This window comes from Erythrolamprus reginae, chromosome 1, assembly GCF_031021105.1.
Source record: "Erythrolamprus reginae isolate rEryReg1 chromosome 1, rEryReg1.hap1, whole genome shotgun sequence".
Classification (NCBI taxonomy): domain Eukaryota; kingdom Metazoa; phylum Chordata; class Lepidosauria; order Squamata; family Dipsadidae; genus Erythrolamprus; species Erythrolamprus reginae.
In genome coordinates this window covers 377,480,849-377,725,004 of record NC_091950.1, presented here as the reverse complement: position 1 = coordinate 377,725,004, position 244,156 = coordinate 377,480,849, and the positions used below count along the sequence as shown (strand labels likewise).

General features: G+C 40.1%; 2 protein-coding genes across 6 annotated transcripts; one reads left to right on the top strand and one right to left on the bottom strand.

Moving 5' to 3' along the window:
* Positions 1–55,830: 55,830 nt before the first annotated feature.
* Positions 55,831–152,294, top strand: FBXO11 (F-box protein 11). Of its 2 annotated transcripts, none has more exons than XM_070734708.1 (23): positions 55,831–56,516; positions 112,567–112,694; positions 112,881–112,962; positions 121,019–121,163; positions 124,221–124,350; positions 125,804–125,887; positions 125,975–126,107; positions 137,150–137,256; positions 137,349–137,460; positions 138,059–138,165; positions 138,265–138,402; positions 140,578–140,795; positions 141,446–141,531; positions 141,615–141,709; positions 143,410–143,532; positions 143,611–143,696; positions 146,803–146,879; positions 146,963–147,106; positions 147,845–147,955; positions 149,239–149,346; positions 150,626–150,734; positions 150,820–150,918; positions 151,003–152,294. In XM_070734708.1, the coding sequence occupies exons 1-23, from the start codon at positions 56,303–56,305 to the stop codon at positions 151,130–151,132; spliced, it is 2,766 nt and encodes a 921-aa protein (XP_070590809.1). In that variant the 5' UTR covers positions 55,831–56,302; the 3' UTR covers positions 151,133–152,294. The 2 variants fall into 2 exon arrangements, with proteins under 2 accessions (XP_070590809.1, XP_070590810.1); XM_070734709.1 differs by having other exon boundaries at positions 56,215–56,516; positions 121,022–121,163.
* On the bottom strand, positions 152,264–177,369 carry MSH6 (mutS homolog 6). Of its 4 annotated transcripts, none has more exons than XM_070734704.1 (10): positions 176,909–177,369; positions 170,139–170,341; positions 165,985–166,160; positions 162,928–165,478; positions 162,203–162,465; positions 159,847–159,964; positions 158,067–158,156; positions 156,079–156,233; positions 153,460–153,659; positions 152,264–152,424 (listed from the first exon to the last, which is right to left on the bottom strand). In XM_070734704.1, exons 1-10 carry the CDS (start codon positions 177,046–177,048, stop codon positions 152,349–152,351), a joined length of 3,972 nt encoding a protein of 1,323 aa, XP_070590805.1. In that variant the 5' UTR covers positions 177,049–177,369; the 3' UTR covers positions 152,264–152,348. The 4 variants fall into 4 exon arrangements, 2 of the variants coding, with proteins under 2 accessions (XP_070590805.1, XP_070590806.1); XM_070734705.1 differs by having other exon boundaries at positions 162,928–165,475; positions 176,909–177,350; XR_011557537.1 differs by lacking the exon at positions 159,847–159,964 and having other exon boundaries at positions 176,909–177,350.
* Positions 177,370–244,156: the final 66,787 nt, after the last annotated feature.

Genomic DNA, 244,156 nt, shown 5'->3' with positions numbered 1-244,156 from the left:
CATATATCCATCCTTAGATAAAATACAGGAAATAGTATAAGGGCAGACTAGATAAAAAAGACATGAGGTCTTTTTCTGCTGTCAATCTTTGTTTCTATGGCCAAAGACTGACTGGAACAGATCACAAATTGCTGACATTGCAAGTTCCAAGACGGACCACTAATTTCCATGGCATGATCTTCACTTATATATTTATCATTTGCAAGGAGAACATCAGGAAGTCCTGAACCTCATTGATCATCGAGAAGCAGAGCAACTATAAATAAGCTTAAAGAAGATGTTAAGGATAAATATGAAAAAGAAACCATGAAAAATGAAGAAACAGAAGAAAGCAAACTAGATGGCAGAACAAATACATTTTGAATAAAAGATAAGGTAGATAATTTACTTAATACCTGATTTTTCAACAACCATTTAAAGTTACAACAGACACCCCACCAAGCTATTTACGAATTCCAGAGAATTCCTGTGGTCATATGACCACAAATCAGGTGCATGGCAACTAGCTCACCTTTACTACCAGTTGCATCTTTCCATGATCAAGTAATTGTGATTTACAAAGGTTTTCTGCCTATTTCCAGCAAAAAACACCTATAGGAATACATGGATTTTTCTTAATGACTACTGCATTCATTAATGTCTGGTGGATTCACTGAATGACTGTCATATTTGCTTAACAGTTGTTGCAAAACAAATTTTAAATCACATCTGGTCACATGGGTGCCTTGAGTGAAGATTTACAGCCTTTATTATTTATTCCAGGTTCCATTTCAGTCTTAAGTTGAGAACTATCTATAGAAACTGGTTCAAGGAAGATCAAACAAGGACTAAAGGACTATAGTGAAATTGTGTATACTAGAGATGTTAACCTCCAAGATATCCTAGAACAGTGAGGGCAAAACCTTTTTTGGTTCACGTGCCAAATAGGGGAGGCGTGGGGGGATCGCATGCAGGCGTGCCCACATCCATAATTCCATGCGTACCTCCCCATGAATGCGTCATGACAGGTACACCCCACTCCCAGTATGCGATGGCACGGCCGTTTTTTGCTCTCCCCAGACTTCAGAGCTTTTCTACCCTATTTCCCTGAAAATAAGACAGCTTCTTATATTAATTTTTGCTCCCAAAGATGTGCTACGTCTTATTTTCAGGGGATTTTTTTTTTTCAATGAAGAAGAATTCACATTTATTACTGAACCAAAAAAAAAGAACATTTATTATATAGTATACAGTAGTTGTCATCACAAACCAGCATAACCAGACAAATTGAATCCTATCAAGAATTTCTTACTACCATGTACCATTATTTCCATGTACAACAATTATACTTTCTTCAAATATATGATCTGTTCAGGAATGCTGCGAAACGAAACAAAACGTCTCCTTACTTTCTACAAAACCTCTCCTCTGTCTTACTTGTGGGGGTGACTTATTTTCGGGGAAACGGGGTAGGAGCCTGGGGAGGGCAAAAACAGCCTCTTCCCCCTTGGAGGCCCTCCAAGGCCAGAAATGGCCCGTTTGACAAGTTTCGATTGAATGGAAGTGCCATCACCCCCCAGCTTTATACCCTTTCTAGAGGCCAGGGGAGGGAAAAAATGGCCTTCCCCGCCCACCGACTCCCAGAGGCTCTCTGGAGGCCAGAAATGGCCCATTTGCCAATTTCTTCACATTGGTAGATGGGCCGTTTCTGGTCTCTGGGGGGGAGGCCATTATTGCCCTCCCTAGTCTCCTAGAAAGACTCTGAAGCCTGGGGGAGTAAAAAAAAAGGAACTTCCGTTTCAACCGGAAGTTGGCAAATGGAACATTTTCAGCCTCCAGAGGACCTTGGGGAAGATGGGGAAGGCCGTTTTCAGCCTCCCCAGGCTCCTAAAAAGGCTCTGGTGCTTGGGGAGAGCAAAAAGGGGCCTCCCCCACCCCCTCCAGAGGTTGAAAACAGGCTGTTCCTTAACTCCTAGTGGACCCAGAAGGCCTGAAAATCAGTTGGTTTTGCGCATGCACGCCAGACCTGAGCTCATGTAACCACTGATATGGCTCCGTGTATCACAGCCTACTTCATCATATGCAGCTTTTTGCTCTATGTTATCCGGTACTTTCAGCTTTCCAAGAGCATTGTATTTGTTCAGGTCAATGTATAGTACTGTTTATTTACATCCTCAGGTTCCATGCGTGATAAAAATTTATACATGAGGGCAATAAAATAAAATGACAACAAATAAGTGATACAATCAGTATATTTGAGAGTACTATTCTATTATATACAGAAGATAAGGTATAGTATTTGATTAGTTATCCAGTCAGATAATGCTTGAACTTCACTTTAGTCTTTACGAGTATGGGAACCTATCATTGTTTTAGATGGGGGGAAAATTGATATGAACTATGTGATTAGAATTGGTTGCCTGGTTTTAAAACGTAGGTAATGCTATGGAATGCTTGCACCTTATGTTTCTGTTGACATGGCTGCTTCCAAGATACCAAGGATATGATTTTACTAATAATGTTCCAAAAACGTACTTATGTAAAAATTAGATACATTTGTGTAAACTGAATAAATAGTGTTCCCTCTACTTATGTTTTTACAACCTTGAGGACAAATAATGCTAAAAGAATGAGGTTCATATAAAAGGAATAAGTCCTTTAGCTCTGTGACCCCTGGTTTCTTTAGGGGACTGTACCCTGAATGTCCCTTACCTAGGATGTGCAAGTTTTACCTGGAGTGAACAGCCCCTCAATTATCCTGGAATGGAGCCATAAAGTGCTTTGAATGGAACTCTAAAATGGATACAGAAAAATAGAAGCCATGTTGCAATAGTGATTCTTATCCTGGCCACTGTTTATACCAACTGAAATTTCTGGACAGCTTTCAAAGACAGTTATTTATATTGTATTTGACATTACAGCTTGTTTAGCAAGTTCCGTGTAGAGCAAGGGTGTCAAACTTGATTTCATTGAGGACAGCATCAGGGTAGTGTTTGGCCTCAGGTTGCTGGGGTGGGCATGGCCAGGATGGGCATGGTCAGCTTGACGACACTCCTGTCGGGGGCGCCTGTTGTGGCCCGAATGCTCTGCCAGTGAAAACAGTCTCCCAAGCTCTGTTTTCAGCCGCTGCAGGCTCCAGCGACCCTCTGCCAGTGAAAATGGAGCTTGGGAGGGCTGCATCTGACTCTTCGGAGCTCCGTTTTCATTGGCAGAGGGTCATAGGAGGCTGCGACAGGCAAAAACAGAGCTCTGGAGCTCATTTTGGCTGGCAGAAGCACCATGGGTCAGTCCTTTCCTGTTTCCAAGGTGGCCCCACGGGCCAGATCTAAGTACCCCGTGGGCCGGATCTGGGCCCCGGACCTTGAGTTTGACACCCCTGTTGTAGAGCAACTGTTTACAGTTACAATGGTATAATTACAAAATAACTTTGAAATAGTTCTCACATTTACAATCTTTGCAGGACCATAAAGCAAAGAAATCTTGAAGAACAATAAGATCATAAACACAGTCACTAAAAGTTGAGTTGCCAATCCAGTTGGGGTTGATAAATGAAAAATTTCCTCTAATCGGGGCACATGCTGATGAAGTAGGAGTTACTGTTACCAGGGTTTCATGGTCCAAGTAGCATTATAAACTGGCAAATCTCTCTCAGCTGAACAAAGCCCATGGCTTTTATGTGATATTTCAGAGAATGCCTGAGGTCTAAAGAAGACTCCAAGTTGCAGTCTTGCTTCTTCACGTGGAAGGTGACTCTATCTATAACTAACCTTGGAACTGCCTCTGAGTTAATTTCTAGATAGGCCTCAACTCAACCTTTCTAAGAGTTAAGTTTGAGCTGGTTTGTACCACTCCAGACCCTCAAAGCCTCTGGATAATGAATCAAAACTTCCAAAATCTATCTACCTCAGCTTAGGACAGTGATGGCAAACCTATGGCACGGGTGCCACAGGTGGCACGTGGAGCCATATCTACTGGCACACGAGCTATTGTCCTAGCTCAGCTCCAATGTGCATGTGTGTGCTGGCCAACTGATTTTTAGCTTACACAGAGCCTCGGGGGGGGGGGATTGTTGTAATCATAGGTTTTTAAGCACTGAAATTTGGGAATAAAATATTGCTGGAGAGTGATGTTTTAAGCCTAAATTATGTGCTGAATAAAATCTTTATTCTTCCTCTATGGAAAGGCAGGAAGCAAAGTCCAGGCTGAGCAAGCATCCTGCAGAATCATGATAGAGAAATATATGCCTTACACATTCCTTTGTTAATCACCAGTAAACACACATTCCAGGAAAGGGGCAAAGAATGTAGCTTCCGTTAATTATCTATAGGGAAGCCACAAGAGAAGTTTGCTTTATATGGTGCTGGCTTAATGTATGTGGCGTTCGAGAATTGGTTATTCTGTACCACATGTCAGAACTGTGAAAACACAATAAATAGGAGAGATCTTTATTCATTTGAGGTCGTCTCTTCGAGAAAACTTTCTCTGTCATTTCATTCTGATGTGGCAATCACGGCACTCTGTGCCTTCCCCGAGGTCGACCCACTGAAGGAGGGCTGCATGCTTTCAGGGGATGGGGGAGGGCGTTTTTACTCTCCCCCGTCTCCAGGGAAGCCTTTGTAACCTGGGGAGAGTGAAACACGAGCCTACTGGACCCACCAGAAGTTGGGAAACAGGGGGTGGGGGAAGCTGTTTTCGCCCTCCCAAGGCATTGAATTATGTGTGCAGGCACTCGCGCATGTGTGATAGCACACGCCCATGCTCTTTTGGCACCCGAGGAAAAAAAGGTTCGCCATCACTGACCTAGGAAGTTATACATCAACCGATAGCTTCAGGACTCCCTACTCTCAGTGATTGTTGCCTGTCCACTAACATCAGAAAGAAAAGATTTTCTCCAGGCTCCTTCACATAGGGAATGTCATCAATAAGGTTCATGTTGTAAGGCTTTCTCAGTTGCTGTCCCTCTCTCCGGAACAGCATTCTGCCAGAAATTAGATTGACCTCCATATTCTTTAGTTTTCAAAAGAAAATATAGACCTGATTTTTTTTTTCCAACATAACTTTGGGACTTGATAACATTATCTTGTTCTTCCCTTCAGGGAATGTCTAGATGTGCATTGTATTATCGGTGCCTGGGGTATTTGGGATTGCATATTTTTATACAAATTAGAAATGGAAATCTATTGAAAAATAATCCACACTAATTAAGGGCTCCATTACCAAAGTAACAACCCAAATTCCCACAAGAGAAGCTGTTTAAGAACAAGCTGTGTAAGATGAGCACTAAGGCACTGCAGCAACCTGGAACACCAGATTCCACAGAAAAAGGGAACAGGCCGCCTACTGTATACATCTTCCAACAAAATGGGCACCCGTGCAACTTTAACAAAAAGTCCTGATCATTCAATTCACTACAATACAATGAACAATTGATGAAAAGAATAATACTGCCATACATCAAAAAATCTCAGAAACAACTAACAGATTACAGTGTTCCCTCGATTTTCGCGGGTTCGAACTTCGCGAAAAGTCTATACCACGGTTTTTCAAAAATATTAATTAAAAAATACTTCACGGCTTTTTTCCATATACCACGGTTTTTCCTGCCTTATGACATCATATGTCATCGCCAAACTTTATTCTGCCTTTAATAAATATTTTTTTAATAAACTTTAATAAATAAACATGGTGAGTAATAATCTAAATGGTTGCTAAGGGAATGGAAAATTGCAATTTAGGGGTTTAAAGTGCTAAGGGAAGGCTTGTGATACTGTTCATAGCCATAAATAGTGTATTTACTTCCGCATCTCTACTTCGCGGAAATTCGACTTTCACGGGCGGTCTCGGAACGCATCCCCCGCGAAAATCGAGGGAACACTGTATTACAACCACATGGCATCACATACCATACAAACCAACTAACATCTTCCAAAACATGTTAACTAATCAAAAACCTCAATAGCCTAAGACCAGGGGTAGGGACAGGAATAATCTATAGTGTAAGGATTTATAACAGCCACTATGTAGGACTGGCATGCAGACAGAACATATCCTGAACACCAGCTAGAAAACAGGACACAATGAAACTTCCTTAACCTTAAAAAGCATTGTATCCTGAGGCCTGCGGGATTGAGCGGCATAGAAGTCAAATAAACCAAACAAACAAACAAACAAACAAACCTCACAATACATGGACAGACTCAACTGGGAAACTACTGTATATAAATGCAGCAAACTCCACACTCACTATGATTGATTATTTTACCAATTGCTTAATGAAATGTCTTCAAGCAAGCAACCAAGCTCAGAGAGCGCTGAGGATTCCATAGTTTTAAGAATTTATTTTATACAATTGTTGAAAACCGTTCAGAGTCTATAATTACTGCAGTGGCCTATCAATCCACTAAAATATCAGCATACTCTTTCTTCACTGCATACTAACAAATGGACTTTCCAGTAACTTAATTAAGATATTAAAAAGCACCCATGGGTTTGACTTCTCCTTCCTTACAACTATAGACAGGAAATGTCACTATGGTGGGAAAGAAAGATCTGCAAAGGACGTCTTTCCTTTTCCCAACTTATTTATTTGTTTATTTTGTCAAGTATATATTGGAGATATGTAAAGATATAATAATATTCATATACAGTACATGGTACTAGTAACAAGAAAAAAAACAAGAAGAAACATTAGATATAATAATATTCATATGCATGGTACTAGTAAAAAATAAAAGAAACATTAGGACAGGGGATGGAAGGCACGCTAGTGCACTTATGCACGCCCCTTACTGCCCTCTTAGGAATTGGGAGATGTCAATAGTGGATAGTCTAAGGGTAAAGTTTTGGGGGTTAGGAGATGATACTACAGAGTCAGGTAGTGAGTTCTATGCATCAACTAAAATCGTATTTCCTGCAGTCAAGTTTGGAGCGGTTTGCATTAAATTTGTATCTGTTATGTGCTCGTGTGTTGTTGTGGTTGAAGCTGAAGTAGTCGTTGACAGGAAGGACACTGTAGCAGATCATTTTATGGGCTATGCTTAGGTCGTGTTTAAGGTGACATAGTTCTAAGCTTTCTAAACCTAGGATTGTAAGTCTAGTTTCGTAGGGTATTCTGTTGTAAGTGGAGGAGTGAAGGGCTCTTCACTGGACATTTTCTAGGGTATTTATGTCCGAAATGTGGTGTGGGTTCCAGACTGATGAGCTGTCTGGCACTTGCAAGACAGCAAGCAAGAAAATATGATTGATGTTATCAAACACTACAGATACATGATTCACTAGGTCTTTTACCAGAGCAATCAATATTGTTTGCATCTGTGACATTCTATGTTGCATTTTAAACTACAATCCAGATTGAAAGTTGGCTTATGATGCCAGCCTTTCTTTAGCTATTATCCTTGGGAGAGGTATAACGAGGATAGGGATTCTTTATGTGAGTGGTGGAAAAAAGGGCTACTTGTATTTTACATATTTTTTTTTTTAGTTAAGCATGATTTTTATGTTATTGTTTCACTATTTTAAATATATTTTAGGACATACATTATTGATCTCATTCCATATGCTTCTATTTCAGAGAGATGGGAAATTGCATTAAAGTTAAATATAGCAATGGTACTGCTGCATTTCAGAGAGATCCATGGCATAACTTATATCACACACAGTTTTTAAAAAGCTGATAGCACATTCAGATTACCTCTCTTACTTTCTTAAATTAACAATAAAGGTTTTTTGTCCCTGTCAAATTAATTACCTTTGGATTGGGACAGTAGATTGTTAAATTTGAAGAAACTGTTGAGAATAGAGGAATAGGCAGGAAGAATAAATGCCTGCACATATAGCTGCTGGAACACTATTGGTTTCTGATTTACTTTAAGTTTTCCTTAACATTACTGTATTGTATGTGGGGGGAATAAATGGTCACATACTTTTAGCAAGTATGCATATGGCCGAAGCCTGTACTACTTTGGGATGGATTTTCAAAGGGCATCATCTTGCTGGTGATTAACTGCAACATGGACCTAGTTCTAATAAGGAAAACTATGGTAATTTCTCTGAAATAAACCTTGCCCAATAAGCACAAGCAGAAAAACAAGGAAGGTGTTATGGAATATGGGAAATATTAAACTCTGGATTTTTAATTTGCTTAAAGTCCCAGGTCTTTTAACCAGTGTTCCCTCTAATTTTTTGGGGGGGATGGGCGGAAAAGTATAGTGTCTGAGCGGCAGTCCCTTCGGGACTGGGCGGCACAGAAATAATAAATAAATAAATAAATAAATAAATAAACAAACAAACAAACAAATCACCCTGTTTTGCCTCAGAGAATTTCAAAATAAAATACTGTACTGTGTGTCTATAACAGTGAGCTCATAATAGGGCAACTCTATCAATATCAAAATGCCACTTAAATAGTTGAGCTAGTTTCAAACTAGATTTTGATTTTCTTTCTCTCTTCCTTACTCCCATTCTTTTTCTTTCTCTTTTCCTTCCTCTCTTTTTTCTATCTGTTTCTCTCTCTTTCTCTCTTCTTCTCTCTCTCCTTCCCTCTCACTCTTTCCCTCTCGGCTTCTGGGCAGGTTTGGAAAACTTTGAGTTGATGATGATTTTTAAGTGAGCGATTGCTCACTGCTCAGCTTAGAGGGAACTATGCTTTTAACTAGGCGTCAGAATTACTTGATGAATAAAATGTGGCACTGGTAATCCTAAAATGTAAGCAAAGTTTACCTATCTTTACACTGCTCTTGCAATCAACACTAGTAAATATTTTCAGTACACTTGTCTCATGCCTCAGGACAGTTCTGCTTCAAGTAAGATATTAAATCTTACTAATAAATATCTAATAAATCTAATAAATAATTAAAGAATACAACCATCCTTATAGTTTCTGACAAGGGTGAAATGCCCCCGGATCGGGCATGGCTGCCGGTGGTCGGGGAGCTGGTAGCGACGGCAGCGCGAGACTTCACCCACCTGAATGCCACAATTTAGATTCTTTTACCCCCTGCACATACGTAGAATGCTTTGCATATGTGCATAGGGTGAAATAACCCAAATAGCAGCATCTGGATGGGTGGGCAAAGACTCTCGCTACCAGTGCTCCAACCACTGGCAGCCGCCCCCGAGCCGGGAGCAATTCACCCCTGGTTTCTGAAATAGTAAACAGGCATTGGAATTCCTTTAGAAAAAAGGAGATGATGTACTTTGATTATTCAAAATCATAGTACTGCAGTATAGTATTGAATTTCTAAGTACTGTATTCTCATCATATTCATGCAAATTTATATTTCTCGTTAATTTATTTGTACTAGATTTTAAGACATGAACCAGATTGTATTTCAGCAAAAATATTTGTTAATAAACCCCTCAGGGGTGAATATATTCAGCAATGTCCTTCCTCATTTTGAAAGCCACTTTGATAAAATTGACAACTGAAATGCCTTGTGTTCTAGCTTGAGTAGAATGACAGGGTCAGGAACTGAGGCAAGATTGTGATTAGAACGGAACCCCTTTATTAGAACAGTTGTCAACAGGACAAAGCAGTAACCGGCACAGGCAAACCTCTGTCAGTCTGCTATTTATATGGTGGCTGTCAAAACTGGTAGCCAATACTGCTGGTTGAGTTGTCAATAAACAGCCAATAGGAAAATAGTTTTAAGCTGCTAGGTAAATTTCAAGTGTAGATATGCAGCATCCCTCCACTCCTGGATGGCGCATGTGTAGTCCTGGAGATACGCCGGGTGCCTGCACTGTCTCATTGAACACCGAAGCTCTATAGGATGGTCAGGTCAGCAGCCTCTGGATCTGCAACAGGTGAAGGGAGTGCTTTGTCAGTAATCCTAGACTCTGGAGGAAGATTTACAGAGCCAGATGAGTCGGGCATCACGATTGTATAGTCTGTGGGGACATCAGGGGGATCGTAAGCAGGAGCTGTCGTAGGTGGTCTGCAGTCCCTACATTTGGCCTGATAGCAGTGGGGACTGGTGTTGAAGCAAAGGGTCATCTTCTAAGCTGGTCAACCTGACACCGCCATAGCTTTCTGCCCTCCAGGCCTACTCTGCATAAATGCCTGTTGTTGCCAATGGGGCTTGCCACCATAATTTCTGGCATAGATTGAATCCCACACAGAAAAGATACTGATCTTGCTGGTCGAGTCTATTGGGGTGTCAGGCAAATTGTTAGGGTGCAGGCTGTCCAATGTGTTTCTGAGGTGGCAGCCCATGAGTAATTCTGGGCTGCATTTGAAGACAAAGTTTGAAATAGTGTGCTGGGCCATAAGATATTTATTTATGTTCTCTTGCCAGTTCCCTGGCCCTAATCTGGACAAGGCTGCCTTCGCTGACCTCACAGCTCTTTCAATGAAACCATTGCTAGAAGGGTGAAAAGGAGCAATCTGTGCATGGCTGATGCCTAAGTCAGCCAAAAATACCTGGAACGAGGCAGGGGTAAAATGAGGGATAAAACTGAGGCCCATTGTCTGAGACAATTGTTTCATTGTCTACATCATCAGGGAGCCCGTGGGTAGTAAATAACTTGCATAAGATCCTGCTGATAGCCTCTGAGGTAGTGGATGGCATGAGGGCTTACTCCACCCATTTGGAAAAAGCATCCACTACCACCAAAAATGTCTGCTCTTGTATTGAGCCTGTCAGGTCAATGTGGATTCTGGACCATCAGCCTCTGGGAAGTTCCCTTTCCCTGGAAGATGCTTCGGGGAGGACTGGCCTGGACTGTTGGCACCTCTGGTAAGACCCAACTCATTCAGCAATGGCAGTGTCCAGCTTAGGCCACCAGATATAACTGCAGTCTAATGCCTTCATCCTGGCCAACCCCCATGTGGTCCCTTGAATAGGCTGTGCACGGGGATGTGCTATACACCAGAAGGCGGAAACGCTGTTTTGGTGGTGGCAATGGAGTGTGTAGGTTTACTCCACTGGCGCCAGGCGTGCACATGCTGTGCATGCCCAACCAGCGCAATTCTGGTAAAAATAAAAGAAAACAGCAATTTTTGCTGCTGGAAAGATGTCCACATGCACATGCAGACAAGCAGCGGTGGCGAGCAGCAGGGGTAGTGGAGCGAGTGGCAGTGGTCACCTACCTTATTTTGGCCTATTTTGGGGCCTTTTTGCTTCTGCGCATGAGCAGAAGCTAAAAAACCTAGAAATCCTGCACCAGACACGAGTCTGCGGAGAGGGGCGGCATACAAATCTAAATAATAAATAAATGCTCCCAGCCCATTCCGGTAGCACCAGGAATGGTGGCCCGCCCCTGGCTGTGCAGCACTGCAGTCCATAAGGCTGGTGGGACCATTACCAAGCTACCCCACAACTAACACCCCCTCAATACAGACAGCTCATCTTGCCCCAGTTTGAGCGACCCAAAGGCATCTGAGAGCTATTCCCTTGGCCACCCTCTGCCTATCCAGTCAAGGACTTGAGAAATATTCCGATCTTTGGAGGAGTGGAAAGCTATATCAGCTGCAGTCAAGGGCATGTTGGTCTCTTCAATTAGCAAAACTGAGGAGGCAGAGGCTGGGTCTTGGACTGATTGAGTAAATGGGCACCTGCTGAGGCCATCCACATTAGGTATCTCACTCCCAGGGCAATAAACCAACTGATAATTATAAATTGACAGAAAAACTGACCAGCGGGACATACGAGGGAACATAATTTGGGTGTTTGTCACCAGCCAAGATACAGGTATTCGTCCCAGGTTTCGGATGCCATTTGGAAAAGGGTGAATGATGTCAGAGAAGACATCCTTAAAAGGATGGATAGCTAAGGAATATTTAGCATAACTGTTGCGGAAATGTTCACATCGAAGAAAGCAGGAAATGTCAGCTCTCTTTGAGTGACCAGCTCAAACCCCCTCCTCAGTATCCCACCTTTCGTCGCCAGTGTTCTAGCTTGGGTAGAATGAGACAAGACAGTGATTAGAATGGAACCCCTTTATTAGAACAGCTGTCAACAGGACAAAGCAGTAATTGGCACAGGCAAGCCTCTGTCAGGCTTCTATTTATATGGTGGCTATCAAAACTGGTAGCCATTAGCGGGGCTATAATTTTCCCACCGGCTGAGCTGCCAGTGGACAGCCAATAAGAAAATAGTTCTTGGCTGCTAGGTAGATTTCGAGCATGGATACACAGCAGAGCTGCTCTTCCGGTATAAAGTTAGAGATAAAGTTGACAGCTGAAATGCCTTGTCAGAAAGATCTATCTAAAAAAACATCTGAATGCTCAGAAGCTTACATATTCTTATCCTTCTCCAGCAACATTCGGAAGAAAACACTTCCAAAGGCTGTATGTATTCACAGGCATGGCAGTTGAGAGCCATGCAGGATATTTTAATTTACTGGATTGGTCAGTGGTCATTATGAATTTTACATAATTGTTATTGTTATTGTTATTCCAAGATGTTACCAGTTGCCCAGAAATGCTGTAGTGAGAGGGGTTGTGAAAACTTTAAGAAACTAGAAAACAGAGTTGGCCAGAAGTCTGCACCAACTAAATGTACCTCCATAGATTTCCCAGAATGCAACAGGAAGAATTCTTCATGAAATCTGCAGGGGCTCCTCTTATAACTGGAAAAGATTCCCATGAAACTGGTTTCTATAGCAACTGCTGATGGGACTGGAACAGGCCAGGAACCTCTTTCCAAACAGGCCGAGGGAGTTGGATTTTGTTGAACCTAAAAATGACAGCTGACACAACTTGCTGTACACTCTCTCTTTGGCAGAATTATTCAGATGGGATTTTTTTTTAGAAGGTTTAGAGATTCTTCAGGTTTAATTGTCAATAAATCAGCATGACACCCATGCCTTTAAAAACAATGATGTTTTCAATCAGAGAATAGAGAGCAATTCTTAGTGTACGCAACCTGCCTATGGTAAGATAACAGCTATGGCACATGTTGTTTGCTCCACCAAAGGTTTTGCTAGATAATGAAGGACTTCATTAAAAGCATGTCCTCTTTTGTTTTCTGGCTTATGTGCATTTTATATTGTGATGGTGTCACATGTAGGTGCATCTATGTGCAATCATAAAAGCATCTCTTTTTAAACAATCATCTTTTAACTTAATAATATTTCTCAGTCCTTGAAAAATCATTTTGACTGCCTTTTCAAAATATGTTTTAGAAAAAAGTATACCATTTCAAAGTTTACAGTAAATACTGTAATTTTCTGCCAGGATAAAAATGCATACTGTTAATGTTTTACAATAGAAATAGTAGAACTTTATTTCTACAAAACAGAAATGTGGTGTGGTGAAATTACATTAAAAAGTTCTAGGATAATTGAATATCAATAAACATCTCTGGTCCCCTTCATGATTGGATAACTGCGTTCTTGTCAAACAGACAACAAATGGTTAAAATAAGGAGTGCCCTATCAAATCCTGCACCTTTCAACAGTTGTGTGCCTCAAGGCAGCATTCTAGGATCAACATTATTCATTCTTTACATTAAACGACTTAGTAATCATATTATAAGAAACTGCGTTCTCTTTGCTGACAATGTTAAACTATTCAGCACCACCAACAATACTTCGACCCTTCAAAAAGACCTAGATCATGTATCGCAATGATCTGACAACTGGCAACTTCAAATCTCAACCAATAAATGATCTGTCTTAAAAACTGGCAAAAAAAAAAAATCAGAAAAAAAATACAAACTTGGAGAACACAACCTTGTAGACACCCCTTACACTGTGAAAGACCTTGGAGGACCTATATCTAATGATCTAAGTGCCAAAGCCCATTATAACAACATTGCCAAAAAGGCAATGGGTTGGTAACCTAATCTTGCACAGCTTCTTCTCTGGCAATATTAAACTGCTAACCAGAGCATACAAAACATTTGGCAGACTAATTCTCGAATACAGCTCACCCATCTGGAACTCGCACTGCATATCAGACATTAATACAATTGAGATAGTCCAGAAATATTTCACAGGAAATATTCCACTCCTCTGCTGGCAACAAGATACCTTATTCCACCAGACTTGGAATGTTGGACTTAGAAAACCTAGATGGCGAACCTTTTTTTCCTCAGGTGCCAAGTGTGTGTATGTGTGCTATTGTGCATGCGCAAGTGCCCACACCCATAATTCAGTGCCTGGTGATGGCGAAAATGGCCTCCCCCGCCGCACCCAGAGACCCTCTGGAGGCCTGAAACAGCTCACTTCCCAACCTCAGGTAGGCCCAGTAGGCCTGTTTTTCGTCCTCCCCCATCCCCCGGAGACTCTCCGGAAACTGAAAATGCCCTCCCAGAGCCTCCAGGTGAGCCGAAAACCAACTAGCTGGCACGCACATGCACCTGGGAGCTGAGCTAGGGTAACAGCTTGTGTGCCAGCAGATATGGGTCCACGTTCCCCTTGTGGCATCCATGCCATAAGTTCACCATCACTGACCTAGGGCTACGTCGCTTCCGATCTGATCTAAATGTAGTTCATAAAATCATCTACCACAATGTCTTACCAGTCAATGAATACTTCAGCTTCAACTACAACATAGATTCAAACATAGAAACATAGAAACATAGAAGTCTGACGGCAGAAAAAGACCTCATGGCCCATCGAGTCTGCCCTTATACTATTTTCTGTGTTTTATCTTAGGATGGATATATGTTTATCCCAGGCATGTTTAAATTCAGTTACTGTGGATTTATCTACCACGTCTGCTGGAAGTTTGTTCCAAGGATCTACTACTCTTTCAGTAAAATAATATTTTCTCATGTTGCTCTTGATCTTTCCCCCAACTAACTTCAGATTGTGTCCCCTTGTTCTTGTGTATACTTTCCTATTAAAAACACTTTCCTCCTGGACCTTATTTAACCCTTTAATATATTTAAATGTTTCGATCATGTCCCCCCTTTTCCTTCTGTCCTCCAGACTATACAGATTGAGTTCATTAAGTCTTTCCTGATACGTTTTATGCCTAAGGCCTTCCACCATTCTTGTAGCCCGTCTTTGGACCCGTTCAATTTTGTCAATATCTTTTTGTAGGTGAGGTCTCCAAAACTGAACACAGTATTCCAAATGTGGTCTCACCAGCATTCTATATAGCGGGATCATAATCTCCCTCTTCCTGCTTGTTATACCTCTAGCTATGCAGCCAAGCATCCTACTTGCTTTCCCTACCGCCTGACTGCACTGTTCACCCATTTTGAGACTGTCAAACTCAATGTAAACCGCTCAAAACTTGACTGCAGAAAATAAGACTTCAGCAACAGAGCGATCAATGCATGGAATGCACTACCTGATTCTGTGGTTTCTTCCCCAAGCCCCAAAAACTTTAACCTTACACTGTCTACAGTCGACCTCACCCCATTCTTATGTGGTCTGTAAAGGGCTTACATAAGTGCCTATTGTTAAATATTCATGAAGAAGGTTCCCGAGTTCAAAATCTGCATGGAGCCTCCTGAGCCTCCTGATTGGTTGCTTTGTTTGGCGGGAGACTTGTTACCATGTCAGATAGAGTTTGTTACATTGCGAACCCTATAAATACAAAAGCCTCGGCACTTTCTTTAGAGCGATTTTGATTGTAACACGTTTGCGTTAACCCTGTCAGTTCTAGCCAAATAAACAACTGCTAATTTCACCAGTTAACTGTCTGAGTGTTTTTCACCTATCATCTCTGTCCTACTGTCCTATTGTCCAAATTTACCTATAAATGCTTTTATTTATTTTCTACCATATCTATTATCTTGTACACGATTTGACAAACCAACCAACCAACCAACCAACCAACCAACCAACCAACCAACCAATAAACAAACAAACAAACAAACCAAAAATGAGAGCTTTCTATTGTTTTTCACCTATTTTCTATTCTTCCTGTGTTTGAAAATAGATATATAATGAAGAATAAGTGCCACTTTTTGGAACTCAAATCATAGAGTTTTGCATTGATTTATTCAAATTATTAATTGTACAACAAGGATGGGGAAAAATTCAAAGAGCAAGAATATACTTACTGCTTTGGTTACATCACATAGATCATATATCATACAATGTTATACCTGGGAGTTTTCACTCTGGTCCGTCTTCTACAGGGAGTTCTATAATGTCTCCTGATTGGCTACCTGTTTTCCAGCTCCATATATAAGGAGCTGCCAAACAATACCTTAGCTGCTTCTGTCAGCTGAGAGCACATGTGTGTTAGGTACCACGTTTGGCAACCTGTTAGCTATTATTACAAATAAAGAATTGTTAACTCTGAAACCTGCTTCGCCTTATTCATGATCCACCAATCCAGGAACAGAACAGGCAGAACAGGGAACAGAAGCTTGATGGGAATATTGAAGGAACTTGTTTAATATTTTTTTTGTGTTTGTGTGTATACATACTCACACACAAACACACACACATACACACACACACATATATATACATATATACATACATGCAATGGAAAATTACTTTCTTACTTTCTTGTAGGTACTAACAATGTCAACTCAATAATGCCCTCCAAAACCTAATACATATGAAAGTGAAAAGATTTAGAGAGATAAAACACAAAAATTTCAAATACTGTGCACTTGCAAACTCCACCTTCAATTATAACATGCTTCCTTCCTGTGCAAGATAGGTCTTGATAATTTTCCTAAAACCCAAGAAGAAGCTGATGAAATCTCTGCCAAGAGGCAGTCCCAAAGTGTGGAGGCAGGTACTGAGGGCATCTGTTTTAGAAACCTGTCAGGTGACAGTGTTATAAGGACAGGACCTGGAGAGAGCTGACCCTTTTGATCTGGTTCAGAGGAAGCCCTAAAGTTCACAAAAAAGGGTTTGAACCTTGCAAGGTTTTCTGAATTTGCAGGTTGGCAACTCCTGTTATATCATTGATCAAAGTATGCATTGATCCTTGGATATTTCATACTCCACTTTAGATCTCAAAGGACTTCCGTGATGACTTGCAAAAATATTCCAAGATCAACATAGATTGGTTTAAAATTATTGTAAAAATATGCAAAACAAAATGACAGCTTAAAAAAGCATTTACAAAGGAAAAATACAAGTGCAAAATGCTTCTATATCTAGCAACTTGAATCAAGCTAAAGCTATTCTGTATTTCTTAATAATAGAATTCAAAATCCACATGAATTATTCAGAGAAGATTCAATTGTCATTTCTTTTTGAAAAAAGATATGGCATCATCTCAATAAATAAAATATATCAATTTCAATTTGATAAATTCTCTCTAAGGCTAATTAAAACAAAGACAGTGTATCATTCATGAATATTGGTTTCTTATTACAATTAGTTTTCCAATAATTAGTAACAGACTGTGCTGTTAGACTCACACTATTACAAAAACTCAAAAGTAAATTGATTTTCTGTAAATCAGACCCAGTAGGGAATCACTGAGTACCTAAGAGCCTTCTGTAACTGGTTTCCTTCCACATGTGTTGCGATTACACTTCCTAAACTCTGAACCAGGCTAGGTGGAAACTCTTGAAATTATTAAACCAATACACTGGATGATCACTAATATGGGGAAAATGATATAAAAATTACAGTAACCAGTTTTGGGACAAAGATCATATATGTTTTCTCCCTCTCTCTTCTGACTAAAATTTCTCTAATCCTAACCCAATTCTTGGAGGAACAGCAGGTCTTACGTTGTAAAATCAGAATAATGGGAGCAATATTAATAATTGATCTAACCTTCACATAGCCATATAGTCAACTGACTATAACTCTATATTTTCACCTTCCTCAAGAAATAATATGCATCTATAATAATATACAATTACAGTGGTACCTCTACCTACAAACACCTCTACTTACGGACTCTTCTATATAAGAAGATTTTTTTGCCTCTTCTCAAGAATCATTTTCTACTTATAAACCCGAGCCTCCAAAACTGTAACTAGAAAAGGCAGGGAGAAGCCTCCATGGGGCCTGTCTAGGAATCTCCTGGGAGGAAACAGGGAGGAAAAGACAGGGAGAAGCCTCTGTGGGGCCTCTCTTAGGAATCTCCTGGGAGGAAACAGGGCCTCCACCTTCCCTGTGGTTTCCCCAATCGCACGCATTATTTGCTTTTACATTGATTACAATGGGAAAAAATTACTTCGTCTTACAAAGGTTTCTACTTAAGAACTTGGTCACAGAATGAATTAAATTCATAATTAGAGGTACCACTGTATATACTTTGTAGAAAAGTTCTTTAGGTGAACTTCCAGTTCTGTATTTAATGTGCTAATATTGCTGGGCTGTTAACTCCCTGGACAGTTTTCTGCTAGGTTGCTAGCTTTCTGTAGATGTTCCTCATTTGGCTGAAATGCTCTCCTGAAACAGAAGCAGAATAGTTGTCAGAAGTATTGGTAGGAAACCAACATTAGGCATGGTTGTGGAATTTGCATTGATTGAGTTCAATTAAGGGTGGTGGTGGTGGTGAAACTCAGACTCTTCTAGTTGTGAGATTTTAGGCTGCTCTTCCAGTACCAATATGTCCTGCATTCTTTTAGTTCTTGATTGACAATAGGCAAAAAAGACATGTACTGTATTCCTGACAAATCTATTTTCTAATGTAAGGGCTAGCAAAATGTAAGCATAGCTCATCTTTATATAATCTCCCTTTATCTCTGTTGTATAAACACATACTATTCAGTGTTCACAGCTGTTCTCTGCAACATAGTAATTGGTGTGAATAGAATTAATACACTCTTTCTTCATTGAACATGTCTGTGCTAATCCGTGCTGGTCTAATTCCCTGCATTTTGCTTAGCAAATGAATTGAGATGAAGCATTTAGGGAACAAGTATAAGAAGTAACAACAGCACCAATTTATTTAGGTTTTCTCCTCTATTGCAGTCATAGCAGGTTCTTTGTTCACATCAAAAAAGATGAAAATGTATATCTGAGTAAATCAAACATTGGATTATAAATATGTTTTGCTCTTCTAAATTATCAGTGAGATTTTAAGAAGATTGTGTATTCAGTAAGGAAGGGTATTCATCCAGAGAGGTGTAGAATATGTGATATGTACTAACCATTAAGCTTTTATATGAGCAATGCATTCAAATCAGTTTATATTGGAAACTTTTGTCAACCCTAGGACTGGAAAAATTCTACAGCTAGAAAAGGATTTAAACAGTTTTTAGCACTATTAAATGAATTATTACAGTTGGGTGTTAGTCTGTAGCCAATGTTAGCTGAACATGAACATTAAGCAGATCAATCCTGTTCTGGTTTCTGGTAGAAGTTTAGTAATTACAAATAACTCTCATTAAATGCATCATTTCATGAATAAAGCAATTCCGTTTTTTTCCTCTGCTCTCTTGTACTTCAACATATTCCAGACATCAATCGGTCCGTTATCTCTCTCCTAGCCGCATTCCTCACATTCCTTTTACTGCTTCACTTGGACAAGATTTATTTCCTAACTACATATCTATAAAAAAACAGCAACACTGACTAAATACAATATAAAATACTTTGGCTTACTTTAGCGTGGCGGAAAACCCCCTCCATATTTCTTTTCAGCAACGTTGAAACTCCTTCCTCTCCACTAGCCCCCTGATGTGCCAAATACCTCACTACAACATTTAACCCATTCCTCTCCTTAATATCTTCTTCCAGACCTTTGCTCTCTACGTTTCTGAATCCTTCTGAATTTAGGGTTAACCCAGCGCGTGTCTGATTCTCCCTCGCTAGATCCTGAACTCATAGCCCCATCCTGTGGCTGGCCTCCCACCTGTTCTACTACCTGTAACCCCGGGCCCCCCACTACTTCATAAACGCTATCTGAATCTGAGTCCTCAATATCTTCATCATCCTCCAACTGATCAAGAGTATGTACAACAAATCCTAGTTAATATTTGGATGGGAGACCCACTGAGTAAATACTAGGGTTGAAGGCTAGACTGGAAAATAAAGCAATATCCCCAAAAGAAGGCAATATCAAACTGCTTTCACCCCCATGCTAGGACAACTGTATAGATGTCTCCATGAAACCAGTTTAGTTCAATTTGAAATAAATTTTATTTGTAATATATCTTCATCCAAAACAAATTCCAACTGACCATGAAAATTGTTGCAAATCAGATTATGGAAATGAGGATATAACTCAGAGTAAATTCAGAGATGTGTAAATATACCAGCTGTAGCCCTGATATCAGAGTAACATGGTCTTGATGTATCTGACGTACACAAACATGCAAATTTGTATGTATTTCTGTGCCATTAGGCAAAATAAATGAATAAATAGGCATATAAATTTTAAGTTACTCTAAAGGTATGTTCATGCAAGCATTGTTTGATTGGCAGTGGGGAACATCTAGTCATTTCAAGTAATTAAGGTAGCCTGTAACAATCTATTAGAAGATCAGACCATTTGCAGACAGTAAAAACAAAACACTGGGGGGGGGGGATTACTGCAGGTGCTGTGAGTCACGAAGCAAAGATCTCTAATAACTCATCATTGTTTCTGGAGAATAGAGTTATGTAATTCCCAGGAGTTCTAAGTTTAAAATCTTAGCTTTATTATGCTTTAACCTATCCATTAATTTCTTGCATTGTGTGTAACTGAATTCAAGTAAAGAACTGGCATATTCCATAGATCCTTTCTAGTGAAGTACTACTAAATTTTTTACTACCACACTGTGGGTGTGGATTATGTATTTTCTTTCAACATCTTTCAGTGCAAATTGGATGCTCTGGGGTGGAGCTCAATTTTCGCTACCTCACTGTGTTCCCCCCTGTCCGGGCAGTAGCCCACCCCTGATCCTTTCCCTCTTTCATGAAGAATTTAACGAGAAATCACACTGTTAATGTAAAATAGAAATTTCTTGTTCATTCCTCAAGATTTCCTTAGAACAGTGTTTCCCAACCTTGGCAACTTGAAGATATCTGGACTTCAAATCCCAGAATTCCCCAGCCAGCGAATGTTGGCTGGGGAATTCTGGGAGTTGAAGTCCAAATATCTTCAAGTTGCCAAGGTTGAGAAACACTGCCTTAGAAGAAATGGGGTGACAGCTAATGAGAAAAAGAACTTTCACAACTGCTCTGGGTCAGATCAGATGGATAATAATGGTCTAGATAAAAATTAAGAACTGATATAAGACAGTTTTTGAGATTTAAAGCAGCATATAGATTTAAACCAGAAATATTTTTGTTGGGCATCCTACCAGAAAAGTATGACACAAGGAATATATATTTGATTTTACATGTACCAACTGCAGTTTGAATTGTATTTGCCCAACAGTGGAAAACAGAAGAGATCCCGGCAGATGAGAGTGTAATTAAAAAAATATTAGAATGTACAGAAATGGACAAATTAATACTTTTAACTAAGGAAAGAGCAGGAATTGAATATTTCTTGACATGGGACTTATTTTATCAATGGTTACAGTTGAATAAAAACAGAAATTAGAAATATGGGAATACAAAAAGGACTGATGTTATAAAGGAGGCTTGTTAAAATAGACAAGTAAATATTATTATTATAGAATTAATATCATTGTAATTAATACTATTGTAAACATTTTGATTATGATTTCCTAAAAATAATTGTAGCCAAACAACACAGTTTGATTAAAATTTAATTTTTTCATATTATATAAATAAAACAAATTTAAAAATAGATTTTTTTAAAAAAAAAATGGTAATTTTAACACTACGGTCTTAATAGGAAGCTCTTTTGTATACTGTATTCATGTTACTCTTTGCCTCCCCAGGACTTGAAGGATCTTTTATATAAACAGCTTGTTGAAGGTCCAGGACAGCCATTTGAATTCATTTTTGTCATTGTTTTAGAAATATAGTAAAATTTGAGATGGTAAATGGTTTTTATTCATATTACAAAATTGACCAGCAATTGTTTGTAATCAGGTAGAATATATATCTTCCCAGTCATTGTATTCTATTGTTGATTTGTTGTGTCTCACTTTAGTCTCTAATCACAAAGGAATAGCAAATATTCAACACAAAATTTTGTGGTTTGATGCAGCTACATATGGATGATCATTCTTGGGGTCAATTACTTTTAAGGAAAATAAATCAACTGCTAATTCTATAAAATGAATGACTGCAATGGTGCAGATAATATTTTTTCTTTCTATTTTAACAAATAAAATTTGAAAGAAATAAAATTTTAATCAATTTTATCTTCTATTGCTTTCAGAATATTACAGTAGATGTACTTCATTCCTGAGATGGTTTCAACCTCAAGTTTCAACATCTATATAGCAGAGAAAAGAAATGTATGGCTGGCTGGCTGGCTGGCTGGCTGGCTGGCTGGCTGGCTGGCTGGCTGGCTGGCTGTCTTGCTTGCTTGCTTATTTATTTATTTATTTATTAGATTTGTATGCCGCCCCTCTCCGCCCCTCTAAATGTAGACAACTTTCTTGCAAATTGTCTACATTTAGTCACTAAGGCCCCTTCTTTAGACTTTCCATCCTATATAAAAGTATTTAATAGGAAGGTAGTGTTATATGGCTTCAACAATAAGTCCCAGGGTTAACTGTTCAAAATTAAGTATAACTCCTAGTATTGACCACACTAGCACTTCTGATCCATTGCCATTATAAATATCCAAAACTGAAAATTCAATAAAACTAGCACCCTGCTTCAATTTGTTAGCCACAGCTGCCAACTACTTGGTTATGCCTGGCTGTGCACACCCATCAACAACACCAAGAGCAACACTGACAGTAGCCCATTTATGGTAATTAGCCATCTGGCAGACTGGCAAGGTCTATAGAGAATAGTGGCAAATATAGTAAGCACAAAACTAAGGATTGGCAAATTTATTTATTATTATTTAGATTTGTATGCCGCCCCTCTCCGCAGACTCCATTTATAAGTATAAACCTAAGCAGAATGGTTCTACACTTGGAAGCTACTGACGGCTATAAATATATATTTATGTAAGGCAGCTGTCCTGGATGTGGTTGTTTAAATTCACCAAATTTCTCAAAGAATTGCTCAAAGAATTATTGTAATAGATATTTTAAAGAAAAGATTTGAAAACTAATAAAATTTAATAACAAATAAACAAATTCACCAAAATTCTTCCTAACTAAAACAGGCTTAGGAGAATTTGTATCCAAACAGATGAATACTAGTATCTTGGTATTCTGCAAATTATCCTGGAAAATTACAAATTTTGTTTGTAAAAAACTCAAGATTCTCTCTCTCTCTCTCTCTCAATAGATACTTTATATAGTGATCTCTCGATTATCGCGGGGGTTACGTTCCAAGACCTCCCGCAATAATCGATTTTCCGCAGTATAGTGGTGCGGAAGTAAAAACACCATCTGCGCATGCGTGCCCTTTTTCCATGGCCGCGCATGTGCAGATGGTGGAGCCGGGGAGCGATGAAAGTGCGGAAGCCGACAAAGATTGCTTTGAATGTCGGCTGCCCCCACCCCCCGATTTTCGGCTCCTCGCTGCTGCCGCGCTGCCGAGCAGATCAGCTGCTGGGCGGCCAAAGAAACCTTCCCTGGGTCTTCCCCGCCGCCCACGCAAAGGGGAAACCCCGATCTTCGGCTCCTCGCTGCTGCCCGCCCACCGCTCGCCCGCCCGCCGCCTGCCGCTCGAGAGCAAGAGGGGGAGAGATAGAGAAAGAGAGAGAAGGAAAGAAAGAGATGAGAGAGGGAGGAAGAGAGTGTGAGAGAGGAAGAAGCAAGATAGAGAAAGAGAGAGAGAAAGAAAGATGAGAAAGGAAGGAAGAGAGTGACGTCATCGGGTGGGAAAAACCGCGGTATAGCAAAAAAAAATGTGGAGTATTTTTTAATTAATATTTTTTGAAAAACTGTGGTATAGCGTTTCGCGATAATCGAGACCGCGAAAATCGAGGGATCGCTGTATAGCCGGAATTGACCAAAACGTCCTAAACAAAAAAGCCAGAAGAAGTTCAAAATCAATAATCTGTGATAAAATAATCTGATTCCCTCCAAATGATTAAGAAAATAAATCCCATAATCCCAGTCTATTCTGATCAGCTGCTGGGAGCCTTTACTTCAAACATCTGGGATGATATTCAGTTGCCTCCCATCAGCAGTAAGGCTACAAAAAAAATCAATTCCATTAGTGAACGAAAGCAACCAGCCTTCCCTGAAGTCTACTAAATGGTGTGTAGTGATTTAACTCAAGAGAGGATCTAGATATAGTTCTTCCAGGGTTGATTTCCTAAATGCCAATGTATAAGAATGAAAAATATTGGATGGCTAGCAATGCAAAGCAACAATTCAGTATGGCATTACCAAAATAATACAAAACTAGAGTAATTCAATATTCTTGCAATTGGAGTCAAGAACTTCAAAATGCTTTCCATAAAATAAGCTTTTACTGGCAAGTCTGAAATCATTGAGTTAAGTGCCATTCAGCTGAGTGCATTGATTTTCCTCCCTTGTCCCCCTCCCCTCCTCTTGCCTTGCTTTTAATGGCTTCCATTTACTATTTATTGAAAGAAGCAGAGAGTACAGTAAAGACATTATCTGGCAGATGAAAAACTAAAGCAAGGGTCTCTATGGGTTCAGAGAGGAAAACTGTATCTACTTCCGGGAAATACTCAGCAACAAAATATATCTTGTCAAAAAGCTGTAGATACTGAACACCTGACCAAGCGCATTTGTCTCTTGCCTTCATAATATCTTCATTTTGAAAGGCGGAGCAAGAAAAAGTCATTTTAAAAGGTGCAGCATTTATGCAAACAGTTGCCCTTATTGGGACAGCAATTGTTTACAGTGTTGTTGTATTAGTGTATGGTAATAATTGGTATAGGCAAACTAGAACAATTGGATGTGGGCTGCAAAATCTCCAGAGGATTGCAATAGGGCAACAAAGAGATACAAAATTAATTCTTTATTGAGATCTAGTGGCTGTCCACATTTGTAGAACCCAGATCTGATAGCCCTAGAGCAAACTTTCCTCAAGTTCCAGGAGGACTGGCAAATTATGCTATGTTCCTGCAGATCAAAATATCTCTCCCCAAAGGCTCCCAAAATAGTTCTGATAACCACATCTTTTTGCATCCCCATTAGAACAATGAAAAAAAAATTCCTGCCTGACATCCGTATTGGAAATCCTGGGCAACTATATTTTCCAGAACTTTTGGTGCCTCAAATGTTTGTTTGTTTGTTTATTTATTTATTTGTATATTTGTTTGTTTGTTTGATTTTTATGCCGCCCTTCTCCTTAGCTTCAGGGCGGCTTATAACATGTTAGCAATAGCACTTTTTAACAGAGCCAGCCTATTGCCCCCACAATCCGGGTCCTCATTTTACCCACCTTGGAAGGATGGAAGGCTGAGTCAACCTTGAGCCGGTGATGAGATTTGAACCGCTGACCTTCAGATCTACAAGTCAGCTTCAGTGGCCTGCAGTACAGCACTCTACAAGCTGCGGCACCCCGGCTCAAATGTTGCTATGGCAGCACTCACAATGCAGGAATAGGAGACTAGATTATTTATTATTATTTATTATTATTTATTAGATTTGTATGCTGCCTCTCTCCGTAGACTCGGGGCGGCTCACAGCAATAGTAAAAACAATATACAATAGCAAATCTAATAATTAAAATATCTAAAAAGCCCCTTATTTAAAAACAAGACATACACACAAACATACCATGCATAAAATATATCAGGACTTGTTGAATCACAAATTAGCCAATCACAAATTAGTTTAACAATAGCAACAGCACTTAGACTTATATACCACTTCATGGTGCTTTACAGCCCTCTCTAAGTACACTGCTCAAAAAAATAAAGGGAACACTTAAACAACACAATATAACTCCAAGTAAAACCAAACTTTTGTGAAATCAAACTGTCCACTTGGGAAGCAACACTGATTGACAAACAATTTCACATGCCATTGTGCACATTCAACTTTGTACAGGACAAAGTATTCAATGAGAATATTTCATTCATTCAGATCTAGGATGTGTTAGCTAAGTGTTCCCTTTATTTTTTGAGCAGTATACTATAGTCAGGACATTGCCCTCAACAATGTGTGTCCTCATTTTGGAAGAATGGAAGGCTGAGTCAACCTTGAGCAAGTCAGGATCAAACTGCTGGCAGTTGGCAGAATTAGCCTGCAATGCTGCATTCTAATCATTGGGCCACCACAACATTAGCTTAGTATATTATATTTATTTATTTATTTGATTTTTATGCCGCCCTTCTCCTTAGACTCAGGGCGGTTTACAACATGTTAGCAATAGCACTTTTTAACAGAGCCAGCATATTGCCCCCACAATCCGGGTCTTCATTTTACCCACCTCGGAAGGATGGAAGACTGAGTCAACCTTGAGCCGGTGATGAGATTTGAACCACTGACTTACAGATCTACTGTCAGCTTCAGTGGCCTGCAGTACAGCACTCTACCTGCTGCGCCACCCCGGCTCAATATGTATGTAATCCATGTGATTAGTTTATAGTTTTTGTGTATTCAGAAGATGGGATTAATATAGGGCTGAAGAATATCTGGAAGCCTTACTTAGTATTGAATGCAGTAACATAGGAGTTATGTGTCCTTCTAGAGTACTGTAGAACATTAGAATAGAATAGAATAGAATAGAATAGAATAGAATAGAATAGAACAGAATAGAATTTTATTGGCCAAGTGTGATTGGACACACAAGGAATTTGTCTTGGTGCATATGCTCTCAGTGTACATAAAAGAAAAGGATACATTTGTCAAGAATCATGTGGTACAACACTTAATGATTGTCATAGGAGTCAAATAAGCAATGAAGACATAATATTAATAAAAATCTTAGGATACAAGCAACAAGTTACAGTCATACAGTCCTAAGTGGAAGGAAAAGGATGATAGGAATGATGAGAAAAAAACTAGTAGAAATAGAAGTGCAGATTTAGTATAAGTTTTTACACCTATGTTCCACAGGTTGTATCAGTTGCCAGTTTCCTTCTGGGTCCAATTCAAGGTGATGGTTTTAACTTTTAAACCCCTTTTAGGTAACCTAGGTTATCTGATGGATTACCTCTCCCCAAGTACATCAGTCCAGGCCATTAAATCTGGCAGATAGGCATATTGCAGGTAGCATCAGCCAGGGACCATCATTTGATGGTTCCCAGGAGATGTGTCTTCTCTGCTGAGACAGTCACTTTATGGAACATGCTTTGCCCTGAAATTAGAGTAGCTCCATTCCTTTTTGTATTCCAAACAGCCCTGAAATCTTGGCTAAGGTGTCAGAGATCCCAGATGCCTGTGGAAACCTGCTCAAATGGCTGCATTTAATATTCCCTCTCCTTGCTTTATATTTTTATGGTATTTATTAAAAAGGTGAAAAGTTTTGTTTTAAATGTATTGTTCTTGTTCATCTTTGGAGAGATGCACAATAATAAAAATGCAATTAATGAATAAAATAATAAGATTAAATTAAAACACATGTAAACATATAGTGTGAACCCAACTGTTTTGAGTATTCCAGTAGAAAATTCTTTCTTATCCAACCTGGACAAGAAAATTTGGGAACAGCAGAACTTGCTCTGTAGTACAAATAAGATTTGTTGGCTAAATCTATATTTCACTTCAAGTAAGGATTAATAATAAGTTAACATTCCACACAAATTATTTTTCCTTAACTCTGATGATTTTGCCCCTCTCTAAGATCTAGTTTACACTTCATAGGAAAGCAAAGTTTGTTGAAGCAACTATAAATGGATGGATTTACAAGTCATTCAATATAATAAATTCTGATTTACATAACCTGCTAATGTAAAACCAATTATGCTGTCAAGCCTTAGGGACTGAGTAAGAGGACTGTATTGAATCTCCAAAATAAAGATTTTTCTACCTAAAGAGGAAGAAGTACCAAGGGGACTGAAGCAGCTTTCTGTCAGCAGGATATGTTTCAGAAGAAGTGTGCTGCTTGTTTGGGGCACACATCTGGGAAGACTCTTTAAGGCTGATGACAAATATCCTTTCTTTTTATCATGTAGGAACAAATCACACAGCCAGATATAACCTTGAAGACATTGCAAGGGGCAATAAAGTACTAGGCAAGAGACAGAGAGAGTTGGGAACATAGGAGTATTTTCTTTTGTCAAAGGCCAGGCACAGGAAGAGAAATAATGCTTGGAAATAAACATATAGCTATAAGGAAAGAGCCTAAGGGACAGGTTGCAATTCTTTATTCATTGGATGTTTCTGAGATTAGAGACTTAGGTAAGAGATGGATGTTGCTTATGATATCTGAGAAGAACAGGTCTGAAAGTCACATTGCCAATTTGAGCTAGTCTTTAAAATGAATTGTGTAGGAAGAAAAAAGAGAGGTGAGAAATTAATTTGATGCTTAGTACTGGGATACTCTACAGATATACAGAATATGAAGGAATCCAATATGGAGCATGGGAAAAGGAGTCCAGCATGTTAGGTTACATGACTTGAAGATTCCATTTTCTATATGATAAACTCTTAATGCAGGAAAGAAAATACTATGCAATTTAGCAAATATTGCTGCAATTTAGAAACATAGAAGACTGACGGCAGAAAAAGACCTCATGGTCCATCTAGTCTGCCCTTATACCTAACAGCCTCAGCTAGTTGCATGCCTCCCCCATTCCGATTCCACCTTATATTAAGGAGCAAGGTCGAGGATACAGGATACATGATGCCATTGTATCTTACTGTTCTATCACTAGGCTTTTAAAGTAACCAGCATATCACTAAGCTATACTGTTATATTTTCTACACGGGGGAATCTTTTACCAGCAAGGATTGGAGCAAATTAATTTGCTGGTTGTTTTCTCCAAGACTCTTTTTGCTTTCATTTACATCAGCAACTATAATTTATGAACAGGGTGGTGGTAAAAAAAAACCTGAATCAGCTTAATGTGCTATAAGTAGGACATTGTCATGGCAACAAGATGCTGAAGGTTTGCTACTATTTATGTACAGTTGGGGTTATTTCCCCCCCCTGCTGAACCTTGACATAAATAGATTTCAAAGTATCTTCTTAGAAACATGATTCCCCTCATCCTAACTCTCAATACATTTTTAGATATATGTGTGTGTGCACATGTACAAGTGCTTAAATAAGCTTGACAGTTTGCAAACATTGCCGCAAAAATAGCTAACTAGTTGCTATTTAAACCAACTGCACAGAAATCAAAGGTTTTGATTCAGATTTCTATCTATCTATCTATCTATCTATCTATCTATCTATCTATCTATCTATCTATCTATCTATCGGCATGAATCCTATTTTATGGAAAGGAACACAAAGCAGGAAAATCAACAATGCTTACAATAACCCTTAAAACATCAATACACATTGATTAGTGTGTTTTAAAATGCAGTTAACTATAAAAGATACCTACTCAAGATCTATTCATTTTGAATCCATAGTAGACTACTCAAATCTAGAAATCTCTGTTTTAAAGACCTCAAGACCCTTCCTCAAGATCAGGCTGCTGAAATTTAGCAACATGGTACCAATTTTCAGTGAAAAGTGTTTGGGGGTAGATGTTTGGGAGGAGGGAATATTGCATTCTTTCCAGTGAAAATAATAATAGAAAAAGTGTTTCATTAGTTTTCTGATAAGCTTGTTTAAAATACTGTTTTGTTTTGTTTTGTTTTTTATCAATACCCTACAAATTTATTTATTTATTTATTAGATTTGTATGCCGCCCCTCGCTGAGGACTCGGAGCGGCTCACAACAAGAACAATACAAATCCAACATTTAAAACAATTTAAAACCCTTAATATAAAAACAATCATATATCTCATACAGACCATACATAAAGCGGAAGCGGCCCAGGGGAATCAATTTATTATTATCAATCAATAATAATAATACCTTTGGGACCGCCTTCTGCCGCACAAATCCCAGCGACCGATTAGGTCCTACAGAGTTGGCCTTCTCCGGGTCCCATCGATCAAACAATGTCGTTTGGCGGGTCCCAGGGGAAGAGCCTTCTCTGTGGCGGCCCCGACCCTCTGGAACCAGCTCCCTACATGGGGCTACCTTTGAAAAGTGTTCAGAAACTTCAGATTGTGCAGAATGCGGCTGCGAGAGCAATCATGGGCTTTCCTAAGTATGCCCATGTCTCATCAACACTCCGCAGCTGCCGATCAGCTGCACTGGCTGCCGATCAGTTTCCGGTCACAATTCAAAGTGTTGGTTATGACCTATAAAGTCCTACATGGCATCGGACCGGAATACCGCTCCGAGTCTCCGGAGAGGGGCGGCATACAAATCTAATAAATAATAATAATAATAATACCTTCGGGACCACCTTCTACTGCACGAATCTCAGCGACTGATTAGGTCCCATAGAGTTGGCCTTCTCCGGGTTCCGTCGACAAAACAATGTCATCTGGTGGGATCCTGATTCAAAACTTTGGGTGGCCGAAAGTCACCTGAGATTTTCTAGTTTTGCCTGTTTGTTCCTGCATGTAGTCTGTTATGAAAAGCTGACCATGGTTCAGCCCCATAAAATCCTTTATTACAACTGAAGTTAAGACTGGGCACCTTTATTATTGTTAGTGTTGGACATGTACTCTGAGTGTTCTTGCCTTACAGGGACACAATACAAATAACTGAAACAGAACCAGGCGGTAGGGAAAGCAGTGCAGTCAGGCAGTAGGGAAAGCAAGTAGGATGCTTGGCTGCATAGCTAGAGGTATAACAAGCAGGAAGAGGGAGATTGTGATCCTCTTATATAGAGCACTGGTGAGACCACATTTGGAATACTGTGTTCAGTTCTGGAGACCTCACCTACAAAAAGATATTGACAAAATTGAATGGGTCCAAAGACGGGCTACAAGAATGGTGGAAGGTCTTAAGCATAAAACGTATCAGGAAAGGCTTAATGAACTCAATCTGTATAGTCTGGAGGACAGAAGGAAAAGGGGGGACATGATCGAAACATTTAAATATGTTAAAGGGTTAAATAAGGTCCAGGAGGGAAGTGTTTTTAATAGGAAAGTGAACACAAGAACAAGGGGACACAATCTGAAGTTAGTTGGGGGAAAGATCAAAAGCAACATGAGAAAATATTATTTTACTGAAAGAGTATGGATCCTTGGAACAAACTTCCAGCAGACGTGGTAGATAAATCCACAGTAACTGAATTTAAACATGCCTGGGATAAACATATATCCATCCTAAGATAAAATACAAAAAAATAGTATAAGGGCAGACTAGATGGACTAAGAGGTCTTTTTCTGCCGTCAGATTTCTATGTTTCTAACCATCAACCTCTCAACTAAATTCACATATATTGAAGAAGAATATAAGAAAACTTCCTTCCACCTTAACCAGACTGCATAAAACACCTTCAGCTTTCTAGAATATAGTCTGATTTCTGGGTTCTGAATTCTCAATTGTTTCATAGCCTGTCTCCTAGTTTGTCCTAGGATAAGCACTTGTTCTGAAATCCTGATTACTGACATATTACACAAACTCTGACTGCTGATTAACTGTAGGTGACTGGCTTGGCCAGGGTCCGGGAAGACTGTTGATTTGTGCTTCAACACCAGCACTAAAAGGTGGCTGAAAAGTGGCATTGCTGCTGTTCTACTAATATGAAGTAGTCTCAAGGGGACAATCTGCTTCTGTGAATCTTCTAATCTAAGAAATAAAAACAGATTCTAAATCTGTAAGTTAAGAACATACTCCAAAATGTCTGAATTGGCTATCCACTCAGTGGCTTAACCACCAGAATGATTAATCAGTAGCAGCTAATCTGAAACGATCTATATCTGTTTGATCTGATCATATTATCATTTACACAATAGTCTTTGCTTCTTAAAGCAGCCTGGAGTCAAAATAGAATCGTTTTAAAATAGAGGGTTGCCATCTACTGGCTGTATAGACAAAATACATGGCAAAAAGAAACTAAGCACTGTGTTAGATAATGGAGTCAATTTTCCAATTTAAACAATTGTAATGATGACATTCATTCACTTGTGCCCGAATTGGGAATTCTATGGGCCAGATCTCTCAACATCTTCCAATCTTGTACTTCTTGAATTTTTCTATGCTCTGGCTGGTGTCATTTTTGATGATGTCCAGCCACTGTGTTTTTTGATGCCCTAGTTTCCTTTTGCTACTAACTGCAATCTAACATTTTATTTTAATGCAGTCACATTTAAAAGAATAGGCAATAACTTTTCAGCCAATGCTGACAAAGAACCTTGAAAAATCCTTGAGTTACAGTTTATTGCATTAATATTTGCTCCATATTTTTAATTACAATAAATGTATTTATTTATTTATTTATTTATAAATAAATTTATTTATAGGTTGCCCAACTCCTTGCGGACTCTGGGCGGCAAATAACAATATGAAACAAAGTAAAAATAATTCTAAAACCCGTAGTATTAAAACATTCATATCCATTCAGCTGGGACAAGATGGGATCGTTCACCATCTCCAGGCCTGCTGGCAAAGGCATGTTTTCATGGCCTTTTAGAAGGCCAGGAGCGTGGGGATTGTGCAGATTTTGGGGGGAGTCGATTCCAGAGCCGGAGCCACCACAGAGAAGGCCTTCCCATGCAGTCCTGCCAGCTGACATTGTCTGGCTAAAGGCACCTTGAGAAGACCAACTCTGTGGGCCCTGACCGACCACTATGTGGCAGAATGCAGTCCCGTAATACCTAATATATTTCAATCTACGCAAATATATTTTGGGAAGAAATATTAAATATGGATATTCAAAATCCATATTTTGTTTTTCTGGTTAAGATAATATAGTTTTATATATGACCTAATTTAGCATTTTTTTAAAAAAAAGTTTTTATTTGATTTAGTGTTGTTGTTGTTCTTTTATTATTTTCTAAATTTATATCCCACTTCTCCTCCAAAACCTTAAGATGATATACGTATATAACACTCCCATTTTCACCCTCTGGCCTTCATTCCAACAGCCTTCCAGGAGTCAAATTAAAACCTGGCTTTTTTTAGAAGGGTTCTGGAGCCTGCACCTGTGGGTAAATATCTATAATAAGAAATATTTTATTTTTTTATGTTACCTATTTTTTCTTACTGAAATGTTTTAAATGTAATTGTTATTATTGCTATTTTAATCTCTGTAAATCACTTTGAATCCATAAGGATTGAGCTAGTAGCTGGTGGAAGGCCTTAAGCATAAAACGTATCAGGAAAGACTTAATGAACTCAATCTGTATAGTCTGGAGGACAGAAGGAAAAGGGGGGACATGATCGAAACATTTAAATATATTAAAGGGTTAAATAAGGTCCAGGAGGGAAGTGTTTTTAATAGGAAAGTATACACAAGAACAAGGGGACACAATCTGAAGTTAGTTGGGGGAAAGATCAAGAGCAACATGAGAAAATATTATTTTACTGAAAGAGTAGTAGATCCTTGGAACAAACTTCCAGCAGACGTGGTAGATAAATCCACAGTAACTGAATTTAAACATGCCTGGGATAAACATATATCCATCCTAAGATAAAATACAGAAAATAGTATAAGGGCAGACTCGATGGGCCATGAGGTCTTTTTCTGCCGTCAGACTTCTATGTTTCTATGTTTCTATGTTTCTAGTAGATAAACTGCATAAAAACCAAACCAGCCTCTGGATTTTCAATCCTGAGGTAAGATGTGCAGAGAGAGAACAGCTGGTACCAAAATCACACAGTAACCTTGTAATGGCTGAGAGTGGAGTACCATAGATTTTTAAAACAAATGCCTCAATCTGTCAGGAATTCATCATCTTGCACATAAATGCCAGGGTCACAATTGTGGTCTTAGTAATGAGCTGGTTGAGAATGATAGGCACTGCAGTTAAAGTCATCTGAAGAAACACAAGAAGTCATATTCCCAACCAGGGATTTTTTATTTAACCAAAGTGGGAAGGTTTGCTGGCTGTAGTAGCTGACAGTATGATCTTGTTCTCCTTTCACCGTCACAGGAAAAGTGAATTTCTCAAAGTAAATAACAAAGCAGGAAGATTCCTGCAGGTAGAGAAGCTCTGCCCTCAAATTATAAATTTATAACAGTAATAATGCAGTAAACACCGTAATAAAGCATATAAATTCAGACTGCAGCTCAAAAATGACTAAGCTATTTGGGGGGGAAATTATACTGTATGAGGTTAATAAGAAAACAAACAAGCACCTTCCATTTTCTACAGCACCTTGAAGGTTACGAAAGATAGAGCAGTTTAATTCTCTGTGCAATGTTATGTTCTCTCCAATAGATGGCAGTAGTGACTTCTGGTTTTACTTTCTTAGTGCTAAAAAAACAACCATCCATTGCCCCTGCTCACTTGATAGTTTCGATTTCAATTTTAGAATTATAGTTTTAGAAGGTACCTCAAAAAACGTCCTGTCAACACATGAAATACTCTGCTAGGTAAGAGTTATGCCTTGATGTAAAGTTGTATTTTAAACTTTCTTACAGTTTGTTGGGTACAGTGTAAGACAGTGATGGTGAACCTATTCTCCCTCGGGTGCCAAAAGCGTGTGCGCACACACTATCATGCCTGTGCGAGTGCCCACACCCATAATGCCTGGGGACGATAAAAATTGCCTCCCCTGCCCCCTGGAGGCCAGTCTGTTTCCCAACTTCTGGTGGGCCTGGTAGTCCCATTTTTCACTCTCTCCAGGCTCCAAAGGTTTCCCTGCAGCCTGGGGAGGGCAAAAATGCCCTCTCCATCCTCCCGGAGCCCTCCAGAAGCCAAAAATGTATTCATCCCCTTTTGGATTTTCTGAATTTTTGCATATCTTTGTCACTGGTTGTTATCAAAGCTTAGTGTGGGTCTTACTTGATACACTCCGCAGTCTGCATTGGTTGCCGATCAGTTTCCGGTCACAATTCAAAGTGTTGGTTATGACCTATAAAGCCCTTCATGGCACCGGACCAGATTATCTCAGGGACCGCCTTCTGCTGCACGAATCCTAGCGACTGGTTAGGTCCCACAGAGTGGGTCTTCTCTGGGTCCCGTCAACTAAACAATGCCGGTTGGCGGGACCCAGGGGAAGAGCCTTCTCTGTGGCGGCCCTGGCTCTCTGGAACCAACTCCCCCCAGAGATTAGAATTGCCCCCACTCTCCTTGCCTTTCGTAAGCTCCTTAAAACCCACCTCTGCCGCCAGGCATGGGGGAATTGAGATGCTCTTTCCCCCTGGGCCTTTACAATTTCATGTGTGGTATGTCTATATGTATGTTTGGTTTTTTATATTAATGGGTTTTTTAATCATTTTTAGTATTTATTGGATTATTATTGTACATTGTTTTATTACTGCTGTTAGCCGCCCCGAGTCTCCGGAGAAGGGCGGCATACAAATCCAATAAATAAAATAAGTAAGTAAGTAAGTAAGTAAATAAATGGAAGTGTGAAAAAACAAATACCAAAGTTTGATGTTTGTTTATTTCATAATCAATGTATCGTATTTTTCAGAGTATAAGATGTACTGTTTTCCTCCTAAAAGAGGCTTCAGCCTGAGGTTGGGTGCGTCTTATACTCTAAATGTAGCTTCTTCTTTTTTCAAAGCTTTTTTTTCAGCCATAACTAGGTGCTAATTATGTTCCCAGCTCTTAGTGGCTTGCAAGCTCTTTCACTGTTACTCTCTCCGAATACGGTTTGTTTGTTTAGATTTCTAGGCCGCCCTTCTCCAGTGAAGCCTTAACCAAGGGATAAAATAATATGCTGAAGCTGACAGACTAAGGACGGTAGCCAGATTAATATCTGGTAGGCAGATTTCCCCCCCTATTTTGCTCCCCCAAAACTAAGGTGGGTCTTATACTCCAAAAATATGGTAACCTAAAATTCAGTATGCTACTTTGGAAAAACCATTATACACATGCAGGCACATAGTTCAATCAAGTCAATTAAAATGTTAATAAACAAATTGTGTAAATACTTTATTCAGTACAAAAAGGACTGATCCTGGTCAGCAAAACCCACTATATTCTAGAGTAATGATGGTGAACTCTGTGGCACACAGAACCATATCTGAGGTCACACAAGGCATTGCCCTATGTCAGCTCCAGTGTGCATTCACACCCATGCCAGGTAATTTTTGCCCTTCTTTTTGGCCGTTACATATAATATACAATATACATATACATAGATACACATACATACATACATACATACATACATACATACATACATACATACATATATATACAGTGGAACCTCTCGTCTTACGAACAACCCGAGACACGAACCTGGGGTTCAGAAATTTTTTGCCTCTTCTTACGAACTTTTTTCTTCTTACGAACCCGAACTTTTGCCGAACTTCCGGGTTCGCGGTTCGGGAGGCCGGTGGGAAGCCCCACCGCCCGGCTGTCATCTTTTAAAACAGCCGGGGGGCTTCTCGGCAGCCTCCCAAATGCCGAACCCAGAAGTTCGGGTTTGGCGTTCGGGTTCAGGAGGACGCTGGGAAGCCCCCCGGCTGTTTCAAAAGGTGACAGCCGGGCGGCGGCGTTTTTTTGCGGGTTTTTTTTCCCATTGCACGGATTAATTGATTTTACATTGTTTCCTATAGGAAATAATGTTTTGTCTTACGAACTTTTCGTCTTACGAACCTCCCCCTGGAACCAATTAGGTTCGTAAGACGAGGTATTACTGTACTGGAAAAAATTACGTTTACTATTTTTAAAGTTCTGAGTTTTCATTGATCTATTTCGAAGATATACTCTTGAAATACAGAAAATCTGGGACTGTAATAAATCTTCCAACTAATTACAGTATTCTCTTTTGGAAACCGCTTCAATAGAAGAATAATATTGAAGGAATGGCAGATCTCCCTTGCCTTTGCCAAAGTCAATGTTCATGAGTCTATTTTTTTAAAAATTATATAAATGGAAATTATGGGACAGTAGAAAAGTGGCTCACTAAGGCTAACAATGATGATCACCTTTTGAAAATGAACATCCATAATGACTTTCCATAAGTCTAGGGTAAGACGTGGTCTGTGGTCCTTTTTTCTTTTTTTTTGGTACATGGTGTTGTTATGCCTGTTGGAAACCAAACACTGCATTTCACAGTAAGAATTTCATATTGACTATCAAGGATGGCGGTAATACAGTAGTCCCTCACCTATCGCTGGTGTTACGTTCCAGACCTGGCTGCGATAGGTGAAATCCGCAATGGGTAATTTATGGACTGATAGTACTTATTTAAGTATTTATATTTATTTATTTATTATTTATTATTTAGATTTGTATGCCGCCCCTCTCCGCGGACTTATTGTAATTGTTTGGTAAGTTTTCATTGTTTTAAGTGTTTATAAACCCTTCCCACACAGTATTTATTTTAGATCCAGCATTTAAATACAGTATTTACAATTTTAGATATTTTTTTTTTGAAAAACCTGCCGATCGAGTTTGGCGGGCTGTTTAAATCTGCTGATCGACTTCCTCAGAAACCCGCGAACCAGCGAAGATCGACGAATGATTTTTCTCATTAATATTTCTTGAAAACCCGCGATGAAGTGAAGCCGCAGTAGGTGAAGCGCGGTATAGCGAGGGACTACTGTATTACCATGGGTTGGCAGGGGCTTTGCTGCTTCAATGCCTTGTTTACTTGCCTTCATTGAAGGAAATATGAATTCTATTTCAGGAATGCTATAGGACAGTGATGGCGAACCTATGACACGGTTGCCACAGGTGGCACACAGAGCCAAATCTGTTGGCACGCAAGCCGTTGCCCTAGCTCAGCTCCACTGTGCATGTTTGTGCCAGCCAGCTGATGTTTGGCTCACACAGAGGCTCTGGGAGGGCATTTTTGGCTTCCAGAGAGCCTCCGGGAGGATGGCAGAGGGTATTTTTACCCTTTTCCGGCTCCAGGGAAATCTTTGGAGCCTGGGGAAGCGAAACATGAGCCTACTGCACCCACAACAGAAATTGGGAAACAAGCCATTTCCGGCCTCCAAAGGGCCTCCGGGGCATGGGGAAAACTGTTTTCACCCTCCCCAGGCATTGAATTGTGGGTATGGGCACTCATGCATGTACGATAGTGCACACCCATGCTCTTTCGGCAACTGAGGAAAAAAAGGTTCGTCATCACTGCTATAGGAAAACATTAGGCCATAAACTGAAGTGCAAGACGACAACAATATCAAACATGAAAGTAGTTATGTAAAGGAAGAACAAATTTGATATTTTGGGATAACGGAGAGGGGCGGCATACAAATCTAATAAATAATAATAATAATAATAATAATAATAATAACAACAACAACAACAACAACAACAACAATGGGATCATAAGCCCGAAAAAGTGGTCGAAAATGAGCAAGCAAAACTACTGTGGGACTTCCGACTTCAGACTGACCGAATTCTGAAGCATAACACACCAGACATTGTGATCGTGGAGAAAAAGAAAGTATGGATCATCGACATTGCAATCCCAGGAGACAGCAGAATTGAGGAGAAGCAGCTAGAGAAATTACTGAAATATGAAGATCTAAAAATCGAGCTGCAACGACTCTGGCATAAGGCAGTGAAAGTGGTCCCAGTGGTACTTGGCACGCTGGGCGCAGTACCAAAGGATCTCAGCGGACATTTGAAAACCATTGGAATTGACAAAATCTCCATCTGTCAATTGCAAAAGGCCGCTTTGCTGGGATCGGCAAACATAATTCGCCGCTACATCACACAGTCCTAGGTGCTTGGGAAGCGCCCGACTGGTGATGAAATACGAAATCCAGCATAGTGATCTCGTTTGCTGAGTTGTACTGACATAATAATAATAATAATAATAATAATAATAATAATAATAATAATAATAAGTCAAAGTCCAGACCTAAATCTCACAGAAATATTACGGTAGGATCCAAAATGTGCTTTTTATGCTGGAAAACTCTTAAATATTGCTGAGTGAAACTGTTTGCCTTGGAAGAGTGTGCCACAATTCCTACACAGTGATATGAGACTGATCAAGAATTAGCGAAAATGTTTCATTACAGTTACTGTAACTAAAGGTAGAGGAACCAGTTTTTGAATCCACTATTACTTTTTCACACTGGCAAACTGCCCATTGGTTACTATTTGTTTTCTTTTGCTTTCTTTTCCCTCTCATGTTTTTGTATATTAAATAAATAAAAAGAACACTAAGGTATGATGTTATCTATTCACTTAAACACCCTTTATATATCTATAGAACACCCCATGAAGCTCTGATAACGTTTGATATTAAAGCTTGTTTTGTCGGGCTCTCTGGTAGAATCCTCCCAAAAATTCACAGGTACAAATTTCAGACACACACACGTTTGAAAATTCAAAACAATGTTCTTTATAATGAAAATTCACTTAAACTGAGCCCTCTTTTGGTATAGCAAAGAGCACTCATCTCTAAACAAACTGGTAATTTGTACAAGTCCCTTATCAGTTCTGTGATACTTAGCTTGCAGCTGTGAGGCAATTCACAGTCCTTCTTCTTTCACAAAGTGAAACACACTTTGCTCTGGTTTAGTTTCAAAGCGGGGAAAAATCAGCACACAAAAGGTCAAAGTCAGTAAAGCAGTCACGAAACACAAGGATCAGATAATCCTCCACAATGGCCAAACCCACAGGCTGCTATTTATAGCAGCCTCACTAATTACCACAGCCCCACCCAACCACAGGTAGCCTCATTTTCTTTGATAATAATCTCTCAGTTGTTGTTGCCTATGCATCGCTCTCTGCATGCGTGGCTGTGTCATTAACTCTTGTTCTGAATCCAAGGAGGAGCTAGATAATTGATCTCCTTCTGAGCTGTCTGCCACACTCTCCTCCTCCCTGTCACTCATGTCTTCTTGGTCAGAGGAGCCTTCATCAGCAGATTCCACCGGGGGGGGGGGCAAAACAGGCCTGCAGCATGTGGATGTCTCCCTCAGATCCACAGTCCTTGGGGCAGGAGCAGGGCCAGAGCTAACCACAACAATGCTGTATAAAAATCTAAGAAGGAATGAACACTTTTCATTTCACTAAACTCAACTATTTTGAGGTGTCTATAAAGATAAATGTGAACAGTTCCAGAATAGAAATGAACTTCATAGCAACTTGGGTGTATGGTTCCTATTCATAAACTGTAAACCCAGGATAATGGGTGTCCCAGGATAATGTTTCAGGATCTAATCTACGTCAGTCACCTCTGGTCCTGGATTGGATCCTGCAGCAATCAGAGCCTTTGAATTAAACTCTGGAATCTAATTGAGGACAAGAAATTTCCAGATATACAAACGCTTCTCCTTGTAGTCCTCTTATATATACACTACGTAGAAAAAGTTATGGACATGCAAATGGACATACACTGTTTCACACACATACACCCACATCAGCTATCCTGCTTTTCAACAAATGTTGCTTCATCTTGTCTGCCACGTCTTCAGAGGGTTGTGTTACACGTAGACGAGTGATGGTGAACCCTTTTACCCATGGATGCTGAAAGTGTGCGTGTGTGCAATGTCACACAATGTCCCTCTCCCTGCACATGTGTGCATGACCCACCATGCATGCATTTGCGATCAGTGATGGCCTGCTACTGGAATGGTAAGGTGCTACGTTCCGGGAGCGATTTTCAGGATGTGTGCGCAGCTGCGTGCAGATGAGCGCACGTGTGCCCCTGCGTGAGATTTGGCTCCTGCACATGCGCAGCAAGCAAAATCTCATGGGAAGATGCTTGTGCAAGTGAGCCTTTGGTGATTTTACTTCTGTGCATGTGTGGAAGCAAAAATATTGGCGAAAATTGCCAAAATCTTGCCTTCCCACAAGATTTCACTTGCTTCACATGCGCCCGTGTGCACCCGCCAAACACACCCATGCCCACAGCGGCCTCGGAGGATGCACCGATAGCGTTGTAGATGGCAGGCCTTCACTGTGTGTGCCCCCTCCCTCTGTTTTGGCCTCACATCCCAAAACTGCAGAAGGAGAGGGGAAAAGCCTCCCACACCAAACAGACCTAGGAGAGGGGAAAAGCCTCTTCTCCAAACAGAGCTAGAAGGGAAAAAGCCTCTTCTCTGTTCTGCCGGCGTGTTTCAACCGCACGTAATTACAGGGTAATTAGTCCAGGAAGACAGACACCACACTATAAAAGGAAAACCCAAAAGTTTTTATAAACAGAAAAACAGAAACAGCTCCCTTTTTAAAATGTCAAAGGGAGTTTCTGGTACACACAAGGCACAGGTTAAATGCAATCCAATTGCTCACCCAATAACTGGGAAATTGTGTCCAATTCTAAAGTCCAGAGAGTCCACACACAATCTTGAACAGCACAAAACCCACAATCTTGATGAAACAATGAATCAGATAAACTGCCATGAGGCTAAAACACCAGGTTGCACTTTTATCTGTAGCACTAATTACAGCAGCCCCACCCAACCACAGGTGGCCTCATTTTCTCTTGTAATAATCCTTCAGTTGTTGTCTCCTATGCATCACTCTACGCATGCATGGATGTGTCATTAATTCTTGTTCAGAATCCAGCGATGATACAGATGATTGATCTCCTGGGCTGTCTGCCAAACTCCCCTCTTCCCTGTCACTCACGCTTCCTTGGTCAGAGGAGGCTTCGTCGGCAGATTCCATCAGGAGCAAAACATGCCTGCGTCATGTGGATGTTTCCCCCACATCCACCTGCACATTTCTTGGGGCAGGAGCTGGGCCAGAGCTAACCACAACATTCTCCAAACAGAGCTGGGAGGGGGAAAAAACCTCTTTCCCCAAATGAAGCTGAGAGGGTAGGAAAGACTTGTGTGCCCAAACAGAGCTAGAGTGGAATCTCCAGAGATCTGATAAGGCACAGGCTGCAGAAAGTGAGGAGAAAGCATGAGCTTATCTGACCCCCAAATCGGCTGGTGGGAGGCATTTGCACATGAGCAGTGGAGCTAAGCTGGCTAATGACTGGCATGCCTGCAGAGGGTTCCGTGTACGACTTGTGGCACACATGCCATAGGTTCATCATCCCGAATGTAGACTCCATCCCGGAGAAGGCTAATATTCATGTTTTGAAATTGGTGTAGGGGAAAGGATGTAGGGACCAAATCACACAATTTGGGCAAGTAGACTGTTTACATGAATTCTTCCTATCTATGTATTTATGAAAACAATGTGAGAAAAAATGCAGATTGGTTATACCCAGCACCATTCTTGAAGGAAATGCCATTCATCTCCATTCTTAAGACTTCTTCAAATGCAGGCATACCCTGATGGAAGCAAGTCAGCAGTCCAAATAACATCTGAGAAATAAATCAAAGTCCAAACCTTGGCCTTCTTTCAAGTTCCAATTTATTAACAGTGCCATGTTGGTTATGAACTGTAATCATCCAGATACTAACTTGTCCTATAATTCTCCACCCAGGTCCACATTCCTCCCATGTAATTCCAGCTGGTGCTGAACCAAGGATGACCTTGAATCTTCTGGAAACAATTGGTCATGGCTAGTATTTTTCCCTCTCATGCAACCACACCTCGCCAACTCCCATAGTACTGTGGCAGCCAACGTCTCTAACTCAAAATGATGGCTTGGGCCTGACACTCAGTATTGTATAGGGAAGCTCTATTATGTACATGCATCAGGAAGGGTTTACAGTCAGTAATGTGACAAAATTATTAACTAAGGGGAAACTAATCACATTAATAGAATTCATTTTAATTAATTTTTGCTCTTGCACCCAAGCAATACATTTATAAAGCAATGTAATTTGTAATGGTAGCCACTTTGATCTAGGCAGCAGGCTAGAAAGCAGGAGATTGTCAGTTGAAGCCCCAATTTTAGCTATTAAAGCCAGGTGACTTTCAACCAGTTGCTCGCTCTCTCAGCCCAGTTCACCTCATAGTACTGTTGCTGTGCAGAAAATAGGAGGAAGGTGTGGTAGATATGTTTGCAGCCTTGAGTTATTTGTAAAAAATAATAAAGGTGGGATACAAATAGTGGTACCTCTACTTGCGAACTTAATTTGTTCCGTGACCAGGTTCTGAAGTAGAAAAGTTTGTAAGAAGAAGCAATTTTTCCCATAGGAATCAATGTAAAAGCAAATAATGTGTGCGATTGGGGAAACCACAGGGAGGGTGGAAGTTGTTTCCTCCCAGGAGATTCTTAGAAAGGCCTCACAGAGGCTTCTCCCTGCCTTTTCTGGCCCTGTTTCCTCCCAGGAAATTCCTAGAGAGGCCCCATGGAGGCTTCTCCCTGCTTTTTCCGGTTATAGTTTCGGAGGATCGGGTTTGTAAGTGGAAAATGGTTCTTGAGAAGAGGCAAAAAAATCTTGAACACCCGGTTCTTATCTAGAAAAGTTTGTAAGTAGAGGCATTCTTAGGTAGAGGTACCATGGTAAATAAAAAAAATAACAACCCTCTCTTCATAGCTTCACAATATTAAGAGTACAGTGATCCCTCGATTATCGCGAGGGTTCCGTTCCAAGACCCCTCGCGATAATCGATTTTTCGTGATGTAGGGTTGCGGAAGTAAAAACACCATCTGCGCATGCACGCCCTTTTTCCATGGCCGCGCATGCTCAGATGGTGGAGTTTGCTTGGGCGGCGGGGAAACCCGGATCTTCGTCTGCTCGCTGCTGCTGCGGCCGCCCAGCAGCTGATCTGCTCGGCAGCAGCAGCGAGCAGACGAAGATCAGGGTTTCCCCGCCGCCCACGCAAAGGGGAAAGCCCGATTCGGCTCCTCGCTGCTGCCGCCGAGCAGATCAGCTGCTGGGTGGCCGCAGCAGCAGCGAGCAGATGAAGATCCGGGTTTCCCCGCCGCCCATGCAAAGGGGAAACCCCGGCTCCTCGCTGATGCCCCCGCTTGCCCGCCCGCCCGCCCGCCCGCCGCCCACCAGCAAGAGGGGGAGAGATAGAGAAAGAGAGAGAAGGAAAGAAAGAGATGAGAGAGGGAGGAAGAGAGTGTGAGAGAGGAAGAAGCAAGATAATGAAAGAGAGAGAGAAAGAAAGATGAGAAAGGAAGGAAGAGAGTGACGTCATCGGGTGGAAAAATCGCGATATAGCGTTTCGCGAAGAACGAGATCGCGAAAATCGAGGGATCACTGTATGAGGGTGACCCTCTGACCAAAACTATTGGAATGCAATGAAATATCTGAACTACAGGTAGTCCTTAAACTAAAGACCAGAATTTCTGTTGCTAAGCAAGGTTGTTACGCAAGTGTGTCATGCCCAATTTCACATTTGTCACAGTTATTAAGCTTGGAAAGTCACAAATGGAAATTACATAACCCAATGCTGCTGTCATCACTAAAAATATATGCTGGTTGCCATCTGAATTCTGACCATGGGGAATCCTGCATTTGTCATAAGTGTGAGGACCTGCTGTAAATCACATTTTTCAGTGTTGTTGTAACTTTGAATATTCACAACCACCGAGCGAGCTTAGTCTGTCATTTCATATGTCACTGCCAGGATGTAGAGGAATATTTTTTAGAGATGACAGAATAACGCCACCTATCCGGTTAAAAAAAGAAAAGAAACTTTTGAGTGCTAGCTCCATTGCCATGGGTCCCACATCTTCTTTCATACCCCTCATCGCAGCCTCGTCCACTTAAAAAGATTTCTTGAAAAGAAATCACTCCGCCACATAACCTTCTTACACGTGGCACCATGCCAGAAGCGGGAAAGTAACATAGGCCTCTGTACTATATAAAGAAGGCAAGGAATAGATTGGGTCCAAATGCAATCATCCAGGGCTATACCGCCTTACTTGCCCAGGTCACACCTGGCACTTTGCTTAATGACTATTATGACTTGCAGCCATAATGGACAAACTCCATTACAGTTGTAAGTCAAAGATTATCTGTATAGAAAAATCCGGTGTGTTGAAAGTTTATAGCATGCTGGCATGCTGATTTATGCAGCTAGAATTCCAGTTGTCACTTTAAACAGGGGATGCAGCAACAAAGTTCACTGACCAGAATAATTTCCCCTTTCAAACATACCAAAGGACAAGTGACATTTAAAATGTTTAAGCCATACTACTTCCTAAAAAGAAAAAGCAACTTACGGACAAATTAAAAAGCAAAGTTCCAATACTGATCTCAGGAGGAAATCCCAATTTATGTTATTCAGTTATGAAAAATGGCCATACACTCCTTTTTTCTGTTCTTTTGGTTATTGGTTCACTCCCTAAATGCCAGATTTAATGAGTCTTTTAAAGAAACTTGTCTACAGTCCTTAAAAATCCAAATAATAGGGCTGTCTAGTATCTTTTAAATAGGTGCTGCTGAACAGCCTTCATGAGCAGGGATGGCGCAGCAGGTAGAGTACTGTACTGCATGCCACTGAAGCTGACTACAGATCTGAAGGTCAGCGGTTCAAATCTCATCACCGGCTCAAGGTTGACTCAGCCTTCCACCCTTCCGAGGTGGGTAAAATGAGGACTCGGATTGTGAGGGCAATAGGCTGGCTCTGTTAAAAAGGGTCTTGCTAATATGTTGTAAGCCGCCCTGAGTCTAAGGAGAAGGGTGGCATAAAAATCGAATAAAATAAATAAATAACTAAATAAATATGGAAGACAGCTTGGGAGGACTTATTTTGCAATATCTTTTGATGACAACACTGCCATCCAATGGTCCAAATGTCTTTGTAGCCACTTTAATTGTGATGTTCATTGATTTTATATTATAAGCAGTGAAGGCCTACCAAAAGTTTTACTATCACACAGTGGGTGTGGCTTATGCAAGATGCCCTGCATTTTCTTTCAACATCTTTCAGTGCAAATTGGGTGCTTTGGGCAGAGCTCCATTTTCGCTACCCCACTACATCCCCCACCCCAATCCGGGCAGTAGCAACATGCAGGAATGCAACATCTTGCTTATTCTTTATATTTCCTAACACACACAGCTTGATGTAGAAAAGAAAAAGATTTCATTATTGTTAGTGAGACCACATTTGGAGTACTGTGTTCAGTTCTGGAGACCTCACCTACAAAAAGATATTGACAAAATTGAACGGGTCCAAAGACGGGCTACAAGAATGGTGGAAGGTCTGAAGTATAAAACGTATCAGGAAAGACTTAATGAACTCAATCTGTATAGTCTGGAGGACAGAAGGAAAAGGGGGGACATGATCGAAACATTTAAATATGTTAAAGGGTTAAATAGGGTTCAGGAGGGAAGTGTTTTTAACAGGAAAGTGAACACAAGAACAAGGGGACACAATCTGAAGTTAGTTGGGGGAAAGATCAAAGGCAACATGAGAAAGTATTATTTTACTGAAAGAGTAGTAGATCCTTGGAACAAACTTCCAGCAGACGTGGTTGGTAAATCCACAGTAACCGAATTTAAACATGCCTGGGATAAACATATATCCATTGTAAGATAAAATACAGGAAATAGTAAAAGGGCAGACTAGATGGACCATGGGGTCTTTTTCTGCCGTCAGTCTTCTATGTTTCTATGTTTCTATGTTAGCTAATAAGTTTGGTATTGAAATTGCTGCAAAACCAAACAGCATCACTATATTTTAATTATGGTTATATCATCCTTCCAGCAAGAAATGAATTGTATAAAAGACTCTTGAATGCACAATTGATGTATTTTGCTGTGTAAATGTTTTCATGAGCCAAAGAGAAAAAAAGAAATAGAGATCCATATAAATGATTATTCTCAGAATCATTTTATATTGTGTCAGTATAATTAAATTGAGACTGTCAAGGTGATGCAAAGTGCAATCTAGCTTTTGATTCCCAATGAATATAAGATCTTTAATGGAAAGTTATTTGCTTTACAAACTTGCTTTCCAACTGATATGATAGGAAACAGAAGAGCTCTAGCGGTGGTTTTTAAAATCTTAGCAATGGATCATATAGAATTATTTACAGAAACTAACTTGAACAGCTGCTTTACCCACACTCTAATGGGACTCATTAAAATCCTGTTTGACACTCCAGTAACTCTGTGTGTTTGGTGGTGAGAAAGAGAAAAGTATGTATACTTTAAAGAAATTACAGGATCTGGAAATTAAGATCAAAGGTACTGAATGATCTTGAGGTTGCTCATGCTCCCCATGCTTTCCTGACAGATTAAAGAATGATGAGGATAAGAGAAGAACATTTTTCCCCTGCATATCCAAAAATGGCGCACAGAAGCTGCAGACTTTCTGCAATCTGATTCTAAAAGGGAAGTATGGAATAAATAAGATTCAGACTTAGAAAGGTACTTATGAGGTACTTCTGGGATTTTGGACAGCACAGAATTAGTAGCCCTCACATATCATGCTAAAGGAAAATATGAATCTGACTTCCCATATTTTATGAACTCAACTATTAACTGAAAAAGATATTTACAGACCCCTCACATCCTGGACATAAACTATTTCATCTCCTTCCCTCAGGACGGCACCATGGGGAATTATATGGCAAAACAACTAGACAGAGTGAGTTTTTTCCCTCATGGAATCAATTTGCCAAGCACCTAATTCTCACAGTGCTGTCTGATGTTTGTATTTTTCCTCATGTAGTATGACCGTAATATTATTTATCCTTATTTTTATTCCCTCCTTATTGGTGTTATTCTTCTTCTTCTGTACATTGAGAACTAGTGCACCAGAGACAAATTCCTTCTTTGTCGTATCATACACAGTATTCTATTCTATTCTCATTTCTAATTCCATTCCAAAAACAATCTTATATCTTAGCATGTTGTGCAAACCGTATTGCTTTATTAAACCAGTTAAATTGTGGTTAAAATTAGGTTTAAGATAGTGTGAAAGCCCAACCAGTACAAGGCTGTAGAGAGTATAAGAACAGTTTTATGTATAGCTGCATGTGAACAAAACCTTCATATCACCCTTGGTTCCCAAAATAGTTCTAATATTTAACCATGATTTCACTCCAAAATTGAAGAAAACATGACTCAAAAAAGTAGGACGCAAAAGGGAATCAGAATTTCAGGACAGGAATGTTGCTTTTGCTCTTGTATCAACTTGACAAATGAGAAGCCTGAGCATATACATTAGTTGAGGCACTATATTGTGCTATTTTAATTACAATTAAATAAAGACAGAATTAGCAATTATTTATAAAACAATATATTTAATTTCATTTTGGATATCTCTTAATTGTTCTGGAAGCAAGCATACAATTTCCTTGGAGAGATTATTTTCTTTAAACATTATAGCTCAGGATTTAACTGTGGAGTTCTGAGCTTGTTTTCTTTGGTTATTTCATTTCCAAATGATAATCAGTGTTAGAAGTAGGATTTTACTCTTATAACATTGACTTGTCCTGGTGGGAGTAGTCTCTGTGATTCCTTGTTTACTAGTAGCTTGCTGGTCTAAGTTGATAATTCCTTGATTAGGGCATTGTTTATTTCTTGACGTTGGTCTAATGTTAATTTTAGGTATCAAACTCTGTTCATCTGAAAGTTGATTGCTGGTGAGATGTTTTGGAGTTTTTTTGGTCCCTTTTGAGTTTTTTAATGAATGTGTAGATCAGGGGTCTCTAACATTGGTAACTTTAAGACTTGGGGACTTCAACTCTCAGAATTCTGTGAAGTCCCCAAGACTTAAAGTCACCAAGGTTGGAGACCCCTGGTGTAGATGTTATTCATATCTATGTGTTTGTTGATGGCCAATCTGTCTGAGTGCTGGGCTTCCAGAAATTCTTTTGAGTTTTTGCACCTGAAGGTGTAGAAAATTTGCTCACAATTTCCCAGTTGAAACCTGGTTAAATCTGTCCACATGTTGTGAAATTAAAGAATTTTCATGTCCTCTCACTTCTAGTTAGTGTCCATGGATGTGCTCAATTAATTTTCTGCCTGTTTGTTTTACATAGTGGCTATTGCAATCTGTATACTATATGTGGTAGGTGACTCCTATTTTTTCTGTTGGGTGTTTGTTTTACTTAGGTAGTTTTGGAGGGTTTTAGTTGGTTTGTGTACTTCAGGAATGCCACATACAGGGGGTGGACAAAAAATGAAACACTTGACCTTTTGGCATCATAATGTTTGAACATGTTCAAATCAATCAAAATTTGACATATTTTAAAGTTTTTTAAAAAAAATTCTGTTATTTGATTGAATAACAGAACTACCTTTCTCCCCCAGAAATTTAAGGAAATTGGTTATAACCTTCTAGAAATGGCAGACCTCTCAGACTTTCAAAGAGGCCAAATTATTGGTGCTCGAATAGCAGACACTAGTGTAACAGAAAGTGCCTGAATGTTTGGTGTTTCAAGAGGTAATGTCTCAAAAGTAATGACTGCTTTTGAAAGAGAAGGGAAAATGTCCTCAGCCAAGCACAGGTCTAGTCGAAAGTCGAAGTTGTCTGAGAGAGACCGTCGGACTCTAAAGCGAATTGTTAGAGCGGATCACAAGGCCACAGCTCCTAAAATCACTGCAGAGCTCAATAGATACGTACAGAACCCAATTTCCACAAAAACTGTTTGAAGGGAGCTTCACAAATCTGGATTTCACGGAAGAGCTGCCACTAGAAAACCTCTGCTCTCAAAGACAAATGTTTCAAAGCGTTTATAGTGGTGTAGAAACCACCAGAAATGGTCCCTTGAGCAGTGGCAAGATGTGATTTTCTCTGCCGAATCCTTGTTTACCCTTTTTCTGGTCTCCAGCCGAGTTTACGTTTGGAGACAGCCAAAAGAATCATTTCATCCAGACTGCCTTCTCCCAACCGGCAAACATGGCAGGGGTTCAGTGATGATTTCCCTTCATGGAAGAATTAACAGCCATCACTATTTAGGAATTTTGGCCTACCATATTCATCCTATGGTTCAAGAACTGTTTCCAGAGGGGGATACCATCTTTCAAGATGATAATGCACCAATCCATAGAGCAAGAATTGTTAAAGAATGGCACGAGGAACATTCTAATGAAGTTCAGCATCTCATCTGGCCACCACAATCACCAGACCTCAACATTATTGAGTATTTATGGTCGATTTTAGAGATTCAAGTAAGAAGTCAATTTCCACCACCATCATCTCTAAAAGAACTGGAGGTTGTTTTAACTGAAGAATGGGCTAAAGTTCCTTTGGAAATAATTCACAATTTGTATGAATCAATACCTTGGAGAATTGAGGCTGTATTTGCCGCAAAAGGTGGACCAACACCATATTAAAAGGTATTTGGATGATTTTTCAAGGTGTTTCCATTTTTTTGTCCATTTAATTTTTTTTTTATTGTGCTGAATTTTAAAAATGTTCTATGATTGTAAACCACAAGGAATTAGTGGATTTCAGCAGAAATATAAATAACACAGATGGTTTATAAATTCATGGATATTAAATGTTTACATTGAAATAAATAAAAATAAATAAAAATAAATGTAATTTTATAATTAATTTCATTATTTTATAATTTAAGGAAAAATTATCTTAGTATTTATTCTCACTGGGATATATTTTCATATATGAAAACTTTGTGTTATTGACTTCAGGAACAAAATGTAAGTCTAGGGAATTTTTGGAAGCATTTTCTTTATAATAGTTTTCATAGTTTTCATTTTTTCAGCAGCTGTTGGTCTAAACTGGATTACTGAATTTGTTAGACATTGGGAAAACTATCAAGTTATATACTACTAAAAATCTTGTTCCCTTATCCTTTAACTGGATGAAATGGTATATCATGGGCAATAAGTTTTGAATCAAGATTCTTCAAGTGGGTTAACTTATAGAATGCATCCAAAACCTGAGACCTTATGACTTCCATGGAACTGAAATTTGGCAACTTTTATAAAACAGTTTAGGATATAAAATATTATCATAAAACAGTTTATGACCTAATGCCAAATGTCATAAAACATTTCTTGTACTGATGTTTGACTATGCTTTACAGTTCAACATGGGTTATTTTCAAGGTAGATACAGTGAAGGCAATACATTAGAAGCTCTTTCACTGTTGAATGCTTTGGGGAATCTGGTAAGGAAATATATCTGAAAGTATGAGTCAATGGCTCCCGGGCTATCTAGTTATTTGTGATTAGTTACAAATATTGAACAACTTTGATATTTCTTTTAAAGGTTCAGAATAACAGTAAGTATGCATTATTTTCATTAGTTTTTTAATGTGAACATAATAAAATTCATTCCAGCATTTTTGAATATTACAATTCAAAATTGCCATTTTTTTATTCAGCAGAGGTTACTGACAAACAACCTCTACCCTATACTCCATTTCTGTTTGGAATTCTTGTATACTTCAATGACTAGCACATATTGTTTGGAAAAAAAAATTCCCACTTACAAGGCAACTGACCCACAAACTTCCTGCTCATTTTTTGAAATTATTACTATAAGTAGTAATAAAGAACTCCATGCTAAATACAGTACTGTAAGCAGTAATAACGTTTTATAATCTGTTTTGATCAGATTGGAAAGGAAATCTGCAAAATTCTGTTACTGTAGCTTTGGAATAGTGTAGAATTCGCTCCTCTAATTATGTTTCTTGCTTGGTTTATCTGGGAGGGCTAACAAAGCAGGATAGACAAACAGCTAGATAGACTGATACTAATGGAGGATCCCCAAACTAGCATTCAACAGGCATACTGAATGGTAAACATCATGCCCAATCAACAGGACCATTTTCTATTGTTATTGCTTTAATGACATATAGTTTCTCAAGTTATTTAATACAATTTTTTCCTTAAGTATATACATTTGATCTCTAAATTAGTTTTTTAATGAAGCTTTGCTCAGTCCTAAATTTCTTTGATTTTACTCATGGGAACTGCATTGTACTTGTGCTTTAATAATAATTTATTTATTTATTTATTTGACTTCTATGCCACCCAATCCTGAAGGACTCAGGGTGGCTTACAACAGTATTTAGTTCAGATTAGTCATTATTATAGCTTAGATTTACACATGCTTTTACATTTTACTTTATCAAATAACTACTTATTACACATTTTCTTATTATTTCTATGTATTACATAATAGAGTATTTCTTTCCTGTAGTTTAATATTATAGGATTACTTTTTTTTAAATGTATCACTTGGTTCAATGTACTTGTCAATTATTATCTATTCTCATAATCAACCAGGTTATGGGAAAACTTTATTATTCCTAAACAGGAACAGGACAGGAACTAAAATCATCTCCTTAGCCCAACATTCCATCTCCAGCAGTTGCCAACCAACTATTGCCAGAGAGGGATGTGGTTCTTGTTTGTACACAGTAGTTGGTTGGAGAGTTGCTTCTTGGCTTCCTTAACATAATCAATTGTACTCATGACAACTGCCCTCCACTGTCAGATGTTGTTCTTGGGATCTTAAGTGGCTTTCTGCTCTATTAATATTGTTGTATCAGGAGAATACATAATCGTGGCTTGGGCTTATTAGAGATAGCTTTCAATGTAGAAATCTAACAGTCTAATATCCATCTGGGAATATCTGTGCAGTATTTTTAAAAACACAGTTGGGTTTGGTATGAACTATAGTTATTGTCCCAGGATATGATTTGTTAGAAACAGTATGTCTGTTCTAGATAGTATCTTGAAAGTATAGGAAGTCCTTGGATTATGATTCTAATTGGGATCAGGATGTTAATCAAGTGAAGAGGTCATGCAAAGCCACATGACTGCACTGCTTAGGAAAGCAGTTTCAGCAGTCCCAGTTGTATTCATGTGATGCTGTACCTGGTCATAAATGTGGGTTGTCACCAAGCACCTAAATTTTGATCACATTACCAAGGGAATGTTGAAATGGCCATAATTTCAAGGACTGATTGTAACTATCATTTATTTGGCAACGTCATAACTTTGAAAGATCACTAAATGCATGGATGTAGTTTGAAGACTAATAGTATTCTTCCAATGAAAAAAAGTGTTTCATCTAAGTTATGTGTGGATTTAGTGGGTCAAAGGATACACCTCATGAAAGGATGGACAAGTTTCCTTGGTTGAATGGCTGCATAGGTTCACAATATTTTGGAGAATCTGTGAGCCCTTCACAGTGTGGCAAATGGATAGGTGCAGCAACCTAGATAGTAAAACATGAAGCACAGTAAGTTGGTGAATATAAACCATATATCTGTTTTATATAATCACTGCCAAGGCTAACTACCGTGTTTCCCCGAAAGTAAGACAGTGTCTTACTTTCTTTTTACCCCCAAAAGCCCCACTACGTTTTACTTTCGGGGTATGTCTTACATTGGAAAAAAATTGAAAGGGTCGCGTTCCCGAAGGCATCTCCCCAGAGTCCAGAAGGGCAGCCGCGGGACAGGAGCCTCGTGAGCCCTTTTCCAAGTTCAACCTCAGGGCTCCAAGCGGCGTGCACGCGTGGAGCCACAGACGCGTGTCGGGGAAGCGTGTGTCTGGAGGGGAGGAGCCGCTCTGCGCAATTGGGCAGCCCCACCTGCCTGCCGGAAAGGAGGCGGGCGAAGGAGGGCGCAGCTCCGGCCGCTCGCCTCGGAGCTGGTCGGCCTCGCTGGCCGCTTGCAGCCGAGCCTCGGCAGGACTCGGTTGCTGGGACGAGCGCCTTCGCTGCAAGCCGCCGCCCGCTCGGCTCGCTTCGGACCAGCGCTGTCCTTCGCTTTGCCAAGCCGGGGAAGAGGCGGTGGCGCCGTAGCGAGGCGAAGGGCGCGCGGGGAGCTTGGAAGCGACGTCATCGGGCCCCTCCCCGGACATATGTCTTACTTTCGGGGTACGGCTTATATTAGCCGACCCCCCTGAAACCCCCGATACGTCTTACAATCGGGGGTGTCTTACTATCGGGGAAACAGGGTATTACTGTCAGACCTCCATGCATGATGGCACATCCAAGTCTTTAGGCTCCACCAGAAGGGTAGTTTTCAATTTAAATTCTGGAGAAATGAGGGCAGAAAATACTCTCTTCCTAGATCTTATCAGATTACATTTCTTAATAGATAGGACCTGTAACATGCCTCTCTGGTTGGATCTGATAGAATGGGTAGATATAACTGGGAAGAGGAGGTCCCTCAACAAATATGCTGACAATAGAGGATTCTTCACCTTTTAAGAATGGTGTCATGTTGTCTGCTTTTTTAGGTTAGGAAGATAGTGTCGGATTGTACTTATGCCAGTTTCTTGGTAGGTTTTACGGATTTTTATATATATAAAAAATCAAAATGGAAGAGGAAGAGAACTTTTAACATAACAGAATTTGGTGGCGCTAAGAGAAAGTTTACCTCCCATAGACATACTATTGGAAGGATATAGTTAAAATTATTAGGGTTAACAGCATTGAATAGGTTGTGCAAAACCAAAATAATTTAGTAATGTCATATATAAAATCAAGATGCAGAAGATGATTTTGAGATGGGGAATAAACTTAAATAGCTATCTAAAGGAAGACCTACTATAGTAATTTGTGACATTAAGTTGTTCTAGTTGTAACATAAATATAAATGTTGCAATTTTAATAGAGATTGGATTTTTACAAATTCTAAATTGTCTTAAGGCTAATAGGTCATACATAGAAAAGAATCTGTGGGATAACTTTTGATATAAATCTATTGGTACACCCGTGTAGTTTCTGTAGTCATACAACACTTATTGCAAATATGTTAGCCTTTATAATAATCTTTGTGGTTTTTCATGCAATGGAGTAACATGGTTAACCTTGCAGAGGTGGTGGGGGGGATAAGTTATAATTAAATGCATTAAAGCAAATACATCATGAAAATAGATATAAAGGCAGTGAGACTTAAAACCAAATGCTGTAGTTACACAAGCAATTTGGAAAGGTTAAAAAGGATAAGGAAGATAAAAAAGGGCATTTGCCAAAGACATTAATATAAGCAGCAAACAAATTTTTAATCCAAGATCACAAAAACTGAGTAGGGTCTCTCGGAACAGCAGATGAAGGAGGATCTAACAGACATGTTAACAACATCAATGCTAGGTATGAGCTTTAAAATAGAGGACATTTTAAAATTGTCTAGGCATACTCAACTGACTGATGCGCCCCACAATATATTTCCAATGCTGTTATTTTAAAATGGAAGAAATAGCTTTAAGAAAAGGGACTACTGAACCCACAAAATATGTCACATTGGCCCTTCACCTGAGAAAGGCTATGCTCACCTACTCCACAATGTTTTGTTTATTTGTTTATTACATTTGTATCCTGCCCCTCTCCGCAGACTCCGGGCGGCTCACAACAATAATAAAACAGTGTACAATGACAAATCTAATATTTTAAAATACTGTATACTGTACTACAATACTGTAGTACCCAAACAGAAGGGAAGAAAACCACCCAGCAAGAAACATCAAGAATCTCTCCTCAGATGGGACACCATTTTCCAAAAAAGCATTTCATACCTACCCTTTTATTCTACATGCCTTGATTTATTTTCCGCCTCCCTGACAAACCGAAGGGTCCCAGATGAACCACGCAGTCAAACCAAAAAACCCGTTTCAGAACTTAAACCACCCTTTATTTTCTGCTCCACCAGATTCCCCAACTCAGGAACTGATTAATCATTTCCTTGGATAATCATTTATAATAACCGCGTTACTCTATCATCCCATGCTCCTTCGCTTGTTCTTTCTCGAAAAGACGAAACGCTTCTGTTCCTCTGGCAGGAAGACCAATTTTTTTTGGAACTCTTTGTACCTCTGACCCAGATCTAAGACGGGGACCCCCATTTGCTCCCTCCCTTTCCTTGAACGCAGCTCTGGACAAATTAAGGAACATTTCCCACCCACCCCCTGCCCTGAGCCGCCCTCCCGAGCCTTCCCCGCACTTCGTTGGCCTCCCGCTCCTCGGCTTTTTATACAGTCCCCCTTTCTCCGCGGCCTCCTCCCGCCACCCCACCCCGCAGTCTCTCCTCCCACTAGTTTCCTCAGCTTCCTCCCTCCCTTCCTCTCCGCTCCTTTTTTTCCTCTTCTTTTTCTCTCTCCACCTCCTCAATACCTTTACCAGCCACCCCTCGGCCTGAATATACAAGCCTCGCCACCATTGGCCGAGCGGCCTCATCCTTTCCATGCGGGATGCGCGGATTGGGCGAGCCAAAGGCTTGTCGCCTTGCCCGTTGTGAGAGTGTAGTGAGGGGACGGGGAGAGGGAGGGCCTCTTTTTTACCCCTCCTCCTCCTCCTCCTCCCCCTCTCGCTCTGTCTCTCTCTCTCTCTCCCTGGCAGTGTCCATGGCTCCTCCTGCCACGGAGAGGCGACGGGCTTAAGCCGAAGCCGGGCCGGCTGTGGGTGACTCCCTTGAGAGAGACCTTCTTGGGGGGGGGCTGGGGAGGGGTGGGAGGGAGAAGCGCGAGCTCCGGAGCAGGGGGAAGGGGGTCACCGGCGGCACGAGCATCCCCCTCGTTAACCGCCGCCGGCGGAGGAGGAGGAGAGACCCGGGCGGCAACGGGAGGCAGAGAAGGAGGAGGAGGAGGCGCCTGCCTTTTCTCTGAGCGAGCTCTTTCCTCTGGGCCGGTCTCCTCAGCCAGGAAACCTTCCTCCCCCCTCTCCTCCTCCTCCTCCCCCACCTCCCCTCCCCGAGTCTCGTTGCCGGAGGAGCGACCCCCTCTCCTCCCCCCGCCCGAACCGGCAAATGAACTCGGTCCGAGCCGCCAACAGGAGACCCAGGCGAGTGTCCAGGCCGCGCCCGGTGCAGCCGCCGCCGCCGCCACCGCCTCCTCCTGCTCAGCCGCAGCAGCAGCAGCCACTGCAACTGCCGCCGCCGCCTCCACCGCCGCCGCCGCCGGAGAGGAACAACAACAACGCCGTAGCTGCCGCCGCAGCCGCTATCGCCGCTGGGGAACGGGGTAAGAGACGGAGGGAGAGGGAGGGAGGGGCGGCAAGGACAAGGGCGGTAAAGGGGCGCGGGCAGAGGAGAGACGGCCAAGCGGGTGGGGTTCCTTTCTCTTCCCCCCTCTTCCTCACCCGCTCTGCCAGCCCTTAGATACGCTCTCCCCCTCCCGAGGACCTGTTAGGGACACATAGGCCGCGCTTTGTTTGGCTCGGGCCCTGCTCGAGCGTTGGGTTGCCAATAAACTATGGGTTCCTCTCAGGTACTTTTGGGTGGCGGTGGGGGTTGAATAGAGAGAGCAGAGAGCCTCCTCTCGGTTCCCCCCAAGGAGAGAGAAAGGGAGAGTAATAGGAAGAAGAGGCCCGGGTCTTTTTCCCACCTTCTCCCCGGAGGTTTATTTTAGCCGAGGGAGGGGGAAAAAAAAGCTCTCCCCCCGCCGTGTCCGGGACACGGTGTGTATCCCGGTAACTTGTGTTGACATATTTCCTTTTATTCTCTTTAATCATCTCCTCCTCCTCCTCGGCGGCGGCTTTCCCCTCCCTCTTTCTCTCCCCCCCCCCGGTTTTTCTCTCTTTTTGTAATGGTGTCTCATGGAGACAAGAACTGCTCTCTCACCCCCCTCCCTTTCCCCTTCCTCTCTCTCTCTCCCTCGCCCTGCCCCAGTGTTTTTGCTGCGCAGTTTGCATGGCTTTGGTTACCCGGACCCCGAGGAGGGGCGAAAACCCCCCCACGATCCGAGATAGGGAGGGATTCGGAGGGGTGGCGTGAAAGAAAGGAATTGCAGACCCCTCGTCCCTACATAGGCGGCGTTTTTTGTTGGGGTAGATCATCGGCCATTTATTTATCCGCTTCCTTCTTCTTTTCCCCCCTTCTCGCCCCCTTCAGTCTGTCGCACCGCTCTCTCACACTGGCCTAAATAAAAGCCCACAAATATTTGTTCCTGGTGTCTGGCTGCTGCGGGTGGCGGTAGAGAAACCTTCGTTTTTCCGCGTGTGTGAAGGAGGTTTCAGTTCCCTGCTCGTCTGTCGGTCCGGGGCCTAGCATAAAAAAAATATTAAGATTGAGACCCAATTAGACAAGCACCATTGTTTGGGAGAATTGGAAATGTAATCGTGAAAGGGATTCCTGTTTTTCCTTCGTTCTCCTAATAGAAAAGATTTACACGATCCCCGGAAAAAAATGAAATAAACCCCAGATCTGGGTGTCTGGGGGCGGGGGAAAGTGTTGGAAAAGGAGGAGGAGGGCGATCATTTTCTCACTAGGCTGCGTAACTGTTGCCATATTAATTGGCTAGGTTTCTCTCCCAGTGTTGGTGTGCTGTCGTCGCAGGGTTATTTTCTAAAGGAGAAGAACGGGTGGGATCGTAGGAGACATTTTGCATGTATTATCCATTGGCTTGGATTTTTAATTTTTATGCACTGGGTGTCGCACCTTTCTCAGGATAAAAGGAAAATGACCTATGAATTTGGTCGATTAAGAAAACACCTTTAGTTACTGTTGTTAAAGGAATGTCTTTTGTTTGAGTATGTAAGAATAATTTACTAGTGATAAAATGCTAAATTTCAGATGTATGTGGTGATAGAGTATTTTTTCCTCCAAAAAGATGTGAGGGATTGTTAACTCTGAACTTGCTCATAAAGAATCCCAGAATGCTTTTAATTCAGCTCTGCCTGTTCTTCACATTCATCCAATCAAACAACAATGTTGCAGGAACCAGATTATTTTTAGAAGATGTGGGGGGTTTTGTCTAGAGTTTGTATAAAATTTAAAAATAATCTTAATATTAATTACATAATTATTAATATTATAATGTATCATTTGAAACAAAATCACTTCCTTCTTTTGACTGTTATATAGACCTTTTGCTTTTGGATTTATGTAATAATAGTTTCCAAACAGTTTAGCAAATTTTGTGAATAGTAAAAAATACAACTAAAGTAACATTGCATTTCATTTCATTTACTTACTGCTTGACTGAGAATTATAACATAAGTGAAGTAGATGCTAGATTTCAGAAGTAGTATTAAAGCAGTACCTTCTGGAAATTATTTTTCTGTAACACATTAAAATTGGATAATATCATTGTGTTTATGTCAAACATAAATATTCATGCTACAACTAAGACAAAAAGGAGTACATCTAGTTAATCATAGCAGGTCAGATTAAGGAGATTTTATGAAGCTAGATCAATGATCACATAGAAGTGCTATACATTAAGACATTTAATTCATTAATTGAAAAGGTGTTAGAATATCAAATTTATAAAAATATAACTTTAAAGTGCTTCTTCAATAAGATTTTAACCTATCATAATTAAAAGTCTAGCTAATAGCATACTTTTTACAAGTTTTGATTTTCTGATATTTTAAATTCCTACTTAAAATCTTTAAAGCTTTTGGTGTATGTATGTATGTATGTATGTATGTATGTATGTATGTATGTATGTATGTTGGTTGGTTGGTTGGTTGGTTGGTTGGTTGGTTGGTTGGTTGGTTGGTTGTCCATCCAGGCATGAATAAGATTCTTAATGAATGAGACTTAAGTTGTAAAAATGTTACGAATTCAATTTGTAACCTAATAACAGAAAACCTGCCAAGGGAATGGTTGACAGGAATTTTAAGAGAAACCAATCAAATGAAAGAGTAAATGTAAGATACACTTACTAGCATAAATATAATGAGATAAAAAGGAAAATTGCACCCCATGTAAGAAATTAACAAATTTTAAATCTATATCATATCTCATAGTAATGTATTCATGAAAGTTTAAAAAACATGAATTTGGCCTAGAATTTGAGTCTAAAATTTAGATGTTTTTTTGTTTGTTTGGACTGTTGTATTAAACTTGGTTTGAATATTCAAATGACAATTATAATTTCATCATGTAAATGATTTAGTTGACAGGATTGGAATGAAGTACAGTGGTACCTTACCTCTACTTACGAACTTAATTTGTTCCGTGGCCAGGTTCTTGAGTAGAAAGGTTTGTAAGAAGAAGCAATTTTCCCCATAGGAATCAATGTAAAAGCAAATAATGCATGCAAACCCATTAGGAAAGAAATAAAAGCTCGGAATTCGGGTGGGAGGAGGAGGAAGAAGAGGAGGAGGACAGTTGCTGCCGAAGGAAGAAGGTAAGGAGAGGGGAATCAAAAAAATCCAAAACTTTAAGGCTTTAAAAAAAAGGGAATCTGAGGCAGCAAGGAGGAGCACATGCCTCCAATACACTGTGAGGCGTGAGGCTGCCTCCCATTCACTACCTCCCATACACTGGGTGGTGCTGCTGCTACCTGCTGCCTCTTCCTTCCCATGCTGAAGGGCTCCCCTCTCCTCTCGCTCGCTCGCTTTATAGCTGGCGCCTTTCCTTCGCTGTGATGACTCCTTGGCTGCCCAGAGTGAAGGGAGCGTTTCTTTTCTCTGGGCACTGGCAGAGGTTTATTCCTTCTTCTAGCGCCCAGAGAAAGGAAAATGCTTTGTTCGCTCTGGACTGCCCAAGCCTCTTTAAGCGCCACCGAAAGGCTCCTCTGGCAGCCCAAATGGCCGGGATTAAAGGGGGAATGGCAGGAAACTGGCCGGGCATTTGTGCTGCTCTCAAATTTTCTTGGAAAATTTTCCGGTCTCGCGTTCTTAAATAGAAAATGGTTCTTTAGTAGGGGCAAAAAAATCTTGAACACCCGGTTCTTATCTAGAAAAGTTCTTTAGTAGAGGCGTTCTTAAGCAGAGGTACCACTCTATTCCTTCTCAAAAGCATTGAAAAAATAGTGACAATTTAGATTTGGGATGAACATATTCTATCTTGGTAACTTGCATGCACGTATGTATGTATGTATGTATGTATGATGTACGTATGATGTATGTATATGTATATACATAAATGAAGCTATGTGTAAATCTTGAGCATTGTCCAAAGCATAGGTACTTAATTGATAGCATATAGTACTTAATTGATGGTTCTGACTTTTGCTTATTTATTCCAAATTAATTGCTATCTTTCAAATATCCTGAATCACATATTTTGAAATAAGAAAGAATAATAATAGAGGAGGTTTTTTTAAATCCAGATAAATGTAAAAAAAGTTGCTTTGATGGTATTTTGAAGAGTTTTATTTTAGAGATTTAGAGTGCTAAATAAACAACAGTTGTTCAATTTCGCAAAATAATGTCCAAACAACCTAATTTCTCTAAAACTATTAAAAAGTAATAGTTACTTTTGTTAGCTTTTGGATAATATTTTTATTGATTTATATTTTAATATAAATTATAATGTAAAAGATGTTGCCAATAAAAAACAGTAATGCTACAGAAGTGTTGGTTTATGACCTCCATGTTTCAATGCATGTTCTGGCATGCATTTTGATACTCATATAAATAGTTTTTATTTTAGTAAATAATATACATGCTGACACCTGTATCTGCACATGGAGCTGTTCTCAGTTGTGGTAATAGTGAGAATAAAATCTGGATTGGATTTTAATCAGCCATGAATATAGATTTCTTAAAATGTAGTTAGCTCTTCATAAATTAATAGTAAGTAAAGATAATATGTGTGAATCATATGGCTCAATATAGTCTTTGTATTAGTATTGAAAAAATTTAGCCCAGTGCATTTTGTTAATTTTATTGTATGATACAGTATGGTTCATGTGAGTTAATTAATCTGTAAGTGACTATAGAACAATATGATAGAATTTGCAACAGATAAATTAGCATTTCATACATACCTGATAAATCAAAAACGAATCCAGATTTAATTTATGCAAAAAGTTTCGTATTCAATATGTGATGTATTTTCAGTATTAAAAATAATTGTGCAGATACTTACATAAGAATATATGCTGACAGGAGGGTGGAGCTCCAACACCTCTGATGGTGACAGATGTAGTCTTTGACTTTATATTAAGAAATATTAGCAGTGGTACATAAGAGGAAATTCTTCTTCACAGTGTACCAGATATGATATTCATTTCACAATGCTAAAATAAAAGTGAAATAATTAGAAGACAGCACCATGAAGCCAGATATGTACTGATTGAAAAGTATCTACACTAAATAAAGTTTTAATATTATTAATTCATATAAAATGCTTGTGTTTTTTATATTCTCTAATAGCTACAATCACCTATTTGAGGGAGAGGAAACTGCATATATGAATTCAATACAGTGACAATGTATTTTCATAAGGCTTGATGTTATTTGTATATATTTGTCAGAATCTGCACTTTAAAATAAATTTCTGTTTGTGTCATCTATCCTTTCATGAAAAACAGATTTCCTGAATTTATATTTTATTTAAAAAATTAGAATTAAGCAGTATTTTTAACAAGGCTGTATCTGTCTGTCTCTCTCTCTCTCTCTCTTTCTCTCTCTCTCTCACACACACACATACAGACACACACAAACAGAAATAAAATATGTGAAATAAAGCTTTGGTTGTATATATTTTGTTGTACTGTACATGAATCTAGAAAAATAGGGTGTTTTAACAAAGTAATTTGTGAAACTCAGGCAAATTTCTGTTTTTAGATGCTTTGTGAAACTAGCTGGCAAAAAGGTTAGTAACGTCTGTTATATTTTTAGCTTTATGCCAGTCTAGTAGATGCTGCATTTCAATTCCTTGTTCTCATTAAAAAAGTCAACATTCAAATATCTCAAATACTTTTGAGATTGGTGAATGTTTTATTAATTGTTTCAGAATAATTGTTGCTGAATTGTTTTACTATTTATTCCTTGAGTTACTTTACATTATTTTAATATAGACATAAATTGAATTATATGGAAGGGAAACTGAAATTGATAAAATGCTCTGTTTTCATTCACTCAGGGGCCTATTTACCTGTTTCTACCACTAGCTCTAAATCCTATATTCTGATAATGTTAAGTACCTGTACTAGATTTGGAATGAGTCTATTCCCTGTGCCTACATGGACTATGTAGTGCACTACTTTTCAATGGCTTATAAGTGTCATGATTTTATGAATGTAATAGATGAATATTAATGTGTCTTATAACATTGAGGCATCTCTTAAGCCTTATAGGCTATATAAACTGACCATAGACATATAAACAAACAATATATGTAGTTGGCTTCAGATAATGAAATTTTCCATCCCTGTATTCCACAATGATATATTTTCAGTTGCTTTCGTACTTCAAGGATGGATAATACATAGCCTGATTGTAATGATCGTTTTTACATTTTTTTTAAAAAAAAGTTGCTTAGATAGGAACAATCTGTTTTGATTTATTAAAAAAATTCACACCTATTTAATTTAAACCAGAGGTCCCCAACCTTTTTTGCACCAGGGACCGGCTTTAAGCTAGACCAGTTTTCCATGGCCCGGTGGGGGGGGGGGGAGCTAGCTGTCAGCGGCGCCGTAAAAGGGGCGATCAAGAGAGGAATGGGTGAATGAATGGACGGAGGGTGGGAAGGAAGGAAGGAAAGAGGGAAGGGACAGGAACAAAAGAAGGGTGCAAAGGAAGCAAGGAAAGGTGTGAAAGGGGAGAGTAAGAGAGGAAGGAGTGAAAGAAGGGAATGAGGGAGGAAAGAAGGGAGGAAGGAAAAGGAAAGCAAGAAATGGAGGGAGGAAAGGAAGGAAAGAAAGAAAGAAAGAAAGAAAGGGGGAAGGGACAGGAACAGAGGAAGGAAGCAAGGAAACTTATGAAAGGGGAGAGTAAGGGAAGAAGGTAGGAAGGAGAAAGAAAAGAAGAAATAGAGGAAGGGAAGGTAAAAGAGAGAAAGAAAAAGAGCAAGAAAGAAAGCAAGAAAGAGAAAGAAAGAAAGGCAACTTCAAAGAAAGGCTCACTGAGCATCTCTCACTCTCTTTCTATCCCTCTTTCTTTCTTTCTCTTCCTTTCTCTCTCTCCTCTTCCTTTATCTCCCCTCTCTCTCCCTCTCTCTTTCTCTCCCCCCTCTCTCCCCCTTTCCCTCTCTCCCTCTCTTGCTATCTCTCCCCCCTCTCCCTCTCTCTTTCTCCCTCTCCCTCTCTTTCTCTCTCTCCCCCCTCTCTCTTTCTCTCTCTCTCCCCCTCTTTCTCTCTCTTCTTCTCACTTTCTCTCTCTTGTTTTCTTTCTGTCTCTTTTGCTTTCTCTCTCTCTCACTCTTTCTTGTTTTCTTTCTCACGCTCTTTCTCTCTCTTGTTCTCTCTCTTGCTATCTCTTTCTCTCCCCCCCTTTCTCACTCTCTCTTTCTCACTTTCTCTCTATCTTGCTGTCTGTTGCTCTCACTCACTCTCGTTCTCTCTCCGTTCTTCTCAGCGATGACGCGCGCACGCCCTGCCCGCCTCACCTTTGCGAGAGCACTTTCGCCCCGGGCTCTCAGCAAGGGGGTTTGCAGGAGAGGCGGGGCCGGCGAAGGTGATATTGAATGTCGGGGGAGAACGGGCGGTTGCGCGCGCTCCCTATCCCCCTGCTAGCCCACTCGGAATATTCAAAATAAGAAAAGCCTTCGCCGGCAAAGGTTTTTCTTATTTTGAATATTCCGAGTGGGCTAGCAGGGAGATAGGGAGCGCGCGCAACCGCCCGTTCTCCCCCGACATTCAATATCACCTCCGCCGGCCTCCGCTGAGGAAAGCCTTTGCCGGCATTTCCTCTCGGCGTCAAGGAGGCGCAGCGGCGGGCGGAGAGAGGGAAGGGGGGGCAGCGGCGTCCCTCCTGGCCTTGGCGGGCCGCCCAACCCTCCCCACCTCCTGCAAACGCGGCGGGCGGCGGGGGGAGAGCGAGGAGCCGGTTCCGGCGGGCGCGGGGCTTGGCTGGCTGGCGGGGGGAGCGCCGCTGGTGGTGCGGAAAGGCCGAGGGGGCCCTGGCGCCGCGGACCGGCTGAAAAGCCCCAACGGCCCGGTCCCGGTCCGCGGACCGGCGGTTGGGGACCTCTGATTTAAACAATCATTTCTTGTAAATATAAATATCACCCAGCATACAGTTAGCACAATGAATAAATACAGGAATAAAAAAATAAAATGCAATGCAAACTAGGCTTACACTTCATATTGAGACAATGCAGTTTTTAGGTTTAGCTTAGTATAGTATACAATATGTCACATGTGCTAGAATGATCTGTAAATATGTGACTTTGTATGTTGTACAACTTAGCCAATCATGTTTTATTCAATAAACCATACTCAAATAACTTACTGATTAATGTAATTGTATGCCTTCTACTACCAACAGATGGGGATAATTTTCTCTAATATAAAGATTGAAGAGAAGTTACTGTTTCTGCTGAAATGTTGCCACTTTATTAAGTGTATATGTTGTTTGATGTGGAGTGCCCATTATACCTGGTATGTTAGAAAATAGATGTTTAAAATGCAAGGTAAAGGTTTCCTCTATCTAGTTGTAATGGCAGTGCTCATCTCTGTTATTTAGCTGAAAAGCCAATGTTGTCTGAAGCCTTTTACATGGTCCTGTGGCCAGCATAACTATTCAACAAGGGGCACAGAATGCTATTAGCTTCCCACCACAATGGTACTTACTTATCTACTCACATTTTTGTATGCTTTCAAACCTTTAGATGGGCAGGAGCTGAGACAAGCAAAAGGAGTTCATCCTGTCACACGTGCTTGGGTCTCAAACCTGGGCTTTCAGCATTCCAGCTGACCAGCTCAGCATCTTTAATCGTTGAGCAATCTGTAGATGATAACTCATGTTCATACAAAATTTGAAACAACAAAGTAATTGTTAAAGTTATTATAGAGCCAATTTTCAGTATTTTGGTGTGGCAGATCATTTTTCCCAGTTTCTGTGGTTTGGGGTACCAAGAATAATAGAAGGTTTTTATCTATTTCATTTATATAAACATCTAGTTTATGAGCCATAATCTCATGCACCTTAACTATAGCAATAAAGACAATAAAACAACTGCAATAAAAACTATCACGGGGGGAAAAACACACTCCCAAATATCAACCAACAGCTTTAGTGGGCTCCAACCTCAGTCAATTCTACTCCAACATTGGGCTGGGCATTTTAGAAAGCAAAGCGGGTAGGTACCCGCCAGACCACAGTGGGAAGGATGTACCAAAGAACAGGAGCAATTGTCAAGAAAACACATTGTGTAGATACCATTAGATGGCAACATTTAATGAAAGGGACCTGGAGTATGCCTATTGAATCTGACCTGGCAGGGCAAATACCTTGAGGGAAGGGAGTCAAGAAAAACCTGCATTGTTCACTGAAGATCTTTCATTTTTGCTTTCAACAAATTCCAGAATATATGTACATTTGGCTCACCTGAAACTGAGTGCCCAACAGTTATAGTTCTCCAGGGAAATTTTATCCCATTAGTGATGTTACTATGGAACCTAAACTTTCCAAATAATTTCTTTCCCAGAAATTTGAAATTCACTTACCTTGCCCAATTTGTAATATGTAAAGGTTCTGTATTATCTATTTAAATTAATTGATCATAAAGTTTTAGTAAAATATACCCTGAATTAGAAAATGAATATTTGATTTAAGAAAACTAATTTTAAAGATTATACGAATGCATATGTTTTATCTGGTTTTATTGCTTTTCTTTAGAGAGTAAAAGATCCAACTTTTACTGAAAAACATTTAGTATTTGAATTTGTGGTTTTTAAAAATGAACTCTTAAGCAATTGTTTTGACGTCATTACTTAAGGAGTCAAAGAAATATGTACTGTATTTCTATTCCAGATGCTGTGAGAATACAACAGTATATAAAACCAACTAGGTCTGATGAACACAATGCAAAGGCTTTATAGTATATGAAAAGAAAATATGTTGTAGTCATAAAGTTTATTAACACCTTTTGATAATTATAGTATAATATAGTATCTTAAATTCCAGTTGCAACTTAGATTGTGTTGAATACACTGAAATTTACTTCAGTTAATGTGTATGATTGCATATGGTGCTCCCTCACTATAATTGCCTTTTTTAGAAACATTTGGGTACTTGTTTGAAATATTCTCTAACTTTTGGTTAGTCTTTCTTCCAATTATGCGTAGCTTGCACTGATTGTAGGAAAGTTGAAAGAGTGTATGGAATGGAAGATATGTGATAGAAGCATAAATTATGCCCGATTTGGAAGACACATACAACTCTCTTCAAAATATTTCAGAATGTAAAAGATACATAGATAAGTAATAAGTATTTATTAGCAAATAAATAAACACCTGCACAAGACATCTGTTTGATAAGCTTCTGGATATGATACTGTTGTACCCTTGGGCCTTTGGGCCTCTATAAATGTAACTCCCATGAAACAAAAAGGTTTTACTAAAGTAGCATTAAGAATATATGTGAAAAATACACAATATTATCTGGCAACAGTGCAAAAGTACTGTGCTTAGGAGATGGTGGCAGGTAATATAGGCTTTATTAATTGAAATTTGGATTTTATATCCTATATGATTAAGAAAAAAATATAGCTTATTTTTCCGGCACCAATATGTTACTCAGGGTGCCTAATAAAAATTTGAGCTACCTGTATTTATGCTTTTTTAATATATTTGGTAAATAGAATGCTGATTCCCAGCAACTAATACATAAGAGGCCATTAGAATCCAAGATTTAGAGTTGTGTCAAAATAATGAAAGCAGTGTAAGCCCCCATGCCTTTTTTGTGTGCTTTTTGTTGTAGACACACCCCAAAGGGTGGAACTGCTTTCATTGTTTTGACAAAAGTAGCAGAAGATTGCAGATGCCACTATTGAATGCTTTGATTTTCAATAATCACATAATATTATTTGATTTGATTATTTGAGTAATATTTAGAACAAGACTGCATAAAGGAAATTCATGTTTTTCTTTATGAAACTTATCAAATTTTCCCCAATCTGGTAACTTTCTAAAATGTTGAGTTTAATGAAGTTAGCTAAGGATAAAGTTTAATGTATCTACCATAGTTCCCTCTAAGCTGAGCAGTGAGCAATCGCTCACTTAAAAATCATCATCAACTCAGAGTTTTTCAAACCTGCCCAGAAGCCGAGAGGGAAAGAGTGAGAGGGAAGGAGAGAGAGAGGAAGAGAGGAAGAGAGAGAAACAGATAGAAAAAAGAGAGGAAGGAAAAGAGAAAGAAAAAGAATGGGAGTAAGGAAGAGAGAAAGAAAATCAAAATCTAGTTTGAAACTAGCTCAACTATTTAAGTGGCATTTTGATATTGATAGAGTTGCCCTATTATGAGCTCACTGTTATAGACACACAGTACAGTATTTTATTTTGAAATTCTCTGAGGCAAAACAGGGTGGGTTTTTTGTTTGTTTGTTTGTTTATTTATTTAATATTTCTGTGTCGCCCAGTCCCGAAGGGACTGCCGCGCAGACACTATACTTTTCCACCCACCCCCCCAAAAAAATTAGAGGGAACACTGGTATCTACTGGATTTTTAAAATTTGCATCTACTACCCTGTCAGGGCTTTTGTATCTAGTTGACAAAATACTGATTTAAAGCTCTGACAAATCAGGATGTTTGACTTTTTGATCTCCCTCAGTAAATATAAAAACTTAACAGTGAAGTGGAAATTGCCTTCATAAATATGTCTGGAGATTTTCAACCATCCAGTTCATGGTTGTCACAAACGTTTTTCAAGAGGCAATTGTACTTCCTTTGTTTTCCCTTTTTTTCTCCCCCTCCCCAATACATTTTATTTGTTTTTGCCTTTCAATGTCTTTTTTGTCGTTTCATGTTATGAGCATTTGCTTTCTGAATTTCATACGTCCATGCAATATTCTTAACAATATTTCTTGTTTTTTAACAAAATTACAATACAGTGATCCCCCGGGTATTGCGCTCCCGATGATTGCGAAACGGCTATATGGCGATTTTTGAACCCGGAAGTAAAAACACCATCTGCGCATGCGCACCCTTTTTTTCTATGGGCACGCATGCGTAGATGGCGCCGGGCAGATCAGCTGCTGGGCGGCTTCCCTGGGTCTTCCCCCGTTCGCCGCTCGCCCGCCTGCCCTTCGCCCGGCCACCCGCCGTTCGCCCGGCTCGCCCGCGGTTCGCCCGGCCACCCGCCGTTCGCTCGCTGCTCGCCCGGCCACCCGGGTTCGTTTGGCTTCGGGACATGCCGGTGGCGACGTTTTAAAACAGCCGCGCGGTTTACCAACTGAGTCCCGAAGTCAAAGGCGAACGTGGGCGTGGGCGGCGGGGAAACCCCAATCTTCGGCTCCTCGCTGCTGGGAAGTAAAAACACCATCTGCGCATGCGCAGATGGTGTTTTTACTTCCGCAGCGCTACTTCGCGAAAACCCGCTCGTTGCGGGGGGTCCTGGAACGGAACCCTCGCAATGATCGGGGGATCACTGTATTATCATTTCATTTTCAATACCTCTCACATTTCTCTCACTACTAATTTATACATTTTTCTTTTCCTTTATCACTGTACTGTACTGAAGAAGGTTTTTTTTAATAGCTCTAACCAGGGGATAAAATAAAGCTGACCAAACTAAGCATGCTATCTAGATGAATATCTGATAAGCAGTTTCTTTTCTCTATTTTCCTCCCTGAAAACTAAGGTGCATTTTATACTCCGGTGCGTCTTATGCTCTGAAAAATATTGGTAGTATTTAAGTATTTAATTTCCCACTCTACTGACTAGTATAAATGGGATGACAATTTTGTTGGTCAAAATTGTACCAACAATTTTACATTAAGGTGATATGCCAAGAGGCTCAGCAGAAACTATATAATTTGAGATTTCAGTGCTATTACTCCTTTCCTCATTGCCTCTTATTACCTGTAAGCAGCTTCAAAAACTTTCTCCTTCCCTGTGGCTGCAACAGCGGCGGCTTCCCTTCGAGTAGCAACAGCGCCGGGAACGTCACATGATGAAGGGAAGCCGCCGGAGCCATCTCAGCAGTTGCTGCCGCTCCAGCAGCTTCCCTTCATTACGTGACGTCCCGGCGCTGTTGCTACTGGAAGGGAAGCCGCTGCTGTTGCAGCCACAGGGAAGGAGAAAGTTTTTGAAGCTGCTTACAGGTAATAAAAAGAAGCAATGAGGAAAAGAGCCCCCCAAAGCTGCCGGGATTGCAGCAGCCCCCACCTTTCCTGCAGCTTGGAGTACCGAATTTATTTCTCCCATTGGAAATAAAGAAAATAGATTTAATTGGTTCCCAGCGAGTTAACAGGGGCTGGGAACCAATTAAATCCATTTCCATTATTTCCTATGGGATAAATAAATTCGGTACTCGACCAAATCGGTTCTCGACCACACTTCTGGAACGAATTGTGGTCGAGTACCGAGGTACCATGTATATAAAGGACACACCTAGATTTTAGAGGTGGAAAACAAGGAAAAAAGTATTCTGAACCAAATGGTGTAGTGATATATTATTTAATAAAATAAAATATTTTTAATAAAATAGAATATTTTTTACAAACATGTATACTTTTTACAACCATGTACACTTTTTACAAACTTAAAGCTTGACAGCCCTCAGAACTTTAGCCAGGTCCCAAATGGAAAATGTACAGCAAAGGAACGAGGAAGGGAAGAGAGGAGTAAAAAGAAAGAAGAAAGAAAGAGGAGGAGGAAAAAAGAAAAAAGGGGAGAAGAAAATTAGGAGAGGGGGGCAGGAGAGGTTAGTAGGAAAGAGGAGAAGGAGAGAGAGCGGTAGGTTTAAAATGAGAAAGAAGAAGGTAGGAAGAGAGAAAGAAGGCTGTAGTAAATAGGAAGGGAGGATGGTTAAAAAAAGGCAAACTTGAACTAACAAAGCAATAAGATAAATATAGAATATATATGTAAATATTTTGTAAAAGAATAAAATGAAATGATAAATATGTGAAAATGGGAATAAAAATATTCCCATATGGGAATAAAAATAAAAACCTTTTTCTTAAAAAAATACAGAGCCCTACTATTTGGACTATCCTCAGCGCCCAGGACTTTCACCAAAGTACTGGGGGCAATAGCAGCACATCTCAGAACAATCCCAACGTGCCTCCGATGTTACCTGGACAAAGTATTGCTATAGTTCACTTTACCTCCCAGGGCAATGACGGATTTACAATCTGGACCTTACAGGATCGCGGGTTTTCTGTAAACTTTGATAAGAGTCATCTGACTCCTACCAATTGACTGCTGCACCCGGGAGCAGTCATAGATACCAGGGCATGCAAGGTCTACCTGTCACAAGAGGTACCAGGGCATGCAAGGTCTACCTGTCACAGGTCAGCATAAAAGAGTTGGTGGGGCACATTCTGACAACCTGAACAGTAACGCTGGATCTTTTCTCGCAGCTCCTGGGCAAAATGGTGTTCTGTATATCAATTGTGCCATGGGCACACCTTCATGCAAGGACCTCGCAGTTGTTCCTCCTGCCCTACCAAAGATCAGACAGAAACAATACGAAGATCAAGGTTCAGGTCCCACCAAGGGTACTGCAATCCCTTCAATGGTGGAGGTTGCAGGCCACAACCAGGGGATGTTCCTTTAAGGAGCCCAACTGCCTGACCATTTAATTTAATTTAATAATTTATTAGATTTGCATGCCACCCCTCTCCGAGGACTCGGAGCAGCTCACAACATTACCTCAGGTGCCAGCCTATTTGGTTGAAGGGCCTACTGCCAGTCCCAGATAGCACAAGGACAGTGTACCAGGCGGATCTCAGGAACAACATCATCAACTGGCTGGAACTAAGGGAAGCTCATCTAGCCCTCAGAAGGTTCCTGGAGATTATAATGCGACATCATATACTCATTCTGATGGACAATGTAGCCATCAAAGTCCATATAAACAGTCAAGGGGGGACCCACTCCAGAGTACTCATGTAGGAGGCAAGACTATTAGTGATCTCGGCAGGGAGACACCACCTCTCTGTCAGAGTGGAACACATCTCAGGGACAGCAAATGTGCAGGTGTATTGGCTCAGCAGTACCATGGTTGACCACTCAGAGTGGTCTACAACCAGACCTGTTCAGGAAATTGTCAAGAAGATTTGGAAACCCAATTCTGGATCTCTTTGCTTCCCAAGCAAACACTCAGTTGCCAATGTTCTACTCCAGTTCCCAACGCCGGGACAGAAAGAGCCAATGCTATCTGCAACTCGTGGCCCTGGGGACTGTTATATGCCTTTCCTCCACTTCCACTAATTCCAAGAGTAATCAAGAAAGTGATCTAGGAGAAGGCAGAGATACTACTCATAGCCTCCCACTGGCCCAGACTTTTGTGGTATGCACACTTGGTCAGTCTGTCAATATCTAGGCCATGGAGAATCCCTCAAGACAGAATATCCCTCAATCAGGAAGCCCTACTTCACCCAGAACCACAATGGCTATAGCTGACCATTTGGCATTTGAGCAGAAGTTGTGAGTCAACTCAATTCTTCCAGCAAAGTCATACAGACAATCCAGGCTTGCAGGAGGCCCTCAACCAACAGAATTTATGACGCCATGTGGAGAACCACCTGCGGTTGGTGCTCCAAAGGCCATATTGTACCTATCAAGGTATTGGTGACACAAATCCTGAAAACAGGCCTTTACCCAGAAGGACTGGATAAAGGCCTGTCCCCCCGATACTATTCATAGGCGAGTAGCAGCTCTAGCCTCAGTATTGGGCTGTGGGAATTTGGAGTTTCTCTCACTACATTGTTTGGTGCGTAGCTTTATTAGAGGCGCAACCAATCAAAGCCTTCAGTGATACACAAGTATCCCATCTAGGACCTGCCTAAAGTTCTAAGGGCAGTCATGTCAGAGCTGTTTGAGCCATTATGATCTACCAGCCTATGTTTCCTCACACTCAAGGTGTCCTTCCTTGTAGCTATCACTTCAGCCAGATGGATATCTGAGCTGGTAGCCCTCTCTATAAGAGAGGACTTTTGCATATTTCATCAAAATAGGGTGGTTCTGCGATTAGAGCCCACTTTCTTCTCCAAGTGAACTTTTCGCTACACAGGTAAAGGAAATAATCTTACCAGGTTTCTGTCAAAAACCAAACCATAACCTGGAGAAAAAAGTGGCACTCCTTGGACATTAGGAGGGCTATACATATCTATCTAAAGAGAACAGCCTCTATTGGAAAGACAGAATCACTATTTGTATCAATCCGACCAGCACATGGGGCAGCAAAGTCACATCATCAATCATAGGCTGAGGGATACGGGCATGTATCACTAACACCTGGAAAGATTCAGGTGCTCCTGTTCTCCAGGTGAGTGACAACTCATTTGACTAGAAGTGCGGCCATGAATACACAGAATACACAGGCCTCTATCAAGGTCTCTATCAAGGACATCTGTATGACAGTGACGTGGTCTTCTCCAAACCCGTTCATAAACACTACAAGTTGGATGTATTTGCCTCAGCGGAAGCTGTTTTTAGCAGATTAGTACTTCAAAAAGTATATACAGAATTGGGTACGCAGAACCAGACTGCTACCCACCTTTAGGACAGCCGGCTTTGGTATGTCCCTTTCCTTGGATTCTTGATTCAACACACTGGGGAACAGGCATTGGTTCTGACACATTCCTTGATGTGCTGAGAGAGAATCCAATCCCACCCTGGCAACCCATTTGGTCCAGGAGTGATCAGAATCAGCACCGAGAAAAAAGTCACTCACTATACCTTCATCAAAACCTGGGATGCTCTAGCAGAGAAGTGGGACCAAAGATCTGATTGATTCAAGGCTATAAGCAGAGGAAGCAGCGTTAACCCTTTCCTTGGATTTTCTATCATCACACCAGGAAGGGTTGCGTAAGATGAGACCAATGCCCTTTTTCAAGCCTTTTCCTAGTTTTTGAAAATTACACCATTTGAAATTTATAGTTTGGATAGTGTTAGGTTAGACAATGATACAGAAAAAGCTAGGGCAGTTTCTTCGGTAAACCTAAGATGCTAATCTTATATGATCAATCAGTCTATTTATATAATGCAGGTAGTCATTATTAACCACTTGTTCAGTGTCTAAAGTTGCAGTGGTGCTGAACAGGGGATACTCGTGACCAGCTGTTGCAGCAATCCCCACGGACCCTTCATTGTAATTTTGGCACTTACAATGGTTGCAGCATCCCACAATCATGTGATCACCATTTGCCACATTCCCTGCCAGCTTCTCAGAAGCAAAGTCAATTGCCATCGTAACCCAAGGACCGACTTCTCTATGCTCCATTGTGTGTTTAACATTCGTGTATTCTGTTTGACAGTACCAAGTTTAAATCTATGTGATTTGCAGGAAGTATCTTATCTGTCTTTTTCTACAGTTAATAAAAAAATTGTATCCAGTAATTGCCAATGACTGAATTTCATTATTGTCAGAATGGATCCATTTAAGGACTTCTTTATTTTAACTGTAATTTTATTTTAACTTCAATAAACTAGTGGTAGGCTGATATTATCCCTTTCCTTAAGAGAGAAATCTAAAATCTTTGGAGCTTGCTGTTAAATGCAGCACATGCTCAGTAGAGCATACATGGAAAATAACTCTTCAGTTATTTAATAGGTTTTAAGTTTTCATAAATTATAGAAGTGTGATTAAAAAAATTAATATTTTTCTTGAAGTCTTCAAAGGAGCAGCGTGGTGGCCTCGTGATGGAGATGCTTAACTCAGAAAGTTGAGAGTTCAATGCTAGGTAGCAGCAAATGCTTCTCTCCTAAGGTGCAATGAAAAAAATACACTGTGAACTCCACATGGCATCAGGAAGGGCTACCAACCAGTAAATGCTCAGCTCCAACCAGTCACCCTGATACTACCCTGAATTAAAGGATTACAGGATTGTAAAAATGAAGACTTGAAAAGAATTATTATTAGCACCAAACTCAGTCCTGACAAGACAGAGTGGCTGTGGGTTCTGCCTCCCAAGAACACCTCCATCCATTTGTCCATTACACCGGGGGGGGGGGGGGGGGATTTTGACACACACACCCCAGAGAGGGTCCACAACTTGGGTGTCTTCGATCTACAGCTGACATTGGACCATCATCTTTCCTGTGACGAGGGGGGCGTTTGCCCAGGTTTGCCAGTTGCGGCCCTATCTGGACAGGGAGTCTCTACTGACAGTCACTCATGCCCTTATCACCTCGAGGTTCGACTATTGCAATGCTTTCTACGTGGGGCTACCTCTGAAGAGCGTTCAGAAACTGCAAATTGTGCAGAATGAAGTCGCGCGAGCAGTCGTGGGCTTGCCCAGACATGCACACATCTCTCCAAAACTCTGCAGACTGCATTGGCTGCCAGTTGGTTTCCAGACACAATTCAAAGTGTTGGTTATGACCTATAAAGCCCTACATGGCATCGGACCAGAATATTTACGGGACCGCCTTCTGTTGCATGAGCCCCAGCGACCAGTCAGGTCTCACAGAGTCAGCCTTCTCCAGGTCCTGTCAATTAGACAATGTCCAAAATATATCTCCTTCTCCCTCTCTCTCTTTCAGCGAGGGGGCTGCGAGAGCACTTTCTCCGAGTTCTTCGGAAACACCTGCCCTGCCTCTACTGCAGCCCCCTTGCTGAAAGCTCGGGAGGAAAGCGCTCCCAGCGAAGGGGCTGCGAGAGGGGTGGGGCGGGCATTCCCGAAGCGCAGGGAGAAAACTCGCAGCCCCCTGGCTGGGAGCGCAGGAGGCAGAGGAGGAGGAGAGGGGGCGGATTGGGTGGGCGGGGGGTGGGGAGGCAGGGGCGGCTGCGGCTCCCTTTCCTTTTACTGCTGGTGCCTCCCCGCCCCCCCCCCGCGAGCTGGCAGGGGGATGGGGAGCGCGCACCCGTGGAAAAGGGCACTCTCGGAGGTATTTGGGGGTGCGCGCCTGCTCACAGGCGCAGCTTACGGGGAACGGTGCTTCAGAGTAAAGATTTAACTATTGATTCTTCCACAATGCTTCCATCTAATACTTCTTGGCAGTTTTATATTGCGTCCCTCCACAGCTGCCACTTGATTCTGAGAAGAGACATACAGTTGGTTTAAGGATTTGGAAGTATGTGCTAAATGTGCACCCATGTGCATTCCAAAGCACGTTTTCCTCCTTTGAATCCAAAGTCCAATCCAGTCCTAGTATTGTGAGTAATTAGAGCGATGCAACACTTTGCTTCTTTAAAAAACAGTGTTAGTTTAAAAAAGTAACCCCAGCATTGGGTATATATAGAATGTACAAAACTCTCTTGAGTAAAGCCCTTTCTGATGTTCCCTACTCATTGAGAATTCAGTGTTCTTCTTGAGTTTTGTACCAAATTTGAGACAAAATTAAATTTCATTTTATATTGTTTCAAAGATTTCACTATTCAGATATTGATGTTGTTTTCCTTCAAGCCACAGTAATTTAAAGCCAATAAAGCTGCAGGAATGAGCTCTTTTTTTGTTGAAAAAAACATGGAGTTTACTGAAGGGAGAAAAGAGGAGTAAGAATTGGGAATAATTCTTACTAGTAGGTAGGGCTGCATTGCTGCCAACTAGTAGGTAGGGCTAACTGCTGTTTTTTAATTCTGAGAAAGAGTTCATGCTTTCCTTTTCAAAGAGGTTGCCAAAAGCAAAAGTTGGTATAGGCATTACTAAAAACCCAGCCAAAGCCACAGAAATGTATTTTACTGAGGTGGTGCTGGTTAATTGTAGATATTAAGACTGTTAAATTGAAAAAAAAGGTTGCTATTTCTTTGCTGAAATCTTAATTATGCAAACAAGCTGAAAAAATCCTATTTAGCTGTTGCTTTCATTGTTTATTATACAAAATTACTAAAATAGTAATATTGAACATTTAACTACTAAGCTGCTTACTGTTAGGTTGTTGTCTGACGTAATTATTTAATATGTTGGTGTACTTGTCACTGGCTTGAAAAAAATTAAAAGTGAAAGGATGAAATACAAATATTATTTTTCAGTCAAAGTTGGAGTTTAACAACTATATTGAATTATAATTGAATAATGTGATCATTCTGTATTTATATATTTAACAAGCTGCTGCTTTACTTTTTAATGTATAATTTAATTTACACATTGATATTATGGAATCGTGTTAGAAATAATTTATACATGACATAGGCATTGGATATTTCCTGCTGTGATGAATTGCTAGCATATATAATATACTAGCATTTGTCTAGTATTTTAAATCTACATTATTGGTATTATGTGTATTATTAATTTCTCTCTGCCATTATGGAATCAGATATTGGGTGACATGTTCATCATCAGTCCTTGTCCTATAAAACGTTTAGCTATATGTAAAAAGTCAGTATCATGAGTAGCTCAAACTGTATAGCATATTGGCTAGATTGTTCTCCTTTTCTGTTAGTATTTTCTTAGAGAAAGATACAGAAATCCCAACCCTTAATAAGGATTGGAATTTTCATTGTTTATGATGTGGTCGCTAGGTGAAACAGCACATGATCAAATGGCATAACTGTGGCAACTTGGTAGGTCATTAGACTAGGACTATGCTATTGTTAGATTAGGGTCTCATGCTTTTCTAACCTGTTGTACTTGCCTCCCACTATAACTCTCCCCACACTCACCTATCTCCACCAATCTCTGCTCTTTTACAGCAGCTGCCTGGCAAGGGCAAGACTGCACATGCTTTATCAATTGTAAATGCAGATAGGCTGCTAAGTGCCTGAATTTTGATTATACATTTACTGGGGCACTGGATTGGCTGCAGCTTGGAGGACCAGTTGTAATTTTGAACCATCACTGAAGGAATAGTTGTTAAGTGAACTCTGTATATACTGAAAATTCAGATGAGTGGTTATTTATATTTCCATCATTTCTGAAGTAATGTGGATTCTTTTAAAGAATGTATATCTTGCTTACTTTAGCTTTTTGAAGTTTCTGTAGTATCACATAGTAGTAAAAAGACCAAACAGTGAACATGGGAATTTGAAACATTGCAACTAACTGAACATATCAGCTTGAGAATTATTGTTATAAATGTATAGAAAAAGCAAATAGATACTTTATTATTTCAGTTTCCCTAACTAAAGTTTTGGATTTGTTAGGTTATATAAATTAAGTAAGTCATTTAATGTTTGATATTTTAAAGGAAAAAGTGGTTATTTAAAACACTATAAATACAACTTTGGTATTGTTGATTCACAATAATAAGTCATGTCTGACTCTTTGCAACCCCAGGGACAAATTAGGCCTGTGATGGCAAACCTACGGCATTCGTGCCACAGGTGGCACGCAGAGCCATATCTGAGGGCCCTTGAGGTGTTGCCCAATGTTGGCTCCAGCACGCATATGCACTGATTCTCAGCCTTCCGGAGGGCGGGGGAACCGTTTTTGCCCTCCCCAGGCTTAAGGAAAGCTTCCTGAAACCTGGGGAATGTGAATAGCAGCCCAACAGGCCTACCGAAACTTCAGAAACAAACCTCTGGTAGGCCCATTGGGCTCATTCTTCGCCATCCACAGGCTCCAGAGACTTCAATGAGGTCTGTGTGCATGCGCAGAGAGAATCAGAGGGGATTTGTGCATGCATATGTGTGGAGAGGACATTGCATTATGGATGTGGGCATGCGCGTACACACTATCAAGGACACACGCACCCTTTTGGCACCCAAGGAAAAAAAGGTTCACCATCACTGCACTAGGCCCCCCTGAGCTTCACTGACTCCTACAGTTTGCCCAAATTCATGTTCACTGCATTGATAACACTATCCGATCACCTCATCTTTTGTTATATTCTTATCCTTCTGCCTTCAATCTTTCCCAACGAATAACTTTGATGGATGTAAATGTTGGAATGTTATGATTTTCATTTTCTTAAAGATTAGATTTATCAAACATTGCCTCCGGTTTATCTGTTTTATAGTTCTCATTCACAGTTTACAAAGGAATAGACAAAACCCTAGCTTATTTAAGCAATTTCATATATGTTATATACATAAAAGTTGCTAGAATTATGTTTTTTTGCTTTGATACTATTTCTAAGAGTGCTGATGTTCATTTCAGTAATATTTAGTTACTGTGGTAATATACTTCTTTTATATTGCAAATTAGGTGAACGGAAGGTTAATAAATAATTACTAACATTCTAATTACCAAGAATTTAGTAAAATTGTGAAATCCTCTAGAGGGTAAAAAAATGGGGGTGGCCAAAATGTTCATGCAGTAACTGTAGCAAATTTCATTTTAAGCTTCAGTGAAAAATTTCTACAAATGGATTTTGGGTCAGATACATAATTATACTCTCGATTTTTCAAAAGATTTCTGAAATAAATAACCCCTGTTTTTTTGTCCAAAATATGGTAATTGGAGCTATCTTTCTATTGGTCAATGTCTTTTTCTGTTTTCTTCCACTTTCCCAGCATTAAAGCCTTCTCCATAGAGCTAGATCTTCACATAAAGTGTCTGAAGATTGATCATTTGAGCCTGGTCATTTGTGCTTTGAGTGAGAATTCTAAGTTGATTTATTTAAATTTTCATTTGTTTTCTTGGCTACGTAAAATCAAAAGCCTTTTCATAATCAATTAAGTATTGACTTTTATTTTTCATATTTCTTTTACTATGTTATTTAGCAAGCCTTGTTAATAATGTCTCTTGTTCCTTAGCCTTTTCTAAAATTAATCTGAACAGTTAGTATCTCCCTCTGCCTGTAGAAATGTAATCTATTTTGGATGACTAAATATTTTTTTGTTTGTGTGTGAAATTAAGTATACTGTACTATTTGCATATTCTATTAGATTTCATTTTTAAAATAATTATTCACAAATTGATCTCTTCTAATCTGTTGGCTGCTGGCTCAGTCTCCAGATTTGTTGGCATAGTTTAGCTACAATTTCTATTGATTCTTTTTCCATTGTTTGTCATGGTGTTGTAAATATTCCGAAAAAATCCTATAGTCATCAGCCATCCCAGGCAGAGCAGGCTAGGAATCCAAGGTCATGTAGGTCAGTACTATTTTTATTGAAAAGCTATACCAATAACATCTGTATGTTATCTTGCTAGCAGCTCTTCCTCTTGCCCTTCAAAGCCATTCCCTCTTCCTTCTACAAAAGCTTTTGGTCTTTGTAAAAAACAGACTGCTGATCCAATTTTATCTTATAAGAATTAGAGGTTTTTGCAAATAGAAAGTATCTTCTATTACAGAGGTCTTCAAACTTGGTGATTTTAGGACTTGTGGCCTTTAACTCCCAGAATTCTCCAGCCTGCTTGGCTGGAGAATTCTGGGAGTTGAAGTCCACAAGTCTTAAAGTCACCAAGTTTGAGGACCCCTGTTCTATTATATGTGGGATGGGGATATGTTTACTGTGAAGAATTTCAATACACTCCTTCCTTATGTGTTTCATCTTTTATGAATCAGCTATTATTTCTTATTAATAATTATACAGTACCTGGATATTTTTTTACATTTAGTTTGAGATTGGAACTTTCTTCTGAGGTTCTTTTTATCTTCATTTGTAGATGTGATTGTAATACAGCCTTGTCTTGTTCCTTTGAAAACTTGAGCTAGTTTCATTGTCTCTTCTAAATCTCTGACATTTTTCGCTAAGGTCTTTCTTGAGATATTTGTTTTTTGTAACATAATTTCTCTTGGCAATTTCAACAGTTTGCTTTGTTATATTTCTTGGCCTTTAGTAGTCCCTTTTTGTGTTCAGTGTTAACAATTTTCATTTCATTCCATACTTCCTTTGGTTTCCTATGAATATTAGGACTTGAGAGTAATTCCTGTTATTTTTCTTGGAAGACCAAGGTATATGTTTAAGATTATATTGGGGAAACTGGTTAGCTTTGTTCTGCTTTAGCTTGATTTGGAATTTGTACGTGAGGTGTTGTTTTGTTTGTTTTGAACATTGTGTTGGCAGTGAAAAACAACAGATTGGCAGAAACAGATAAGTTATTCTGCTTTATTTCTGTTTCCTAGGCCATATAGTTCAACTGTTTTCTTCCTTACAGTTTCCAACTTTGACATTTCTGTCTTTAGCCATAAGCAGCATGTTAATCCTCCTCTTTTTCTGCCTCAGTGGTTGAAGCATGAACTTGGATAAAGGTAAAGGTTTCCTCTGTCCAGTTTAGTCCAACTCTAGGGAAATCTTCCTGTCCCAAGAGCGACAACTCAATTTGACCCACTTGGTAGAATGCATTCGGAGAGAACGTGTAGTACCCCTGATGCACTTATCCCAACTTCTGGGAAAGATGGTCTCCACTTTCTCCAGGGAGCTGCAGTGGTTTCTCCTACCACATCAAAAGGCCAGCACCAACACTTTGGCAACAAAGATATATACTTCTGCCTGTTGTGACCCAGTCACTGTACTGGTGGCTGTCTCTGGCTATCACTCGAGGCTTCCTCTTCAGGGAACTCCACAGACTAACCTTTACTACCGAAGCCAGCCATTTCACAGGGGGAGTGGACGCAACAAAATTTGAACCACAACGTAAATTGGCTTGTGTTTGGAGCAATCCATCTAGCTCTGCTGAACTTCAAGAGGGCTGTGCTCAACAAACATGTTCTTATTCTCATAGATAATGGGGTTGCCAGAGCCCACATAAATCGGCAGGGTGGTACCCAATCCCATTTCCTGGTGGAGGAGGCAGCATAACTAGGGCTTTGGGCAGAGTGTCACTTGTTGTCCATTCAAGCTGAAGACATTTCTAGGGTGCCAAATGTTTGGGCGGCCCACCTGAGTCGAACTGCATCCCTCCCTCTTTTGGGAGATAACAGAATGCTTTGGATGCCCAACAGTTGATCTATTTGCCACCCCATACAATACTCACCTTCCTCAATATTTTACCAGGTTCGCGACTCCAGAGGCAGAGGTGTTGATGCCCTCTGCAGCCCATGGCCAGTGGGATTGTTGTACGCCTTCCCTCATCTCGATACTGAGAGTCATCCAGAAGATGCGGGAGGAGAAGGCCAAGAACCTACTTCTGGCTCCATTTTGGCCCAGGAGGCCTTGGTTTGCAGACCTGACGAGCCTTTCATCTCTCAACTTTGGATTGGTTCGTAGGATAGGATCTCCCTCTCCCAGGGAGCACAGGACCACCTGGACCCCAGTGGTTCCAGCCGACCACCTGGAGATTGAGTGGAGGGTCCTGAGTGGGGACAAATTCTCCTCCAGGTTCATCCAGACCATCCAGACTTCAAAGCAGGTCTCCAGTACCATATATATGACTCCACTTGGAGATCCTTTTACTCTTCAATAAACAGTTTTCTCCTACAGCTGTCTTCCTACCACAGATGTTAGACTTTCGCTGGTTAGACATGGTTTGGCCCTAACACCATCAAGAGACAGGTGACGGGCTCTCTCTTCGTTGCTGACCATTGGGCCCTTTGATGCCCTAGCCCAGCTTCCAGTGGTCATACAGTTCATTCCAGGGGTGGGGACAATTAACATCAAACCTCCAGTAGTCCACAAATATCTGACCTGAGACCTGTCTAAGGTACTAAACCACCTTACTGGATCCCCCTTTGAACCTTTGCAGTTAACCTGCCTCAGGTACCTTTCCTTTAAGGTAGCCTTTCTAGTAGCAGTCACATCGGCCAGGAGGATATCAGAACTGGTGGCCTTGTCTTTCATCAAGACCTCTGCGTATTCCACTGAGACAGGATTAGATCCTGAGGTTAGATCCTTCCTTTGTTGCAAAAATCAATACCTAGTTCTACAGGGCCCAGAAATTAGAGCTACCAAATTTCTGTCCATATCCTGTTCATTGTCTGGAACAAAAATGGCACACACTAGATGTTAGATAGATGTTAGAGCCCTTCGTATATATACTGCTCAAAAAAATAAAAGGAACACTCAACATATCCTAGATCTGAATGAATGAAATATTCTCATTGAATACTTTTGTTCTGTACAAAATTGAATGTGCACAACAGCATGTGAAATTGATTGTCAACCACTGTTGCTTCCTAAGTGGACTGTTTGATTTCACAGAAGTTTGATTTACTTGGAGTTATATTGTGTTGTTTTAAGTGTTCCCTTTATTTTTTGAGCAGTGTATAAAGAAAGGACCTCCCAATTTCAACAAACTGAATCCCTGTTTGTGTCATTTCTACCGGACACATTGGGCCACAGGATAATGCCCCTATCATAGGCAGATGGGTCAAGGCATGTTTTGCCAAAGCATATGAGGTGCAGTCTTTGCCTGCTCCTGCATGCATTACAGCTCACTCCACCAGGAGTGCAGCTACATCAGCGGCATGGGCAACCGAGGCCTCAGTTGAGGAGGTCTGTAGAACCGCTACCTGGTTTTCCTTGAATCATTCATCCATCATTACAAACTGGACACCTTCACCTCTGCTGAGGCAGCCTTTGGTCGATGTGTCTTGCAGAGGGTGCGACGACTGTCCATCTGTCAGGCTTGCTGAACTTTGCTATGTCCTATTCCTGCATGCTGTCTCCACTCACCAAGGAGAAAGGGCATTGGTCTTACCTGAAACTTACCTGGAACTGCCAACATCTAGATGTTTGGAAGTTATAATCTACTGTATTATAAGCAGGATCAGTAGTGTATTCTGAAATATCGTCAATTGTTCCTTATAGCATTTTGAGTTCTATCCAACCTGAAGGTCTCATCATGTGACACTGTATCGTTAATCACTTTATCCTACCTATGTATACTTTGTGAACTAAACAAGTAATTTACTATTTCCTCCTTCTGTGTAGTATGAAATGATGCCTTTGTTGTTGCCCCTAAAACAGGGATGAAATTCAGCAGGTTCCGTCAGGTTCTGGAGAACTGATAGTGGAAATTTTGAATAGTTTTGAGAACCAGCAAATATAACTTCTGGCTGGCCCCAGAGTGGGATGGGAATGGGGATTTTGTAGTATCTTTCCTCTGCCATGCCCACCAAGCCACATCTACAGAACCAGTATGGAAAAGTTTTGAATTTCATCCCTGCCCTAAAATGATCATTTATCTCTAGCATCACTCCAGCCTGATACAGTATAGATACTTGTTTGTTTAACTGTGCAGCCAGGACAACCTAATGTCTTGGTTACAGTGTGCCAAGTAGCATTCTTGCTTCATCCTCTCCGGGAATCATCCCCCTATCATAAGGAAGTAGTATAGCAGAACCTGAAGAGGAAATAAAAAATTGAAGATGACTCCATATAATTATTAATCAAAGAATGCTAATAGAGCAAGATCCTGCATATAACCACCACTGGGAATAGCTAACACTTAAAAAATATTCAAAATTCAAAAGGATTGTGAACAGTGGGCCATATATAACAATGTTAAATTCAATGGTGAGAAAGGTAAGATCCTACAGGAAAGCTATTTACACTGGTATTAAAATAGATAGCATCTGGTTTAACAGCAACTGCAAGAGGGCTCTAAGTGGTCTAATAGATCACAATTTAAAGATAGGTCATCTGCCCCAAAAGTTAATGCATCCTAGGTTGCATCAACATTTTAGTTTCAAGATCACGTGAAGTGATAGTAAAGATTTATAATGCACTGGTGAGATCACACTTGGAATATTGAGTCCAATTCTAGTCACCATGATACAAAAAAGATGTTGAGCCCCTAGGAAGAGTGCAGAGAAGAAGAACAAAGATGTTAAACCTAAACCATACAATGAATGATTAAGGAAACTAGGTAACTAATGAAGAAAAGGGCTGGTACAACAGCAGTCTTTCAGTACTTGAGAGGCTGTCACAAAGAAGGGGATTCTCCAAAGTACTTGAGGTAAGGACAAGAATTAATGGATAGAAGATTATTAAAGAATGTTCCAATTTAGAATTAAGGAGAAATTTCCTTGACTGTGAATAATTAATCTGTGGAAATTATCTTACCTCTGGAAGTTGTGGGTATTCCACCACTGGAGATTTTCAAGAAGAAACTGGACAGCCATTTGTCCAAAATATAGTGTAGGGCTGTGATGGCAAACCTATGGCATGTGTGCCAGAAATTGCACACAGAGCCTTCTCTGTGGACACCCAGGCTGTCGTAAGCTGGTTTTCACTGTAATGGAAAACAGCCTGAAAATGACCAAAACGCAGGCTGTTTTCTGGTCTTTTGAGCCATTTTAGGGTCTTTTTCAGGGTGTTTTGAGGCCATTCTCAAGCTATTTTTCAGCTGTTTTAGGCCATTTTCAGGCCAAAAACAGCCTAAACATGGCCCTAAAAATAGCCCCCAAATGGGCTATTTTCTGGGCCATTTTCCAGTCATTTGGGGGCCATTCCTGGAGCCCCAAATGGCCTGGAAATGACCCAAATATGGGCTAAAAACTGCCCAAAAATGCCATGGAAACAGCCCAAAAAAGCCCCCAAATCAGGCATGCATGCACCAGACAGCTGGTCTTTGAATTTCTGGCACTCTGGCAAGCACACCTGCATGCACATTCTGGTTTGGGCACTTGATGCCGAAAAGATCACTGGTATACGGTCTCCTGCTTGAGCAGGACGTTGGACTGGAAGATCTCTAAAGTTGCTTCCAAATCTATTATTCTATGTGCTTGATAATAATTCTGTAATAAATATACTTTCTAAAGAATTTTCTTCTTTCTGCCCCTGAATTTCTTGCAAGTCAGCATCATTGTATGAAACAATATTCTAGTATTATGAGAGATTATATAAATTTTTTAAATTCATACCCCATTCAGGAGCAAAAGTTGCATACAAAGCACTTTTATGCTATTTTTCCCCACAGAAACAGCCTGCAAGGAATGTTGCCTTGAGGGAGAGTAGTTGGCTCAACAACTAGGGAGTTTACATGGCTGAAGTAGAATAGAACTGGATCTCACAATTCCTAGTTCTGTACTTTAATAACTGTACAAACTGACTGTAGAAGAAGAAAACCCTCTGCCTACCTTCTGCCTCTACATCTTTGAATATTACCTCCTGTCTTATATTAGTCAATTCTATATCTTCTTTATATTGTGAAAATTAGCAGAAGGAATACATGAAACCAATTTGGTATAGTGGTTAAAGTTCTAGTCTAGAAGTCAGGAGATTTAAATTGTATGCCTTCCTTAAGCATGAAACATGGTTGAGTGACTTTGAACTGCTCTCTCAGTCCAATCCACCACACAGACCTATTGTGAAGAAAACAGGAGTGTAGGTAGATACCACTCAGCAACCACTTATTCAGCGACTATTCAAAATTACAGTGTGCTGAATGAGAAGACTAAAAACCAGTCTTTGAAGTTGTGGCCATTGCATTTAGTCACACAATTCTGATTTAGGCATTTGGCAATTGGCATGCAATTATGATGGCCATAGCATTCTGTGCTCATGTGTTCACTATTTATGACCTTCACCTCCAGATTCTGACTAGCAAAGCCAATGGGGAAAGCTGATAGGAAACTGATATTATGGTGAATAGCTAATGAATGTCCAAATTTTGATGACATGATCATGGGGATGCTGCTATGGTTGTGAATATGGTTGTAATTTTTTTAGTGCTGTTGTAACTTCGAACATTCACTCAGTGGTTGTAAGTCAAGGACTACATTTGTGGGTGTGTATGTACATGCAAACAAAAATGTCTGCTTATGTTTTTTAATAAGTAATAAATTTGTTATGATGGTTCCAGTGATTGAATGCATACTGGGTGTTATTCAAAAAAAGAAAGAATCTGGGATGGCACTTAAGAAAATCTGCATATTCACAAATTTTCCATCTATCAATTGCAAAAGGTACCTTGCTTGGATTAACATATATACTATGCCAAAATATTGCGATATTTTGGTCAGTGTTGGTGAACCTTTTCGGCATTGACTACCGAAATTAGGGTTGCATGTGCACATGTGCGCATGCCAAAAACCGCAAGAGCAGCTACCCACTGTGCATGCACATTCCGGGAAGATGGTCTTCTGGGTTTTGCCACATGCATGCACACTAGCCACCTGGTCTTCCAGTTTCTGACATGCATTTGTGTACGAAGACCAGCTGGCCAGTGCTGGAAACTGGAAGATCATCTTCCCGATGGATGCGTGCGCTCTAAGTGGCAGCTTTTCTGGTTTCGGGCACTCCCACATGCGTGCGCCAGAACCCAGAAGAGCTGTGGGCGACAGCTTGCATGGCTGGAGAGATAGCTTTGTGTGCCACTTCCGGCATGTGTGTCATAGGTTCACCATCACAGTCATAGATTTTTAGGAAGAATTTCTATGAAGGCCAAAATCAACTATAGAACTGGCAGTTGTAACTTAAGGTTGTGAAGAGAGAATAATAATCAAAATGTAGTTCTAGGTTTGTTCAAATATTTCCTAAACTAAAATTATTTAGAAAAAGAGTCAAAAACAACTCAATTGAATGACAGCATCTGTATTTTGTAATTTGGGTTTGGATTGGTTTTAGCACATATTTGTAATTGAATTCCATGAGATCTCATCTGGACATTGCTTCTGTTTGGCATATCATTTCTGGACAATTTGCTGGTTCAAATGTTTAGAATTAGGCTCTGATGTTTCATAAATCATTAGCATGCATTTTAATAAACAGACTACAGTATTTGGAAAATTGATAGAAAGTTTTAGTGGTGATACTGATTCCTGGTTAATGATGTTTTGATCTTTTCAAGCTATTTATTTTCAAAGATACAAATATTTCTTTTATTAGGATTTTTTAGCAGCATCATTACTTCAAATGTCACTAAACAGAATAGTCATTAAGCAAGGTCTATGTGCAGTTAATAAATTTTCTCTGGTCAGGAGATGATTTTAAGAATCTTGACATGCTAGTGTGAAATTAGCAGACAACAATTTTATGGCAGTACTTTTCCTGTTACAATATAGTAGGCCAGCCTTTACTGTATTGGCAGAATAATAGATTTGGAAGGGACTTGGAGGTCTTCTAATCCAACTCCCTGCTCAAGAGACCTTATACCCATGATGAGGAAGCTATAGCATGTGTGCCACAGGTGACATGTGGAGCCACATCTGTGGGCACACCAGCCGTTGCCCTAATTCATCTTCAGCATGCATATGTGTGCTGACCAGATGATTTTTGGCTGGCTCTGCCCCTCCCCTCCCAGGAGTTTCCCTGTTGTCCATTTTGGATGCCAGGTAAGTACAGGGCTCACTTGGAGGCTCTGGGAGGGCAGTTTTGGTCAGAGGCCCTCCAGGAAAGCCTCTGGAACCTGGGGAGGGAAAAAACAGGCCTACTAGAAGTCAGGAAAAGGGCCATTTCCGGCCTCCGAAGGCTTCAGGAAGGCGCCTGCTAGACCCCAAACAGGGTATGTATGGAGTCTTATGCATCTGTGTGTAAAGTTATGTTGCATGGAGGGGGACAACATGGGGGATTGCATGTGTAGAGGGCATGAGGCTGTTATTGAGGCAAAGCAGAGTGGTTGGAGGAGCTTTCATGCTCCATCTTACACATTGGGAAACAGAAACATAGATAACTGATGGCAGAACATATATCTTAGGATGGATATATGTTTATCCTAGGCATGTTTAAATTCAGTTTCTGTGGATTTATCGACCACGCCTGCTGGAAGTTTGTTCCAAGCATCTACTACTCTTTCTGTAAAATAATATTTTCTCACGTTACTTCTAATCTTTCCCCCAACTAACCTCAGATTGTGCCCTCAATGTATAAGCAGCTTTTTCATTGGTGGCTGGGGTAGGAGAGAGAATGTGTCCAGCCAGCCAAGCTGTGGTCATTAGAGACCTATCTAATCAGCCACCAGAGCTTTGTGCTTCTCCTTTCTCATGACTAAAGAGGAGGCAATCTGATTTTAACCTAAGGAGCATCGGATAGCTCTCTGCCTGGCTTGGAAGATGCCGGGATGCCATTTTGACTGCTGCGTGTTCTATCTTTCGTGATGTGACTTACTGACCTTTCTGACCACCGTCCTGCGACAGCAGTCGCCAATCCCTCTGGGAGTCATGCCACAGTTTTGCCCTGTCATTGCAGTGCCAGCTATAAAGCCTGTGCCTAGCTTTGCTGATTTAAAAAACCTTGTGAGGAGAGCAGGTTTCTGCCACCTGGCTTCAGGTCGTGGGGAAACGGTATCAGGAGCTGATTTGGCTATTTAGTCTCATTTACTGGGCAACATCTTGGCAAACCTCATGGCCTGAAGAGCCTTGTTGCCTCATAGTCCTTAGTTTCTGAAAGACTACTTGCTGAGGCTTTTCAGCTCATCTAGCCAAGGAGTAAAGGTAGCAAAAGTAATCCACAAAAGTGCTCCAAAATCTCCTGGTGGACGGCTACGTTGACCCTGGACTTAATGAAGCACAGTAGACCAACACCAGCAGATGACATGGCTCCCCAAATCAACACAGCTTCTGGAAACCTTTGCATCTCATTTGGAAGCGAATGACCCAGAGTATGGATGAAGATACTTGAAGTCCAGTGTGAAGTTTCCACATTGATGATTGATGTAACATTTATGCAATGGCCAATATTTATTTATTTATTCATCCATCCATCCATCCATCCATCCATCCATCCATTCAGTCATTCATTCATTTATTAGATTTGTATGCCGCCCCTCTCCGCAGACACGGGGCTCACAACAACAATAAAACAATGTACAACAAATCTAATAATCTAAAAATCACTAAAAAACCCTTATTAAAAGCAAACATACACACAAACATACCATGCATAAACTGTATAGGCCCGGGGGAGATGTCTCAATTCCCCCATGCCTGAGGGCAGAGGTGGGTTTTAAGGAGTTTACGATAGGCAAAATTAAACAACATATAACAAATCTAATATTTAAAATAATTAAAAGACCCTTATTTAAAAAACCGAACATACACACAAACATACCATGCATAAATTGTATAGGCCTAGGGGGAAGGGAATATCTTAATTCCCCCATGCCTGATGACAGAGGTGGGTTTTAAGAAGCTTACGAAAGGCGAGGGTGGGGGCAATTCTGATCTGTGGGGGGAGTTGGTTCCAGAGGGTCGGGGCCACCACAGAGAAGGCTCTTCCCCTGGGTCCCACCAAATGACATTGTTTAGTCGACGGGACCCAGAGAAGGCCAACTCTATGGGACCTAACTGGTCGCTGGGATTCGTGCAGCAGAAGGCGGTCCCGGAGATATTCTGGTCCGATGCCATGAAGGGCTTTATAGGTCATTACCAACACTTTGAATTATGACCGGAAACTGATCGGCAACCAATGCAGACTGCAGAGTGTTGGTGTAACATGGCCATACTTAGGGAAGCCCATGATTGCTCTCGCAGCTGCATTCTGTACGATCTGGAGTTTCCAAACACTTTTCAGAGGTAGCCCCTTGTAGAGAGTGTTACAGTAGTCGAGCCTCGAAGTGATGAGGGCATATATATATATATATATATATATATATATATATATATATATATATATATATATATGTATATATATATATATATGTATATATATATATATATATATATATATATATATATATGTTTTCGTAGATTTTCACGGGTATATGTATGTAGATTGTTCTGAGTTCCTGGTTTTGCCCTGTGTAATATTTTGCATGTCTATGCGATGTTTCGGTGAAATCACATTCACCATCATCAGGCTGAAGTTGTAAGCTTCGTGCTATCCATACTATATCTACAGCAGCACGAAGCTTACAACTTCAGCCTCATGATGGTGAACGTGATTTCACCGAAATGTCACATAGACATGCAAAATATTACACGGGGCAAAACCCGAACTCAGAACAATCTACATACATATATATATGTAGAAAAGACCTCCTCCCTTGTCCAGCACATTAAAAAAACAGGGCACGAAATTGACTTTGAAAAAACTAAATTACTCCACAAAACAGAGAATTTATATAGAAGAATTTCTCTAGAAGCTATAGAAATTGAGAGGAGACCCCTTTGTATAAATAAAAGAGATGATACCTCCCGCCTGCCAGAGATTTGGAAACCAGCCTTAAACAAAATAAACACTTCATAATAATCAGCATGTCAATCCTTCTAATAATTATGATTTTAGAATTTTATATTTGGAAATCAGCCTTAAACAAAACACTTCATAAAAATCTCCATGTCATTCCTTCTAATAACTATGATTACACCAACCAATCAGATCACTGAAACATAATCACCCAATCTATTTGCTACATTCAAAACAAATCTCCACCCCCACACTATATACTAGGAAGAAATGACAGTTGCTAACATTCCATTTACAACAACACAAAGATTGGAACTTCAGCCTGATGATGGTGAATGTGAATTCGCCGAAACGTCGCATAGACATGCAAAACATTACACAGGGCAAAACCCGAACTCAGAACAATCTACATATATATATACATACATACATACATACATACATACATACATAAAGGTGAAATAAGATACTAATTTTAATATATAAATAATACAAGAAAAGGGGCATTGGTCTTACCTGATATGCCTCTTCTCATAAGGTGGAGATATCCTCATCCATTCAGAATGAGGACCAAGTCTGTCTTTATTTCCCAGGATCCACCCTGCTAAGGGCCAGCTTTGAGGAATCTGAAGACTAGACTCGACGTGGCAAAACACAGGAAATGTCCAATAACTGTAAGCTCCCATCTGCACCACAAGGTCTGAGTAACCAGGTTAAGATCTGAGATGAAGTCCACGTTAGAATATATTCAATGTAGACTGTTCAAGGGTAGGATTGAATGCTGGCTCCACCTTATGAGAAAAGGTGTATCAGGTAAGAGCAACGCTCCTTCTCCATCATGGGTGGAGCCAGCATTAAGGATGCCCTAGGTCCCCTCTGGTGGGAAAGGTCTAACGCCGATTAGGAGACATCCTGTACCACCCTCTGTAGCATACTCTGGCCAAATGCCGTGTCCACCAACTCATGTATCAATCTTGTAATGACATATGAATTGAGAGGGAGAGGCGCAGATGGTTGAGACACTTCCTCCAAAGATGCCTGAGTGGCCCAGGCTTCAAAGGTGGCTGCGCTCCATGTCCAGTGTGCTGTGATGCCTGCAGTCGAGGCAGGGAAGACAGCTCATGCACATTGACGATAGTGCCGCGAATCCAGTGGCCATTGAAGACATGTGGAGGCCCAAGGATTGAGAGTGAAAGACTACGAAAAGAGCCTCAGTATTACGGAAAGAACAAATCTGATCAATGTATATCCGGAGGGCTCTCTTTACCTCCAGTGGGTGCCAGAGTCTTTCCAACAGATGTATTAGGTACGAACAGAAGGAAGGCAGAATGAGCTGTGCATGATGAAAGGAAGAATTTACCTTCAGGGCCTGGATGGGTGTCAACAGACTCAAACTCAACCCTGATAAGACGGAGTGGCTGTGGGTTTTGCCTCCCAAGGACAATTACATCTGTCCGTCCATCACCCTGGGGGGGAATTAATGACCCCCTCGGAGAGGGTCCGCAACTTGGGCATCCTCCTCGATCCACAGCTCACATTAGAGAAACATCTTTCAGCTGTGGCGAGGGGGGTGTTTGCCCAGGTTCGCCTGGTGCACCAGTTGCGGCCCTATTTGGACCGGGAGTCACTGCTCACAGTCACTCATGTTCTCATCACCTCGAGGCTCGACTACTATAATGCTCTCTACATGGGGCTACCTTTGAAAAGTGTTCGGAAACTTCAAATCGTGCAGAATGCAGCTGCAAGAGCAATCATGGGCTTTCCCAAAAATGCCCATGTAACACCAACACTCCGCAGTCTGCATTGGTTGCTGATCAGTTTCCGGTCACAATTCAAAGTGTTGGTCATCACCTATAAAGCCCTTCATGGCACCGGACCAGGGTATCTACGAGACTGCCTTCTGCTGCACGAATCCCAGCGACCGATTAGGTCCCACAGAGTGGACCTCCTCCGGGTCCTGTCAACAAAACAATGTCGTTTGGCGGGGCCCAGGGGAAAAACCTTCTCTGTGGCGGCCCCGGCCCTCTGGAACCAACTCCCCCCGGAGATTAGAATTGCCTCCACCCTCCTTGCCTTTCGTAAGCTCCTTAAAACCCACCTCTGCCGTCAGGCATGGGGGAATTGAGATGCTCTTTCCCCCTAGGCCTTTACAATTTATGCATGGTATGTTTGTATGTATGTATGTTTGGTTTTACAATAAGGGTTTTTTAGTTGTTTTAGTATTGATTTACATGCTGGTTTTTTTTTTACTGTTGTTAGCAGCCCCGAGTCTACGGAGAGGGGCGGCATACAAATCCAATAAATAAATAAATAAAATAAATAAATAAGGGGTCTAATCGGAGAACCACCTGGTCCAGGTGAAGCACACAGAGGTCCTTCCAAACACAGAGTGTGGCTAGGTTGGAAATCCTGCGCGCACACGTGATGGCGACTAGGAAGGAAACTTTGTAAGACTGATGTCAGAGCGATGCTTCCCTCAGCAGTTCATAGGGAAGATCAGTGAGGACTTATAGGATCCTTGGAAGGTCCCAGGTCGGATAAGGGTGAATTACCAAAGGGCATAGGTTGGACGCCCGCCGTAGAAAATGATGAACTGTAGGGAACTGCGAGGGAGTCAACCTGGTTGCAAGACAGAACAGAGGAGAAGGCCTTTCGATACACACCAGGAACAAAAAGCCTTCCACATTGCGGAGTAGATTCTCTTAGTAGACAGTCAGCAGGATGACTGAATAGTAAAGTTCACATCAGGGTCATAATCTTGTCTCCTTTGAGCATTCGACTCAATCACCAGGCAATTAGTTGGTACCACCGGGGAATCCAGATGTAGCAATGACCCCTGGCTGAGCATCATCTTGGAGGGGGGCAGTTTCTATGGAGGGGCAACTGACAGTGCCCTGAGGTCCACAAATCAGGCCTGTCTTGGCCAAAAGGGAGCCAACGAGATAATCTCCACCCCCTTCTCCAACACTTTCTGAACTACCTGCAGCAGAATAGGTTCGGGGGAGGCGGCATAAAGGAGGCCTGTTAGAACACCGCTCAGAGTTCCAGCCAGTCGATCAAACTCTTGGCCTCCATCTCTGATCACTGACCCGCACAATCAGACCAGGGAATGGGCCCTTCAACCGTAGAGACTGGAGTCTTCGGAGAGGGGCGGCATACAAATCTAATAAATTATTATTATTATTATTATCCGTGGTGATGACTGTCATATGAGGAATCCTGAAGAGGTAGCCCTAGGAGAGCGATGAACTGCCCAGGGGAACCAGGACCTTGTGTAGCGAGGTGTTCCGGGCCCGCCTTCTGGAATGGTAAAAGGAACCATTGATGTTCCCTAGAGTGAAGTCGTGTTAAAAAATAAAAATAAATTAACATTCGTAAGAAAAAAAATCAATCAGTAATAAATAAATAAAATGATGATGATGATGATGATGATGATGATGATGATGATGATGATAATAATAATACAGCAGGTATAGAAGACTGAAGAAACCACATATAGTTGCTGACTAGAGAAATGTAATTATTATTATTCAGATTCAAAGAACATTTGGGAAAGCTCAGGGAAGCTGGGGGGCAATTGAGACCCCTGCTCTAGGGAATTAATAATGGTTTACAAATGGAGAAAAGAAATGGAAATGGAGAGGTGACTCTTGTCCAGATTAATGGCAAATCCATGCTGTCTCAGCATTATAATGGTTACCTGGAGATTGTGCAGTGTAAGGTCTTTAGAAAGCGCACACGCCAAGTTATTGTCCAGGTAACATTGGACATCCACGGGCAGGGACAGAAGGTGAGCTGCTAAGGCCATTGAAAGTTTGGTGAATCAGGTGGAATATAAGAAGTCCTGACTCATGGAAATGACGTCTGCATGCTTGCAATTGGGAAATTCAGCATTCAGGATGGGAGCAGAGTTTTGCCATCTCTGTCCTGCTGAAGGACTGAGTCGCAGCTGGGTCTTAGCAGGGCGGATCCTGACAAATAAAGACAGACTCGGTCCTCATTCTAAGAGGACGAGGGCAACCCATTCTGAATGTTGGTTTCATCCATGATGAAGAATTGCTGTTTTCTTAAATATGTATCAATGAATGTGGATGTAAATCACAGAGTGCATTTTCTTAAAATTATAGAAATATTGTGCAGGTGGAACTAGCTGTAAAAAAAATAATCTTATAATTGTTGCCAGAATAGCAAAGTAGTAGCAAATACAGTGGTACCTCAGTTCTTGACCACAATTCGTTCCAGAAGTGTGGTCAAGAATCGATTTGGTCGAGTACCGAATTAATTTATCCCATAGGAAATAATGGAAATAGATTTAATTGGTTCCCAGCCCCTGTTGACTCACTGGGAACCATTTAAATCTATTTTCTTTATTTCCTATGGGATAAAAATCTGAGGAGCTCTATAGTCTAACCTCTTCAAGCTGCAGGAAGGGTGGGGGCGGCTGCAATACCGGCAGCTTCGGGGGGGCTCCTTTCCTCAGTGTTTTGTCTTGTGCACCAACTTTCTCCTTCCCGGCGGCAGCGGTGGTGACGGCAGCTGATTCCCTTCGAGGAGTAGCAGCACCGGGAATGTCACATAATGAAGGGAAGCCGGTGGAGCGGCGGCAACTGCTGAGATGGCTCCGGCGGCTTCCCTTCATCACGTGACGTTCCCGGCGCTGCTGCTCCTCAAAGGGAAGCCGATGCCGTCGCCACCACTGCCGCCGGGAAGGAGAAAGTTGGTGCACAAGACGAAGCACTAAGGAAAGGAGCCCCCCGAAGCTGCCAGTATTGCAGCTGCCCCCACCCTTCCTGCAGCTTGGAGAGGTTAGACTATAGGGACTGGGAGGCTGTTAAGCGGGCGGTAACATTTCGGATAACAAACAAAATTTTCTGTGGCTGTTTGGTATCCGAATTTTTGTTCAGATACCGAAGCAAATTTTTGCTGAAAATTTTGTTCGGTATCCAAAATGTACGAAAACCAAGGCGTTCGAGAACCGAGGTACCACTGTATAAAGTGAAGGTTTTAACATTTCCTAGCTGATGTTTGTCTGCATATTTATAACAATCTTTATACACTGTGTCAGTTGGACAAATTTAGCTCTAAAATCTTTATTCCCCAGTCCAATTATGATACAGGATCTACTTAACTCAGTTAGTAGCAAATTTTCATTCTACTTGCACTGGTTTATCAAATCTAAACAAATTAAATATTGCTAATTATACTTTTCCATTGAGGTCACTTAACTACTACAAACTAGTCTACAAAAGTGTATTTTGGCTTTATACTGGAAATATTCTAAATGTAAAGAGAGTTTATTAAAACATGATGTAAAAGCCCAGTTTTTCCCATAGGCTGCCTTATAGGAGGGTGGTTTTTGCTTTTTTGTTTTGTCAGAGATCCTTAGTGGAAAAATGATATACCGTATTTCTTGGAGTATAAGATGTACCGGAATATAAGATGCACCTTAGTTTTTGGGGAGAAAAATAGGGAAAAGAATCTGTTACCAGGTATTAATCTGTCTAGTGTCCTTAGTCTAGTTAGCTTCAGCACATTATTTTATCTCTGGTTACAGGCTTACATTTTTTTTTATTCTGAGAGAGTAACAATGAAGGAGCTTGTAAGCCAGTAAGAGTTGGGAACATCATTAGCACCTGAAAAGAAACAGTCTGAGCAAGTAGAGCAATGGAAAAAATCCTGCAAAGACTTAGGGCTTGGAAAACATTCTTCTTTGTAGAGAGTAACAATGAAAGAGCTTGCAAGTCGGTAAGAGCTGGGAACATCATTAGCACATAGAAATAAACATTTGGAGCAAGTTAGTAAAAACCCTGCAAAGACTCAGGGCATGGAAAACATGCTTCACAGAGACTAACAATGAAAGAGCTTGGGAACATTCATAGCACCTGGTTAGGGGTGGAAAACCATATCTGGAGCAAGTAAAACAATGAAAAAACTCCTGTATAAAGACAGGGTTTGGAATATATTCTTGGCAAAGAATAACAATGAAAGAGCTTGCAAGCCAGTCAACTGGGAACATTGTTAGCACCTGGTTAGGGCTGGAAAGAAACTTACTCAGAGCAAGTTTAGAGTAATGAAAAAAGCCTTGCAAAGACCTAGGGCTTGGAAAACATTCTTCACAGAGAGAAACAATGAAAGAGCCTCCAAGGTAAGAGCTGAGAAGATCGTTAGCAACTAGTTAGTGCTAAAAAAACCCCTACATCCAGAGTATAAGACGCATCCAAATTATCAGCCTCTTTTAGGGAGGAAAAAGGTGCGTCTTATACACCAAAAATATGGAAAATTATTGAAGAAAAGAGGAAGGAGTTTCTTCCGGGTTATAATTAGATATTTCACAGCAGTGATTTATAGTAGCATTGTTATTGTCAGTTTGTTTGTGTGTGTGTGTGTATGTATGTATGTGTGTGTATATATATATATATATATATATATATATATATATATATATATATATATATATATATATATATATGACGGACTTGGTATATTCGGGTTTCTTCCCGTGTAGGATTTGGAAATTTCTGGCGACGTTTCGACGAGGTCTCACTCGTCATCTTCAGGCTGTTGTTTCTGTCCTTGTTCTCAGGCGAACACTGCGAGACCTGAGCTGCCTTCCTTCTATAAATACTGGTGGCTGGGTGTGGTTTGATGGCTCAGCAATTGCCTGCTGTGTAGAAACTTCCTGGTGAGTCAGTGGGGTAACAATTGGGGTCGTTGATGTAGCTGAGGTATGCTGATTAGTTAATGGTTGTAGATTAGGTGTGATATCCTGAGTAGTTGGAACTGCATTTACTCTCCGCACGTGTTGTAGAACATAAGAATGCATTAAAGAAAAAAGAAAAAACCTCCTCCCTTTTCCAACACTTCAAAACTACAGGACATGAAATTGATTTTGACAGTACCAAATTAATTTCCAAAACAGAACACTACAGCAAAAGAATAATCATGGAAGCCATCGAGATAGAAAAACATCCCCAAAATATGAACAAGCGTGATGATACCTCCCGCTTACCAGACATCTGGAAACCAGCCCTCAAACGTATCCCAGCCATAGAAACTAGACTCAGAACACACATTGTAAAACAACCAAGCAGCCTGCAAGTTCCAACTACTCAGGATATCACACCTAATCTACAACCATTAACTAATCAGCATACCTCAGCTACATCAACGACCCCAATTGTTACCCCACTGACTCACCAGGAAGTTTCTACACAGCAGGCAATTGCTGAGCCATCAAACCACACCCAGCCACCAGTATTTATAGAAGGAAGGCAGCTCAGGTCTCGCAGTGTTCGCCTGAGAACAAGGACAGAAACACCAGCCTGAAGATGACGAGTGAGACCTTGTCGAAACGTCGCCAGAAATTTCCAAATCCTACACGGTAAGAAACCCGAATATACCAAGACCGTCATACCTGTACCCGTGAAAATCTACGAAAACATATACTGTATATATATATGAATTTAAGGTGGCCTCAAAAAAAAAATAGGGTAGTCATAATGGGGGACTTCAACTATCCCCGAATATATTGGGTAAATTATTGTTCTACACATGAAAGAGAGACAAGGTTCCTCGACATGTTAGCTGATTATTCCCTTGAGCAGATGGTCATGGAACCAACCAGGGGAAAGGGGATCCTGGACTTGGTTCTAACTAACGCACAGGATTTGGTTCATGATATCTTTGTAACCGAGCCCATAGGAACCAGCGATCACAACACAATAACCTTCAACTTAACCATGGATAGCAAATTGTCAATGAAAACTAACACAGAGACCTTAAACTTTCACAGAGGGAATTTTGCCAAAATGAGGAAAATAGTAAAGAAGAAACTAAAAGGGACAGTAAAAAAAGTCAAATCCCTCCAAAATGCTTGGAAACTGTTTAAAAATAGGTTACAACAGGCTCAAATAAAATGTATTCCTAAAAGAAGAAAGAGGACTGGAAAGTCCAAGAGGATACCAGTATGGCTTACAAATGAGGTAAAGAAGGTTATTGGAAAGAAGAAAAATTCATTTAAGAAATGGAAGGCTCTTCCTACCGAGTAGAACAGGACGGATCACAAACTCTGGCAGACCAAATGCAAGGCAATAGTCAGGAAAGCCAAGAGAGATTTTGAGGAGCATATAGCAAAGAATATTAAAAATAATAACAAAACCTTTTTTAAGTACATCAGAAGCAGGAACCCAACCAGAAAAACAGTTGGGCCACTCGATGACAATGATCAGAAGGGGATAATCAGAGAAGACAAGGAGATTGCTGAGAGACTAAATGACTTCTTTGCCTCCGTTTTCACTGAGGAGGATAGAGAGCATTTGCCTGCCACTGAATTAGTTTTCCCAGGGAGGGAATTAGAAGAATTAAACCAGATAGAGATAAACAAGGAAGATGTTCTTGCATGCCTCTCTAAACTAAATGTCAACAAATCGTTGGGTCCAGATGACATGCACCCTAGAGTTCTCAAGGAACTCAAGTGTGAAATTGCTGAACTTCTAGCTAAAATATACAATCTTTCTCTAAGATCAGGCACTGTACCTGAGGATTGGAGGGAGGCAAATGTAACCCCAATCTTCAAGAAAGGATCCAGAGGTGATCCAGAAAACTATAGACCAGTCAGTTTAACCTCAGTTCCAGGTAAAGTGATGGAAACCATTATTAAAGATAAAATTACTGGGCACATAGAAAAACAGGCATTGCTGAAAGAAAATCAATATGGTTTCTGCAAAGGCAAATCATGTCTTACTAAATTGCTAGAATTCTTTGAGGGTGTAAATAAACACACAGATAAAGGGGACCCAGTTGATATTGTATATCTTGACTTTCAAAAGGCTTTTGACAAAGTCCCTCACCAAAGACTCCTAAAAAAGCTCTTCAGCCATGGAATTAGAGGACAGGTCTTATCCTGGATTGGTAACTGTCTAAATTGTAGGAAGCAAAGGGTGGCAATAAATGGACAATTCTCTGGATGGAAAGAAGTAAGAAGTGGTGTACCCCAAGGTTCAGTTTTGGGACCTTTACTTTTTAATTTATTCATTAATGATTTGGATGTAGAAGTAAATAGTGAGGTAGCAAAGTTTGCTGATGACACTAAATTGTTCCGGGTCGTGAAAAGTGAAACTGATTGTCGGGAACTCCAGAAGGATCTCTCAAAATTGAGTGAGTGGGCAACAAAGTGGCAAATGCATTTTAACCTAAACAAGTGCAAAGTTATGCACACCGGGGCAAAGAACCCCAATTATACCTACCAACTGATGGGGACAAAACTTTCCGAGACAACCCAAGAAAGGAATCTTGGGGTTTTGGTGGACAGCTCAATGAAGATGTCAACCCAGTGCGCAGCAGCAGTAAAAAAAGCAAATTCCATGCTTGACATGATTAGGAAGGGAATCGAAAATAGGTCAGCAAGCATTGTATTGCTTCTGTACAAATCGATGGTGAGACATCGCACCTCAAGAAGGATATAATGGAACTGGAAAAGGTGCAAAAAAGGGCAACAAGAATGATAAAGGAAATGGAGCACCTCCCTTATGATACCAGGTTACAACGCCTTGGTCTCTTCAGCCTTGAAAGACGGTGTTTAAGGGGTGACATGATCAAAGTGTATAAAATCATGCATGGGCTAGAAAAGGCGGATAGAGAAAAATTATTTTCTCTATCACACAATACTAGGACAAGGAGGCACTCCTTAAAGCTCATAGGTAAGAAAGTGAGGACAAATCAAGGGAAATATTTCTTCACCCAGAGGGTTGTTGGTTTATGGAATTCACTTCCAGAAGAGGTCATGACAGCTGTCAGCTTTGATAGCTTCAAGGCAGGATTAGACAGATTCATGGATGCCAAGCATATAGATGGTTATTGAAACGGATGTCCAAGTGCTGCCTCTATGTTGGTTGAGACAGGCCGGATTCCCTTGAGTACCACTTGTTGGGGGTTAAGGGAAAGGGAAGGTCTTGCCTTCTCTTTCTGCTCAAGATCCCCATGGACAATTGGTAGGCCACTGTGTGACACAGAATGCTGGACTCGATGGGCTTTGGTCTGATTCAGCAAGGCTCTTCTTATGTTCTTACTTATCAATGGCAATCTTCGTCATTTCCATTTCTTTAGTTAACCAAAGACCAAGAGGTTATTAAATAAGGAAGAAATGCTGAAACCATATCCCAGAGTAAATAGGCCAGTGGGTGATTGCTGTGGGTAGGTGTTAGGAAGTATAGCTGAGCAGGGAGATATCATGGATGCTATGGAGTATGTGGATAAGTGGCTGTCATGGGTGGGCAAAGGCTGTGGGGGGTATTGAAGTGCAGGCTGAAGTGTGATTTCCATGCTGTCTTGCAGCTCCTCAGGAAAAAAAAAGATTTCAGGAGTGGCTTGTGATTTCCTGCCAGCTTCCCAATTGACTTTGCTTCCCCCTGCCAGTAGGGAAGGATGTAAATAGTGATCACATAACTGTGGGATGCTGCAGTAGTTGTGAGGTCCAGTTGCCAAGCACCTGAATCACAATCATGTCACCATAGGAATGCTGACATGGCTACAACTTCTGAGGATGGGTCATGTGTCCCCTTTGTTCATTGTCATTATAGTTTTGAACAGTTACTGGGCAAGTGGTTGAAACCTAAGAACTATCTGTAATCATATTTATTCCCCATTTTTCCTGAATTCCTTTTGTATGAAGTGAACAGTGAATATATTTTTTCAATTCATGTAAACATTCTATTTTTCAGAATCTAAGGAGTGTAAAGTGAGATTTGAGTATAAATTTCAGTCCACCAAATAGTACTTTTTTGTTTTTGATAAAATTTATTCCACTGGTATTTATTTCCATTGAAACATAGAGATAAATATGGGATTAGAAAGTGAAATTCATTAATTTGTTTATTTGTTTATTACATTTGTATCCCGCCCCTCTCCGCAGACTCCGGGCGGCTCACAACGTAATAAACAGTTCAATTTATCAGTTAGCATTTATTTATTTATTTATTTGTTTGTTTATTTATTTGTTTATTTATTTGTTTATTTATTTGACCTCTATGCTGCCCAATCCCTTAGGATTCAGGGTAGCTTACAACAATATATTTATTACATTTTGTTGGAAGAAGGTAGATGTAATCTATTCAAATTTAGTTCTGCAATTCAATTTGGACTATGTTCTATAAGATGTTCTGTGTCCTAATTATAGAGAAGTATTTTTCTCATGTTTTTGAAAAAGCCTTTCTTCAATGTTGATAACATTTTCTCTTAACCAGTTGGTACACCTGATCTGTGAAGCAGCCTTCATCCAAAGATCAGACATGCCCCGATGTTGTTGTCTTTCTACAAGTTAATGAAAACTGAGGATTCTCCGTACTGAAGGAGCGGGTCCAGCAGTCACATGGGTTGCTCATGTCCAATCCGGTGGAACTGAGCCTAGTATTAAAAAAGCTTGCCGGATCCGCCCCTTCCCCAGAATTCGCTCAGTTCGCATATCCTGCGGTTGTATTGTGATAGCTCGTTCAACATTCTAACACCTTCCCTTCGATCTTTCCTTCAAAAAAGTAGTAAGATTTATTGTCTTTATTTAATTACTTGCACTAATTGCGCCAGCCGTTTAAAAGAAAAAAAGAAAAAAAGCGGCTCGGCTTTTTTCCTTGGGAGAAGTTGCGGTTTCGTTTTCCCCCGGCGGTTTTGCCGGTTACGATTCCTGCGGCCGCTTGTGGATTCTTCTAATCCCTTGGCCTGGAGGTCCTGGTGCAAGTATTTATTATTGAAAAATATTGTCTATTTATTGTATACAAATATTTAAGGGCTTATAAAATACCTCCTGCGGAGTGAGACGCCTTCTAGTCTCCTGGACTTAGTCGATCGCTTTTCCCTTAAGAAATTCTACGGAGCGATTTTTTTCGGCGCGAAGGCCTTCGCGCCCTTTTTAAAAAAATCTAGGCCTCTCGTGTTGGCCTTCTGCCAGCCGCGTAGGCCTCAGTCCACCGCGTGGATCCGGGAGCGGGCCTTGGGGGTCCCAGGCTAAATTCTCCACCGGCTAAGCCTCCAACCAGAGTGCCTTGGTTTACTTAATTGCAAAGTTTAGGGAGGCTGGCCCCGCTGGATTTGGGGGCACGAACTCTGGGTTTGCCCAGATTGTCCTCACGTTTCAGCAGCTTCGAGGCCTCGAAGCAGGATCCATTCCTCTTGGGAAGTCCTTGAAATCTTCTCCTTATAATTTAGTTATTGGCTCAGCCTTGTCTTCTGTTAATTGTCAGACTATGGCTACCTTTCCCAAGAGAGGCACAACTAAAGGTCCCAGAGAGGCCAGGCCTACAGGCGATGAGATTACTAGTATCCCCCAGGCCTCTTCCTCCTCTTCTCCAGGGGCCCGCCCCTCGACCAAGGTCACCAGGGCCGAGAAGAGAAGGGACCTAGCCCTACAAAAAATTCATGACAAATCAGCAAAACGTTTGAAAGTGCAGGCCCAAGTAATCAGTAGTCAAGACCCACCAGAGGCCTCTAGTCTGCCTCCTTCTGGGGTCCCTGTGTTATCTCTGGATGAGCCAAACCTAGACAGACCTCAACCTAACCTATGGGGCATAGGTCCAGAGGAACCAGATATTATTGAAGATTCCCCCCAGCCAGGATCCTCCCAGGCCTTTAGGGATTCTTCTGCCATTTCTGCTGATATTTCCAGTTTACCTCCTGAGTTCCAATCTATTTTTGCTGTGCTGTCCAAAGCCATTGATGCCAAACTCTCCTCCATCAATGAGCTTCCTTTACCTCTTCCTCCTTCTCGCTCCTCCCGCCCCTTGGGTTCTTCCCCAGCGGTCAGAGCTCCTATTCAGGATGATTCAGAATCCTCCCAGGATGAATATGAGGATGTAGAGGAGGATGAAGACCCTTTTCAGGGTTTATCAGAGGATGAGGAATCCCAAATAAAGGTCCCTCCTCCAATTACTATATTTCCTTCTCAACTATTCAAATCTCTCCTCCTCAAAGCTAGAATTTCTACGGGATTAGCGGCCCAGGAGAAACAAGCCTCCACTTCCACTGATCCCCCGGAGGAGAATTTACCTTACTTCACAGAGGAACAGGAGGATAACGAGGTAATTCCTATGCCTAAATTGTTTAAAGATGCCTTACTCAAACAGTGGGATTTTCCAGCCTCTGGCCTTAATCCTTCCACCAAGGACAGAAAGTTGTATAAACTCTCCTCTTCCTATGAAGAGCTTCTATCTTTTCCCAAACCAGATGAACCTGTCAAGATTCTTCACTCGGCAGCGGCTGTGCCAGGCGAGGCGGAGGAAGTCCTCCGTCCAGAGGACAAGCGCATCGAGCAAATGCTCAAAAGAGGATTCTCCGCTGATTCCTGGGCCATTAAAAGTTCTGCAGCGGCCTCCTTCTTCTCCAGAGCCATGCTGCTGTGGCTTCGCCAACTTCAACAGCACATTCCTCCCGATGACTTGAGAGGTCAGCAAGACTTCAACAAGGTCTTTGCAGCTGCCCAGTACGTGGCTGATGCCACCTTGCAATCTACTAGATTTTCTGCTAAGTCTATTGCAGCTTCTACAACGGCAAGAAGACTCCTATGGATTCGCCCTTGGCAAGCGGGAGTTCGCCAAAAGTGGCAGTTATCCCAGGGCCCCTTAAAACGCGACCTTCTTTTCGGTGATCTTCTGGATCCACTCCTCACGGAGACCACGGACAAGAAGAAGGTTTTGGGTCCAACCACGAAAAAGGTTACCAAAACGCAGTCCTTTCGTCGCCCAGGGCGCCAGCAAGATCAAGCGGCTTCCTATCAGAGATCTCCAGGTCAGTATTCCCCCCGCTTTCGTTCCCAAGGTAGGAACTCCAGGGGCAGAGGTTTTCGCTTCCAAAGGGGAGCTTCCTCTAACAGGGCTTCAAAAAAACCTAGGTGGTAATCTTTCCTCCATTCCCATAGGGGGTCGCCTAGCTCATTTCGCTTCTAATTGGCGTCTCACCTCCAAGGACCCTTGGGTCATTGACACTGTTCAAGCAGGTCTTCTTTTAGAATTTATTTCTCCTCCCCCTAAACGTTTTATTTCCTGCCCTTCTCCCAGGTCATCCTCTGATTGTAACCGTATGGAGGAGGCCATTTCTCATCTATTGTCCATTAGAGCCATTCAACCGGTCCCTTCCAGTCAGAAGGGCCTAGGGTTTTACTCCATCCTATTTATGGTTCCAAAGTCTTCCGGAGGTTGGAGAGCCATTTTGGATTTAAAGAAACTAAACCTATTCATCAAATATAGGAAGTTTAAGATGCACTCCTTGTCTTCTATTTTGGCCGCCATTCACTCGGGAGATTTCATGGTCTCCTTAGACCTCACTGAGGCCTACCTTCACATTCCTATAGCCAAATGCCACAGAAAATTTTTACGTTTTTCCTTTCAAGGCAGGCATTTCCAGTATAGGGCGATGCCATTTGGCCTTTCCTCGGCCCCTCGGGTCTTTACAAAGCTCTTGGGGTCCCTGGCGGCCTATATCCGGGCGTCTCCCATCCACATTTTATGTTATCTTGATGATATTTTAATTCATGGGAACTCCCTAGAGAGAGTGAAATCAGACCTTTCTGTCACCATGTCAGTCCTTCAGGACCATGGGTTTTCCATCAACTTTGAAAAAAGTCACCTCCAACCTTCCACTTCCATTCCGCACCTGGGATCCATTATTGATTCAAAATCTTCCCAGGTTTTTCTCTCTCCCGAGAGAAAACTCAGTATAGTGGAGTTAATTTCTAACATTTTATCTAATCCTTCAGTATCCATAGTTACTCTATCTTCCCTTTTGGGGAAGATGGTGTCATGCATAGGCATCATTCCCTGGGCTCGCCTTCATGCTAGGGAACTCCAGTGGCTTCTGTTGCCTTTTCAGAGATCGGGGCACAGCAACTCAAATCGACGCATTGTCATCCCACTGAGTGTTCGCAGATCCTTCAAGTGGTGGAAGTCTCCGGCCATGGACAGAGGATCCCCGTTCAGGTGCCCGGATCAATTTGTCATCACCACAGATGCCAGTCTATCGGGATGGGGCGCCCACGCCCAGGGGATGATAGCCCAGGGCACGTGGTCCCCGGAGGAAGCTTCCAGGCCAATCAATTGGCTAGAGTTAAGAGCCGTTTCCCTGGCTCTGAAGCATTTCTCTCCTCGCATTCCCAACCGGCACGTTCTCATTCTCACCGACAACATTGCCACAAAAAGCCATATCTGCAGACAGGGGGGCACGAGATCCAAGGCTCTCATGAGGGAGGCCCTCAAGTTGGGCCTTTGGGCGGAAAAACATCTCCAGTCGCTCCTAGCCGATCACATCTCGGGGACTCTCAACGTCCAGGCGGATTGGCTATCCCGAGCAACGATAGACCCAGGAGAGTGGAACCTCCATCAAGACCTGTTCCATCAGATCACCCTCAGATTCGGCCTACCAGTTCTGGATCTCTTCGCGACCAATGCGAACGCCCAACTCCCTCGCTTCTATTCCAGATTTCCATCCCCGGGAGCGGAAGCAATCAATGCCCTCCGGAGTCCATGGCCTCCAGGCCTACTCTACGCATTTCCTCCAATCCCAATCCTCCCGGACGTGATTCACAAGGTCCTCACCGAGAGGGCCCGAGTAATCTTAATCGCCCCTCATTGGCCCCGCCGGCCCTGGTTCGCGGATCTCCAACAGCTGTCCGTCCAGGACCCTTGGCGACTCCCCGTTTCGGGGGATATGCTGCGGCAGGGGGCCTCTTTCCATCCAGACCCGGAGTGGTTCCACCTCACCGCTTGGCTGTTATCAGGAGAGATTTAGAACTGCGTGGGCATGACCCCGATTCAGTGGAGGTCATTTTAAAGGCCAGAAGGGGCTCGACCAATCGAATCTACGACCACACGTGGTCCAAGTTTCACCAGTGGTGTCTACAGGAAGGTCTCTCCCCTCTGTGCATCCCCATACACAGAATTATTTCCTTCCTGATGCAAGGCTTCCATAAAGGACTTTCCACCAGCACCCTCCGGCGTCATCTGGCAGCCATTTCATCTGTCCTAGGGGGTCCCCGCAGACAGCCTCTCCGATCCCTCCCTGAAGTTCAGGAATTCCTCAAGGGCATAGCCAACCTCAGACCTTCCAAGGTCCACAGGTATCCATCCTGGGATTTGCCACGGGTTCTCCATTCCCTCACGCAGGCACCATACGAACCCCTAAAATCGGCGTCCCTCAGGTACCTATCCTTTAAGGTAGCTTTCCTGGTGGCTATTACCTCTGCCCGACGCATTTCGGAGCTGGCTGCCCTCTCAATCAGGCAGGACCTTTGTCAATTCCATCAGGACAAGGTAGTCTTGCGACTGGACCCCACCTTCTTACCCAAGGTCAGTTCCATGTTCCACAGATCTCAGGATATTGTCCTACCTTCTTTCTGCCTCCAACGAGACCATCCCTTGGCAATTAGATGGCACACCCTGGATCTCACCAGAGCGCTGAGAATATATATCCAACGCACAGGACCCTTCGGAGGTCAGAAGCACTTTTTGTAGCCTATCATCCCAGAGTCATGGGGGCCAAAGTGTCTTCAACAGTAATAGGCCGTTGGATCAGAGGGACTATATCTAAGGCCTATGAGTCGGCCTCCCTCTCAGTTCCAAGGAACATCACTGCGCATTCCACCAGGAGCGCAGCCACCTCGGCCGCTTGGGCGACTCAAGCCCCGTTGGAGGAGGTCTGCAAAGCAGCCACTTGGGCCTCGCCAAATTCCTTCATCAGGCACTACAAAATTGATTCTTATGCTTCAGCGGACGCTGCCTTCGGCAGAAGGGTACTCCAATCCGTTATCTCTCACGATAGCAAGCTAATCCCACCCTAGGGACCATCTATTGGGTATGTCCCATGTGACTGCTGGACCCGCTCCTTCAGTACGGAGAATAGGCGTTGATTGCTTACCTGAACGCCTCTTCTCGTACGGTGAGCGGGTACAGCAGTCACTTCCCACCCTTGTATGTGTCTTCTTTACCTTTCTATACCTTTCTTCCTCTAACAATGAGAGTTGAACACTACAGAGCTTCACAACTGAGCCTAGTCTATGGATTCGCGAATTCTGGGGAAGGGGCGGATCCGGCAAGCTTTTTTAATACTAGGCTCAGTTCCACCGGATTGGACATGAGCAACCCATGTGACTGCTGTACCCGCTCACCGTACGAGAAGAGGCGTTCAGGTAAGCAATCAACGCCTATTTTCAGAGAGAGTACGGAGGTGGAGATGCTACTTCTGTTGCTGTTGATTACAGATACCTAATATATATTGTCCTGATATAATTTGCTCATTTATACGTTATTTATTTATGTTATTTTAGTTTGAATTTAATAATTTTTATTGTAGACATTTTGTTTATATTACAGACAGTCTTTGACTTACTGCAGGTCACTTAGTGGCATTTGAAAGTTAGGACTGATCTACCTGGGGCTACTTACAACCTGGCTCCAGTGTTACACCGGCATCCCCCAATCCCGCATCGCATGATTGCATGCTGGGCACTCAGCAATCAGTCTTCATTTATATTTCCAACCTTTTTGCTTAATGACTGCGGTGTTTGCTTAATTACTGTGACGAACACTGTATAACCATGTCAGTCACTTAATGACCACCAGGAAAAAAATGATATAATCGGGTCAGTCATGTTGATAATCCATTTTACCACCAGTGGGTTTTATGACAGTCATAGGACAACCACTACCCGCACTGTGGATTTTATTTTTCAGATACAGTAGTTCTCAATTTACATTCATTTGAAATTGCAATGACACTGAAAAAGGTGATTTACGACTGGTTTTCATACATACAGACATTGCAGCATTCCCATGGTCACATGATCAAAATGTGGGCACTTGCCATCTGGCATGAACTTATGGGATCACTGTTTGTAATCTTCCCAGCTGGCTTCTAACAAGCAAAGTCAATGGAAACAAGATGAACTTAAAGACCACATGATTCACTTAACAATTGCAACGATTATTTAACAACTGTGGCAGAAAATGTAAAATGGGGCAAAACTCGCTTAACAACTGCCTTTCTTTACAACAAAAAATTTGGACTCAATTGTGATTGTAGATCAAGGACTATCTGTATTTTTACCAGGCCATTTTATGCCTCACTGTAACATTAATGCTCAGTAACGTTTAGCTCACTTTCTAGCTGTAACATTATGAAAATTACCTTTAGGAAAATAGATGCGATGACTTCTATTAGCAAGACAGAAATTTTGCATTCCTTTTTTTATTCTGTATATCAGACAAATCATAAATTATAAATTCCTCTTTTTGTATAGTCCATCAGTAACAAGTCCTGGACTTCAACATTTTGCATTAGCATTATTGTAGTAGCTAATAACAGAAAAGAATAACAGAGTTGGAAGAGACCTTGAAGTTCTTCTGGCCAGCACCCCCTGCCCCTTAGGCAGGAAACCCTATATCATTTCAGACAAAAGGTTATCCAATCTCTTCTTTAAAAACTTACAGTGTTGGAGCATTTACAATTTCGAGAGGCAAGTAGTTCCACTGATCAATTAATAATAATAATAATTAATAATTTATTAGACTTGTATGCCGCCCCCCTCCAAAGACTCGGAGCGGCTCATAACAAAATACAAAGCACAAATCTAATATTAAAAACAATTATAAAAACCCATTATAAAACAATCATACCATCCAATTAAACCATACATAAAATGAAACAGCTAAGGGTCAGTTATGTCCCCCAAGCCTGGTGGCATAGCTAGGTTTTCTGTAGTTTGCGAAAGGCAAGGAGAGTGGGGGCAGTCCTAATCTCCGGGGGTAGTTGATTCCAGAGGGCTGGGGCTGCCACAGAGAAGGCTCTTCTTTTGGGGCCCGCAAGACGACATTGTTTTGTCGACGGGACCCAGAGAAGGCCAACTCTGTGGGACCTAATTGGTCGCTGGGATTCGTGCAGCAGAAAGCGGTCCCGAAGGTATTCTGGTCCGATGCCATGTAGGGCTTTATAGGTCATAACCAACAACAATTGTTCTAACTGAGGAAATTTCTCTTTAATTCTAGTTTGCTTCTCTCCTTGATTAGTTTCCATCCACTGCTTCTTGTCCTGCCTCCAGTTGCTTTGGAGAGTAGCTTGACTCCCTCTTCTTTGTGACAACCCTTGACATATTGCAACACTGCTGTCATGTCACCCCTAGTCCTTATTTTCATTGAACTAGACATACCCAGTTCCAACAACCATTCTTTAGATGTTTTAGTCTCCAGTCCCCTAATCATAGTTTGTTGCTCTTCTTCACAATCTTTCTAGCAGCATGTCAACATCTTTTTACATTGTGGCGACCAAAACTGGATGTAGTATTCCAAGCAGTGTTCCCTCTAATTTTTTTGGGGGGGTGGGCGGAAAAGTATAGTGTCTGAGCGGCAGTCCCTTCAGGACTGGGCGGCACAGAAATAATAAATAAATAAATAAATAAACAAACAAACAAACAAACAAATAAATAAAAAAACCCACCCTGTTTTGCCTCAGAGAATTTCAAAATAAAATACTGTACTGTGTGTCTATAACAGTGAGCTCATAATAGGGCAACTCTATCAATATCAAAATGCCACTTAAATAGTTGAGCTAGTTTCAAACTAGATTTTGATTTTCTTTCTCTCTTCCTTCTTCTCTTTTTTCTATCTGTTTCTCTCTCTTCCTCTCTTCCTCTCTCTCTCCTTCCCTCTCACTCTTTCTCTCTCGGCTTCTGGGCAGGTTTGGAAAACTCTGAGTTGATGATGATTTTTAAGTGAGCGATTGCTCACTACTCAGCTTAGAGGGAACTATGATTCCAAGTACATTATAAAATATTATTAACACTTCGTATGATCTTGATTCTGTCCCTCTGTTAATGCAACATAGAACTTGTTGGCTTTTTTGGCATCTGCTGCACATTGCTGGCTCATATTTAAATAGTTGTCCACTAGGGCTTCAAGATCCCTCTCACAGTTTCTACTGTTAAGCCAGGTACCATCTATACTGTGCATTTGGTTTATCTTGTCTAAATGTAGAACCTTACTTTTTTCATCTTGAATTTCATTTTGTTTAATAGCTCTCAATGTTCAAGTCTGTCAAGAACCTTCTATATCTTAAGCCTATCTTCTGGAGCTTTGGCTATTCCTGCCAGTTTGGTCTCATCTGCAAACTTGATAAGTCCCCCATCTATTTTCTCATCCAAAATCATTGAAAAAGATGTTGAAGAGTACTGGGCCTCAAGCAGGGCCTTGGGATATGCCATTGCATACTTCCCTCCACCTAGACACAATTCCATTGAGGACTACATATTGACTGTGGTGGATCAGCCAGTTATGAATCCATCTGGTGATGATTCTGTACTAACCCACATTTTTCTATCTTATCAAGTAGTTGGTTGTGGTCTACTTTATCAAATGCCTTACTGAAGTCCAAGTAAATTATATCCACAACATTTTTCTAGTGCACTAATTTTGTCAAAGAATGCAGTAATATTTGTCTGGCATGATCTGTTTTTGCCAAACTGATGTTGGTATTTGGCTTTGACTTTGTTTGCCTTTAGGTCAGTGGTTCTCAACCTTTCTAATGCCGCAACCCCTTAATACAGTTCTTCATGTTGTGGTGACCCCCAACCATATCTCTAGTGCCAATTCTTCCAACAGAGCTTTAAGCTGATTGGCAGGAAGGTCAGAGGGACACCCCCACTGTGGCCTGATTGGTCAGATTGTAAAAATATGTTCCAAGGCACCGGAACAGAAGCATTAGTTCCTATCACCATGGGAAATTTGTCTTTTCCCATGGCATTAGGTGACCCATGTAAAATGGTCGTTCAATCCCCAAAGGGTCCCGACTCCCAATCCCAGGTTGAGAACCACTGCTCTAGGTGTTTGTGATTCGTTGTTTATCTTTTCCAGAATCTTCTCTGGTATTGAGGTCAGGCTGATAGGTCTTGAGTTTCCTGGCTGCCCTCCCCCCTTTTTGAAGATGGGAACTACATTAGTTCTTTTCCTGTCCTCTGCTAGTTTCGTGATGCTCCAGGAGATCATGTCTAGTAGTTCCCTGGTTCTAAAATCATGTCTGCTAGTTCCTTCAGAACCTAATCTAGCTGTTTCTGGTGATTTGAACTCATCTAGGGTGCTCACTTTTCTTGCCTATCACCAATTAATAATGTTGCATTTTAAATCAACACACAGAATTGCAAATGGAAAGCAATCAGCTTCTTTGAAACCTTAAGTGTACAATATACCTATTTGAATTAAAATTAATGTTTAAAATAATTGCAAAATTGAGAGTCATAAACCAAGACAAATGTATGTGTTCCAGGATAATGTCACAAAATCCAATCTGGGTTGGTCACCAGACATTTAGTCTTCCGAGCCTTCATACTTGGGTTGGTGCACATCCTCAGGGAATTTCTCTCTCACTAAACCACTGGTCCCAGTGACCAATCCAGATTGGATTCTACAAATTTGAGACTGCCATCTGTTTGACTGAAGACTGCATAAAAGACTAAAAGACTACGGTGTTCTGGAGAAAATTTAGTTTTGATACATATTTGTGAATTAAGAACAGGAAAATCTTGTGTTCCCAACTTTTGTGTTGCCTTTGTGGGTGCTCAATAGATCAGTAAATCTGAGGTATATCACTGTGTACATTATATGGTAAACTGCTGCAAGGCAATACTAACCTTGAAATGTTAGTTCAATGATTTAACAACTCAAAGACATTTCCTTGTATCAGAATTATTCATTTTTTTCAGAATTTCTGGCTTTTCAAGAAAAATTCAAGGCTAGCAGAGTAGCATTTACTTACCTATTTTGGGGTTTAGCTAATCTAAAGAAAGAATTAGGGGTGACATGATATAGCAATTTTCCAGTATTTGAGGGTCTGCCACAAAGAAAAGGAGGGGAAATTATTGTACAAAGCATCAATATAGGATAAGAAACAATGGTTGAAAACTAACCAAAGAGAGAAGCAACTTTGAACTAAGGAGAAACTTCCTAACAGTGTTAACAGCTTGATTTCAGAAATTGTAGGCGCTCCATCACTGGAGGTTTTTAAGAAGAGACTAGAGAACCACTGAAATAATATAGTTCTCCTGCTTGAGCAGGAGCTAGACTAGAAAACCTCCAAGGTCCCTTCTATTCAACTACTGCAGCAAAACCGTTTTTGTGATATCTGAAGGGCTCTAAAGAACTAAGCAATCTTTCATCTAGTTTATTTGTAAAGTGTATTTCTATGTTAACATAAATTTTAAAAGTTTCATATATTTGAATACATTGCAGTTATGTTTACTAATATTAAATATAAATATGCAGCATGATATTTAACCGACATGTTAAAGATGTGACTGATAACTGCATTAATACATCAGCTTTGACTTCCTATAATTTAATTGCAGACAGAACTTTTTCCTATTGTGATAATATAATATAAGTTATTTTTGAGTGACAATCTATTATGTGTGCTTTGTTTCTTGGTAGATGATGATGTACCTGCAGATATGGTTGCAGAAGAATCGGGTCCTGGTGCACAAAATAGTCCATACCAACTTCGCAGAAAAACTCTTTTACCTAAAAGAACAGCTTGTCCTGCAAAGAGCAATATGGAGGTATTTTAAAAAACTTTTTAGAGTAGATAAATAACAACTGTGGGCATAATCTAGTCCAGAGAGTTTTGTGAAAGGAGCATATGTAAGAATACCAATACCAATAAAAAATTGAAGGAGATTGGTTGGGATGCTTGACTGAATCTAGTAGCTAAAATGTTTAAAATGCTTTTCCTTTTTTCTTGTCAGGGTGCTTCTACTTCAGCTACAGAAAACTTCGGCCATCGAGCGAAACGTGCTAGAGTATCTGGAAAATTACAGGATTTATCAGGTAATTCCTGTTGAATGGGATGGAGTGCTGTGTAAAAAAAATTAGTCTTCCATGTTTTGTTTGAATTTTTAAAATGGAAAGCAATTAGGATGTTGACTTTAGACCTCTTTGTTTGAAATAATCTGATTTTAATATCAAACAAGATAGTAAGGTCTGTGTAGCAAGTAGTTCTGTTTGCCATGTAGATGAGAAATAATTTTAATTGATAGATGCAATTAATAGCACTTCTGAACAATGCCATTCTATGAGTCATTTTAGAAGGAAGTAGAAAAATCTCAGCCTCTTATAGGACTGTGATCTTGAAATATTCCAACCTCAGAACACCTGTCTTTGAGTGTTCTAGCATGAATTGTGTTTTCTAAAGTTATGTTCCAAGCATGAGACAACTTAGTTGTTTTAAGAGGTGTCATTTTGAGGCTTTTGCAAAAACTCCAGTTGAGCTGATATTCTTTGGCTTGTGATTGGCCTTGCGTGTTTCCTCAAATTTATTGTAGCTTAGCCAGATTGCAACAAAAACCAGCAGCATGTTCTTGCTATTATTGGCTGAGACCGGATGACATTATATGGGGAAAGGAAACAGTTAAACATAGTGGACAGAAGACTTTAACAGTTGCATGTTGCTAGCCTAGTTTGTATGTTAAGGGCTGTGGTTCTTCTGAGGAAGTTAAACTTCGTGTATATTGCTATTTTATGGTGCTTTATTTTGCAGGTTGAAAATGAAAAGATAAAGGTGTACACTAATTTATTTTGAACAGAAGTATTTCCAGTGCTGTTGATTAAATGTCTAGCACAATGTTAGTTCGGTTGATGTGTATTTACACCTTGTCTTGGTAGTAATGTTAATGTTTATGCAGTTTATTTTATTCATTAAATTGGTATGCTGTTCACTTCACTGTCAAAGTGCCTCTTTGCAGCTTAAGTAGCAGCAAGAATCCCACTTGTCATCCCCCCTTGTCAGTCAGTTGCCAGCTATACGAAGCCCGCAAAAGTTTCTTCCCCTTCCTGCTTCTCTTGAGAGCCAGAGGTAGGGGAGGTTCAGTGGACACAACAATGAGGAACAGGTGGCTGTTCCTGCATACTGCCCTCGCCTGCATCCCCTGTCTGAAGGATGCAGGGAGGGCAGGTGGAGGATGAGCGGCCCGAGCCAGCGGGTGAGGGATGCATGGGCAGGAGGCAGAGCTGAAGGGGTGGTGAGGCTGACCCGTGGCCCAGTAATCTCTAACTGTCTGCAGGGCTCCGCAACCTCAGTATAGCTGCAAAGCACAAACAGAGAATGGAGAACTTTTTATCTCCTTCTCTTCCTATATTTTCCTATCATCCAGACAGCTGAACTCACACCAGCCTGAGTGCTATGTCTTTACAAGCTCTCATTTTATACCCTTAATGACGAACCTATGACATGCCTGCCTTGTTCACTGTTTCCAATCTCAGTCTTTGTCCTTGCCAAAGTAACAAAATGCGTTCTGGAACCAACCATTGAAAATTAACTCCTCTTTCAATGAACTTCCTGGTTAGGAATTGATATTCTTTTCTTAAGTCTCTTACTCTTCCTGTGAATGGTGAAAAATGGATCCAACAGGCCCACCAGAAGTTTGGAATGGGCCTACCGGAAGTTCAGAAAGCCCCTTGAAGCCTGGGGAGGGCGAAAAACAGCCCAACGGGCCTCCTGAAACTTTATTTCTGAATTTCTGGTAGGCCCATTGGGCCTGGTTTTTGTCATCCTTTTGGCACCCAAGCAAAAAAAGATTAGCCATTACTGTCTTATACAATACTATGCTGCAAGCAAAGCTGTTTTGTGTATTCCTTTGTTCTTCATCAGCAAAGGTGGCTATCTACACTGTTTTGTAGACCCGTGAAAAACGAATTTCCGTGAAGTATAGGAAATACCGTATTTTTCGCTCTATAAGACGCACCTGCTGATAAGACGCACCTAGATTTTAGAGGAGGAAAATAGAAAAAAAATATTTTGAGCCAAAAAGGGGAGAGGAAGAGAGGAAGGAGTGAAAGAAGGGAGGGAGGGAGGAAAGAAGGGAGGAAGGAAAAGGAAAGCAAGAAATGGAGGGAGGAAAGGAAGGAAGGAAAGAAAGAAAGAAAGAGGGAAGGAACAGGAACAGAGGAAGGAAGCAAGGAAACTTATGAAAGGGGAGAGTAAGAGAGAAAGGACTGAAGGGAGGGAGGGAGGGAAGAAGGTAGGAAGGAGAAAGAAAAGAAGAAATAGAGGAAGGGAAGGGAAAAGAGAGAAAGAAAAAGAGCAAGAAAGAAAGCAAGAAAGAGAGAAAGAAAGAAAATGAAAGAGAAATAAAAATAGAGAGGGGGAATGAAAGAAATGGAAGGAGGGAAGGAAGGAGAGAAAGCAAGAGAAAGAAAGAAAGCAAGAGAAAGAAAAAAGAATGAAAGAGCAAGAGAGCAAGAGAGAAAAAGAAAGAAAGAAAGAAAGAAAGAAAGAAAGGCAACTTCAAAGAAAGGCTCACTGAGCATCTCTCACTCTCTCTCTTTCTATCCCTCTTTCTTTCTTTCTCTTCCTTTCTCTCTCTCCTCTTCCTTTATCTCCTCTCTCTCCCTCCCTCTCTCTTTCTCTCCCCCCTCTCCCCCTTTCCCTCTCTCTTTCTCTCTCTCCCTCTCTTGCTATCTCTCCCCCCTCTCCCACTCTCTTTCTCCCTCTCCCTCTCTTTCTCTCTCTCCCCCTCTCTCTTTCTCTCTCTCCCCCCCTTTTCTCTCACTCTCTTTCTCACTATCTTGCTGTCTGTTGCTCTCACTCTCGTTCTCTCTCCGTTCTTCTCAGCGGTGAGGCACGCCCGCCCTGCCCGCCTCACCTTTGCCGAGAGCTCTCAGCAAGGGGGTTGTAGGAGAGGCGGGGCCGGCGGCAAAGGCGATATTCAATGTCGGGGGCGCACGGGCGGTTGCACGCGCTCCCTATCTCCCTGCTAGCCCACTCGGAATATTCAAAATAAGAAAAACCTTCACCGGCAAAGGATTTTCTTATTTTGAATATTCCGAGTGGGCTAGCAGGGAGATAGGGAGCGCGTGCAACCGCCCGTGCGCCCCCGACATTGAATATCGCCTTCGCCGGCCTCCGCTGAGAAAAGCCTTTGCTGGCATTTCCTCTCGGTGTCAAGGAGCGGCGGGCGGAGAGAGGGAAGGGGGGGGCAGCGGCGTCCCTCCTGGCCTTGGCGGGCCGCCCGACTCTCCCCACCTCCTGCAAACGCGGCGGGCGGCGAGGGGAGAGCGAGGAGCCGGTTCCGGCGGGCGCGGGGCTTGGCTGGCTGGCTGGCAGGGGGAGCGCCGCTGGTGGTGCGGAGGGAGACCCTCCTCCGGGAGGGAGGGGGCCAGGCAGCAGCTAGCCAGCCGGCGGGATGGCGCTTCCAAGTTCGCAGCCTCCCCCCCCTCCCTGCCTGCATCTTCGCTCCATAAGACGGGGCTGATTTTTCTTCCCAGTTTGGGAGGAAAAAAACTGCGTCTTATGGAGCGAAAAATACGGTATATATTTTTTATGTATTTAATAATAATAATAATAATAATAATAATAATAATAATAATAATAATAATTTATTAGATTTGTATGCCACCCCTCTCCGAAGACTCGGGGCGGCTCACAACAAGCGATAAAACAATATTGTACAGGCACAAATCTAATATTAAGAAAAAAACTAAAAACCCTATCAATTTAAAAAACCAAACAGCACATACATACCAAACATAAATTATAATAAGCCTGGGGGAAAGGTGTCTCAAATCCCCCATGCCTGGCGGTATAGATGGGTCTTAAGTAGTTTACGGAAGACAAGGAGGGTGGGAGCAGTTCTAATCTCCGGGGGGAGTTGATTCCAGAGGGCCGGGGCCGCCACAGAGAAGGCTCTTCCCCTGGGGCCCGCCAGACAACATTGTTTAGTCGACGGGACCCGGAGAAGGCCAACTCTGTGGGACCTTATCGGCCGCTGGGATTCGTGCGGTAGTAGGCGGTTCCAGAGGTATTCTGGTCCAATGCCATGTAGGGCTTTAAAGGTCATGACCAACACTTTGAATTGTGACCGGAAACTGATCAGCAGCCAATGCAGGCCACGGAGTGTTGTAGAAACGTGGGCGAATCTGGGAAGCCCCACGATGGCTCTCGCGGCTGCGTTCTGCACGATCTGAAGTTTCCGAACACTTTTCAGAGGTAGCCCCATGTAGAGAGCGTTGCAGTAATCGAACCTCGAGGTGATAAGGGCATGAGTGACTGTGAGCAATGACTCCCTGTCCAAATAGGGCCGCAACTGGTGCACCAGGCGAACCTGGGCAAACGCCCTCCTCGCCACAGCCGAAAGATGATGTTCCAATGTCAGCTGTGGGTCGAGGAGGACGCCCAAGTTGCGCACCCTCTCTGAGGGGGTCAGTAGTTCCCCCCCCAGGGTAATGGACGGACAGATGGAATTGTCCTTGGGAGGCAACACCCACAGCCACTCCATCTTGTCTGGATTGAGTTTGAGTTTGTTGACACCCATTCAGTCCCCAACAGCCTCCAGGCACCGGCACATCACTTCCACTGTTTCGCTGACTGTCATGGGGTGGAGATGTACAACTGGGTATCATCCGCACATTGATGATACCTCACCCCATGCCCTTGGATGATCTCACCCAGCGGTTTCATGTAGATATTAAATAGCAGGGGGGAGAGGACCGACCCCTGAGGTACCCCACAAGGGAGAAACCTAGAGGTCGACCTCTGAACCCCCACTAACACCGACTGCGACCAACCGGAGAGGTAGGAGGAGAACCACTGGAGAACAGTGCCTCCCACTCCCAACCCCTCCAGTCGGCGCAGAAGGATACCATGGTCGATGGTATCGAAAGCCGCTGAGAGGTCAAGAAGCACCAGGACAGAGGACAAGCCCCTGTCCCGGGCCCGCCAGAGATCATCCATCAACGCGACCAAAGCAGTTTCCGTGCTGTAACCGGGCCTGAAACCCGACTGTTGAGGCCCTAGATAATCGGCTTCTTCCAAGGACCGCTGGAGTTGGAGCGCCACCACCTTCTCAACAACCTTCCCCATAAAGGGAAGGTTGGAGACTGGACGGTAGTTATTAAGCACGGCTGGGTCCAGGGAAGGCTTCTTGAGGAGGGGGCGCACAAGTGCCTCCTTATAAGGAGCCGGGAAGGACCCCCTCCCCAAGGAGGCGGTGACAATCTCCTGGACCCAGCTCCGTGTCACCTCTCTACTGGCCGAAACCAACCAAGAGGGACACGGATCCAGTAAGCAGGTGGCAGAACTCACAGCTCCAATGGCCTTGTCCACTTCATCAGGTGTCACCAAGTCAAACTCCTCCCAGACAGATGGACAAAGACGTTTAGCCCCAGTCACCTCGACTGACTCATTGTCAGCCAATATTGCTATGCAATTGGAGTCAAGTTCCGCTCGGATCCGAGCGACTTTATCAGCGAAAAACGAGTTAAATTCCTCAGCACTGCCCTGCAAGGGTTCCCCAACTCCCCCCTGATTTAGAAGGGAATGGGAGGGATTCCGCTGATGCAATCAAGGCGGCATGGTACGTGCATCTTGCCGCCTTGAGCGCCACTTTGTAAGTCTTAATAAAAGCTCTTACCAGTGTTCGATCGGATTCGGACTTACTCTTCCTCCATCGCTTCTCTAGACGTCTCTTCTGGCATTTCAACTCCCGGAGCTCCTCGTTGAACCATGGAGCTCTACGGGGTTTAGTGCCACAGAGAGGTCGCAGTGGCGCAATTCGGTCAAGAGCCTCCGCTGCAGCCTTGTTCCAGGCCTCAGCAAGAGACTCTGCCGAGCTGTGGACGAGCGAATCTGGTAAAACCCCAAGCGCCTTCTGAAAGCCCTCAGGGTCCATCAGGCGTCTGGGGCAGAACCTCCTAATCGGTTCCGCCTCCCTGCGGGGGAGGATTGGAGCCAGGAAGTTGAGCCGTAGTAGAAAATGGTCTGACCATGACAAAGGCAATGCTTCTAAGTCCCTTAGTCTCAAACCACTATTCAATTGCTCCGAGAGGAATACCATGTCGGGTGTGTGTCCACCCTCGTGAGTCGGACCCTGAACTACTTGAGTCAGGTCCATGGCTGTCATGGTGGCCATGAACTCCTGTGCTAATCCTGAGGAACCGCCGAGCGACGGCAGATTGAAGTCCCCCAGGACAATGAGTCCGGGGAACTCCACCGCCAGCCCGGCCACCCCTTCGAGCAGCACAGGCAGGGCTGTTGACACGCAGCTGGGAGGCAGGTACGTGAGTAGCAAGCCCACCTGAACCCCTAAGTCCAACTTCACAAGGAGTGACTCACAACCCGCGATCTCAGGAGCAACGAGTCTACGCAGATGGAGGCTCTCCCTGGCTACAATAGCCATTCCTCCCCCCCTTCCCTGGGGTCGAGGCTGGTGCCATATCTGAAACCCGGCTGGACATATTTCCGAGAGAGGCACCCCTCCCTCTGGGCCCAGCCAGGTTTCAGTAACACATGCCAGATCGGCCTCCTCATCCAGGATCAGATCCCGAATGAGGAGAGCTTTATTCACGACCGATCTGGCATTGAGTAGCAGCAGCTTGAGCCCAGGGCCCAGATTACACTCGTCACCAGGGCTCCGGTTTGAGCTCACGGGACCGGAACAAGGGATCGCTATTAAGCAGCGATCTCTTTTTCCTCCAGAACGGCTAGCCCTGTGACTCCCGCCATATCTACCTCTCCCCAGCAGGACCGGGATATTCTGGCCCTCTGTCACCCCAGAGAAAGATACCCCCATCTCTCCTGTCTCTCTACCGCCAGGTAGGCTAAATTCTACATTCATACTGACCCTATTGCTCCCATACATACCGTCCCACTCACCCCACCCGTTCATGTTATAAAAATTGCAATTACCATTTACCTCATCCATACCCCACCCATCCTGCAAGTTAGTCCCACCATTCATTCGATTCATTTCATATATACCTTCCATCTGATCCCAAATATCCATCACTAAAATTACCCCCCAATAAATTAGTTAAAAAATGTATAAAAATTAAAAATAGTTAATTAATTAAAAAGGTTAACCAGTGAGTTATAAAATTAATCTGAGACAATTATATAAATAGAATCAATTAATATAAAACCAGTTCTTGAATAAATAGGTAAATTAAAATTCATCAGTCAATCAGCCAATCCAGAACAGGATGATAATAATGTCTTTAGTAAAATCCTTCATTAAGTCTGTTGTAGTTATAGAGCCATCCACCAGGGGCGCAGTTCTTCAATGTAATGCAATAGGGAATACAGGAAATGAGAATGAGAAATGGGAGCAGGGGGAGGAAGAGGGGGAGGAGACGGCAAAGCGACGATACCAACACCCTCAAAGTTCGACAATTCAGTTTCCACTGTTCACTCTCCCCCAGCTATATCCACTCTGTTCTTTTAATTAGTATTTGGACTTTTAAAACCCACCTTTTGCATTAAACAGTCATTCTATAATGTTTCTCAGCTGGAACTACATGTGATATTCTACCAGTTTCTTTAATAGAGTACAGTAGTACTGTAGAAGAATATTATGAATTTTAATGGATTTAAAGTTTTTAATGGATTTAATGGATTTAAGCCCCCTTTGAAAACCCGTGAAATAGCGAATCCGCAAAAGATGAACTGTGAAGTAGGGAGGGATTACTGTACACAGGAATGTGGAGATTGGATTTTGGAATATGAGCGTGCCTTCCTGGATGGCTCCTTAAAATTATGAGATATCCAAATCTTTTGATTTCTGTCTACTATGTACAAGTATCAGGAAGATGTTAAAAAAAGAAAAGAAAAGAAAGAAAGTTAGTGTTGTTTACTACCTCTCCAAATTGATTGCTAAGCATGGTTGTTTACTGTAATTTACTCAATGTTTTTATCATCATTTTTATAGTGTGTAAAGGTGGAGGCACATACCTATGTTTTATGCTTTGATAAATAACCTACAGGTTGCTGCTTCTTATAACATAATTTCAGTCAAATCATGAGTATAAGAAAGATACAAGATGTCCACGATCTTTCTTGATGAAAATAATCCAGACAATTCAATCTTGTTATTCACATTTTATATTTTAATAGCAGCACCTGCAGAACAGTATCTTCAAGAAAAATTACCTGATGAAGTGGTTCTGAAAATCTTTTCATACTTGCTGGAGCAAGATCTTTGTAGAGCAGCGTGTGTATGTAAACGCTTCAGTGAGCTAGCTAATGATCCAATTTTGTGGTAAGTGAACAGATAATTCTTAATTATTCTGAAATATGCTACATATTTTCAACCAGCAAAAGAAAAATGAATTCCTAGTTTGTTGTTCTTATTACCTTGAATTAAAATAGGTATTGAATGGGTATGATTGATTTTTAATATAACCAGGGATTTTAGTTTAAATTAATTGGATTTATCTTATTGTATCCTACTGTTTCTTTTATATGTTGTAAGTTGCCCCGAAGGTGGGAGGGGTGGCATATAAATCCAATAAATAAATAAATAAATAAATAAAATTAGAATTGCAAGAAATTTTATTTGGCACATACAGTGATCCCCCGATCATTGCGAGGGTTCCGTTCCAGGACCCCCCGCAACGAGCGGGTTTTCGCGAAGTAGCGCTGCGGAAGTAAAAACACCATCTGCGCATGCGCAGATGGTGTTTTTACTTACCAGCAGCGAGGAGCCGAAGATTGGGGTTTCCCCGCCGCCCACACAAACTCCTCGCTGCTGCCGCGCCCGCCGCTCGCCCGCCCTGAAAGGGAAAGCCCCCCCAGGCCGGCTCCGATCCCCCCAGGCCGGCTCCGATCCCCCAGGCCGGCTCCGATCGTTTTAAAACAGGCGCGCCGTTCTCCGCTGACTCCTGGCGAACTTCCCCGCTTTAGGAGTCAGCGGAGAACGGCGCGCCTGTTTTAAAACGATCGGAGCCGGCCGTTTTAAAACAGGCACGCCGTTCTCCGCTGACTCCTGGCGAACTTCCCCGCTTTAGGAGTCAGCGGAGAACGGCGCGCCTGTTTTAAAACGATCGGAGCCAGCCGGCTCCGATCGTTTTAAAACAGGCGCGCCGTTCTCCGCTGACTCCTGGCGAACTTCCCGGGCGAAGGGCGAAGGGCGGGCGAGCGGGTGCTGGGGGGGGCTTCGCCCTCCTGCCAGCAAGAGGGGGAAGACCCAGGGAAGCCGCCCAGCAGCTGATCTGCCCGGCGCCATCTACGCATGCGTGCCCATAGAAAAAAGGGCACGCATGCGCAGATGGTGTTTTGACTTCCGGGTTCAAAAATCGCAAATTACCCTGTTCGCAATGGTCGGGGACGCAATAACCGGGGGATCACTGTACTTCAAACTATATGGATGATTTTGCTATTTTTTAAAAATAGAAATCTATTTCTACAGTCAGAATTGTGGAAGTACTGTTTAATTCCAGGTAAAAAATTCTGAAATCCCCATAGTCAATAGGATTTTTGCTTTTACTAATTTTGTCTTCACCATTGTAAAATTATGTTAATAATGTTTTGATTATCTCCATATCAATATATATTGAATACTGACTGTTAAGTAAACTCCTTAAGTCAAATTTTACTACTAATGACTTTGGGGACACATCTGTGTGGCTTTACAGTCCTACTTAGTTTCTAATTTTAAATAAGATTGGCCAGATGCTGCCACCTGCTGAGATGTAAAGAGTGTAGCTTTTTGAATGACATTTTTAAACAAATACAAAGATTTATAAAATAGAAAAAAAATCAGCAACAGGGAAAACATAAAACAAGAAGCCATTAGAATAAAATTATAATAAAAATATTTAGCGGACTCTAAATATTTAAAAGGGCAGTTCATTTGTCATTAAAAACTTGATATTAGCTAGCACCTAAAAAGATAAATAAAAGCTTTAGCTCTAAACGTTAATGAATTTGAACACAGAGTAAATCATGAATCAATGCTAAAATGTGTTAGTTCTTTCACTTCTTCAGACATTGATTTAAGAAAAGACTGTTTTGTAACAGGTAATATATATCTTTATTTGCAGAATGCATTCTTTCATATAGTTTTATCATGTAGTTCTATGAATGCTGCTCAGAATATGATTGATCAGTTGCTTCGTTTAATTTTTGATTTAGAATTCCAGGAAAAACCAACACATTTTGTTTTTATATAAGAATCTCTAGTAGAAAGAGATGATTAATTTGTGAAGAAAAAAAAGAAAAAAAGAGTTGATAAATGTTCTATTCTGGGTCTATGCAGCTTGAAAACAGAGGAATCCATACATTGATATTTCAAATCAGTCTTTATATATATATAATTTCCTTTTTACAAGCCAAAGTTATGCATGTGAGATAATCTTGGCAAGTTTCTCAGTGAAGGTAATTAAAATATAACAGTTCCGTGGCTAGGCTGCTGCCAAAGATCAAAACTACTCACATCCCTTCATGAGATAAGGAGTCTTCACAGACTTATTTATACAGCTTCCCAGCATCTCGGCAGACAGGGCACTTTTTCTCCAATGATTTTAGCAGGAAAATAAGAGTTATCTAGTGTAATTTGGCTGCGGCTAACAAACATCATCTAATTCCATTGCAAAATGTTGGCACTCCACCCCTAATTCCCCATACACCACCCATAAATACCTATAGGAAGTGGTCAACAATTCCCTAGAGTTACAAACTACTTCCTTTTTCCATAGAAGAATTCTTGTCTTTTTCTTAATCTTCTAAAGCGGGCATCTAGCAAAGGTCCCTGATCTTCCTCCTCCTCTAAGTCAGACTATACTGTCATTGGTATGTCTGACACCTGTGGTGGTCCTTCAATTTCATCTAGGTCTATTTCTTCCTCATTCTTACTTTCTGCATCAGGTGGCAACTGGCCCAGAGTACCAATATGGGCCTGGCTCATCTTCCTCAGAATCTTATCATTACCAGAGTTTGTTTGTTTGTTTGTTTATTTATTAATGAGATTTGTATGCCGCCCCTCTCCGTAGACTCGGGGCGAGGAGTTGGACAAAGAGCACTCACAGCAATAAACAATTATGTCTTTTCAATCAGATGTTTCTATAGACCCATAACCTTAATCCCTTGTTCATGTTTGTCCTGGTAGTCAAAGAAATTCATATAAAAAACTACTGTTAATGACTATGGTTTCAGCTGCTCCAAGTCTTCGGAGAGGAGCGGCATAAAAATCTAAAAAATGATAATAAATAATAATAATAATAATAATAATAATAATAATAATAATTTTATCTGTATAGATGATTTCTGTTCTCTTAAAATTTATGCACAATTTTCTATTCATAATTTCATTATTCAGGAAGCGATTATACATGGAAGTATTTGAATATACACGTCCAATGATGCATCCTGAACCTGGTAAATTTTATCAAATAAATCCAGAAGAATATGAACATCCAAATCCATGGAAAGAGAGCTTTCAGCAACTGGTATATATATATTTTTAAAACCTTGTTATTTATGTTGCATTTTTTACAATGGTTGAAATGCTGAAGAACAGTCAAGGATAGCATTACTTAACATTTATTCATCTGCTTTCTTTCCCACTTCAATCAATTTATAGTTTTGAGATCTTGATTCACTTACAACCTTTGCAAGATAGCTTTATTTCTTAAGTTCCTGGTTCAGTTAATTACATTACAATAAAATTACATTAAAATTCCTCATCTCTACACAGATGAAATATAATTCTTAAGAAGTTATTTGGTGCATTCAATATATAGTTCATAGGGGTAAACTGCAATGAAAAAAGTACCTTTTATTTTGAGAAGAATGTTCTATTAGGAACATATTAATAGAAAAACTTAAACTGTAGAAGGAGCTGATCAAAGTGTATGGGAAAATAAGGAGAGTTTAGTTTTTTAAAAAGAAAATAAATGTATGTCTACATTGTAGTATACAGGTAGTCTTCATTTAGCAACCATATTTGGTTACAATTGTTCAGCAAAGTGATAACTAAGTAAATCCATGATTTAGGACCTTATTGCAGCTTTCCTTTGCTTTACAGACCTGCAAAGGTTGTAAATGCAAGGATTGGGCGTAAAATTATTTTTTCATCACCATTCATTAATTATGAAGGTCGCTAAATGAGGGAGTCTATAAAGAAAGACTACTTGTAATATTAATGAAATATATATTACATTGAGTGAGAACTCAAGAATTTAAGTAAAAAATGATTGCAAAAACGGGAAGTTTTGGTACTCAATATGCATACTTTCTGTTCTCGCATAATTTGTGAAATCCAAAAAATTGATACAGGTAAAGCAAATGAATAGTAAATATGACTGATTCAACAGGTTGAGAATTCTTAGAAAATCATTTATTCATTATCTATTTTATTCATAGTCTTCCTCATTTTTGCTGTCTTATGGAAGAGAGAGTGTGTGTGTGTGTGTTTGTGTGTGTAAAGCAATGTGTGTAATGTGTAAAGCAATGGGTAATTGTGTGTGTGTGTGTGTAAAGCAAGCAGTAACACAGCTTAGGCAATGTACAGCAACAAAATGCATAATATTTTTTTTTGCGTTCTTACAATATTAAGCAGTTTTATGGCAAATTCCAGTAAGTTCACTGTTTTTTAAGAACGAAGTTCATGTATTTCAGACAAGAGCACATGCCTAGTGTTGCTTGATAAATTTGGAAGTACCTTAATAAGATTCTAATTAGGTCTATTTTCAACTCCCACCAACCAAATTCTTTTCATATGTGTTCTTGAACTAAACAAGTCTAAAATTTAGAACTATCTACTGAGCACAATTAATGATGTATTGAAATGATGTGAATTATTTCCAGGAGTTTTGCAATGTAGTATATGTTATTAACTCTCTCTGGCGTAGCTCAAAAAGTACAGTTTACCATAACTTAACATTTTTCTTCAAATTTTAGTATAAAGGAGCCCATGTAAAGCAAGGATTTGCTGAACATTTCTATGGCAACCCAGCAAGATACAAAGGAAGAGAAAACATGCTGGTACATTTTAAAATCATCCTAATTGATTGCTAGTATACCTTTTTCAATAGCTATTTATCTCTAAACAGTTCCTTTGTCTTCCTTTAGTATTATGACACCATTGAAGATGCATTAGGCGGTGTACAAGAAGCTCACTTTGATGGACTTATCTTTGTTCACTCGGGCACATACCCAGATGAATGGATATACATTGAATCACCTATAACGATGATTGGTGCAGGTACTTATTTTGAAAACCATCTTAATATCACTTGATTTAATTGGCTATTGTATTTAACCTTCATAAATAGAGCCCTTGTTTTATGGTTATATGAAATATACCAAGGCAATAAACTACAAAAGTAATGTTATTTTTACTACGCCAAGTTTTGACAGCACTCTTTATTTCATTTCATATTGGGGTTTTTTTCTGAGAAAACATTAAAAACTTGAATAAGTTCATCCATTCTTCTCTTTCCCAATAGAAAAAAGTCCAGCCTCATCAGGTTTTTTTCTTAGAAAGAGACCAGCATTTAAATTTATCTATTTTATTTTATTTATTGTATTTATATGCCGCTCATTCCAAATGGACTCTGAGTGGCTAAATTGTTTACCTCCTTTCTTTTAATCTAGTATTTCAAATAAACCAACTTATTTTGCAATAGATAATTTTTCTTTTTGTTGATTATTTTATTGTTCTTCCACTTTACTCCTAGCTAAAGTAGAAATGATTATATATTTTCCACTTTTGATAAAACTAATTCACTTTATTTTTTGGCTCCTATATACAGTGATACCTTGTCTTACAAACTTAATTTGTTCCAGGACGAGGTTCGTAAGGTGATAAGTTTGTAAGACGAAACAATGTTTCCCATAGGAATCAATGGAAAAGTGATTAATACGTGCAAGCCCAAAATTCACCCCCTTTGCCAGCCGTTTTCGTGCTGGTGAGATTCCCCTGAGGCTTCCCTCCATGGGAAACCCCACCTCCGAACTTCCGCGTTTTTGCGATGCTGCGGGGGAATCCCAGCAGGAGAATCTCAGCATCGCAAAAACGGGCGCTTCAGAAGTCCGGAGGTGGGGTTTCCCAGCGAGGGAAGCCTCAGCGAAATCGCAGCATTGCAAATGGTGGGTTCGTAAGGTGAAAATAGTTCGGAAGAAGAGGCAAAAAAATCTTAAACCCCGGGTTCGTATCTTGAAAAGTTCGTATGACAAGGGGTTCGTAAGACGAGGTATCACTGTACTCGATACTGCATTTTTTGTTGCTAAAGCATTTCTACCAACCCTTTATTAAGGACCAGCTTAATAAACACGTTTCCTTAATAGTGATGTTATTATAAATTTCTTAATTATGTTGGAGTTTTTTACTTTTGTATTCTGCAATGGAAAGTCTCTATACCAGTGATTTCCAACCTTTTTTGAGCCGCGGCACATTTTTTACATTTACAAAATCCTGGGGCACACTACCAACCAAAATTACACAAAATAACAATCTAAGACACTCTCCTCTCTTTTCCCATCCCTGTCTCCTCCCCTCCTTGTGTGTGTGTGTGTGTTTGTATACTCTTGAACCATTTCTCTTCCTCTCTTTCTTTCTTTCTCTCTCTCTTTCTAGTACACCACGCAGCAGCAGCAGCATTGGGCAGTAGCCGTGGTGGGGTGGCAGGGTGGTCAGCTGTGAGGCGGAGCTCTGGAAAGGAGATACCGATGGCGGCGGCTGGACGTGTTGATAGACGCCATACATGCTGTGGCTGGGCATGGGCGTGGGGTTGGAGCCTCCATCCCGGCCCAGCCAGCGGGCCAGTGCCAGCCCCGCAGTGCCAGCATGTACGGTGTCTAGCAACACATCCAGCCGCCGCCATCAGTGCCTCCGTTTGGGAGCTCCACCTCACAGCTGACCACCCTGCCGCTGCCCCATGGCTACTGCCCAATGCTGCTGCTGCGGCGTGGTGTACACTGTTGCCTGCTGCTGCTAGCGCCCTCCCGCCAGGCCCCAAAGCTCACCTGCTACCGCCGCCAGGGAAGCTCCAGCCGGGCGGGGCGCTGCAGCTGCCAGAAAACTTGGAAGGCGCGAAGAAGGAAGCTCAGCTTCCGGTCTCACAACTTTTTGCTCTTCGCATCCTCAGCAAAAAGTTGCGAGACCAGAAGCTGAGCTTCCTTCTTTGCGGCACACCTGACCATGTCTTGTGGCACACTAGTGTGCCGCGGCACACCGGTTGGGAAACACTGCTCTATACTATAATTCTGCCGCACGAATCCCAGCGACCGGTTAGGTCCCACAGAGTTGGCCTTCTCCGGGTCCCGTCGACTAAACAATGCGGGTTGGCAGGACCCAGGGGAAGAGCCTTCTCTGTGGCGGCTCCGACCCTCTGGAACCAGCTCCCCCCGGAGATTAGGATTGCCCCCACCCTTCTTGCCTTTTGTAAACTCCTTAAAACCCACCTCTGCCGTCAGGCATGGGGGAACTGAGACATCTCCTCTTGCTCTATGTAGTTTTATGTATGGTATATTTGTGTGTATGCTTTTTAAATAATGGGTTTTTAGATTTTTAATATTCGATTTGTTATTGTATATTGTTTTATTGCTGCTGTGAGCTGCCCCGAGTCTGTGGAGAGGGGCGGCAAACAAATCTAATAAATAATAATAATAATAATAAATAAAATAATAATGGATAATAATAATAATAATAATAATAATAATAATAATAATAATAATAATAATAATAATAATAATAATAATAATTCCATGCAATGGTTTGCTTCATTGTTTTTCTCCATTGGATACAATTTTATTGTCAATAAATTTCCCTTTTGTCCTAAATGTTAGTTTAGTTTAAAGATGCTAGTTTGGCACCTCACATTAGCACATAATGTCTTTCAATAAATCATGAATAGGTTTTGGCCACTTCTTATGTTATGTCTTGATTTTTTTAATATATACTGTATATATATATATGGTTTCCTTTTGGGACATATATATAAAGCAATGGTTTTCTTTTGGGACATGTTACCATTATTCTAAACAGAAAACAAATCGCATTATGATGTAGTATTAAATGCCAAAAATAAAGGAGTCTAGTGGCTGACATGGTTAGGATGCTGGGTTGACTAATAGCAATGGTGGGATGAGCTCCCATCATTCACTCCAGGTCCTACCAACCTCACAGTTTGAAAACAAGTTATCACAAGTAGATAAGTACCACTTCAGTGGGTGCGGTAATGGGGATATGAAAAACGTTCCTAGTCCAGTGTCCCCTAGCCTAGGCAACAGTGATGACAGTGACTAATTATTTCAAACCAGAAGTGCTTGAGAACGCTTCTGACACAAAAATGACATGCCAAAAGGAAAAAGACAACCTGCCAACATTGAGACATTGGAGACTAAGGTATCATGGTTGGTTGCGCAGTCAGCCAGATGTTTAGACTGGATTTAGAATTTGTCAAGTCCTTCCCAAAGACCTGGATAGACAGATGTTACTTAATAATATTAAAGCTGCCTTTTGCAATTGACTGATATAACTACCGTATTTTCCCCAAAATAAGACAGGGCCTTATATTTTTTTGAACCCCAAAATATGACCTGGGCCTTATTATCCAGGATAGGTGTTTATTATTTTGGAGGTGTGATAGGCAGCAAGCATGAGACTGGATGTCCCATCGCCACTGCCTCCCCTCCCTGTTCTTGGAATCAGTCAAGCTGGCCTGCCATCACAACCTTGCAGAGCAGAACTCTGCAAGTTTTGTTGTGCCATTGCATGCACGAACTGCAGGACTGCCGCAAGCTTCATCACACAGCACAGCTGGGGTCCTGCTGCTGTTCGTGCATGCAATCACACAAGCCTTGCAGAGTCTTGCTGCACAAGGCAGCAGTGGTAGCGAGGCGAGTCTCACAGACTCATTTCTGGCAGGTGGGATGCTTTGGGCCATGAGATGCGTATCCTACCTGAAACTTTAGAAGACAGGAAGATTTCTTGCATGCAGCCAAAAGGTTCCTGCCAGGAGAGAGTGTGGGGGGAAAGAAGTAGGAAAGTCAGGTGCTTTGCTTCAGGGAGCCCGCAAGAGTTTCTCCCTCCATCATGTCCCCATGAGGGACATGATGGGAGAAAGAATAAAAATTTTCAAGTGCTGTTTTCATAATCTAATACAATGCAATGTAATGATTAAGGAGCAGGAAAATTAGGGTTCTAAACTCTCAGCCACAGAAACTCAGGTGTGACTTTGGGCCAGTCACTGACCCTCAGTCCAAATGTGTGATGGGATTAAAACCAGGGGAAGAAGTACAATATAAGCTACCTTGAACTTCTGTTTCAAACAAACAAATAAATATAAACCTAATGAATAAGTGAACATGTATGTATATGCATATGCATATTCCAGTCTTGTAATCAAAGACATTAGGAGCCAGCAAAAATATTTAATCACCTGCTTGGCTGCCTCCAAATCAAAATCTTCTAGTACATTCCTGAATTGATTTAACTTCCATGGACATTAATGGATCTTCTTGATTGTATTCCATGTTCCATTGATCATTGCACACAGAAGAAAATAATATTTGCAGCAAAAGAAAGAATACCGGGATTTGATCGGAAGCATCATAGTGAGACAATCTGGAAACAGTGGGCTCTAAAGAGCTCCACAAAATTTCAGGCTGACAAACCTTTGTCAGGGGGTCTTTGGACCAGATCCGTCCTGTAGGGACTGAGAAAAATTGAGAGGCACCCTGGAAGACCAAGTGGGACAGGCAAGTTCCTTGGAGGCTCTTTGATTCGACAGTGGTGGTGTTGGTAATGGTGGCCATCATAAAGCTGGGACAACTGGAATAAGCATTGTGCAGCTAATGGCAACTAATTGGTATGGGAGAAACAATGGATGTAGACACACAAAGCGGAAGTTTAAACACCAGCCCAGAATAGAGAGTGAGATAATTAAAGTACTATAAGAAGAAACCCGAAATAAAACAACTGTGTAAGAAGATTGGAATTAAATTTAAATTTCGAATCTTAAAGGAAGAACAAAGGAATGTGTAAATAACAAGCAAACAAACTAGCAAGCAAGCAAGCCTTGTGAAGGAAATTTTATAATTGGACTTGGAATTGGATTTTAATTTTGAATTTGGGAAATATAATATTAAGACGAAAATTAGGGAATATTTAAACGTGAATTTAATACCGAAAGTGATTATATTGTTATTTTGTTGATTGGAATTGTGGAGTGGAGAGAGAGACATCTAGTGGCTGGAAAAAAGAATTGCAACAAATAATTTGTAAGCTGAAAAACTGCTTTTGTTTTTTACAAAGTGTCCTTAATTTACAAGCCATGATAAGTTTTAAGGAGAGATTGTTTCCTTTCAAGCTGTTTGATCTCGACAACAGAAGGTGGATTAATAGAACTCTAAACTGAAGTTAAAACAGCATGGAAACAACAAAATGTCCCAGGAATTAATTGAAATGATTAATGAACTGAAAGAATTGATTAAAACGACGCTTGGACTATTCAAATTTGATGAACCACAAAACATGCTAGAACATACCCAAGTGGATAAAGAAATAATGAAAGAGAAGCAAGAACTTAGCTTTGAAGAAAAAAAATGATTATAACATTGGGAATAATAATGTAAGAAAGAGAAGGTTTAGGGGAAAAGTAACAAAAAAAGGAAGCGAAGGGAAGAAAAGGGAAAGTTAATAATTACATGGGTTAACAGTGGTGAAAATGGAGAGAATGGAAAGAAACAATGGAGAAAAGGAAAGGAGAAGAGACTAGGTTCAAAAGAAACAAATGAATACACTGGGATTAACAGTGAGAAGAAGAGGAAAAGGGGGGGAAATGGAGTAGATGGGATCTTAAGGCAAACTAAGCAAGTAAGGCTTAAATGTTAGAGAAAAGAAACAGAAGAAGGAAGGACGGGGTCAATGGCCGCGGTGCCACGGGGCTCCCTCGTTTCCAAGAGGGTAGCCCCAAATCCCCACCGTTTGGGGGGTCTCGGTTTCAACGAACCAGACCTGATCCTCCCTGCAGGGGAGGTGACGTCTGGGACCGCTGCTGGAGGCCTGGTTGGGGGTTGGCAAACCCCTGTCGGGCGAACCAGCTTGGTCTCGCACCGGCGGTGGAGTGAGAGTTGGCCAGGCAACAATGCCTGTGTCGGCATTAGCCACGGACAACAACGCGTTGCAGGAGATTGATAAAGACTGGAACCATCATTATTACTTTAAATTTTTACCTTTCCCTTTTCCCCCCTTCTCTTTTCTTTGTTAACCCTTTTATATATTTTCTATTCTATACATTTAATTTTCTTTCTTTTTTCCTATAATTCTATATTTTTAATTTTTATAATTGTAGTTTATTTATTTTATAACTGTTACTTTCATTTATTTTTAACGTTTATATAATAGGAATTCTTTTTAATTAGGTTTGTAATTTGACTAATTTGACAATATTTGGGAATACCAATGGGTTTATTTCTTCCCCTTTGACTATGCCATTAAAAAGGTTCTATTTTTTAATATAAATTTTTTAGGGACTTTTTATTAACAGGCATCAAATATTTATAAATGGTTTTTGATTATACATGAAAATTGATATGGAAAAGATATGGAAATTTTTAAAAATATATTAGCTAAATTTTTATGAGGTATTAAAAATTATGAACAGCTTAAAAGTTGTAACATGGACTATATTTTGCTTATTTGTATAATTGGTGAAAAATGAGCAGCTATTGTTATCCAGATGTTAAAAGTAAAGGAGGCAGTATTGAACTTGTAGTATACAACCTTTTGAAATTGACATATTCTAAACAAATTGTTGTCATTGGTATGTTTTTATTGTATTGTGATTGGAGAGAAAAAAATAAAAATTCTTTGCAAAAAAAAAAGAAACAAGATACAATAATTATAAAAATAAAAATAAAGATAAGAGAATGTGAGGATGAGAGAATTTTTTTAAAGAGGTGGCGTGCATGGTGGGAGGCCAAAGGAAAATGGTTTAAGGAATAATTAAAGGAAAAGATGGGAAATATAATATTTATAACCGAATTGTATTATGACTAATACGTGTAATTATAATATTTGAATAAGGTGATATGGTAAATGAAATGGAAAGAAAGGAAGGAAGTGTGTTATAAAGTATATTTAAAACTTTGAATATCAATATTTATGATTGTAATAAATGAAATTAGCGAAAGTAATACCTGTAGGCATAAGTGATTCATATTTAGATTAACATTTGTAAGTGTAAAATGTAGATGATTGTTTATAAGTTGATGTTGATAAGAGTCAGGTTACAAGCGGTGTGCCACAAGGGTCTGTTCTGGGTCCTATTCTTTTTAATATGTTTGTGAGTGACATAGGGGAAGGTTTGGTAGGGAAGGTTTGCCTATTTGCCAATGACTCTAAAGTGTGCAATAGGGTTGATATTCCTGGAGGCGTCTGTAATATGGTAAATGATTTAGCTTTACTAGATAAATGGTCAAAGCAATGGAAACTGCAGTTTAATGTTTCCAAATGTAAAATAATGCACTTGGGGAAAAGGAATCCTCAATCTGAGTATTGTATTGGCAGTTCTGTGTTAGCAAATACAGTGGTCCCCCAATTATCGCGAGGGTTCCGTTCCAGGACCCCTCGCAATGATCGGTTTTTCGCGAAGTAGCGGTGCGGAAGTAAAAACACCATCTGCGCATGCGCAGATGGTGTTTTTACTTCCGCCGCAGCAGCGAGGAGCCGAAGATTGGGGTTTCCCCGCCGCCCACGCAAACTCCTCGCTGCTGCCGCGCCCGCCGCTTGTCTTGTCCGCCCGCCACTTGTCCGCCGCCTGCCTGCCCGTGCGCCCGCCACGCGCCCGCCCTTCGCCCGCCCACGCCATTCGCTCGCGCCGCTTCCCAGCTGAGTCCTGAAGCCAGAAGGCAAAGGCGAACTTCCGCGTTTGGCTTCGGGACTCAGCTGGGAAGCGGCGCTGGGGTTTCCCCACCGCCCACGCAAACTCCTCGCTGCCGCTCGCCCGCCCACGCCATTCGCTCGCGCCGCTTCCCAGCTGAGTCCTGAAGCCAAACGCGGAAGTTCGCTTCAGGACTCAGCTGGGAAGCGGCGCGAGCGAACGGCGTGGGCGGGCGAAGGGCGGGCGAGCGGCAGCGAGGAGTTTGCGTGGGCGGTGGGGAAACCCCAGCGCCGCTTCCCAGCTGAGTCCCGAAGCCAAACGCGGAAGTTCGCCTTTGCCTTCTGGCTTCAGGACTCAGCTGGGAAGCGGCGCGAGTGAACGGCGTGGGCGGGCGGGCGGCGGGCGAGCGGCGGGCGCGCGGGCAGGCAGGCGGCGGACAAGCGGCGGGCGCGAGGAGTTTGCGTGGGCGGTGGGGAAACTCCTCGCTGATGCCCGCCGCTCGCCCTCCCGCCAGCAAGAGGGGGAAGACCCAGGGAAGCCGCCCAGCAGCTGATCTGCCCGGCGCCATCTACGCATGCGTGGCCATAGAAAAAAGGGCACACATGCGCAGATGGTGTTTTGACTTCCGGGTTGAAAAATCGCGATTTAGCCTTTCGCAATGATCGGGATCGCGAAACGCGGGGGATCACTGTACTTCAGAAGAAAAGGATTTAGGGGTAGTGATTTCTGACAGTCTCAAAATGGGTGAACAGTGCAGTCAGGCGGTAGGGAAAGCAAGTAGGATGCTTGGCTGCATAGCTAGAGGTATAACAAGCAGGAAGAGGGAGATTGTGATCCCGCTGTATAGAGCGCTGGTGAGACCCCATTTGGAATACTGTGTTCAGTTCTGGAGACCTCACCTACAAAAAGATATTGACAAAATTGAACGGGTCCAAAGACGGGCTACAAGAATGGTGGAAGGTCTTAAGCATAAAACGTATCAGGAAAGACTTAATGAACTCAATCTGTATAGTCTGGAGGACAGAAGGAAAAGGGGGGACATGATCGAAACATTTAAATATATTAAAGGGTTAAATAAGGTCCAGGAGGGAAGTGTTTTTAATAGGAAAGTGAACACAAGAACAAGGGGACACAATCTGAAGTTAGTTGGGGGAAAGATCAAAAGCAACATGAGAAAATATTATTTTACTGAAAGAGTAGTAGATCCTTGGAACAAACTTCCAGCAGACGTGGTAGATAAATCCATAGTAACTGAATTTAAACATGCCTGGGATAAACATATATCCATCCTAAGATAAAATACAGAAAATAGTATAAGGGCAGACTAGATGGACCAGGAGGTCTTTTTCTGCCGTCAGACTTCTATGTTTCTATGTTTGATAGTTGAAAAAGGAGATGTGAAAAATAAGCTTAACGAACTTTATTGTTTACGAAGTTAAATGGAAAGGGTACCAAAGAAAAAATGGAATAATATTATATTATTATAACTGATATTGATTCTTAAATAAAATATTTTTTGTGATAAAATGGTAAATAAATGATGTTGGTCCAGCTGATAAAATAAGATATAATGAGAAATTAGAAATTAAGGGTGGAAAGGACTGTTCTTAAAGGGTTTCAACTTGAAAAGGGATTAAGAAAGGTTTGGGGTAAGGGCAAATGGTGATATTGTTTAAATGTCAAAAAAGAAATAGGAGGATTTTTTAAAAAAAAATGGAGAGAAATAATAATATGGCAGAAATGGAAATATATAAATTGTGTTTGGGGATGTTATAAGCTTTCCTTTTTTTAACCCAGTCAATATACTGTTCAGAGAAAACACATTGTTTGTTTGTATGTCTGTAAAAAAGTAAAAAAGAGTCCTATTTGATTAAAGATACTGTTTACATGACACTCTTCTGTTTGTTACATGTTCATATGAGCTTGCTTACAATTACTTCTCTACTGCCTACTGTGAAAGTAGCAGTAGGAGGATGAACATTGGTCACATCTCTGTAGCAGAGCAAAGGAAAAGGAATGGAGCCACTTGCCGTCAATAGGCAAGTGAAAGGCCAGCCAAACTCAATGTGTGGTCCTCAATGGAACTATATTTACATGGAGGGAAGTATGCAGTGGGGCACTGTATCTTAAGTCTCTGGTTGTTCCTGCCAGCTTGGTGTTGTCTGCAAATTTGGTGATTTTCCCATCTATCCCCTTATCCAAATAATTGACAATGATGTTGAAGAGTACTGAGCCTAAAACAGAGCTTTAGAATATCCCATTACATACTTCCCTCCATGTAGACGCAGTTCCATTGTTACAAGTGCAATTAGTCAACCAGTTACAAATCCATCTGATAGTGATGCTGCCTAACACACATCTTATAAAGTAGTAGATTGGATCTACTTTATCAAATGCCTTACTGAAGTTCAAATAAAATATATCCACAGCATTCCTCCATGATCTGTTTTTTAACAAAATTAGCACTGCTGAGATTAAAATTAAAATGATTGTAACTTTATGCTCCTTCTGGTGGTTTTTCAAATAGATATTCATTTGATTAAACATAGTGCAGATGCAAGTACCATTATAACTTATTTTGGTTTTAATAACTATAATAATATATAACAATCTGAGCTGTTCAATACTTTATAATCGGCTCTGTGTTCTGTTTCTCTGCCCTGAATGAGATTATGTTGTGAAGTCAATATTGGCTCATGGCAACACTATGAATAGTTGTTCTCAACTGTGAGTTCTCTCTACAGTTAGGTGACTAATCGTTATTAGAATAGCAACCACCACTGTTATCATATGAATCCATTGCATTGCTGGTTTTCTTTTGTTTGTATATTTTCTTAAATCTTGCCAACCACAAAGATTTTCTCTTTACTTGTCATGTCCACAGTATGAAAATCATTTGTCATTTGAGGTTTGATTAATGTTGTAGTTCCTTCAATTAAAACTGAAATAAATGTCTGACTTAATCTGAGAAAAGGGACATTTTTAAAATTTTTGTAAAATAAAGTTACTAGGCTGAATGCAGACTTAAAATAATTTAAACTTTCATCTGAACTGTTTAATAAACTTTGGTTTTGGGAAAAAAACATGATGGCAGGTCTTACTACTTTTAGCCCTGCTGTTGTGTTCGCATTTACTATACACTTGTACTGTTTTGGGTGTAATGAAATGTAACAATCAGCTTGTAGCAAAAAGTAAAGAACCCCCCCCCCCCCACACACACACATTCATAATAAGAACCCCTCAAATGAGGAAAAGTATTTAATCACAAGTTTCAGATCTGCATGACAATCTAGAGGCCCTAAAATTTCATTTTGGGTCATATAGACCAGAGCAAAGGAAGAGGGTTAAAAGGAACTAGAAACTCTGGTTTATAATTTTCATCTAGTAATTTATTTAAAAATTTTATATTTTTGTAAAGCTCCTGGGAAAGTAGCAGATAAAGTCATTATTGAAAACACAAGAGATTCAACCTTTGTCTTCATGGAGGGATCAGAGGATGCTTATGTTGGTTACATGACAATCAGGGTAAGAAGAAACATGGGAAAATACTTGCCTTGAACCTATTCCACTGAAAGAAATGAATAGCTAATAAAGGGATTTATTGTATGTTATTTCAGTTTAACCCTGATGACAAATCTGCACAACATCACAATGCTCACCATTGCTTAGAGATTACAGTCAACTGCAGTCCAATAATAGATCATTGTATTATTCGAAGTACTTGTACAGGTAGGTAATTTTTTTGTAAAATAAAAAGTAGAAAACATTTGTAGATAACTTAAACTCTGCTTATGTGTGTAATGGAAACTTGCTTTCCTAGGTGATTTCATGTGTTAATATGACTTTTCCACCTATGACAGTCTTTGGGTTCTTGGATCTTTACATTTTAAAATGTGTGTTCACTTGTTCCCAGGTATCCCTAACTGATAATTTATGGTTGGGGTGTGCAAAAGTTCCATTCTGGGGAATACTTGAAAATGTTATGCTTCTTACAGCTCATCCCAATCCAGCTCTTCTAGGAGTGGTCTGGCAGACTTCCAGAACAGGAGGGGGTTTGTTGCATTCCTACTCCACAGAGCTCAAAGCAGAGTATTTTATATATCCCTAATTATTATGTAAATTGCTATATTGCTATTTGTCTTCTACAAGATGCAATTTATTTGGCTTAGTATTATATTTTGAAAGGCGAAGATTGCATAATTGGCAAAAATAATCCAATTGCAAAAATGTAATGTGGTATTTGTCTCACATATATAAAAACAATATGAAAACAATATGAAAAACAAACACATATCTCATTTTTTATATGTACAAACTTCATTTTCAGTTGGTTCTGCAGTTTGTGTTAGTGGCCAAGGGGCATGTCCCACTATCAAGCATTGTAACATAAGTGATTGTGAAAATGTTGGACTCTACATCACAGATCATGCACAGGTGATACTTCTTCCATGTTTCTTTTTTGCTATCTCTTTTATTGTTTTCTTTCTTAACTATTATAACTCATCCTAAAGCCATTATTTTCTTACCTTTTAGGGGATATATGAGGATAATGAGATTTCTAATAATGCATTAGCTGGGATTTGGGTTAAAAACCACGGAAACCCTATTATAAGACGAAATCACATTCACCACGGGCGAGATGTTGGCGTTTTTACATTTGATCATGGCATGGTAATGTATATTTCTCTATGTTCATAAATACACAAGCAAATATTGATAGGTGTATTTTGCGGACAGATTTTTATGTGTATGTATGTCTCTTGGGAAATGAAGCTTTTGTGAACATTCAGGGTATTTTTGTTAGTTCATTAGTCACAATTACCACAGTAATGAAATCTCTTGAACCTATAGAGCAAGTTTATAGTACGATTAGCAAGGAAAATTGAAGTCAAGTATCTTAGACTTAGAAGAAAATTACCTTTGTGATGTCCTTACATTCCATAACACTTACTCTCTGTGTACGTAAGAGACATAATCAATTACCACTTAAAAACATTCACTCTTCTAAAGCTATTTTCAATCCTTCAACTATTGCTCAGAATTGTTTCTGTGCTGGTACTTATATAGTAGTGTGGCAGCTTTTTTAATTGTATCAACTTAAAATATAACTGCAAATTCTCTTTCCTCCCCACCCCCCAAAGCATTGTTACAAAGGAATTGTTTTATATTGTTGCAGTTGGGACGATATTTGCATAAATCCCTTATCACAATATCTTAATTTTGCTATTTTTACAATTACACCTTGACCTAACTCAGAAACTATCATATTTTACTTATGTACTGAATTGGAATTGTCCACAGTTCCAATTCAGAAATATTTAGTATATTGATGGGCATGGTATTGTTTGAATTTCTGCTTCTTGGTGTTGCAACAACACAAGACTTTGTGTTACAAGTTGCTATTTATACAATATTCCTGTTAGTTTAGCACTAGTTAGAACCATTTCTTGGTTGCCAGAATAAGTAGTTACTTTTAAATGAGCTTCCATGTTGATTGTTGCATTTCAGACATTGGACATTATTGCCAAGAACCTGACTTGAGACCCCATATTTCTGATATAAATTATATTTATTATATTCCCTGAGTGCCAGAAACAATATTTGTTTACTAACCTTATATCACTGCAAAGCTTTGATGCTGCTTCTTGCAAAATATTACTGCTAGACAGAATGTTTGACTTCAGAAAAAGAGCAACAGACATGTGATTTTACCTAATTTTAATTCAAAATTAATGTAAAATCCATTTGTTCCAAATTTAATCAAGGGGCTATATTGATACTTTCCTCTAAAATAAAATCTGATAAAAGTCAGATTTATTAAAGTCACATTTCATTACAGATAAAGAGGAATTTTGAATGTTATGATTTAAGATTTAAAATTTTGTTTCAAAATACACATTGTTCTCTATTTGAATGGATTTCTTGCATTTAAAAATTTTCATGTTCAAAAGTACTAGCATCCCCTAAATATCTTTTGAAATAAGCTCAGGTATACATGGGCTAAGGATAGAAATATATATTCAAACATTTTTGTGTGCACTATTGAGTTTTTCTTATCCTTTAGAGATCACATATTTGGTGATAACATAGGGACTTCTCTGGAAGAGTCAGACAATGTTGGTCTTTTGTTTCAGATGTTAAATTTAATGCATCTATGTTAACTTTAATATTTAAAATTTTTAAATCTGCAGTGTATTGTGGAGTTCAATCCACAGAATTGGAGGAGAAGTTCAAAGTGTTGCAAAAACACTTGTAGTTTATATAGCCCTGCTACAATATATAATTTTTGCTATATATTCAACCTTTCTTGAGAAAATAATTCAGGGTTGGTTATGTTAATTAAATGTAATAGCTGTAAAGAAGACTTTTTTTTTCAACTGAAAAAGGGCTTCATATATTCTATTGTTGTTAAGGGTCCAACAGATGGTGTGAAAGAATATGATAACATTTTTCTTAAAAAAAAAAATTCATGCCACACAAATAAATAATAACCAGATTAGCATAGTTTGTTAAAGTGTCAGGCTGAATTCTAGGCTTGCCTTCAGCACAAAGCCGGCTGGGCCAATCCCTCTCTCTGGGACCTAGAAAGAAGACAAAAGCCTTCAAGGACTCTAAGGCACCATAAATGAATGAATGAATGAATGAATGAATGAATGAATGAATGAATGAATGAATGAAACAAACAAACAAACAAACAAACAAACAAACAATTGCAATAGTATTACATATTCTTGTGTGCAGACATGTTTCATTACAGCCATTAAGATAATTTCTTCCTATTGTTTTTCCTTGCCTCCCAACATTCTCTCTTCCCTTCCTCTTCTTCTCCCCCTGTCTTATGTTTAGGGTTATTTTGAAAGTTGCAACATACATAGAAATAGAATAGCTGGTTTTGAAGTGAAAGCATATGCAAATCCTACTGTAGTTCGTTGTGAAATCCACCATGGGCAAACTGGAGGAATCTATGTTCATGAAAAAGGAAGAGGACAATTTATAGAAAATAAAATCTATGCAAACAATTTTGCTGGTGTATGGATTACTTCAAATAGCGATCCAACCATAAGGTACTGTCTTTATTTTAACTTACAGAGATTTACCCTAGGAAGTAATTGCAAAATATTTTCTGTATATTATTTTAATTACTTGGGAATCATCTATTCTTTAAATTAGCATTTGAAACAGAACCCAGAAATTATCTGGATGTGAAAATTTGTATAAACTATTCTAAACTCTCCAGATTAAGAGAACATTATACCTGCAATTATAACATTTGAAAAGTAAGTTTAGATAAGCGATGGGTAATCTTTTACTGTATAAAAGACTATATTGTATTATGTAATTTATTGAGGAATGTGTGATATACAGAATTAAAGCAAACTATTGGTGGGTCCAGGGCTAAAAATGTTTATTTATTTATTTTATTTATTTATTGGATTTGTATGCCGCCCCTCTCCGTAGACTCGGGGTGGCTAAATTTAATTTTTTTTCTTCAATGATATCCTGTTCTCTTGCTTTCTCTGACCCTTCCCTGTCCCTCTTTCCCTAAGCAGCAGACTGCAAAAAGCAGAAAGATGATTTGAACTAGAAATTTGGAGATATATTGGGGAGAGGCAGAGGAGGGAGAGATCAGGTTGAAGCATTTGGAATTAATTTGATGACCCAATTAAAAAAAGATGATACTTAACAATGTTATTTTCTGGTTTTAAACCTTTAGGGGCAATGCAATTTTTAATGGAAATCAAGGTGGAGTCTATATATTTGGTGATGGAAGAGGTCTTATTGAAGGAAATGACATTTATGGTAAACAAACATTTCCTCACTTGCATTTAATGTTCTTTGTGACTTATATGCCATATTCTCTTATACTTTTCTTATTCCAACAGGGAATGCATTAGCAGGAATACAAATTCGGACGAACAGCTGTCCTATTGTTCGGCACAATAAGATTCACGATGGCCAACATGGTGGTATATATGTGGTAAGGATAGTTTTTGAGTAAACATGGGAAGATCCATTATTTAGCTTTATTTTTAATATTAGTTATGTAGACAATTGAGAAAATCATAGCATGAACATGAAGTCCTGGAATTATGGTTCTAAAATGCATGAAATTGAGTGATGAGTTTGCTGTCAACATGGGCTCCTCCTTTTCTCCTATCACTATACACATCTTGAATTGCTGAGAAAATTTCATTCATTCATTCATTCCATTTCATTCCATTCCATTCCTTTATTTATTTATTTATTTATTTATTTATTTATTTATTTATTTATTTATTTATTTATTTATTTATTTATTTATTTATTTATTTATTTATTTATTTATTTCTATGCCGCCCTCCTTGAGGTGACTCAGGGTGCTGTACAACATTATAAATGTAACAATATGTAAAAAATCTAAATTAACAATAAAAAGATTATACAAATTACAAAAATATATTTTAAAAAACCCATACAATCATACACATTCAACCAATTCAATCATACAAAGTATCAGCCAGAGACAGTCTCACCACTCACAGCCCCATGCCCGCTGGCCGAGGTAGGTCTTTAGAGCTTTACGAAAGACAAGGAGGGAGGGAGCGATATGTATCTCCGGAGGGAGTTCATTCCAGAGGGCCGGGGCTGCTGCAGAGAAGGCTCTTCCCCTAGGCCCTACCAGCCGACATTGTCTGGCCGACGGGACCTGGAGTAACTGGCTGCTGGGATACATGAGGCAGAAGACAGTCCCGAAGATAATCTGGTCCTAAGCCACGTAGGACTTTATAGGTCATAACCAACACTTTGAATTGCGCCTGGAGACAAATTGGCAACCAATGCAGCTCACGGAGTGATATAGAAATGTGGGCAGATCAAATGAAGTGTGGTTTGATTTAACAGTGGAACAGTAGATGGAAAATGCATATTTGGGAAGCAGTAATGCAAAACAGTGTTTATTCCCCCCTCCCCCAAGTCTATCCATCTATCTCAGGGGTGTTAAACCTGCGTCGTCATGGCAGCGTCATGTGATGTATCAGGACTTTCCCCCCTTCACTAAGTTAGGCGTGGGTGTGGCCAGCAGTTGACACATCCAGCCCATGGGTCAGGAGTTTGACACCCTGATCGACCTGGTTTTTATGTACTCGACTTTCAGTGACTCTGGGCAATTGAGACAGTGGAATAGCAGAATGCTATTTTCAGAAAGTTGGTTGGTTGGGGGAATGGACAAAATATTTCACATATGAGAGCATGTAGTTCTAGCTGATTGTGACCACAAGATCAAAATATGTGTTTAATTTAAGCAGGGTGGTTTAGTGTGTGGAAAATAAGTGAGGAAGCAGCACTAAGGTGACATGAAAGAGAGGAAGGCTCTGACAAACTTTGGAGAGATGGGTCAGTGTGGCATCTGAGAAAAAAGTTAAGGAAAAAGAGGGCTATAATACCTGAGAGATGACGTGCCCCAGTCTCAAACCTTCCTTATATTTTTGCTTCAGCCAAATGTTTGATTTTGATTTGATTAGACCATGGCCTATCTTGCTCCCCAAATGTTTGCTTCAACTTTGAACAAAACACATTTTTCACTTTGTAGATCCCCCCCCCCCAATTTGCTTGTACCCCAGAACAGAAAAAACCCTTAGAAGGAATTGACTAAATTGATTGCAGGTTGCACTTAATTTGCATACTTTTGTTTTGTTTCAGCATGAAAAAGGCCAAGGTGTGATTGAAGAAAATGAAGTTTACAGTAATACCTTGGCTGGAGTCTGGGTTACAACAGGAAGCACTCCAGTTTTAAGAAGAAATAGAATACATAGTGGCAAACAGGTATGGTTGCTTACTATTGTGTAAGTTATAGCAGCACTAATTTCAAATTTATTTACTATTTTTATGTTTATGCTTTAGGTTGGTGTCTATTTCTATGACAATGGGCATGGAGTATTAGAAGACAATGATATCTATAACCATATGTACTCAGGGGTTCAAATCAGGTAAAATATATTTTTTATTTACTTCCTTAAAAGAGGCTTAGTATATATTGTTTTTATTCAGTGACTTCTCTTCTTTCTCCTTCAAAATGATCCACACACGGAATTGTGTCTATCTGTATTTGTATGTCTTATTGCTTTCTTCTTCTGTTTAATGAGAGTGATTTTTCAAATGATAATTCAAGTGCAGATAGGGAAGGACAGTTGTCATTCATTAAGCATAATTGGGACTTAGGACCTAAGTGGTTGTCTTCGAATGATTAACTTGTAGCTATATGAATAGTCTATCATGGGTGCCACAGGTGGCACACGGAGTCATATCAGCTGGCACACGAGCCGTTGCCCTAGCTCAGCTCCAATGTGCATGTGTGTGCTAGCCAGCTGATTTTTGGCTTGCACAGAGGCTCTGGGAGGGTGTCCTTGGAGAGGGGCGGCATACAAATCTAATAAATAATAATAATAATAATAATAATAATAATAATAATAGTTATTGTTATTGTTATTGTTATTGTTATTGTTAATGTTATTGTTAATGTTATTGTTTTGTTGTTGTTTTGTTGTTGTTGTTGTTATTATTATTATTATCATCATCATCATTATCATCATCATCATTATTATGGCTTCCAGAGAGCCTCCCGGGGAATAGGAGAGGGCGTTCTACCTTCCCCGTAGCTCCAGTTCAAGGAAGCCTTTGGATCCTGCGGAAGGCAAAAAACAAGCCTACTGGGCCCACCAGAAGTTGGGAAACGCCATTTCCAGCCTGCAGAGGGCCTCCAGGGGAAAGCTGTTTTTGCCCTACCCAGACATTGAATTATGGGTGTGGGCACTCGTGCATGTGTGTTTTTATTCATTCATTCATTCATTCATTCATTCATTCATTCATTCATTCATTCATTTATTTATTTATTTATATTTATTTATATATATTCATTCTATTCATTCATTCATTCATTTATTTATTGGATTTGTATGCTGCCCCTCTCCGCAGACTCGGGGAGGCTAACAACAACAATAAAACAGTACATAACAAAGAAAGAGCCCATGCTCTTTCAGCACCCCAGGGAAAAAAGGTTCACCATCACTGGTCTATTATGAAACATGCTTACTTTGTCAGCGCCCTGTGGCTTTCTTGAGATTTTTTTCTTTCTTCAAGTTAGCACGTTGGGGATATGTCAGAGATACAGTACTTTGAGGAATTTCACTGAAAATGACAAATCCTTAAATGGTGGAATGCTATAGTTATAAGATTTTATTACCACTGGGAAAAACTATAATTTTGGAAGCAAAAATGAAACGACACGGGAGGCTCAGATAAAACAAATTCAATCTAGTCGTATTTTAGTCCTATTAAATAGTGAAATTTATCTCACTGTTTAGGAATTCTGCTTGTAGTCAGATGATAGGTATTTAAAGCTGAGCCAGAGAGGATGTGGTTATATTCTTTAATGTTTTCATTTTCTTGTCAGTCTTTACTTCAAAATAAGATTGTTTTATCTGGAAGCATCCCCTTTGCTTACTTTACTAAATGGATTAGCTTGACCAGTAATATTTGCATGAGAAGGAATTGATTTACTGTGCGGTGTCGTGATATCTACTACCAACCACACAGAAGATAAACCTGCTGCCAGCCAATTACATAGCTTCAACCTAGCTCATTGCCTGTGCTTGTCCTAATGTCTTGCCCAAACGAGTCAGTTTGTTCAATGGCTGTTTGATAACATGCAGTTAAAAAGAGCAGCAGCTAATTGGCATGGCCAACTTGCTGCAGCCAACTCACCATGGGACAATCCGCCATGGCCAATTCGCTGCGGGACGACTCATTGTAGGACACTTTAGCAATTACAGTGGTACCTCTACTTAAGAACTTAATTCTTTCTGTGACCAGGTTCTTAGGTAGAAATGTTTGTAAGTACAGTATAAGCAATTTTTCCCATAGGAATCAATGTAAAATCAAATAATGCGTGCAAACCCATTAGGAATGAAATAAAAGCTTGGAATTTGGGTGGGAGGAGGAGGAGGACAGTCACTGCTGAAGGAAAAGGGTGAGGTGAGGGGAATCAAAAAAATCCAAAACTTTAACTTATAGCTTTAAAAAATAAAGAGAGACTCTGAGGCGGCGAGGAGGAGCACGCACCTCCCATACACCTGACACGAGGCTGCCTCTCATACACTGCACCAGAAAGAGAAATCCAGGGGAAATGGCAGGAAACTGGCCGGGCCATCGTGCCGCTCTCAAATTTCCTGAGAAATTTTTCTGGGCTCAGGTTCTTAAGTAGAAAATGGTTCTTAAGAAGAGGCAAATAAAATCTAGATAAGTTCTTAAGTAGAGATACCACTGTATTTAAAATAATTTAAAAAATATTTTATTTTTTGTCTTTCACATTCCATTTTGTCCCTCCTTTTGCATCCTTTCTTTAATATTTCTATTCCATCATTTATTCAATATGAGTTTAACTCTTGTCCCACAGCGAGTTTTCTTGTGGAAAATTGGCCACAGCAAGTTGACCATGATGTGTTGTCTGGTGAATTGTCATAGATCCTATTGAAAGGGGAATTTTTGTTCCCCTCTCTGCAACAATCATTCTCCAAGTAGCTACTTCCCCACAACTCTTGGCAGTGATTTGGAATGGGATCATTGGAGAAAAGGGAATGAAGCAACTCATGGGCTGAAAAGAGTGCGCTTCCCTGTTCTTTGTGACATAAAATCATTTAAAGATAAAATGGGGGGAAAAGTCCTACATAGAGAAAATGCAAAAAAAAAAAGAAGCAAAAAAAAGTAATATGAACTAATCAAGTTTAAATATGCTAAATAATTCTATGAAGTGAGTAGTATGCATGCATATGCTGTCTAGCTGAATACATTTCCTTCAAAGGCAAATCTCAGAGTATGCAAGATTTGGCATTGAGATAAATGCAAATAAATTATTTTTACATGTGCCAGGATGATGTGAGAAGAGAGATTAACGTTCCAGTTCTGGTTTGAACTCATCAAACATACGTAACTAAAATGTTTACATTGCTAGCAGTGCCCTTCCTCTTACAAGTGAATTTTATTTTATTAGTAATAAATTATAAGTACATTTTGAGTAACATGCTTGTTTATGCGCAGAACTGGAAGTAACCCCAAAATTAGACGCAACAAGATTTGGGGAGGCCAGAATGGTGGAATTCTTGTTTATAATTCGGGTAAGTTCAACTTTATTTTGCTTAATTTTTAAAAAATGTTTCCACATTGCCGAGATCTTAAATTTCTCTTTTATCTTATAAAGGGCTTGGTTTTATAGAAGACAATGAAATTTTTGACAATGCAATGGCTGGTGTATGGATTAAGACAGATAGTAATCCTACATTAAGAAGAAACAAAATCCATGATGGCAGAGACGGTGGAATCTGCATATTTAATGGAGGCAGAGGTTAGTGTCTTATCATTTTTGCTATATTTATATTTTAATTATATTTTCTAATAATCTGATGCTGATAAAAATTGAATTCCAGATCTAGAATGTGATCAGAATCTTGACTTGCTTGGAACTGAAAATGCCAGTCCCAAATTGCCTGATTACTGCTTTCATAGCATGTCCAGACAATTGGATTGATGTTAATTTATCATTCGCCTTTAAACTATTCTTTGTAACAGATGGATGATATGTGTCTTTTCTATCCTTGAATGACAATACATTATTTCTTACACCAGAGAAATAAGTTCAAATATTTGTGGTTCTACTGGTTTGGCCAAGCAACCATCTTAAGGACAATTCCAAATTTAATTGTTTTAATTGACTAAGAAACTGTTTCCACTTACTGCGAAAATGGAACTGTAGCTCTCTTGAGCCACCAAAATAGTTTTATGTGCAATACTGTATTCAAAAATATTCCATTGGTGTAATAGTAGCCCCTTTTTTGCATAATGATGAAATTGATTGAAGAAAACAGTATGCAACATTAGCTCATATAGGTCTGATTTGAGGATCCTCCCTCCATTAAATGGTCATAGGAATTCAGCTATGTTTTCAACATAAAATGCTTATTAGTATTAATATTATTGTACTATTATTGTAATGTTGTGCTAATTATAGGAGATATGTGTGCCCTTTAATTTTTTTTTAAAAAAGGATTTCAGACCGAAATTAATGTTTTTGTTTTGGTGATAGGCCTTCTTGAAGAAAATGATATCTTCAGGAATGCACAAGCTGGAGTTCTTATCAGCACAAATAGTCATCCGGTGTTACGGAAAAATAGAATATTTGATGGATTTGCAGCAGGTTTGTGTTTGATTTGTATTGATTTTAGCTCAGAAGAGTGGCAAATTTAAGCAGCTTAGTAATGGTGTTAGGACCTTGCCAATATTAAAGATACACCCTGAGGGACACATGCTGGCATATTAATACATTTAAAAAACAACAGTTTTGCTATTATATCAAAGTTGTGGTTCTCATCCCTTTTTTAGAAGATATAGCCAGAGCACCATGTTTCAAACAGCTTAGCATTCTTCATAACATTTGCAATTATTTCCCCCCAATGTTAGTGGTAGCTATGTTAATTTCTTTAGAGAAAAAAAGTAGTTTCTTATGGCACCATCCCAAGCCAACATAGAAATATAGAAGACTGACGGCAGAAAAAGACCTCATGGTCCATCTAGTCTGCCCTTATACTATTTCCTGTATTTTATCTTACAATGGATATATGTTTATCCCAGGCATGTTTAAATTCAGTTACTGTGGATTTACCAACCACATCTGCTGGAAGTTTGTTCCAAGGATCTACTACTCTTTCAGTAAAATAATATTTTCTCACGTTGCTTTTGATCTTTCCCCCAACTAACTTCAGATTGTGTCCCCTTGTTCTTGTGTTCACTTAAATGAATAGCAGCTGAATTGCTTTATATTGAAATTAAAAAATCTGTAATTTTTTATGAAATGTAATTATCTGCCCAGTCCTCAGTTATATTAACTACGCTGTATAAATATGATCTTTGGGAAATGTTCAAAGAACAGCCATCATTACTAAGATTTAAAACAAGTTAAAACAGCACTTTGCTTTTGTTGACTATACCAGGCTATAATACTAGAGCATCTGAAAGAGTATGGCAGGCTGCATAATAAACATGTAGAATTTCCAAGTAAAAACTGCAATGCTACCCACAGAGTTAACTTTTAAAAAGTATATTTTGTGTACAGTGCTATAGGTTGTACAAAAAGAATTAATGCACAGTAACTCATGAATTGCTATTTTAAGGAAAAAATTCATTTGAAAATACATCAAATGAAGCCCATTATATAATCCCAAAGCTCAGTTCTTGCCCTGCTCGTTTCCTTTGTATTTATAGGATTGAACCTAAACATGTTTCCTAAAGCAATTCTCCAATGTTTAATAAATATTACAAAATGTTGATATTTGAATTCTGAAAATTGTAATCAGCTTCAGCATGAATGCCTCTAATGAGTGCTTTTTCCTAGTTGGCATTTTTTAAGCCATGTGGAGATTACATAAGTAGTAAAATGCAAGTTTTGTGTTTATTAAAATATTTTTTTCTTTTTAATCTAAGGTATTGAAATAACAAATCATGCAACTGCAACTTTAGAAGGCAATCAGATTTTCAATAATCGGTTTGGAGGTTTATTTCTAGCCTCTGGGGTTAATGTGACAATGAAAGGTATGTAAATTATGCTTATTTGTAGCATACCAAAACTGTTAAAGAATATTTTATTTTTGCACAGTAAACAATTATCTGTTTTTATACACATGGTTGTTTAAAAATAAGAAAATACCTTAACATTTAGAGCATGTATCAGCTTCATTTGCCATCAACCATCCACTGAAGGAAAAATATCTCACAATAGAAGTTTTTCCAGTAAACTCTTAAATCTACTTCGGAGGGTTGGGTTAAAAGATTTCAAAAGCACAGAATGGAAAAATTTCTTCATGCTTCAAGGAATAGTTTGTTAAATGAGCAGAAATATACTGGTGTAAGAGAGATATAACCCTAAGCTTTTATAATGAGTACTGTGGTAATTTGATGTAAAGAAAAATCTTCCATTCAGAGCTAGTTTATGACCTGACTACAGATTGTGAACATAAAGTAATTTCTCTCTCTAGATATGTCTAGATACTTTGCCAATACAATTTTCACATAATATCAGTTCTAGGAATATTCTTCTATAGTTCTGTATATTTGCATGAACTTTTCTCTGAAGTGGGCTTTTTCCTTCCTTGCATAAAAAGTTCTCTTGATTTCTTACATTTGTAACCTCTTTGTTATTTTTTTGATCTATGTTTGGTTACATTGCTGTTTTAGGCATAATATCTATCTCCTTGCTCTTGCTTCCCTGGCACATGTCAAGCTTCCTGGCCTCTTTTTCACTTAAAAAAAGGTTGGCAGTAGTTCTGCTCAAAAGCTTTTAGTATTATGTTGAAGAATGTGTTTGGCCTCCCTAAGCTTTCTTGCAAAATAAACAGGATAAGCAGCTTCAGCTCTGATTTGTAGTCATGCCTCAAAAAAAGAAGAAGAGGTAGATGGATGGATGCAAGAGTCGGTTGCATTCTGATCATTCAGAACTTTATAACATCTCTGAAGGCAGTCATGTTGTGAAGGATCTAGGCTTCAGACAGCTTTTGAACGTTGACCATTCACATACATTGGGGACAAAATATTCAGTATTTAATATTATCTCAGGACCTCTGAAAAATAAATATATTATACAAATCAAAGACAGATGGACAACTGTTAACACGGAATGAGGTGCTCCTGGACAGCTTTGCTGCATTTAAGAAATTAGGCATGCATTAAGACTACTAAATTCCTTTGAAACTATAATTAAAATCTGAAGGAATATTTTAAGTAGAATACTTGAAGGTTTCCAATTCAAACTATTTTAGTGTTATCAAACATCAATATGGTAAACTAATACTGTGAAATCTGCCATTTAATATAGATAATAAAATAATGAACAATCAAGACGCCATTGAAAAAGCTGTTAGTAGAGGCCAGTGTCTATATAAAATATCAAGTTACACCAGCTATCCAATGCATGATTTTTACAGGTAAGCAACCAAATATGATACATCCTTCTGTCCTGTAGATTTGGATTTTGCATGAAAAGCCTAATTATTTTATTTTTTGTTGTAGATGTCATACATGTAATACCACAGACCGTAATGCTATATGTGTAAATTGTATTAAGAAGTGCCATCAAGGACATGATGTCGAATTTATTAGACACGATAGGTATGTTGTGTAACCTTTGACTGAAAAACTGTTAGGATAAATTGAACTTTTTCAATAAATATTTAAAAGATTTCTCTCTTTCAGGTTTTTTTGCGACTGTGGTGCTGGAACCCTGTCCAATCCCTGTACGCTAGCTGGAGAACCGACACATGATACAGATACACTATATGACTCTGCTCCTCCTATAGAATCTAATACACTGCAGCACAACTGAGTTACTTTTGAGGAAAAAAAAGTCCTGCCATTCTATTGTAACTGTTATTTTGGTTTTTTTGGTTTCTTTTTTGAGGAAGTTATACTTGCCCATTTCTGCAGAGACTTTAAAATGGAAAATAAATGGTGACACTATGGAGCTCAACCTACCAAAAAGAAAGTGGCAATATGTTGACTCAGGATAACAGAACTGGGCGTTTCAGCATTACTGTGTAAAGACTAAGGGACAGGTGTGAAGAAAGCGAGCCGCGTATTTGTACAGATGGCAACTTCCAAAAGACTGGTGTTTCTACAAGTAGCATTGAAACGCAGTCCCATTTGCAGTAGTCCTATTCTATAGACGAGCAGCAGTCTTTGTTGCTGCCTTTATGGACATGGGTACCAATTGCTTTTTGTAATATGGTAAAAATGTGAGCTAGCACTTCCGCATTTATTTTGGTTTTTTAACATTTATTCAGATTGAGATGATTTTAATGCTTTAATCTCATGTAGTTTTTAATTTCAAGCAAATCTTTATTGTACTTGAATGTGTCCTGTTTTGTTAGCACACCTAGACTTGCTGTAACTGTACTCATGTCCCAGTATGTATGTTCTTTCTATGAAAGAGAACACTAATCTTAAATTATATCCAGCAATTTTTCTGGTATCCTTTACAGTTAGAATCTCCCCTTCCCTTTTTTCCAATCCTCATGATTTACATCACCTCACAAAACAATATTTTAATGAGACTTTTTGGGAGATAATGCACTATAAAACAAAATACACAGGTGACAGTTTGCAAGAGGAGGTTTTACTGTGTTTTAAAGTACACTGTAAGAATCTCCCTAAAAACAATCCTGTAATTTACTCTGTTCACAGTTTTATTGAACAGTCTAGACATTACTCTTATGAACTGCTGACAATTGTAATTTCCTGCTCCAATGAAGATGAGAAAAAGTATATAGACGCCCTATACAGTTTCATAGCTTTTTTCCATTTATGTGTATTGGTGACAGTGGGTAATCAACAGCCTGAAAGTGTATGCATGTACCATAACATCTAGACTTAATATATTGTGGAGTATTCAATAATCATTATGTAGAGGGTAGCTAAGAAAAGGGTTTAATTTCCTAGGAAAGACAATGGAAAATGGTCATTTTTAAAAAATAAAGTTTATTAGATCATTGTGTTGTTTACATAATGCCTTTGAAAACAACTGGAAAAAACTATACAGGGTCTCAAACGTGAAGCAAAGTTAGTTTGTCAAGATAGTCTCTGGCTGCTAGTGCTCCTTCAGCTATCCAACAAAGTTTCCTGCAAAAGCAAACATGGAATTATTCCAGCACTACTCAATCCTCAATCCATTTTAATATAACGTATAGCTTTGGATTTACTGATCCAGGTGGTGCATATGTTTTTTCCATTGATCCCATTGAAGTCTTAACACAAATCTGACATTGTACTTCAGGTCCAAAGCACTATTTTTAAAATTAGTTGAGAAATAGGTATCCTGTCATCATTGGCATCCTTCAGTCTCGAAAGACTATATCATACTCTGGAAAGTGTTCCTAAAATGCCATTTGCAAAGCTGGAGTAACCATCTACAGAGCACGAGACCTGGGTAGGTTATTATGGAAGATAGACTGTTATCCAAGCAGCAGATCCCCCTTCTCTACGTCTCTGAAATAATCCAATGGAATGGCAAAACCAATATGACTGGTTCCAGCTACGCTGCAGGATTATCAGAACGTGGCTATACACAGTCACGCACTGCTTCGGATTTTGCCTGGGAAATTTTTCCGGGCTCAGGTTCTTAAGTAGAAAATGTTTAAGAAGAGGCAAAGAAAAACACCCGGTTCTTATCTAGAAAAGTTCTTAAGTAAAGGCGTTCTTAAGTAGAGGCACCACTGTATTCAAAATAATTTAAAAAATATTTTAATTTTTGTCTTTCACATTCCATTTTGTCCCTCCTTTTGCATCCTTTAATATTTCTATTCATTCATTTTGCCGGATTTTGCCTCAAGCTTTACTCCTGAAGCCTTTCCAATTATGGATATAGACACAAGGCAGTGGAGATTTGCAGTCAGAAGATGGCTTAAGTATAGGTTTCTAATTAGTTATGAATTACAACTCTAATTCTAGCCAGTGATTAAAGAGCGTGCAAAAGTTCAGCAAAAGTTGAAAACTAGGGTTACTTCTCTCTACATTCACTGTCAACATATTTCCCTCCCTCTCCCATTTGTTTTAAGCCTTCCCTTGGATTGCAGAGGTACTTTAAGGAATATTTGTGACCACTTTTCTATGTAAAAAAAAAAGTATAGTCGAATAATTGAAAAATGATGAACTTACCTAAATACTTTCATTGAAAGAACAGATTTTTCAAACTCTTTTGCCTTTTTGTGGCCTTTCTGAATCACTTCTTCTGGAATGTCAGCAAGCCTTGCAGCATTAAATCCATAACTTTTAGGGCAAGCCCCCTTAACAAATTTATAAAGGAATGTGATTGTTTCTTGACTAGGGTCTTCACACTCATTTTCTACCATACAAGCCTGAAAAGAACAAGACATTATTGATATATATATATATAAAACCTCCACTACTGTAGCAATGTAGTTTAAGATATGCCACTCAATTTAAAAAATAAAATTCCAAACATGCATAATTTCAGCAATCAAAACTGGAAGACATGTCTGACAAATAATGGCTGGGGAGTTCTAGGAACTGAAATCCACACATCCAGCAATTGCAAAGGTTAAAAAAACTATCCTACATAGAAATATTTAATTCTCAAATGACTCTAACATAGAGTTTCATTTCTCATTATAAATATAAATTAGTACAGCCCATAATAACAAACCAGATGTATTTCAAGAACGAAGAGAAACAAATCACCTTGAAAAGTCACTTTGTCCTTAGAAATGTTTCAAGCTTGATATGGGATCATTTCAACTTTGGAATAAATCATGTTACTGAATAGTGAATGTATTTTGCACCCTACATTTCACTGTGGTGTTAAGTTTATGAATATTTTTGAATTTTCAATATTTCTGCATAAATATGTCTAAAACATGATATGTTCTGTACACAAGCCCTAAAACTAGATTAGATCTTGTTTAATTAAACAAATGTCAAAAACATCGTTCATTTATTTATTGAGGAAAATTATCCCAAACTACATATTTGTGTCTGAAAGGTACTTGTTCAAAAGGCAACTGGTCTTTGTTTTTCCTTGAAGATGTTTTATTGCTCATCCAAGAAATTTCTTCAGAACTAAAGAAACAAAGTCCAGTTACCTTTTGAAAAAGCACCTTTGGGACAACTATGACTGGGATGACTGAGAATCTCCATAGATATTTACATATCTGTGTGCACAAAAATATGTGAATTTTCGCTTTCCGTAAACTGATGTTCCTGTTATGGCAGCAATAACTATAATGAAACAATTCTGATCAGTCTTGCACATCAGCTTGAAGGAACTTGAGCCCTATCCTCCTTACAGAACAGCTTTAATTCAGGGAGATTAGTGGTGTGTCTTTGGTTTCAGATCATTCCACAGTGTTTCTATAGAATTAATTTCAGGATTCTAACTTGGCCATTCCAAAATGTATTCTGCTTTAACCATTCTTTGTACAACTTATGGCTTAGTCCACTGTCGTATTGAATGTCACACATTCTCTTGAGTTCAATTCATGACAGGAACCTGGATATTTTCCTTTCAGAATTTGCTGGTACAATTCAAAAATTACAATTAAATCAATAATGGTTGTTGTGGAACAGTGGTTACTGCAGGCTACTTCTGCTGACTACTAGCTGCTAGCACTTCGATTCCCACAGGTTCAAGGTTGACTCAGCCTTCTATCCTTCTGAGGTTGGTCAAAGGAGGATCCAGATTGTTGGGGGCAATATGCTGAGACTAAAACCGCTTAGACAGTGTTGTAAAGCATTGAAATAATATATATGTCAGTGCTATTTCTATTTTGGTTTCATTGATGGACCATTTTTCCAATAGTGCTTTATTCATCGAATTTTTCACAAACAGTAAATGGGCAACAATGGAGCATTGTTGCCATGCACAGCATTGTTTGGTGTTCTTGTGATCATAATTTCATGAATATTGACATTTGTTGAAGTAAGAGAAGCTTTTAGTTCCGTAGATGTTACCTGGGCTTCTTTGAGGAGTCCTGGAATGATACATACCTTGCTCTTTGTGTGATCTTGGTTGGTTGACCTCTCTTGGGTGGATAACAGTGATGTTGAACTGCCTTTATTTGGACTGTAGAGTCCAAACTCTTCAGAAATAGTTTTGTAACCTTTTCCAGTCTGGTGAGCATCAACAGCTGATGTTTTTTCTTTTTGGAGGCACTCAGGAATGTCCTTTCTTTGAACCATGACACACTTTCACCTACTTGTGTTGTGTAGATCTGACTCTGATTTACAGAATTCTGTTCTTTAAATAATACAACACTTCCCATACTCACAACAAACTGATCAAAACACCTGACTCTTAATTCCTCCTTCAAATGAATTGATATTCCTACAGGTTTTACATACTTTTGTCATACAGAAACTTGTTGCTCTGGATCATTTCCCTCAATAAATAACCAATGTTTTTAACTCATTTGTTTAAACGAGTTCTCTATGTTTAGCTTTATATGGAGAAGAGTTCATATTTTAAGTCCTAGTTCTGCACAAATATTGAAAATTCAAAAAGATTCACAAATGTGATCTTCAAATCTTTTTGAAACCGTATGTGATGCAAATTATGCATAAAGATCAGAAATTTGCTACCATTTAGGAAATGAAGTGAAAACAATTTTACATATTTTCTTGATAATTTCAGTTCTTGTTAATCTCTTCTTGAAAAAAGGGTGGTTTTCATTTAGCAGAAATCTTTTAACAAAAACCATTTTTAAACTTTTCATATGTCTAATAAAATTGCTGAAGCTACAAGCATAGAATATTACATACCATGTGTCCCAATTGTATAGAGAGACTCTGAGAATAATCTTCTACTAAAGAATGGTAATGTGTTGAAAACATTGTGCGGCATTTAATATTCTCTGAAAGTTCTTTGACAACCGCACTAGCAATAGCAGTTCCATCAAAAGTCGCTGTTCCTCTCCCTGGAAAATTGAGAGACAAAACTGTAGCAAACCAATTCAAACAGATAACTACATGTCTTTAACAACCACAATTGAGCCTAGAATTTTGGTCATAAGTCATTGCATAAGTCATGACATAACTTTTTAATAATTGATGGTCATTAAGTAAGTCACTACGATAATTAAGCGAATCATGGTGGTTACATTTGAATCCATCTTATCCAATGGGTGGGGCTTTTGGGGCAGAAATTGGCAAATAATAATATAATGATGATGATGAAGATGCAGCAATTGTAACTTTGAGATCATCAAGTAGCTATTTTTGTGTCTCATAACTTCAACTGGTCCTTAAGCGTAAGTCAAGGTCTCCCTGTATCACAATTTGGATTTAATAACCCTCAGTTGTTAATTTCCAGGAAGCCAGCCCATACACCTACTGCATGTATGAAGCCTGTAAGAATCTGGCCATTTTAAAGAATGGGAGAGGGAGTTTTTACCCTCCAAGGAAGCCTTTGAGCCTGGGGAGGGCGAAACACGAGCCTACTGGAACCACCAGAAGTTGGGAAACAGGCCGTTTCCTGCCTCCAGAGGGTCCAGCCATTGAATTATGGGTGTGGGCACTGAGGCATGTGTGATAGCGTGCGCCCACGCTCCTTTGGCACCCGAGGAAAAATAGGTTCGCCATGATTGGTCTAAGTTCTTTACGAAGAACCTGATGCTTATGAAGCCAAAACTGGCACAACATTGTTGGGAACAAATAATTTTACATTTTAATTCTAGTTTTATTCAAGTATTTGCTAAATTAAATTATTTAGAAAATCTTATTCTAAAATAACTACAATAAAAGCCATGAAAAACCAAGATACAAACCAAAGGTTGTATATAGGAAAAGGTTTGTTTCTACATATGGAACCAAGAATGGGCCCAAACTACTTTTTACTTTGAAGTTTTAAAAATCATTTTGCCCTACTTTCAAGTCCACCCTTGTAAACAGAAGTTGGAAGTTTATAAATTGGAGGTTTAGGATAAGAAAATATATTGCTTTTCTGGATATCTGGCCCAAATATTTTTGAACTATTAATCATTGATTGGGGTGGTGGTGGTGTTCTACTTGCCAATTAAAGCTTTGACTGTCAGTATTAAGATCAGATAATTTCAGAAGCATTAACTGCTTTTTTAGTTTGCATGGAACTTACTTCTAGCCTGCTAATCACCCAGTTATCTTAAATAAAAATGAGATATATGGTCTTCCAAAATGTTTGGGTTTCTCCAAGGAAAAGGCAGAATAAGTAGGCAAGGCCTTCATTAAAATGTTTAAGCACGAACTGGGCAGTCACATCATTCTAATAATCTTGTTTTGGCTTTATATGCTTGACCTTACATGCATGTGAAGATGTTTATAATTTAGCAACTCTGTATATGGTTTTAATTCTTAATTTTCTCATTCAATGTCACTGCAAATCATCTCAATTTTGATGATTTAATTTATAGTATTAATAACGTTTTATTTATCCACAGTTACATATATTTGGAGAAATGGATATGACTTTTAGATATGGCTGGGCAAGAAAACCCCACCAATAAATGCAAGCATTTATTGTTTAATTTAAACTGGACCCTGAGTCTTTGGTATATCCTGCAAGCATTAATAGATGTTTGCATTAATATTGCCCAGGTAATAGCAAAGAGAATTTCATTTAAAAGAAAATGCACATCGTATTACACATTACCTTTGCATTTACAAGTCACATTGAAGTCAGCAAACATGGGCAACACAAATCTGATTTTGAAGTAGATGATTTCAGGAAGCATTAAAACCCAATTTTGACACTTTTAACCAATCAACATACATACCTAGCTCATCCATAAGAACAAGGGAATGTTCTGTTGCATGTTGCAGTATACTTGAAGTCTCACTAAGCTCAACAAAGAACGTACTCTCTCCTAATGGAAAACATATTAAGATATTAACAAGATGTAGTCAGAGGCAGGAATAGCACATGCAGCAAATCTAAAAATTCTCCAATTATTGGTTGCACATACTCTGTAATGCACAATTACATTTTCTGTTTATTGCAGTACCAGCAAGTCACAAAGTATTATTTCAGCTTGATTTATTTCCGTGGTTGACTAGACCAGTCCTGTAGGGAAAGATCTACCAACTGCACAAGATGAGAAGAGTTACACATATGGAGAATGTCATACAGGTAATCGAGGTATGACAGTTCACTTAATGACCATTTGAAGTTATGACATCACTCCAAGTATTATAACACAGTCCTGAGATTACAAATGTTGCAGCATCACAGCAGCCATTTATCCTTACGAACAAAAGCAGAGACCCTGCAACATTCACCCTGCCTATCTCACCCACACCTCCACGGGATCTCCACAAGCACTGGGCCTGTGGAGACTCTCCTTGCAAAGATCTAGTGAGCTGTCTCCTCTCCAGCCTCTCTGCCACCTTTTCTTTGCCTGCTTTTGTGCTTCAGGCCTTTTGTGCATTCACAGAGAATTTGCTACTGATCTCACACAATCTTGAAATGCTTCAGATCTCCATACTCTGGAAATGGAGGCCTGAACGAGATCCGTGCCAAAAGGCTTGGCAAACAAGAGGTTTCGGTGCTTGAGGCCTTCCGTCCGTTTGTCATTTGTTTGCTGAAGCCTGCAGGGGCAAAAGGCTTGTCCAAACCCAAACCTGTAGGGGCGAGAGAATGCATCTCTGCAGCCTCCAGTTGTCTTTGCAAAAAGCTCTTGCTACCAAGAACAGAGGCCAGGAGTGGCATGCATGTCCCTCCTGGCCTCCGCTTTTTGCACCAAAAGCTTTTTCCAGGGCCTATAGAGACTCATTTTGCAAAGGCAGAGGCTGGAGAGGACATAGCTCGTTTGATATCTTCAAAAGGTGAGTGAATCTCCACAGGAGTCCCAGTACCTGGAGACCCAGTGGGGCACTAGTGCCCCATGGTCTTCCCAATGCTGAGATACCTTATGCGCACTTAATGACCTGAGCATTTCATTAGTGAATGCGTTGGTTAAATCATTCACTAATCATTAAGTAAACCATTAAAGAATCTTCAGGTTACGCATGGCAGGCATTCTATTACATTTGTAAGTCGAGGACTACCTGTAAGAGTCTCTAGATTTATTTAATTCAAGACTTGGTTTAAGGCAAAATTCAACTTTGCAGGTTTTTCATGCTTCTCTTCACTATAATGCTGATATTTTATCAATCTACTCCCGTGTTTCCCTAAAAATAAGAACCTGCCTTATATATTTTTTTAATCCTGAAATAAGTGCTTGGCCTTATTTGCCATGCACATAAAAGCTTGACTGGGCTTATTATGAGGGGATATTTTGGAGGAAACGATAGGAATGCTCTAAATGTTCGGTCAGAAAATAATGGTATCTTAAAACAATATACTTTCACCTACTAAACAGTTGAAAATGTGCATTTAAACCCTGTTGTTTTCTAATCATTAATAGAGGAATTGAAATTGATTGTACTTTTTAGGTTTGGCATGAGAATGTTTAGCTCACACTGAACTTGGATTTAGTTTAGAAAGAAATCCTTCAATTTGATCATTACATAGTGTGTTGAGAAGGCAATTAATTTACAAAAACATGTGGAACCCACCTGACATAATTCTATCTGAAGCTCCTAGTCTAGTGAACACTCTATCAACAGGAGTAAGCCTGCAAGATTCAGCAGGTACAAAGCATCCCAACTGAGCCATTATTGCCAAGAGACCAGCCTGTAAAGCAACAAAGGCAAAAGCAAATAACGCTTCTTATTAACTTGTTCTGCAACCAGATAAATTTCTCTTCATCTGCTCTTCCATCTAGATTGCCACTAAAGTTCAAGTTATTCCACTGAGATCAGATAGCCAATGTGGTGTAGTGATAGGAGAAAGCGGGAAACCATGAATTGTAGTCCTGCTTTAGGCCCAAAGCCAGCTGAGTGACCATAGGCCAATCACATCTATGGAGATTCCTCAGTCATCCAAGACATGGTAATCTCAAAGATGCTCTTTTTTTTCCTCAAGGGAAAGTCGACTTTCTGGGGTTTTTTTAAAGACATTTCGCTTCTCATCCAAGAAACTTCTTGATGAAGCTGAAGAAGCTTCTTGGATGAGAAGCGAAATGTTTTCAAAGAAAAACCAGAAAGTCCAGTTGTCCTTGGGGGGGGGGGGGAAATAAAGCACTATTGGGATATTGGCCAATCACTCTTTTTCGGCCTTATGAAGGGGCAATGGCAAACTGCTCCTTAAAAACTGCAGGAATTTGCTGAGGCAGTTGCCAAGACATTTAAATTGTACAGAAGAGAACCATCCTTTGTTGCATATAGTCCTGACTTAAAGACCAATCATTTAGCAACCATCTGAAATTGCAATGGGCCTTCCAGAATGTTTAACATGATTTGTATGCTGCCCATCCTCTCCTCCTACCAACTTACTCCTTCACTCCTCCTCTCCCTCTCTTTATTTATCTTCCATCTATTTATGAGCCAGTTCCAATGGCTGCATACACATCCCCAGTTACACGACTGCATTTCAGTTAATTGGCAACCGGCTCACCTATATGATTAGCTGCAGTATTCTATGACTATGATTTACAACTTTTCTACTGACTTCCAGCAAAACTTGCCCATAGAAATATAATTTGTTTAATGATCACTGCATTCAGTTAAATGACTGCATTGTTCTCTTAGTGACCACTGCAAAAAACAGTAAAATCAGATCACACCGTAAGCCCTGACTTATGACCATCATAACCTATGATGCCAGGCTCCATTAGTCGTAAATTGAGGACAAACTACACTAAAGGCCCTAACTATATCAGTCCTAAGAACTGATGGCAATGGGGCATTCTTTCCCAATGTTCAAATTTAATACTAAATTTTTCTATTTATATTAGTCACTCCATGAAGTTAAGTTCTAAATTCTAACAGGCAAGTAAGATTTAAAAATAAAATGTCTTTTGAAAAACTTCAGTAGATAGCTTTAAAAGGGGCATGTGAAACTTAAAGCAGTCCTCATTTTATGACCACCTCTTCAGCGACCACTTGCAGTTACAAAAGTGCTGAACAAGGGGTACTTACATCCTTGTACCTGTATCTGTTGCTTGGCAACTGGCTTAAAATTACAACAGTCACAGCATCCCGTGATCACAATTGCCATGCAATCTTTTTTATTGGCTTCTCACAAACCAACTCAATGAAATAGCTGACGAGGGGGGGGGGGGGGGTTTGCCAATGGCAATATGACCTCAGGACACTGCAACTGCATGGAATTTGCCTAAGGACTGCAACCAGGACAGTCAGAAGTGCCATTTTTAAGTTGGCATGGTTACGTGTTGTCATGCTTTATGAGGATGTTGCTTAGCAATGGAGTTCTCAGTCACAAGGATCTTATCAAGATTTGGATATAGCCATTTAACACAGAACTAACATGTATATAGCATATTTGGGGTCTCACAAGGCTATTTATAATTTATCCCACATGTTCCAAAAGGAAATATTATCAACATTCTAGCAAACAATTCCATTTTATTGTTTACGCATCTTTTAAAAAGAAAATGGCACAGTATCATCTGGACAATAGGGAAACAGTTTATATAAATTCAGGAATTTCTATGAAAAGTTAAGCAAATAACTCCAGTAACAGAGACTAGACCAGTAAAAAAAAAATGTCACTGAGTCAAGTTTTCTTTTGAAAAGTGTCCTGTTTTGGAGTAGTTTTCATCTGAAATATCCTTGCATGATATATGTAAGTATGTAACTAATACTTACATAAAAAGATTGGCACGGAGAGGGGGTAGACTATCTGGTTCCAACTCATCTTCAACACAATTTTGTTTGCACAAATTATATTAGCGGCTGAGCAAACTAATATTGGAAATACCACAAAGAACTATAAATTATTGCAAATACATATAAGATTAAAAAATGAAGGGTATTAAAGCCAGACTATAATGTATCTGTCGCTAATCACCTGTCTCATTAGTGTAGATTTTCCTCCCATGTTTGGACCAGTCACAAGGAGACAAGTAGCTCTGCTATTCGTTTTTTTATCCTCTAAGCCTATTACAATATCATTAGGGATGAAGTCATCTCCAAAGAATGTTTTTGTAATGCACGGATGACGTGAACTTTTGAGCTCCAGAAAAGGTGAGGTGTTCTCTGGCAATAAGATTTCTGGGCGGCACAATGGTCCATCACATCCCTGACTATAGCGTGCAAGGCATAACAAAACATCTAAAAAATAAAGCAAAAGTAAGAGTTAACTTCCCTCCTTCAAGTATTTCTTGCAAGAATTTCCTATTTAGCTATACGTTTGGAATTATTTTGGAATCATTCAATTGCAGTACAGATCTCTCAAATGACAAGGCACAGTGCCAATCTATGCTCAGTCAGGGAAGCTCTCCTTTCTGTACCGAGTATACAAATTCTTTCCTGTAAGCATAGGTCTTTGATGAAAAATTCTGTCATATAGTTTAAAAGTTTGTATCTGAGATTCTACAGCTGAAGTACAGTCAAAGCTATGCGGAACATATACCGATAACTTTGAGGGCTGAGATATTACAATAAAAAACTCATTGTAATTATAAAACATATTTTTTTCTTAATAAATAATCCTGTGAGCACTTTTAGATAATCCCAATCAAAGTTACATAGATCTGCCAATGAGATTCTACTTCTATTCAGAAGACAACATACCTAGAACAGCAATGCATTCCACCGCAGTTTGCCAATCTTTTCTGTTTCTATCGAAGTCATAGAATAATCTTTTCATACAATCTTTTTGTGCTGCATCTCTTCGTTCTTCAGCACTGATAATTTCATTTAGCATCTTCTCTATGTCTTTTGTCCAATAACGTTTATAGCCCTTTCTACTGGACTTCATGATATATTCATCAGGCAAATCCCGAGGCACAGCAGTTTCTGCAATCTCCATTTGGTAACGGTTCCTGCCTGCTCCCCAATACATCACGGCTCTGACACCAAGTATTTTGCGTTGTTTTTCCAAATACTGACGAAGACTTTCCTCAATTTCACTGATATCTGCTAAAGCTTTATCATAATCGGAATCAAAACCAGTTCTTGGATTAACTACACCTGTTCTCCGTGCTACATTATGATCAAAGGCAGAGTCCCATCTTTCAAGTTCTGCTTTCAAGTCTGGGAAACAGCCTGCCGGATTTTTTGATTTCACTGTTAATATTTGTTTTAGTATTTTAGATTTAAAGCCATCGACAGCATCTTCTGAAATTGCGAGAATGTCAATTATTATGTTAAATCCTTCCAGTGTAGACAAGAAATCTATAATCTTTTTCTTGCTGTACCTAGCCTCCTCATATAAAATAGCCTTATTGTCTGGATGGTTTTGGTTCTTAAGGGAAGATCCAATACTGTGAATTTTACTCAAAAGCCTTTCAAGATCTGGGAGCTTTTTGAGACGATCATAGATATCAGACATTTTTGCAGCCTCAGCTAGGAGATCTTCAACTGCATCCAGGCGATCGTTAATGGCACAAGGATTACATAATGGTGCACAGAGCCATTGCTTCAGGAGTCTTCTTCCAAAAGGTGTACAACAAGTGTCAATTTTTTCCAATAATGTGCCCTCTATTGAACTCTTGGTTGCATTCTGCAGTATTTCCAGGTTTGCCAATGTTACTCCATCTAGTACCATTCGCTGGTTTGTTTTCTCAGACACACTATTTGATCTGGTTCTGTTTACTATATCAACATCTACAGGAATGTATTCTTCAAAATTTGCCATTGATAGAAGTTCCTTGTCAATAATACATTTTTTAAGGTAGAATACACAACTCCCTAGAGCAGAGAGAGCAAGTTCACTGTTTTCTGCAGGAGTAAGTCCCAGTGAGTCATTTTCTGCAGTCATGGATCTAATTGCTGGTGGCAGAGTGTTTCCACTATTTGTATTCTCCTTGTTCTGAAAATAACCTTCTTCAATGAGTGTTTTTAAAGTTTTAGATGCATTCCAGAACTGAGAACCGGGAGCCAAGCTTTCTTGAATAGTAAAAGAAGTTAGGCCTTTAAGTATCTTTTGTGTTTCTGCAGAGGGATTTCCTCTCTCAAAAAGTATTTGTACAGGAATATAATGAGCCAGAAGTGTTCTAAACCTAGAACAATGACGGTCATCCGGAAACTGGCCAATATAAAACTTTCCAACTGTTGTATCAACAAAGCAAACTCCGTAAGTACGATGCACGCCAGCAGAATCATCTGTTTTTTCTTTTACGCAAAGAAGGTATTTGTTGTGGGTCTCCGAATAGTCACCATCAAGAATATTGTAGGTCTCTGTACCTTTGGAAATTATTCTGCATATTTCCCGACGAACAACTCTGTCAAATCTCGTTGGGTGAGCCAAAGATTTACACCGTGATTCCATCTGCTCGGGAGTCTCCATCTGCTCGACTCGTACAACTTTATCACCTTTTTGGACTAGAACATTGGCAAATCTATCAAATGCCATTTCTGGAAAACCTGAGTGAGCCCAGGTGCCTTTCATGAATACCAGTCCAAGCTTATTTACACCAACAACAGCATCCATATGATATAATTCATAAAATTTTCCAACTTTATAAAAAATCACAGCATCAAAATTTTGACTCTTCAACTCCCACCATTTCCGCATTCCTGGAGTGCAGTTTTTAAGATAATCCTCTGGCACAAATAAAGTACTTGGGTCATAATCTGGGTCATTTTGTCTTCTTCTATGACCATCCTTCCTTTTACCATCCTGAAGCCAATCTATTTTTTCATGCTCCCATACGACTGGATTTCCATCTCCCCCTCCCCCTCCAGTTGGTCCTCCATTAATGCTGGATCGAAAATCAAAACTTTCAGGAGCTGCATAAGATGCTAATTTATTCAAGAAATCAGAATAGATTTCCCTACTGGGGGTTTCAGAGAGGTTGTTTTTAAGATTAACCTCTTGGGTGGATGCCTTTCCCTGCATTTGTTTAGGAGATTGTTTAGTGAGTACTTTAACGGAACGCTTCTTTTCAGGGACAATTTCAGATTCAGAAGTTTCATTGTCACACATTTCAATACTATTTTCATCACTACTAACTTCATCCGGCTGAAATTCCATATCAGAACCCTCGTTATCTGTGTCTGAATCCATGAAAATCTTTCTCTTTTTGGCTTTTCCATCAGACTGCTTTCCTCTAGCGGTCCTTTTATTTCTACTTTTTGCTTCCTTTAATGAGTCAAAATCATCGCCTTCATCACTCACCTGCTTAAGGGGAAAAAAACCAAGAAACATAAAAAATTGATATTTTAAAGACAAACTGATAATTAGCAGTACTTGCTAAGAGAAATATATAACCAATAAAGGAAAACCATACAGCTTTATCTAAGATTACAGCCCACATTTTTCTGCAATCAATCATATCCAACCTCAACTTAAATAATAAGAGTAAATATGAAGCTCAAAAGATAAAATAATTTATCTACCTGGCTTTCTTTAAGAAGTATGTTTTCAAACAAATGGCTAATTGGAGCCCAAACAAGTGTATGGGATGTATTGATGTTTTCACAGGGAATTTAATTTGGTTCTTTTAATTGATTTGATTAGATGTTACGTTTTATTTTTGTTTGGAAAGGAATGCAGAGTTCCATTAATAGATGACTTTGTGAAACTTTTTTTAAAAAGATGAAGATGCATTCACATAAAAACGTATTCTGAGAAATAAAAACATTTCTCCTAATATTTCTGAAAGGAATAATTTAAATAAAAATTACCTCAATTTCTTCTTCCTCCTCTTCTTCACTTTCTGAAGGTTTGTCACACACAGCTAGACCTAGTCGTTCATTTTTATCCTTTCTCATAGCAGCATCTGCCAGTTCCATTGCTCTTTTAATTTCAGGCCTTGAACTGTAAAACATACCTCCCCTCTGGGTGTCTCTGCCTGAAGAACCTTTAAAATAAAGGAAATATAGTTGTTATTCAGAGCTCTTTTTTTCTAAGTCCATCTTATGTTTTAACTTTCAATTTCTTCATTTAATATCACTGAATACAAGCTATTTTCAATTTATTTTTGAAATTATTGAGACACCATAACCAGAAGAAACACTGGTTTCAATCCCTAATTCAATCATTTATCTTCCCGGCAAAGCTCCTGCTTGCTATATAACACACATTAAAACTATTGCAGAAGACAAGTGTAGCTTTAAAAATTCAGAGGGTTTTATCAAGTTTATATGGTAACTGAACTTTGGAAACACAGTGTTCTTTATGCACCAGAAGATACAAACATAAAGCAAACAGAATCTACAAACTGAAAGGGAAGAGTAGGTAACAGCAGTAAAAGAAAAATGGCTCTGAATCAATCATGTTCTCTTCTACCAGCTCATCCTGAAGACACACGTTGTTTAAAGAGTATGAGACATTTTGAGAAGATTTTAAGATATACCATCATTATTTCTGCTTGAAGATGAGAGTAGGAGAAAGCAAAACAAAGCAAGCCTAATTTGTCTGGATTGCATTTTGCTAGTCTACTTCAGTCTGGACAAGTCTTCTCTTTTGAAGGCTAATCTAACATGTTTCCCTGAAAATAAGACATGGTCATATACTTTTTTGCCTCCAAAAGAGGCAACAAGTCTTATTTTGAGGGGATGTCTTACCTGCTTAAATTAGGACCACTGCAGTCAGACCTCCCATGCTCCAACATCTGTTGTGCCGCTACCTAACCTGTAGCCGGACCGCATGTGACGCATCACACTGCTGCCGCTGCTCGTGGCTGGATGCCATGTGATGCATCACACTGATGCCACTGCTTGCAGGGCGTGTGGTGTATCACACCATTGCGTGTGCTCGCTGTGGTACCAGCATGATGAATCATGCACTTTCTGCTGTGCAACGCACAAGGCAGCTTACCATAAGGGGTGGCACCAGTGTGATGCATCACATGGCATCCACCCACGAGCAGCAGCAACAGCGTAATGTGCTGTCTGGTTGCAGGCCAGGCAGTGGCACAACAGATGTTGGAGCATGGGAGATCTGACTACAGCAGTCCTGAGGCAAGCAGGTGAAGGGTACGTGGAGCAGCTCCAACCCTCCAACTCCTACTTCCTTTTTCCACGTGCACCTCATCCCATCTCATACAATCAGACAACCTTAATGGGCGGGGTCTTAACTTAGGCTTATTTTTGGGATAGGGCTTATATTATTAGGCGCACATAGGAAAATCAAGGTAGCTTATTTTCAGGAAGGTGGGACTGTTACTGCCTGACATTTCATCTAAATCTCAAGTTCTGTAATAAGAGTAGTAACACTCTCTCTTTTTCCTTGTTTTTTCAGAGGGGACAAATGGTTATGGTCATATTTTTCTCATTTTATTCCTAGAAATGGCTTGAAATAATTCTGGAAGACCCCTTCTTTCATGCCTAACTATAAAATCCATTCAAATTAGGTATTTCTTTACCTCCATAAAAAGAATGTTCTCTGCATGTTCCTACACAAGCCAGCATTTTGTTTCAATCACATGGGAATTAGTTTGTGCAATTTAGACCCTTTCTTCTGACCATATTAGAATGCTTCCAAACCAGTCTTCCACCAGATGGCCATAAAAGAAAAGAATCCCTGGAGTCAATCATGACAACATGGTTATTAGATAACATGGTACCTCCATCCCACTGCCTAGTCCCCATTCTTGCTCATCTATTACTTTTATTATTTTGATGAAAATGTCATCCAACCCTAAGTGCCTCCAGATACAGACCAGCTTAGATTTTTTGAATGCTAAGCACATTGGGCTACAAGGATACTCCATAGTTCTCAATCAGCAGTTACAGTCTCTGCATCCTTTCATTTAAGATTGATATTTTACAGGTCTTCCCAAAATATTTGCCACCAGGTTTTTTTTGGTCTTATCCCTTTTCTCCCACCATCTGGCAGTTATCTAACTGATTGAGGTCTTTGGTAGACATGACTCACTCACGTGGAACATGTGTCCAGCAAAGCCTATTCTTCGTTGTGTCACTATCTCAGTCAGACTTCAGGAATTGCTTCTTTTTAGAATTTCCTCATTTGCTCCCAAATGAGATACGAAGAAATCTTCTGAGGCAATGTTTTTAGAAGACATTGAACTTATTAATAATTCTTGTTGTAGATTTCCAGGTCTCACTGATATATAGGGCAATCTGTTTAACAATGGCATGAAATACTCTGATCTTGGTTGCTATGTTTATGGTAGACAGGGTCCATACTGGTGCATTGGTTGGAAGACAGCAGTTGCTTTGCCTATTCAGCATTTCACATCTGCTTCTGTTCCCCCATCTGTATCCAAGATGCTACCAAACTAACTGAACTGTACCACAAATTTTAAGCCCTGTCCTCCTAATGTTATTGGGGGTTTGGCTTGAACACTGCCAACTTGCATAAGCTTGGTCTTGTCTTCACCAATTTTTAAGCCCCCTTTACTTCAAGTGCCATGCTATACATACATTTAGGAAAATTGTTTTAAACCAGGCTATTTTTCTGTACCAGCTGCAAACAAATGTGCAGAAATCTATGTAGGAAAGCCAGATGGAAGTTGAATGAAATCTTTTTCAAATAACAGTTGTTTTTCTACTTTAATGGAAAAGCAAAATCAGTTTATTATTTTCTGTCATACCTTTTTCGTCTAAAACAATAATTTTTATTTAAGTTTAAAAATACAAGTATAAAACTAACACGAACTAATAAAAAGGTAAAAAAAAGTGCAAAGAGACAGAATTGTTTTTTAAAAAGGAAATATATATACAGTGTTCCCTCGATTTTCGCGGGGAATGCGTTCCGAGACCGCCCGCGAAAGTCGAATTTCCGCGAAGTAGAGATGCGGAAGTAAATACATTATTTTTGGCTATAAACAGTGTCACAAGCCTTCCCTTAACACTTTAAACCCCTAAATTACAATTTCCCATTCCCTTAGCAACCATTTAGATTATTACTCACCATGTTTATTTATTAAAGATTATTTTTTAAAAAAATTATTAAAGGTGGACGAAAGTTTGGCGATGACGTATGACGTCATCGGGCAGGAAAAACCGTGGTATGGGGGGGGGGAAACCGCAAAGCATTTTTTAATTAATATTTTTGAAAAACCGTGGTATAGGCTTTTCGCGAAGTTTGAACCCGCGAAAATCGAGGGAACACTGTATACCTCTTCCTTCACCAAGACAAGTACAATTTCAATAACTTCAAGGTCTCCTCCTTTATTTTGCTCTAAGCCACATTCTCCCAGATAAAACATTTTCATACATTAATTCAAAGACTTCATATATTTTAATAGGATTTTAAACAAGCCAAAAACAAGAAGTGCTCTTATAATTATTTCAAAATCTTATTTCTAGTCAATTTGACCCCATAATTCATTTAAAAACTTTCTAAAATAGATATTCTAATAACCCAAATTTAAAACAAAATTCTTAAAATTACATTTCCCTGAGGATTGAAGAAAATAAATGAATGTGATAAAACTTGTCTTCTGAAGGTTCTTAATATTGAAAAAGCATTGTACAATCTATTTCTAGAGAAAGTAATTAAGAAACTCAAGTGTCCCTTTGGAAGGCTCCTTATGCAGCTTGGGCAAAGCTGATTCTACCAGTTTCCAAAGCTCTAAATGGCTGCTTGCTCATTTATAGTGTGTCCCTGGAAACATCTATATGAAACACTATGTGTGATCCCAGGTCTTCTTTAATCCAGTTTTCAGGCAGCCAACTCATTCAGTGGGCCCCCTTTTCACGATTGTTGGCTCTACTCCATAGCTATCTTCAGTTTGCTATACTTTCTATCATACTTTTTTCCCAATTAAAGAAGAAAGGGGTTGTCTGCTAGCTGTCAAGATGAAGCAATAACAGCACTAAATGTAAAGATATCTAATTCAGCTGTAATGTTCTGTTATTGCACTTCTTACCTTTATATGGTCTTATGTATCGAATGCTAACCCAGCCCCTTGAAGGGTCATCCTCAAAAAACTGCACATGGATACGTGATGCTCTTCCTCTCCCCCTTAAAAGGGATCCTTCTGTTGGGTGTTCATACACAAGGCATGGCCACCATGGGTAGCCTTCAAGTTTGGCCCAAACTAAATCACCAGGTGAATAGTCAGTGAAGTCACTGCAAAAAAGGAGAAAAATAAGTATAATTTTAATACTAGCTTGCAATTCTTTGAAGCATTTGAATATTCCTTTCTAGGATCCCCCAACTGATTTCTGTCAATGCTATATGATTCTGAGAAATTACATGGCTCCTTTAAAGATTTGCAGGGAAAGTCTTTGCACATTTCATCTTTCAAAATTATATTTATATGGTAACTATAAATCAAAACATTAAATGTTTATTTTTGTGAAGGTTTAGGTATTGGAATTCATAGGTGCTATTTTTGATAAAAGTTTTCTTAAAATCATTAGACTAGAAAGTGATGGCGAACCTTTTTCGGTTCATGTGCCAAAAGTGTGTGTGTGTGTGCGTGCACTAGTGCGCACATGTGCCCAAACCTATTGCCTCCCCCTATGCATGTGCACCCCTCATGCTGTCCCGTGTATGCACACAACCCACCCAACTCCATGTGCACAGGCCTCACTAAAGCCTAAGGCAGCAAAAAAAAAGAGGGCAAACTGGACGTTTGGAAAAACGGATTTTTGGTTTGCCCATTGTGCTGTTTTTGACACTCCAGAGGCTTTAGGGAAGCTTCCTGAAAACTTCCAGTTTTCCCTGAAGCCGGGGGGGGGGGGGGGGGAAGGAAGAGAAACAGCCTTCCCCAAAGCCAAAAATCAACTGACATAGGACAACGCCTTGCATGCCCTCCGATGTCTCTGTATGCCACCTGTGGCATGTGTGCCATACATTTGCCATCATTGGACTAGAACTATAGTTTCTAGTTTAGAAACTAAAATGTAATAATCTTCCTTATAGCCTGAAATTGTCCAAGACTATGACCCCCAAATGAAACAATTGTTAGGTCCTCAGCATTCATAGCCTAGGACCGTGATGGTGAACCTATGACAGGCATGCCAAGCTGGCACACAGCGTCCTCTCTGTGAGCATTCGAGCCGTCACCCCAGACCAGCCTTCCGCTAGCCAGCTGCTCTTCGGCTCTCTGCTGGGCATTCACTGGGGGGAAGTGCGTGTGCAGGGGTTCCACGCACATTGCATTTGGTCATTCAGGCATGCACACGTGGGCTCTGGGCACTCAGTCCAGAAAGAGTTAGCCATCCTTGACCTAGGAGTAAAGATCCCTTTTAGTTATTTTTCAGACCTGGTTTGTGCTTCACCTAGAGTGGGTTTTTGCATTTAGTGTAAGGTCATGCTAATATATCCCAAAACAAAATTCACCTTTTTAGGAGCTGCATTATGTTGCTGGCACATGTTCAACTGATCTAGTAGAACACCCAGCTCCTGCAAAGCTAAGCCTCTCTATTTTATATTTGTTTCCTAGCCAAATGTCAAACACTAGATTGTTCCATTTAAATTTTATTAAGGTTAGCCATTCAAGTCTATCTAGATCTTTCTGAATTCTCTTTCTCTTCTAAAGTGTTTGCCATTTCTCCTAGTTTGTACTGTATTATATGTAAGTTTGGTAATTATTCCCTCAGACTCATTATCCACTTCATTAATAAAAATGTTGAATAGCACAGAAGCCAGTATATTGCTGTGGTACTCCACAGTAAAGGGACTATGAATTTTCCCATTTAAGCAATTTTGGATCAGTCTAATAGTTTTATTGTACAGAGCATACTTTATCAAGAGATCAGAATAAAGATTTATCAAGCCTTCCTGAAATATAATGAAGGCCTTGTACTTTAATTTCAGCTTATAAAGAGCTCCAGTCAGAGCTATGCCACAAGTAACTCCACAATTAGTACCAGATAAAATGAAGCTTGCCAACAGAAGCTGATATAATGTAACCATACAAAAGCTATGGGCAAAGGGTACAAAGTTAAACAAAGTTTATTATTAGCATACTAAAAACACTGCTCCTAAATAATTAGACAATATAGAGATCATGCTAAAATTATGGGATGCAGATTGCTACAGACAATTGTACATGCAGTAAGTAAACCCAGGAAGTGGCAAATGACCAATGAATGAAAGTGTAACTTTGTGCTTCCTTGTGAAAAACAGTATAAAAGTCTAATGTATGTTCAATTCAGGGCCCTCTTTTTTTTCTTCTGAAATGTCAGCAGAGGTGCCCCTTTGCTGCTGAACAGAAAAAAAGTGTTTGATTTTCTTTTTCCTCAACTTTGTAAAAATTGGCTCACTGTGCCAGGTAAATGAATTCAGGGTTGGCACTAGGCCATCAATAGCAATCTCATTCAATGGTTATTCGCCACATCCTGGGTTTACTTACTGCAGGGATATCTGTATGTCAAAAGTGGATTTTTTATATTTAAATAAAAGTATTTTTATTATACTAACATATTTCACTTTGCTTTTTTGGGAAGCAGATAGAAACTCTGGCTGGGACTTTGTACAGATTGAAAAGGGTGTTGGAAAAATATAAGGAGCTATCATTGTTCCTCGATATACCAATACAACACCAACACTCCACGCATTGCACTGATTTCCAATTAGTCTCCAGTCACAATTCAAGATATTGGTTATTACCTATAAAGCCCTACATGGCTTAGGACCACTTTATTTACGAAACTGTCTCCTGCCATATACCTCCCAGAGACCAACCATATCACAAGGAGTTGGCATCCTCCTGTTGACTAGACAATGCAAGTTGACGGGCCCATGGGGAAGAGCCTTCTCTGTGGCTGTCCCGATGTTATGAAACCAACTCCCCCCCCCCCCCGGATGTCTGTACTGCTCCCACCCTGCTATCCTTCCTAAAGACCTGGCTTTGCTGACAGGCCTGGGGGCCGTAAATGTAACACCATGTCCGATTTGCAACTGTTTCTGTATACAGTGGTACCTCTACCTAGGAACACCTCTACTTAAGAACTTTTTTAGATAAGAACCAGGTGTTCAAGATTTTTTTTGCCTCTTCTTAAGAACCATTTTCTACTTAAGAACCCAAGCCCGGAAAAATTTTCCAGGAAATTTGAGAGCAGCACAAAGAGGGGCTTTTCTGGGCTGCCATAGGAGCCTTTCGGTGGCACTTAGGAGGCTTTGGTAGTCCAGAGCGAACGGAGCATTTTCCTTTCTCTGGGCACTTGGAGAGGGAATTAAATCACTTCGCTTTGGTGACTCCCTCGCACGGCGGAAGGTTGCCTCCTGGAGCCTCTGGGTGCACCAAGGCAAAAGGAGGTGCTTCGCCCCAGCCAGATCAACTCACTTTCAGCCAAACCAAGGAGTCACCATAGTGAAGGAAAGGCGCCGGCCACAAAGTGAGCGAAGAGAAGAGGGGAATCCTTCAGCATGGGAAGAAAGAGGAAGCAGGTAGCAGCTGCCGCCGCCGCCTCCTTTTGGTCAAAGGTGTGGGAGGTTGCCCCCTCTCGCCTACCTGGGTTTCTTTCTGGCCCAGTGTATGGGAGGCAGCCTCGCGCAGGGTGTATGGGAGGTGCATGATCCTCCTTGACACCCGAGTCCCTCTTATTTTTTAAAGCCTTAAAGTTTTAGATTTTTTGATTCCCCTCACCTTACCTTCTTCCTTTGGCAGAGACTGTCCTCCTCCTCCTCCTGTTACCCAAATTCCGAGCTTTTGTTTCTTTCGTAATGGGTTTGCACACATTATTTGCTTTTACATTGATTCCTATGGGAAAAATTGCTTCTACTTACAAACTTTTCTGCTTAAGAACCTGGTCACGGAACAAATTGAGTTCTTAAGTAGAGGTACCACTGTATATGTAAGTTTAGAGTTTATTATGGGTTTTTCTGTTCTAAATTAATTCTTTGACTTGTTTATTGTATGTACTATTGATTGTTGTAAGCCGCTCTGAGTCCCTTTGGGATTGGCGGCATAGAAGTCAAAGAAATTAAATTAAATTAGATCTGAAGGACAGTGAAAATGATAAGCATGCATATAAGGCAAGAATTGACAGTAAGGCTTTACTTGGAACAGTTTACATACGGCAATGATATCTTTAACACCATCAAAAAACAATATCTCCCATGTTCGCTGGATAGGTGGATGAAAATGTCAAATCCAGTCTAAATATCTGGCTGCCTGTGCAACCAACATAAAAATGCCCAATTTCAACATCTGCTGAATGTACAATGAACCGTGGTAGTAGTAGTAGTAAGTAAATGCAGGAAACAAAGGTATGGCCTTAAAGAGTCAAAAAACTTTTTATTAATTGGATTTCTATGCCGCCTCTCTCCGAGGACTCGGGGCGGCTTTTATTAACTTGTATAAAGTTCATTTTCTAAATTATATCCTACAAAAGAAAAAATAAATACATAAATTTAGAAAATACAAAGTACTTTTTCTCAAAAAACATATAACTGATGTCAACATAATATACCTTTCATGGGGCTTTTTAATATCTAAATATTCATACAAGCCATTAATTCTACAATTAATGAAGACATTATAAAAATTCAGAATTCATTGTTTGCTATTTTCCTTTTTTCTAGCTTTCTCAGATGGCAACCTTGTTAAAAGTAAAAACATTCAGTTATCTAATAATTTCAATAGTTGTTTCCTCTCAGGCTGATAACCATGCAAAACAATGAAAATGCTAAGAAGGAAAAAAATATCAGAATATAAACCCAGATGAGCAGGGATTGATGCAAAAACAAATCCCCAATACTGGCAAAGCACGCTACTATATATAAACAGGGAGTAAACCTCATACTCACTCTCCAACTACCTAGTCATGTAATGAAATATCTGCAGACACACAACCAAGTTGAGAGCCACCAAGGATTCCACAGCTTTATATTAATTGTGTGAGATATTTGTGTACATTTTTATTTTCAATGATTATTATTAATAATCAACAGACCAAAACTAGCTAAACTTTCAGAAATGCTTTTTTAAACAAAAAAACATGTCTAGGCCGGCATAGTATCACATTTTATTTCATTGTCCATTCTTTATTCATTTATGTGGCAGAAATAAATCAAAAATTTGTGCCCCACTTAATATAGTAGAAAATGCTTCAAATCACACTTGCAGAGGATGCTTGCACTTCAAAATCAATGAATATCCATATCACATTCCTTACACATGGTCTACAGAGTGGATGACGAGACTTGAAGCAATTATTATGTTCTAGAATTCTAGATAATTTCAAATGGAAAAAATATTCATTAAAATTCCACTTCAAGTACAAAAGTTCAAAAAAAATGTTCCTACCTTGGCTCTCCCTCCCCAACCTATCATGACACACTGGGGGACTTGGCTGGATGCAACCATGTATTAGACTTACAAAGTGGCGCTCAAGGCGGCAAGATGCACGTATCATGCCGCCTTGATTGCATCAGCGGAATCTCACCCGGCCGCTCTGTTTAGGGTGACCTGCTCCCTCCTTAATCAGGGGGGAGTTGGGGAGCCCTTGCAGAGCAGTGCCGAGGTCGAGGTCTTTAACACATTTTTCGCTGATAAAATCACTCAGATCTTGGCAGACCTTGACTCCGATTGGATAACAGAGTCGATTGACGAGTCAGTCGAGGTGACTGGGGCTCGTCCTTGTCCACCTCTCTGGGAGGAGTTTCACATGCTGATGAAGTGGATAAGGCCATTGGAGCTGTGAGTTCCACCACCTGTGCTGGCTCCGTGTCCCTCTTGGCTGGTTTCGGCCAGCAGAGAGGTGACACAGAGCTGGGTCCAGGAGATTGTCAACGCTTCTTTGGGGAGGGGGTCCTTCCCGGCTCCCTACAAGGAGGCACTTGTGCACCCCCTCCTCAAGAAGCCTTCCCTGGACCCAGCCGTACTTAATAACTATAGTCCACTCTCCAACCTTCCATTTACGGGGAAGGTTGTCAAGAAGCTGATGTCACTCCAGCGGTCCTTGGAAGAAGCCGATTATCTACACCCTCAACAGTGGGCTACAACACGTAAACTGCTTTGATCATGCTGATGGATGATCTCTGGCAGGCCTGGGACAGGGGCTTGTCCTCTGTCCTGGTGCTTCTTGACCTCTCAGCGGTTTTCGATACCATTGACCAACCCAAATAAATAAATAAATATTTTTAAAATAGTGAAACTCTAAAATACCATTCGTCTCAAAAACTACACTAGCACTCGTTTCATTACCACGATCTGCCTTCCATTCCCATGAAATGCACTCAAGCGGTGGTGCACCACAAATAACAGTCAGGTCAACGGCGAATTGCAAGTTTGTCCCCTGTGTAAGTAGGTGTGATCTGAAGCATTTTCTACCCTGTTCAACGAGGTAGAGCGAGAATTCCTTTTCCTTGATTTCTGCCACGGGAAAAAAACAACAAACCAGAACGAAAATAAAATGCGACTCTGGCTGGGCGGCGTAGACATAAATCTTACCGACTGAGATAAAAGCAGCGCACTGCATACAGAGGGCCAAGCGACTGCCGCCATGCCCTCAGGCGCCGAAGAAACGGCTCCGAAGAGTTGCAACTGACAACTTATTAATTAAAGGCCTAGCGAGATCTGCTGTGGGTCAGAGGCCCCTCCCCTCGCCCCCCAACTCCATTGTGCGCTCCCTCGAGGACGAAGCTGCGCGAGGCCTTATAACGTGGGAAAGCCCGGGAAACGAAACCGCCTCCCGGAGGGCATCGGCTGCCTCCCCCCCGCCCGCCAGGACCACGGCTCACCAATCCACCGGCAGCGTTGGCGTCCTGCCCTGGCTGCTACTAGGGGCACTGGCCGAAACCTGGGGGCTGCTGCTGCCGACGTCTTGACTCTTCTCCGCGGGCTTCGAAAAAAACGTGAGGAGGCTGCTCTGGCGGGACATGGCGGCGGCTGAGGGGGGGAAAAACGGAAGGAAAAAACCAGCAGCCGCGGCCAAGCCACAACCAAGAAAAGCAGGCCAACAATTCCGCGCCGCCTCCGCCCCCTCCTCCTCCTCTGTCACGCCGGCCGAGCAACGCGCGAAATCTGCCACCCCGCCCCGTCAGCTCTGAGGGGACCCTCCCTCCAGCGCAGTTCCGGCCTCAGGAAAAGAAAAGCCCGCCTTTTGCCCTACTTAAGTAGGTGCAGCGCCACGGCTGGAGGCCGAGCGAGCGGGAAGCGCTCCCATTGGGGGGCTTCTCGCCCAAAGAGCCTTCTCTAAGCTGTGCTGCAATCAAAGGACTTTCTTGGTAACGGAGAGCCGGGAGCAAGGAGTCCTTCCGGGTTGGGAGTAATTTAGCTTCGTCGGGAGTAGAGTATCCTTCTCTTAATATGTCTTCCCGTTGGATTGGTCTACGCGGCTCTCATAATCAAAAACGTCATCCAAAAAGCATAACAAAGAATGTTCTTTCTGCACCAACTCAGGAAGCTTAAAACTGCCCAAAGAGCTGCAGATACAGTTCTACAAAGGAATTACTGAGTCTGTAATCTGTACCTCTATAACTGTCTAGTAATTAGGGGTAGGCAAAGTTGGCTCTTGTATGACTTGTGGACTTCAACTCCCAGAATTCCTGATCCAATCATGCTAGTTCAGGAATTCAGGGAGTTGAAGTCCACATGTCATAGAAGAGCCAACTTTGTCTACCCCTGGTCTAAGTTTGATTCTGCAACCCAAGAAGGCAGATACAGACTTCAGGGGATAATTAGAACTGCAGAAAAAACATTTGCTACCAACCTGCCTTCCATTGAGGACCTGTATACTGCACGAGTCAAAAAGAGGGCTGTGAAAATATTTACTGACCCTTCACATCTTGGACACAAGCTGTTTCAACTCCTACCCTCAAAACAAAACACTGTGCACCAGAATAACTAGGCACAAGAACACTCCTCCGCCCCCAAACACCATCACTCTGCTAAACAAATAATTCCCTCAACTCTGTCAAACTATTTACTAAGTCTCTACTACTATTAATCTTCTAATTGTTCCCATCAGGAGCAGATTGCTATTACACCGCTACTGATATGCTGTGCACATGCGTGCTATGTGTGGGTGTCCTCAGCGGGGGTCTTTTGCTTTGCTTTGCGCAGGAAACAAAGAGGCACTGAAATCTTGGGAGGGGATGCGTGTGTGTGTAATTTCAGCGTTTTGAAGCAAAACATGGTTGAAATCTCACACGCACATGTCCCCTAACAAGATTTTGCTTCTGTGCATGCACAAGAAGTAAAAAAAATGCAAAAAAAAGATGGCGCCCATAGGACTGCCATCTGAGGGGTCGCACACAAATTGTGCAATCTGGCAGCCACTACTGATGCGCAGTCCGCTACCGCATCAGTTGCAACTTACTACTAGTTCCCATCATCCATCTCCTCCCACAAATGATTGTATGACTAACTTTGTTGCTTATATCCTTATAATTTATATTGACTGGTTCCTAATATGATTTGATTGCTTATTTGTACCTGGACTATCGTTAAGTGTTGTACCTTATGATTCTTGATGAACTTTTCTTTTATGAATGATGAGAGCATATGCACCAAGACATTCCTTGTGTGTCCAATCACACTTGGCCAATAAAATTCTATTCTATCTGCCTTTCCGCCCACATGGGCCATAATAGTAAGCGTTGTAGGCAGTGTTCCCTCTAATTTTTTTTGGGGGGGGGCGGAAAAGTATAGTGTCTGAGCGGCAGTCCCTTTGGGACTGGGCGGCACAGAAATAATAAATAAATAAATAAATAAACAAACAAACAAATAAAAAACCCACCCTGTTTTGCCTCAGATAATTTCAAAATTAAATACTGTACTGTGTGTCTATAACAGTGAGCTCATAATAGGGCAACTCTATCAATATCAAAATGCCACTTAAATAATTGAGCTAGTTTCAAACTAGATTTTGATTTTCTTTCTCTCTTCCTTACTCCCATTCTTTTTCTTTCTCTTTTCCTTCTTCTCTTTTTTCTATCTGTTTCTCTCTCTTCCTCTCTTCCTCTCTCTCTCTCCTTCCCTCTCACTCTTTCCCTCTCGGCTTCTGGGCAGGTTTGGAAAACTCTGAGTTGATGATGATTTTTAAGTGAGCGATTGCTCACTGCTCAGCTTAGAGGGAACTATGGTTGTAGGACATTTTGCCCAATTGGAAGAAAACAGCACAGAAGCAAAATGCATTCTGGGCCCCAAATTTTTTGTAGGAATGAAACAGAATAGGGGTTCTGTTCTCAAGCAGCAAGGTAGGAAAGGACCTCTTTTGGTGTTAGTCGTTGGTCTATATTTATTTTGAAGACAGTTTGTTGCCTCCACACAAAAAGGCTTCCATCAACAGAAATAGAATAGAATAGAATTCTTTATTTGTCAAGTGTGATTGGACGTGTGGTCTGCTCTCAGTGTACATGAAAAAATATTCATAAAACATTCATAATCATGAGGTACAACACTTAATGATTGCTTAATACAAATAAGCAATCAGGAAACAATATGAATTGTAAGGATATAAGCGACAAGTTACAGTCATTCAGTCATAAGTGGGAGGAGATGGATGATAGGAAGGAGGAGATTAATAGTAATAGTAATGCAGACTTAGTGAATAGTTTGTCAGTGTTGATGGAATTATTTGTTTAGCAGAGTGATGGCATTCGCCGGACAAACTGTTCTTATGTCTACTTCTATTTTGCAGTGCTCTATAGCGTCCTTTTGAGGGTAGGAGTTGAAACAATTTATGTCCAGGATGTGAGGGGTCTATAAATATTTTCACAGCCTTCTTTTTAGCTCGAGCAGTATACAGGTTCTCAATGGAAGGCAAGTTGGTAGTAATTGTTTTTTCTGAAGTTCTGATATCCTCTGAAGTCTGATTATCCTCTGCTACTGATTCATATAGAGGAGATAGACCTTGCCTAATGCATATATCACGTGAACAAGAATATTTCCTATTTCCCTCACTGGAAAGAAGGGAAATAGAAAACAAGAAGGGGTGTCTTGGATAGGAAATCATTGGAAATATATACAGGTAATGTGCATTTAACAACCATAAATGGGACCAATGACTTAATTGCTAAGACACCTGGCCATTAAGTGAAATATCATTTGACTACACCTGATTTATGTTGTCAATATCAGCCTCTGCATTTCTTCTTCTTGTCCTGCTTACATCGGCTTCCATTTGAAAGGGTGGGAAGGGGGAGGATGTTGGGAAAATTTGGGAGGGGAAGTTTACTGGAGCAGCTTGTTTGAAAGTAAAGGGGAGAGGGAATTAGCATCGCTGCCTGGTACAGCTATGCAGAGCAGACCTGCTTATCACCAACTCAAGGTCAACAGTGCATTCCAGATGTGTGACACCAAATGGACCGAGCACCCACCTGCCACCTATGAACACAGCTGATTGGGTGGATGCCCAAGGGGGAAATTGGGAGGGTTTGGGTTTTGGTTTTTTTTGTAATTTGTAACTTTGCAATTGCTGCCTGCATGCAGGCAGCATTCCTCAGATTTTGCTTTGATTTTGCTGCATTCATTCCTTGTCTAGTAAAAGGGCTCTTTGAAGTTCCAATGGACTCTGAGTTTTACTTTCTTAGATCCTGAGAGAAAGCAGACCCTGACAGTCAACTTCACTGCAGTTGTTAAGGGAATCATTATTTCTCCATTATTTTTGCTGGTTAGACCATTTATGAAGCACACACTGGGTGGTTGTGTAAGTGCAGGGCTCTGCAACTTTCATAAATGCATGCTGGTTAAAAAGAGCCTAAATCATTATCATATGACTGAGGGGATACTGCAACAGTTGTGAATTTGATGACCAGTCGTAACTGTATTTTTTTCAGCACTATCACAAATTTGAATTGTCACGTAGCAGGGCAGTTATTAAGCGAGGACTATTGTTTTTAACTCTGAACACAACTTAATCTGTATCTCGTGTAGATGTATGCAACCCAAAAGAGAACTATTTTCTAATCACACAAAGGTGTTTGTAAGGAAAATGCCAGCCAGCCATGCTATGTGGTTCTGTACTGTTGGTGCTGAAATATGCTGAAATGGCTTAAGTGACTAGATCTCCTCAGGTAGTCTTCCCAAGACTTTGCACTTGATAAAGATATGAAAGAGACTCTAGGTAAAGTCACCTTTCCTCCGGCTTTATGTGGCCTGATTGTGGCTCTGTTGTAAAAATTATTCTGCAAAGCTGACCAGCACCAGAATTTCTTTTTGTGGCATTTTTCCTTGACAATCAAATTTCTGTAACTTTTTAAACCAAAAGATCAAAGGTTTTCTTTGGTGTGCGTAGCTTTATCAAACAGACAAAAATTTATGATTATAAACCATCCAGAATTACTCTGTAATAAATTGAGAAAACAATAAATGCAATCAATAAATAAATGCAATCAATGGCTGAAGTGTATATACTTTTATTATTTATTATTATTTGTTAGATTTGTATGCCACCTCTCTCCAAAGACTCAGAGTTGAAGTTTACTTGCTGAAATTATATCTTTTCGCAACAATTCTGGGGTGCAATGTAGACTACCCTCATGGTGTACCCCAGGCAATATGACTTTGTCTACATATTCTGGCTACTGGGCTTCATAAGGATCTCCCAGCAAGCCGCTCCGAGTCTCCAGAGAGGGGTAGCATACAAATCTAATTAATAATAATTATAACAACAACAACAACAATAATAATAAGCAGCAGCTTGAACACTGAAAATAAAAACAACAGTTAATGTACATTTTGTTATACCATATAAAATAAATAACAATTCTGTGTGACTGTATGACACCTTTTCCCATGATAATGTTTTTTAAAATACTTTTAACACAATACTTATTTCAATGGCCATGCTTAATATTCTGGGAGGTTTAACTAACTGTCCATGTATTTGATGTAACTGGGCAGAATGATTTCTTCCGTCCAATCAACTGTTGTTTTGTCCTTCTTTTTTTTTTTGCTGTATTGTCCTGGGTTCCCTCTTTTCATGGAGACAAATCTTTTTGCTAGAGTATTCTAATAAATCATATAAATGATCTTCCAACTTGGTTACTAATTGGAGAGAGTATGCTAAGGTAGCATCTAAGGCCAATTTAGCCATTAGCCATTAGCCCTTCAGTTCCTGATCAAGCTTATCCGTGCCATCAATAGATTTATTGCCTATAGCTTGGGATGCAGGAAGCACCCTTCTTTCTACCCAGATGCTTGTACTTATATGAAGGCAGAAATGTCAGTGTCATGATCAATCATCCTGGCACCGTTTCCTGGTAAAGGTAAGTGGGGGGGGGGGAGGCCAAGCTTATAAACCACTTAATGCATAATTTTAAATCCTGTGGACCACTAATATGAATCCAGGTACACTAGTTTTATCCTATGTGCTCTACATGTTCTCTAGACTTTGTTTCAAACAAGGCCAAACAACTGGACTGTCCCAGCTTTGATTCAACTGGGCAAAGATAAACCTTCTTCTGATGTTTCTACTCTATTTTCTGCCTACCTCTTTAAATAGGGATAGATTGGAAATAAACTTTTTTTTAAAAAAATAGTCTTCGTTAAACCATATGCCTTACAATAGGTATATTTAATTTCATATCTCTTTATTCCCTGAAAATAAAACAAGTCAAGTTCTGTTTACATTTATATAGTATCAAACATTTTTCCAGGTAATAAGAAAGTAAGTAGAATCTGATCTATCGGTTACATTTTTGCTGTTATTTTAGTACATGGACAAAGATGGAACAAAAATAAAATAAATCAAACTATTGCCATTTGGAATTATGCATTGAATTACGGTATGCTTTTTATTTATCCCTTTTCAATTAAAATCAGTACTTTATACAAAGAATTATACAGGTAGTCCTCAAGTTACAACCATAATGGAGCCTGCCCATTGGGGCAGGTTCCTCCTACCTTTTCCTATTGGTGCACATTGTGACATTTCAGACATTTCACCTGCGCATGTGTCCCCTTCCACAAATTGACTTCCACACATGCTCAGAGGGACAATGTTAGTTCCACGCATCCTCAGAGAGCCAAAAAATCAGCAAGAAATTACAAAATTGATGACAAAGACAGCACTGGAGACTGAAGGATGCCAATACAAATCTTCAGCAATATTGCACTTGCATTTTGGGGGACCCTGGCAACAATACAATTGGATGAAGAGGTATGCTGAGCGTCTCTATTTCGGGGTTCCGTAAATAGGCCCACTGCTTTTCATCTGCCACTGTTCTTTTTTTGGATTTGATCTTTCTTGGTTAGATTGTTGATAATTCTCTTGATTAGATTGTCCAGTTTTAGATTGGGTTGGTATTTACTGGGATGTAGGTGGGTTTTTTTTGGCTTTTTGTATATATCATATTCTGTCTATGATAACCATAGTTTGGCCTTTGTCTTTTGGGAGAATGGTGGGGGTTTGGTACATTTTTTAAAGATTGTTCTGTCCTCTGTTTTGAGTTAATTCTCTTTCTCTGTTCTTTTGATTTATGTGTGATTATTTATTTATTTATTTTTTTTATTTATTTATTTATTTTGTCCAATATACAATGAGGGGTTTAGTGGGTGTGTATATATATATATATATATATATATATATATATATATATATATATATATATATATACATATACACACACACACACACACACACACACACACACACACCGTAGTAAAATACATGATGAAGGTTATAGAGGAGATACTCATAGTAAAATATATCTAAGAAAGAATAGAAAAGAAGATATAGTAATAGAACATATCAATGAAAGAATAGAAAAAGAGATATAGGAATAGAAGAAAGGTATAGGAGATATAGGAGAGCAATAGGACAGGGGACGGAAGGCACTCTAGTGCACTTGTACTCGCCCCTTACTGACCGCTTAGGAATCTGGATAAGTCATAAGACATAATTCTTGTCTTATGTTTTCTTGTGTCTCTATGGCAAGTCCATTGGTTTTAAATACTACTTCTAACACTACAAATAATTCTTACTGATTCTATGTTTGTATATACGTGTATAAATCTTACAGTCGCTTATAACTGCAACCTTTCTGTCATATTTTGGAGATTGTAACTAGAACAAAATGCCAGGTGGAAATAATTTTGTTATAATCCAGCAGAGGGAGATAGAAGACTGAGTTGAAGCCTTAAGTCATTTGATATTTAAAAATGAAAGCAAACCTTTATTCTTTCCAAGATACTTCATTTAAAGATCTGTAATTATAATATTTCTCCATTCAGAAGAAAAAGCCTAATGACTAGATCTTATTTGGAAACAATCATTTCATTGTCTGGATTTTTTTTGTACACTTGGTTTTGTAATTTGCATGTGCATTCTCTCTGGTTTATCCTAAAATTTGATAATTTTTGGGGGAATATTTTTTTTCAGATAAATTTTTTGGAGATTTTTTAACGCCATAACTGTGACTACTTTTACACTTAATCAGCTGCCTGCCCCTGGGCAATGAAATGATATTGGTTGCTCTTGTCAATGACCTTTGTCAGAATCTGGATGGAAGCAGAGCATCTTTTTTGTCAATCCCAAATTGATGTCTTTCAATACCAAGAACATTATTTGATAATCATTGACGAGTTAGGGAGAGGAACATCAACGTATGATGGATTTGGATTGGCCTGGGCAATTTCCGAATATATTTCCAGCAAAATGAAAGTTTTTGCTATGTTATTCTGGAAAAATTAAGAATTGGAAGGATTGTTCTACCATAATACCTCTCCTTCCTTAGTGGACCCTTCCAGTTAGGAGGTTGTTTGGGTAGAAAGAAACCAAGTAGTCACTCTCAACCAGAGTGCTCCTTCTCCTGCTTTTTACTATGTACATAAACCTCTGAGAGAGGCCATCTATAAATTTAGGATGCTGAAGCCATGTAAGATACAGTTGCTGTTTGTTCATCATGGTATTCTGATGACTGTGGCATTGCCTTGTAAGAGGGTGCCCTTCAGGAGTGGGACCCTGCTGGTTCTAACCAGATTAGTGACCCGCTGGTGACGTGACAATGGCATTACGGATCCAGTTTGATTGGTGCCAGTCTGTGGGCGCTGCCATCTTTTTTGGGGAATTTTTGGTGAATGTTTCCATGGATGGCTTCTCCTCTTCTGCTGCATGAAAAAGGGCCTCTTACTTGTCCCTGGGTTAATATTGACCTTTATTTCTTCACCCGAAGCACAGCTGATCAGCTCCTCAGTTGTGTTTTGGTCTGAATCCTGCTACTGAGCATGAGCGGAAGTGAAATCGCACAAGGGGATGCGCATGCATGCACGAGTGGAGTGAGTGCGCTCATGCAAAATGTCATGATGTGAACCAGTGGCAAAAGTAAGTGGAAGTCACCTTGCTGTGCTAGCCTTGAAAGAATCATTTGCAGACATTACTACTGCTTCAGGACTCATATTTCCACTCTACTTTGGAGAAGAAGACCTTGCAACTATAACTCATATCTTCATTGCAATCTGGGTGAATAAGGGCAATGCTGCCCCTTCAGAGAGGGGCGGCATACAAATCTAATAAATAATAATAATAATAATAATAATAATAATAATAATAATAAATGCATCCTGTGTGGGATTCATTTAGTAGCTGGCATTAGCTATTGTGAACTCCCTTGCTCTGAGTAACACACTGGCTTTTGACATGTTTCTGAATGCATTTCTGATGACCTGGTACTAAAGTATCTTCAGAACTGCTTTTGTCAACTAGAATTCATTCATCCTACTTGTTTGTCCCAGGAAAAAATATACTTTCCCTCCATTTCTGCAAAATATATACTATGGAGGCATGAAGGCACTGCTTCATTGTGCCTGTATTTTGGAATAGTCCGCAATTGAGTATTGAAATCTTTGCCCACAGTCTGTACTTCAATCCTGAAGAGGCTGAAGGTTGACTCAGCCTTCCATCTTTTCAAGGTTGGTAAAATGAGGACAGATTATTGGGGGCAATAAGCTGATACTTTAAATCACCCAGAGAGTGCTGCAAAGCACTATGGAGTGATATGGGGTCTATTGCTACTGAAAATGAAGTTACTCTGATGGATGATTATACTTTATGTTTTTTATAACTGCATAATGTTTTATTTTTCACTACTAAAACCAGCAAGAGTCTTGAGACTGCAACAAGTAACCTAATATACAAAGAAATAAAATACTATTAGTCATGTCTGAAATGCTATGTGCTCTCTTACAATCAGTATGTTATCATTTAATTTTTTCCAGCCACTAGACTACTACAAATTGTATGCAGTAATGAGACTGCTGTGAGTGGATATGCCTAATATTAAAATTCCTGAATTCCTCAATTTAGTTCTTCTAGATAAGTGGTTCTCAAACCTGTAGGTCATGACCCCTTTAGGGGCCAAACAACCTTTTCACAGAGGTCACCTAAGACCATTGGAAAACACATATTTCCTATGGTTTTAGGAACTGAGACACTGCTCCTCTATCCGTCTCCAGGCGGGTCACTGGGGAAAAAAAATCTGTACCATGGGAATTTCTGAGCATGTGCAGAAGGCAAATTTCTGGCACTGTGCGTGCATCGCCATTTTGTTTTCAGACTTTTTTTGCATTTTTTTAAAAAAAATGTTGGCACTGTGCATGCGTGCGAGTGTGAAGCGCATGTGGAAGTGAACCGGCAGCGAGGTAAGTTAGAACCCACCCCTGAGTTTCTTAATAATTTTATTATTTTATGGTTGGGGGTCACCAGAATATAAGGAACTGTATTAAATAAAGAGTTGCGGAAGGTTGAGAACTACTGCCCTAGATGATCTGAACTGTAATTCTTCCTATCCTGCAAAAGCCATGCTTTCTCTAACCATAGGAATTGTGGAAGTTAAAAATACCCATCAAAACTTGTTAATCTTAAGGCAGTGATTTTCAACCTTTTTTGAGCCGCGGCACATTTTTTACATTTACGAAACCCTGGGGCACATTGAGCAGGGAGGGGGCGGCGGCTAAAAAAAGTTTGGACAAAAAAATCCTCTCTCTCTCTCTCTTCCTCCCCTTCACTCTATTTCTTTCTCCCTCCCTCTTTCTCTCCCTTCCTTCCTCTTTCTTTCTCTCTTTCTCCATCCCTCTTTCTTTCTCTTCCTTCCTTCCTCTCTTTTTTGCTCTCTTTCTCCCTCCCTCCCTCTCTCCCTCTATGTTTTTCTCTCTCTCTCCTTCCCTCCCTCTCTTTCTCTCTCTCTCTCTTTCTTTCTTTCTCTTGTTTTCTCTCTCTCTCTTGTTCTCTTTCTCGCTCTCTCGCGCTCTTTCTCTCTTGCTTTCTTTCTCTCTCTCTCTTGCTTTCTTTCTCTCTTGCTTTCTCTCTCTCTTGCTTTCTTTCTCTCTTTTTTTCTCTCTCTTGCTTTTTTTCTCTCTGAGCTTCGCGGCACACCTGACCATGTCTCGCGGCACACTAGTGTGCCCCGGCACACTGGTTGAAAAACACTGTCTTAAGGGACAAAAAGTGTGTGGTCAAGTTCCCTTTTCATCCTTTGATCAGAGACATATTCTGTACATATGGAGCTCTTATTCTCAGACTCTCCTCTTAGAAATACATAGCTACTAGATGTTTTGTCATTTCCAATCATGTATTTCCCTTCTGTTCGAGTTATAAAACCTGCTTGACTATGGTCATGTGAGATTCTCACTCTCAAGAACATTAATTCACATGCACAGACACTTTCTTTCCCACAGGAATCAGAGTTGCCCAGAGAATATTAATTACCTTTACTTTAGTAACTTTATTATTATTGTCATTGGGTTCCTACCGGTACGGGCCAAACTGTAGCTCCGGTAGCAGAAATGGAGCTGCATGTGCAGCTCTGCGCCCCCGGCACACATGTGTCCAAGCATGATTTTGCTTCTGCGCATGCACCGGACCAAAGAAACCACCAAAATCTCATACTTGTGCTCATCCCATCACATAATTTTGCTTCCTGCACATGTGCAGAAGCAAAATCTTCCTCAAATGCACGCGTGCGCCCGCCAGTGTCACAGAGCTCCATAGAAAGTGCACCGGCATCTTGGTAAGTGGAATGCACACAGCATACCCATACAATGAAATTCACATAACGCTGAAAGATCAGGACCAATACACATAACAATTGCAAAACCACGTCCTCACCTGCCACAAATTCCCCACCTTAAACCACCCAAACATCCACACAAGAGACCAAGTAATAGTGCCCAACGGTTCACTGATGGTGACCCTTGAGTTCAGTGATGGCGAACCTTTTTTTCCTCAGGTGCCGAAAAAGCGTGCATGCATTATCTCGTGCATATGTGAGTGCCCACACCCATAATTCAATACTTGAGGAGGGTGAAAACAGCTTCCCCTGCCCCCTGGAAGCCCTCTGGAGGCTGGTAATGGCCTGTTTCCAAGTTCTGGTGGGCCCAGTAGGCTTATGTTTTGCCCTCTCCAGGCTCCAAAAGCTTCCCTGGAGCTGGTGGAGGGTAAAAACACTCTCCCCATCCCACAAGAGGCTCTCCGGAAGCCAAAAATGCCCTCCTAGAGCCTCTGTACAAGCCAAAATTCAGCTGGCTGGCACACACATGCACATTGGATCTGAGCTAGGGCAACGGCTCACGTGCCAGCAGTTATGGCCCAGTGTGCCACCTGTGGAACCCGTGCTATAGGTTCGCCACCACTGTTTTAGTTTATCATTAAGTGCAATTATAGCTCTGGGTAAAAAACTATTCAGAAAACATGTGGTCCAAGTTTTAATTGTTCTGTATCTTCTGCCAGAAGGCAACAGTCCAAAAAGATTGTAAGCAGGATGAGAAGAGTCTCTGAAAATGTTTTGCAACTTCCTAAAACAATGAGATGCAAAGATATCCTCCAGAGCTGGTAGCTGGAGCCCAATAATATTCTGGGTAATTAAGGATTCTCTGTAGAGGTTTTTTTTTAAAAAAATAAAATTTTATTTACATATACAGTATATATACATAATCAAACAGTACAAAACATAATCATTTAAAAATAAATAAATAATAATTTTTTAAAAAGAGTAGAGTTTTTTTGTCTGCTGCAGGGCTGCTCCCATGCCATGCTAGAATGCCATATCAGGACACTCTCAATGGTGCTGTGATAGTAGGACAGCTATATATATTACAAATACGTACTTGACAAATAAATAAATAAAAATAAATGAATACTGGTTTTACATGACTTGTGCTGCCCTTTGAACTAATGACAAATTTGATGTTCAATTCTAAGAAAACCTTTTATTTGCTCCATGGATGAACAACTTATAAAGTTTTTAATATGTCAATATTTCTCTTCCCTAGAGACATGCCATAGATGCTAAGCTTCAACGTTTTAGGTGTTCACAATGACACAGTCAGGAAAATAACTGTTCTCCATCTCAAATAATTATATTTGAAGTGGGAGGTCATTTTACAGTTGCAGGATAGACGAGAGAGCAAAGGTAAGGTAAAGGAATCCCAGTGGATTTTATTCACTAGTCATTGCTAACTCTAATAGGTGATGCTTATCTCCATTTCAAAGGTCGTTGAGCCAATACTGTCCAAAGATGTTTCCGCAGTCATGTCACGGAGCACTGTTACTGTCCTACTGAAGTGGTATCTAGTTATCTAGTTGCATTTGCATGTTTTTGAACTGCTAGGTTGGCAGGAGCTAGGCTTACGGTGTGGACTGGAATTTACCCTGTTGCGCAACCCTTGGGTCTTGAACCTTGGCTGTTGGCTATAGTGAATGGGAAAAGCCACAGTCCCTGGGTGGACTCTATATGTGTGAGAGAATGGGCTCTGTGCATACAGCCAGTGGGGGACCTGTTAATTTTGCAAATAGGGTACCTTATTATATAAACCAGTAATGTCAAACTCTCATTATCACATTGTCGTCACACGATGTATCGCAATTTCCCCCCTTTCACTAAAATGGGGGTGGTGTGGCCAATGCATAACACATCTGGCCCGTAGGCTGTAAGTTTGACACTCCTGGCTGTAAGTTTGACACACATTTCAGAAAAGCTATTAATTTAATTAATATACACAATAAAATATATATATTCTTCCTCTGACTTTTTGTTTACACTGTGATTTTTGATCAATGTACATATTCACACACACACTTATATACATAGGTGGAACTGGCAAATTTTTGTTGGCACAATAGCAAAGCCAAACATTATGGACTATTTGGGGGAGATATTTCTAATTTTCCCTTCTTTGAGGTCATCTTAAACTCTGTCATACTCTTTTCAGCTGAATACTCTGAATGTGTAGGAAACTTTTCTCACTCATCACTTTTCTGTGGGCATTTTTTTTCCAGTCATCACTTTTATAATTGAATAATCTTAAAGATTAGCATCTGGAGAACCATATATCACTCACTCTTACTGTACCACTTTCATTTAATAACCACGAAGCGTATCAACTAACCATGAGTCAGCAATTGAAATGGTAAGTGTTCTGTCTGGGTCACTTCGGAAGCTATGACCAACCCAAAAAGATAAGCCAGACACACCGGTAGAATCCAAACACAGTTTTATAATGGTAAAGAGAAAAGAAGCCAACAGAAAATGTCCTTACAAAGCAGGAAAACACTGGAACTCCAAATGGATACATGAAGGCAATTGTTCATACAGAAACACAGGATCCTTGATGCCAAGACAAGGCTGTAGATAACAGACATACACCTCCCACGGGTCTCCAAGACTGTTGGGCCACGAGCCAGGAACAGAAACACTGAGAGACAATGCAGATTACAGCAACTCCACTCTGATAACACTCCACACTGCCGAAAGAGTTTGCCTGTCTTATAAACCCTTCCCTGCTAATGAGGACCACACCCAACCCCCTGGTGTTCCTCATTCAATGCTGATAATATTTCTTCAATTGATTCCTCCTTTGATCTATGCGTCTCTGTTGCATACTAATGATAGCTTGTGCTTCGTCATCCAATGACTCCAGAGACTCCAAGCTACTGGCTTGAGAGAGCCCCTCCCCAGGGCTCCCAGGCCGTTCTTCCTCGTCACGTTCCTGACTGTAATCTCCCCTGTCTGACTGCCCAGAACTCTCCTCTTCGCTCTCATCCTCCCCCGGGCATGGAGCCAGCAGAGATGCAGCTGGTCTTTCATCTGACTCAGGCTGAACCACAACAGTAAGAAACCAGTGGTGGGTTGCTATTGGTTCACCCCAGATCAGGTGAACTGGTAGCGGTGGAGGCTCTGCCCACCCACCTGGACATCATCAAAAATGCTCTGTGAATATGCAGAAGGTTCTGTACATGCGCAAAAGCATTGCACACATACAAAGCATGTGTGCATGCCCGCGTGCTCTCGTTCTCAAATTGGTAACAAGGGTAAGTGAAACCCACTACTGGAAGAAATGATATAATAAGGCACCCTTCCAACCCAGATGTGATGATACAGTAACACAATATCAGTTCAGACCCTAAGTCTTAACTGGCGGCCCAAGGGGCAAATGCATCATGTACTGGAAAGTCACAATATGTCACGTGACAAGATAACATGAGTTTGACACCCCTGCCTTAATTTATTTTTCTGCACTTGCATTAACACCTGTCTCAATACCTAGCAATTAAAAACAAAAAAAAATTGAACATAAAATTAGGATGTTACCTGGAGAAAATGAGTTGAGAAATATTACATAACATCACGGCATCATTACATTGCATAAAAGAAGGGTCCAATTAAAATCAGTCAGCTGTAATATATTTAGTTGATAAACAGTTTTATGATAAATTGAGCTCTACTATCGAATGTTTAAATATGCTAGCGTTATCATCCTGCTTGGACTTTATTCGTTTTTTTAATTGCATGGGGCAGAATTTCATTTGTGTGTTTACCTTTGTACATTTTGTAAATGTCACCCTGTACGTTTTATAAAGAATATTTCTTGTAAATGTATGTTTACAAGATAGCTTATCAATGAAGACTGGAATTCAGTCATGTTCATTTTGTGATATTTTAAGAAGTCATTCTGGAAACAATATGCTCGTCTGTTTCATTGGACCAGCATGTACCAGGATTGCTAAATGTGTTCTCTCAAAAAAGCATGGATTTTCTGGAATCATAGAGAAAAAAAAAGGCTGAGATAGCATATTTTTTGGACAGGCAACTGATCAATGAACAGGCTCTGAACGTAAGAACTTGAAAGTTCAAAGCTGAATGAATCACTGCCTAATAAACTGACCGCCTCTTTCAATGTTTCACAGTGACCCTACATTCTGCTTTTTCAACCCTTCCCCAACTTCCTGGAAGCTTTAATTATTTAATCATCAAAAATTTGGTAGAACTTCTTTGCAAAAAACCCCTCCAATGCATTCTATAGAATTTTATTGGCCAAGTATGATTGGACACACAAGGAATTTGTCTTGGTGCATATGCTCTCAGCGTCCATAAAATAAGATATACATTTGTCAAGAATCATGTGGTACAACACATAATGATTGTCAAATAAGCAATGAAGAAGCAATATTAATAAAAATCTTAGGATATAAGCAACAAGTTACAGTCATACAGTCAACATGGGAGGAAGTGGGTGATAGGAATGATGAGAAAAACTAGTAGAATAGAAGTGCAGATTTAGTAGAAAGTCTGACAGTGTTGAGGGAAGTATTTGTTTAGTAGAGTGATGGCGTTCGGAAAAAAACTGTTCTTGTGTCTAGTTGTCTTGGTGTGCAGTGCTCTGTAGTGACATTTTGAGGGTAGGAGTTGAAACAATTTGTGTCCAGGATGTGAGGGGTCAGTAAATATTTTCCCCGCCCTCTTTTTGACTCATGCAGTATAGAGGTCCTCAATGGAAGGCAGATTGGCAGCAATTGTTTTTTCTGCAGTTCTGATTATCGTCTGAAGTCTGTGTCGGTCCTGTTGGGTTGCAGCACCAAACCAGACAGTTATAGAGGTGCAGATGACAGACTCAATGATTCCTCTGTAGAACTGTATCAGCAGCTCCTTGGGCAGTTAGAGCTTCCTGAGCTGACGCAGAAAAAACATTCTTTGTCGTGCTTTTTTGATGATGTTTTTGATGTTAGGTGACCATTTTAGGTCTTGAGATATGATAGAACCTAGAAATTTGAAGGTCTCTACTGTTAAGAACCCACTTAGAACCTTCTGTATTAGAGTTTTCCACTAGAGACTTCTGATGTTTTTTAACCAATCACCATAACAGCAATGAGGATAGGGGTTTTCTCATCTCAGTTATGACTAAGCTATGATAAACTACGTATGTTTTGAGTCACTGGTTGTAAAAGCCCTTTGGATGACATGCTAATTGAAAAATATATTCTTACAGCTAACATTTGAGTCTTATGTGTTAAGTAAATTGCTGATCTATAACCCAAAATGATTGATTTGCAATTTCTCAGTAGAAGCCACTTGGCAGATAGTTGTCCATCACACTTTGTGGGAGGAGGGAAAAAAGAAAAGCTAGCCAGCTGGCATTGTTTAAAAAAGATTGAGATGAGGCTAAATATATTACCTTACTGTTTAAATGGTATCTATCTACCCTTCAGTCATAACACATGCATAAATGATCTCAGCGGACATTTGAAAACCATCGGAATTGACAAAATCTCAATCTGTCAATTGCAAAAGGCCGCTTTACTGGGATTGGCAAACATAATTCGCCGCTATATCACACAGTCCTAGGTGCTTGAGAAGCGCCCGACTGGTGATGAAATATGAAATCCAGCATAGTGATCTTGTTTGCTGTGTTGCATTGACATAATAATAATAATAATAATAATAATAATAATAATAATAATAATAATAATAATAATAATAATAATAATACTCCCTTTACAAGTCTCTCCTATCCTTTGTTTGCCTCTTTTCTAAGTCCTTACTAAATTATGTTCTCCTGGTTGGTGAGAATGCCATTTTTGTAGGAAAGATCATTGACTTCCTTTTCTGGTTTGTTCGATTCCCTCTCCTTTCAGCTTGCCATCAGCAAGTGGGAAAAGTATCTAGCAATCAAGGCATTGCAGCAGGAAGGAACTTTGTCTGACTTGTTAGGTTGGTTTGTCTTCCTGCCCTCCACCATGCTATTTAGCTATCTCCCAAATTAAAATAATAGGAAATAAAGAAAGCATAGAAAACTTGAGGGCAAAAATAGTCCAGAGAAGAAGCAACTTAGAACATCATAGCTAGTTAGGTCCCTTTACAACAACTGTTTTGTTACTTTAAGGGGAAGAGAGGAGGTGTTTGAAACTGACAAATACCAAAGTAAACAAAAAAGGAAACAAAACCCCATTATTCTCTGGATATAGCAGTGAAAAAGGTGAAATAGTAGTATCTTAAAGATATATAAAAACAAATGGAGAAAAACATAGATATCCGATTCTCCAAAGTACCTGAGGGTAGAACAAGAAGCAATGAGTGGAAACTAAATAAGGAGAGAAGTAACTTAGAACTAAGGAAAACTTTCCTGACAGTTAGAATAATTAACCAGTGGAACAACTTGCCTCCAGAAGTTGTGAATACTCCAACACTGGAAGTTTTTAAGAAGATATTGGATAACCATTTGTCTGAAGTAGTGTAGGGTTTCCTGCCTAAGCAGAGGGTTGGACTAGAAGACCTCCAAAGTCCCTTATAACTCTGTTATTGTTATTATCCCTTTCCCAGATAAAACAAAGGAACTCCACTCTGCTTTACTGATGGCCTGGAGGAAAAGTAGATGAACTACAGGGGGAAACATAGATAGTGGATATGAGTTCAGAAAACCAAACCACTACACTAAGCTAAGCTTTGCTATCTGGGGAATTCTGGAAGTTGAAGTCAATAGAGCAGTGATGGCGAACCTATGGCATGGGTGCTACAGGTGGCACGCAGAGCCATATCTGCTGGCACATGAGCTATTGCCCTAGCTCAGTTCCAACATGAATGTATGTGCACCGGCCAGCTGATTTTTGGTTCACCCAGAGGCTCTGGGAGGTGTTTTGGCTTCTAGAGAGCCTCCGGGGGAATGGAGGAGGGCGTTTGTACCCTTCCCCGGCTCCAGGGAAGCCTTTGGAGCCTGGGGAGGGCAAAACACGAGTCACTGGGCTCCGGGGTGGGGAAAACTATTTTTGCCCTCCTCAGGCATTGAATTATGGGTATGGGCACTTGTGCATGCGTGATAGTGCACACCCATGCTCTTTCGGCACCTAAGGGAAAAAAAGGTTTGCCAGTGTGCAGGGAATGTTCTGTTTTTAAAGTACACATCACAATTCTGCTTCTGCTAGTGCTATGGCAGTTACTTTTTCAAAGAAAAAATCTTATTTTTAATGGTTTTTAAAATAGTTTATTCAGGTAGTAACATTTCAGCAACCTGAAGACTTTTCTGCTGGTCTATTCCCCATTTCCTATCATGCCCGAGATAAAAAAGATAAGAGTGCTTTAGCCAGGGAAAAGATAATGATTTGTAAGTCAGTTTCTGCAAGTGGCAACAATCCTTGCTCTAAGGCATTCGCAAGGCAGGGCTGGACAGAGAGAAGCAAGAGTTTTCCAGCAGGCAGGACAAAACATGGCAAATCAACTGCATGGCAATACTATAATTGTATTTTAAAAGTATGATAGCAATTCTGTAAAGGTTTGCTTTCCTGTCTATAGATTTGACAAATGGGGGGAATATGTAGCAATAGCACTTTGATTTACATGCCATTTCACAATGCTGTACAGCCCTCTCTAAATGTTTACAGAGTCAACATATTGCCCCCAACAATAAAGGGTTAAATAAGGTCCAGGAGGGAAGTGTTTTTAATAGGAAAGTGAACACAAGAACAAGGGGGCACACTCTGAAGTTAGTTGGGGGAAAGATCAAAAGCAACGTGAGAAAATATTATTTTACTGAAAGAGTAGTAGATCCTTGGAACAAACTTCCAGCAGATGTGGTAGATAAATCCACCGTAACTGAATTTAAACATGCCTGGGATAAACATATATCCATCCTAAGATAAAATACAGAAAATAGTATAAGGGCAGACTAGATGGACCATGAGGTCTTTTTCTGCAGTCAGACTTCTATGTTTCTATGTTTCTCTCTCTGTGTGTGTGTCTGTGTGTGTAGATAGATAGATAGATAGATAGATAGATAGATAGATAGATAGATAGATAGATAGATAGATAGATAGATAGATAGATAGATAGTGTTTCAATAAGAACTAAGATCTGCCTGGAATAGATTGATTTAATTGTGTAATATTTTGTTTCTTATAAATGCACATTTGTAGCTTCCTTCAAAAATCCCTTGTATGTTCTTTATTCATTATTATACAAGTTTCTGTTTCACATTCAAGACAGACAAAAGGATGTCTTTCTTCACATTGTTCATAGTTAAAGTGAAAAATTCAATATCACAGACTTGCTGGTGGCCACTAATTTATGTGACTTTCAGAAATGATTAGATAAATTCATAGAAGATAAAACTCTTGCTGGATACTAGAGTTGACATCCACAATGTGCCTCTTAATGCTGGTTACTAGGTAACAATGGTGAGATGGCTCTTGTGTTGTTTTGTAGATCTCCTATTAGAAAGCCAAAGTACTGTGTAGTTTACTGCAGACATTAAAAAAAAAAAGCCTCCCCCACTTTCAATTCTCCTCCTGAGCCAATGCAGTTTCTACTAAAGCCTATGCTCAGGAGAATAGTACTCACTGCATTGTCTAGGAAAAAAGGAATACATATAGTTAGTGCTCGGTTTACAACCTTTCATTTATTGACTATTCAAAACTACAACTACCCTGACAAATGATTTACAACCAGTCCTTGCACTTATCATTGCAGCATCCCTGTGATTCAGACTCTTGGCAACTTTCTTGTATTTACAATGATTGCAGCATCCTGCAGTCATGATATCATCATTTGTGGGTAGAGTGCAGTACTGCAGGCCACTAAAGCTGACTGCCAGATCTGCAGGTCAGCGGTTCAAATCTCATCACCAGCTCAAGGTTGACTTAGCCTTCCATCCTTCCAATTGGATTGGACCCGGATTGTGGGGGCCAATATGATGGCTCTGTTAAAAAAAGTGCTATTGCTAACATGTTGTAAGCCATCCTGAGTTTAAGGAGAAGAGCAGCATAAAAATTGAACAATCAATCAATCAATCAATCAATCAATCAATCAATCAATCAATCAATTGGTGACCTTCTTAGCCATCTTCTAATTAGCAAGTCTACATGGGAAACTGAATTCATTTCCATGACCACATAATTTGCTGAATGAGCATAATGTTTCACTTAACAACCACACCAAAAAAGGTCATAAAATTGGGCACAGTCACATAATGACTACATCATTTAGCAATGGAAGGTTTGATCCCAATTGGAGTCTTAAATCGAGGACCGCTGTAGTACTGTAATTAAACCTTATCCTTTTGAGTTAACCTTTCTGCACCCTATTAGTCTAATAACTTTTTGAGCTATTGAAATTACTATAGGCATTTCTTTTCTCTTTTGGCTAGGAAATAAGAAATTTAAGAAGATGCTCCATTAGCGGCATGGCTTCCAAGCTGGGAACGACAGCCAACTGTAGCATAATGTTGGATAGTGCTCAGAAATACAGTGACAGCTCAGAAAACATTGACTTCTTTAAACAAAGCTCTCAAAAGTAGAATTATTTATAGACCTTTGGCAGCAAGAGTAGAAAAAAAGGTATTTTCCAAGGTCAACCGCACAACTGTATGGAGAAAACCATTATTTCTTGGGTTCAAAAGATCTCACAAGATACAATGAATGAAATCAACAATATGGGTGGTAAGAGGAATAGAAGTATTTTAGCTGCAAACTTTTGCAGGTCATTCATAGAAGAACATAAAAATATGACTGCTCATGCAGGCTCATTCAGACCAAATTTCTGTTCCAATTGTTGCAATTAGGAACTATTTAATATTTTACATATTTACTATTTATTTCTTATATTTATATGCCACCTCTCTCACCTATAAGGAATTCTGAACTTTTTGCTTTTTAAAGGCAATCCTAATTGCTTTTACATTGTAAATTGTATTTACCGTGTATTTTAGATTTAAGAAAAATACCATGCATAGTATAAAATAAATTATTGGTCAAAAACTGCCTGGACTGATGAAAAATTCTCAGCTTGGTTTCAAGTAACCCAGGTATATTCCAATAATGATGTTGTGGCCTAACAAAGATTTACATAATCCATAGCGTTATTGCATGCTTGATATTGGATAAGCAATTAGGTTGCCAAGCATGGTACCAATGTATGGCTCTTTAGGGAAAGTACTGAATATAAAAAGTGATACAATTCACAACAATATTTCTTTATTTCTGTGATGCTGTTTCCCTTCCATAGGTTATTAATAAAAGGCTGCAGGACAGCTTACCAATATGAATGTTGAAATGGTCCATATCCCAGCCTAACACTCTAAAAAAATGACCCATACAAATAAAAGGGGGAAGTTTCAAAAATTAACTCATAACTATCCGGTGCCTCACAACTATTAGGTTTTAGAGGAAAAACAAAAACCATTAATATTAAAGAGAAAAAATATTTTAGTCCAGGACCTGAAGATCAACAGAGAAATTTTGGATCCCTGAAACAAAGGGGATTCTTGCCTAGATGATTTCTCATTAAATTACTTATTAATGTAAACTCTAATTTTATCAGCCAAATTTGTAATTAAGGCAAAGGCTTAGTTACTTAGTTACTTTAGTTACTTTCTGACTGGCAAATATTGGGGTTACATCTTTGAAAGCTGGTTCATACAGTATGTCATGCAGTAGTCAACCCTGCAAACCATGAAATAATTACTTGGATTTATTGTTTTTCTGTTTATTATTTTCAGTTTGAAAAATGCCCACCATTGCAGTTAAAAACCACCAACACCAAATATAATTACTGTTGAGAATGTGACTGTTAGTAGGTTGCACTGATTCTTCTAGTCTACTAATTAGAAAGTATTGTCAGAGGCAGATAGTATTTATTTATTTGTTTGTTTATATTTGTCAAGCATATATGAGATTACAATAAAAATATAAACATGAGACAATTTTGAGTACATGGGAACATTAGGTCAGGGATGGTAGGCACATTGGTGCGAGCTTAGGAGAGCCTCAATAGTGCAGTGGTTAGTGGCGAAGAGAGCCTCGGTGGTGCAGTGGTTAGAGTGCAGTACTGCAAGCTACTTCTGCTGATCACCGGCTGCCAGAAATTTGGCAGATCGAATCTCAGTAGGCTCAAGGTCCACTTGGCCTTCCATCCTTCCAAGGTTGGTAAAATGAGGACCCAGATTGTTGGGGGCAATATGCTGACTCTCTGTAAACTGCTTAGAAAAAGGCTGTAAAACATTGTGAAGCAGTATATAAGTCTAAACGCTGATGCGTATTACTATTATGCATGCCCCTTTTTAGGAGAGAAGTAATTCTAAAACTCAAAGAACTCTCTTACCAATTGGCATGTATACACACTTGCTTAGTTATCTCTTTGAAAAAATATAGGTAGCCAGAGTTAGGCTTGGGTCTATCCTTCATGTACTGCCTGCAATAACTCTTGTTTCTGTTAACATTATAAAACTGTTTCAAAGGTTTTGCTGAGAATAGATCACTGCTCTCAGGAATACAAATTCCATCCTCCAATAATTTTAAATTATGACATGTTGCATCAATTGATAATAATTTTCATTATCTTATCTAGTAAAGATATTGCCTTTATGGATTTTTTTTGTATTTTTCACCTTCACAAATAGCCCAGAATAGAGAAATGATAGAGATGCTGATAATTTGGAATAGCAAAAAGAGTTATGCATCTTAAAAGTATAATTTGAGGCCAATAAGTATAGAAAATGAAAAAGTGCTGATAAAAATACTGCATAGTGTCTCAAAGGTTCATACAGCATTTTATAGCCTCCTTCTGCTTTAACAGGCACCAATAAATAAGATTCCCCTTGAAAAAGGTATACTTGTGACGATATTCTAGCACATCATCAAAGAAAATGGAACTGTGGCTAATGAGGCTTTCAGTCTATGGGAATGAGGCTATGGGAATTGATTTTTGGAGAATGGCCAAGAAGCAGACAAAAACAAACCACAGATAATCACCAATAGAATAATAATAAAAAAAGAAAAGGCAATAATATAATTCCCTGTCCACCTCTGTTTTGCCATTCTATTTTACCCAAAAGGAGAAAAAAAAGCAGCTTTGAATATTTTAATTAAAATCAAATAATCCGTAACGTAGCATAAATAAGCAGCTCCTTTACTTCATTGCTGGTGCTAGCTGCATCTCATTATCTGACCTTCTCTGTCCTACACAGCAAAAATCAAAATAAGAAAGTAGAGGACCACTGTTCTTTTCCCCTAAGCCCAGAAAGTATCAGTATTATTTTCTGATGACTTTAGAGAAAAAGTGGATATACTGTGTTTGCATAATGTTTGATGATAGTGCTTTCCCTTGTTTTGCTGTTTAAATGTCCACCGAAGAGTAATGCTATACCCCATCAGAAGTCAGTTCAAACACTTTGTTTGCAAAAGTGCTCTCAAGCTGAGGGGAGATCCCTGGGGTGATGAAGGATTCAGGGGGTGTCTCTTCTTCTCTCTGGACTTTCCTGAATGAAAAGTCAAAATTTGCATGTGGCTCACTGTCTTCCAGATCTTCGTCAATATAACATTAGAAGATCCCTACCTCCTGGCCAACATTTGAAAAAAGCAGTAAAAATGGTGCTTTTCTAGATAGTCTTTCAAAAGGAAGATAATAGAACTGGCCGTGACAATGTATATACTTTACAAAGACTAAGTAGTTCTCCCCCTGTCCTAATGCAATTGTCTTTTATTAGTGCTTTTATTGTATTGTTTTTATTTATGACCCCAGTAAATCACCCAGACTTAATGGGATTGGTGAATTAGATGATTCCAGAAATATAAATTATAAAGAAATAAGTAGTAATTGGAGAATTTGGGTTGAAAAAAAATAAAAGAAATTAGATATCAATTTGTCCTGATGTACTATGAATTTATGTCTCTGTTTTTATGTTGCATACTCATTTTGTTGTAAACTATCTTGAGTCTTTAGCATAACAGCATAAAATCAGGTAAATCAAATAAATAATGAAGGTGAAACTTTGTGTAAACATTTGCCACTTTTCTCAGCAAAGCAACACTATCCTTGCTTATTTTTTTACTATGAAGGAAGTAGCATGCAGGTAGATGAATGCCACACAAAGTGAGAAGGCTGGAGATGGCTGGTTTTGCTTGGAAAATGTGGGAAAGGCCAAAAACAAACTTCTGTGTATGTGCAAAATGGTAGATGGATTAGAACTACAGTATATGATAAAATCATGCCACAAGCCTGGATATGTGGATTTATTTATCATGGGTAATGGGTTTTAAATTTATTTTTATTTATTTATTTATTTTATTTATTGGATTTGTATGCCGCCCCTCTCCGTAGACTCGATCCAATACTAAAGCAGCTAAAAACCCTTATTTTAAAACCAATCATACATACAAACATACCATACATAAATTGTAGAAGCCTAGGGGGAAAGAATATCTCAGTTCCCCCATGCCTGACGACAGAGGTGGGTTTTAAGAAGCTTACGAAAGGCAAGAAGGGTGGGGGTCATTCTAATCTCTGGGGGGAGTTGGTTCCAGAGGGCTGGGGCCACCACAGAGAAGGCTCTTCCCCTGGGTCCCGCCAAACGACATTGCTTAGTTGATGGGACCCGGAGAAGGCCCACTCTGTGGGACCTAATTGGTCGCTGGGATTCGTGCGGCAGAAGGCGGTCCCGGAGATAACCTGGCCCGGTGCCATGAAGGGCTTTATAGGTCACAACCAACTTTATAGGTCATAACCCGGTGCCATGAAGGGCTTTATAGGTCATAACCGAATTGTGACCGGATACTGATCGGCAATCAATGCAGACTGCGGAGTGTTGGTGTGACATGGGCATATTTAGGGAAGCCTATGATTGCTCTCGCAGCTGCATTCTGCACGATCTGAAGTTTCCGAACATTTTTCAAAGGTAGCCCCATGTTTATTCATCAGCCACGTATACCCAGAATTGCAGATAACAAGTTTATAGATAATGAGGTCCACCTCTATTGTTAATTAGCAAAAAAGTCTAAAATATGATATCAAAAGCTCCATTTCCCAATTTAAGAAGGCAGAGAAGAAAGATAATCATTTCTGTCTCACTGTTCATCGAATCAGGTCACACAACATTTTAGATTTCAGAAAGTCGCCCAGGGAATCAATTTAATTCTATTACAAGATATTGTTACTATATTCAGGAGAGAGACTGGATTTTACATTTTTAAAAGACTGCATTATCAAACTAGCAGAATACTGATGCTATCAAGTGCTCTGAAGTCAGGCATTATTTGTTTATTTGTTTAATGCAGTGAAGAATTTTTAGTTGATGGCAAAAATTCTGCCAACATTTGAAGTGCAACAGAATGCCATCACAGTTCTTTTAATAGAAGCCATACATGCATTGCCAAAATGATAATTAAAATGGTTTAAGAAAAGAGAAAGATTTTTAAAAGGCAAGTTATATACTTAGACTAATTTAAATAGCATTACAAAGCACCTCACAATAACAAGGAAGGTTATGAGTCAATGACCTAGGAATTTGTTTTTGCACAGTTCATTGTCCAGATACTGACACGGGAAGAAGAATTACAGGGGCCTGTTCTGCCTTCAGAAAAGACTTCAATAGAGAAATATAGACCACCCAGAGACTTGAGAATTGGGTGGTACATAAATTTAATAAATTATAATTTTAAACAGGAAACTATGAAATCACAGCTGCCACTTATGTAGCTGTTGGTTTTCATACCAACACTATGAACACGGCAAGATGGCTGCCTAGAAACTACAGTGTATCACAAGGCTACCAACACTCCACACATTCTGAGAGGTTGCTATAGGTAGGGTAGAATTGGGGATAGGGCTATCAATAGAAGAAGTGTGAATGAATAGATCTAAAAACAGAGGTGAGCTGCTGGATGTTCCGGGGGTTTAGGAAGGCCAGAAACTAGCCCATTTCCAGCCTCCAAAGGACCTATGGAGCCTGGGGAGACCGTTTTCACCCTCCCAGAGGCTCGAGGAAAGCCTCTGGACACTGGGGAGGGCAAACTAGGCCACGTCGAGTGATGGGCTCCTACGGGTACGGTCAGGTACGCAGTACCGGTAGCAAAATTTGGAGCTCCACCCCAGAGCACTCAATTTGCACTGAAAGATGTTGAAACAAAATGCATAAGCCACGCCCACAGTGTGGTAGTAAAATTTTTGGTAGCCCATCACTGGCCACGCCCATCATGGCCAATGCTCACTCGGCAACCAGGCAGAGAACCCTTCTCTAAAATTTTTGAAGCCCATACATCCAATAGTCATGTTTTTAATGCCTCAATGAAATGTTACTGAATTTGAAAATCTTATAATGTTTAATGCTAAACAGATGTTAGGCATAATTTATAAATTACGAATGAAATATGACTCACAATCTGAACAAGTCAAAAGAGGTGATTAAACAGATGCAGAATATGGCCATAGAGATGCAATAGTGGGAATTTGTAGTTGGAAATAAATTTGACACTAGTTCAGACACTATAACTACAGGGAATTAGTATAAAATGTTTTATTAATATATCATTTGAGTTTACACTACTAAAACAAGTACAGTAATTATTTATTATTATTATTATTATTATTATTATTATTATTATTGTTGTTGTTTTTGTTATTGTTATTATTTATTAGATTTGCATGCTGCCCTTCTCCGAAAACTCGGGGTGGCTCACATATCCAAAATGTTGGAAATGTAGTAAACAGGTTAGATTTTTAAAAAATATGTCATGGCAGTGTGGTTAAAAAACCCTAACAATACTATAAAATGATTCATTGTGAGCTAGAAGATGTTCTAAAAGTTGTAATCCTAACTTGATATAGTCTCCCTTAGAAATACACTGAGTTGGCACTCTATATGTCAATGGCTGCAAGGATTCTATTTGCCTTTTATTGGGAAAAGAATATTGATTCCTTCTTCAAAAGAAATGGAGATGAGCACCACCCCCTAAAATTGACTATGACTAGTGAAGTAAAATCAGCAGGGACTCCTTTACATTTCAAAAGAATAGCTAATTAAATTGTGGTAGTATGTCTTGATGTAGAATTTCATTCGATTTGGAAACCATTTTTGGACTAGAGTGGTACACATGGAATGATATAGAGTTCAAATCTTAATATAATGCATGTTTTACCACATTAGTCTTTTTTAATGACTTGAGCTGTGTTAACTAAATATTTTAGGGACATGTGAGTTTTAATTAGAAACTCTAGGCTTCCAGCTCTGAGAAAGAGAGACTCTGCTGACTCTATCTTTTAGCTAATTCCTTTAACCATACATTGTTGGCTTAAGGTATATATTGTAAAACCCAACTATTTATACACACAGTACTAACAGGGTGATCTTACTAGGAACTTTTACTCTTTTTGTATGCTTCTGGCATTCTTTGTACAATACTCTCAGGAGCATTTTGTGCTGCAGTGAGACAACATTCAGTAGGGGTGGAGGGTTAAAAAAATAGCTCTTCAGGGTCCACTTATTCTTTGACTCTGCTATCTCCTTGGTGTTTTGTTTTGTTTTTAATTCATTGAACTCTAGAGAAAATTCTCATTTTGTACTAGGAAACATAGCACCCTTCTGCAAGATTTATTGGTCTGATTTTTGCAGTACAGAATAACATAACACATTCCAGAGTTGAGTCAGTTTGTAGGGCAATTTTAGAGAACAATTCCTATAGATTGCACATCTACTGATGGATTGGAGGAAATGCACTATCTGGATCCATTTCAATCATAGCTCAGGTCAGGGTATGGTATGGTGACACCATTGATTGAGGAATTCTTGGTATTCTTTGAGCTTGGTTGTTTTCTTACAGACGTTTCATTACCCAAGAGAGCACCAAGGACTCTTCAATTCAGCCCCGAGCTGCAAATACTCCTTTATGGGCACCATTGATTGTTGATTATCTTGAGCCACAGTGGTGGAGTGTTTAGAGTGTAGTACTGCAGGCTACTTCTGCTGCCTGCCGGCTGCCTGCAATTTGGGCAGTTCAAATCTCTCTAGGCTCAAAGTTGACTCAGCCTCCCATCCAAGGTGGGTAAAATGAGGACCCAAATTGTTGGGGAAAATATGCTGACTCTGTAAATCATTTAGGGAGGACTATAAAGCACTGTTTTTATTGTAATGGATATGGTTCATTTTTAGTCTGGGCTGTCTGTTTTGTTTTATGTTTTTAACTGTAAGTCCTTATTTAGATTTTGTAAGTCACCTAGGGTCAGCATGAGAGGTTGGTCATAACTCTTTTAGGCCAACAAATTCCCTGTGTGCAGGCGACTAAAAACATCCACTTCTTTGCTCACGGTAGCATGTTCGCTTATGCTAGTGATTTTTTGTACATGATGACGTCAAAAAATGGAAAACATGGGGGTGGAGTGGGGAAGGAAGATTGAAATTGATCTCCTAACAAGCTGAATGTTGAAACAAAAATCAATTTATCATAAAAAATTGCTGAAGGGTTAAGAAACTAACATTTTTTGAAAAGAAAAGAAAAGAGAATCATAATGCTGTCTGATTCAAGAGGGATTTCATATTTCCACAAGAAAACCTGGTTATTTCTAATAAAAAAATAAAATTGTCTGCACACCAAATTTATGGTCGGTAACTACAGACTCTAAATGTATTTATTTATTTATCTATCTATCTATCTATTATCTATCTATCTATCTATCATCTATCTATCTATCTATCTATCTATCTATCTATCTATCCATCTATTTATGATTACAGAAAAAATATAAACATGATTGTCAATCCATAAAATGTATAAACATGGTTGTGAATACATGAGATGGTTACAAATACATGAGGACATTGGGACAGGGATGTTAGGCACTTTGGTGCACTTATGTACGCTTCTTTCAGATCTTCTTAGGAATGGTGTGAGAGCAATGGTAGACAGTCTAAGGTGTGGGGGTTTGGGGAGGAAACCACAGAGTTAGGTAGTGCATTCCGGGCATTGATCACTGTTGCTGAAGTCGTATTTTCTGCGATTGAGTTTGAAGTGGAGTTTAGGTTTCCATCTATTGTGTACTCATGTATTATATAGTCAGAGGTAGGCTACAAAGCAGAACAGCGGGAACACCATTCCGTTGATGGAAATGGAGCATGTAGGCTTGCTCCATTGCCGTCTGGCATGCATGCGCCGTGCACATGCAACCGGCGTGATTCCGGTAAAAATTACCGGGTTTTTGCTTTCACGCATGTGTGGAAGCCAAGAAACCGGCAATTTTTGCTGCCGGAAAGAGATTGCAGCCAAATCTCGCTGCTGCACCTAGAACAGCAGCTGGGGCCAACAACAAAAGCGGCCTGCCCCAGCTCCAGCCGCGTGGCCTGCTCTTTGATCTCCCGGGCCGCAGGAGAGATTCCTGCAGCGTGGGAGAGCACAGGACAGGCTGCACAGCCAGAACTATTCATTCATTTTCAAACTTTAAGTGTCAATTTATCAAGCCCCCATTACATAGTTTTGTAGCAAATCACAGGTATCAGCTAGTAGAATAATAGATTTCATTTACACTTAGATTATTTATTCATTAGAAACTTTTAGTATTGCTGAGAAATGGCTGTTCCACAATCAATTGGAAACAAAAATTATAATAATGATTATAATAGAACACTATCTTGGATTTGGTCTGGCACAAAATACTTCTGTACATATTTAATGGGATGTTTTCCTCTAATTTATTATTATAAAATGAATATATCTCACAGCAAAATTTCTTTGGATAATAGATAAGACTTTAACATGCAATATGAAAAAATAATATTAAAACTAAAAATACAGTTAAAATCACCAAGGATTTCCTTGCCAGAAACGATTCTCCTCCTTCTCTACATCCCATCTGTAGCTTAATGATTGATGTGTTTTGGGACTCTCAGTTGATACAATAGTCATCTCAGATTCTTCTGCCGTAATTTCTGTCTCTTTGCTGAAGCAGTTCAACATGTGTCTCCTTTCAAGCAAAGCTTGTTCAAAGGATGGATGACTTCTCTTCCCATTTATTTTCTTTGTGGTAGTGTGTACATTCATCTTGTCATTTGTGAATTCTAGGCAATTTAATGAAGTGCTCTGTAAAGTGGCCCAGGGACTGCTTATAATATTCAGAACCCTTCCATTTTAAGGCAAGGTCATTTGATATTTAGTAAAACATACAGTATCTCATTAAGAGATAGCTGAAGAATCCACTCATTGGCACTCATTGGCAATTAATCAAGGTCTCCAGTTAAAATAGTCTCTCTTATACTGAAATGTAATAATTGGAAAGCCTCAATGGATGGAATATGTCAATACCTTGGTGCTAAGTTTAAAACTCACTACATTTTGGTTGGTGGCAATAGAATTTGTTAATGTAATTGTTTTATTGTATAAAACAATGCTAATTGTCCACTATGCTTGACTAGAGGAAAATATTCCAATATTCTTTTAATCAGATTATGTTTTCTTCTCTAATCTGAATTCCCAGCCACCATTTTCCTCCACTTTCTGCTGTTGCCCTCTTGATTTTTTTCCCTGTTTAATCAATCAATAGTTCCAGATACTAAGATTTTTTCCCCCTTGTAACAAATCCAATTATAATGACCATGGGTTGGGGCTATTATGTTAGTATTTGGATATAAGTGTTAGATTCGCATGGGAATGAAGAATCGAGACATAGGAACAGTTCAGCATCTTTATTGTCTATCAGTTAGAACTAATATGGACTGCCGGCATGCTGCAGGGAAGCTACTTTTAAAAGCTTCTCTGAAGCCTGCTAGTCATTGTTTCTGCTACTGCTAGATTAGCCAATCAGCAGCTGCTATGCAAGTTTATACTCCATACATTAGTATGTTACACCCCTCGCCTCTTAGTTTCTGTAATGTCCAGTCAGGAACTTACATAAATCTCATAGTCCTGTAAGTAAACAGGATGTCTGATAGTCCTAGTGGGTCTGCAGGCTTCAGTTTCTTTGGAGTCTTCGACTAGAGCAGACATGCCTGTTGCTGCTCTTTTCCACTTTGTGGTAAGATCTGGAACTGGCCTCCAGGCATGACGGCTGAAGTCTATGCATTGTTCTTCTCAGGTCCCAATTGACTTCGCTGGACTCCGATGACAGAAGGTAGGTGTTTGTGATCCCTCTCTGGGCTTGAATTCAGGTTCCATTAATGTCTTGTAGCTAGGGTATGGTTCTTGCCGTGGTCTTCTGGGTGACTTGTACTGGATGAGATTTGCGTTGTTCCTGGCTTTTTGCTGAGGCTTCAGTTTTTGTTGTAGTCTCTGGTTGATAAAGCCAGGAATCTCCTAACCTGCTTCTGAGTTAGTTGAAATGCCTTCACCACTCTTGACCATCCTCCAACTTGATTCTATAGGATTTGGACCCGTGATTTCAATTACTGAAGCACTCACTTATTTGGAGTCCCCTGTAAAGTTTGGTGCAAAAACTAAATCACCCACTGTCAGTGTCCTTGTTAGTTTATGGGACTCCAGAGGTTTCTCCATATTATAAGTGGGGTTAAGTCTGTCCAGTTGGGACTTCAGTTTCTGTCCCATCAACATTTCTGCAGGGCTCCAATGAATGGCTGCCCATGGGTTGATATGCTGTGCCAACAAGAACAGGTTGATCTGTTCCTACCAGTTCCCCAGGCCCATTCTTGTCAAGCTTTCTTTGGTCATTCACATCATTCTTTCTACTTGGCTATTGCTAGCTGGACTGAATGGGAAGATGAGCACATGTCTTATGCCGAGGTCAGTGAGGAAGGATTCCATGTTCTGGGCTGTCAGTTGTGGGCTGTTGTCTGATATGAGGATGTTCATCAAGCCGTGGGTCTCAAACACCTTCCTTAAGGCTCTTATAATGGTTTCTGTCATCAATGAAGTCATTTTGATCACCTCCAGCACCTACCATGATGAGGAATGTTTGCCCTGCCATAGGCCCTGTGAAGTCTATGCGGACTCAGGATCATAGCCCTTTGGGGTCTCCCATTCAAATGGAGTGGTCTGTGGTGGAGTGGGTCTGGTTTCCTGGCATGGTAGACAAATCACCACCCATTCTGTAATGTCTTGGTCTAATTTTGGCTACCACAGGTAACTCCTTGCTAATGCCTTCATGCATGCTATTCCAGGGAGACCTATATGGAGTGTTCTTATTACTCTTTTTTTGCAGACTTTGTGGAATAACAGCTCGCTCCCTCCATAACAAACAGCCTTTAAGTACAGATAGTTTAGTCTGTTTGGTTTTAAACATTTTAAATTCTTCCCCTTCTTCTTCCTGTGGCCATCCCCTCAACACCCAGTTCAAAACTTTAGACAGCACCTTGTCTTTCGCCGTCTGCTCCATGATTTCTCTAGATGTGATGGGGCTGGTTCTATGCTGATGAGCAAAATTTCAGCCACAGATGCGAGGTCTTCCACGAAGTTGGGGGCTGGGCAATGGCTGAGTGCATCTGCGTGTCCAATGCTGTTTCCTGGTCTGTGGGTGAGCTTGTACCTGGAGAGGAAAATGGACCAACAGGTAAGACGTTGTGATATATGTTGAGGCATTTGTTGATTGTGTGCAAGTAGACGCAATAAGGGCTTGTGGTTCTACATGTGGCAGGATTTCCATTCAGTCCCAGCCACTGTATCAAGGTTTTCTATATCACCACCTCTGTGGACGTTCCTGAACATGAACACTGAATAAAACCTATATAGTGTGTGAGGTTTGTATAGAAAAATGAAAACAATGGTTACTTTTTAACAGGAAGCCTTTTGTGGTTCAAGAAGACAGTTGCGCTGAGTAGGTAGAAAGCTGTTTATTAGCTTAAAATGCAAATCTCATCAGAGCAGCCACAGGAAAAAGCTTGACCAGCTGCCACAAAATTACTTTTCATCTGAAAGCACAAAGTGCTTCTCCTATGTTCTGTGTTTAGAAACCAGGTTTATTAATATTAAAGCCACTTTTTACTGGAACTGAAGCCTTGCTAAATATAGCTTCCCTCTCCCTCAATATTGAGTTTGCAAAAGGTGATAAGAGGTAAAACGGAAACATGAGATTACTACAAATAGGGGACATATTTAAAGCAGTTTGTTCTTCTAGTGACCTTTAAGCAAACTTCTTAGATAACTTTTTTCTCTCTGCAGAAATCCCCAAATGAAGCTGAATAATGTTCTTGGAGAAAACAGTTTGTTGCAAGTAAAAAATATTTCTGCATGAAGACCACTGAGGAGCTGCCCGCCACCATATATAAAAATAATGTTTATATTTCCAAATTGAAATACTCTACCTCCTTTGGCTTAAGAGAGTGAATTAGAGGCTTGGTTCTCATTCTAGCAACAACTTTTTAATATAATTAAAAGAAGATCTTTTTCTTAACTTCAATTATTTCTTCTAAGTTATTATTTCTTAATTGGTAATCTGCGCAGGTAATATAATGGACCATCAGCACTGCATTTTTCTTCTCTTTTCTTCTTCACAGTTGGAACTAATTGTTCTCTTTCTATTTTCTACCCTATTTCTTGGATAAGCTGTAATAACTTTTGACTTTCACAATCAAACTGGCCTATTATGAATAGTACACCCTTAATACTGCAAAAGCAGAGTCTGCTGGTCCTATTTTTGTCTGTCAACGTTTCAGTGAATAGATCACATGCGGTTTCAATATCTTACTAACTTTTTTCTACTCTGGGTGAGGACACTAACAAAAGAAATGGTCTGGCTCATCTTTTGTTGCTTTTTCTGTTCTGTGACAACCAAGTCTTGAAAAAAACAGAATAAGACACTTCGTTCTTGGCTGGCCAATGAACCTGATCAGCTGATAATTCTGTATTAAATAACTACCCGGAAGGCATAAGTGATTGATAATTCTCTGTGGATTCCATAGACTTTCAAATATATAAAATGTGCATGTTTAGTTTTTTGATTTCTAAATAAACATGACTCTCTTTTTATTTATTTATTTATTTTTATTTATTTATTAATAGAGTTGAAAGGGACCGTTAGGTCATCGAGTCCAGCCCCCTGCCTGAGCAGGAAACCCTGCAGCACCCCAGCCAAATGGAAGTCCAATCTCCTCTTGAAGGTGTCCAGAGTTGGGGAGTTCACCACCTCCCCTGGCAGGCAGTTCCATTGGTTGATCGCTCTGACCGTCAGGAAGTTCTTCCTTATTTCCAGGTTGAATCTCTCCTTGGTCAGCTTCCAACCATTGTTCCTCGTCCGGCCCTCTGATGCCCTGGGGAATAAAGATACCCCCTCCTCACCGTGGCAACCCCTCAAGTATCTGTAAACTGCTATCATGTCCCCTCTAGACCTTCTTTTTTCTAGGCTGTCCATGCCCAGTTCGCTCAATCTCTCTTCGTAAGTCTTGGTTTCGAGTCCCCTAATCATTTTGGTTGCTCTTTTTTGCACCTTCTCCAGAGTTTGATGTACTCTGATGTATCTATAACTGGATTGAGAAGGATTAGTGAGGGAAAGACAGATGATTCTGCTAATGTGTTGTATGTCAACTGTTTCATTCTTAGAACCCATACCGTATGTTCCAGCTTGTTCTTCTGATGTATCGGACAGGAACAAAAAGAAACAAACCCTGGCTCTGTTAAGAAGTGCTATTGCTAACATGTTGTAAGCCGCCCTGAGTCTAAGAAGAAGGGTGGCATAAAAATCGAATAAGTAAGTAAGTAAGTAAGTAAGTAAGTAAGTAAGTAAGTAAATAAATAAATAAATAAATAAATAAATATAGCTCAAAAGGGGGCTTCAGTCGTTCTCAACAAAGCCTGGGTAAAGATAGCAGCAAGTTAATTCAAATTGCTGAAGAAGCCTCAAGCAAAATTGTCATGACTTATCTGACTCCCCCCATCATTTTAGGAAATATAGATGTTATTTGGGTATTGTGATACTGACTTTACTGGTAGAAAACAGTTGTGTTGATATCTGGGTCTTAAGACATTTAGGCTTTTATTCTAGAACTCAGCCCAGAAGAGAAACCAATTAAGAAAACGTAACATTAAAAGCAAACAATCCTGACTTTTGGCTCTGTTCAAAACCTTTCAAGCTTCATTCTGCAACAAAAGGTTTGAATCATTTTCAAAGTTACCACCATGTACTGGTTGTTCTGTCGGGCTCTGTGGTAGACTTCTCCCAAAAATTCACGGGTACAAATTTCAGACACACACACATTTGAAAATTCAAAACAATGTTCTTTATAATGAAAAGTCACTTAAACTAACCCCTCTTTTGGTATAGCAAAGAGCACTTGTCTCCAAACAAACTGGTAATTTGTACAAGTCCCTTATCAGTTCTGTGATACTTAGCTTGCAGCTGTGAGGCAATTCACAGTCCTTCTTCTTTCACAAAGGGAAACACACTTTGCTCTGGTTTAGTTTCAAAGCTGGGAAAAATCAGCACACAAAAGGTCAAAGTCAGTAAAGCAGTCACGAAACACAAGGATCAGATAATCCTCCACAATGGCCAAACCCACAGGCTGCTATTTATAGCAGCCTCACTAATTACCACAGCCCCACCCAACCACAGGTGGCCTCATTTTCTTTGATAATAATCTCTCAGTTGTTGTTGCCTATGCATCGCTCTCTGCATGCGTGGCTGTATCATTAACTCTTGTTCTGAATCCAAGGAGGAGCTAGATAATTGATCTCCTTCTGAGCTGTCTGCCACACTCTCCTCCTCCTTGTCCCTCATGTCTTCTTGGTCAGAGGAGCCTTCATCATCAGATTCCACCGGGGGCAAAACAGGCCTGCAGCATATGGATGTCTCCCCCACATCCACAGTCCTTGGGGCAGGAGCTGGGTCAGAGCTAATCACAACAACTGGTATTTTATAATTTTATTTTTTATCAATAAAAGACACATTAATGTTTTTTTCCCCTAGGCAAAATAAAAGCTGGCTGAGGAACTCTGGGAATTGAAGTCCAGAAATCTTAATGTTGCCAAGGTTGGAGACCCCTGACTTAGATTATTAAGATGTATTGATTCCTATCTGGTGCCCAGAAGAAAGGTTTGAAGGGCACTCAGTGGACTTCTCTCATGTCATAAAAGTGGGATTGTCATTTGGTAAAACAAGATATAGATGACTATAAGCTTCCAATCAGTCAAACAACCTATTGGCTCCCTTATTAGCAAATCTGTGATTAATGCTTTCAGTCGCACAAAATGGGGGAGGGGACAATATGTAGCCTATTCCCCAAGAATTATCTACTGGGTCATAAGAATGCTGTGGTCAAAACACTAGCAGGAGCAACTTGTGATTTTTGCTATTGCACCACTGAAACTCTTGTGTTTTCTTGCTTTTTCTTAGCTTTTAAAAATGTTTTGCCTATTCTTAAGAATTAAAGAAAAGTTTTATGTTTTCTGGACAAGCAGCACATTAATCAGCTTCTAATAATTTAACTACAAGTGAAAAAGTGTGAATGCAGAAGCCTTTCTGCCCCTGGAAAGAAAACTTAGACTTTTTCAATCTTCTCTTTATTATTTTTTCATCCTTCATGTAATGTAACATTCACATTACTTTTTGCAAAAATGTCAGTGCCCTCGCTCCTTGCTTCTTTTCTTTTCTTAACAAGCAAAGTTCAAATATTCAATTCAGGATTTGAGAAATATCACCACTTTAAAGAAGAGACAAACCTAAATATTATTCAATAAGAGAACAAGTGACAATAATTCTGCCTATTGTTTAAACAATCTAAACATTACAAAACATGAAGGGTTTTCAGAAAGCATCTGAGTGAATATCAGTACATTACATATACTTTGTACCTAGTACAGTGGGTCTTAATCTGTGGTTCGTGACCCCTTTTGGGCTCGAACGACCCTTTCACAGGGGTCGCCTAAGACCATCGGAAAAAACATATTTCCAATGGCCTTAGGAACTGAGACACCACTCCTCTATCCGTCGCTAGGTGGGTCCACCTAATGCAAATAGACCACTGCAAAAACAAAAAAATCTGTACCATGGGAACTTCTGAGCATGCACAGAAGCAAATTTCTGGCACTGTGCATGCATCACCACCCTTGCTTTTGGCTTTATTTGCAATTATTTTTAAAAATCCAGCAATCCAGAAACACAAAGCACAAATGCGCCCATGAGGCATGGCCATACAGTTCGGGAGGAAGTGAACTGGCAGCAAGATAAGTTAGAACCCACCCCTAAGCTTCAATAATTGTATTATTTTTATGGTTGGGGGGTCACAACATTTGGAAAGTTAAGAACCACTGGCCTAGTAGGATGCATCCATATTATGTCAGTGTGTAGGCCAGTCCGTATACTAAAACCCTAGTTCTCATAAAATAGCATGGACATGGTTTGAGTAAAACAAAGTTTTGTGGCATATTAGTCAAAATGTGCTAGAACAGCCTGATATCATCTTTACTGTTATGCTGCATATAGCTAAGGCTAATAATCTAATCTGCATTTTATCATAGAAACATAGAAGACTAACGGCAGAAAAAGACCACATGGTCCATCTAGTCTGCCCTTATACTATTTCCTGTATTTTATCTTACAATGGATATATGTTTATCCCAGGCATGTTTATCTTATTTAAAAACATCATGTAAAAAACTCAGTGGATCTAAATTATCTATTTTTAAATTAATATCCCACCTTTACTATTTTTATAAATAACTCAGGACAGCAAACATACCTAACATTCCTTCTTCTTATTTTTCCCATAAGAAGAACCTTGAGAGGTGAGTTAGGCTAAGAGAGAGGGAGAGAGGGAGGGAGGGAGGGAGAGAGAGAGAGAGAGAGAGAGAGAGAGAGAGAGACTGGCCCCAAATCTCCCAGTTGGGAGACGTAGGATTAGAACTCATGATTTTGTGGTTTCTAGCCTGATGCTTTAAGCATTAGACTAAACTGGTGTAGTTCAGTAGTGGCTTCTAAAACCCATTGCTACTGGTTCATGTGCTTGTGTGCTTGCACGATGCTTCTGTGCATGTGCAGAAGCATCCTGGGCAGCTGGGCGCAGGCTGGGCGCAGGCTGTCACCACTACTGGTTCACAGAATCGGGTCGAACCGGGAACCACCCACTGCTGGTGTAGTTCCATCTGATGCTTCCATCTGATGATGACCATGCCTACAAAAGATTGGAATGTGAGAAAAGGCACCTGGATCTCTTCAGGATTGCTTTCTCCACCCACCTGCAACCTAATGGATTAGATGTAGAAACATAGAAACATAGAAGACTGACGGCAGAAAAAGACCTCATGGTCCATCTAGTCTGCCCTTATTCTATTTCCTGTATTTTATCTTACAATGGATATACATATGTTTATCCCAGGCATGTTTAAATTCGGTTACTGTGGATTTACCAACCACGTCTGCTGGAAGTTTGTTCCAAGGATCTACTACTCTTTCAGTAAAATAATATTTTCTCATGTTGCCTTTGATCTTTCCCCCAACTAACTTCAGATTGTGCCCCCTTGTTCTTGTGTTCACTTTCCTATTAAAAACACTTCCCTCCTGAACCCTATTTAACCCTTTAACATATTTAAATGTTTCAATCATGTCCCCCCTTTTCCTTTATGTAAATAAAAATATTAAACAGTTTAATGCATAAATAGTAAAATACATGAATTAAAACATGAAATTAAAAATATTAAATTCACAAAGAGTTAGATATGAATTAGTCTGATTTTATGAAGTTGAATAAATGAATGGATTAATGAATGAATGAGTGAGTGAGTGAATGAGTAAATGAATGAATGAATGCAGAAAATGAATGTAGAGGTTTAATTATAATGGAACTATGAATTGGTATCTTTTAGAGTGTGATGCTTATAAAAGACTGGATATAGTTGCATATTAGGCTCTAATTTATTACAATGGAGTAATCTGAGATGAATTTGTGGGAAAACTGTACAGCATTCTGAAAAATAATATTCTGCCAGATGGTATGAATAGGTGCGTAGGAAGAAGATAAGAATATAGAAAAAGTGACTGAGCTGTTCAGAAACCCTAGAATGAATATTTTTTAAAAATATTGCTTTGGAAAAGGTCTGTCAAATGCAATTTGGAAAGAAATGGGCATGGAAGCAAAAATATAAATGGAAAGAACAGAAAGTGAATGTGGAAATGCTAGAAGAGAAAATATAACCCTATATGAAAACATATATATTAATCTTTCAACAGAATGAGAGGGAGGTAGACATAAGGAAAGAGAATATGAAGCTGATCCCAACAAAGCATTCCTATCATATATGAATATGCTCTCCTCCTTTCCTTGAGTTGGAAAGATGTTATATTGACACAAATCTCTTTCCGCTAGTCTATCTTTATCATGTCTCAGAAATGAGACAAGGTAGGGTTGTTGTCTTCACACAACTTAACATGAGCAGCTGCACTTTATAATGTTATATTTGTTATATGTTGTGTATATTCCTTTATGTGCTTTCCTTTATGATGTCATATTTGCACTATAGTAATAAACATACTTGACCAAAAGATTTAACAAAATGACTCATATTATTAGTCTGTCAAACAAGTGTACCTTGTTGTAGTGGCAGGGTTTAATTTTTTTTTGGTGAAAGGTAAATTTAATACATAATTGGTATGTTGCAAAATAAAGTAGTTTTAAAATGGAGGGGGGGGGCAGACACTTAGGCTGTATGGGGCCACAAAATTCCTGATGGCGGCCCTGCATGAGGCAGTTTCAGAACAACAACTGGTGGATTCTCTACTTCTTCTGATAGGACAATTGATAGTCCTATGAAATGATTTCCTAGATGCTGCCATACAGGGGTTGTTTTGGGTACTATAAAATGGAAGCAGCAAAGAACTCTCAGTGTTATTGTGTCTCTAAATCAGTGTTTCCCAACCTTGGCAACTTGAAGATATTTGGATTTCAACTTCCAGAATTCCCCAGCCAGCGAATTCTGGGAGTTGAAGTCCAGATATCTTTAAATTGCCAAGGTTGGGAAACACTGCTCTAAATCTTTCTTCACTTTCTCTCTCCTGAAGCCAATTTCCATCCTCCCAAACTATGTGTGATTAGACAAAGAGCCTATCCAATCTCTCATCCTTCCATTCTACATTTTTTGTGTACATGTGTCTCACTTTTCCTTTTCTTTCTGACATATATTATTCTATGCCTGCATGTATGTATGCATATACGTATGTCTGTAACATATTTTTGCTGATAATGAAAAGGAAGTATTGTGTGTATTCATCGCATTGAGCTATATAAATACCTCAATGTGATGAATACACACAATACTTCTTCCTCTTTCTTTTCCCCCACAACAACCATTCTGAGTTGAGCTGAGACACACTGACTGGTCCAAAGTAACCCAACTGGCTTTCATAGCTTCGAAATAATATTGTATTTCTATTTAAATAATATTTTATTTTATTTATCTATTCATTTGTCCAATACACAATACATATGGAAGAGAATAGACATGGAGTAATATATATAAAGATAATATATAAAAATAGAGGAGAAGATATATGAAAGGAAGAAAATACAGTGAACCCTCGATCATCGCGAGGGTTCCGTTCCAGGACCCCAAGCGATGATCGATTTTTCGCGAAGTAGCGGTGCGGAAGTAAAAACACCATCTGCGCGTGCGCAGATGGTGTTTTTACTTCCACTGCCGCCCGCCCTTCGCCCGCCCACCCCGTTGCTCGCGCCTGGGGTGCGCGCGCGCTTGGGGACACCCTAGCTCCGCTTCCCAGCTGGGAAGCGGAGTTGGGGTGTCCCCAAGCTCGCGCGCGCCGCCCGCCCGCCCACGCTGTTGCCGGCTCCGCTTCCCAGCTGGGAAGCGGAGTTGGGGTGTCCCCAAGCTCGCGCGCGCCGCCCGCCCGCCCACGCTGTTGCCGGCTCCGCTTCCCAGCTGGGAAGCGGAGTTGGGGTGTCCCCAAGCTCGCGCGCGCCGCCCGCCCGCCCACGCTGTTGCCGGCTCCGCTTCCCAGCTGGGAAGCGGAGGTAGGGTGTCCCCAAGCTCGCGCGCGCCGCCCGCCCGCCCACGCTGTTGCCGGCTCCGCTTCCCAGCTGGGAAGCGGAGCTGGGGTTTCCGCGCGTGTGCCGCCCGCCAGCCCACGCCGTTGCTCGCGCCGCCGCTGGGGTCTTACCGGGGCAAGAGGGGGAAGACCCAGGGAAGCCTCTGCCCGGCGGGGAAACTCCACTATCTACGCATGCGTGGAAGGGCACGCATGCGCAGATGGTGGAGTTTACTTCCGGGTTGAAAACTAGCGATATAGCCCTTTCGCGATGCTCGAGGACGCGAAACTCGAGGGTTCACTGTATATATGATATATGAGATAAAGGAAAAACAATTGGATAGGGGACGAAAGGCACACTAGTGCACTTATGTACACCCCTTATGAAAAATAAATACATAAATAATAAAGGGAATCCTTTGAAACAGTCTTGGGAAATGAAGGAGCAAATATGTCTGCACAGCCACTCTTTCTAATGAAAGAGAACAACCTTTCATGCGCCTCATTCTTTGTCTTGCATCACAATAGTCTACCTGTTGTTTACTGTAAAAAAATAATCAATGGCAACCTTTTGTTATGCAATCTGGGTAGGTGAGAGGGGAAAAATGAGTGTATAGAACATGGCTCAGAGTTTTATAGCTGATGTTTGAAAGGGCAAGGGAGGCAAGGAGAGAACAAAAATAGAAGAATACTTTCCTGCCATAGTAGGGTGGTAGAAGGCAGGAATGAAAGTGAGAAATTGCAAGGCTCTTTTTGGAACCTTTAAAAATGAACTATGAAATGAAATTACATGCCAAGGAAGCTGAAGTAGAATGATGGAAGTGTGCATGGTGAGTGAGTGCCAAGGAAGGAAATATGGCATGAGAAAAACACTTCAGATTAGTGTTCTGAGAACTAATCAAGATGAGTCCAGGAGTGCGATATAAGATGCACGAAGACATTACCCCATGGGAATATATCAGGATTTTTTTTAAACAACCCTAACTTTTTCAGGATCAGATAAAAACCATGCCCCAGAAGTTTCTGTCACAGTTTATGAACTCCTTGGCGACTATATCATGTGGGTTCCTTTCCAAACAAGACCAATAACACACTACGGTTACTGTAAACCTTTTGTGGGGAAATGGCTTCAACTCAATGGCTAGACAATCACCCACATTTCAAAAATTTATTATCTGCCTGATCAAGAATTGTACTGAAATATTTCTATCTTTGCTTTCAGAACAATTAAGCAACAGCCTTTAAAATAAACACATAAAAGCCCTGATTTTTTTTAACCCCCCCTAAAATGTACTAGGATGAATTCAGCATGATCCAAACATTTGTGTAGACTTGCCCATTGTTCATTCTTATTCTGTTAATATTTATTTATTTATTTATATTTATTTATTTATTGTTAGAGTTGAAAGGGACCATGCAGATCATCAAATCCAACCCCCTACCTGAGCAGGAAATCCTATAGCACCCCAGCCAAATGGCAGTCCAATCTCCTCTTGAAAGTGTCCAGAGTTGGAGAGTTCACAACCTCAGCAGGCAGGTTGTTCCACTGGTTGATCGCTCTGACCATCAGGAAGTTCTTCTTGCCCTGGAGAATAGAGTGACCCCCTCCTCTCTGTGGCAACCCCTCATATACCTGTAGACTGCTATCATGTCCCCTCTGGCCCTCCTTTTCTCAAGGCTATCCATGCCCAGTTCCCACAATCTCTCTTCGTTAGTCTTGGTTTCAAGTCCCCTAATCATTTTGGTTGCTCTTTTATATACTTTTTCCAGAGTTTCAAGGTCTCTATTGAAGTGTGGTGACCAGAACTGGATGCAGTACTCCAGATGTGGTCTGATCAGGGCGTAGTAGAGTGGTATTCCCCTGTTGATGCAGCTTAGGATTGTGTTGGCTTTTTTGGCCACTGCTGCACATTGCATATGATGAAGTTAATATCATTACTACCAACAGAAGCTCAAGGAGGACAGTATGTCATCACACAGACACTGTAGACAAAAAAGTGCTATTAAAGATTCTGCAAGATTCCCAATTCAGACATTAAGGAGCCCTTATGAGCTTCTTTTACAATTAGTGCAATATGTGTTTCTCCACATATTCCAAAGTACTATCTAGCAGACTGCAGCTAACCTCAAAAAAGGCTAAATAGAATTAAACTTGGTTATTATGAAAATGGGAGATTACTCAGAATTCCCAAACTGTAAATTAGACTGGCAGTTGAAAACATCCCACAAGAAGGCAGTGGCATACCATTGCCATATGGCTGCTAACATGGCATCATCAAAACTGAGAAATGTGCAGAGCTGGGCTCCTCCTGGTTCAGATCGGTTCACCCAAACTGGTAGTGATCCACTGATAACATCATGATGGTTCATTCAATTTTTTTTCTTTTGAGCATGTGCAGAAGCCGAGTGTTCAGCACTGTGCACGTGGTCACGATCTTGTTTTCAGCTTTCTTTTTTCTTTTCTTTTTTTTTGAATTTTTAAAAATTGAAATTCAATTAAATTTTATTTATTTATCTATTTTCTGAGCAACCGTTCACTCACAGAAAATAGCTGAAAATGGTCTTTTTCCTGTTTTGCAGCCAGGCACCATTTTCTGAAATCTCATGTGTGTGCGCGTCCCCTTATGAGACTTTGCTTCCTGCACATGTGCAGTAAAAAAAACATGATGGGATGCACATACACGCAGGCTAACCAAAGCTGGGCAAACAACACACTGGTAATGGCGGTAATAGGAATTTACCCCTGGTTCTTTTAGCAGTTCCAAGAAGGCTCCACAACTATTTGCACTACTAGGTGACCCTGAGGACACAAATAGATCTCCAGTTGACCTCAATGATTCTCTAAAATAATGCAAAGGACCAGCTGTCTGCAAAGAATATAATCAGTGATGGACTCCTACAGGTACGGTCGGGTATGCAGTACCGCTAGCAAAATTTGGAGCTCCACCCCAGAGCACCCAATTTGCACTGAAAGATGTTGAAACAAAATGCATAAGCTATGCCCACAGTGTGGTAGTAAAATTTTTGGTAGCCTATCACTGAATATAATCCTTCCATTTCCCATCATCCAGTCAGAACTGAAGGAGCTTCTTGTATGAGAAGCAAAATGTCTTCAGCGAAAATCAAGAAAGTCCAATTGCCACTTGAAAAAAGCAAGTGGCCTGAATGACCGAGACTCTCCATAGACAATCTATTGCACGTTTACTGGCCAATAGATTGGACTGCCTGGGGAATTTTAGGAATTGAATGCCATGTATCTTAAAGTTGCCAAGTTTGAAAAACACCTGTTTTTGAGTCTCAGCTACAATTTATAGTCTATGTACTTGCTCAGCTTTATCCATTGGAATTACAAACACAGATTTATATTACTTCATGGACATTGTTACTGAAACAATCGACAATTTATTTACTTATTGGATTTGTATGCCACCCCTCTCCGCAGACTCGGGGCGGCTAACAACAGTAATAAAACAGCATATGATAATAATCCAATACTAAAAACAGTTAAAAACCCATTATTATAAAAACCAAACATACATACAGATATACCCTGCATAAAATTGTAAAGGCCTAGAAGGAAAGAGTACAATACTCTTCAAGAGTGTGAGTAACCTGAAGACAGCCGCTATGTATTACAATTCTTCTTGTTTTTAAAAGCACATCATGGCACTCCCATTTCACCATTGGCTCTTTGCAGAGCAAAGACAATTTATTCATGTGGCAATATCCATCTGTGAAGTTGGCAGGACGATGACACAGCCGTTCGCTTTTTCTCCCCATCTTGAGGTCCTTTCCAGTTTTTTTTTCTCCTTGTGCATTTCAGTTGGTATTATTATCCATATGCCCTGTGTTTGAAAATACCTCTTTGGATCTCAGCATAAGAAGCATTTTATAGAACAGAAACAGCAGGCAATGAAAAATGGTTAATGTATCAGAATTATTGGGAAATCACCAAGGGAAAAATAAAAGAACAACTAATTGCAGGAGGATATAATTGTCAACAGCTTTCTTACTTAATAATTATCCGAAGGATTTAAAACGGTTTTAAAAAGTTATGACATGGAACAAAATACACTGCTCAAAATAAATAAATAAAGGGAACACTTAAACAACACAATATAACTCCGAGTAAATCAAACCTTTGTGAAATAAAACTGTCCACTTAGGAAGCAACACTGATTGACAATCAATTTCACATGCTGTTGTGCACATTCAACTTTGTACAGAACAAAGTATTCAATGAGAATATTTCATTCATTCAGATCTAGGTGTGTTATTTGAGTGTTCCTTTTATTTTTTTGAGCAGCATATAATCAAATTTCAACTGCAACTGTGTACCAGTGATAAACATGCAATTGCTAAATATATCACCTTTTCCTGAAACTTGAAACAGGGAAAGAACAGGTTACCGAGTGTATTATAAAATGGGCTAATAATTTTGATTATAATATGCAGCTGATCAATGGAAAATATGGTTTTAAAAGTTTGAAATTTACCTTATCTTATAACCTTAAATATGTATGAAACGATGTATTGTTGGTGTATGGCACCAGAAAAAGTATTTAGAATTTAAAAAGCATTTCAAATATATATTGGAAACATAAACAACATGAAGTTTTAAATTCAAATACATACACCAATACAGAGTATTTAAAATATTAATATTCAATTGAAGCCAAACCTTTTTTCTTTTATGATTGGAGAATAAACAGAAAGTAGCCATGTAAAATTATTTCAATATATGAATACTGTGGTAAGATTACAATATACACAAAGGTGGAAAAATTCAGCAATACTCACAATGCTTGGTGAAACTGACAGATCTTCCTGAGCTAGCTGACTTCTTTTATTAGAAAAATATTATTATTGACATTATCATGTGTTTGATGATTAGAAATAATAGATTATAAAAAGAAGAGAGTTACAATGCAATCTTAGAGAGAAAAAGATGTATAAAACAGAATGGCATAACAGAATACAGCACTAATGTGTAAATATTATCTTGGATTATAGAATCTCATTTTCAACTAATACTGAGAGGCAAGTTATCCTCTATGAAAATGGCTAATGGGAAAGAGATACAAGGAATATTAAGAAGATTGGGTGGGTCTAATAATTCATGAGAAATGCAGATGTAATCAGCTTTTTCTCAGGAATTCCTCTGTATAAAAATACTGAACTCATTAAATCTCATGGTTCCTATATACTGTTGAGCTTCTAAGAAGATTCCAGAGGTTCAGTAAAGTAGAAAGAGGGCAAAGGAATAATAATTGTAACAAAACTTTCAACCATTCCAATTTTAAAAATGAACTAAATTGAATATTATCTCATTTCTATGGAGAAAAAACAGTCCTATGAAACATCTGTTGATGCTAGGGTTTGGGTACTGATTTAATATAGATTCTCAAGGCTAACTTGCTAGAGTAGAACTAAAACAAATCTAGAAAGGCTGTAGACTCAGTGGCCCTCTAATTTCTGTTGAAGGCTTCCCAATATGTCACTATTTACATAGGCTGGGTTAATGAGAAAGGTAGTCTAGCAATATCTAGATGATCACAGGTTTCACAACTTGATCATTCAGAGTTATTCCTTCTTGAGGATTTGACCCATAAACTCCATATTATTTGTAGGATAGCAGCTCATCCTGGAATTTAACTCTACATTTAACAGTGCCCTGGTGTCCTTTGGTCAGCAGGGTCTGGTGATTAATAAATTACTGTAAATTAAAAGCATTCAATTCTTCTTCTCACTGGTGGCCTATCTGCTTAAGCGTGGGCTCAATATTTTGACACTGATCCCTTGGTCAAGTGCCTCATCTCTTGTGCTCAAGAACTGAATTCTCTTGGAAGCTTGCCTTGCTGTTATATTTTTGGCCATGTTCCCACATCTTTTGTTTAAATGCTTTGTCATCTGAGATTGCCTTCAGTATGCTTCTCAAGATTTCTTGATCGACGTGATGAGCCTATTCTGAGAATGCTACTACTGGTGTTGGTTTCTGTTCAGCTTGCCACTTTCTCCTCCCTCCGTCCCTCAGTCCCTCCGTCCCTCCGTCCCTCCGTCCCTCCGTCCCTCCGTCCCTCCGTCCCTCCGTCCCTCCGTCCCTCCGTCCCTCCGTCCCTCCGTCCCTCTGTCCCTCCGTCCCTCCGTCCCTCCGTCCCTCCGTCCCTCCGTCCCTCCGTCCCTCCCTCCCTCCTTTCCTTCCTTCCTTCCTTCCTTCCTTCCTTCCTTCCTTCCTTCCTTCCTTCCTTCCTTCTAGCTGAAAAAGCCCAAGAAATTCTCTTTTGAGGTCTTTTGAGTGCCTTCTGTCCCCTGTCCAATAGTCTCTCCTATATCTATATCTCATATTTCTTCTCTACTATATCCTCTATAACCTTCATTGTGTATTATTGTGTATTGGACAAAATAAACAAACAAACAAATAAATAAATTTAATTGAAGCACAAGAAACTAGGCATCATTAAGAGCACTCAGAGGATGACTGTAAATAAAAGGGTATCCCCTGGCAACTTCTCATTAAATAAGTGCGAGAAAGGTATCCTCCCTCTGTAAACATTTCACCAACATTCTTTTTGGTCACATGAGAACTGGTAAGAAAAGCAAAGGAACAAACCACCAGACAATTTATTTCTGTAACTCTAATGTAAGCAGAGAATCCATAGCAGTGGGCCAAGAGATCAGAAAGCTATTAGGCAAGAAGCGTATGCCTGGCAGTTTAAGAATCTTCTGCATGAAACTAAATCTTCTGCTTCACACTAATACAACCTACTTTCCCTTTTCTCTTCTGAGCAGACTCAAAAGTCTTAGAGGTTAGCAGTGCAAACTGAAAGAAGAATTAGTTAAGGAAGAGAAGACTCTCCAAAGCACCTGAAGGCAGGAAAAGAAGTAATGGATGGAAAACAATCAAGGAAATGACGAATCTAGACCTAAGGAGAAATTTGCTGACAGTAAGAACAATTCATCAGTGGAACTGCTTGCCTCTAGAAGTTGTGGGTGCTCCATTATTGATATTTTTGAAGAAGAGATTGGACAGCCATTTGTCCAGACTAGTGCCTGAGCAAGAAGATCTCCATCGTCCCTTCCAACTCTGTTACTCTGTTATTTGCCTGATAACAGAGATCTACAACCTGGGGAAAAAATAGGAGATATGCTCTAGAACAGGAGTGTCAAATTCGCAATGATACATTGTTGTCATGTGACAACTTTTCACAACTTTTCCCTCCTTCGCTAAAATGGGGGTTGGTGTGGCCAACACATGGCGCATCTGCCTACAGACCACGAGTTTGACGGCCCTGAACTTTAATATTTTAAATTGTACCTTCAAATGTCTTCAATTCATGCTTTCCTTTGGGGTGGTACTAGAACGTGGTCTTAAATAAAGAAGCCAAGTAAATGGGCAACGATGCTAGTTATAAGGAGTAGACAGATGGCCACTGTCATTATTATTAGCAATAGCACTTAGACTTATATACTTCACAGTACTTTACAGCCCCCTCTAAGATGTTTACAGAGTCAGCATATTGCCCCCAACAATCTGGGTCCTCATTTTATTGACCTCTGAAGGATGGAAAGCTGAGTCAAAATTGAGCCATTCAGAATTGAACTCTTGGCAGTGAGCAATGAATTAGCCTGCAATACTGCATTCTAACCACTGCACCATCTTGGCTCTAATATATAATTTAATACAACTATATAAAACTTTAAATAAATATGTTGAATATTTAAGATGACAGAAATTGACATTATTAAATAGTGGGAAGAAAATGTGTATGAATTATATATTATTCTATAATAGCATTATACAATTTCAGAAGAGGTTTAGAAAGGCAGTACAAATGATTAAAGGGATGGTACAATTCCCTATGAAACTTAAATGCAGTAGATTATTTCAGCTTGGAATAAGTAGAGATATTATGGAGATATTGTTTAGAACAGAGAAATTGTCTAAGAAAATATCTCTGTTGTTCAAAGTCCTTTCTTATTCTGACACTGTCTGGGGAATTCTGTGAGTTGCAAGTTCAGGTTGAGAATAGCTGTACTAAAATCTTAGATTATCCTAGGAAACTAGTTGTTATGAGATTCGGGACAGAGAAAAGATAACCATCAATCTGCCCAGGTTTAAAGGTAGAACAAAGGTTATAACTCATGAGAACTGAACTATATTTGCAGAAGGAGCAAACCTACTGTAGGAAGAAATAATCTTCTGGGTTCAATTCCAAGTGGGGAAAAAGACACTGGAAACATGAAGGTTGTTTGGAAAGATGATTTAATGGTGGACAGCAGGACACATGGCTAGCAGATGACTTGAACATAATCTACTGCAGGTTTGAAAGGAAACTACAGCCACCTATCTCCACAACCTTCATCCCAGACACACCAACAACAGCCAAACCTCCTACAACTGACCCCATCCCATTGGGTTCACAACCCCTGGTGATCACAGAAAAGGAAGTGTAAGATCTATTCCACAGAGGGAAGCCAGGAAAAGCAACAGGCCCAGACAAGATAACTTCTTCTTGCTTTAAAGTTTGTTCTGACCAATTGGCTCCCATCTTCACTCAAATCTTCAATAAGTCACTAGAGATATGCCATGTTCCTTCTTGCTTCAAACATTCCACTATCACCCAATGCCAAAGCAGCCCTCCATCAAGGAACTGAATGACTACAGACCAGTTGCTCTAACATCTGTAGTTATGAAAATCTTTGAAAGGTTAGTGATGCCCCACTTGAAAACTATCATGGAGCCATTGTTAGACCCCTTGCAATTTGCATACCGTTCAAATAGAGCAACAGACGATGCTGTTAATATGGCTCTGCACTACATCCTACAACATCTTGAATCTCCAAAGACCTATGCTATGGTCCTCTTTGTAGACATGTTTACAGGGGCTACTGCCTGGAAGGGGGGGGGGAACGCAGTGGGGTAGGGAAAATGGAGCTCCACCCCAGAGAACCCAATTTGCACTGAACAAAAATTCAGGGCAGCGCCCACAGTGTGGTAGTAAAAATTTTGGTAGCCCTTCACTGCATGTTTAATAGTGGACAGCAGGACCATACAGTTTGAGGTCCTGGGGAAAAGGTGGATCAAATGCTTCCAGATGTTGGGTGAAGAAAAAGAAGGGCCTTGCTGAGAGTCCCTGATATTTTTATACCCTCTGTTGGGCCCCACCTCTTAGTTTCCTGCTCCTGTCTAAAAATGTATCCTGGTTGGTTGTCATACTCCCTGGTGGCCATGCAGTGGCAACTCTGTAGGCTGCGTTTTGAGTTGAAGTTTGGCTAGGCTTTACTGGGGGATGCAATGAAAAGACTAAGTCCTATCTTTGTTGATTCTTGGGTGAGGGCATTTCTCTATGAATAGACCTAGCTATCTCTTTATTTCTTAAGGACATCTGAGGGAAGTGGAGGCTATTAAGAGTGAGTCTGCGTCCTGTCTAAAAACACGTTTCTCCATTTCTCATCCAGGGAAAGATAATATTCCGCCTTTTTAAAAATAGTTCCTAAAATATTTCATTCCTCTAGGAGCTGGCTGGGTGCTAACTTTCTTCACTACTATTGCAGAAGAACACAAGCAGAGACCTACTCCTCCATTTTCCATTGGATTGGCAAGCGTTTTCAAGCCATTGCCAAGAGAAATGTTAATATAGTCCTTGTGGATCTCAAAAGCAGAAAGTTGTGTTCCGCATTGCACTTTCCAGATAGGCAAGGCATATGGCAGGGAGTCAGTTTCTCAATCTAGAGACAAAGAACTGGAGGCAGCAAAGAAAAACATTTTCCTCCCAGCGCAGAGGGAAGTGAGAAGAAACTAATTGCATTTCCAACTTGTAAGCAGCCAAAACTGCTAGCAGAATACACATAAAAACAATGAGATGCCTTCTGGAGAACACTGTTTTTCTTGTTTATGATTAGAGCTATTATTGTGTTCATGCTTTGCTTATGGTCTTCTGCAATTATGCTTGGTCTTTATTCTGACCCAGCAGGGCTTTCTTCTATTTTTGCAAGTTCAGGAATGAGAGGTGTGTGGAGGGGAGAGAACATGCAAACAAGAAGGGTTTGTTTCAATGGAAAAAATCAGGAACTTTGGAAAGGTCAGAATTTCAAAGAGCTAATAGCTATAAGTGCTACATTGTCTTAAGGATCTATCGTGTTTATATCTGCCACAATCAACTAGATATTTTTTTGATAGTTTACAATAATTAAGAGCAAACAAAGACCACACACTCAACACTAAAACATTCATGCTAGGACTAAAATAAAGGCTAGAAAACATGCCATAAAATACATTGAATTATCTTGGGCAATCTATCATTCCATATAAAATTGTCAAAATAAGTATGCTGTTACAAGTTCTCAGAAGGCTAAAATATAAGAGGATACTTTTTTTTTTCATTTACCTCTCCTCTCTAGCAATTTTGATCATTGAACTAAACTTGATTAGAAGTCCAGAGGAGATATTAGGTTAAAAATGGCCACTCAATGGAACTTCTTACTACTTAGAATGCACCTTAATCTTTCCTTATTACCATAATTAGATTGCTGGTTACAGTAATTGACTACATTTAAGCAATGAAAAGCAGGACAATTTATTCTTTTCAAATACATATGCCAGGTAGATTGGGAAGACAAATGCAAGTGTTAAGCAGAATGCCAGGTAGCTATTTTCCCTGTGATATATAGTACAGTACTGCTATGTTTTTCTTAATCTCTATGCACGTTCTTGTCAATAAAAACTAATCACTGCAAAAATATACATATGTAAATGTGACTTAATTTTGATTTGTTGATGTAATATGACAAAATCACTTCATCAAGGAATAAAACAGGTGATATAAAATCACTCCTAATGTCTATTTGATCTAGTATCTTTAATATGTTTTTTTAAAACCTCATTAAATATACTAGTCACCAAAACTCATATGTGGATTCAAATCTGAGTGCTGGGGTGAAGCAGCTTCCTTGGTAAGTAAACCATGTTACCTTTGATGATTGAAGTGTAATAAAATCATGTTTTTTTTCTTTTTTAAATGTATTCTTTGCCACTTCTGAATTAGATAAGAATTTCTTTGCAGCACAACACATTCTTAACTCTTCGTTAAGTATGCAATAAAATATGACAGTCATTTATAGTCATTCAATTAACAACTCTTGCCACTGAACTCTACTTGAATTGAAGAGTTACTTTCCTCCAACTACAATAAGATTCTGCTGTTTTGTTTTGTTTTTACAGAGTTCAGGGCATATTAAGGACAGGAGATGATGAACCTCCTGGCTTCCCTCTCACTAAACATTCCCAGCAAATTAATATTCACCAATCATTCTTCTTAATGTGGGTGGGATTGGGGCTGGGAGAGAAGGTAAGTAAAAATCGAATAATAAATAAACAAACAAACAAACAAAGTTGCTCAACAGTGAGTTCCCATGAGATGAAGACAAAATCATGAGGTCATGAGGTGGTAACCCGCATCTTCATGCTTTTGGTAGATGTAGGTGGGGTAGGACAGGCCTACAAAGGGAATCTTTTACTATTTCAGCTTGTGATGAATATGATCAAAGATGCAAAGAGCTGGTGATTCTGGAGTTGCATTTTCATCAGAAGCTTTGAGAGTTAACAGCAGATGATTATAGGTGATATATGCATCAACAGAAGGAGGCACATCATAACTTTCCAAGGGTTAGGATCTGCTGGAGCAAAGGTCCCTCTGTTCTTTGATAAAACTGGCACAGGATTACTAACTAATATAACAGCCTAGTGCGGTGATTTTCCTTCCGTTGATTTAATGATGAAACAAGAAAGAAACAACAATAAACAGTGGGAGAGAATCTTGAATCTCTTGCCCTAATAGCAAGGAAATGTAAGGGCTTCAAAGGGATGAATTGTCTGAAATTTCACTTTCCTTTCAGTTAGGATCACATTTAAGATCACCTTGTGTGAAGAAATATCATTTTCAACCAGGGTAGCCAAATATAATTCTTTGTTGCCCTCTAGAATTTTGCACCCCAGTTCCGGTAATTTTTTGTTTGTCTATGAGACAGTGCGGGCAATGGTGGCAGATAATAAGAACATAAGAAGAGCCATGCTGAATTGGGCCAAAGCCCATCGAGTCCAGCATTGGTCCACCAATTGGTCCACCAATTATACATGGGGATCTTGAGCAGAAAGAGAAAGCAAAAACCTCCCTTTCCCTTGACCCCCAACAAATAGTACCCAAGGGAATCCTGCCTGCCTCAACCAACAACTTTCAAAACAACTTTCTTGATAATGCAGAGTTGTCTTTCATTTATCAATTTGGAGGAGCCTCTTACTGGAATGGGAGATGGAAATAGAGGAGAAATTATTTTTCTTGTCCATTTTCCAACTGATAAGTAAATGTATCTACCTATCAGTTAGTTATCCTTTAACTTAATTTGACGTGAAAATATTCTACGCATAATGTAAGAACACAACCAAAAATGTTTAGAATTACTGAAAATTGCTTCATTACAAAAGAGCCATAATAAACATTAATTCCCACTGCCTATCTGTGTTTCTTCCATTCTATAATTTTTGTCCAGCACCATTGAGAAATAATATCTCAATTTATTCAAATTAATATATCCCATATTTCCTCCTAGAAATTTGTCTACCTTACAGAAACTACAAATGGAACCTTTGTGATCCCAAATAATTTAAGGCTCTATATATTAAAATCAAAAGCTGGAGCTTGGTTTAGTAGCTAAATAGGAATCAATGTAATTACCCCAGCAATTTGCACACACAAAGGTGTTCCATTCACAGAACCATGGCCATCACTTTCTGTACCAGCTAAAGCTTCACAGCTAAGGACGTGGGCAGTTCTACATAAAGCATATTTCAATAATCCATACAAGAGGCTGCTTGTTGTGTGTGAGAGCTAGGCTCTGCTTAGCTCTTACACACAAAAACCCCATTTACATACCTCTTAGGAAAGGCTCCATTTACATACCAATAAGACTTGGTAAGATTAGTCAGACAACACATATTCTTTCACCAATGCAGTACAGTACCCATGAGGCTTTTTCTGAGGATGTGCAATCCGGGGTGGGTTCTGTTGTGGTTGGCTCACAGTTAGCTCCTCTGGTCACTGATTTTGACTCAGAGGAACTGGGTCTGTCAGATCAAAGAAGACCTGTCTGGCTTACTGAAGAGTCAGACTGTGAAGGGGATGGAGAGATTGATGTGGAAGGTGAGGCAGAGAGACTTGCAGAGCCTGTAGGATCTCCAGTCAGAGCCTCCTCTGAGTCAGACAAGGAAGGGGTGATGGATGATCTCATCCTAAATGTCAGGGTGCATAAAATGTTGGGACGCCAGGAGCAGCTGCACAGACACAGAGGGAGATTCTAAGTCACAGCTGTCAGTAATCAAAAGAAGCAGCAGCAGGGTTAAAAAGGGAAGGGCTGCGAAAGGCAGTGTGGGAATTTATCATTCAGATTTGAGAGAAAGAGGGGGACATTGACGCTTCGTGATTTAGTTTTGCCTTTGGACATCTTTGGAATTCTGACACTCAATCCAAGTGAGTAATTGGCTGAAATAAGCCAGAGAGATTTTTGTTGTTGCAGGCTTGAGCCATTAATCCTGACCCTTGGACTCATAAACCAGCATTCCTTTTGCAGTCACTGAGGCTTCCAGCCAATTTTGTACATAAAGAAACCTTTGCCTTTTGCAAGCTTCTGTGTGTGTCCATTTGTATAATTGACTTGTTTGGGTGGCCAGCCGGTCAGGCAGGACAGGTTCTAACTTACCTCACTGCCAGTTTGCTTCCTCCCATGCCTCGTGGGTACGCCTTCACGTGCAGTGATGAAAAAAGGCAAAAACAAGATGGCGACCACATGCACAGTGCCAGAAACTTGACTTCTGCACAAAAGAAAAAGATTTTTTTTTTAAAAAAAAAGCCAAAAACAAGATGGCAACCACATGCACAGTGCTGGAAACTCAAGTCAAGCTCAAAAGAAAAAAAAATCCCCAAAAATGCAAAACAAATTGAAAAAAAAAGATGGTGGCACCCACAGACTGGCACCTACCGAACTGGTTCTGTGACATCATCATGACATCACCAGTGGGTCACTATGGGTTTGGGTGAACCAGCCCAAACTGGGAGGAATCCTTCTCTAGTGCAAACCCATTCAATAGAGATCTCCCCAATTCTTATGACCAGGTAGTAGCCTTTTACAGATTTCAACCACATCAAAATTCAGTTTCATTCTATTAGGTCTCCCTCATCCAGTCCACCACTGTATTCAGACTCACAGTCATAACACGCAGAGCCTAAGGACTGTAGTTGTTCTGATTTATTTTAATTGCTTTTTCTTTTAAAACGTGTTTTAAAATTGCTCTGTGCTACCTAGCCTGGAAATTTACAGGTGTGGAAAATAGCACAACTACACAGTAATGTCATCATTCAAATGTCACCTCTGATAAATGTGCATCAGGAGCTCTGGGAATAAGTATGTAATGTCTGAATTTGCACAACAATGTTACCAATGGGTCCTCATTGTGCTGGAATCATGGCTTAAGGCAAATCCTGGCACTAGTTGGAGTAAAGTTGGAATGCTAGTTCTTTCCCTGAAAGCTAAAGTATATATGACACATATGAATAAACATGAGATATTATTTACATGAATAAACATGGGAATATATATATTAACTTCATTAAATGCCATTAATTGAGAACAGGAGGAGAAATGCGTTTAGCCACTCACAGCAGGTGTGTATATGCATCGGTTCAAAAGCTACAAAGCTCTGGCATGCTGGCATGACTGAGCTAGTCTTTTTGGACGTTTCCAAAAGGCAATTTACATATAAAAAATGTTTATCTTCAATAACGTCTTTGGACCTCATACAATTCTTGGTGCAGCCACGTTTCCTCCAGACTTGGCTTACGTCTTGGCGAAAACAATCCTACTAGGAAAACTGAAGGTTAAGTTTATGTCTAAAAATATGCTTTCAAAAACTCTCCCCAAAGCCCCATATACTAATTAATCTGCAACAGAAGACAGAAAAATATGTTCTGACATTTCAGGAGAGGCAAATCCTGCCATATGCTGTCTCTAGCAAAGATTTGTAAAAGATGTAAGGAATGTATACATAACAACCCAAAAGGTTTATACGGATACCATTTCTAGCACACTGGTCTTCAAATGTGGGCCAAATTTCTAATAGAATTAACACTTATTCTGCTTTAGTCAAGTGTCTGCTTGTTTGTTCATTACACCATAGTTGTTTATTTGCTTTGGAATAACATATAAAATGAATACGGGGTTTTGGATTTTATCTAAAATGTTGAGCTGTCAGAGGTAAGACCAGGCATGACTGTAATCTCTTCTCTTCCAGAAATGCGACTCAGTTATATTATCACAAACTAGATAAGAGCAGAAACTTCAAGGGCATGAACCTGAAAGAAAGGTTGCTCTATGAAAGACTAAAAAGAAGAAAATCTGCTGTATAGCTTCCCTTTCCTCCCTTCCCTTCCCCTCCCCTCTCATCCCATTCCATCGCATCCTATCCCATTAGAAACATAGAAACATAGAAGACTGACGGCAGAAAAAGACCTCATGGTCCATCTAGTCTGCCCTTATACTATTTATATCCATTACTGGTAGGTTCCTACCTACCTACACCTTGGAGTGTACAATTTACACAATTTTTATGTGTGACAGCTCTGGTGCTGTCTTTGATAGCACCATCTTTTGAGGGGGGTGATTTTTGGTTTTATTTTGCTTTCTGTGCGCGATTTCAGTGATTATTTTCCCTCCGCGCATGCGCAGAAGTAAAAAATCAGAAAAATTGTGCATGCGTGAACATCCCCTTATGAGATTTCAGCACTTTTTTGCTTCCTGCACATGTGCAGAAACATAATCACACGAGGAGATGCATGCACACGCATGCACGAGCACATGAATCATCAGGATGTGCGTGCACCACACCAGTATGCAAATAATAGGAACCTGCTCCTGCATCCCATAGAACAGAATATCTGTAGCTCATGGTGGAACTGTTAATTTCTTGGGGGGTCTCTGTGCCTGGTTGTTTCCATGTGTACATTTCAACAAAGGAATGTTGTATGTTCTATGTTGAATGATTCCAGTTGGGTAATAAAATCTCTACAAGCAAACTGAGAAATAGAGAAAGCAACACAAAACCTACCTTGTCTTCAATTTCCTGAAAAGATGTCTGAATTCAGCTGCTCCCAAATACTGTGTAACTTATACTGTGTTACATTTTGAGTTCTTGTCCTCCAGGATGGTATTTTCTTTGCCTTTTGCTCAAGAATTTGATCAATTTCTGAGCATCATTCTAAATATCACAGTTCTGGAAAATACATCAAGCCACGCCCACAAAATAAGCCACACCCACAGTGTGGCAGTAAACATTTTGGCTGCCCATTACTGTTTGAACCCACTGATTTTTGGCTATTTTTTTTCTGGCGTCCCCAGGCCAGAAGAAACCCTCCTGCCCCCTGCCCCCCTCCATATTAATGCTGACCTTTATTCTTCATCTGAAGCACAGCTGAGGGCTTCTTCCACAAGGAGACACCAAGAAAAAAATTGCCAAAAATCAGTGGGTTCATACCGCTGCACCAGACCACACCAACACGAACCCACCACTGAAATGCCTAAACCAGCAAATCAGAAGTGCATTTTTCTAAACTTCTGGTTTGTTCATTGGGGTTTTTTATTGCCTCCAGGGCTTCAGGAATCTTCCCTGAAGCATCTGGAGGATGAAACTGCCTTTATGAAGGCTGTAAATCAGTTGGCCAAAGCGCACAAGTGATCTGGAGCTGAAACATAGAAAAGTCTTGCATGCCCTCCCATATGTCTCTGCGTGCCACCTGTGACAGGTGTGCCATAGGTTCACCATCACGTGTATAGGGCCTCCTGTGTGAGCAGGGATTTGGACTAGAAGCATAGCATAACATTAGCATTTAGACTTCCATACTGCTTCACAGTGCTTTACAGCCCTCTCTAAATGATTTACAGAGTCTCTAACAATCTGGGTCCTCATTTTACCAACCTTGGAAGGATGGAAAGCTGAGTCAACCTTGAGCCTGAGTGTGTACACACAGAGAGAGAGAGAGACACACACACACACACACACACACAGACACACACACATAAAGATAATCATTTCTGTAGCAGATTTTTTTTTAGCATTTGGGAGCTTTCAGATATGTGGCACTTCATTTTTGTTCTGCAGTGGTACAGCTTTAGGATTGTATCCCATATGATATTGCTGATTGTGAGATTTAATACTTTTCTACTTGGGCTGGCAGTGGCCATGGATATTACTGGTTCAACCTATTAGAAGGGAGAAAGGTAGTACACATCCAGATGTAATTCTTTTTTTAAAAAAATATTTTTATAAGCAGTTTTTAAAAAAGAAACAACAACAACAAAACCCCAGAAAAGAGTATAGAAAAGTAATGAAAAGAAAGGAAGGAAGGGAGTGGGGGAGATATATACAAATCTACAAAGTATACATCTATACAAAATCTAAACACAAAAACAACTACATCCACATTACAACATTACAAACCCTAACCCTAGCACCACATATAACAGTCTCGCGTATCATTTTATCCTTGATCCTTCTATCTCTCATTGTTCATTGTAATTGGTGTAACTTACCACTTTATTCACTTCTATTTTTAAATTCTTACCTTTAAAACAGATGTGATTCTGATGTACAGAAGCCACTGTAGAGAGCATCCCAACAGTTGGACCTTCGTAACATACAAGCACTGTATTTTTCATTAGCACAGATTTAGACAACCATTAATTGTCAAATGTATTGAGAGAGAAGAAATTGTTTTGCAAAGATTTTGGCAGGTATCCTGCAGGAGAAATCATTATCCAATCATGTCACTTGTTATTCCAGACAAGAATCTGCCTTGCTGTACTGTGGTCTGATTTGCTTTAGATTATACTTACCCAATTTTGCGCATAAAACTCAAGTATCTTCAAAAACTATCAATTAATAGCATGATTTCAAAATATATAATTGCAAGTTTCAATTAACTTGTGACATATACTAAAAATGCAAGGCAATAAGATGGTGTATTATGTTCCAAACATATTAAGACCAACCCCTTCTTCCCTTTTTACACATAATTACTTTTTCAGAGACCATTCTGACTAGTGAGCTGAGAAAGATCTAAAAACTGCAGTAATTTGTGAGACTAAAAAAAGAAAAGAAAACAGAAATAGTTATTTTCAAAGATTTTTTTAGATATCAAGGGCATAAAAGACAGCAGGAATTACTATATTTCCAATGTGTTTCTTTTTAAAGATAAGCACTGGTTGATTAGGATTCTCTGCACTTATTTGGCAGAGCTTTCCTGATATAAAAGTCTTTAATCTTATTGGTATTAATTTTTTCTTTGGGTAGGGGACATGACATTTTATCTGAGTTTTGTGTAACAAATTGTTATTATTCAGGATTACTGAGGATGATGTTAGTTGTAACTTGGTACCAGGGGTGGGCAGCAGGCAGGACAGGGTGGAATGCAGTTCCACCAATGGAATAGAAGCTGCCTCTACAGCTCCAGCTGACCAGCAGCAGTCACTTCGGGGATTACTGGTCTCGGCATTACCGCTCTCCTTTTCCCCCCTGTTGCTGCTGCTGCTGCGTCTGTGCTCCTTGCTTTTTTCCTCTTTCGTCCTTCCTGGCCTTGGACGAGCTTCCCTCTCTCCTGCCCTGCTCCCCACCAGCCTCACGTGGCCAAATCCCAAAGCCAGGAAGGAGTAAAGAGGAAAAAACAAAGAGTGTGCAGCAGCAGCAGGGGAAAAAAGGAGAGCTGAGCCAAGCCGAGTCACACCAAAGCGGTCTGGGCTGCAGTCTTTTTCCCCTTGCGAAGCCCTCACTCTGCCTGCAGTTGAGATTTAAAGGCATCGTGTGGCAATAATAACCTTGTAACTCTCCCTTGGCTTTCCAATATTTTAAAATCCCCCCTCCCATTCTCTTCCTCCTCCTCAGAAAGCGGCAGGGAGACCAGCACCAGCAGGAGTTGCAGGGAGGGGGTCTTTTCTTCCCCCCTCTTTTCTCAACAGCTGATCGCCTAGCTACACAGCCTGAGGCAGGGGGCGACCCAGGAAGGAGAGCACAGAAAACATGAAGCAAATTGTCACCCCAGCGAGTGACACTGGTAAGGTTGTAAGTCGAGGACTTAACAGTTCATTTGAATGATGATGATTGTTCAAGCTACTCCCACCTGGTCACATGGCCAGCAAGCCACTCCTACTCAGTCACATGACAATCAAGCCACACCCACAAAATAAGTCACACCCACAGTATGGCAGTAAAAATATTGGCTGCCCATTACTGCCTGGTACCTGAGTTGGGGAAAACTTAAAGAAAAAGTAGATAGAAAAAGCTTGTTTAAATGAGTATCAGGAAATTTGTTCATTTTTAGTTGCAACTTGTTGATAAGTACTTTTCCTGAACTAGAGCGGCGAGAGAGATATAGCTTGGCAATAGAAAATAGCTAGCATAAGAATAAAAATTTCAGTGTTTTAAAATGTAAGTCACAGAAATAGTGTCTGGAGAGACGGATGAAAATTAAAAATGGTTAAGAGTTTTAAAATTATTTTTGAATTGATATATGAGAATTGAAGATTAGTGGGGGTAAAGATCCAGAGGGTCTAGGACTTTTCACCTCCTCCTGTTGGCCACGCCTAATTCAAACTCATCAAGTGTGAATGGAGTTCCATTCTCCTATACTCAAACACTTATGAGTGCAAACACTCATAAAGAGCAATTGATGCAAAGAGAGGGAGGGAAGGGGAATGGAATTCCATTCACACAATGAGTGGAGGAGAATGGAACTCGGTTCAGACTTGATGAGTGGGGGGGATTGGAAGAGGAGGCATTGCTTGCTCCTTTGATTGGCTGCTGGCAAAGTGTCCCATGTTCCCCAAACCCCGGGGTGAATGGGATTTTGTGCCATTCGAAGAAAGGCCTGTGACTAAGCAGCTGTGACGGGAGGGGTTGTGACCAAAGGGCTGGGCCGACAGCTAAGGCCCTTTCAGTGAAAGAGAAAAGGCAGACCCAGTGATGGGCTCCTACGGGAACGGTCAGGAACGCAGTTCTGGTAGCAAAATTTGGAGCTCCACCCCAGAGCACCCAATTTGCACTGAAAGATGTTGAAACAAAATGCAGAGGCCATGCCCACAGTGTGGTAGTAAAAATTTTGGTAGCCCATCACTGGGCAGAGGCCGGAGACGGAAGGCTGGAAACCAATCAGGAGTGGCCAACAGGAGGAGGTAAAAAGTCCTATTCCGAGATCTAGATGACAAACAAAGGAATGATGGCAGCACCAGGTAGCAATACAACACAGACTTTAAAAGATTAAATAAGATAAAAGCGAAGGTGTTTTGCCCTATTTTTAAAAGGTTGGAGCTAGGGAATTTTAGTAGATTTTAGTAGATAAGGGAACTTTAAATGTATAGATGGATAGAAATATTAGTTCATGATTTCTATAGATTTAATGTTTTTGACATTTAGTTAGTTTTAAATATTTGAGAAAGGAAGATGGAACTGTTTAAATGGGCAACGTAATTTAGGATGCTCCTTAAAATGTTTTACTTGAGAAAGAAATGTTCTATATTGTTATTTTTAGGCATTGAAGCTGTGTTTTTTATTATTCTGTGTATGTTTTATTGTGTGGTGGAGAAAAATAAAGAAAAATGTATACTACAAAAAAGAAATAGTATCTCAGTAGAACAATCCTTTTAGACTCTTTCTAGCAGTGAGCAAAGATGCCAGTTTGTTTTAACCCAAAATAAAGGCTCTTATACTTCATACCTATTCTTCATAATGCTAGGTAAAATTGGAATTTTCTAATAAACAATCTCCAGCTTCTCCAAGCAATTCTTTGACCAAATATTGGCAAAGGGTTCTTAGAACATAAGAACATAAGAAGAGCCATGCTGAATCAGGCCAAAGCCCATCGAATCCAGCACTCTGTGTCACACCGTGGCCCAACAATTGTACATGGGGATCTTGAGCAAAAAGAGAAGACAAGACCCTCCCTTTCCCCTGACCCCCAACAAATGGTACTCAAGGGAATCCTGCCTGCCTCAACCAACATAGAGGCGGCACATGGACATCCATTTCAATAACCACTTGGCATCCATGAATCTGTCTAATCCTGCCTTGAAGCTATCAAGGCTGACAGCTGTCACAACCTCTTCTGGAAGTGAATTCCATAAACCAATGACCCTCTGTGTGAAGAAATATTTCCCTTTATTTGTCCTCGCTTTCTTACCTATGAGTTTTAGTGAGTGCCTCCACTTCCTAGTATTGTGTGATAGAAAAATATTTTTTCTCTATCCACCTTTTCTATCCCATGCATGATTTTATACACTTCGATTAAGTCACCCCTTAAACGCCGTCTTTCAAGGCTGAAGAGACCAAGGCGTTGCCACCTGGTTTCATAAGGGAGGTGCTCCATTTCCTTGATCATTCTTGTTGCCCTTTTTTGTACCTTTTCCAACTTTTTTCTTGCATTCTTTCAACAAATCACCACCCAATCAGCTGGGCGAACCAGTAGCGATGACTGCAAGTGAGTCCATCCATCCGCCCAGACATAATGCTGTCCTATTTAGCCACGTTTTCAAGGCTGGGTGCATGCACAGAAGCTGTGCGCATGAGTAGAGGCCATGCGCAGCAGGGTGTGTGCATATGTGGAGGTGGCATGTGCGAGTGAAGTGATCAAAGCACGTGCTCACATTTGCGAACCAGTAGGGAAGGTAGATGAATAGCACCCCTGGGAGAAACCCCTACTCACTTCCACTGATGATGTTACTTAGTCAGGTAATGAAACATTTGCAAGCAAACAACCAAGCTCAGAAGGCACCAAAACCTCAATTTTTCAAACTGTTCAGCAATTAGAATTCTAACTATTCTGGGGGGAAATTATTTTGCCATCTTGTTCCGCTGGGAATTCCAAATTCAATTAAGTGCCTGGTTACAGCACACCTTGCTTACATGAGCTTGCTTATCTGTGCTCACACATTAAGAAGGGTTCGGTTAAAGAAAAAAGTACATCATGGAGAAGCACTTATTTATTTATTTATTATTTATTAGTTGGACTTGTATGCCGCCCCTCTCCGAAGACTTCTACAAGCGTCGCCCAGAAAGCAATGCACCATTTTTTTTTCTCAGTCTACAGTAATGGTATGAACGTGAAACTTTAGATATGCATTATTTGTATTGTCAGGAGTACATGTGTATATTTTGTATTTCTTCAGACTGATAGCGTTGTTGCAGCAGTGTTTTGAAAGTGATGTATGTTACAAGCAGCGTGTCGTCATTGGATGTCTCACTGCGGAGAAAGAAACTGTTAGGAACGTTCACAAACATTTGTGTACAGTTTATGGAGAATCTGCAGTTGACAGAAGTACAGTTAGTCGCTGAGCACATTTGAGGATGACGAAGAGGTGATTCGCACAGTGCAGAAATGGCTTTGTGACCAGAACAAGGAGTGATACCGACAGGGCATACACGCCCTTGTTTCTCGCTGGAGGAAGGCCATAGAATGGGTTGGAGATTACGTGTGTAAGTTTCATTGTGTTCAATAAATAACTGTTGAAGCAAAAAAATGTGGTGCATTATTTTCTGGGTGACCCTCATATATTGTTTGCCAACAAAACAGCATGGCCGTATTGTTACAGCCTCGTGGTCAACAGGAATAAACTTGCTCTAATTTTTTTTACCTTTTTTGCTTTGCAGCAGATCTGTTAGCAAAATATAACATTTTCATATCTGTTAAATGGTAGGAAAGTACAAAGTATTGGGGCTTACTTTTAATTGTGCTAAGAGTTCTGACTAAATGTTATGCTTCAACAGTTTCTCTCTTTTTGAAATATGTTCCTCTAATTAAATATCTTTCATAAGAAAATGACCTTCCCAATGAACTACAATTCTTTGAGGCTCATTATACTTGACTGGAATAAAAGCCAATTCACACCATTTGCCTTCAAATCCAATAGTCAGAGAGATGCAAGAAGGTAATGCACCATCTCTCACCATTTCCTCCTTCCTATGAGGTTTTTTTTTTCTTATTAGGCCCATATATTTAATTTAACAATTGTTTTTCTGATCATTATTCTTTCATATTCTTTCCTACTTCTGTGCCTAACCCAGTTTCTTCCATGTTGTAGTCTTATTTAAAAGTAAACAAACATTTTGATCATTGGGGACAAGTAGGTATGTCTTTTGTTAAGAAAAGAACAGTAACTACTTATTACCTGATTCAAATCTGTCTTCACACACCTAGTAATTATATCATGTGGCAGTTTGCTCTTATCATTTTTTACCCACTAGGACATGTTGTGATTAGCTCTGGCCCAGCTCCTGCCCCAAGGAATGTGCATGTGGATGTGGGGGAGACATCCACATGCCGCAGGCCTGTTTTGCTCCCGATGGAATCTGCCGACGAAGCCTCCTCTGACCAAGGAAGCGTGAGTGACAGGAAAGAGGGGAGTTTGACACACAGCCCAGGAGGAGATCAATCATCTGTATCATCCCTGGATTCTGAACAAGAATTAATGACACATCCACACATGCGTAGAGTGATGCATAGGAGACAACAACTGAAGGATTATTACAAGAGAAAATGAGGCCACCTGTGGTTGGGTGGGGCTGCTGTAATTAGTGCTACAGATAAAAGTGCAGCTTGGTGTTTTAGCCTCATGGCAGTTTATCTGATTCATTGTTTCATCAAGATTGTGGTTTTTGTGCTATTCAAGAGTGTGTGCAGACTCTCTGGACTTTAGAATTGGACTCAATTTCCCAGTTATTGGGTGAGCAATTGGATTGCATTTAACCTGTGACTTTGTGTGTACCAGAAAATCCCTTTGACATTTAAAAAGGGAGCTGTTTCTGTTTTTCTGTTTATAAAAACTTTTGGGTTTTCCTTTTATCGTGTGGTGTGTGTCTTCCTGGACTAATTACCCTGTAATTATGGGCCGGCAGAACAGGACATAAGGATAAAAACCTGAGTCTATCTCATCTCACTGAACATGATCTTGACAAGTGTGCAAGGAATGTACATATGGATGAGAATCTGTAGGAATGCTGTCAAGAGATGGGACGTTGTCTCAGTTCAGCAGTGCAAGTTAATTTGGTAATTTATCTCATATCTGAGACCGAATCGTATCTTGAGCTTTCTCAAAAGCTGATGCTTCCCCAGTGATTATAAGCAGAAGATCAACAAAATCTGTCATTTTTTTTGTTCCTTGGCAAAAATAGGCAGGCAGGCACAGTGAAATGTGGAACATTTCAGTCCAACAAGTATTCAATAGAGGGAGATTTGTTTTTAGCATCTCTTTCTATTAAAAAATCCTTGCTAATAGAAAAATCAGCACAAGAAAGTAAAAGGCTGGATATCTCTGTTCACGTTTTATGGGTTTTGTTACCAGATAATGTGTTGTATTATAAAGATATCTCATTTCAAAATGTACTCTGAAATGGAGCATTTCACGCTGCACAAATGATTTTAGAATAAGATAATTTGGAATTTTAAAGACAGGCACAAAAGAAATATTTGAGCATCCATGGGTTTAGATGAAGACTGGGAATTATGTCAGTAAATTATCTCAGAGTGAAACTTCTGAGCAAACATCATCCCTTCAGTTGTAGGATTTAGGTTTGGATTTGAGAAAAAGACTCGGAGGGGCATGGAAGCAGGATTCCAGTATTTGAGAGGCTGTCACAAAGAGGAGGTGGTCAATTTATTTTCCAAAGCATCAGAGGGCAGGACAAGAAACAATAGATAGAAACTACTCAAGAAGTGAAGCCACCTGGTATTGAGGAGAAACTTCCTAACAGTGACAAAAATGAATAAATGGAACAGCTTGTAGTCAGACTTTAATTTCTTCTTAAAAACCTCCAGTGATGATGACCCCCAAAGTCTGACTACAAGCTGTTCCATTGATTCATTTTTGTCACTGTTAGGAAGTTTCTCCTCAATACCAGGATTCCAACTTGCCTGAAGCATGGGGAGGGTAAAAAACAGTCAATGGCCCAACTGGAAGTTCACTTCTGAACTTCCTGTTGGGCTGTTTGGGCTGTTTTTCGCATTCCAGAGGCTTCAAAGACTTTTCTGAAGTTCAGGGAAGGTGAAAACACCCTATTCCACCCTCCGGAAGCCCAAAAATCAGCTGGCCATTGCACACATGTGTGCTGGAGTTAATATAGGGGAATAAGAAGAAGAAGAAGAAGAAGAAGAAGAAGAAGAAGAAGAAGAAGAAGAAGAACAAGAACAAGAACAAGAACAAGAACAAGAACAAGAACAAGAACAAGAACAAGAACAAGAATTATTATTTATTGGATTTGTATGCCGCCCCTCTTCGTAGACTCGGTGAACCTTTTTTTGCTCGGGTGACAAAAGGGGGTATGCACACATGCCCACACCCATAATGCAATACCCTCCCCCATGCATGCATATTATTATTATTATTATTATTATTATTATTATTATTATTATTATTATTTTTATAGGGTTTCCATTTGAGCAGGGGGCTCGATTAGAATACCTTCAAGGTCCCTTCCAGTTCTATTTTGATTGATACTGTATCTTTCCCTTTCCATCACTACCTTCCTCAACATGGAATCCTGCAGCTGGTGATTATGGGAACTGTAGCAATTTTCTGTGGAGAAGGATGATGTAACATACTGTGGTAATGCATTCAACCCAATTTAATGCAGATTTTGGAGCCCATTATTCACTTGTTCTGTCCAAGTGATGAGCCCCCCATGAAATATGCACATGGGCCCATGGTACCGTGCCACAACCATCTCTTGATCCTCGGGATCCATGATCAGCTGCTCAGGATACAGATGGGTCACAACATCACTAGCCTTCAGACCGGGGGGGGGGGAATCCAGTGGGGTAGCGAAAATGGAGCTCCACCCCAGAGCACCCAATTTGCACTAAAAGATATTGAAAGAAAATGCAGGGCGTCCTGCACAAGCCACGCCCACAGTGTAGTAGTAAAAATTTTGGTAGCCCTTCACTGCTTTCAGATTAACTACCAATAATTTTTTGCTCTAGGATATACAATTTTTAACATTCTTAAGAACTTATCTTAATAAAGCAC

Bases quoted from the DNA above. Each gene is read 5' to 3' on its own strand.
- FBXO11 (XM_070734708.1), top strand. From the start codon at position 56,303: ATGAACTCGGTCCGAGCCGCCAACAGGAGACCCAGGCGAGTGTCCAGG. The intron at 147,107-147,844 runs GTTAGTGTCTTA...TTTTGGTGATAG, and splicing joins CATATTTAATGGAGGCAGAG to GCCTTCTTGAAGAAAATGAT. The intron at 147,956-149,238 runs GTTTGTGTTTGA...TTTTAATCTAAG, and splicing joins ATTTGATGGATTTGCAGCAG to GTATTGAAATAACAAATCAT.
- MSH6 (XM_070734704.1), bottom strand. From the start codon at position 177,048: ATGTCCCGCCAGAGCAGCCTCCTCACGTTTTTTTCGAAGCCCGCGGAG. The intron at 156,234-158,066 runs GTATGTATGTTG...TCAATTTTCCAG, and splicing joins TGTTCTTATGGATGAGCTAG to GGAGAGGAACAGCGACTTTT. The intron at 152,425-153,459 runs GTAAGTTCATCA...TTGCTTTTGCAG, and splicing joins CTTTCAATGAAAGTATTTAG to GAAACTTTGTTGGATAGCTG.